Source organism: Rhamphochromis longiceps, linkage group LG2, assembly GCF_057381845.1.
Source record: "Rhamphochromis longiceps isolate RC_006_pf linkage group LG2, R_longiceps_female_GT1.1, whole genome shotgun sequence".
NCBI classification, from domain to species: domain Eukaryota; kingdom Metazoa; phylum Chordata; class Actinopteri; order Cichliformes; family Cichlidae; genus Rhamphochromis; species Rhamphochromis longiceps.
The window spans coordinates 2,344,447-2,598,475 of record NC_140558.1 but is presented as its reverse complement, the minus strand read 5'-3'; the positions used below and the strand labels follow the sequence as shown (position 1 = coordinate 2,598,475).

Sequence of the window (254,029 nt, the reverse complement as noted above, 5' to 3'; positions counted from 1 at the left end):
ATTTTTTTGTCAGTGATAATTCTCAACAAAATTATTAAGGTGTTTATCATTTGTACAGGACTGTGATGGCCTTGAATGAGGAGGGGGAGAGTCATAACAAACAGTCGTATTATCTAAGGGAGAATTGTTATTCCCATCAGCTTTTGCCTTGAGCATCCAGCTGCCGCGGGGGTGGGGGGTGGCACATGAGATGAAGATGGTAGTTGTTTTGGTTAGTGGGAACAAACAAACTGCTTCCAATTTTACAGTAGTCTAATGTCCGTCACTGGTCACCAGGTCTCTCAATTCCCGTTGTTCTTCAAAAAGATGTTATCCATATAGTAGAGCCAAGATCTTATCCGTGTTGCGTTCAATAAACACAGTCTGAGTACCCACATCCCTGCCCATTGTCGATAAGCCAGGTCCGAGCCAACTCCAATCAGCCAGAACTCTGTTATCATGGTTACAAATTGGTAGATGTTGTTCAATGTCCTCCATCGAGAGTGTCGCCAGACACACGAAGCAACCGACCATCGAGTATCCGGCAGTAAACGTCTCCGCAGGACAATCAGGCTCTCCCAAGCCCATGAGGGTGTCAATTCCGTTAAGGGACCAGTTGATCAAATCCATAATTCTTCTTTAGGTTTTTAGAGAACAAGTCTGGGAGACTCTCTTAGGGTTAGAGAATGAGCCAGACTATACAAAAGACATGGGAAGCCAAGCAGGGAAGATAAGGGAGAGGGAGAAAGAGAAAGTGCGACTGCCTCCGTCAAGAGCCAAGAGAAGAAAAGAATCCCAGTTAATCTTGTATTAAATACACGTATATAGTGCATAAAGGTAAATTAGGCACTATACATGGCTTTTATAATTCTGTTTGTTGTAATGAAGTATTCTTAGTGAGTACTTGATTGCAATGTCAGAGTAAAGTCTCACAGCCATAAACACATTTGTACCTCTCCCTCCATGACTAAAGAATGTGTCAGACGTAATGTGCAGAACCAAACACTGATACTTGGGTTTAATCTTTAGCAAATGAAACACAAATGAACTGTTCAAAGGTTGTGAGTTTATTTCTTGGATAAAGCCAGAGGTCCTCTGAGTCTTTGCACCGTCGGTCTGCGCTCAGTAGCCAGTTCATTATTCTGTAAAAAGACTGTCCTTTCGGAGCAGGAGGTGTGGAAATGTCAGGTTTAAAGATCTGAACTACTTTAACACGGTCCAGAAGATCAAGTCTGAGACGCTCTTGGTCAGCACAGGGCTAGAAGAAGTCTGATCCATACTGGTCATGCTTTTAGTTAGGGACAGCTCAGATATATTCATGAAAAAAACACAGAAGGAAGAAAGTAGAATAAAGTTTTAATAACCTGGTTAATATGCAGACACACAATATTTGAGGAAGTTAAACATTCATCTGCTGACAGTGTCATAGATGGAACTAATAGGGGCGAGGCATTTGAATTTACTCTACATAAACTAAATCTAATGTATAATCAGGATTAAAGTGTAATTGAAGTCAAACACAGTCAGTTAGTCTTTTTACAGCTCTGTTAAATAACATCTTGTTACTGTTGATGCGTCACAAAGATCAGTCTTCTTCCATGAAGACTGTTTCCTTGGGTGTTTTCACCCAAGGAAACAGTCTTTTTTGTTTCCAAGGTCAAATGATGTCAGCATCCAAACTGAAACCAGGATGTTTGGAAAGGATGTGGGAGAAATTCCTGCTCGTTTTAACAGCAACTGGAAATGTTTGAGGGCTGAAAAGCAGATTTTGATTGTGAAGCTAATAACTAATGAAAGATAATCATGTTTCATATTTCCTAAAGATCAGCTCATAATGAGCCAATCTGTTTTCAGTCAGAAATCATAAATGAAACACTGACAAACACATGAAACATGTTGATTCTTTTTCTGTTGGCAGGTTCTGGTCTGAAGGTAAAAACAGCGTGCACAGTAACATCAGATCCAGTCTGTGAACCACTGGAGGGATTGGACTGTGTTTCCTGACTGGGCAGAACAGAAGTTTATTGACGCCTCGCTTAAGTTAAAGTTGAGCATGGAGCCTCTGCCGCATTCACTTCAAGTTACAGCGCTCAGTGGTCAGCGTCTCCCAGACATCACTCATATCACTGAACCTGTTTCCCTGACTCTCTCTGGTAACCATTCTGAAACCATACAGTTGTATGTGTTTAAAGCTCCTCTCACGCCGCTAGTCTTGGGTTATCCCTGGCTACATCAACATAACCCTGTGATTGGAAGAAGGCAGTGTTGGGGAGTAACGGAATACATGTACCGCCGTTACGTATTTAGAATACAAAATATGAGTAACTGTATTCCGTTACAGTTACCGTTTAAAAAGGTGGTATTCAGAATACAGTTACTTTGTTGAAATAAATGGATTACACTGCGGTACTTTCCTGTTTCATTTTGTCGCGGGTCAGGACTGTTTGGGTTTGGTTTGACAGCTACGTTCTGTTGTTCCAGGCGGCAGCGTTACGGTTGCCATGGTTACAGGGCGACGCTCTCTCTCTCTGCGACTGTGTGTTTCCTGGGTGAGAGAGCACCTTTTCGTTGTTGTTGTTGTGCTAAGCTAACAGGCAGAATGCTACAAGCATAGCTCTAAAGAATGTAGCATCATGGGCAGTGTAGTCCGTGCTGCAGGGAGAATGGACTGCCATACACGTTATGTGTCTGTGAGCGCGAGGAGGGAGAAAAAGGGGAGTGGAAAGGTACGAGTTGTCATCGAGGAGAAACGGGAGCTGGAAGCATGTAAATATAATAATAACCACTGCAGCCAAGAAGAGAGCCTGACGAGCCCAGTTGTAAGTAAGCTATTAAGACTCGACTGTACACCGTGTTCGTGTTTTCCTCCGAAAACAATAAGTTCCGTTGGAGCAGTCTTTCAACCCCTCTCTCTGTCTCTCGCAAGAAAAATTGACCCAGACAACAAAGTAAAGCTATTTTTCGGCTACGAGCCGACAGGGACCCCACCGTATTAGCCAGAGGTCCCTTTACTACAGTTCGGAGTCGCGGACCTTCAGTAATAGTAATAAATCACACAGCAATAGTACATTCACGTTGTTGTAAAAAGCATGATAATATATTAAGTAATCCAAAGTATTCAGAATACGTTACTCTCATTGAGTAACGTAACGGAATACGTTACAGAATACATTTTGGGGCATGTAATCTGTAACGGAATACATTTTAAAAGTAACCTTCCCAACACTGGAAGAAGGAGAGTATCCTGGGGTGGGGAGAAGAATTTCACATGTCCTGCTTAAAGGCCGCCACTCCTTCCGTGGACCCGCTAAACCACTCCCCGCTCTCCGATTTACAGAAATGTTTCACAGGAACTGATTCCTCCCAAAGGGTGAACTAGTTTGTTTCCATATATTACCTCTGTATGAATGTACTTCTTAAATGAGAGCAAGTGTTTGTCCTTTTTTGTTCCTCAGGTACAGTACGTGATATTAAGGGCAGGCGGTCAACACAAGAAGCAGAAGTCCTTCCAAGAGGGAGCTGCAGTGAGGACACAGCCTGGTCACTGAGGTCAGAGCTCAGAATCTGAAACAGCTCAGATTTATATTCTAGGGGTTGTAAAATAAAATCTAAATATATTCATAAAGAAACCTTTAGATAATATTTTTAAATAATAGTCATAATTATGATTAATAATTAGAAATATCAGACATTTAAGTGGATTTTCTGTCACACGTATCGTGTTAGCCCTGCGATAAACTGGCAGCCTGTCCTGTCTTTGTCCTGTATCAGCTGGAATAGGCTTAATCCTGAATTGGATGCATTGTATTCCAATTATGTAATCTGATCATTTACAAACTCAAGGTATCTAATCAAAATGTAAGTAATAATTATAAAATGGGAAAGCAGAAATAAGTGTGACATGAATGTAAATGTGTGAGCTGACATAGAGGACAGCTACATGTAGTCTGAAAAACCTTTGTTGTCAAGTTTGCAGGTCTATCAGCACGAGACATTCTTACATAGAAGAGACATTAAAGTCTCTGACTCAGTGAAGCATTATTGGTCCCGTCTGTTTGGATAAATATAATAACCTGATGTTTGTCCATTTATTGACACATTTTCTTAAGTGCTTATCCAGTTCAGGACCACAGTGGAGCTGCAGCTGGATATGTTCACTAAATAAACCTTCCAAAAGTCAACAATAAACCTGCATCCATGTACGTTGTTGTCCACAGGAGGAGAAAATCAAACTGGAAGACTGTGGAACATGTTAATAAATGTTTGTGTGTTTATGCCTGTGTCTTTCACAGGAGGCGCTGGAAGGTTTCCCTAATAGTTCCTGGTGAATCAAAGCAGAACCATAAAGGTTGCTGGACTGCATGATGGCCTTACCCCTGAGCCGTCATCCTGTTAAAGGAGGAACCAGTTAGAAGCTGTTTTCAAAGTAGCTGAGCAGATTTCATCTCAAGTAAGCAATTAACTGTTTGTTCATCTGTTCTGCCACTTAAAGAGCATTTAAGGACGTCTTTTGAGTGTCCAGCTGAATTAATTCTACTGGCTCTCATGGTCATTTGTTATTATAGACATATTTTTCATGTTCATCCAGCTATTTAGTAAATTCTATCTATTTAGTAATATCCGTCAGCTATAAAATGTAATATAAATATAAAAATATCTAAATATCTCCTGCCATTTATGTTTTAATGATGTAAGTCTGTTTACATTAGCATTCCTCACATATCAATGAGATGCTGTACAGTACAATCCTACTGACACAGCAGAGGGATAACGACGGCTATTCAACATCGTTACACGACACATTCGAGCTGCATGATGCAGACAAAGTGACTAAATCATCTTTTTTGTGGTTTATTGTCTTCAAACCAGCAGACAAAGCTGATGGCAGAAGATGTCAGAGAAGAACTTCAGGCCGTGGACTGGAAAGGTATTTTTTTCTTGTTATCAAAGACATTTGGAGTGGCAGCTTCTACAACTGGTTGTGCTAAACTAAAGCTTACAGTCTAAGAAATCACAGTGTTGATATTCAGCACAAAGAGAAAAGCTCACTTGTTTGAATTTATTTACAATCATAGTTTTATAAATTCTGACTGTAAACAGCTTTTACAGCTTTGATATTGTTTGACACTCGATATCAGGTGATAGGGTTTAATTTAAAGGTTTCTGTGTCCCAATGAGCCATTTACACTGATCAGTGTCAGTTTAACTGTAACACATTCATTATTTAGATTCAACAGAGAAATAACTGAATGTAAAAAATGGCAGCCCTCAGGCAGGTTTATAGAGATACATGCATGCATTATGAAATTTGTGTATCCCAGATAATTGTTATTCATCTAGTCATGGCAGACCTACCTCTTCCTCCCAAGTTAACTGCAACCCAAAAGAACTAGTGGGGCTATTTACACACTCACAACCAGTGTGGGGTAAAAAGAGCCACTAAAAAGCTGTCAGCCACAGATGTGCTAGAAGAGTTAGAAACTCTACTTATGGAGAAACTTTATAAGTCTAACAGAGGACAGGTACTCCTGCCCAAATAACATGATATAACCCCACATACAGCCCAGCCATAAAGTGAACCAAGTCATTTAGTTAAAGACAGCATGAGACCAAATGCATGTAACCAGCCTGCACCAACCTGGCATTTCTTCCTCCTGAATTAAATGAATGAATGGATGAAAGTTAAATGACTATAAACCTAATGATAGGTTTGTAGCTTGAACCTATTCGCTGGAACGTTGAAGACAATAATTTGTGTGTGTGTGTGTGTGTGTGTGTGTGTGTGTGTGTGTGTGTGTGTGTGTGTGTGTGAGGTCAAGATGTGACCCTGTGAAGACCCTCCCCAAAGCTGGTGCCAGGAGCGGCTCCATCTGAACAAAAGGCTCTTATACTTAAAGAGATATATACGTGTGTTTGCTATGCCATATATCAACAAGAGAAGATACGACCTCTCCTAGGTGTGATCTATGCCAGAACACTCTGTAGAGGAGTGAACGCACTCCCCTCTTCATGCTACACAGAGTTGTTACAGACCTCCTAGGATGAGACATTCTTTCAATCTACAAATGATTATATACTTTATTTAACTCCTCTCTGGAGGGGAGAGGGAGGGGAAACAGGAGGACAAAGGAGGGGGGAACAACTAAGCTGTAGTGCCTCTTCACCTCACTGTACAATACCTTGTGCAATACTTTTTGTAAATAGTCAACAGTGCAATAGACTCAATACTTGAAATGTGCAATTCACTTGTATTTTTATTTTTTATTCCTATTTATTCTATTTATCCCCTTTGTATATTTTATTTATATTTGTCTCTGTATTTATATATGTGTGTGTGTGTGTGTATATATATATATATATATATATATATACATATATATATATATATATATATTATATATATATATATATTATATATATATATAACAGTTCTGTAACTGTAACTTCGGTCGTTGCTGTGCTTTTTGGAAGTCGAATTTCCCAGAGGAACCCACCCGAGGGATTAATAAAGTTCTATCTTATCTTACTTCTAAGCATATATGAGTAAATATTTCTAAGCATAAATGACAATCAACAATACAAAACCTAACACCTAAAGCCACTAGTTCCCACACTGGAGCTCCCTGACACTGTGTGTTAACCGTATTTAGCTTGTATCAACAGTTGTAACAGGCTAAGCCACCTGAGACACTGCATTGAATGATTGTTCCTGTCTTAATGGTTTCAGCTGACTGGTTTCAGCTCAGATGTTCTGCTTTTGATGATTTGGAAAATGGAAGCAAAATCACACGGAGCGTGCTATTGTTTGTTTTTTAATATGATGGACTGAACACAGGACGTGTCTGACTAAGCAAAGATTAATCATTTCTACCTGTCTCTACTGTTTCAACTGACATTTGCTGATCTGTAATTGTCAGGATATATATTTATTCCAGCTCTCATAGGGCAAAGGAATGACTCAGACTTGTCAAATGTTCTTTGATTAGATAAACACTACGAAGTTCATAATTTTCTTACAAATAAAACTATAATGACAACCATGAACAGCTGTGCTTATTTCTGAGACATGAATGTAAACAATTTTGTATTTTTAATGTGTTCATATTTAGACAGTGTGCATTTGTAGGCTGAAACTAAAGGTGAACCTGAGGTGATGGTTAACAGAAAGTATATATAAATATAAAACAATATTGAAGTAATGTTTTTACCCTGTGCAGCGTGTGGACGCTGTGCACGCAATCATCTTATCACTATTCACTGTAGTAAACATGCACCGCTAGCTCACGTGACTGACTCTGTCTCCATGGTTACATCGTATATTATTAGCTATAGCTCTCTGCAGCTGTAACACTTTCACACTTTGCCCGAGTAAATAACGAGGGCGATCGTGGCTCAAGAATTGGGAGTTCGCCTTGTAATCGGAAGGTTGCCGGTTCGAGCCCCGGCTCGGACAGTCTCGGTCGTTGTGTCCTTGGGCAAGACACTTCACCCGTTGCCTACTGGTGGTGGTCAGAGGGCCCGGTGGCGCCAGTGTCCGGCAGCCTCGCCTCTGTCAGTGCGCCCCAGGGTGGCTGTGGCTACAATGTAGCTGCCATCACCAGTGTGTGAATGTGTGGATGACTGGATGTGTAAAGCGCTTTGGGTCCTTAGGGACTAGTAAAGCGCTATACAAATACAGGCCATTTACCATTTGTAAGTACATATTGTTACAGTCCTAATTCCAATATGATTCTTCATAAATCCTGCTTTGAAATACTGAACTTTAAAATTGACCTGAAGAAAGATAATTCACAGTGGCACTCTGTCAGGATCATTCTGGATGTAAGATCACTGTATTAATCTGAATCCTTCTGAAATGTGCTGTGAGTGAATGCTGATGCAACTCACTGTGGGGAAGCTGTTAATAAAATGAATCTGTGACACAGCGGTTTCAGTGTTATTCTGTTATCGTTTGAGGGCTCTTAGGTGATAAACCTGGACCTCCAGACACCTCTGGTCCATACGCCGCGTCCAATGTACGGTGGGGGAGCCAACCCCAGGGCAAAATTAATTTCCACAGGTCCACTAGGCGTCAACCTTAGATCATAAAATATTTTCTTCGCACTAGTGCCCTCCAATTCTCACATTAACCGTCACTGTCACCATGTTCATATTTCACACAATGAAACACAGAGAGCGCGTCTCACACGCAAAAACACGCAGAAACCTCTGAGCTCACCTTTGAACTGCAAGCGCACCACAAGCCAGACTCTATTTCATATGCTGAACTTTGGCCGCGTCTTAGAAATTCTCCCCGTTTCTTGCAACAGAAGCCAGTCATACACAACGTTAAATGTGGAGGGTAACGTGGGCTGCAACTCTAGTCTCAACATAGAATGTTTTTAGTATCTTGCTAGAGCCAGTTCCTATGACACTGGAATTCAGCCTCAACTCATGATGTTAGTATCTCGTGCCGAAAACCAGACACCGACAAATTTAATGTGAAAATGCGTGTAACTCAGCGAACAGATTAATTTGGAAAGCCCAATATGCACATTTGGTATTTATAATACAACAGGCTGTGCTTACCTTTTTATATTTGGACCGGTCCTCTGCTCGCCTGGCCTCACGATCTCACCACAGGCCAAATCTGCCTTCCTCAGCACATCAAAGATCCGGGTCACACAGCACCAAATTGTTAAATCCTCCCAATTCTTTCGATCTTTGGGCTGAAGGAAGGACACTACTCGGTGTATAAATGCTCAATCAACAATCCTTTATTCCATACAATTCAACACTTTATGAACATAAACCATCCGGATGGGGAGACGTGCATGCAGAGGGACACAGCAAACATCAAACTGGTGGAGGGTTACTCAAGCTCTTCTAGCCTCTAGTGGCCCCCACCTAGTCGTAAAAGCCTAAACGTTCTTAGCGAGCCTGACTTATGGCCTTTGCTCCCTATTTTGTCTGCCTTCAACAACGGTGGGGGTGATGTGCTCTCTGTCTCCTCTACTATCAGAAAAAGCAAAGTCCTGACTCTCCAAAAACAGTATTTCTTATAACTCAGCAGTATAATGCATCATAAACAAGATCTATCTTACAATATAAAGCGCCTTAAGGTGACTGTTGTTGTGATTTGGCGCTGTATAAATAAAGATTTTTTTAGTTGCCACTTTATGTGTGTGCTTACCAACTGTGTGTTATTGCTGACCTTGTATTGCTTACAATACAAGGTCACTGTGAGAAAGTGTGCATCCAGATGACCGGTGCTAACATCTACACCACGTTTTCCACAGCAGAGGGTAATCATGTGATTTGATCACGTGATTTACAGCAGGACACACCACTACAGCTACACAACTTACAGCTGCGTTGGAACGGAAGAGAGATCAGCGATGGAATTACGACTCTTTAAACACCACAGACACAAGGAGCCCGGACCCTGATTAAAACTGACTGACAAATTACTTGTGCACATTTTTATGACAGGGAAACAGTTTCTTTAGTGTGCAGCAGATCCTCATTCTTCTCAGTGAAAGCAAAGATGATTGGACATGAACAAAAGGGGGTGAGAGAATACCAAATACCAACATTAAACAAATACGTAGGACAGCTTTCTTACATTTGTGTAATCTCTCTAAAATTAGAAACATCCTGCCTCAGAGTGATACTGAAAAGCTTGTTTGTGCATTTATTACTTAATGCTTCAATTACTTCTCTTGTAATTTATATTACTCAGGCTGTCTTAAAAACTGTTTGATGATCCATTAAAAGAATAAATCACATGTTCTAACTGTTTCCATCTTCCCTGCTCCATTATATGTACATCATGTCCTGTCACCTGTCAATCTGTTGGACACTTCCTGTGAATTAAGACGACTCTACTTAACCTTTTAACTGATTATCATAGAATGTAATCAGATATTTCCTCAGCTAAAATGGTTGTGTTGTTCACTTTAAAGAAATGGAAATGCTAATTCCAATCTATGGAAAAAAACCATCCATCCATTAGTCCATCAACACACCATCTGTTAAATGTCATAATAAACCTTTTGGAGCCTATGTTTAACTGCACGTCAGCTGTTCTGTTAGCCACTGCAGCCAGCTTCAGTTTTTTCACAGTTTTCAGCTTTCAGGTTGGTTTCTGTGTTTTTAAGAGGAGTCTTACAGTTGGGCTGGATTAGCTGACCTTGAATCCTCCCTTAGTTGGCCGAAGCTGCTCGAGGCTTCCCATGATGCTCTGAGTATTTGGTCTTTACTAAACGTTTCACGCTGTCTGTTCGACCATGCTTTCCATGTGTTCCAAAATCACATTTTTGGGGACGAGTTTGTTGCATTCAGTTTGTTGTGATTCCTTAACAAACATTCAGTAGCACAGCAGTAGTTGTAAACAATGCTTTCCATGTTTAATAAGACACTACCTCGCTGGTTTATTCTAGGTGCGTAGCATCAGGCGCAGCTTTAGTTCCCAGCCATCGTATAACCTACTTCAGGGATGTCAAACTCAGCTTACATCGTGGGCCACTTACAGCCCGCTGTGATCTTAAGTAGGCCAAACCAGTGAAACTGCCCTTTCTGTCAGTGTAAAGATGTTTCAAGACACATTTAATTGCAATTAATATGAGAAAAACAAGTGCAGTTTTAACAGTATGTCTCAGTTTTGTATGACTGTAAGTGATTATTCTGTGAATGCAGCAGAACAAATAAATAAATGTGTAAAATTACTGCAAAGATTCTCTTAGCTTAGTGCCCGGACACTTGTAATTAAAAAACAGAGTTCTTCAGTAATTCAACAGTTTCATTTATTTATGCATTTATTTTTTTTAGTCTAAAGTAAAAAGTATCTAATCTAATTCATTACTTGGTGTAATATGAATGGGAGAGGACTCTATCTGTAGGAAAATCTGATAAAACTTTAAAATACAGTTTTAAAGTCCAAAATTCGTGCCCTCCTTCATATATTCCAAAGCCATCAAGTGGGCCATATTAGAGCCTTTGACAGGCCGATTTTGGGCCCCGGGCCTTAAGTTTGCCATCCAGACCTACGTGCTTGAAGTACACCAACACCATCTCAAAGCTGGACGTAGATACAGTGACATCATCAGCTCAAGTCACCATCACTACTTTCAAGCAACCGGATGAACGTGAATACAGCGTTAACGTCGGAGTGCTGCGGTTTAAATGGTATACATCAGGGGTGGGGAACTGTGATGAGACAGCAGACGTCACAAACACAACACAGCTAGCAACTTTTGTGCGTGGGATTACGGGCGACTTTGAAATGAAGGAGGAGCTGCTGTCTTTGTAAGCCGTGCACGGCACTACTAAAGGTGAGGCTTTGTTTGAACAACTGTGACAGAGGAAATAGCTTCTGACCCTCCAGGTAACTGCACACAGATAAACTGAGACATATGAGAAGCATACAGTGGGTCTGTGTGATGGTTCATTGGGTAGAAACAGGCTCTAAACCAGGGCTGTTTTATACAATTACATTTGGCCCCCGAGATCATTTCATATGTCAATTATTAATGTGGCAGCCGAATCCTCAGCCCTGCTGAGAATCTATGGCGTTGGAGTTTATTTTGATGGGCACAAAACAAAACAAATAAGCTGCCAGCAAAACTTGCACCTATGAGCATGGACTCAGATCCACTTCAGCTTATCTGTGCTCAAAGCCGTGTTTGATGTTCGTGGAAGCTCGTATTCCACGAAACCAAGTAGTATTTCCAAACTGAAGATCAAGTTTAATACAACAGAGGATATCAGAGACGGGCCACGAAATGGACATCCCAAGAAGACCAATTTCTTCACCCTGTCAGCACTTCAAGTCAATTTTATTTATATCTCAGTTACATCAACAGTTCTGTACGAGAAGGATTTTTACATTTGATTCTGGATTTAACAGAATATGGGAGAAACCTGCTCTCTCGTTCTAGTCCCTGTCAGTACTCTCACATTTTTGTATCAACTGACTATCAAGGAGTTTTTCAGTCCAATGTTAGATCATTATAATAGTCCAGCCCAGAAGTATTAAATGCAAAAACCAGTTTTTCAGCATCAGTCTGAGACAGGAAGCTTTTCAGTTTTAATTAGAGATATTACACAAATCCAAGAAAGCAGTCCTACATAACTCTTCAACATGCACATTCAAGAAGCTCAAAAATGACTAAAAAGGTTCCTCACAGTGTTACTGGAAGCCAAAGTAATGCCATCCACATTAAGTATGTGGTTGGATACCATGTTTCTAAGGTTTTTAAGGCTAAGTACAATAACCTCAGTGTTATCTGAATTTAGAAGCAGGAAATTCAATGTCATCCACATGTTTATCTTTAAGACATCCCTGCAGCCTAACTAATATGGTGTGTGTCATCTGGCTTTAATAGTTAAAGCTGGGTAGCTGCATAGCAATGAATATGCTGTGCCTTCCAGTGATACTGCCTAAGGAAAGCATGCGTAATGGACAGAATTGGTACTAGCACAGAACTGAAGACCACTCCATTTACATGACCAAATTGGAGTAAATCTGTTTGCACCTACAGCATGCTCAACAGTGTTAAATATTGCACTGAGGTCTAGGAGGACAAGCAGAGATGAGCCCACTGTCAAAGGCCATACGATCATTTGTCACCTTCACTAAAGCCCACTAAACATCCATAATTAGCAAAGACAGCTGGGATCTACTTTCACGATGAGCCTCTTGAGGTTGTGGTGATCAAGTTTATCTTTCTGAAATACATAGAGCGTCACAATATTTTCGTATTTTGAGATGCACTGCTGCAGGATTAGCACACGAGTGCCCAGAGGAAACGCATCCCAAGTACTGAGCTGACCACGAGGTTCAAAACCATCAGTGTGCCCATTGCACAGCGTCAGGTGTCAATGCAGCTGCATAGCAATGAAATGCTGTGCCTTCTAATGATGCTGCTTAAGGACAACCCCAGCACATTATCAGCAGAGTAATTCTATTGGACTTTTTTAAGCCCTTTAAAAGACACATGTAAAGTTGGCAGCTTGGTGTTTGGTGGTGGGAGCATCGTCTTCATCCAAGAGGACCTTCACATTCTCACAGATGTGGAAACCAGAAGCTTTTCCCAGGTTTGAGCAAAATGTAAGCTTTTTATTTGAGACACTGGGCAGTACAGGATATTTTATACAGACAGGAGCATTCTTAGAACTTTAACTGCAGTAAATCATGACGTGATTCATGTAGAAAACAAATGTGTAACATTTTCTCACTCTTGGTCTTAAACACTACAGCTATCCTCCTATGTATTTTTTTTAAATAGTGCACTGACTGTTTTGGTGTGATTTACATCTACCATCTCTTCACCAGAGACCCTACTGAACAATGTGAACAATGACAACGAGTGAGGCATCTTTTACACACCCGAAAGCACATTACAAGCAACATCATTCATTTAAACATGTTCCCTGTTAGCTTCCTGCTGTGCTCATGAGCACCACATGCTGTGTAACACCAGTCCACGTGGCTGCTGTGTCTTTGCTCTGTAGTGGACCAGGGAAGGAATTCTGTACACAGTTCTGAAGAGCCCATGAGATAACGTGGCTGGTTTATGGCTAAACAAGCAGGAAGCGGCTAAGCCTCAGTTCTCCTCTTGATCTCACTGATAAGATCTGCTCTGGATATATCGACCTGTGCACAAACAGCAGAGGGGGGGCAGCAAGATAACGTGACGTGTGTGTGAGCATTTCTTTATGTGTGTAATTACAATGACTTGGTGTGCGTGCATCATACCTCCTCTCTGGTTGCCACTACACGCAGCTTCACCACTCCATCCTTCAGCTCCTGTTCTCCCAGTATAGCCACGAGGGGGATTCCTGCTTCCTCACAGTACTGCAGCTGACTCAGCAGTTTGGGGTTCTTTTTGTACATCACCTCAGCCTGCACACACACACACACACACACACACACACACACACACACACACACTTTACTGTTCCGATGTCATCTCACCAGTACACATACAGTGGTGTGTTTGCCTCCTTCATGATTTTGATTTTTTCCTGTTTGTCACACTTAAATGTTTCAGATCATCAAACGAATTTAAATATTAGACAAAGATGATATAAGTAAACACAAAATGCAGTTTGTAATATTTTTGTCTAGGGCTGCTCAATTAATCGAATTTTAATCACGATTACGATCTGGGCTTTCAACGATCATTAAAAATGACTGAGCCGATTAGTAGCCCCTCCCTCATGCTTTACTCTCGCGCTGCTCCGTGTGGTAAGTCAAGCGCACCGCTCTCCATTTCGAACACGCGTCACAACAATTAAGAGGACCCGAGGGAAGCTCGGAAAGCTAAGCAGAATTATTTGGAGAGGAGAGTGACTGCCGTTGGTTGAAAAGAGGTAAAAAAAACAAAACTTCAGTGGTGTGGAAACATTATGGGTTCATGGAGTCAGACGTGGATCAAGTAGACACAGTGTGTAAACTTTGCTAGGATGTAGTAGCTGCACCACAGAGCAACACTGCAAAGTTCACTAAACATAGATGTTTACATTTTTCATTTATTTCTTATATTGCAAACATTTGCACTGTTATCAGTATTTGCACACTATTTTATATTATTTTTTAAAGTCATTATTCAATACATTGTTAACCCTTTAAAGCCGGTCAGAGCAGCACGCTCCGTTTTGCCTAACCATTTTTAACTCCCTGTAGAACCTGAACCGTGTAAGCTAGCGCAATAATTTGTTTTGCATATGAAACCGGAGGAGTTGTACTTACATCTGATGCCATCAGCTTGTCCTCGGTCACGGTTTCGTTCCACATAAAGCTTTGCAAAAATTGCATAAAAAGCGCTTGCAGCAACAAAAACACAATATTCCAGAAACACGCTTTGCCGATCCGATCAGCTGTTCTTAACACTTCCCACTTTGAAAAAGACGTCAACGTGAACTGTCGCATTTCCTGCCCGAAACCAGAAGTGACGTCATTTTTGCAGAAAATCTAGTTTTTTACTTGTAGGCCTTAAAAGCCTATACTAGTGTTTTTATAAGTCATGTTTGACCTTTCTGAATAGTTGCTGGGATGCTTAGGACTCATATTGCACTGCTGGAAATAGTTTATTTTGATGCACCTGCTGTTTTCTTTGCAAATTTGCATCATAGGATTGTTTTTTGTTTTTCCTGCAGTATATAAAAATTGCTGTATCTCCAAAATAAAACTATGAAGACACTCAAAATAAATTTCCTGTTGTTGTAAACTATTTTTTGCAACTTTTTTTGTATTTAAAGTTTTGAGGGATAAACCTCTTAAATGTCTCCAAGTAGAAATATATGTAAAAAAACAAAAACGATTTTCAATTTTTTTGTAGTTTATTGCACTTGTTTGCAATTAATGTTGTTACTATGGACTTAATGCATACATATTATTAAAATATGGGCTATAACAGTTGTATTGATGTATAGCAACTTGAAATGCTCCCACAAATGGCACTACAGCATGTAAAAAAAATAATATAAGCTCTGGTGGACTTGGTTCTATAGTAGGTCTTAAAGGGTTCAATAAATATCGTCAAATAATCGTGATCTCAATTTCAGTGAAAATAATCGTGATTATCATTTTTGCCATAATCGAGCAGCCCTATTTTTGTCTAACATTAAATTTGTTAGATGATCTGAAACATTCACGTGTGACAAACATACAGTAAATCAGGTAGGGGGCTAACACTTTTTCACACCACCGTAGTCGATCGCTGGTCAATAGACAACACGGACATGTGCTGTAATGCTAATGACTGGGCTGTCTTACCTGTCTGTGAAAGCTGCCCTTAAAATTGTTGATTTATGTGTTGTGTTTATTTATTCATTGTCACTCTTAAAAAGCTTCCACCAGTTGTTAATAATTTCTTGATTGCATAGTTTAAAAAATATTAGTCTGTGGGGATGGAGAGCAGCTGGCCTGCTCATTAAGACAGGCTTGAACATAATGACTCCATCATAATTATGACTGCAGTATCTGGTCTTTAAGTGATGACATATCAACCCTGCTTCAGTCTTTGTTAAGGCTGTGGTGTTTTTAACATGTTTTCATGTTTTGTATCTTTCAGTGGTTCCCAAACTTTTTTTGCTGGGCCCCCTTTGTTTTACAAGAAAAATGTTCGCGCCCCCCCTCCCCACGTGCACACACGCACTAACACATCCTCCAACCACACACGCCCATATTTTGCTCCATTGCAGTTTATTTCACACCTCAAACATTCAGTAAACAATTAAGCAAATACAAGTAATCTGCAATAACTTACAGGTAGTAATAAAATAAACTACTAACACCTACACGGGTATTTTTGAAAGCGCAGCTGTTTCGCCCACACTTAAACGCCGTTTCGAGTCACCGAAAACGGAGATTTTTTAAAACCCTTTTTTGTGTTTACGTGTGGACGAGGAATACAGAGTTCGTCACGCAACGCCAAAGGTATGTGTTTTGTTCCACGTCACGCTGTGACCACGTTATTGTTTACATGAGATGAACTGCAGAATGATAGAGACGAAATACTGTTAATCTGACTGTCTGCAGGTTTTACAGGCTTACACACAGTTACTGTCCCTCCATTTACAAAGGCAGAGGCGTCACTGTGGGATTATTTTACGTGTAGTTGTTTTTTCCTGTGTAATAATATTCAACATCAATACATTTTTCAAAAAATGCCTCTCTGTGCAAAATGGGTTCAAAAACATAAACAGCTGTGGGATCCTGTTTGTTTGAACCGAGGGAACAAATCGTGGCAGGATCAGCCTGATGTTATTTGTATCCCGCTGTAACTTTACTGTATAAAGAGCAAACATCTCCAACATGTCAGGAGCAGTTAGTCATTACAACAAGTGTTTGTGAACTAAAGATCAAGAATGTGGGATCCTGTTTGTCCGTGATTTGAAGAGCCCAGCGCTGCTCCCGACGCAGGGAAAACCAATCCAGGTGAAGCCAAAGGGAAGATTTGCTTCACCATATTTTCTAGTCTTTGGTTTGGAAACTATTCAGCGATGCTTCATCTCCTGCTTTGCGTTTCTGTAGGCGCCCCATCAAACACTTGTCCATGATGCTAGCAGTGTCCAAGTGTTCTTTTTTTCTTTTCATACCGCGCCCCCCCTGCAATGGCTCTGCCCCCCCACACACACACACACTTTGGGAACCTGTGGTTTATGTTACGCTAACATAGCTGTGTAGCTAGCGGTCATGTAGCACATCATTATATAGCAGCTAGCCAAACTTCAGTAACCCTACAAACATCACTGCTGTTTAGTTTCTGTCTTCATTTATGTTGGAAGTGATAGCAGAGCTGTACGTTTTAATTTGTTTCAGAAATCTCTCAGTAAGAACATGCTACGTCATGTCTAGGTGCAAACTAGTGAGCTAACTTCCTGCTAACTTTATTTTATTTTAACTTATTCTGTGTATCATTTCTGGCATGTCAAGTGTACACTACTTGGTGTTCAGCTGGGAGTTGTTCTGAAAGTGCTATATAAATAAATTGTTTGCTTGCTAACTTCTAACTCCGTTAAATGTAATAACTTCTGTGTTCATGGATGCCCGGATGTTAAACTTAATTGTTACACCTGGTAAAGCAGCAACACTGATGATTAAAGATGAATTTAAACAGTGTTTAACTCTCAGTGATGCCACAGTGTTCTTTGACTTTGGGAGCTGAAGCAGAGTTTGGACACAGAAACAGCTGATGAAGTCAGACTTAAAGACCGGATAAAGCAGCCACACTGCTCCCCCTGGTGGATACACAAGGTACCCAAACTCTTAGGGTGGGGTTGTTGACAGTATCTCCCCCCTGATCTGTCCTGACACCCCCTGCCACACACCTACCTTGATGCCAGCATTCCAGAGCTCAGAGATGAGTTGCAGTCTCTCCTCCAGCAGGTTCTTCTGAGCAGATGCCACCATGATCTGAACTTCTGTGGTGCGCACCTTCTCCGGTGAGGCCTGAACAATAAAACCATGTCACTGTTGAACTTGTGCATCATTCACAGAACAGTAAAGCTGCTCCAGCTTAAATTTTATTTCACAGATATCAGGCGAGACATTACCTCAGCCTTCTGCTCCATGATGGAGAAGATCCTTTCGATACCTATGCTGACACCCACACAGGGGACTCTCCTCCCCTTGGGGTCGAACATGCCCACCAGGCCATCGTATCGGCCCCCTCCCGCCACGCTGCCCACGCTCACACTCTCTTCTGCATTGGCGCCGTTTTGAGCTTCATTAGCGGCTGAGACTGCGCTTGCCTGAGTCAGCACGGCTTCATAGATCACTCCAGTGTAATAGTCCAGACCCCGGGCCAGACTAAGGTCAAACACCACCTAGAGAAGGCAGAATTTCAAAGTCCGTATCCAGGCAGGGAAGAATGAAGAACGGAAAAACAAAGAAAAACAACAGAGAGACGAAACAAAAGCCCCTTTTCCATTTACCTGCTCGGATTCACTTGCCGAGGTTCACTCAACTCGGATCGACTGGTTTTCACTTACAATCGAGTACCACCTAAAGTGCGTGATTGTTGCTATAGCAACATGGCCGAGCGTCCCGTGACATAATTAGTATGCTAATGGTACCAGGTACCATGACCTAATGGAAAACCCTGAAAACCAGTAAGGGTGTGCTAGTTTTTCACAGGGTTGCATGACCAGTATAAAACCTTTTTTGTCCACATGGAAACCAGATCATTGCTATAGAGCACTCATACTGGAATCCTATACCAGAGAAATCCAAGATCAGTTTCTCACCTTGTCTGTGACATGGAAGAGCTGTAGGTACTTGAAGAGCAGTTTGATGTCTGAGAGGCCAGCGCAGGCCTGCTTACTCTGAGACATTTTATGGTCCTGAAGGAGGCGCTCAGCCAGGTCCATTCCACCTGCATTACATCCAGCACAGTCAGTCTGTGTATTGCACAAGCGATTCCCTTGGCATGCTCTATTTCATCATTGTGGTGGTACAAGATAAAATGTTTAATGTTGTGTTTCTGAGTCTGTGGGAGTGCAGCATAAGCTTGGACCACATTTTATTTGATGCTGAAGAAAAAGAGCTAAAAAATGCCTCCGCTGAACAGCTGACAGTTCAGGTCACGCTGATTGTTCTACAGACATCAGCTGTGTGGATGTTGGGCACAGTCTCACCCTGCATGCTGACGTACTCCCCAATCTGGTCGGCAGCCTCCTCTGACAGGCCCTTCTCATTCACCATCTCTTTCTTCACGTCCTCCCAGGACATCTAGAGGAGGACACGGGTAAGGATTTCAATTCAACTTTATTTATATAGCACCAAACCACAACAACACGGTGCTTTATAGTGTAACATAAAGACCCAATAATAATGCAGAAAAAAACCAACATGAAGATGACCCTGTGTGAGCACTTGGTGACAGAAGAAGGAAAAACTCCCTTTTAACCAGGCTCAGGTAGTCCATCTCACGGGTAGTCCATCTCTCAGGTAGTCCATCTCTCGGGTAGTCCATCTCTCGGGTAGTCCACCTCTCGGGCAGTCCATCTCTCGGGCAGTCCATCTCTCGGGCAGTCCACCTCTCGGGCAGTCCACCTCTCGGGCAGTCCACCTCTCGGGCAGTCCACCTCTCGGGCAGTCCACCTCTCGGGCAGTCCATCTCTCAGGTAGTCCATCTCACGGGTAGTCCATCTCTCAGGTAGTCCATCTCACGGGTAGTCCATCTCTCGGGTAGTCCATCTCTCGGGTAGTCCATCTCTCGGGTAGTCCACCTCTCGGGCAGTCCATCTCTCGGGCAGTCCACCTCTCGGGCAGTCCACCTCTCGGGCAGTCCACCTCTCGGGCAGTCCATCTCTCGGGTAGTCCATCTCTCGGGTAGTCCATCTCTCGGGTAGTCCATCTCCTGTGACCGGTTGTGTGTTTGACTAATGACTAATGTCAGAGTGGTGCATAAACACACGGTGAGTAAAAAGAGGTGAGAGATGGAGAAACGCTCAGCAGCCTTGTAACGAATGACCGTGAGCAGCAGGGCTGCAATCATTGCAGGCATAGACGGGACTACAGCACAGTCCACGTTTGTTATATTTACCAACATAACATGGCAGCTCTGTGGAGCACTAGTTATACCCATCTGCTGATAAGCCACACCCTCATCATAACCTGCCAAGCACCGAAGCACTGAGCCTTGTATTTAAAGACGGTTCAACACAGAGCTCTTTGGTGACACCTGGTGCCAAAAATATGACGAGCAGCTTGAATCTACAACTTGAAGTGAAGTGCTGCATTATGATTGGCCACTCAGAGCTGAAATGACAGCTTCTGTTTAACATGATAATGTGACAGTTCAGTCTGACATCGGGCTGATGTGGTCCGTTTTACCTTCCTCATGTAACCATGCACCATGGTGTGTTCTCCCTCTGCTTGGGACTTCTTGATGTTTTGTATTAATATATAGTGTTTGTTTTTTTTAATTAAGTACAACACGATGTTACAATAGGTTGGGAGTATGCTTGTGCAGTGAAGTCCCTGCCTCCATGTGATACGTTTAGATATACTGCAGCTGTGTTTTCTTACAAATTATAACTCTCATTATGTCTCACACTAGTTCGCTATCTGTCGCAAAAAAAATCACCAATGATTCAATTCGTTATGTCTGTGAAGGTTCTCAGTCATCCAGGTCATCGTAGTCAAAGGAGCTTGCAAAGAAAAGCGTCTGGACTTCTTTAAGTTGCTTGAAGACGTTTCACCTCTCATCCGAGAAGCTTCTTCAGTTCTAAGGTCAAATGGTGGAGAGTCCCAGATATAAACCTAGTGGGAGTGACCCCCCACAGAGGGACAAAAGGACCCCCTGATGATCCTCTAATCGCCTGAGCCAAGGTGGGAAACTGGGCGTGGGTCCCAATCAGCCAGAGTTTCGGGTGAGTTCATTGTGAAACCTGGCCCCACCTTATCATGCGAATTCCTGAGGTCAGATGGCCCAGGATGTGAGTGGGCGTTAAGGCGTCTGGGAAGGATCTCAAAACTGGATTATAGATGGCAGACAGTTGGTGTCGTAAACCCCGCCTCTGTTCAAAGATGGTCGCTCACAGTGGACATAGATGCTTCTTTCACTCCTCTTTCAAACCATCTGTCCTCTCTGTCCAAAATGTGAACATTGGCATCCTCGAAAGAGTGTCCTTTATCCTTAAGATGCAGATGGACTGCTGAGTCTTGTCCTGTGGAGGTGGCTCTTCTGTGTTGTGCCATGCGCTTGTGAAGTGGCTGTTTGGTCTCTCCAATGTAGAGGTCTGAGCATTCCTCGCTGCACTGTACAGCATACACCACATTGTTAAGTCTGTGTTTTGGCGTTTTGTCTTTCGGGTGAACCAGTTTCTGTCTGAGTGTGTTGCTGGGTCTGAAATACACCGGGATGTCATGCTTGGAGAAAACTCTCCTGAGTGTCTCTGATACACCGGCTACATAGGGGATGACAATGTTGTTGCGTCTGTCCTTCTTATCCTCCCTTCAATTCGTCATTAACCACTGAATCGGGGGTTTGACAAATGAAGCTTCAGATGTCATCAATCACGTGACTCTTTTCAGACGACCCTCGCCTCGGCACAGGGCTTCTGAAGCAGTGTGTTCGTTTTTTGGGCACGCACTGGAGCTTCAGCTTCAGACGGGACATCACTGCTACTTGTACTTAAAATCAGCACCCACAGTTCAAAATAATTGCACAAATGCAAACACACTTCTCTAAACCGTGATAATCAATGACATTTGTGTGAATGGGTGGATGACTGTAAAGCGCTATAGAAATACAGGCCATTTACCATTTGTGGCTAATATCTCTTCATCTTACAGCATCTATTTCATCATACACTGAGGAGCTGCTCAAGTGCATGGAAGACAGGATTATAAATCATTAAAATGCTCTAATCAGTAAATATTTGAGTTCTTGGTAAATAAATGGTAAATGGACCGGTTCTTATATAGCACTATTCTACTGACCGAGCACTCAAAGGGCTTTAAAGTGGCTGAAGAAGAATCTTTCTTGATGTGCAAATGTTTTCCTAAGTGAAGTTAGATGGTTGCAAAGACATCTGTCAAGAACATCCTAAGAATATAATCCACCCACTGTTATCATCTTCAGTGCCCTGTACCAACACAGAGCAGAGCAGCTATCTGAACGCTGCTCCAGAGGTCGATTATCTTGTTAATAATTTCACCTCCTCACTACGTACGACTCTGGATACTGTAGCTCCTGTGAAAACTAAGGTCTCTAATCAGAAGTACCTGACTCCGTGGTATAATTCTCAAACACGTACCCTAAAGCAGATGACTCGTAAGCTGGAGAGGAAATGGCGTGTCACAAATTTAGAGGATCATTATTTAGCCTGGAGAAATAGTTTGTTGCTTTATAAGAAAGCCCTCCACAAAGCCAGAACATCTTACTATTCATCACTGATTGAAGAAAATAAGAACAACCGCAGGTTTCTCTTCAGCTCTGTAGCCAGGCTGACAAACAGTCAGAGCTCTGTTGAGCCAACCATCCCTTTAACGTTAACTAGTAATGACTTCATGAACTTCTTCACAAATAAAATTTTTATCATTAGAGAAAAAATTACCAATAATCATCCCACAGATGTAATATTATCTACAGCTACTCTTAGTACCATTGATGTTAAGTTAGACTCTTTTTCTCCAATTGATCTTTCTGAGTTAACTTCAATAATTACTTCCTCCAAACCATCAACGTGTCTTTTAGACCCCATTCCTACAAAACTGCTCAAAGAAGTCCTGCCATTAATTAATTCTTCGATCTTAAATATGATCAACTATCTCTAATAATCGGCTATGTACCACAGGCCTTCAAGCTGGCTGTAGTTAAACCTTTACTCAAAAAGCATCTCTAGACCCAGCAGTCTTAGCTAATTATAGGCCAATCTCCAACCTTCCTTTATATCAAACATCCTTGAAAGAGCAGTTGTCAAACAGCTAACAGATCATCTGCAGAGGAATGGTTTATTTGAAGAGTTTCAGTCAGGTTTCAGAGCTCATCACAGCACAGAAACAGCTTTAGTGAAGGTTACAAATGATCTTCTTATGGCCTCTGACAGTGGACTCATCTCTGTGCTTGTCCTGCTAGACCTCAGTGCAGCGTTCGATACTGTCGACCATAATATCCTATTAGAGCGATTAGAACATGCTGTAGGTATTACAGGTACTGCACTGCAGTGGTTTGTATCATATCTATCTAATAGACTCCAGTTTGTGCATGTAAATGGAGAGTCCTCTTCACACACTGAGGTTCATCCATCCTGATCCAGTCCAATCCTGTTTTGTAAGTGATTTCCGATCTGGACCTACTCTTCTGAGCCTGTGGTACATCTGAGGCGGATCTGATCCAGAGTCACATCTGATTAATCTCACTTCTTATTTCTTGTTGAGCAGCTGCACATAACATTTTCATGCAAATGGCATCAACATAGCAGCTCTCCAAGGAGACGCTTACAGTGCTGTTAGATTACATCAGAGGTGTCACAAATAAAAATGCCATTCCTTTTTACCTCCACAATACTGGTTTCTGAATATTGACAACTGACAACATTCTCATAAGTACGAGGGTCAGGAGAACTGAGTATAGTGATTAGAAGAGTTGGATCTTCACCGCAGTAAGCCTCAGTACCTTGTCCAGTTTATCCACCGTTGAACAGATGGTTCGGAACTTGTCATCTGGAACGCCACACACCGCAAACATTCCATCAAGGATGCGTCGGTCGTTCACCTGCATGTAGAAGATGTGGTTAGAGAGACTCACTCACCACGGCAGCACTCAGCTCAACTAAGTGACAAACCTTAATACGAAAGTCTCCGAGGTCCAGCTCGTTGAGGATCTCATGTACAATCTTTAGACACTCAGCATCTGGGATCATGGCGTCGTATTGCCCTGCTATGTCAAAATCCTGAAACGCAAACACAAACACACATGTTAACCTTGTCACTTCTAAGTCAGTCATCAGTGGTGACGAGCAGCAGATGTCAGTGTAAACTGAAATAGTCAATAGATAAAATACATAAAAATGTATTGTGCAAAGTGTTGCATCATCTACAAAGACTGTACGACAGCTTTGATGCTCTGGCGTCATATGTCAGCAGGGTGACCTGGAAGGTGAGATTTAATACAGAGATCTGGAAGGAGCCAGTGCTGAGGATGATGCAGGAGGAAGAGATGTTGTGGATTTTGCTGGTTAAGAAGTCCAGGACCAAATTGTAGAGGAGGAAGCTCAGGTTGAGACTTTTTGCACCCGAGTCTGAGCCAGGAACAATCTGCAAAAACGTTTTTTCCTGTAGCCCACAGTGACATTGATGGAATCCTTTATGTGGGCCTCGACGACCCTTCTGAAGCACTCCATGGCGATCAGGGAAAGGAGTGTGGACAGCATTTAACAGTCACATTTTTTTATTGCATCAGAGCAGTGACCGTTTACCAAAGTACACCAACCACCTGCTACTCCTCAACAATAGTTTTCCACATCTGTAGCCTCGGGTAGCTAGCTGTCACTACCCGATCCATACCGGAAACCCGATCGGTACCCCGCATGCACGAAAGGTGTCTACTTCCGGTTGAAGCGTTTTACGATAGTTACGGGTCAGAGTATCTGTTAAGATGTTAAGAATAATAAGTATCTCTTAAAATGTTTCCCATAATGAAACATTTCAATATAATGTAGACGAAAACGAAAAATAAAAAGATAGTTACGGATCAGGACTCTCCGATCCGTACCGCGCATGTGCAGGGGTTTTCGTCTTCTTCTCTTCGTTTAATGGCAGTTTACTCCCCAGTGTACGAGGATACTGCCACCTGCTGACTGAGCGAATAAACCCTATTGTAAACTGAATTAGCATCATTACAAACGTGTGTTAAATTTGATTTAGTGATAGTCGAGTGTGTTTATGCTCGTCTGTGTGGAGAGGATTGTTGGAATAATGATGATGATGTGCGCTATCACTGTCAGTTGTCAGTAAACACTTCATCTGGCTGCTGAATCTTCACGTGACACATTACAAAGTCTGTATTATTAACTCTGTAATTAGGCGCCATTCTTCTTATTTTACGGCGCTGTTGTTCAATCGGGGGACGCTCTCTGTTGAGGAGAAAAGCATGAATTTGTTTGCATACGGATTATCCATTGTTTAAATGTCCCGGTAGTCGAAAAGGAGGCAGAGCTGCTGAGAAATGCTAGGAGCTAACTGGGCGCTAACCGTGTCATTCAAATATACTGAATGTCGCAATGTTGGCAAAGAGAGGAAGTGACGTAAGATTTGCGCATGCGGGGTACGGATCGGGTTTCCGGTACGGATCGGGTAGTGACACTAGCTGTAGCCTCGGGTAGCTAGCTGTAGCTTCGGGTAGCTAGCTGTAGCCTCGGGTAGCTAGTGGACTTTGAATCCTAGCAGTGAAAGGTAGTGCTACTTTTCTGGAGGTTTTGCTGCATATTGGGCAGTTTCTACATTAAGCGCTGTTGCTAATGAGTGTTGAACGCGTGAATGCTTCCTGTTGGTGATGCTGGCAGTGCCTTATTAGTAAAGTGTTGCTACGATACTTTGGAGTAAAAGCATTGCTACCAAACACCCGGACTACCTACAGGACTGTATTGCTACTGCTTGTGAGCTACTATACACTGGCATGTAGGGAACAGAGCGTTCTGCACTAAAATTCATGGACAGTGTCAGTTTAGCACAAACAGCAGGGCTGTCAACGGCTTCTGCTTGAATCAAGATTATATAGGGGACCCCTCGCCCCTCCTCACACAGGCATCACTGAGCCAGCCTATAGGGAGCTGTGATATTTGACCTTCTGATGAGGTCAGAGTAGATATTCCCATAGTGAGACAAAATTAATGCTATGAAAAAGAACTCAGTCCATGCCATCTGCAGTTGACTTACACACTGATAAAACTCTCTGTAACGTCCCCGGGTCATGGCTGGGTTGTCACGACGATAGACCTTAGCAATGTGATAACGCTTGATGTTGGTTATCTTGTTCATGGCCAGGTAGCGGGCAAATGGTACCTGAAAGAGGGCGGGTCAAGAATAACAACACCACAGAGTAACAATGTATTGCTACTTTCATGACAATGTAACCTTTTCACAAGCTGCACTTGGTTAATAAGAAGCCCCGTTCATTTAACTGCGTATTCTGACTCTGTTGAATGCTCAGTCTAAAGTACCACCACTCTTTTAATCCTTTCTAACATTTTTGTGGAAATGCATGAATGAGAACAGTACAGTTGGCTGTGTCTATTTAAAGGATACAGTGAGGTCATATCTGAGGGACAGCAGCTCTCCTCCTTGGTCTTTGAGATCGTAGATGAGCTTGGAATCTTCTCCATATTTCCCCGTCAATGTTTCCTGTGCAAACAGACAAATAGGTCACTTCCGTGCAATGTGTTCCACATTCCTGCAAATCAATTGCGTGCTGTGTGGTCAAATGTTTGTGAATGTTGAAGGCATTTCACCTCCTTGTGATCAGTGTGTCAAAAATAATGTCTCACACAGAATATGTGATATATAATTCTCATAATTAACATTTAACAATATAAACCTATAGGCTACACACCAACACAAATCCTAGCTAACAACAGGTATAAACACAAAGTCAACAGCGCAAAGCTTTAAAGCAATCGAGGAACTTGACTTCCGGTTGCGCCGTAAGATGGCGGCCGAGAGCTCCCAGTCATCTCAGCAAAAATGTTATTATTTATTTTGTACTGCTTTCTATTTCTGTGCGCACAGCGCGATCATATACGCGGTATGACGGACAAACGCTTTTGGAGCAATGTTCGTCAGCCAGTTCGGACTTTACAGCAGGTTTCGACACCGTGGATGCCTGGGATCCTTCGTTTACTTGCGCGACGCCGTGGGAAAACAAAGAGTGGGAAACGCGCCAGAGTTTTGAGCCGATCCCGACAGAGAAACAGCAAGCCAACTCTGCCCAGCATCCTGCTCGCAAATCTCCAGTCTCTGGACAACAAACTTGACGAGCTGCCTGCACGGATTAAACACCCAAAAGACATCAGGAACTGCTGCGTTCTGGCCTTCACGGAGACGTGGCTGGAGCCCAGCGTCCCCGACCGCACCGTCACGCTGAATGGATTCACTGTTTACCGGGGAGACCGAACGAAGGACTCAAGCAAGAAAAGGGGAGGAGGGGTGTGCTTTATGGTTAACTCTATGTGGGATAGAGATGTGTGTATCTTAAAAACTTACTGCTCTCAGAGCCTCGAGCTGCTGAGCATTAAAGTCAGGCCTTTTTACCTCCCGAGGGAGATCAGCTCAGTTCTCCTCTCAGCTGTTTACATTCCCCCACACGCTGATAAAGCTTCGGCTGTGGACGAACTGTATGACATCATTATTGGACCTGAGAATTAAAATCCTGACGCTGCCTTTATTGAGCTGGGAGACCCAGCTTTTGGTAAGGCAGACCATTGTTCCTGCTGCTGCTGCCTGCATACAGACAAAGGCTGAAACAGGTAAAACCAGCGTCCAGGGTCATCTACAAACGGGACAGTGAGGCTGAGGAGGTCCTGCAGGACTGCTTTGAGACAACTGACTGGCAGATATTTGTGGATGCAGCTGATGGCAACATCAATGAACTCACAGGGCAGGGATAGCTCAGTAGGTAGAGTGGTGGCCCCATGATCGGAAGGTCGGGGGTTCGACTCCACTGAACGGCTACCCTGAGGTACCCCTGAGCAAGGTGCCGTCCCTACACACTGCTCCCCGGGCGCTGCACTGGTGGCTGCCCACTGCTTCACTGGGTGAATGGGTTAAATGCAGAGGAACTATTTCCCTATGGGGACTAACACGCACACTTTACACTTTACACAGACTCTGTCATTGGATATATTGGAAAATGCATGGACGATACCATCACTAAACCCACCGTCCGCATATATCCAAATTCCGGGGAATTTGGACGAGAAGTTGTTAAGCTGCAGACGAGCTTAACAACTTCTATGCTCGTTTTGATGCAGACAACAGAGAGCAGATCCTCTACCCTCATGAGGACAGTGAGGCTGTAACTAACTCTCAAAACAGAAGCTGTAAGATGGTCTTTCAAAAGGGTCAATCCTCACAAAGCTCCGGGATCGGACGGCATCCCAGGCCGGCCTCTCAGAGTGTGCGCCGACCAACATCTTCAACCTCTCCCTGAGGCACTCAGTGGTCCCCACGTCCCTCAAAACATCCACCATCATTCCCGTTCCTAAGAAATCTGTGGTCTCCTGTCTGAATGAGTACAGTCCTGTTGCACTGACATCCATCATCATGAAGTGGCTCGAGCGGCTGGTCAAAGGTCATATCTGCTCCTCCCTCCCTGACATACTGGGCCCTCTTCAGTTCTCCTATCGGACAAACAGAACCACAGAGGATGCCATCGCCCTGGCAATGCACACCTCCCTCACTCACCTGGAAAAAGGGAATACATATGCAAGAATGCTCTTCATCGACTACAGCTAGGTAGGGCTGCCACGATTAGTCGACTAGTCACGATTACGTCGACTATCAGAATCGTCGACGACTAATTTGATAGTCGAAGCGTCGTTTGAAGCTTTGTAAGATCCCAAAAGACGCAGGAATAAGTAGCAGGATTTAAGAGTGTAATAACGGACTGAAACAGAAGATGGCAGCACTGCATGTACAAGGATGCCAGCTGCCGTTAAACCCCGAAGAAGAAGAAGAAGTAGCTCTGTCCCAAAATTCATAGCACCGCCCAGCTCAGTTTCCAACAATGGCGGCAGCTAGTTAGTTTTAATATTACTCTTATTATTCTTTCTGGGTCACAAAATACACGTTTAACATATTTTCAGGCGAGAATGTAGCTGTGTTTACCTCAAATATCTGCTCAGTTTATCAGGACACCACATATTTTCAAAAGCGCTCCGACGTTTTCGGAGACGTCTGTTACCCACTAGCTCGATAGCTAGCCGGGGGCAAGGCTAACTAGAGCCGTGAGAACACCGGACTCCCGGCAAATCGTTTTCAAACCCACCGCCGTCTTTCGCTACTCAGGTTAAACATGATATATAAGTCACTTAGATAACTTAAACATGTTATTGTTTGGCTTTTTTCAGTATTTTACTTGTTCCTGAGTAAATCGGTTTGGCTGAGATTAAAGTTATAGTTTTTACACAGCTGAATAAACGTCAAGCAGACAGCTGATTATCAGAAGTGTGAGATGCTCGAGAATTTACTCCGGTGTCCTGTTATAGTTTAGAAAGCAAGGAGTTTATTAAACTTCACCGAAACAATCTGCAAATTTCATTAAACTTTAATAAACTATCATCTTGTCTTTATTTTTAGTTAGCACCTTAAACACTTCAAGCTGTAAGCTAATGATAGTTATATAAGAGCAGATGCTGCTGGTGCAATAAGCTGTAGGTTTTACGCTCAATGGATGCATGCTCTGATTAGTCAACTAATCGCAAAAATAATCGGTGACTAGTCAACTATCAAAATAATCGTTTGTGGCAGCCCTACAGCTCGGCATTTAACACCATCATCCCCTCAAAACTTGCCTCGTAGCTCGTCGACCTTGGGCTGGGAACACCGATCTGCAGATGGATTCTAAACTTCCTCACAAACACGCCCCAGGTGGTGAGAGTTGGTAAGCACACCTCCTCATCACTCATCCTAAACACAGGAACGCCACAGGGTTGTGTGCTTAGCCCCCTCCTTTATTCCCTGTTCACACACAACTGTGTTGCTAAACATGAGTCCAACACCATCATCAAGTTTGCAGATGACACAACGATCATAGGCCTCATCACAGACAACGATGAGACGGCCTATAGAGAGGAGGTGATGGCGCTGTACGAGTGGTGTCTGGAAAATAACCTGACTCTCAACATCAGCAAAACTAGAGAGATGATAGTGGACTACCGGAAACGACCAGTCAGGGAAGACCAGCCCATCCACATCAACGGTGTCAAGGTCAAAAGGGTCAGCAGCTTCAAATTCCTTGGAGTCAACATCACCGAGGATTTCTCCTGGACCCTTCACACAGACACTGCTATCAGGAAAGCTCGCCAGCGACTCGACTTCCTGAGGAGGCTGAGGAAGTTTGACATGAACGCGAATATCACCTCAAATTTCTACAGGTGTGCAGTCGAGAGCTTACTGACGAGCTGCATCACAGTTTGGTACGGAAGCTGCTCTGCCAGCAGCCGGAAATCACTACAGAGGGTGGTGAAGGCAGCAGAGCACATCACTGGCACGAGGCTTCCTGCCATTCAGGACATTTATCTTCAACGGTGCCTCCGCAAAGCACACAGCATCATCAAGGACCACAGCCACCCAGCACATCAGCTCTTCTCCTTGTTACCATCTGGCAGACGTTACAGGAGTCTGTCTGCTCGGACTACAAGACTCAAAAACAGTTTTTACCACCGAGCCATACGACACCTCAACCACAACACTTAAACACACACAACACAGTCCACAGGACGCGCTCAGAAGCTACCCTGCAGCTTCACAAGTACTCTGCACAATCTGCACTGGTCACTCCACTTTATTGGTATTTATATTAGGCAGAAAATGTGCAATACTGTACCAACTGTTCAGTCTGTACTGCTGCTCATTCCTGCCACTGTGCAATATCCCCCCCGTCACATTCCTATTTAAGATTTTTTTTATTTAATCACTAGTGTGTACATATATTTATATATTTATTAGGGGTGCAACAATACTCGTATCGATGTTGAACCGTTCGATACAGTGCTTTCGGTTCGGTACCCATATGTATCAAACAATACAAAATTTTTTATTTATTTTATCAACTTTCCTTCTGACGATGCTGTCTGTGTTGAGCGCTCAGTGGATCTGCGCTCGACAGTGCAGCCTAGGCGGAGCAGTCGAACGCAGATTCACTGAGCGCAGCGCAAGCTAGCAAGACAGAAGTTAAGCTCTCCTTGCAACATGGCAAATTGAACCTCCCCCACCCTCATTCAGATCTGGCCTTTGGAACTATTTTGGTTTTCATGTGACGTATGAAGGTAAGCGCGTCATGGACTAAAGTAAAACAGTATGTTGGATGTGCCACGCAATGCTCAATTACATTGGTGGGAGCTAGTGCGTTAGCGCAGTTAGCTCGTTAACGTGTTGACGCCGTCCAGCCCCATGCACGGGTCTATCCGCAGTAGCTCGTTAACGGAGATTTGCCGTGTTGTGGCGTTAACGTCATTTCAGATTAACGCTGACAGCACTAGTGGGAACACAACGAATATGACTGCACATTTACACCGACATCATCCTAGTGCAAAGACAAGTGGAAGCAGACAAAAACAACAAGCACGCATGCTACAAACTTTACCCGAGTCATTTAGACAGCCGTTAGCACAGGATTCTCCTTATGGGGACCTGATATGTTTAATATGCTGCTGAGAATATAGCCCAGAAGAAGCGTATAGAACAGCTTTTATTTTGAAAGAGCCATTTCTCTGTAATAAACTCTCTTTTCCAAAGATGAGCGATTTCTCCATCAGGTAGATTTATTTTTTATTACTTTGTTGTTTCAGCAACATTAAATTTAAAAACTGTACTTTTGAGTTAAAATATATATTTATAATTTTAATAAATGACAAATTAAAAAAGCATGAACATTTTTTTTTGTATCGAAAAAATATCGAACCGTGACACCAAAGTATCGAACCGAACCGTGAATTTTGTGTATCGTTGCGCCCCAATATATACATATTTAGTCTGTTAACTGTTAATCTTTTTTCTTTTACTATATTTTATTAATATTTTGCTCTTAACCATTTTTTTCTACTGTACCATTCTGCTGAGTGACTGTCTTCTGCTCGTCAAATACATGTCATTGCAATGTTGACCCTGTGCTAACTTGCATATGACAAATAAAACTGAAAACTGATTAGCACACTGTCTGTATCCGGCCTTTAAGCCTGACGTCATTAGCTGTGTCTGGGCCCAAAGTCAAACGAACACTGCGGCATCACTGAGAGTAAAACTCTTAATATCCAGTTTAACAATAGCCTTAAGTTTAACATCCAGGCATCCATGAAAACAGAATTTAATACATTTAACGGAGTTAGAAGTTAGCAGGAAGTTAGCTCGCTACTTACCACCTAAACATGATGTAGCATGTTCTGACTGAGGGATTTCTGACAAAATTCAAACGTACAGCTCTGCTGTCACTTCCAACATAAATGAAAGTAAACAGCAGTGACACTTGTAGGGTTACTGAAGTTGGGCTAGCTGGTATATAACGATGTCCTACGTGGTGGCTAGCGACACAGCTATGTTAGCGTAACATAAACAGTGAAGCTGGAGGATGAACGTTAACTTTTTTCCACTCGATAAAAGTTAACTTGAGGGTTCCCGATGGTTTTAAAAGCTGAGCTTTAAAATGAATAGCGGTAATAAAAACCGAGAGAGGCCGACAGTGATCACTGACTGTTTTTAGGGGCTTTTGAGATTAAATAGAACAAGATACAAAGCATTAAAACATGTTAAAAACACAAAAGCGTCATTAAACACAGGGTAGTTTGGGCCCGGAAGCAGGATTCATCACGTCATCACTTAAAGACCGGATAGGTGCTTGCAAAGAGCTGAAGTTGTGTTAGCGGCACAACTTCGTTATTTAGCAGTTAGCTGTTGTTTCGGTCCTGAATGCAGTTTGCACTTCACCATTGCACTCTGGTTCTTTTGTGCAATAAAAATGAAAGTAGTCAGCTAATTGTAGCATAAGTACGAGTGGAACCGATAAGCGGGATTGAGAGTCTGGCAGACTAACAATTCCAAGGAATTGAACTACTGGGAACCGGTTTGCTAAAAGAACTAATACCCGATGCCCATTCCTATTTTTCAAGCAGCAAACTTGTTAAACTAAGTCAAACTCTACCTTTAGTTCAAAAACAGGTGTGTCGATGGTCTCGGCTCCATGTCGTTTAAAGCAGCGGATGATGGTGTTGAAGACTTTTTCTCTGATGGCCATCTGTTTGGGGTTGTAGTCTCTCGTTCCCTGACAAACACACATTGTCAATCAAATAATTCTATTGTGAGAATATGTATGCACTTGTTGTTTGTTGTCATTTTTTTGTTCAGCATCCTCTTTGTAACAGATTTCACCGTGCGGTAACCAGTAACCACTCAGCCTACCAGAGGTTGTAAATGGTCGCTGTCCTAGGCCTGGGTGACTGAATCCATGTAACTTTTTACATTAAAAAGAAATCTAACTTAGAGCCACTGGGGTTGTAACACACCATTGGAAAGCTTACCATACAGACATTTTCTGGTCCTCTAGAAGAGATGTGATTGATTAAAGGATAAGCAGATATCCACATAAAGCATCATGTACTTTGATGACACAATTTGGGGTAGTCTGATCCTTGCATTTTTGACTACCGACACTAAAGTTTGATTCGTTAAACCCACTCTTATGAAGGGGTTCTTTGATCTGATCTTTGGTAACAAGCTATCTAGAGCTATTATATTTTTTTAATTATAATGCAGCCACTTGGTGCCAATGATCTCACAGACAGGCTTCTCTGTAACCAAAGCTACGCCTGCTTCTACTTACAACAAGCTTTTAATCAAATGGTATGTGCCCGAATATAAAGGTAGCGGGTACTTTGCCATTGAGAGCTCCTTTTATTCCACCAAGTCATGCTGAGATAGTAAGATAAGCTTTACACATGTGACATAAAGTTAAATGGTTGTGTTTGTCTTGTCCTAATACAGACGATACCAGGCCTGTGCCACAGAATATTCTGTAAATATAAACGTGTATTTCCTTAACAACAGTACTTTAATCTTACCTTTGGTGTTTTAAGGACAAATTGGGTTTTGCCATCATCTCCTAACTGAGCCTTTAGTGCCAGCAGTTTAGCTACCTCTTCATCAATCTGCATGAGAACACAGAACAAAATATAAAGTGTTCAGAGGTTTTATACTGTATTTAACAACTGTAGCGTGAAAAATTATGAATACATCTTGTCAAATAAACACATGGACAGCAGCCTACCTGAGCCACAGTGATCCCAGGGAAAGAGTGAAGAGATCGGACACATGTGGGAGCCCGAAAGCCCACCAGAGCGGAGCAGGCACGAACCCAGATCATGCCCAGCATGGTTATTCCACAGTGCAGGAAAATGGTATGGATTTCAAAAAAAAAAAAAAAAAAGTAAAGTAGGACCAAAAAAAGATCAGAGTGCATCAAGAGTGCAGCATAATCCAGTGGTGTTGTACAGAGCCAGCCGCAGCAGCCAGTCAGGAGGGTTGGGTTAACCAGACGGTGAAGTAGATGGTGGAGATGATGAATCGTGTGACAGGCCAAGGTCACCACAGGTCAGGCAGGAAGAACAGGAGAAAAGTGGTAAGCAACCCTATCACTAGGAGAGGGTGGGGCATGATGCATCATCACCACAGTGAGGAGAACAGAACACGAGATGCAGCAAGTCAATCACAGCAGCCCAACAGCCCCCCACCCACCCGGCAAACAAAGTCTTTCACTAATGTGATAAAAACAGATTTAGACAACAAGTGCACAGATGCACCTCTTGAACTGTTTAAAAAAATCTATGATTCCTTTTTTTCCCCTGTATTTGTATAGCGCTTTCCTTCACTTATTGTCCACAGCCACAAAAAGTTGGTTAACATGTCTACTGTTGCTGCTTTAACCTGTTATTGCATTTAGCAAACTCTACCTGTCAGCAAGCATTTGTAACTTAGTCTCAATAAATCTCTATGGTGTCATTTTCATAAAGCGAGTCAGAACTAACATCAAACAATTCAGATAAAAGACAGGAAATGGATGAGACTGCTGTCTGAACGACTCGGCTAAGGCATCTTCTCTGAGAAATAAGAATATGCTCTATGGTCCAGTCTAGAAGATTCCTGAATAACACAAAGGGCACGTTTTTAATTCATGTTGTTCTACGAGGATTTATGACGGGCTAAAACAAACACTGGCCCCTAGAAGATGTCTTGATCGTCTTAGTGTTTGCTAATAGTAAACGCTTCTGCACCGTCCCATACATTTGGCATTTATTGTGGTATCAGCTACATATTCTCAGTGGTCACAGGCTCTGATAATGCCCGTGTTAACGCATGCGTGTTATTGCATCAGCTCTCCTTACACATTTCCATAACGAGAATAAGAACGTTGAAAATCCACGTTTTAAAGCCGTGAAGAAAATAAAAAGCTATATCATTGTTATCTAATTCGTTAATTCATTACATAATAGGTGCCAACATGCATGTTAACATCCGCTGGCTAACTGGGCTGAATGAAGGAGGCCGGACCGATTAGAGCGCAGGACTTTTCCTGTAAGCTAACTCTATGGTGGAATAAAAAAACTGGCTTTTGGGAAGTGTAGTCTCCTTCTCCCTGAAACCTGAATTTAGCGGATATTGTTTTCTAAATATAAGCGCCTTCCATTTTTTCGGAAAGCCAAGTTATTGAGCATAATCTATGTCGAAATGAGAACTGATTAATAATCATATTAGACAGTACTGAGTCAGATGCTAACAGCATGTATTCCAAGACCGAGAGCTAAACTGCGAGTATGAAAACCTTCTACATGTATTATATAGCTAATCTAGCTAGCAAACAACCAATCAGTTAAAATGCCGAAGCATGGCGCAGCATGCTGTAACTCACTTGTCTTAACATCATAATTAATATTAAGAGTAAATCTTAGTACGGACCTGCTCTTTGCTCGCCTTCTCTGATTTTAACTTCCGGACGACTTCCCCTTGACTTTTAATCGCTTCTTGTATCTGAGCCTTGTCTTCCATTGCTTTTTCTAAATGGTTTTATAGCGCTACCTACTTCACCGGCTACCTACAGCACATACGGACTTGTAACTGTCAACGGAGCATAAAACGGAAACGGAAATAAACGCAATTTCCGATTCATCATTCGTGATGTTCCCGTGTGTCTTTTTATGTGTAATTTCTTTAGTTATATTGGTAAATAGACTTCAGTAAACAGGATTTACAAAGGGGTTATACATGAAATTTAAAGTTTCCTGCATTTCAAGTATCTTTATTACTCTGTGTTAGGGACATACATTATAACCGATCCGGTCACTTAAAATATGTTTACTGTAACTGTTGTTATATTTGTTGCCTTTTCTGCTTTCCTTTTGGTCAGATTACTCTTAAAAAATACATTTTAATGTCAAAGAGATTTTTAACAGCATAAAGGATATATAAAAGTCACTGCCAAAAACTAATTGCAGCTTCTACCTTGTGACAGGAATCTTGTTGGTGGCTCAAGATGACTTGATATCATTCATGAGGGATATTTTTGAAATCTTTTTCACATATTATAGACCAACAAGTTATTTATAGCTTAGTTACAATCACTTTTTGGCAAATACCGGTAATCTGTTTTTGGCAGACAGGAATTCATTAGTTGGGGACACCAAGTTTATGACCTTGAAATTGATTCCATTACTTTAGGAGGAAGGGGGAGTGAAATACATTTTCTTTGTATAACCTTAATTGTCCCAATTTCAAATGATTTTAGAATAAGGTTTCTTTTAGCTGGATTAGAATAGATTTTGTTTATCAAAGTCGTTCTGATCACTTTGTTTGTGCACCTGCAGTCAGAAAAGTCCTGCGATGCACAGCTGTCACTCTAAGAGAAATTTAAGAATGCGCTCTCTCTTCTTCGGGTTATGACTGTCTGTCATACTGAGCATTTGCCTGGTGGACCCCGATGGGTCAATTGAGCTGCGCACCCGTTGTACAAGGACTAACAGCAGCCCATTAAACTCTAATTTCAGGGGTTTATTTTAAGTTTATATAACATCTGGTAAGACGATGAGTTTTACTTCTCACTGTCTGTGTTATGTGTATCCATTTATCGTGTATGCTACTTTGCTCTGTGGACTGTAAAATGTTTCAGTGTATTCATGAAATAAACCAGAATTTCAATGTCTGAATCTTTTACTGTTTTTCTGCTTTGTTCACTCCAAGTTTGACAAAACCCACAGCTCACAAACATCGCAGCGCAATCTCAGTGTATTTAGCTGCTTTTTCCCTAAACACAATCAGCTGACTGAGAGAAATGCCTGTAGTCATCCACTTTGGTCACTGTGAATGTTGAAGGAGCTTTGTTCCATAGACTGAGCAGCTCCTTCAGTGGGAGACTGCGGCACCCACGGTGTGGGACGGAGAGATTTCGCAGGTCTTTCCTCCCCACTGCTGTCAGACTCCACAACAAAGACTTTAACTGAACAAACACACACATCCACACATGTGCAATAACACTAAGTGCAATAATCCTTTCTGGCATCGTTGTATTTTTACTCAGTTGTATATAGCATTCGTATTCTATTTTTATCTTATTGTATATTTATTTTATTTTATTCTACTGTATATAGTATTTTATTTTATTCTATTCTGTACAGTTGTGTACTGTATTTATTCTTATTGTATTCTGATTTTTGCGTCATAACTTTTGCACTGTCCACTTCCTGCTGTGACAAAACAAATTTCCCACGTGTGGGACTAATAAAGGTTATCTTATCTTATCTTATCTTAGACACCTTATACTAGTGTTTCCTGCACTTAATCCAACACTGCTATGTTCTATTTAAACCCAGATTCCTTTTATAGTTTGCAGTGAAATTTGTTAAACCGTTGCTTAATGGGACAGAAGTACAAGTCACTCTTTACTAACACATTGTAGATGAGTTTATTGCTGAACAGCACAGCTAACAGCCTCACACACAGTAGATTTCTGAAGCTTTGTGTGTAATGGTTTAGTCTCTCACACCTCACCCTTTTCTCCCAGTATCACAACAGTATGACTCCCAAAGTACGGCTCAGTAAACAAACAAGGACTCTGAAGTCAGAACAGAAAGATACAGCTGGAAGATTAGTGACTGTGTTTTATGATGCGTAGTAAACTACCCCCCTTTTCTTCTTCTCTGTGTTGTTGTTCTTGTGTGCGTGTGTGTGTGTGTGTGTGTGTGTGTGCGTGTGTGTGTGTGTGTGTGTGCGTGTGTGTGTGAGTGTGTGTGTGTGTGTGTGTGTGTGTGTGTGTGTGTGTGTGCCTTAGAAGTCAAATTATACATTAGCCACACTTACAAAAAACATTTTTTTAATTTCATTTATAACTGAGATTACAAGTTGTAAGCAGAAATCTTATGCTCAGCCAAAACCATGTTTCCCCACTTTCACAATGCTAAGGTGTCAAATCCACAACCCCCAACAGATGGTTTGTTACATGCGGGCGAGAAGGGCGAGCTTTACTTACACAGCCTCACACACAGTAGCAGCACCACAGGTCAGCTGACCACAGCCTGTAATATTGACTGGAGCTCACAACAGCAATGACTCATTTTCCTGTTTAGGTGTGGAGGCCCCGTCCGCAACGTAGCAACAGACAATAGATTTACATATGTGCTACATATGTGAGTAAAGTCAGTACATTCTTACTAGAAAATAAAGTTTGTTTTGAACATAATTACCTCATAGGATGGAATTCAAGACAGAAGGTGATTTATAGGAATTTAATATTTCTTTCATTTCTTAATAACTGCACAACAATTGTTGCCTTCTCACTGAGCTTCTTGTTGATGGTCTGGTCCGTGTGCACCTGGTAGAGCATCAATCACTGTGGACACTAGTGAGCGTAGCATGCTTCTTCATGTTGGGTAAACATATTTAAGTCTTATTTTATTCTTTTTTAAGTAAAATTGCAAACATTTTATAGGAGGAAGCTGAACACAAGGATTTAGCCTCCATTAGAAAAACAAAATGCTTCCAGCCTCTGAGGAGGGGGTCAGTTTTTTCTGAGCCCATTCAAGTTGAAGGAGCCAACCGTGCCATCCTACTCTGGATCACTGCAAACACAAAGCTTTAGTGAGTCTCCTTTGACTTTCTCTTCACCCTCCTGCCCTCTGGGAGGCTCCTGTGGCGCCTCCCAGAGGGCAGGAGGGTGAAGAGTCCATGTGATGGGTGACTGGGGTCTCTGATGATTTTCCCAGCCCTTTTCAGACACCGCTTCCTGTAGATGTCTTTTATGGCAGGAAGTGGTGCTCCGGCGATGCGCTGGGCAGTTTTCACGACCCTCTGCAACGCCTTCCGGTCCGAGGCAGAGCAGTTCCCGTACCAGACTGTTATACAGTTGGTCAGGATGCTCTCGATGGTGCAACGATAGAAGTTCACCAGGATGTCTGAGGACAGGTGGTTCTTCCTCAGAGTCCTCAAGAAGAAGAGGCGCTGGTGAGCCTTCTTGACCAGCTTGGAGCAGTTGGTCGTCCAGGTGAGATCCTCGGAGATGTGGACTCCCAGGAACTTGAAGCTGCTCACACGCTCCACAGCCGTCCCCTTAATGTGGATGGGTGGATGTGGGTCAGCATTCCTCCTGTAGTCCACGATGAGCTCCTTGGTCTTCTCGGTGTTAAGCAGCAGGTTGTTTCTGTCGCACCACTCAGCCAGACGATCCACCTCCTCCCTGTAGGCGGCCTCATCGTTGTCACTGATGAGGCCAATCACCGTGGTGTCATCTGCAAACTTAATGATGGTGTTGGAACCATCAGCAGGTCTGCAGTCGTGGGTGAAGAGGGAGTAGAGGAAAGGGCTCATCACACAGCCTTGTGGTACACCGGTGTTCATCATGATTGTAGATGAGCAGCGGTTATCCAGCCGGACATGTTGGGGGCGGTTGGTCAGGAAGTCCAGTAACCATTTGCAGATGAGGGAACTGATGCCCAGGTCTGTCAGTTTCCTGATGAGTTGTGAGGGGAGGATTGTATTGAATGCTGAACTGAAGTCTATAAACAGCATTCTGGCGTAGGTGTTGTTGTTGTCCAGGTGTGAGAGGACAGAGTGCAGTGCGATGGAGACTGCATCCTCTGTGCTCCTGTTCTGGCGGTATGCGAATTGGTGGGGGTCCAGGGTGGGGGGGAGACAGGATTTGAAGTGTGCTAGGACCAGTCGCTCTAAGCACTTAGTGATGATGGGGGTGAGTGCTACTGGGCGGTAGTCATTGAGGCAAGATGGGTTGGAGTTTTTGGGTATCGGGACGATGGACGTGGAGTTGAAGCAGGCCGGTACCACAGCGTGGGCCAAGGACAGATTGAATATGTCTGTGAGCACTCCTGCAAGCTCCCCAGAACACGCTCTGAGAACACGCCCGGGGATGCCATCAGGGCCTGCAGCCTTGTGGACATTGATCCTGCTCAGCACCGCTCCTACATCGGTGGGGGAGAGAGTCAGAGGTTGGTGGTGTAACTAACAGTGAAGTGTTCCAATGTTTTTCTTGTGTTTATATTTGTAAGTTTCCTTTAATTGTGGAACTTTGTTTTGTAATTGGTGGTAGCGGAAGTAACGTGCAGCACGGACTGAGTTTGTGGTGACACTAGAGCAGAGAAGCATGGCGCTCTGTGAGTTCAGCTGCATCGTCCTACTGCTTTAAACTGGACTTAAGTTTTAAAGAACACATAAGTTAAGTTAAGTTAAATTAAACCCAATTGTGGACTCACCGTTGAGAGGAGTAGCGGCTCGCGCGAAGAACGGACTTTCTCCCGTTTGGCTACAGCAGGCAATGAGGTGTGTTCAGGGTGCCTCTGTTAATTTCAGTTTCAATGAAAGTGCCATAAAAGGGCATTTATGTGTCTATACCTTTATTGTTTGGATTTACTGTGATAAGAGTTATTGTAAACATGTTGCTTATTGCAATTGTTTTCTTTGGGTAGTTCTCACGATGATGATGATGATGACGACGCTGAGTGATCTTGTCGCCGAACATTGAATAAATCATCTGTAAACAAGAACTTGTCCGCGTGGTGGCTAACGGGAGCTACAGGTGGTCTGGCGTCACGTCTGCTTTGGTTGTGGTTGTGGGGTTCCCTCGCTCAAAACGAGCATAAAAGTTGTTGAGCTCGTTGAGGAAGGAGACATCAGAGGATGCGGGGGAGGGTTTGGTGGTCCTGTAGTCTGTGATGGTCTGGAGTCCTTGCCACATGCGTCGGGGGTTGGAGTTGGAGAAGTGTTCTTCTACCTTCTTTTTGTAATGGTGTTTGGCTTTTTTGATGCCCTTCTTTAGATTAGCCCTGGCTGTGCTGTAGGCGTGTGCATCTCCTGACCTAAAGGCGGTGTTGCGGGCCTTCAGGAGGAGACGAACATCCCGGTTCATCCAAGGCTTCTGGTTGGGGTACATGGTGATCCGTTTCTGGGTGGTGACACTATTAAGCCCTTATTTATAAATGTTTACACAATAATAGACACCGTGTGCTCTGTGACATTGTAGTCTTCTACTTCTGCTTCCATCGGTTTGCATTTTAAACTCCCAGCCTCTCAGGTTGTTATGAACGACTTATATTTCTAACATTTTGTGATGTAAAAGTGAACCACGCGACTTTTTTATTTTCTGTATGATGGGATGACTTAAGACACGAGTTATTTAAACAATTATAAATGACAGTGTGACGGCCATAGTACTTTATGAGGGTCAAATATGTTAAGGATAATGTTTCTCAATGTAAAACTGCAAAGAACCTTTGGATAGGATACAACATCTTGTAAACAGTTACCTCAGAACATGCTGAACCTGCCGAGATTCAAGCTGAAGAAAATTAAAAGGTTTGTTTTTGTTGCTCTACAGATTAAAGAACAATATGTTTAACACTTCAACAAGACCCGCACCTTCAACACATGTACATTCAAATTTTGGAACAGGCTCAACATTGCTGTTGTTCCTCAAAAGTCTTTGACGCCATCACCGAGGCATACGACAATCTAGTGGGGGAGGATGTGGTGAAAATCCGACAGCTGTGGATGGTCACAGAGTGTTACAAAGGAGGCGGCTGATGTTTCTCTGAAAGACTGATTCTTTCTAAATAATATAAGCTGTTTGTAACAACCTGAGAGACTGGGAGTTTAAAATGCAAACCAATGGAAGCAGAAGTAGAAGACTACAATGTCACAGAGCACACGGTGTCTATTATTGTGTAAACATTTATAAATAAGGGCTTAATAAAGACGCTTCATTTCTCAAGAAATATGCAGGTGGAGTGATCTTTATCAAAAGTGGAAGTTAGTTCTGTGGCTAAACCATTGTACACAACAACTTTAAAAATCTACTGTGTGTGAGGCTGTTAGCTGTGCTGTTCAGCAATAAACTCATCTACAATGTGTTAGTAAAGAGTGACTTGTACTTCTGTCCCATTAAGCAACGGTTTAACAAATTTCACTGCAAACTATAAAAGGAATCTGGGTTTAAATAGAACATAGCAGTGTTGGATTAAGTGCAGGAAACACTAGTATAAGGTGTCTATGGAACAAAGCTCCTTCAACATTCACAGTGACCAAAGTGGATGACTACAGGCATTTCTCTCAGTCAGCTGATTGTGTTTAGGGAAAAAGCAGCTAAATACACTGAGATTGCGCTGCGATGTTTGTGAGCTGTGGGTTTTGTCAAACTTGGAGTGAACAAAGCAGAAAAACAGTAAAAGATTCAGACAAAGCAGCCAAACGTGAGTACAGGGACAGGGTGGAGCAACAGTTTGACAACGCTCGGAGGATGTGGCAGGGACTAAACACAATCGCAGACTTTAGAGGGAAACCCAGCACACCGCAGACCACGGCCTCTCTGTGTGAGGATCTAAACGTATTCTACGCTAGATTCGACACAGCGAACACCATGAGACCGGACAGTGTGCGCACTGTGTCTGAGGAGGATGTGCGGAAGTGCTTCAGGAAGGTGAACGCGCGCAAAGCTACTGGTCTGGACGGGATTCCCGGCCGCGTCCTCAAGTCATGCGCGGCTCAGCTGGCTGGAGTGTTCACGCACATCTTCAACCTTTCCCTCTCTCTGTCTGTAGTCCCAGCCTGCTGGGCAGCATCACCTCATCCCCCATCACACTGAACACTGGTGCTCCACAGGGGTGTGTACTGAGCCCTCTCCTGTACTCACTCTACACCTACGACTGCACGGCCACTAACAACTCCAACATCATTGTGAAGTTTGCGGACGACACTACAGTGGTGGGTTGTCAAGAGATATATTCTAAGACAGTTCTTCAGCTGAGAATCAGAGAGGAGAAAAGCGCTCTGCCACTGACCTGGTCTTTACTTATATACAACAGTAGGTGCAGTCGTTTATTACATTGGAGTGTGTGTGTGTGTGTGTGTGTGTGTGTGTGTGTGTGTGTGTGTGTGTGTGTGTGTGTGTGTGTGTGTGTGCCAGGAGAGGCTTCTCTACCTGGCACGAAGTGAAACTGCTCGTTAAGCTCTTCTCTAGCAGGTACTCGTCCTTCCCGGGTCACAGTGAACTATAAACAACAGTCTGAGTCAATACAAGAGGTCATCATGCAGTATTCTATCATATGCAAACTTACATTATTAAAAGACTATACTGACTACTAGGTACAAGTTTCTATTGACATGGGTCTTATCACCAATGGTGATGAGACGGCTTACAGGGAGGAGGTCAGCGCCCTGACCCACTGGTGTCGAGACAACCATCCCACACTCAACGTCGCAAAGACAAAGGAGTTGATAGTGGACTTCCGGAGGTGCAGAGAAGTACACACCCCCATCACCATCAGCGGCGCTGCTGTGGAGAGAGTGAGCAGCTTCCGCTTCCTTACCTAAATGTCAGTCTTAGTTTTATTGGATCTCAGTGCAGCATTTGATACAGTTGACCACAACATATTACATATTACATATTTCCTGTTTTATTCTGACAGTTCCAAGTGCCGTGTTTAGTTTTTTCTGTTTTACTTTCTCCCAGTCTCAGTATGTTAGATCGGTCCCAGCTGTGTTTCCACTTCCCTCGTTACACCTCTTTGTATTTAAGCCCTTTTCCTCTGCCCGTTGTTGCATCGTCTCATGTTGCTGTATGAGTCTCTGTGTTCCTAGTTTTCCAGTGTTTTTGTTACAGTAAACTAAAGATGCCTTCCTCAGTTAATTCTTTTTAGTTTGAGTTGGGCTAGCTCCCTCATCCTGCCTGCCACAGCATGTATCATGACACCTATATCGTAGTCTTACTACATGGGCAGGTTCATCCATCCTTTCTCTAATGCCTAATCTCTTTTTCACCAACAGAAGGATGTCTTTTCTTGCCATATTATTCTCAACTCCAACAGACTCACAGCTTCCTCCATCTTTGACTCAATATCAGGTGCATTTTTCCCAAGGATCTGGATGATCTGCATTCTGACATTTTCATCAGAGACCAGAGACACCAACTCATATCTCATCATATGATGAGCAGATCATATAAATCTAATCACATAAAACTATAACACTTATGAAGACTAAAGGCAGGTAGGTGTTCTTTAGCTTTAAACACGAGATCATTATAGTAGTAGTCAGTATTACAGCACATGTATGCACACATTACTAAAATGTCACAACTCTGTTGGTTATTGAGTATTTATTTCAGGACAGTGGTGCACAGTTACCACCTTCTAAGATCGTTCCAGTTCAGGATTCCAGTAATGGATTTTTCAAGTTCATGTGGAACTCCTGAACAGCATGTGAGGGTTTTTATGTGCTCATTCTGTTGGAGTCAAATTGTTGAATGTTGTCATTGTGTTTCTTAAATTTGTAAAGTCTTAGTTCAAACTATACGAACAAAGATGTTCCACCTCTCCAGCTACTCTGTGCTGGAGGAGGTTTTATTGTAGATACATCCTATCTGAAAGATCTGTTTCTCGTGTTGTAAGCTTCCTGCTTTTATGATCCTTTTGGTGAGCAGGAGGACACACACACACACACACACACACACACACACACACACACACACACACACACACACACACACACACAGTGCCTTGTCTTAGAACCATTGGGGGGGTTTGCGGTGGGAGGTGCTTGTAAACTATTGTGTATTGTAACTGTCATGTCAATAAACAGCTGCGAGGAAGCTGCTCTTTGAAAGATTTGGGCTAGAGACAGGTGATGAGCATTGCTCCACTGCCTGGTTCTGACCAAGGCTTCCCTCGTTAGCGAGTTAAAGAGCGGTTGAAGATGTTCTGTCTTGGTTTCGTTCTTCATGAGGAATAAGTCTCTAAACTAGCGGGGCCTGTTCAATAAATCCAATCCATCCTCTTCCACTTATCTTTATCAGGGTCAGTGAGGGATTGTGATTTGCTGCTATATAAATATACGGTAGCAATATATAGGACAAAATCAACACAAGATAGAGGAAACAGAGCTGAACATGGAACACACAGGGCAGCACACTGTGAGACTAAAACAAGAAACACATTAAACACACACTAAGACTGTGGCTGACTACAGGGAACAGAGGGAGGAGAGGGAGGGCGACAGACTTCACAGGCGAGCACTGAGGGAAGGACACAGAGACGAGAGCTAATAACAAACAGCCTCAACTAGAAATACAGATCAACTCAACTAGATAACATAACAGTGACGATTAAACAAGACTCAAAAACCCATCAACACAAAACACTGGGTCAACGATCCAGGCACCCTAACAAAGGCTTTTAGGATCTGCTGATAATAACAAATTACAGTCAGTCCAAATGTGAACATTGACATCCAAGAATGTCCTTTATTGGTTAGATACAGAGTTGTACTGTCTGCATTTTAGACCAAGAACACAGATGGACTGAAGGAGGAATCCTCCTTTGTCCAGTCTGCCGGGGCAAACTGTGTGAAGTGTGAAGAGTGGACCCAGGTGAGGTCATACCACAACTCAACTTTAACTGAAGATGAGCTTTTTATTGAGGCAGGAAAAGGTACAAAAATAAAATGGTGAACACAATGCAAAACTAAACAATGTCCTAAACTGGGTAAACTAGAAAGGAAACATGAACCATGAAAAACCCCGCTGAATAGAAAAACAGACAAGCAAAGCTCTAAACATTGCAATGTGGTATGGAAGCATGAATGGCCTGGAAAAACTGCAGACGATCAGACAAGGAAAGCCTGAAAACACACGGACTAAATACACACAGGAAGATAATGAGGGAAGTGGGAACACATGGGGAAACAGCTGACACAGATGCACATACCGACGTTACAGGAGAAACGTAAAACTAAACACATCGAACACAGGAACACAGGACCTCTTCAAAATAAAACAGGAAACATAATGAGACGCAGACACGACAACATGAACTTGACAACACAAGACATGCAGACATGAAACACATAAAGGACAAAGGAGACTTACCACAGGGGCTGAAAGCACAAGGGGAATCTAATAAACAAAAGAACTTAGATAACCTAATGAACAGCCATCTTTAAACAGAGGGGGGCTTATAACACCATGTGCCACCTACACTACAGCTCTGAGATCCCTTCCCAGGTGCCTCAACCCCCACTCACATCTTGCATCTGATGACCTCGATAGCTCATAATGGTTTGACCTGAAACATCTGGTAATAGTGGTTCAGTGACCCATTAAAGGACAGTCTCAAGTAGGGTTTAAATATCTGAGCTGTCAGATGTGTCTATCCCCCCCAGCACACACAGAGGTATATAGTGCCACAGCTTCACAGTTTCGATCGCCTCAGGTCTTTGTCCAGAGCTTGCATGGGTTCAGCGTTCTGGGAGCTGAGGAAGGTGTGGTCCTGGTTCAGGTAGGTAGTGATGAAGTCTGGAAAATGTCTCTTTGCGATCACCTCCTGGAACATGTTTGCTGCTGTGTGTAACCTCTGTCTGAAAAAGAAAGATAAAATCCTGAAAATAGCTTATTCAGACTGCCCTCTGGCAGAAATGTTGCAGCTATCTTGCAACGATAAATGGTAAATGGGTTGGTTTTTATATAGTGCTTTGCTGCTCTGAGCACACAACTTGCATCAAACACCCACTCACAGATTCAGACATTTTCAGTGCACTTGTATAAGTGTTTTCTGTCTATAATTGACACACATCCATATTCTGGTGGATGCATCGGAGAGCAACTTGGTGTTAGCGTCTTGTGCGAGGATATTTGGCATGCAGATGGGGAACGAACCACCAACCTGCTAGGTGACCTGCTCTGCCGCCCTATTTTATCAGAGCGAGAAAAGAAAAAGAAAACATCATCTTACATATGCTATAACATGCACGTTTAGGAAAACCAAAACCTGCAGGTTTTCGATCTCACCCTGGGTCAACACACCTGAATCGCATGATTAGTTCATTACCAGGCCTCTGGAGAACTTCAAGACATGTTGAGGAGGTCATTTAGCCATTTAAATCAGCTGTGTTGGATCAAGGACACATCTAAAACCTGCAGGGACACCGGCCCTCGAGGCCTGGAGTTGCCCACCCCTGGTCTAGTGCATCCTATGCTAAGGGAGGCAATAAGCACTGAAGCTCCTTTCCTTAGTATTTGGAGAATTGGAACTTTAATCATGATCGCCACACAGATACTTTCAGGTCGTGTCTCTCAGTTAAGAACCTTCCTAAGCCAAATGGACTATTGGAACTGTTTCCATGAAAGGGTGTACGTGGTCTACAACAATGCTTAGGAAGGTGGTATGTGTCAAAGTAACTGCAAAAAAGCAAACAAAAACAAAACAAAAACAAAACAAAAACTAAAAGGTGAGTTTGCATCATAAGCAAATTAAGGATGTTCAGAAATTATAGGTGTCATGGATGTGGTGTTTCAGTGAAAACTCTAAAAGGTTATACATGCATCATGAATTTGAAAATTAACCAATGGGCTGCTGTCAGTGCTTATACAGCTGGTGCACAGCTCAACTGACCCATCGAGTTTTGTCGTGCAAAAGCTGTTGCACAATAAAATGTGCAATCAATACACTGAAAAATAGTTGCATGTTTAATCAACTGGGAATTTACCCAAATGTATTTATTTAGACAGAGATCTTGACAGATATATATATATATAGATATATATATATATACAGGAACATCTGTGCCGAGTATAATCTGGAAGTCCCGAGGTCAAAATGGGAGATGCCCCCAAGGGTGGTGGAGAATGACCGAGCTAAGATCCTGTGGGACTTCCAGATACAGACGGACAAAATGGTGGTGGCTAACCAACCGGACATAGTGGTGGTAGACAAACAGAAGAAGACGACCGTAGTGATCGATGTAGCGGTTCCGAATGACAGCAATATCAGGAAGAAGGAACACGAGAAGCTGGAGAAATACCAAGGGCTCAGAGAAGAGCTCGAGAGGATGTGGAGGGTGAAGGTAACGGTGGTCCCCGTGGTAATCGGAGCACTAGGTGCGGTGACTCCCAAGCTAGGCGAGTGGCTCCAGCAGATCCCGGGAACAACATCGGAGATCTCTGTCCAGAAGAGCGCAGTCCTGGGAACAGCTAAGATACTGCGCAGGACCCTCAAGCTCCCAGGCCTCTGGTAGAGGACCCGAGCTTGAAGGATAAACCGCCCGCAGGGGCGTGCTGGGTGTTTATATATATATATATATATATATATATATATATATATATATATATATATATATAATTCCCCGCTCGCGGAACACACGCACACACATATACACTTACACTGATAAGCACTCACTCATCCCCCCTCCCCTTCCAATGCCTTCGATGCTTGTTGCCTCCTGGGAACACGAGGCGGGTCTGGGCCCGCGCTGGAGAGTCGGCGCAGGCAGGATGGCTGCTGTGTTGCCTGGGGTTACTCCTCATCCCCTACCCACCTCTGTTGCTGGTCACATGCTCTATAATGTTGTGCTGTGGACATTTATGTGCTTTCTGTGCAGAGGAGTTTTTTTGTTTCCTGTTCTCATGCTGTCCTCCTGTAGCCCAGCATGAGTAGAGGTCTCTTTTTTTCCTCTTGTACTTTCCCATTGCAACTAATCTAAAATGCCACTGCATGTGGCGAATAAAATTTGAACTTGAACTTGAACATGTTGATGCCGTCCAGCCCCACGCACGGGGCGATCCGCGGTAGCTCGTTAACGGAGATTTGCCGTGTTGTGGCGTTAACGTCATTTCAAATTAACGCTGACAGCACTAGTGGGAACACAACGAATATGACTGCACATTTACTCCGACATCATCCTAGTGCAAAGACAAGTGGAAGCAGACAAAAACAACAAGCATGCATGCTACAAACTTTACCCGAGTCATTTAGACAGCCGTTAGCACAGGATTCTTCTTATGGGGACCTGATATGTTTAATATGCTGCTGAGAATATAGCCCAGAAGAAGAGTATAGTATAGCTTTTATTTTGAAAGAGCCATTTCTCTGTAATACACTCTCTTTTCCAAAGATGAGGGATTCCTCCATCAGATAGATTTATTATTTTATTACTTTGTTGTTTCAGCAACATTAGATTTAAAAACTGTACTTTTGAGTTAAAATATATATTTATAATTTTAATAAATGACAAATTAAAAAGGCATGAACATTTTTTTGTATCGAAAAAATATCAAAAAATATCGTAAAATAAATCCGCTTGGCATCTTTCTTGGCCTTAAGACAACAATTCTGATGGCTAAAGATCCAAACGGGACACAAAAAAGGAAAAAAAAAACAAAAAGAAAAAGTATCGAACCGAACTGTGAATTTTGTGTATCGCTACACCCCTAATATATATATATATATATATATATATATATATATATATATATATATATATATATATATATGTATATATATATATATATGTATATATATATATGTATATATATTGTCAGCTGAATGGTAAGAACAAGATCCGGGCCATCAACACGTACGCCCTGCCCGTGATCAGGTACCCTGCTGGGATAATAGGCTGGCCAAAGGAGGAGATAGAAGCCACTGACATCAAGACCAGGAAGCTCCTTACCATGCATGGAGGGTTTCACCCCAAATCCAGCACCCTGAGGCTGTACGCTAAGCGGAAGGAAGGGGGCCGGGGACTGGTGAGTGTCAGCACCACAGTCCAGGATGAGACAACGAACATCCAAGAATACATTGGGAAGATGGCCCCAACTGACCGAGTGCTCAGTGAATACCTCAGGCAGCAGAAACCCAAGAAAGAGGAGGGAGACGAGGAACCATCATGGAAGGACAGGCCCCTGCACGGTATGTACCACCGGCAGATAGAGGGGGTGGCTGATATCCAGAAATCCTACCAGTGGCTGGACAAAGCTGGACTGAAAGACAGCACAGAGGCACTAATCATGGCAGCACAAGAACAAGCTCTGAGCACAAGATCCATAGAGGCTGGGGTCTATCACACCAGGCAAGACCCCAGGTGCAGGCTGTGTAAAGATGCCCCAGAGACAATCCAGCACATAACAGCAGGGTGCAAGATGCTAGCAGGCAAGGCATACATGGAACGCCATAACCAAGTGGCCGGCATAGTGTACAGGAACATCTGTGCTGAGTATAACCTGGAAGTCCCGAGGTCAAAATGGGAGATGCCCCCAAGGGTGGTGGAGAATGACCGAGCTAAGATCCTGTGGGACTTCCACATACAGACGGACAAAATGGTGATGGCTAACCAACCGGACATAGTGGTGGTAGACAAACAGAAGCAGACGGCCGTAGTGATCGATGTAGCGGTTCAAATGACAGCAATATCAGGAAGAAGGAACACGAGAAGCTGGAGAAATACCAAGGGCTCAGAGAAGAGCTCGAGAGGATGAGGGTGAAGGTAACGGTGGTCCCCGTGGTAATCGGAGCACTCGGTGCGGTGACTCCCAAGCTAGGCGAGTGGCTCCAGCAGATCCCGGGAATAACATCGGAGATCTCTGTCCAGAAGAGCGCAGTCCTGGGAACAGCTAAGATACTGCGCAGGACCCTCAAGCTCCCAGGCCTCTGGTAGAGGACCGAGCTTGAAGGATAAAAAACCGCCCGCAGGGGCGTGCTGGGTGTTTTTTTTTTATATATATATATATATATATATATATATATATAACAAATTTTAGCAAAAGAGGATCAAAAGAACATGGGTGCTCCATGTGCCTTTTTCTTCAAGCATTTTTCTTTTTTACTTTATTTCGGAGTGCACCTCAACAATAACATTTAACTAATTAATCACAGTTTAGCTAAATAAAAGGACCTGGCTTGCATCAGTCACATGATGACCTGATGACTATTAACCAATGCCCACTCTTGATGTCAGAGCACCAGGATGCAAACTTGTGGCCATAGTATATACAGTATTCTGGAGAATACTGTATGTGTTGTGTGTGTTCTATGTGCATGTATTTTTTGTTACAGTCTTACCCTACTATGGCCACCTCTTTCCTTTGCCCTACTAATATTCCAGTTTCACTTTATTTCTCACAGTTTTTCAATCTGTTGCCTTATGGTTCAAAGTGCTGACACCAATCTTTACATTTTATTATTATTTTATAACACTTCCTTAATCAGCTACCATCTCTCCTGTGGACTTTTTAATGTCTACAGTCTCAGATCAACATAACCCTGCCCTGCAGCACTATCAGCCGCAGGAGCAGCAGCAACATTGCACCCCAGCAGGTAAACATGGGCTACGTTTGCTTTGCATTGCCCCCACCTGATGACTCTGTGATGCAGTTCCATATTAGAGTCCTGATGAATGTGGTTTGTTGTTATTCAGCCTGGTTCTATGTGCCCCTTTTAACTTTGAGCACCCCCCTTCAAACATCTCTGCACAGCCCTGACCAACACTCTTGAAACAAACTGCATATTTGTTGATTATGGCTCAACAAAAATTATTGGATGACAGAAAAAAGAAATCATGCGACTAAGACAAACTCGGGTTTCATTAAATCTTTCTGCAGTAAAAGAAGCAATAGAAAGGTATCCCAAAAAAATCTGTCACTTTTCCATTTTTTCCACATTTTCTGTGACATTTAAAAGCATTAGTAGCATAATTTGACAAATCTTCTCCATGCTGAGATTATGGTGAAAACTCTCATTTAATCAAAAAAGTTGGTGCAAATATCCTGGGACACAGGATTCATCAGTCAATTAAAAATTAATTATTATTTACATTAAGAAGGCATTAAACATATATATTGTATTCTTCAATGAAGGATGTCACTGGAACCACTCACCTACCATATCCTCTTCAAAGAGGGTGCATTTGCTTACCTAACAGAGCCACAGTGGGGACTGAGGTCCATGATGAGCTCCTTGATGAGGTCAGTCACCAGCTGCCTGCTCACCACCCTGCCATCGTCCTCCAGCCGGGTCTGATGACGGACCCACTGCCACACCTGACAAAGACACAAAGCAAAACATGGTCTTATGATCTATGATCACGGCTCATGTTAAGTTGGCTCCTCCCATTAAATGGTAAATGGCCTGCATTTGTATAGCGCTTTACTTAGTCCCTAAGGACCCCAAAGCGCTTTACACATCCACACATTCACACCCTGGTGATGGCAGCTACATTGTAGCCACAGCTGCCCTGGAGCGCACTGACAGAGTGTGTGGAGGTGCACGCAGTTTCCCCTCTTCCATGGTGTGAACGAGTGCATGTCTATGTGTATGCTGTGACACAGGTGGAGACGGCGGATTAGCTTCCACTTCTATTGGGTGGAAGTTGGTAGATGTGGATTGCATGATTGGATGGACTGCGGTCTGTTAACCTCCAGCTGACAGCCACTTTGCATCTCTGCACCCAACACAGAGGCAGCAGTTAAATAATGTTTGTAAATACGTATCCACAGTACATACAGAACAGCTGGCAGCAGATTAGTAGCAGTGAGAAGTGTTTTTTGTTGATTTTCTTTTCTTGGTTATTGCTTATGGACCTTGAAGATTTGTTATTCAAATCTTTGTTGTTTTGGCATTGCTCACCTCTGAAGCAAACACACTGCTGTCTGGCATCCTGAATTTTTCTGCATTGCTGTCCTTTACTTGAGAGTGGGGAGTTACATTTCATAGTAGGACTAGGTTACCCCTAGCCCAGGGGACACTAGAGTAGATGGAGTTTAAGTTTGATAGGAAGATAATCTTACACACTTAACAAACTTCATGTGCCTGTATCCTTAAATGTCAAGAATAAAATAGCTGAAGGAGCTCTGTGCACAAAGCTGGATGAAAGGTGTTGTTTGGTAAGCAAGCTCCTGTAGAGGGAATTCAACTGGGTGCTGTTGCTGGTAATCTTGCCCCACTGCCTAAATCTCCGTCCTCAAACAGGTACATCTACAGTGGAGCCACAGCTGTGTGCATAAAGGAGGTGGAGTTAACAGGAGCAGTTTGAGGTCAAAGGCATTCATGTGTAAGAGATGAAGATGGAGCAGCTGTATGCGACGGTCTTTCCACCTCTCAATCAGCCCTTCTAAAAACTGGCCAAAGAACATTTGCTCTTTAAAACAACTAATGAGTGCCAGAATCTTACAGGCTGAAATTTGAGAAAAACTTCCACCCAGACCTGAGTGCCCAGTAATTCAAATACGGTGAAATCAGTGAACGGTGAGTGTGAAGACTGTGGAGTGATTTGTGGTCCAGAATGTGTTTTGCTTTACTCAATATTGAAATGCTTCTTGAAACTTTGTTCTGTACATGTTTTATATGAGATTTCCAGCTTATTTTGTATCCAGTATTACACCAAGACCCTTATGTTCATGAAGTCTTTCAGTTTCCACACAATCTAGATCAATCTGCACTTTGACTTTAATTGAGGATTTACAAATAACATCATTTTGGTTTTACATAGTTTGTTCCTGTCAAACTATACCCAGCAGTTCCATTAGATTACCCCAGAACAAAACTATTTGTGTCATCTGAAAATAAAACCAGTTTTAATATATCAGATACTTTACAAATGTATTTTTATAAATAAGAAATAGTTTGGGGCCCAGTACAGAACCCTGGGGAACACCAGAACAATGTCCAGCACAACAGAGCCAGCAGTGCACGGGCAGCAATGCATTTCTTACTTGGAAATTCCGACACACTTCACATTTAAAGAAGAAAGGGATGAAATCTGACCGTGCAATGCAAACTCTGTTTGCCAGCAACCAAGCTGCTCTCAGCGTCAAAAGACTCCAACCTGAAGAAACATCTGGAAGTACGTTCTTTTTAAAAAAAACTAACATTAGCCTACTGCAGCTAGCTTGTTTTAGTTGTGGTAACTACCTGGGTTACGTGCCACTTCAGTATCTTGGATGTACTACTGCTGTGTGATTTATTACTATTAATGAAGGCAGCATTACAACCTGCTAGCTGCAAATAATCATGTGCAGTTCTGAAAGCAGACAGAAAGAAAACATATTACTGATACAGAAACAGTTTTCTGTATGAGATCGCTGCAAAAAGTGCAGCCTTACCTAATGTCCACCTACTGTTACTCCACCAAGTCTAACAGTCTGCAGTCGATGAACTAACCTCAGCTAACAATGTTAGCTTGGTTGCAGGTAGCCTTCAGTAACAGTAATAAGTCACACAGCAATAGTACATTCATGTAGCTGTAAAAGGCATGACAATATATCAAGTAATCCAAAGTATTCAGAACACGTTACTCACATTAAGTAACTTCATGGAATATGTTACAAACTACTTTTTTACAAGTGACCTTCCCAACACTGACTACATGAAGTAATTAACCCACAAGCAAAACCTATTCAGTGATACTTTAAAAAAAATGCCGCTAAAAGGAGAAAGAAGCATGCCACATGACACTGAATGAAAAACAAAAACAAACAAACAAACAAATTACAGGGTGCATCTTAGTCACTGTGTTAAATATGTATCTATTAGAGCAAATTTAAAAAAGAAATGTGCTTGTTTCCCAAACAACATTGTCAAAAACATTTAAATATATGCTAAATACTAATTACTTGTGGGTGTAGATCAAGCTCTACATGAATCTCAGCAACATATGCTCTGTGGTGCTCGCTTTGAGAACTCACCTGCGATCTAGAAATTTCTGCTGTGGCAGAATCTTCAACCTGGCCTTTGTAGAAGAAGTGGCCTTTACCTTAGAAACACAAAATGGTATCAACATACATGTATATAGCATTTAGTGCATTAAGCATTTTTCCATGGATAATATAAAAGTACAAACCTGATAGCCAAGCATTAATAAAGAGCACACCAACTGCAATGTTATACTTCAAACCATTAAGCGTGACTCCTCCCTACGAAGAATACAGCACACCAAAACGTTTTATATATTATATTATATATATAATTCTAATTAAATATCTTTAGGAAAAGAACACAATGTTTGATTCATCATCTAAAATAAATGAGGCAAAGTGGTTATTCTGTGGACAGAAAACTATATCGTATGCATCTGGTATAGAGGATGTTTTCACTCATGCCTAACATCATCTAGATGTGAAAGCCTCCCTCTTCCTGTTGGATGAAGTCTTCCTACCCACACTAAAATCTGATGTATTTCAATCAATTAAATGTAATGCTAACTGTAATATTACTGTTAAAAGTTTGAGGTGTGTTCTGCAGTTCACTAAGAGCAACCACTAACTGAAGGCATGGATAGCAAGTCTTCAGGAAATACAGTCACGTCATTTCGGAGCTGGTCAAGCTGGTTATCTCCTTCGGTGTGGCCCTTGAAGAGCTGGAAAAGATGAAGAATTGCCACACACTTTCACATTTGCCAATCACTGTAACTTTATATGCATATAAAGCTTTATATGTGTCAGCGCTCACTTTCTGCATGGGCTCAACCAAATTTAGGTCATATACCATGAAACCATCCACACCTGCAGTAATCTCTAATAACTTCAACCTGAAAGGTGGAAAAACACAACTGGATCAGCGGACATCACTGAATATGTATTCAGATTGTATGTATTGTCATATTTTCATATGCTATACCCTGTGGGGAAAACAATAATGAACATTTCTTGAGTTTAATAAAATGCACATATACCAAATACAGACGTTATACACACACACTTATCCACGCACACTGACACACAAACACACACTGTAAAATGTAAATAAAAATAAAATGCTATTTGCTAATCTCAGAAACCCATATTTTAGTCACAGGCTAACTGGCAACATGTCAGTAACATGGCACGTACTGGAGAAGTAAAGAAGTAAAGATGGGGGTAGGTTCACCAATCTATAAAAAAACACCATCTACAAATTCTGGAACAATTTCAGAATCCCAGGAAGTTGATTCTGTTCATCTGGAAGTATTATTTTCTGTGGGAGAAACATCTGTCAGTCATCCAGGGGACTTTTACAATTTCAGTTGATGCATGCAATTATCCAGATAAGGAAATCACAAAGTGGGCTCTGTTCGTTGGATATGAAATGACTGGGATTTTAATCCACTGGGGATTAAAATGGGATCGACTTTCTGAGATTTCCTTACTTGAGTGGTTGAGTTTGCATCAAGGTGATTTCAGAAGGTTGTGAGGACTTGAAGACCTTAACTACAGTACATAATCAAAGGAGAAGTCGAGGTCTTGTCAGGGTCTGGAACAGGTCGGGTGGATTTTTCTGGCTGCTCCTTCCTCCCAGCCTGTGTCTAGCTGTGTATTTGACCAGTATATGTTGACTGGTATTTTTAATGTGTCTTAGTGTTTCCTGTTTGTTTGACAGTGTCACATCCTATGTTCAGTGTGTTCAGTTTTCCTCCTCTCTTGCCATTATGTGTATTTGCCTCAGCTGTGTTCCCCATATGTTTCTTCTTCCTCCTCCCTCATCACCCTCTTGTGTATTTATGTTGTATGTTTATCCCAAAAGGTTGATTCTGTTCATCTGGACGTTTTCAGTGGGAGAAGTGTTTCATCACTCATCCAAGTGACGTCTTCAGTCTCAGCTGACTGCAGGTTTCAATCTTATAAACAGTACTTTTGCACAATGACTGAAACCAGCCCACTGAAGGAACGATGGGTCATTAATATGCAAAGTGGCATGCCCATCGATGAACAACCACTGACCAAAGCCTTGCCAGCTGGAGAATCAGCCGAGCCTGTCCAGCCCCCTGCAGCCTTCATGCCACCACCTGCTGCAGAGGTCAAGGCAGGCGGTCCCTCGCTGCCTGAGCATGAGGGACACCCATCACCGGAGCCTGTTGCAAGTCCTGTGCAGGCCTGACCAGAGAAACCAGAGCTGGATGGGTGAACCCCCTGAGAAGGTTCGTCACCTCTGCCGGGCCCCTGTGAAGTACCGTTGGCCACGTGGTCGACCACCAACCATGACACTGCCACTGACAGCTACTTCTCTGTCTATTTACGCCCTGTGTTTTCCACTTCCCACACCCATGTGCTGTGAGTTTCTCCATGTTTCTGGTTTCCCCTCATGGCTCCCTGTTCCAAGTTTTAGTTTTTAGTTTCCAGTTTCTAGTTTGTTTTTCGTGAGTTTATTTTTTGAGTGTCTTTTGCACAGCACAATAAAGCTGCTTCTTTAAGTTCATCCCTCTGCATCCTGCCTGCCACAGCACCAAGCATGACAGACCCAACCCTGCTGACATCTACTGAAAGAAATCCACAGAGGCTCAGAGTGTCAGAAGTACATACAGGGTTAAAAGTATTCATAGATTTCCATTAATATTTGTTTAAATGTGCTTTAGCAAGTTGTACTTCAACAGAAGCTTTTGGCAGCCATCCACAAGCTTCTGGTGTATTTCTAGCTTCATATATGACTAATAAGCATAGTTCATAAATTTTCAATGAGGCCTAGGTGGGTGCATTGGGAAGGCCATTCCACAAACTTAATGTTAGCCTGCTTTGTCCGTTCCCATCACAGTTCTGATGTGTAGATGAGTAAGTTGTTCTATTGGACCACCCGGTTATTTCCAGGTTTTGACTGTCAGCTGTTGGATTAAGGTGAAATGGAAGAATTCAGAGTGAAAACTGTTTTATTCATTATTCTATCCCCTGTGCACCAGAATCAGAATCAGAATCAGAATCAGAAAGGGTTTTATTGCCAAATGTTGAGCAGGTTTACAACATTAGGAAATTGCTGCGGTGCTTCAGTGCAAACATAGTGTCATAAATAGCACTTAAATAGACATGAAAAAATAAAAGTAGGAATAAGAATTAAAAGTGCTACGTGGAAAGATATGTGCATGAGATATACATGAGATATATACATGAGAATAAGAATTAAGAGTGCTACGTAGAAAGATATATACATGAGTGCAGGTGGTGATCAGTGCCAAACATGGAATGATGCAGTGAACACAGCGTAGGGTCATGTGTTAGTGGTGGGAACAGTCATATGGTTATTGTTCATGTGTCCAACAGCAGAGGGGAAGAAACTGTTCTTATGGCGAGAGGTTCTGGTGCGAATGGACCGGAGCCTCCTGCCTGAGGGGAGCAGGTCAAACAGACTGTGTCCAGGGTGAGAAGGGTCAGCTGAGATCCGAGCTGCACGCCGCAATGTCCTGGAGGTGTACAGGTCCTGCAGAGATGGGAGTCTGCAGCCAATCACCTTCTCAGCAGAGCACACAACACGCTGCAGTCTCTGTTTGTCCCTGATAGTGGCTCCAGCGTACCACACGGTGATGGAGGAGGTGAGGATGGACTCGATGATTGCAGTGTAGAATTGCATCATCGTCCGTGTTGGCAGGTTGAATTTCTTCAGCTGCCTCAGGAAGTACATCCTCTGCTGGGCTTTCTTGATGACGGAGGTGATGGTGGGCTCCCATTTCAGGTCCTGGGTGATGGTGGTACCCAGGAAGCGGAATGAGTCCACAGAGGTGATGGGGGTGTCAGTCAGGATGATGGGGGGGAGTGGGGCTGTGTGCTTCCTGAAGTCCACAATAATCTCCACTGTCTTCTGGGCATTCAGCACCAGGTTGTTGTGGCTGCACCAGGACACCAGACGTTCAACCTCCCTCCTGTAGGCAGACTCATCCCCGTCCGAGATGAGCCCAATGACGGTGGTGTCATCTGCGAACTTGATTAGCTTGACAGACTGGTGGGTGGAGGTGCAGCAGTTGGTGTACAGGGAGAAGAGCAGAGGAGAAAGAACACAGCCCTGAGGGGAGCCGGTGCTGATGGTCCGAGAGTCCGAGACATTCTTCCCCAGCCTCACATGCTGCTTCCTGTCCGTCAGGAAGTCAGTGATCCACCGGCAGATGGGATCAGGCACATTCATCTGGGAAAGCTTGCCTCGGAGATGGTCTGGAAGGATGGTGTTGAAGGCAGAGCTGAAGTCCACAAACAGGATCCTGGCGTAGGTTCCTGGGGAGTCCAGATGCTGCAGGATGAAGTGTAGGGCCATGTTGATGGCGTCATCTACAGACCTGTTGGCTCTATATGCAAACTGCAGGGGGTCCAGGAGGGGGGTCGTGAGGGTCTTGAGATAGGAGAGAACCAGGCGCTCAAATGACTTCATGACCACAGATGTCAGAGCCACGGGTCTGTAGTCATTTAGTCCAGTGATCCTAGGTTTCTTGGGGACAGGGATTATGGTAGAGGACTTGAAGCAGGCAGGCACATGACATGCCTGCAGTGAGGAGTTGAAAATGCCAGAAAACACTGGGGCCAGCTCGTTTGCACAGTGTCTGAGGGTGGCAGGAGACACGTCGTCTGGGCCGGGAGCTTTCCGAGCATTCAGACTCTTAAACTGCTTCCTCACATCTGCTTCATGAATATGAAGAGTTGTGGTGGGAGGAGGTGGTGTGAAATCCTCTTTTGATGGTGGGCTCCCAGTACCACCAGTACCACTGTCAGCAAAACAGTCTCAGAGCATGACTGTACTGCCACTATACTTGGCAGCTGGTGCAGTATTCTTAGGTTTGAAAGCTAAGCCTAACCCTAGTGAAGCTAACCCACTTCTTCTTCTCCTCGTTGTTTCAGTGACACTGGTGTTTCATTTCTAGGTAAGCTTGGTGGTTCCTGGGTTGTTCCTGAACATCCTAACACATTTTCTCTCATATAAGGGTGGCAGTTTGGGTCTTCTTTCAGACCTTGGCAAAGTGGGGACACACCCCAAAATGTATTTTTATGTACAATTGTTTCAATTGATGATCCTGGATTAACGGAGATGTTCGCGCGGCACTGGCGGCACGGAACACCGCCTTTGCCTCCGCGAACACATCGGACTACAAACACGCACATTACCAACTCCGGAAGACGATCAAAGCAGCCAAACGTGAGTACAGGGACAGGGTGGAACAACAGTTTGACAACCCTCGGAGTATGTGGCAGGGACTAAACACGATCACAGACTTTAGAGGGAAAACCAGCACACCGCAGACCACGGCCTCTCTGTGTGAGGATCTAAACGTATTCTACGCTAGATTCGACACAGCGAACACCATGAGACCGGACAGTGTGCGCACCGCGGATGACGTCAGTGCGCACACTGTGTCTGAGGAGGATGTGCGGAAGTGCTTCAGGAAGGTGAACGCACGCAAAGCTACTGGTCCGGACGGGATTCCCGGCCGCGTCCTCAGGTCATGCGCGGCTCAGCTAGCTGGAGTGTTCACGCACATCTTCAACCTTTCCCTCTCTCTGTCTGTAGTCCCAGCCTGCTTCAAAATGGCCACCATCGTCCCTGTACCCAAATCCTCCACCATCTCCTCATTGAACGACTGGCGACCTGTAGCCCTGACCCCCATCGTAAGCAAATGCTTCGAGAAGCTGGTCAGGGACTTCATCTGCTCTGCACTACCCGACTCACTGGACCCTCTACAGTTCGCATACCGCCACAACAGGTCCACTGATGATGCCATAGCCCTGACACTACACACTGCCCTGTCACACCTGGAGAAGAGAGACACGTATGTGAGGATGCTGTTTGTAGATTACAGCTCAGCATTCAATACCATCGTTCCCTCGAAGCTGGACAGGAAACTGCAGGATCTAGGACTGAGCAGCTCCCTCTGCAGCTGGATCCTTAGCTTCCTGTCTGACAGACGCCAAGTGGTCAGACTGGGCAGCATCACCTCATCCCCCATCACACTGAACACTGGTGCTCCACAGGGGTGTGTACTGAGCCCTCTCCTGTACTCACTCTACACCTACGACTGCACAGCCACTAACAACTCCAACATCATCGTGAAGTTTGCGGACGACACTACAGTGGTGGGTCTTATCACCAACGGTGATGAGACGGCTTACAGGGAGGAGGACAGCGCCCTGACCCACTGGTGTCAAGACAACCATCTCACCCTCAACGTCGCAAAGACAAAGGAGTTGATAGTGGACTTCCGGAGGTGCAGAGAAGTACACACCCCCATCACCATCAACGGCGCTGCTGTGGAGAGAGTGAGCAGCTTCCGGTTCCTTGGAGTACACCTGGCTGAGGATCTTACGTGGTCAGTACACACAAACAAAACAGTGAAGAAGGCCCAGCAGCGCCTCTTCTTTCTCAGGAGACTGAAAAGATTCGGCATGAGCCCCCGCATCCTCAGGACCTTCTATCACTGTGCCATTGAGAGCATCCTCACTGGATGCATCACCACCTGGTATGGCAACAGCACCGCCTACAACTGCAAAGCTCTCCAGCGAGTAGTGCGGTGCTCTGAACGGATAATTGGAGGTGAGCTTCCCTCCCTCCAAGACATCTACAGGAAGCGGTGCCTGAGGAAAGCGGGGAGGATCATCAAGGACTCCAGTCACCCCAGCCATAAACTGTTCAGACTGCTTCCATCAGGAAGGAGGTTCTGCAGCATCCGGTCCCGTACCAGCAGACTGAGAGACAGCTTCTTCCACCAGGCCATCAGACTGCTGAACACGTCATAGACACCTCAGCTTCACTACTGGAACTTTAACATTATGCACTCCACACTGTATATAAATGCCACTTGTTTTGCACATATTCAACTCTGTATATTTTATATATTTTATTATTATTATTATTATTATTATTTTATTTTATTTTTTTTACTATTTAATTTGTAAAAATGTGTATACATACACACACACACACACACACACACACACACACACACACACACACACACACACACACACACACACACGTAGGAAAATATTTAGTATACACATCCAGAAATGCATACACTATTATATATTGTACATATATTTATTAGTTTCAGGTTGGCCATTCTTGTATTTTGCTCGTTTGTGTTGTTGTGTTTGCACATCTCTGTTGCTTGTGGGGCTCGCACACAAGAATTTCACTCGCATGTGCTGTGCCAGTGTGCCTGCACATGTGATGTGACAATAAAAGTGATTTGATTTGATTTGATTTGATCCTGGAATCTGCAGTTTTAGAAATGGACTGTACACTTCTGGATTGGCCTTCCCAAAGCCCCAACTTCAACACTACTGAAAATGTGTAGACTACGCTTATCCTTATAAACCAGGAAACCAAATCATTTAAACTCTACCAATTCTGCCAAGGAGAATGGTCAGGTATCTAGCAAAAACAATGCCAGGAGCTTGTTGATGGCTAAAAACAAGCATCTAGTCAAGGAGTAATTTGTCATTGCTAATCAAATATTAGTGGGGTGCATATAGTTTTGATGCTTTATGTATATTTCTGACGCTGTGTGGATCAAACAAATTTAAATATTAGACAAAGATAACACGCAAGAACTATGTGTTTATTTTTAAGGGGATAAGTCCAAACCTACATGTCCCTGTGTGAATAGGTATATAAAGGCTCCGAACCGTAGTAAAGGGACCTCTGGCTAATACGTCGGGTTCGTGTCGGGCTTATAGCCGAAAACTAGCTTTACTTTGTTGTCTGGGTCAAGTTTTAGAAAGAGGCGTTGAAAGGCTGCTCCAACAGAACTTATTGTTTCAGAGGAAAACAGGAACACAGCGTACAGTCGAGTCTTAACAGCTTACTTACAACTGGGCTCGTCAGGCTCTCTTCTTGGCTGCAGTGGTTATTATTATATTTACTTGCTTCCAGCTCCCGTTTCTGCTCGGTGACAGCTCGTACTTTTCCTTTTTCTCCCTCCTTCGCTCACAGACACATGACGGGTATGGCAGTCCATTCTCCCTGCAGCACGGACTACACTGCCCATCAGGCTGCATGCTTTAGGGCGATGCCTGTAACACTCTGCCTTCATATTAAATCATTTTTGTGAATAATTCTTTAACGTATTTCTTCACGTCATTATGCTGCTGCAAGCAGTGGTGACATGGGCGGCGAGATTGAGTCACAGACATTAGAGCCTCTTAATGCCTGTTTTGTTTGGGTTTCCACCAGCGTGGAACCGAAAACAGAGAGGGCATAGCCGAACATATGAAACAGGAAAAGACCGCCGTGTAATCCCTTTATTTCAACGAAGTAACTGTATTCTGAATACCACCTTTTTAAACGGTAACTGTAACAGAATACAGTTACTCATAGTTTGTATTTTAACTACGTAACGGTGGTACATGTATTCTGCTACTCCCCAACACCGGCTATGAGTCTTTCATAGTGCATTGGAGGAATTCTGACCCACTCGTCTTCATAAAATTGTTGTATTTCAGCCACATTTGAGGGTTTTCAAACATGAACCACCTGTTTAAGGTCATATAACCTAAGCATATCAATTGGATTCAGGTCAGGACTTTGACTAGGCCACACCAAAGTCTTTATTTTGTTTTCCTTGAGCCATTCAGAGGTGGACCATTCTCTTGCTGCAGGACCAACTGCACTTTAAGTTGAAATCACAAACAGATGGCCGGGCTTTCTCCTTCAGGATGTTTTAGTAGACAGCAGAATTCATGGCTCCATTTACCACAGCAAGCCACAGCCCCAGACCATCATACTACCACCACCACCATATTTTACTGTTGCTATGGTGTTCCTTTTCCGAAATGCTCTGTTACAGTTACGCCAGATGTCACGGGACACGCATCTACCAAAAAGTTAACTTTTGTCTCGTCAGTCCACAGAGTATGTTCCCAGACGTCCCAGAAGTCTTGGGGATCATCAGAATGTTTCCTGAACTGAGACGAGCCTTTATGTTCCTTTTGCTCAGCTGTGGTCTTCGTTTTAGAAATCTGCCATGCAGGCCAGTTTTGCTATTTCTTATGGTGGAGTCATGAACAGTGACCTTAGCTGGGGCAAGTCTTCTGTACAACACAGGGGGGAATTATTTTTTTTACACAGGGCCATGTAGGATTGATTTTTTCCCCTAAATAATAAACACGTTTATTTAGAAACTGAAAAACACTTTTTCACATACAGTCTATGTACAAGCCTGCATGTTCAGGCTGTGAGCATGCAAGTATCTAATGGGAGATATTTCTACCTTGTGACAGAAGCCAACACTCTCCTGTAGGTGTCACTGAGTGGGTCTTCAGGCAGCAGCAGGGCAGCCATGCCTCCAGTGGCCAGTGCTCCTCGCCGATGACATGTCTTAACCAACAGATCCATGTAGCTGCGCAGAAAATGCTTCTCCATGTTCACGTATTTATGGCGGTCAGGCAACAGGAAGGCTGGTCGATGACCTGGAGAACTTCTTCAATTCAGTTTGACTTTTTGATCATGTTCTTTGTTGTACACTTTATGTACTGTGAAAAGTTGCTGGACTGTTAAGAGTTACTAAAGTTTCCACTAGGCTGCGGTTTAACTCTTAAGTCCCAGGAATATTGACTAAAAGGAAATCTAAAATATTATTTTGTAGTCAGATTTAGATTGGAAACATAATATCAAGATTATTATATTATCTGAAGTACTATGGCTTTAATATCAATATGGAAATCAGCTGAATTTCAGTAGAAGATCTGTGGTTTCACAAGAATTGGTGCAGAAATGAAGGAAAAAACCTAAAATGACAGGGGTGTGGTCTCTAGCTCTGCTGCAGTGGAGGGGTGGTGCAGGGGACCTGAGACGAGAGAGCTGCAAAGCTGACTGTCTGGAAAAGGCCTCGTGCCAAACCACAAAGAAACATTTCTGTGTGTCCAGACTTTTCACAGTCCGACCCTCAGGCCACGCCGCCCGCGCAGCCGATTTAGTTGCTGGCCCAGATGCTGGCAGAGATAGTGGCCATGCAACGCGAGCAGGCAGCTGCCCAGAAGGATCAGCTGCACAAGCTGCGGAAAAAGGCTGACGGGCAGATGCAGGTGCTGGAGCGGATGGTCAGGGTGACCCCGTTGCTGCCCCCCCTTGCTCTGGAGGTGACTGTGCACTGGATGGGGAAAGGTGATGACCCACAGGTTTTCCTGAAGGCATTCTGGGCCACAGGGGAGGTGCGCCAGTGGCCTGCAGCAGAGTGGTGCACCGCGGCTGCTGCCGCTGTTGTCAGGGGAGGACCAGACGGCACCGCCTGCCACCAGCCTCACGAGGTAACTTCTGGGACATCTGTCCGGCTGTGCTGGATCGCCTGGAAGATCATTGCTGGTGGTTCTGGGCCAGCCAGATGAAGGGGGATGACCGGCCATTCACGTGGGCCTGGAAATTGCATGATGTGATGAGGTGGCTGCAGCCTGAGCCATCAGAGGGTGAGGCCCATGTGTTGGCAAAGGTCAAGCAGTTCGTGGAGAGGCTGCCCGGTTCCACTGCCATTGGTCAGCGAGCCTGGAGGCTGCGCTCACCCTGGCTGTCCACCTGGCAGCCATGGCAGAAGGAGCAGAGTGGGGCGTTCTTTCCCACTCCCACATCCACCCCCGAATGTCAGTTGGTTAGCCAGCCGGCCATTGCAAAAACGCCTTTGCACTCACTGCGATTAAGGGCGATCCCATTTAAACGCTTAGGTATGGACTTAATCGGGCCATCACCAGAGTGCAAGTGGCTATCACTTTGTATTAGCTCTGGTGTATTATTAACGCGATATCCAGAAGCATTGCCACTGCACACCATTTCTGCAAAGAGTGTGCTGCAGGCACTGTTTCAGTTCATCTCCTGGCCGGCATCCTGAAAGAGATACTGACTGACCAGCACCCATCATTCATGTCTCACACACTAAAAGAGGTGTATAAATTAGGGGGCATTAAATCTGTTCAGACCAGCGGCTACCATCCTCAGAGTGACGGGCTGGTGGAGCAGCTCAATAAGACTTAAAAGTCCATAAGTTCATTCACAAGGATGAATGAAATTGAGAGTGCTGGCTAGCCCCTCTGTTGTTTGCAGTGCTGGAGCTGCCCCAGGCATTTGGGCTACCACTTGTGAGGCGTGCAGGTGCGCCCACAGGCGCAGGACATGGCTGCCATTGGATCCTGCCCCATCCCAAGACCAAAAAGGAGGTTAGGCGGTTCCCTCAGCCCTTTGACTGACGGGTCTAGGTTTGGCCGGATGCGGCCCCGGCCTCAGTGAGGCGGTGTGGTCTCTGGCTCTGCTGCCATGGAGGGGTGGTGCTGGGGGCTCAAGGGGCAGCGCAGGAAAGGCTGATGAGGCAGGTGTTGTGCTAACGAGGTCTCCTTCCTTTTAGTAACGCCAGGGACCTGAGACTAGAGACCTCAGAGTGTGGAGTCAGATGCAAAGCTGACTGCCTGTAAAAGACCTCGGTGCCAAACCACAAAGAAACATTTCTGTGTGTTAAATAAAAGAAACAGAAAACAGTCACCTGAACGCTGCGTGGGGTCCAGATTTTTCACAGACTACAATCTAGAATTTTCAACTCACCAAACTTATTGACAAAGGAGGCTGAGTAATCCCAGATGCCACAGTTGAGTCCTGCTGAATGCTCTTGCAGCTCATAGAGAATCTCCTCCATCTCAAAGGCTGCTAACACATTTTCAATCAGCACTGTGGCCTTGATGCTGCCCAGAGGAAGACCCAGCTAGACACATGTGAGACATGGATTCAGTCAGATACGTATAGAAGCAGTCAACAATGCATCCAGTCCCTTTAGGCTCTAACTGTTGTGGTACTGTCCTGGCTAGCATGTCCCTGTAACACTGGGACAAGAACAGAAGGATCACGCTTTGGACAGTTTACACCAGGCTACTGGAGAGGAGAGTGCATTGGTTAGTCAAAGAGTATGTTGCACTAACAGCCTGCGTTTTGAGATCTGATGTGTTTTCAGATTCAACATAATTCTATATACCTATATATAACTGTTATATATACTTGGTACACAGTTCCTGGGGTTCAGTAGATCCCAGGAATGACATGTGTCTGTCCAGAGAAGTCCCAGAAACACCGAAGATGCTGCACATGGCCTTCAGTTCACCTCGGCCTCTTGTAGAGGGCCTGAGGTTAAAGGATAAAGGAGCTTTTAGCTTTTCAGCTCCATCTTTTTTCTCTTTTGTTTGTTAGTCTTTATCAACCACTTCTTCCACATTAAACTCTCTTCTACAAGGTGCATGAGAGCACAGGGAAGGTAGGTGGCAGGCCGGTGTTAGGCTGCTGTCAGTGCTTGTAGGGCCAGTGCACAGCGGCTACAAGCCAGAAACACAAGGCATAGTACAAAAACAAGTTTATACATAAAGACCAAAAACAGTGCAAACCTTCTGCTGTGTCCAAACAAATATTTTGTTCCAGAGTCTGGCCTCCATGTAGCCCTCCACCTACAGAACAAAGGATAACAGTGCAAACCCAGATAAATGAAATCATCAGCATGTTTGAACATATGTAGGTTTGCACGTGTGTTACTTTGGACAGGTAGAAAAAGGGTCCACTCTTGTGTTCGAACAGTGCCTTTCCACAGTGAAACATGAGGAGCCCAAAGTCAAAGAGCGGGCCAGGAGCTTCTTTCCCCTCCACCTGACCACAGAAAAGCACACGTGTTGTTTTCCTCACCAGTCCTTTCATGTATATGATCCTTAGTACCACTTCTGTTATTTCAGTGAATTTGTGCCCCTTATGTCTATGTATTCAGACCACATTCGATTGCTTCCAACAAAACAACCACTGTAACAAACTGATGAAAATTCAATACTACCATCATGTTGTGCTCCACCATATTCCACGCACGGGGACGCAGCATCAGCACGGGAGCCTGAGATACATGTGGAACATCTGCAGACGAAGGACGCCAGAGGAATAGCTTATGAGAAAACATGGTAAAAATAAAAACAGCTTTTTTAAAGGATTTTTCTACGGATTTACAAGTTAAAACCTCAATGTAAAAAAGTCAAAGGGTTACTCTCAGGAGCTCAGGGAATTCCAGCACAGTGAGAGGATGAAGGACACATTTCCTTGCTGCTAAATATTCCACATTCAAGTCTTATATCAAAGTAGGAGTGGACGAGAACAACAGAAACAAAGTGGTAGCCCGGGTCATGTGGCCCATAGTGTGCAGAAGTCACCAACTTTCTGCAAAGACAGCAGCTACAGACCTCTAAAATTCACGTTCAGATTTGCTCCTTCTCACAAATGTGTTTTTGGAAGAACGGTAACATATTCCCATAAATATACTCCTAAACCTTCTAGAAGTTCTTCCCAAAAGAGGTGAAGCTGCACAGTGTAGAAAGATATCATATTAAACCCTATGGATTAAGCCTGGCTGTCACTCAAGCTCATATGTATGTGAAGGCAGACGAGTAAAGACAATATAATGTTCTTTCTTTTTACTAAGATTGTACGGACTGTGTCTCTCAGAGTAAACTGAAGATAAAGGTGAAGTAGAGCTCTTACTGGGAAACAGGTTATGCACTGCTTTAAAAACATTGTAAATGCCTTTGATCTGGTTGTAATACGTCGGGCAGTTTCCATCATCAAAGTCAACCTGCAGAAACCAAAAAGAGCTCTGTAAGAAAAAAGTCAGCAATGACTCAGAAGAAACAACATTAATATATAAATTTAGGTAACGATGTCAGACATGATTATAAAAAATCAATATTAAGAATTCGGTTTTTTAACAAACCCAGACTGTGCAGCTGGGAGGTGAACAGTGTTCAAACTGGTTGGCAGACATTCGATTAAACGGTCTAAGAGGAAACTAATCTAGCGAGGGTGTTGGTTCTGGTTCAGCTAACTCCTCCCCATTTTATTCACCTGTTTGAAACAACCAAATAAATAAATTTCACCAATGTAAAACACCTAATGTGTGACCAAAGAAGACCAAGGACTGTTGAGCAACTATGATCCTACAGATGGTAAATTCTGTTGTTTTAAACACTTCATGTTCTGTTGTCAGTAAAACAGGTTTATGAAATTAGCAAATCATTACATGCTGTTTGTATTTACAAGTCTGACCTTTTTTGGAATTGTGAGTTTGATAATGCTGAAACCAACACAAAACACACTGACATGAGCAAACCCAGTGTTAGCAGTGAACATTACACCTTTAGCTCTGCATTATTGCACCTGTGTAGCACCTGTATGCCTTGTGCTGGTGACAGAAGAGCTTTAATGAAGTGCTCAGTATCGCAGGGTGCCAAGTCTCCAATATCTACATGTCTCTTTTGGAGCCTTGAGGGGACGGGAAGGACCTTCCAGTCTGGGTCTCTCCTGATGTGTCTGGTACTTTCCAGGAAGCTTGGCAGATCACCTGTGAGATCCAGCTGGGCCTTTTTAGACACTCTCAGCTGTAGAATCTGAAGAGAGAATCACCCTGACTCAAACAAGTCCTTCGTTTATTCACAAAGAGGTTTTTTGGCTGTCCTACCTCGTCCACCTCCTCATCAAATGTGGAAATCAGCTCATGCAGGAAGTGGAGGGAGTCAGTGGTAAAAAGAGTTGCACATTCTTTTTCCAGGCCTAAAGGAGAAGGACACAGCTCCATACTGGACACTGGACAAAAAGGTTTGTATTCAGCACCATTCGAAACGTCCCTGGGATTCCCCCCCCCCCATAAAGAAAGGTGGTGTTGCCAGTTAAAATGCAGACCAGTAAACAGTCTGTTGTCTAGTCATTTAAGCAGCAAGAAAGGTTATTACTGTACAGATATATTTGTATCACTCAAAGGTAAAGATAACATGGCAGCCTGTGAAAACAATCTGTGACAGGAGCAAAGAATCCGTTTTGGCTTCGGTGTTATCCTTTTCTCAGGACGCCGCTCAGTGTGTGCGCTTGTTTGTGGGGCTGAGAGTAACCACTCCTTGTAACCCGCTGCATAAAGTCTTTGTGTACAGAACCAGATTAAATATTACTGAACATTTTTCAGTTTCCCAGCAACAGCTAGTTCAAGCACAGTGTGCTGATGCTACTAAGTACTTTTTGACAGAGTGCAGCTTAGTGAAGTCAGAAGTGCAGCGTCTGCATATTTTCTGTAGAGGGACGCACTGCTTCATAAGTGGGCTCCACAAGGTGGCACAGAAATGAAAGGTGACTGCAAGCAAGGTTTACGATGGCTTCTGTTGGCAGAGCACGAGGTTTAACCCTAATTACTTGGTGTTTGGTCAAAGGCATGAGGACCTTTAGCAGTGCTGCAGAATCAGGGGTCTCAGATGAACTACCTGTGAATTTCATAGATTATGTTAATGGTTTCTGGCACAAACTATGTGGCAGGCACTCAAAACAGAACCTGGAAAGGTTTCAGGTCAGGATGAAATATTTCAATGAAGCAGCAGTTTAATGATGGTGACCAGGTCCTGGCTTTGTTTTGCCAGTTGTAGGAACACTGTATGAGTCTCTGGGCCAAATACTGTGAAACAGCAAACGTCAGAACAGAATGATCTCATATTTCTCCAGACCGCAGGAAGAAACGTTTGTCACGTTAATTTGTTGAGACCATATCATGTTTGTGCTTTATCTCTTGGTTCATCAGGCTCTGTAGACTCTCCTTCCTCAGCAACAGCTCCACCTTTGACTGCTTGGACAGCAGCACAGTCACAGTCACACATTTGTGTGGGGCAGGAGCACCAGGTGGATCTTTGCTGCACGGTCAGTTGAAGAATTCAAAAAACGTTTGATGAAAAGTAATGAAAGTAGCAGCCAGGTCCTTATCAAATCCAGTTGATGAATGAATTATCGTTAAGTGTGACAACCTCTATAACATCAAAAAGAGTTACATCTGAGACTCGTTTAACATGCTATCAAAGTCCACGGCAGTACGACCAGAAAAAGACCAAACAGGGTTTGTCAACATTTCAGCTTGTAGCTCTGCAGCTGTTCATCATGTTCATTATTCACTTGGATTTTATTTAAAGATGAGAAGAGAAGAGAAGAGAAGAGATGAGATGAGATGAGATGAGATGAGATGAGATGAGATGAGATGAGATGAGATGAGATGAGATGAGATGAGATGAGATGAGATGAGATAAGATGAGACCATCACCAGCAGACAGTTGTAAACTAAACACAAACCTTTGTTTTGGCTGAATGCAAAGTTCCCGAAACTCTGAGTCTGTGAAAAGAGAACAACAAACGAAATTTTTTGACTGACAGAAAAGATACAAACAAAATAACTTTACAACACGAGAAGAAAGGGAGGACTGAGGCTGTAAATGTACACATGAGGGAAACCAGAATAATGAGATGCTGCTGGAATTAATCCAAGAAGACAAATGAGACAGAAGCTACCAAAATAAATCAGGAAGTAACAAAAAGAGCAACGGAAACAGAGAATTAACAACACACAGAAGACAGTAGGACAGGAAGACTGAGCCTCTGGGACTTAACTCAAACAATTAGCAATAATTAGTTATATAAGGAGACAGAATTAAAACCAAGCATAAAAGCGTGAGGGGAAAAGCTAAAATAAAACACTCAAAATGACCAGAAGAAAGAACTAATTAAGCAGAAACATACAATAATAAACACAAATACAAGAGTAAAGGTTAATGGTAGAAGAGGGTAAAGGACCCAGCACCATAACAAGTTTCTCAGTTATTTGATTTTGGCTTCATTTTTGTTGATGAAATAATAACACAATATTTTACACACTATGCAGTTCTGAGAAAAATAATCATTTCATTTCAAAAACAGACACGTTGGATTACTGTGCAGCCTACAGCACAGTAATCCCAGCTGGAAATGCTGCACCAAGATACAGCTGCTGCACATCTCATGAAGCTGTTCAAACTCCATAATAACATCTCTCCATCGCTGCAGCCGTTTTGCTCGTAAAGCTACATTCAGTACGGTGCATGTCTGTTTAGCTGCAGAATAAAGGAGTACTCACAGACGTGCAGTGACGGTGCTCTGCTCACTCCACAGACGTGGACTTTGCTTTGACGACTAGTTAAACAGCAACACAGTTGTTTGTATTCAGAGTTGAAAGTCCTTAACTACAAGTGGAAATTCAGCATGCAGCCAGTCAAACATACAGTAAACACTATTCAGTCACATGCTCAAATGAACAATGTTATTTATGTGTAATGAGCAAAACTGTGGTTTTTCTGGACAGACTGGACAGTTACTCTTGAGTTTGGCATGTAGTGGGTCAAGTATAAAGAACAACACTCATGTTATCTGGATGTTATCTGTTTTTGCTGGACAGTACTGAGGCACTCTGTAAGTTGGGGGAAATGCCTTCCTTCTTGTAGTAAGTGCGCAGGGAAAACATACAATACAAATCAAAAAACACACCAACCCATTTGAATCAAATAGCAGCCTGGAAGGGAGGTGAACCATAAAAGGTGCTACAAAGAAAAGCAGATGCACCATCAATGTCAAAAACACACATTTCAAAGGTGAAAATACGGTTTTACAAAAGGAGCACATCATGAACAACACTCACCTTTTCCATAACGTAGGGTTAGAGGGGTGTCCTCATTCTCATTCTGTTGTAATGCATTCGCCCTTTTCTTCATTCTCAGGTTTGCCCCATTTCCTCTCGTCACCTTGCACACATTAAATAAGGACTTTGTACAGGGTGGGTCATTCATATGGATACAGCGTAACAACATGGGAATGGTTGGTGGTATTAAAATCCTGTTTGTGGCACATTAGTATATGTGAGGGGCAAACTCCTCAAGATGGGCGGTGACCATGGTGGCCATTTAGAAGTCGGCCATCTTGGATACAACTTTAGTTTTTTCAATAGGGAGAGGGTCATGTGACACATCAGACTTATTGGTAATGTCACAAGAACAACAATGGTGTGCTTGGTTTCAACGTAACTTTATTCTTTCATGAGTTATTAATAAACAAATAAATGTTTCAGTTCTATGAAGCTTTGAGTATTTTGGATCAGTAGCTGCTGTGTTTGTTGCATCATATTGCTGTAACTGTTTATATGCTTTATATATTCTGAGCTAAGTTGATCTATAGTGTTACATCATATTCTATAAGGATGTTATGTGTTTGTAGACTTTCTGCCCAGTTTGACCCATTTAGCAGACGTCAGCCTGTTTAAGGCTCTGATATCTATTCTGTGTGACTTACAGCAGTTATGACATGGTCTGATTTTCTCACCCAATAAAGGAATATTTCATATATCAGTCTACTCTTCATTCTATCAGACACAGTTATCACAGCTCCTACATTTGCTTTTTACACATGTATGTAAGCATTGAGCCACATTTAGTAATGCCAACATATTAAACGAACAATATTTGTCTCTTATATGTAATGCATCTATAGATACACTGTCACAGATACTTGTCTTTGAGTGAAGATTTAAGGTGGTAGGAAAATAACTGCAACATAAATCTTTACTGAAGCTCAGTGTTTGACACAATGTTCAAACTCACTGCTGTAATAACTAATAATGATTAATATAATAACTATAATATTGGCCATATTATATTTACACTGACTTTAGTCTCATAAACAACATCAGCTATTTGTTATTTACTAACTGATCTTAAATGAGTGTTCAGTACAGAAATGAAGCCCAACAATCATGTTTTACAGTCCTGTGGTCTCAGCCTCAGATACTCATCAAATCACAGCTCATGTAGAAACAAATGTACAAAATATGTTCTCCTTCATTTCTGTCAAACAAAGCTGTATGAAAAGTTTCCAGCTGTTAGTATCGTGGTTGCTAGGCAACCTGAGCAGCGCGTGGAGGCTAGACCGTCCCATTTCACAAACCTACAAGCCTCGCACTTCCGGCCTTAGCGGTCTTTGAGTACGCGGCCCTTGAGGACCGCTGAGGCTGCAGACCCTGAATTGGGATCCAGCCTGTGTGTCACAGAAATAAGAGGCTGCAGGGGAAGCTGCTTCTTGGGTCTGACACCGAGGGCAGAAGGCTGCTCTGAGGTCCTTGCCTTGCTAGCATGTGAAAAACCGGTCGAGCTGTTCGTCTTGCTTCGTTAACGGGAATAAGTCTAAACCAGCGGGGCCTGTGAAGCGCAGACCCAACAGAGCTGACTCGAAATTTCGAGTTATGGAGAATTTTTTATTTTTTGTGTGGTGGAAATGGGCATCCATAGCCATGACCTCTGATTGGGGTTTGAGGTTTTGTTGAGGCAGCCAACACAAACAGTCATGGCACTAGGCTGCATGTGATGTCACTTACCTGAGCACACAAACATCATTAACGCCATCACGAGTACTGTTTAGTTTTGCAAACATTGTTTTATTAATCCATCAGTTTGTAATATATAAATTACTTTTAAAAATCTGAGAAGCAGCTGCACCAACAAGAAGAAGATGGCATGAAAACACAGGAGTTATAAAAGCCTAGACTGTGTTTACAGAAGCCATTTACCCAGGAGGTCCACGTCTCCCACAATCCTTTCAAGCCTCCCGAAACGTATTCGTGTTTTTTCTGTTTAACATGTACTCAACAACAGTACGATTTTTGTTAAAAAAAGGTCTCTGTGTCTCCTGTGGCACTCGGTCCATCCAGCTCAGTGCAATGTCAGGGAGTTTGTTTGTTGTTGGGAGGGGCTACGGCGTGTGGCAACATGCTCGCTTCTCCTCCTCATCACGTCTCACATTTCATTCGCAATGTCATCGAGCTCTCCTGCCGACAGGTCGCCATTAGAGCTGATTACGGTGCTGTTGTCCTGGTAACCAGGCGGCATGAAGGCCAGGCTGTAGGGGTAGATCTTATGGCAGGCAGCTCGATAGGCCTCAGCTGCCTTCTGCTGACCCTCACCTAGCTGGCCGTCACGCAAAGCCTCCAGGACCTCGGCACAGATCTGCAGCACAACACACACAAAGTCAACTACAGTGGACACAAAGCTGCTGTGTGACGTCACTGTGGACAGCACCACAAACCTGAATGCTTCGTCCAGCCAGCGACTCGTCCAGCGCTGTAGCTATCTCACACGCCATCTTATCAGAAGAAGGCTCCAGGTAAACCATCATCTTAGCGGCTGAGAGACGACACACAATGATTTCAAACAACACTGAACATCACGTACGAACTGACAGAATCTGCACAATTCGAACGAGCATGAAAAGCAATATGACCGTCTTTGTTATCCGACACAGCCAGCGCTCTGTGGCGAGCTCCTTTCTAGTTCGTTGTAGATGAAACGGTTCAGAAACAGTTATTTTTAAAAGGATATTCTAACACCACCTCAGGAGGGGTTTCGCTCTGTTCTCTGTCAAGACGAGCGCTTCGATAATGAGGTCTGAGGCTCTGCAGAGGCCAATCTGGAAATTTACCTCCTGAAAGATTTGACAAAATATGAGTTTTAGGGGTTTATTAACATTATAGCATTTCCTATTGTATAGTTCAAATATAAGAATTATATTAAAGGGAACACCGACCCGCCGGGTTGTAGAGCACCTGATTTCAAAATGTCTGTAAACAGCGTCTGTTGCAAACTAGCATCACACGTTTGTTGTTTTACATTCATTTCTATGGGACCAAAGTGATTTCCTGAGCAAATATGAGTACTCATATTTTTCCCTTTTTACTCTCAAACACCCTAAAATTCACAATATGATCGATAAACATTTAACATGAACATATAACATGACCTTTGAAATATAAAGGATCAGTAGAAGCCCGTTGATGGTAAGGGGAGGGATCTCAAACGTTTTACAAATGCATACATGTTCAAGTGCAAACTAGTAACTAAGCTTAAACATGTGTGCAGTCATTGGTGTGCAACGTTTGAGGGCTAAGCTGCTGCTAAAATGTTCACTTACTGGAGACAACATCAAAGTGTTATTCCACGTTTCCTGGATTATATTTATATTAAAACATGTAGAGCTGTATAAAGTGCTCAGCTGGAGGAGACAAAGCTGTGTAAGAACAAGTCCATTTGAACATTTAAGGTTTGGATAAAGGCGAACGTAAAACCGCTTCACGTGCAGTCAAACTGCTTTGTGTTTGTATAAAGGACGGGGAGCACACAGTGCCAGGTTTGTTTGGTTTTGTTTGCTCGTTTGTTTCAGCTCTTTGACCATGTTGGTGCAAAAACATCATCTTAAACCTGCCAAACTTGTCTTCCACATTTAAACAAACGGGAACAAATGGCCAGTAGCAAAGTGCCAGAAACACCATTTAAATTGACTTTTGGCACTTTGCTACTGTTGTGTTTAGACAAACAGTTACTCTTCCCTTATACATACACCAGTGTTAAGAGGCTTAAAGTTACAGCGTACCAAACTTCCACCAATAGTTAGAAAACAGAACTCGGTTGGCTGCAATATGCTGACCCCCCCTATCACGTGAATGATCCTAGCCTGGTGGGTAGGACAGGACAAACATGTTGTAGCCAAGACATCGAAGACACGACATTTGGACGGTACCCACGATGACCATGGTTGGTGTAACAGGGCGGCCCTTAGCGGCTGGAATCACAGTGAGATGGACCAGGGCAAGTGCAGTGGAACAAGTATTAATTTGCATACAGCTCTCCTTACAAACACTTCATCTACTGACAACTGGCAGCCTTAAGTACTTCCAGCTGTCACAGACTAAACCATTATTCCACTCACAGGTAAATTCTCAAATCCCAACCTTCCACCACATTACACAATATATCAATTAAAATAAATAAATATATATATTTCACACTTTCATATTAACAGATATTTGACTTTAATCTTATACCAAAGCCCTTATTATAAAAACCCAAACATCCAAGCACAAAGACTGCCCACACTCCCTTAACCCACGGTCTCTCCCAGAACCTTTAAATGGTGTCTGGACCTTGGAGACAACACAGGAAAGAAAGGTGAGTCCTCACATCTTACAGTCACTTCTTTGCATCACCTTTAATTCTACATTTTTCACACACGTTTGCATTACTTCTTACTGGTAAAGCTTATTTTCTCTCAGTCACCGTCCTTTTCACAGACACCACCACGTTCCTTGATGAGGAGCAGCTGTGCAGGATCTGAAACAAGGCTACCAACTGCTTTTAAAATTCCCAATAAATATTCAATAAATAATTAAACTTCTTATGTGCAAATCCATGGTTAAAGTGATAAAGTGCCCTTAATTAAGTGAAAGGTGTGCTTGAAAGTGCTATAAAATTATAATATAACTAACAGTAAGGGAGTCCTCGTCCTTACAGCCAGCGGGCGTCTGCTACGGTTGGGACCGGATCCAGCTCCACCCCAGAGCTGTCAATGCTGGGTGAGAAACATCCACCTTGAATTACTCTGGAGGAGGCTGTCGGACTCTGAACGGGGTTCAGGTTGGTCTCAGCTGGAGTACAGGGAACTACACCTGACTTTCACATTTTCAATGGAATAAAGCCATTTAATCACCATTTAATCATCAAATGTGTTACTGAATTATTGTTTCTGACCAAACCTGAGGAAGCAAAAATTAACAAAAGGAAAAACGACACTGATGAGAACGCGACCAACAGGCAGAACGGGCGACCGGCAAAATAATCGCTCACAAAAGCAACGCCGGCCAGTTATTGTAATGGAAGCGTCAGTAACACTGAACTGTGTTTCAGTGCACCTGGATGAACCTTCCTTCAGCGTGTAACACCACGAGGAAGTTTTTCACTCATTTAATGCTGTTTATATAAATCTAAATCTCCACTGAAATGAGTTTGTTTCTAGACCGTCTCAATTTCCCCATGATAAACTCGGACGCTGCTAAAAAACCTGACGCCATGGCGAAATCACTGTCGCCATGAGAAGCATGCAAAGTAATAAGTCTCCTGGTCCTGTTTCCACTTTAAAAGTGTCAGGATAAACTGTTCCCAGTACTGCTCACAGTGTATAAGGAATCCTTGCATCATGGCACCCTCAGAGTCCATTGCTCTAAATCTATCCCAGTGTCATCACTGCGACAAAGCCATCGGGCAACTTGACACGTGCTCTTCTCTTGCTCACTCCTCGCTCGCTTTTGGCAGAATTATTTCGATACCACGACAAAGATCCTTTCAGTGACCTTCCCCCGTGTTGCCATATTTAGGCTCCCAGTCGACTATAACTGGTTTACCTCTAACCAATGAAACATTTTGGCGTTTATTTCCTTACTGGCAAGACATCGTCTTCTCCTTCAGCAGAAGTCAACTAAGCTCCCTCCAGCACTCAGTGACACCACGTCTAAAATTGGAGAAAATTAGATATTCAGTGAAAGGTAACGCTGATAAATGTGATCATATTTGACGTCCCTATCATCCTTCTGTTCTCTTCAGTCTTTCTGATCGATGGATCCGATCTCTATCGATTCCACTCTCTCTGAGACCATGAAACGGTTCTCTATTCTAGTCTTTCTGCCTAGTTTTATATGATCATTTCCCTCGTGTTCGCCCTGTTGTGTCACGTTTCTGTCAGTGATGTTTGTCTCCCTGTTTTATTTAGGTAATCCCCGTCCCATTTGTTAAGTATTCAGGTTTATTTCAGTAGTATTCAGTTTCGTGGTCTCTTATCAGTTTCAGCTGTGTTCCCGAGGTGTTTCCTCTCTTTCAATCCCAAACCTTCTGTTATAGTTGCAGTCTTTGTCTTTTGTTTATCCCTGTTTTTCCTCCTTGTTGCTGTCCTATGCTTTGTACACGTTTCCATCTCTAGTTAGCTTGTATTCCCCAGTGTGGATTGTTTAGTTCCACAAACATTAACTGTGCATTTTCCTGCAGACGTGCACAGAAGCACTGAGTTTGGGGCTAAACTCCGCTGAGTATTAGCCTGTTAATTAAAACATTCATGAGCATTTAAGGTTACACAAAGGATAAAGTGACAAAACGGCAGTTTTCTGACAATCCTGGATAAAACCAACAGAGATTTTGATTATTTTTATGCAAACGTTTTCCATTTGCAAGGTGAAGCAGGTAAACTTGGGGATGCATTCTTTGAGCTGTTAGTGCTCCCCACAATATCTGATGATTCAGCTTAATTTACATGCTCACACTGAGCTGAAAGAAATACAAACCATAATATCTTCCCACTTAGATAATAAAGCCAGTAACCAGATGCCTTCAACACTGGATTCTATGAAATGTTTAGCTGCTGTCCTACTTTGTTACTGCCAAAAGAAAAACTGGTTAATAGACTGAAATTATCCATCAGACCACACTGGCTTTATGCCAGGCAGGCACACGTATTTAATTTGTGTCACCTTGTCAACATTTTGTATGCAGGACAAACAGTGGAATCAGTCATTCAATGAAATAGAACCGTTCGACATGACGCACCCTTTAAGTTTGGTTTTGGACCCACATTTATAGAATAGATTGGTACACATCACGACTGTATACAACACGTATCTGTGGATCGTATATTCTGAAGCAATTTTAATGTAAAAGTCTACATCTGCTAACAGAGAGAAGCCAAACTGTTGTTCATTGTTCTTGTAACAGTGTAACGATCTACTCTAACAAAGGTTGTCCCCTTTTCTTCCTTTATGTGCTACAGAACTACATTACATGCAGTTGAGATAATCTCGTGATGATATTCTCTGACATGTCTCTAAGTCCCCTCTCTCTTAACACCAAATCAGTTTCTGGTTTTTCTATACATGGAGGTAAGCAGATGTATGCCGGTCTCCTCTTGGGTGGATGTTACTTATTTACAGCCCGTCCCTTTCATAACAGCGATGGACGGGAATCACGACAGACAATCCAGAAGAACCTTCCACAGCTGGTTTGGCAAAATAAGAGAGCAAGCAAAGCGGGGCATCCATCCTGGTACGAGGATGTCAAATTAAAATAATTAACTAAAATTATTGTTCTACCACATTTTTGCCACCTATTTGGCCAATTCTTGTTGAGAGTGGAAAATTACAAAGAAGTCAGAATTTCAAAGACTTATCTGCCAGAATCAGAGGAAGTTGGCGTTTTTCCCTTGGGATTGTCCATCCTCACATGGTGGGAAAACGGTCCACACTGCACACCTGCCCAGCGTGGCTGCGTATGAACAACTATCCCATAAGAATAAAACAACATTGCTTGCTGATCTCCATCACCCTACTCAAGTTAAATCATATTTTAGTAACAGGTTTGTTATTATTAAATACACTGAGAATCTGATGGATAGACAAAACAATACATTAAGGCTGCCAATATGTACTTTATGATGCTCTAATTTGTGGAAATCATTCTTTGAAACTAATTGGAAAACTGATCTAAACTCACAGTCTGCAAAAAGAAAGGCATGTGTAACATTTGGGATCTTTAGATAGAAAATACATTTGTGTCGTTCACACAATTAGAGAATATTTACAAAATCCCTGCATCTGGTACTTAAAAATTTGAGATTATATATTTTAAAAAAGCAAATGTGCCCAACTCGACACCACGGATGAATAAATTCAATACTGACGCTGATAAGTCTCCTTATTCCTGTCACAGTCACGTGCAGTGGATGCCACATTACTCCACAGAAAGGTTTCATAACCCCAACATCTCACCCGTCTGTCAGAGATGCAAATCTGTCACTGGCAACTTGATTCACTCTTTCTGGTCATGTACAAAACTCAGCATGTTTCAGGGTTTTTCTGAAGCACATGGGGAGACCTGGTGTGACAGGCTCAACATCAGTAAACAGGTCTGAACAGAGAAGTCAGAGAAGCTCATTTCTGACTGATGACAGCAATACAGAGGCAAGTTGTTGAAAATATCCTGAACTCTTAGTAAGGGCTACTATTAGTCGCTGTTTGTTAGGGGCAGGGATAGCTCAGTAGGTAAAGTGGTCGCCCCATGATCGGAAGGTCAGCGGTTCGAATCCACTTAACGGCTACCCTGAGGTACCCCTGAGCAAGGTACCGTCCCTACACACTGCTCCCCGGGCGCCTGCTTAGTGGGCTGCCCACTGCTTCACTGAGTGAATGGGTCAAATGCAGAGAAAAACAAGTAATTTCCCCATGGGGATCAATAAAGTATCCATTATTATTATTATTATTATTACCATTAGCCTCTGTTAGCTACTATTAGCCTCTGTTAGTTACTATTAGCCTCTGTTAGCTACTATTAGCCTCTGTTAGCCGGTATTAGTGAAAAGTCTTTGAAGTGAAATTAACTTTGTTGGACTCTGATGCTTGGTGAGTAAACTCCAATATGGTGTGAGAATGTAATTAAACTGTTTATCAGGGGGAAAGTTTAATTTTTAGATACCAAAAAAAAGGGTAACATTAGCTGGCATGATTTTATAGGGTTTATAAGCTAAGAGCAATATCAGCTTATAACCAGCTATTCTTGTTTAGCAACCTGCTGTCAGCTGCCCAGAGAGTCACATATTTAATCTGCTAACAATAAGTGAGTAGAATAACATCAGGACTACATTTGCAATACATGATCCTTCATATCTTGAGTCTAAAGGTGCAGGCCTGAATTTAAATTAGCACGAGAACACTTTGAAACCCTTCGTCTTTGGTGTGCTGCATGTGTTTGGAAATTGCAATTACATATGTAATTACGCACCGTGTATATTTATGATCCTATATCCCTTTTCCAATAAACTCAAAAAATTAGCAACTTTAACTAAAATATGCTGAAAATGCTCAAGACTGAAGTGAAAATGAGTAAAACAGCAGCTTCAGAAAACATGGAGGACTAATGCTCCATCTTTATAAAGATTACAGCCTGGTTTCAAAGAGTGAACAAAAGATTTCAGCACAGTACTTATTTTCCTCTTATGCTGTGTGTAAAAAATGTTTTTTAAAAAAGACTCTTTGTTCATAATAACAGACCTGTGGCCTGACCCAAAGCGGTCACTTCTAAAGATTCTCTTTCAGACACGTTTTCTAATATGTCTGAGCCCACAGTGTCTGACCCCACGGTGTTTGACCCCACGGTGTTTGAGCCCACAGTGTTTGAGCCCACGGTGTCTGACCCCACAGTGTCTGACCCCACGGTGTCTGACCCCACGGTGTCTGACCCCACGGTGTCTGACCCCACAGTGTCTGACCCCACGGTGTTTGACCCCACGGTGTTTGACCCCACGGTGTCTGACCCCACGGTGTTTGACCCCACGGTGTTTGACCCCACAGTGTTTGAGCCCACGGTGTCTGACCCCACAGTGTCTGACCCCACGGTGTCTGACCCCACAGTGTCTGACCCCACGGTGTTTGACCCCACAGTGTCTGACCCCACAGTGTCTGAGCCCACGGTGTCTGAGCCCACAGTGTCTGAGCCCACAGTGTCTGAGCCCACAGTGTCTGAGCCCACGGTGTCTGACTCCACGGTGTTTGACCCCACAGTGTTTGAGCCCACGGTGTTTGACCCCACAGTGTTTGAGCCCACGGTGTCTGAGCCCACAGTGTTTGACCCCACAGTGTCTGACCCCACGGTGTCTGACCCCACGGTGTCTGACCCCACAGTGTCTGACCCCACAGTGTCTGACCCCACGGTGTTTGACCCCACGGTGTTTGACCCCACAGTGTCTGACCCCACGGTGTTTGACCCCACAGTGTCTGAGCCCACAGTGTCTGAGCCCACAGTGGGTCATAACATTCACCACCAGGTTTGCGTACCAGCCAGTCTGTGTGGGATGGAGTTGGAGTGTTGGCTCAGGTAGCTCTTGTTGAAGCTCTGAGGGCTGCTCTCTCCAAACAGCCTGGAGATCTCGTGCTTCAGCACCGTTCTCACTGCCTCTGCCAGATCCGTGCTCCCACTCACTGTAAGTATATAAGACAGCCCAGTGAAGCTTTGAACGGTGATACCCCGAGACAATCACAGCAGTTCACGTAGCTCACAGAAGGTCACACTTACCTCCTTTGAAAAAGCGGACAAGACACTGATGCAGCCATGGATTATTAGGTTCTATGTGAACAGCCCTCTTTATGGACTGCAGCATCAGCAGGTACTTCTCTGGAGAAAGACAGAGGGACAACGTTTTTGTCATTTTTCCAGAATGTAAGAAAGTCGAACTCTGAATTCCTCCATCTACCTTCATTTCTAGATGTTCAGGCTGCTAGTTATTATTACATCTCTTAAGCTTTCTCGTTTTCCATGAGTCAATCTCTTCCATCCTAGTGCTCTTCTGTGCCTTTCAGATTCTCATTCAGGTGACTATCATCTCCACCTCACTCTGGAACCAGGCCATGAAGGAGAGGGTCTAGTGGCAGAGCCTTAGCCCACAGAGTCATGTTAAGGTGCAGCACAAATTAGCAACATGGGCCCGCCTTCTTGGGGCTCACCACCTGAGTGAATTGGGTTGTGGTCAACAGTTGAGGCCCTTGCAGTCTGACCCCTGGCTACTGAAATAAGCTCGAGACTTGACACGTCACCTTCCTAATGGGCAGCCTGAGCTTGAAGGAGCATGAAGGTGAGAGATACCATCAGGTAGATGTTTCTCTGCACCTCTAGGTTGGGGAATGTGTCCGACTGTGCTTTGATTTGTGCCGTTGCTGGAGGAGATTCTGGAAGGAACTGGTGAAAAACACCAGGAAGTTCGATCAGGTAGCAGGACAGGATGTTTGACAGGCATGGTGTACCCACAAATATAGTGAGGGCACAAGTGCACTGCAGTACCAGCGTGGCATTTCAGAGGCCATGGACCATGAGAACTTCAGGTTCATCCTCCAGAAGAACTTCAACAGCAGTCAGAGAAAGGGTGGGGACATGGGAGTCAGAGCGGCATGCAGACTCATCTGCATGCCCTCACCCACACTTTCCCTCTTCATCTACAGAGTTAGACCCTGCAGCATCAAAGCAAACGCTGCTCCACACTAAACCTGCACGTCATGTTACTGTGACAATAAGCCAAAGATACTTCTGGAACACCTAGTATGGACTTGGACACTGGAATAGCAATACAACAGTACAAACTGAGATGAGTCTTTGTGCTGAAGCCCGTCTCACCTTTCCTGAAGTAGATCTCAAAAGCCAGCAGATGAGTCTCAACCTTTTTCCGCACCAGGTTCTTAAGTGGGATCAAGAACTTGACTGCTTCATCCAAAGGATTCTCCGGCTGGAAGGAGGAGTTGTTTCATTAGTAACATGTATGACTGAGGGCAGCTGCACCAGCTGCAAACATCTGCCCACCTTGGCCAGTTTGTCTGGTATTAGCTCCTCTTTAGGCCCTCCAATCTCTTCGTCATCATCCTCCTTCTTCTTCTTCTGGTTCTTGAGCTGCTTTTCCTTCTCTGCGTTCTTCTTCTCCTCTTCTAACTGGGCCTTCTTCTGTGCTCTTCGCTGTTTATTGCGCAGTTTCTTCAGCTCCTTGTCTGTCAGATTTTCTATAGAGAAGAAAGAGAAAACCAGTGTTATGACATAATGCAGTGCCTTATACTCCAGCTTTGCATGTCTGCTACGTCTGAAGACAGAACAGACCTCAACTTGACTGTACACTGAAAGACTGGTTTTAAAATTTGATTTAGTAAACAACTCGGGCTTAACCCCTGTACAGCAGCGGTCCCCAACCCCCGGGCCTCGGACCGGTCTGTGAGTCGTTTGGTACCGGGCCGCGAGAGTTGAGGTTCAGGTGTGAAATGTCTGGTTTTCAGGGTTTTTATCGGTTTTCAGCGTTATTTTGTTATCGTTTTTATCGTTTACTAGGTTTTCCTGGGTCTTTTCACGTGTGTTATGAATAAATCTTCTTTTTTCGGTACCGGTACCAGTTTTATTTTGTTGTATTTATCCGCGACACCTTAAAGGCCGGTCCGTGAAAATATTGTCGGGCATAAACCGGTCCGTGGCGCAAAAAAGGTTGGAGACCGCTGCTGTACAGGACACCAGGCCAAAGCTTTTGGCTATGTGTGCAGGCCTGTACTGCAGAACACAGCCTAAGCTTGTGGATCGAGTCTTTGAACATATCAGATTCTGAAACTCAGAACTGTCAATGGCTTTTTTGTTTGTTTTAGTTCAGTTTTGTTTGTTTTTTACATTTTGTGCAATGTCCCAAATTTGAAAATGCTGTTTTCATGTACAGAGATAGTTTTACACAAGTTCTGCAGGAAAATGCATCCATTTTTGTTTTCTGAGTGGTATGAAAGTTACACATCTTTGCAAGCAAAGACTAAAAAAGCCAAGACCCCCCACGAGTGTTCTGAAAGTTAAAATCATCTTTAACTCTTTAACAATCTGTATTTCAGAAGCTAAATATCAAGCCATCTATCCAAGGTTGGTGCTTCAATCCCTGCAAGCCTAATATCCTTACAAACAAACTAAGCCTAAATTTGCATTGCGACACATCCATCTGAGTATGAATGTGTATGAATGGTAGACAGGAAGAACTTGCCTGTGTGATATGGTGAATGAGGTAAGCTGTGTAAAGTTGAGTGCTCAGATAGGGTAGAAAGATAAGAACCAGTTCATAACATCGTTAAAAGAGCTACTTGTAAATCAAAGTCGTGCGGCGCGTGCACATAGAGTCTGACCCGTGTCTGCCTGGCTCTCCTTGCTGTCATCAGTCAGAGGTTTGTCGTGCAGGGTCAGGTAGATCTGTATTGCAGTGCGAGCAGCTTTGTAATAAAATGGGTGCTGCCGTAGGACATCCTCCAGCTTCAGCAGGTCCACGTAGGAGCGCAGCGTCATCTTCCTCATGCAGTAGGTGTGGAAGTCAAACTGGTCATCAGTGATCTCCACAAAATGCTGATGAGGAGAAGAAGGGGGCAGCTTTGATCAGCAGGTGATCAGAAAACTTCTGATCGTTATGATAACGTTAGGTCGTCTCAGTTACTTGGATTAAGACTTTGTGGAAATTAGCTGAACTTGAAAGGTAAGACTGTGCTGCAATCTATGATGTTTTTGGAAATCTTTTATTTGTCTTCAAGCCAGAGATTGTCACCTGAACTAGAGAGGTAGCAGGATATTGTAGAAAAGGTTTGAACGTTTGTCGTTAGCAGTTGGGTGGAACGTGTGAATATGAACAATGAACTCACTCTCTCAATTTCATGGCACTTCTTCAGGGCCTCTCCGTACTTGTTCAGCGCCTTGTAGGCCAACGCACATTCTGTCTGGAACCACATGCACTGCATCTCGTTCAGGTTATCCACTGCCGACGTGCCTTCCTGAAATACACAAACTTCCAAACTTACTTTGTGCCACCAGAAGACAAACTGAGGAAAATGATATGTGCTGGTGCTAAGCTGAAGCTGAGTAGCTGAAGAAAAGGTTTACGTAGACAACGAGGTTGGTGTTTTGTCTTCATGCAAACAGACGGATCACATCTTTGATCTTTTCAGCTTTGAGCTGAACTTGACAGCATTTCAGTCACAGCTGCACTGACCCTGTACAGCAGGTTTGTTGTGTCAGAGTGATGTCTGTGAAGGGCATCGTAGTCTAAGGAGCTTGGAAAGAAAAGCGTCTGGACTTCTTTAAGTTGTCCCTCTTTGGGGGGACACTCCCACGGGGTTTAAATCTGGGACTCTCCACCATGTGACTCATAGAACTGAAGAAGCTTCTCGGATGAGAGGTGAAACGTCTTCAAGCAACTTACAGAAGTCCAGATGCTTTTCTTTCCAAGCTCCTTAATCACAGAGTGATGCAAAAGGCAACACACACACACACACACACACACACACACACACACACACACACACACACACACACACACACACACACACACACACACACACACACACACACACACGGGTTTTTGGCTCAGAGAAGAGCTCGAGAGGATGTGGAGGGTGAAGGTAACGGTGGTCCCCGTGGTAATCGGAGCACTAGGTGCGGTGACTCCCAAGCTAGGCGAGTGGCTCCAGCAGATCCCGGGAACAACATCGGAGATCTCTGTCCAGAAGAGCGCAGTCCTGGGAACAGCTAAGATACTGCGCAGGACCCTCAAGCTCCCAGGCCTCTGGTAGAGGACCCGAGCTTGAAGGATAATGATGCAGAGGCGAGTACATATATATACATATATGTATACACACACACACACACACACACACACACACACACACACACACACACACACACACACACACACAGATATATAATCTCTTAACTTCAATTATAGGCTTTGCTGTTGAGTGCTATGTACAAACTGGAAGGCCAAACAACACCAGCTCAGGTCCACACTCCCCGTCCCAATGACTCCTCCCTCTCAATCACTGACACAATGCTGGAGTTTTATTACTTTGGCAACATTTCAAACATGCCATCTGCTTACTCGTGTGAACTTGGAGCACATCTCCTCTGCTTCCTTGATGAGGCCAGCCTTCAGCATGTACTTGGCACACTTGGAATTAATGAAGCGGTCTGCAGTGTCCAGGGCCTGAGCCTCGTCCATCCACCGAGCTGCTTCTTTTATGTTGCCTGCATGCTAGAGGGCAGAGGAGCTGGGTTAGCAGACATGGAAAGATCACACAGTGAACAAAAACACCTGTGTGTGCAGAGCTTTCCACCACACCTTGTAGATCTTGGCTTTGATGAGGAAGAGCTCAATGAGCGTAGGTGTGCTGTCGATGGCTGCATTAATGAACTCCAGCGCCAGGCGTGGCTGGCCGACGAAGTCAAAGTGCTGTGCCAGGAAGTACTGTACCCACAACAGGGTGGTGGGGGGTTCCTCCTTCCCATCATCTGTGCACACATTTAGTACAGCTGTCACTGAGCTTTGGTTCAAGTCACAAACTTTCAAATAAATAAATGGAGACTGGAGATGATGGAAACCATTATAACCAATTAGCACTCACCATTTTCACTAAACATTCGACAGCTTTTTAAACAGGTTTCATAGCCAACTACTGATTCTTCAATAACTGTGACCTGCACGTAGAGAAAACAACTTTATTATCCCTTTATTTTAAAGAACATTTTCAAAACAGACTTACGTTTTAAGCACCACAAACGTACTTTCTCTTTGTCGCTGTAAAGGGACTTGAGGGTGGTGAAGACGGGAGGACAGCCTTTGCTGAAGTTGATCCTCAGGTAGCTGTCCAGAGACTGACGAAACCTCTCCCCTGGCCAGCACAAACACACAGCAAACACACAGCGAGGTTTACGCTGTCACTAAAATGTGAGTTACACTCATAAGCTGACTAATCAGTTTGTTTCTGCTAATTCTGAGCGCACCAAATACAGAGACAACAAATCCCAGGTCATGAGTGTCGCCTATTCTGAGCCGCAGCTGATTCCTTCCTGTTTGCTGTGATGAATTCTAACTGTTGATGGCAACTTTTTACAAACCCTAAACTTCAGGGGCAGCGCATACTTGATAAAAACATGCTGGGTCCATCGTGTTACGCACTGACACAGATACAGCCATAAGCTAATTTTTTCTCTTTATTTAAAAAATAAAAACACCACCTCACAGAAGCAGTAAACACAAGTGTGAGAATAACAACATTGTGATTTGGTATTTAATAAAATAAAAGACATAACAGACAGAAAAGGTGTATTTGCCAAAAATCCAGGTTTACCAGTGAGGAAGTTGAGAGGCAGCCTTCGGGGAACGAGGCCTTTAGGAAACTTTATGCAGGACGCTTCATAAATCTTCTGCCGCGCCTCTAAACTGCCTGAAGAGAAAGGAGGAAATGGTCAACTAAAGCTGCAGGGGTCAGTTAATATCACAAATTCACACAGACAATCCAAACTTCTGCTCACTCAGGATATCTGCTGAGTTCAGTTTGTTTGGTGGTCAAATGGTGCATTATCTCGCAGCCACAGAGGACAACAAACTGTAACTACAAAGGGATGAACGTGGCTGTTAAGAGCTAAGAGTGTGCTATGACCACATTCCCCACATTATTACAGCACAAAGAGCAGGCGCCATGGCTCCATGCTGCTGTTCGAGCATCAGCAGGTACACAAGGACTGGGACGAGCTCAGACATCAGTTTGGAGCATAGAGCAGCAGACATGGGCTCACAGCTTGTGGATATTTGTGCTACATTCAGGCGTCCAGTGCAGATTGTGACAGAGGCTTCAGTTTATTGAATCGTATCAAAACAGCCTCCAGAAATGAAGTGGATCAGCGTGTACAACCACTGAAGACTCGAGACAGACAGATGGAAAATTGAAAGTGAAATTGAAGTTCTTCATCAGTTTTGTGCTTATTCTAACGTCATTTATTAAGAATGTTCATCTATAACGGTTAATAACCCTTAAATGACCACGAGTAATAGAAATGTTAATAAAAATTGTCATTTTCACAGTATCACCTGTCATTGTGCAAAATGTCAAAGTTTTAATGTGAACAAAATGTTAGTGCTCAAACCCACAGGAGCCCCACCCTGACCCCAGGAGGAGGACCTTCACACCCACTGTGAAAGAAGCAGACGGGCTTTTAACTGGGACAAAGTGTGCAAGTAGTGGAGAAGAGAGAAGGACACACAGCAAAGAATAAGGTGAAATTCAAGTCTTCAGTTGCTAAAGCGTATAGTTAGGCTGGATCAGGTGACCCTGAATCCTCCCTGAGGCTACGTTCACTCTGCAGGTCTTGATGCTCAATTCAGATTTTTTGATCAAATCCGATTTTTTTTGTCTGCTCGTTCACACTACAAATAAAATGCGACAGCAAACGCGCTCTAGTGTGAACGCTCAAAGCGGCCGCATGCACAAAAGAAGACGTCACACACGACGCGCTCTGTTTAGACCCAGAACAACAGTGTTGTTTGACTGATGGCCCTTAATGTAAAGACTTCGGACTTTATGTTTCCCAATTTTGCTTTAAGTTATAAAGTTATTTTGTTATTTGCATAATAATGATCCTTGTTGCTGTTTTAGAGGAGCAGTGCTTCAAAGGATAGCTGCAGATTTCTGTCAGAATCTGCAGATTATACAGTACAAAGAAAATGTTCACGTTTCTCCAACGTTGTCTTCCCAACAGTTTCACTGACATCTACACGGGATGGCCAGGAAGCGTTCGCCATGTGTTCTCAGGCGCTTCTGCGTTGCTGATAATCGGCGTCTGTCTTGTGTCAGTGAGCAGCAGTCGCTTTCTAAAACATCAGATATGTATCGCATTCAGTACCACATATGAAAGTGACCCAGGTTGGATTTGAAAATATCGGATTTGTGGTTTTCACACTGTCACACCATGATCGGATAGATGGGTCGCAGAGGGTTAAAAAAAAAAAAAAGGATTTGATGCGCTTTCCCCTGCAGTGTGAACGTAGCCTTAGTTATGCTCCAATAGACGTAGGCTGCTGGGGATTCCCATGATGCACTGGGTGCTTCTTCTTCACTCACTATGTGTTAACAGACCTCTCTGCATTGAATCATATCTGTTATTAACCTCTGTCTCTCTTCCACAGCATGTCTTTTATCCTGTCTTCCTTCTCTCACCCCAACCAATCACAGCAGATGGCCCCGCCCCTCCTGAGCCTGGTTCTGCTGGAGGTTTCTTCCTGTTAAAAGGGAGTTTTTCCTTCCCACTGTCGCCAAAGTGCTGCTCATAGGGGGTCATATGATTGTTGGGTTTTTCTCTGTATGTATGATTGTAGGGTCTACTGTACAGTATAAAGCACCTTGAGGCGACTGTTGTTGTGATTTGGTGCTGTGTAAATAAAATTGAATTGAACTGAATCAGATTTGTGCTCATCTAGTGTCATTTATTTACAATTTTCATTTATGGATATTGATCAGTAAATACTGTCACTAGTGTATGAGCAGTAGAAATGCATATAATCATGTCATTATATACTGTATTTGCAGACAAAGAGTTGCAGGACTCTCCCAGACCACAGTAGGACCCTCTTACCCCGTGCACAGCAGATACAAACTTTGCAACTGACCAAAGCTACTTTTCCAGTTTGTGACAGAAATGAACATGCAGTTATCAGATGTCCTCAGTTCTCAAAAAAGAAACAACCAGGGGTGCCGGCGTAGCTCAGTGGATGAGCAGGCAACCATATGTCGTATGGCCGGAGAGCAGTACGCCCGGGTTTGAGTCCGACCCTCTGCACGTCCTCCCCTCTCTTGCTCCCTGCTTTCCGTCTATCTACACCGTCTCTATCCAATAAAGGCGAAAAGGCAAAAAAAATTTACCTTAAAAAAAGAAAAACAACCAGAAAATGTTTAAACAGACTCCTGAAACTCTACTTTCCACACGCAAAATGCCCAACATATGAGCAGTTCTACAAAAGTGGACAAAAACATGTTGGTAGGGCTGTGCGATATGACCAGAATCTCATCTCCCGATATAAGACATCTATCGTCCGATAACAATATAAATCACACAAATGTAACATTTTCTGTAAACTCTGTGAATCTCCACTTGTGTGAAGTGTTTCCAGCTGCGCGTCATGTAGCTGGAGTCGAGTGTTTTAACCGATGCATGAAACGATACATTTTTAGACAAAAGTTGTAACGGCGCCGTTTTCTTTGTGAGTATTTATTACACGGCGTGCTGCGGGGAGAAGCCTGTTCTAACGTTGGAGTCTAAGGTTTATTTTTTTAGCACCTGGCGGCTCTTTTTTACTTCTCATCTGTAAATAATCTGCTCTTTCACGTGATTCAGTTTATTTTGAAAAGTCTCAACAGGATCTTGAGCTTTATTGTGAAAGGTTTATGTGGCACATAAACAAGCGGACACGCGATGGTTTTACCGTCGTTGTTGCATCGACGATGCATAAAAACAGGCGCTTCTGTAGTGTGGTTATATTAAATATAAGAGAAAGAGAGACGTTTAATAAATGAATACAGCCACTACAGTGACATCAGAACCATGAACAAATATTGCTGTAAACAGTTTATTTTGCGACACCACGAAACAAACGATAGCGTAAAATGAAACGACAGACGTTTTTATATCGTCATCAGATATACATCGTTATATCGAACAGCCCTACATGTGAGCTCTAACAAGAAACGATATGAAGGTCATGGCAAAAAAAAGAAAATGGATAGAGCACCAAACTCAACAACAAGGCCCACTTACTAAGGCCTGGAACAGCTGTGTGTGTGAATCCACAGACGCCACTGAGTAAAATGAAATGTCATGTTCCTGACTCCATGGTGAGAGCAGTGGAACCATGCCGGGAAGGGTGGCACCAAAGTTCATCCCCGACCTTTTCAGAAAAATGGACCAAAGTGTTAATGAAACCGAGGCATCCAGATTCTACACTGTGTGTGAGAGGTGCTTCAAACGGGTGCAGGGTGAGCACTTCTTTGGACTCTGGAGGAGCTGCCTGTTGTAATTAGGTGCATATATCAGACAGCAACAAAGGTTTTGCACCAACAGAGTCCATGACCGAGCAGACATCTCCAGCCTGCGGTGCTGCTAGCTGCGTTTACTGGCACCGCAGCTTCAAACATCTCTGGGAAAACACTGCACTCTATTCTGAAGTTGCTAAGATCTCTAAAACCACCATATCAGGGACTGGGAAATGCACTGCATGAAATGAGAGCTGCACTTTCAAATGCAGAGATTCTGATGAAATATCTGTGGTTTCAAGGAGCTTTTTGTTTACAGCCACTGCAGATTTCAGCAGACCAAAGGAAACAGGAAACGTTCTGCTGGCATGTCTGTTCTTGAGCAGGAGACTTTCACCAGCTGCCACTTTATTATTCCTCCTTATTTCTGTTCGCTGTCCGAGTCTGACTGTCAGACACAGACCCCTCCCCCTGATCTGTGTGCATGTGTGTGAGACTTTTACAATCAACTATTATTATCTTCTCATTAGGACTGTGTGATATGGCACAGCTCTACCAGGAAGCACAGCATCATAACTGCAGGGCAAGTACAACAGAGTATTTGTAGTACTAATAACCACAAACACAGGAAATACTGGTGCTGGCCAGTGGTACCCGTCATCTTTCTAGTAGATACACCTGGAGCATCAATTTCAAAATTCTAGATCACGTTCACAGGATTTTTGAAAACTTGACCTTTGAACTTGGGGTCAAAGTCACTGAGATTGGACCTCAGACTGGAGATCAGAACTTTTAGTAGATGCATTTCTAGAAAAAGTTATGCAACACTCTCTAAAATTAAAGCTGTGCAGAGCTCTGTGTGTCCCTGAGGCACATATCTGTTCCCAGGATCCTTTCTAAAGCTCAGCAGGAGTAAATGGTAAACTGATTCTTATATAGTGCTTTTCTACTCTGCCGGAGGACTCAAAGACCAGCACGTGCATAGACATTCATTATATGTGCTGTTGTTTCCTTGCACACAGAATAAATGCAGCTCGCTACTCTCTGCGTCTCACTTCATAAGGGAATTTTTCTAACAGGCATAAATTTGAGACTCAACGTTGCTTTGTTCTCCACGTGATTGCAATCACAAACTTGTGTCCACGCTGCCTGTGCAGCAGCCAGGCAGGGAGACGACAACGCCTTCATTATAATAAGTAACAACAGAAGAAGTGTGATGGATGAGAAAGTCCTCACCTGGCTTTAAGGCCTTTTCCAGGCCTTGGTAGTAGGCCCAGTTTTCTGGGTTCCTTTCCTGGAGTCTTCTGTAGACCTCTGAAGCCTCCTGATGTTTCTCCAGCTTTAGCAGCAGCTCTCCTGCAAACACAAACACTCGCTGACTCAGAGGTCTCACACTTTTAACACCAACGACACCCACAGCCATTCTTGTCTCTTTCCCCTTTTGTTTGCTGAAGGCCGGGTTTCTTTTGTTGATGAAACCTTGACCCTTCTGCTTTGTCGCCCTCCAAGTTGCCAAAAAAGGTACTGTTTACACCTGGAAATGTTCCAGTCTGGGTTTAAAACACACCACAGCACCAAATCTGCTCTTTTAAGAGTTTTTAATGACATCTTTTTAGCGATGGATTCTGGGAACAGTGTTTTTAAGGAAAGGGAAGGAGAGCTACAGGCAGAAGATGGAGAACCAGCTTCAGCAAAACAACGTTGGTGAAGTCTGGAGAGGCCTCAGAACCATCTCGGGCCACAAACAGCAGAACTCTCTGCCTGGGAGGGATGTGAGATGGGCAAATGAACTGAATCATTTCTTCAACAGATTTGACTCAGCCATGAGGCAGTCTACAACATCGGCTGCAGACTCACCCACCCCCACTGCTGCTGTTCCACCTCAGACACTTCACACCTCCTCTATTCACCCTGCTCACTCCCCCCCACCCCCAACAACAGCATCCAATACACACTCAACACAAGGCTCCAGCCTGTCTCTCTCAACCACCCAGGTTAGGAGGGAACTGAGGAGGATTAATGGCAAGAAGGCAGCGGGTCCAGATGGCATCAGCTCGAGGGTCGTCAGGTCCTGCGCAGACCAACTGTGTGGGGTGATGGAGCACCTCTTCAACCTGAGCCTGAGGTTGGGAAGAGTCCCACAGCTCTGGAAAACCTCCTGTGTTGTACCAGTGCCAAAGACTTCACACCCCAAGGACCTCAACAGCTACAGGCCGGTGGCTCTGACATCCCACCTGATGAAGACCCTGGAGCGGTTGGTCCTGGCTCAGCTTCGGCGCCTAATAAGCTCATCACTGGACCCACTTCAGTTTGCCTACCAGCCTGGCATTGGAGCGGATGATGCCGTCATTCACCTCCTACATCGTTCCCTCGCTCACCTGGAGACCGCTGGAAGCACTGTGAGAATCATGTTCTTTGATTTCTCCGGTGCCTTCAACACCATTCTTCCCTCGGTTCTAAAGGACAAGCTGGTGAACTCTGGAGTGGACCATCACCTCACTACCTGGATCCTGGACTACCTCACCGACCGACCACAGTATGTGAGGACTCAGGGCTGTGTGTCGGACAGGGTCGTCTGCAGTACGGGGGCCCCACAGGGAACGGTTCTGGCTCCGTTCCTCTTCACCATCTACACTGCAGACTTCTCCCACAATTCCACCCAGTGCTTCCTGCAGAAGTTCTCTGATGACTCTGCAATAGTCGGCCTCATCACTGATGGGGACGACAAGGAGTACAGAGGACTGACTCAAGACTTTGTGGACTGGTGCCAGCTGAACTACCTCCAGATCAACGCCAGTAAAACCAAGGAACTGGTGGTAGACTTCCGCAGGCACAAGCATTCTCCACTGCAACCACTGAACATCCAAGGTATGGACATTGAGGCTGTGGACAGCTACAGGTACCTTGGTGTTCATCTGAACAATAGACTGGACTGGACTCATAACTCAGACGCCCTCTACAGGAAAGGGCAGAGCAGGCTGTACCTGCTGCGGAGACTCAGGTCGTTTGGAGTGGAGGGCCCACTCCTGAAGACCTTCTATGACTCTGTTGTGGCTTCTGCTATCTTTTATGGCGTGGTCTGCTGGGGCGGCAGCATCTCTGCTGGGGACAGGAAGAGACTGAACAGGGTGATCCGAAGGGCCAGCTCTGTTCTAGGATGCCCTCTGGACCCAGTGGAGGTGGTGAGTGACAGGAGAACGGCGGCTAAGCTGTCATCCCTGATGGACAACATCTCCCACCCCATGCAGCAGACTGTGACAGCACTGAGCAGCTCCTTCAGTGGGAGACTGCGGCACCCACGGTGTGGGACGGAGAGATTTCGCAGGTCTTTCCTCCCCACTGCTGTCAGACTCCATAATAAAGACTTTAACTGATCAAGCACACACATCCACACATGTGCAATAATACTAAGTGCAATAATCCTTTCTGTCATCGTTGTATTTTTACTCAGTTGTATATAGTATTTGTATTTGTATTCTATTTTTATCTTATTGTATATTTATTTTATTCTATTCTACTGTATATAGTATTTTATTTTATTCTATTCTGTACAGCTGTGTACTGTATTTATTCTTATTGTATTCTAATTTTTGCCTCATAACTTTTGCACTGTCCACTTCCTGCTGTGACAAAACAAATTTCCCACGTGTGGGACTAATAAAGGTTATCTTATCTTATCTTTTACCTGTGCTTTAAGATCTAACAGCTGCTTCTGACACAGCCTCATCTCCACACTGGAGCAGTGGGGGCAGCTGTCAAAAATTAAGCCGGTCCTGTTTAGATGCCACCTGGAGACTCCGATCCATGCATTCATCACGTCTCTCCTGGATTATTGTGATTCTCTTTAGACTGGACTCGGCCAGGCCTCCCTGTCACGTCTGCAGCGGGTACAAAATGCTGCTGCAAGATTTTAAACCGGTACAAGCAAACGAGAGCACATTACCCCAGGTTCAGTGTCCCTTCATTGGCTTCCCATTAAGTCTTAATGGTCTTTCCCTTCTTATTTGTCTGAGCTGCTTCCCTCCCACATGCCGTCAGTGCTCCTCAGTTAACCAGGTGCTCTTCACTGTCACAAAGACATTTAATAAAACCAGACGGAGCCTCTGCAGTTTCGTCTGCCACTGCAGGTCAGGCAGGCTCCATCTCTTGCTGCTTCTCAAACCCATTTAAAAACACACCTTTTCTTAAACCTCTTACCCTGTACTGCTTTATTCTTTTATTTTTGTGTACAGCTGTTATATTGTTTTAAAGCGCTTCAGAAATAAAGTGAAACTGAAAAGGAATGAGCGTAGCAGGGAAGGGCTGGGACTAATCCCAGGCACCATGGAGCGAGGTGACATCACATGGAGCGAGGTGACATCACATGGAGCGAGGTGACATCACATGGAGCGAGGCTAACACAGAGACATTTACAGTCACATTCACAGCTAACCCCACTAACTGCACGTCTTTAGACTGTGAGGAGCCCACCTCCTGCTGTGAGCCAACAGTGCTGCCCACTAACTACACACAGTACACTGTGTGCTTTATTCTTGTGTGCCAAATCTATTTTGTTGGTGCTAAAGTCCAGTGAAGCTGATAATTCATTTTCTTATGAACAGCAGCTGAAAAACATTTGCAGAAGCTGCAGACTTGACTTGGTTTACCACCTGCAAACACTCAGTGAGCAGCACGACACTGCACTACCCACCTCGGGTCTCCTCCACAGCCAGCTTGTCACAGATCTGTTTCTCGTAGCTGTTGAGGTGATCGAAGGCCTCCTTGTGCAGCCCGGCTTCCCTTAGGACCTGGTTCTGATACAGCAGCAGTTCACTGTACTCGTAATCCACTTTGTCAGGCGATGTCTGAAAAACAACGCACATAAAAAGGAACAAAAAATGATACATTGCCACATGGACTTGAAATGCCCATATTAGGCCGGATGTTTCACTTTGAACTTCACGTATATTATTTTTATTATTAGTAGTAATTTTCCTAGAAGGTTGGATGGACTGGACACCCCAGAGTGCACACTAATGCATCGATCAGACCTTCTGCTGCTTCTCACTACAGACAGCCAAACAGACGAGCCTAACTTCCTGGTCAGAAAAATGAAGCCCGTGCAGATGTCCCTTAAACCTGCCACCAAGTGGCAGCAAGTGTAGCTGCAGAAAGACGTGCAGACTTCCAGAAGTCGATGAGAACAAGGCTTTTTCTGCAACAGCTCGAATACTTTAAATGATCACTGCTTAGTTAAGGTCATGAAGGCCTTCTTATCCAGAGCTACTCACCTGTTGCGTTTTGCGGAATTCCTCAACAATCTTTGCAGCCATGTCAAAGTCCTCTAACAGGTGATAAGCCACTGCATAGCCGATCCAGGAAGCTCGTTGGGCTGGGCGGAGCTGTAACAGCTGGTACCGAGTCTCCTGGAGAGGGAAAGAGGCGCCATGCGCACGGAAGCAGCAATGTTAGTCCACAACTGTCCGTGTTTACAATCCGACTTTCCGTGTTTTGACGCTAAAAAGGAAACTGACGCACGAGATCAGTTTGCCCAGTGTCAGCCTTCTACGGCCATCTTTTGATTCAGACGGTCTCATTTGTCATTCCTCACCCTGTATCCTTCCAAGTCTCTCATCTGGATCTGCAACAAGGAGAGGTCTCGGAGAATCTGCAGATTGTCCTTATCCCACTTCAGAGCGTTACGGTAACACTTGATGGCCTCGTCATACTTTTTATCTGAGCGCTGCAGCAGGCCATACACATGCCAGCCTGGCACGGTCAGAGCGTCAGAGAAAATCACGCATAAACACAGTTACCCACACGTTACACGAGTTCATATGAGAACTCAGGCAGACATTTTTCACAGGTTTCTCAGAGTGGATTCAGCAGCTGCTGTTAAGCTGAACAAAGGCAGGAGCACTGAAAGGATACAGACGTGGCTCTTGAGGTCGTTGCGCAGGCCTCGTCTCACCAGCTCGTACGCCTCCTCCTTCTTGCCCAGACAGTTGAGAGTTAAACCCTTCATGGCCAGCGTCTCTGGAGCAGGAAGGAGTGACGCATTCAGAGAAAGCTGACACGATGTGACGCATTTCACCACTCTTAAATGTTACTTTCTTCACAGAGATATGTGCAGAGAGTAATTTAGCAGCTTTTATGTTAAACATTGCTCATTATATCTTTACTGAGTTTCGTCAAACTGTAAAACCTCAGCAGCTTGCATTAAAAAGCCTGCACTCCTCTGGGCTCCAGGCTTTCCAGATGATGCAGGAACCTCTGTGCTGTGATAATAACTGATCAACTTTGGCTCACAGTCTGAATCGCAGCTCATCATGGAGGCGTTAACAGTGACGAAGCTTCCTTACTGCTTTGGACTTCATTAAAGTCTGTCTGCTCCTGAAGCCAGAGCTGGGAATGATCTTACCCTAACAGTAAGACAACATATTAGTGGAGGAGAGCAGAACTCGTCAGCCTCCTGGTAGGTGCACCTATGGCATTAATCACCTTGTTCTCAAGTTATTAGAGTTCTTCACAGGACTTTCAGACACCTTGACCTCTGACCTTGACCAAACTGTCCAGGATTATTAGTAAATACACCGATGGTATCAATTTGAAACTCGGTGAGGGGAAGTTTGCTTCATCACAGAGATATCAGCAGAACAGATACTTATGACACGCAACCATCTTATTCCCAGTTTTTGCTCACTTACGGTTCTGTTGTTGTCGTCGGCAACATAACTAATATTGAACTGAACAGTTTTCAATATCAAGATTCTGAACATGTGACTCCACTTGGGATTTTTCAAAGTACCACAGGCAGCAATTATTCCAAGCATGACATTCTTTTGGAAATGAAGACATTTACATAGAGTGCAAAAGGGTTGAGCCACCACTAATTTCTTTATTCATACATTCAACTATCAGGGGTTCAGCTATCAATTATTTTATTAAGCAAGTACTCCATCAATAATTCCATTAATTAATCGAGTAATCAGATAAAAAAAATTCTCTCTTATTAACGAGCAATAATAAATATTCAAAAGAGCAAAAAAAACGCAGGTCTTTCAGAGTGATCTGCTCTGGGTCCATTATAGAAACTGCATCCAGCTGCAAACATCTGTCAAAAAAGACCTTTCCAAATGTATTTATGTGCATTTTAAAATTTTACATTTCGAAGAAATAATTTTCTTAATTGCAAAATTAAATACATTTTAAAAGGTCCGAGAAAAAATCTGAAGCAGAATCAAAGGTCAAAGTCAAATAAAAGAATCTTAATGTAAGCAATGTAATGTTTGTAAGCCTTAGCATGTGTGGCAGCAGCAATAAAGAAAAGCAAGCAGTCTGAACTTTGGCCTGTGCTTTGATGCAAAGTGTCTGTGCTGCTGAAAACGTTATGATGGTGCAGATATTAAGAATGAATTTTAATACTAATTCAGTGTCCAAGATAACAGATCCAAAGTTTTACTGGCAACATTTTTAGTTTTGGATTTAAACTTTAGAATACTGAATGTAGGAGTTTAGAAAGAGCGGCAGTTGTTTACAGCTGTTTAATCCCAGTGTTCCTGGATGAATTCACACTGGGATTCTGGTGCTTATTCCACTGTATGGGAGTGCAACCAAATGTACACAATGATCACTGTGTCACATTGTGTTAATATCATTAAATATCACGTCACCCCTAAAACGACTGGAGGCTGACAGTGAGCACGGTGCATCAGGTTCTTACCTCCATGCTCAGAAAACTTGGGGTTACTCAGGATCTGTTTGCAGAACTTCAGACCATTCCTGTACTGCTTGTGTTCATAACACCTCTGTGAAAAAGGACAAAGCACATTATATCAGGTGCCTGACACTGCAGCGAGTCATCTTAAAGTCCACGAACAGTACATTACTGTAGGTCTGCAAAAGAAAACACTGTTCCAGTGACTCTGTCCTTCCTCCAGCCAGCAGGAAAAGCACCACATGCTCCTAAAGCAGCATCAACAAGTCTGCGAGGATCCCCACGGCCCAGTGACGTAAATGTCATCACCGTACAGTCAGCGCAAGGGTCTGTTATTGTGACCACGCAGACCTGCCTGCAGAACATTTACAGCAGTTTTTAAGACTTTATGCTTTCTCCATATATTTCAATTCAAACCGTCATTAAAGCTTATTATTGATAATGCGTCTGATGCAGTGTAACGCCACAGCGAGGAGCTGTCAAACGGCAGCAGAGGGCATCAACATGCATGCGTGTTTTCGAGTCTCTTAACTATAACAGAAGCGGCTGACGTGTTTCGATGTGCCGGTTTTCACGTTGCTGTATTTAATAAACCGCTGCGCCTTCTTATCTATGCGACACTGTAAATGATCAGTAGAGCAGTGAGAGGAAGCTCCTCGTACCTCCATCTGGGCTGACCAGCTCCTGCAGCCGCTGGACTTAACTAGTCCAACAAGGTGCAACTGTTTTGGAAACAGACCCCAGACAAACGTGCTCATAGACGTCCGAGCCGAATACGTCCCCATGGCCAGGCACCAGAACTACAACACGTGACTGGTTTCGCGGTGTTCCAGCTACTGCTTAATAAAACTGCCGACTTAATCGCAGTGTGTCTGGCGTAGCGAACACATCCCTAATTCACTGGCACGTCTCTTGTAGATCTCGCAACTGAAGGCTACTTGGCAAACTACCATTAGCCAGCAAGCTAACGTGATCTCGGGTATTTTAACCTACCAGAATTCTTTTGAAGAGCGCGTTCTCTTTCGGCGGCAGGGTGATTGTGGGCATTGTAGTAGCTTCTTATGTCTCTTTCGGTTTAAACATGAATAATAATGTCCTGGCTGAGGTAGAGAGACCAGGCTGTTTCGATCTTTTGAGACACCTCTCTTTCTCACGTGTTGACGCCAAGGCCCCCTTCCGAGCAAAATGGCCGACGCGCTTCTCCTCCGGGTCAGCCTGTTCTGTGAGCCTGCTCACAGGTCGGAGGTGGTGGGCGAACACACGTTTGACTGGCACCTCACCGTGCATCAGATGACACCGCAATTAAACCACGTTATACGCAGTGATATTTCTTTCACTGTAGTGGTAAAGAGTAATTTCTGGATATTTAAATATAATAACTGACAAATTCATTCGTTAATTTTATTGTATAACGTAAAATTGGATTATGTCTGTATAAAGATACCAGTTTAACCATAATCAAATGTTTGTTTCCAGTAAAGGGGCAGGATGCTCCGGAGTGGTCGTTTGATTTATCGGTGATCTTGGTATCAGGTCTGACAGGAAGTTTAATCAACCGCGGTGCGAACGTGCGAGTCGAGAGGAAGGTGCTCTCTTCAGCGAAAATGACTTTCAACCGGTTGCTGTCCAGGGCTGTTTTCGTCAGCAGAGGTAAAATCACGAAAAGCTGTTAATTATCGTCGTTAAAATTTTTAAGGCTACGTGATTTGGCTCGTTATTTAAAACAGTGACTGTTTGTTTTGCAGGCTGACCTTAGCTTAGCTTAGCTTAGCTTAGTTTAGCATTCTGGTAGCATGAATTGGTTTTGGCTTTATAACTAAGGGGTAAAATAAAACATCAAAGCTAAAGACTGGTAAAGTATTAGCAACTGCTTTCAACCCAGGTTTTCAGTGCATGTTTTGTTTTGTGTAAAGATTAAAAAACATCTAACAGGTCATCTACTAATCACGGTTGGTGGTTCGATCCTTGACTTGCCAAATGTCCCTAAGCAAGATAATAAGCCCAAGTTGTTCTCCAATGTATCCGTTAGTGTGGATGTGTGTAAATGTTAGAGTTAATAAAAGGTGCTTGTATGAACAGGGAAGTAGAAAGGCGCTATATAAGAACCATTCCATTTACCGTTACTTGGACTGTATGAGTACTGGCTGCCCATACAAAGACCGTGTTTTTCATGTTGTTGTGGTTTCTCATTGTTCCAGCTGGCTGCAGGTCTGCTTTCACAAGCTCCAAGCCTGATATGACCAACCCCAACTGGTTCAGAGTGGGTCTTGCTTTTGGAACATCTGCTTTCCTATGGGGCTTGGTGAGTGCATCATTTCATATGTACACCAAGGTGCTGTTTTAGAAGTAGCTCCACTGTGAGTTGATGCAGAACTGAGACTTTGGTCCTGAAAAAGCTGATTATGTAGTTCAATCAGGTCTGAGTGCATTCGCTGTGACTTGAGTTGTATTCAGAGTGCAGCATTTGTTTGCATAGGCTCTGTGGAGTTTAATGTTATGTGAATGCAACCTATACCAATGTCACGTAACTTAGTTTGTTGGAGAAAACGTGCTAGCCAGCAGATTGGTTTCAGAGTGTGTTACCTTAGTATTTGTTTCAGAGTTTAAGTTGGCTCACTTGATTAAAAAAAACTCAGAGTAGGGCAGGGAAATATGGCCAAAAATAGTTATCATGGTATATATTTTGAAATTTGCCATAACGATATAATTGACGATATAAGTGACGCCAGACAAAGTACTTTAAAACTCCACAACTTTATTGGTGCAAAAAAAAAACATCAATGTATTTTCACTTAAACAAGCAGCTGTTTTTTATCTGCATTAAAGTTATATAAACATTTAACAGTGCAAATGCAAATTCCTCGCTGACAGTTTAACCAAAAGGTATTTCCAGTGGAAACTGGCCGACATATCCTCAGCATAACCATGTAGAATATCCACAACACTTAAAAAGAGGTTTTAATAGCGACTTATTTTCCAAAAAACACGGTAATAACGATGATCCGCTAGCACGCTCTACCAGACATTGTGCTTTGGTGTGTATCTGACGGACGAAAGCTAAACCAGTTCCACACCACTGAACCATTTTTACAAACCAATTCTGATTCGTTTCATTCAACGATCCACTTTCGCCTTTCTCATTCTCTGTCACTGCCATGCTTTTTCCACCGTGTGCGTATGAAAATAAAGGCACCGTGCATGCGCGTTTTACCCATATTCTATCGCGATATTTCATTTTCTTATCGTTGCCCAACATTGTACCGGTATTACCGTGAAAGGTATAAAATGGCCCAGCCCTAACTCAGAGTTTCCTTCATGTCAGGGTAAACCTGCATTCTAGACTGCCTCAGACTATATGTTGTCAGAGTTTCCCTTTTATTTGTTTCTGGTTGAATTCTGTTTAATGCATCAAACTGGAAGTTTACACTCTTGACTTGCCTTTAAATGCATGTATTCATGTCAGGCAGAATGATTACAGAGTGATTTTCTTGAGCCTGAATCCTGGCTGGGCTGTTACCTCACAGTATGAAGGTTCCCAGTTTGAACCAGAGCTGTGACCCTCTGTGTCGAGTGTGCGTGTTCTCCCTGTGCCTACAGATACTCTCTCTCTGGGCACTCCGGCTTCTTTTGACAATCAAAGTCATGCAAACTATTATATAAGCTATAGAACAGCGGTCCCCAACCCCCGGGCCTCGGACCGGTACCGGTCCGTGGTGCAAAAAAGGTTGGGGACCGCTGCTACAGGCTAAAAGCGTGACAAAGATGGTGCTTAGTGTTGTCTCTATGCTTGTCTTAATTTTACACAGTAGAGGGCAGCAATGAGCAGCAAGATTTTTTTAAATGTTTTTATTGTTTTTACTGTAACATGTGTTTTGTTCTGAAGCTCGGTCCATAGTGTGTCTGGCACCTGAATTTAAGTGGTTTTAAGGATTTTTAAAAAAAATAGTTCCTTCAATGTTAGTCTTACAATCAGACATTTGACAGCCATTTCTTGTAGATCTGCGGAACAATACAGGAGTTAAGATTACGATGTGATGTATTTAAAATAGGGAATTGACAAACGCACATGTAAGTGACTTGTGGCTTCTCGGCCTTCCATTTGCAGCTCTTCAAACAGCACAGCACAGACACTCATGAGTACAAAGTGAGGAATGGCCTGGAATAACCTACAAAACTCACAGGTGAGCGCCTCTAAATACTGAAATTTAAGTGGACACTACAAGTATTAAAGCTAATTTACACAAGAGCGCCCTTCACAAACAACTGATAGATTTAACACTGCCTGTAAAGATGCATTTAAGAAGTAGGTTTCTAAAGTTTTTGGAACATATTTAGTGCCATCAGGTGCAGCTGACTCAAACAAGCTCTCCTCCTCACTGCCCTCGTTCATAAAGTGCTCTATAAACCGTAGCCTAGCTAGCCAACAATGTAAACTGACTTACTGCTTAAGAGACAGAAGAGTGACAGTGGACAGTATGGTAAACCCTTGTTGTTTTTTCTTTATTGCTTGGGGCAATTCAAAAGACTCTTAAACTGCTTTTAATGTTCCGGTCTCGTTGCTTTCCACTGCATTGCTGGTCCTGTCTGTTACCAGCACTGGCACGAGATGGCTGTAAACATGTTCTTAAATCCAACTTCACAAACAGGGCTCCGTGGTGTAAATTAGGCTTTATACATGTAATGTTTCAGTTTAAATATGAATCACTGATCAGTTATACATCTTACTATTATTATTGGTGCTGTGTAGTGGTGCAACGGATCACGGTTGATCCGTAATCCAAACCGATCCCACTCCACGGTTCGGCACGCACGTGATCCAAAGATTCGAAAAAAAGTATGTGTATGGTGGCGTGGTCAGTCTGTCAAGCGATAGCTATGGTCAGCGCTGGCGGTCCAAGTGGAGGAGCAGAGGAGTTTGTGGCATTTAAGCAGCCCTTTGCTGCCCAGTCCGACCGGGCTAAAGCTGTTACAGAAGCTACTGCGGTGTTTAGCTGCAGACGGGAGGCCGTATTCTGTTGTGCCAAACAAGGTGTTTAAACTGTGATGGACGTGCTTGAGCCACGCTATGATATCCTGTCGCGCGTCCACTTTAGTGGCAAGATCGTTCCAAGCATGTATGAGCAGGAAAAGTTTAAAGTTATGGCTGAGCTGTCCCAGGCATCTTCTGTTGCCCAACTACAAACGGGTGGAGCTCCAGGTCAACGGAAAGCTACGTGACCATCACAGCGATGCAATGAGCGGTGTGTATTATTGTAGGGTCTGCCTTACATTATAAAGCGCCTTGAGGCGACTGCTGTTGTGATTTGGAGCTTTATGAATAAAATTGAACTGAGTGGTAGATACAAAGACTGTACTGCACTATATTGAACCATAATGTTTTTAATAGTTGTGTGGAATGAGTGTTGAGTTGAATGTTTTTAACAGGCAAAAAAAAACTTCAATAAGTAAATAATTAAATGTTCAATTTTTGTCTTTTTTTGCCGAACCGAACCGTGAGGCTTTTGATCCGTTGCACCACTAGTGTTGTGCAGTGTGATGATATATCTAATTGTCTCTTTTCCTGTCCAGGAGGTTGTTGGTGTTGGTCTGCTTCTTTCTGGTTTGTCTCGTCCCCATTTCTCAACGTGGATTACGTGTAAATAAAAACATTTATCATGTGAACGTACTTGACTCACAGTCATTTTGTACATATTGAGTTTGTTTAGATGCTACTCCCAGCAGCACTCTCATACAGTGTTGTTTTGGTTTTGAACGTCTGCCTGAGCTGCATTCGTTCTTAGAAAAACACTGAACACAATGAAGCTTAGAAAGTAAAAGGTGTAAAGTTTGAAGGAATTTAGCCAACATAACGGTGATAAGACTACATTTTATTCACTTCTTGAATTCAAACCTAAAAACAAACATGGGATTGTTTCAGTGTAAAGTTTGAAGGGAAACAAAAATGTCCCTGCAGCAGTTTAGTAGGTTGTCTGAGCTCATGACCTAAAGCAGGGGCGTCCAACGCCAGCCCTCGAGAGCTACTGCCCCCAGCTTTTAGATGCATCCCTACTCCAACACAGCTGAATCAAATGTTTGGATTACCTCTTCAGCATGCCGTCAAGTTTGGCAAAGGCCTGGTAACAAGCCAATCATGTGGTTCAGGTGTGTCGGAACAAGGATGCATCTAAAAGCTGGGGGACGGTAGCTCCCGAGGGCTGGAGTTGGTTTATCGGTGAGTAGAGTACAATAGTTTAAACTGATCTCTGATTTATTTTATTTTTTTGAACTGGTGAAAGTAGTTCCATTGTGTAAAATAACATACTTCACTAGTTGGAAGCGATCTGTACTAAGCCATGCTAGCAACCATGGTTCTTTTTTTTTCTTTCCATAGTTATGTTGTTATGTATTTGTTTTTTATTACCGTGTGGTGGGGGCGTGGTCTGCGGTGCCACTGCTGGGGAGCTGAGCTTTCTCCCCTTCCACCAGCAGCTCACCCACCTCAGCCTGGGCCGGAGGTCAGCGAGTGGGAGGGACCTGCCAAGCCGTCACTGGAGGTCGGGTCCTGCCAAGCCTGAGGAGAACTGATGGATCGATAGGCAGTGATGTCATACCTGTTGATGGCTGCAAAGGTGGCCCAACCAGTTATTAGGTTTAGGGGACAATCACTCTTTCACACAGGGCCACGTCGGTTTACATCTTTTTCCCCTTAATAATAAATACCTTCATTTAGAAAGTGCATTTTGTGCTTACTCGTGTTATCTTTGTCTAACATTTAAGTTTGTTTGATCTGAAAATTATGACGACCTGGGGTAGAAAGACACTGAAGTCTAACCCAACACTAATGTGTACCAGTTACCATAACTTATGTTTCACTGAGGGTTAATTGTGCTCAATACTGGCATGTTGAATATAAATAACAAACATGTTTAAGTTAACCAGTATAATGAATCAGAAAGTAGAATAATAGTGATTCTAATAACATGATGAGGCTGTAGAAAGACAGAGGAGGTGTGGGTGGAGATCAGACAGCAACGTGACTGAATGACCAAAGTGTGAAGATGTGACATCAGTGAAAGACGGGTTTCTGGGTTCTTCCCACTTGTATAGATATCTATTGTTCAGTTGATTGAATTATGTTTTTTAATTAGTTTGAGTATTACTATTTGGTTTGATTTTGCTTTGCAGCGCTCCTGCTAAATTGCTTTGAAAACATTTCTTGCAATTAAAGTCTAAATTGTGGACACTAACTTTTTACCCTTTTGTGAAACAGTAAAAGTCTGAGTGTTATTCTTTATTAGTGCAAAGAGCTCTTACAGGCTACCCTGGCCATTATACATTAATCTTTCCTCGCAGGAAAGATCAACAGGGAACAGGTGGGACTGATAAGGTTTGACCTACAAGGCTACTCAGGTTTCTCCTTATCCAGGACAGACACCTGGACAGTTTCACGGTAGTTGGGACTGGGCGAGTCCCCTCATCCACATCGACTCCAGCTGAACTCTGAATGGGAAAGAGCCAAAACAGATTCCTTGTATTGGAGTTGTAGGCCCTGCAAATCGACATCCAGGGTGTTACTTCCACTACAGACACCTCAGAAAGAAAAATGCATTTTTTTCTACCGTGTTTGCAAAGATGTTTCATTATACTGAGCAAACAGCTGCTCAGTGGTAGCAGAAGAAAACAACTTTATTACAAATATTTTAATCAGCATCATTTTCATGGTTACCTGAAGATAACTTGAACATCTATTTGCATGAACTGAAGATAGCAGCCTTTACCGCGAGATCTTTAATCTGGTCAAAACAAAACAACATACTCAAATTGATAAATCTGCATATGCAATATGTGGAAAGCAGAGAGTAAAATATTTAAGCAAATCTAACCAGTTGACGTAAAAAAAAAAAAAAAGAGTTAACCTGGAACATTTTTGATGAACTGAGAGTTTTTCTGGTGATTTGTGAAATATGTGTGTCAATTAAATATTACAGTGATATTAAAATGTGGTCTGTAAATGTTTTGTTTGTGATCTCTTCCTGTCCAAAGGGAGTTTTTCCTTCCCACTGTCGCCAAAGTGCTGCTCACAGGGGGTCATATGATTGTTGGGTTTTTCTCTGTATGTATTATTGTAGGGTCTACTGTACAATATACAGCATCTTGAGGTGACTGTTGTTGTGATTTGGTGCTGTGTAAATAAAATTGAATTGAAAAATTGAATTTTGGCTGACTACAAATATTTGTGTTACATTATACCAGACGACGATACAATTATTCACTCGAATTGGGAGAGGCTAGTAAGTTTTACTTCACTACATGCACTCTGTGCAATGCTAGTTTTAATTGTATAAATACCCCCAAAATGTAACTGTTTCCTTAAAAAGGTTCATATGCTGACTAATCTTCTGACTGTTCTTGGCCACAAAACACTTGAAACCATCAATAACGATCACAACATGAATAAATGTAGGTTCGAGCAGAAACAATTATTTCAGTTTCCACAGCAGAAGTTTTCTGCATAAATCAAGGACAATTTATTAACTGAGAAAAGTTTACACATACTGCTAATTATGTGGGCAAAATATACATGTGCATAGTCAATATTTAAAAAAACAAAGTGAAAGATTATTTGCAGCCTTTTACAAAGACTGTCTTTTCCAAAATATCATTTAAGACTGGATCATATTTGAAAGGATCTGTTGTTTACCATGAAACAGAGACAAATATTTCTCCTCTAAATTCCTGAATTATTAGTTGAGCTTATTGCTCATTGAAGAGACACAAATCAACCTTTTGCCACGGGACTAACATTCTTGCAAAAATATGTCTGACAACTGGCATTTCTTCACAACAAAACAGGAAAGAAAAGACTGAATATGAAACTCTTATATCCCACTTGTGGCGATTCTCCAACAGATCACTTTAAGCCAGATATTACAGCAAGAAAGGGTTTAGTCTCTGCTCACAAGACGGAAATATCACAGGAAAAAACTGTCCAGGACAGTTTGGGTAAGAAAACCTGTGATATGGAAAGGCAGTGTCCTATTCACAAAAAGCCACATCCCCTCAACCACTGCGGGGCGTCACAATAAATCTATTAAGGAGTGTTCCTTAAGCACAGTAGTATTTGTTTTTAAGTTCTGTGTGAGCGGCCATTGTGTTTCCATCTCCTCCTGTGTTTTCCCATGCAGTTCCACCCCTGGGCAGGACCTTGGACACTCTTACTGACCTATTTCTCATTAAGTGACAATCAGCATGGCTGCATTTAAGACCGGCGCGGTCATCTCTTCTTCACTGGTCCAACAGCTATCCGTGCTGGATCTCATCTCAGGTTGGAAAAAACTCTGAACCCATCCACAGCGCCACCATCTTCACAAAACTGGACCTGTGTAACCCCCACCATTCCACATCAGAGGGGGGCGGTGAATGGAAAACAGGCTTTAATATACCATTGGGTCATCCCATTCATAAATGCACCAGCAGTTTTTCAGGCACTAGTGAATGACATTCTCAGAGACTTCCTAAACCTTTTCGTGTTTGTCCAAGGATCTCCAAGAGCCTCAAATCCATGTTCACACTGTGCTTGAGTGGCTACTGGAAAATCATCTGTATGTAAAAACAGAGAAGTGCGGGTTCCATTCACCATCCGTCACTTTTCTATATTCTGGCAGGGGGACAGGTGAAGACAGACCCTGCCAAAATCCGAGCAGTCGCTGAACGTCCCACTCCTTTCACGCGCAGCCACCTTCAACATTGAATTCTGACTTGTAAATAATGGAATTTGAAATAAAGAGGTAGGAACAGAAAAAGTGTAAACTTCATCCTACTCAGAATCAGAATTGAATCAGTTGTAAAAGTCAGTGACGATATCCATCCCTAGTTTACAGATCCACTGGTACGTATCCATATATAACAGCAGGGCTGCTGAACATCAAATGACCAGCAGGTGTCAGCACTTGAGCTGTTAAACGGCGCTTCGTGTGCGCTGCCTTTGGTGAAGCAAAGCTCCCGGGGCCTTATCACACCATCACTACCTGGTTGTATACTCATTCTACTCTTTTCTCTCATTCTTCTTTTGCACACCACTTAATTTTAAATGCGGCTGCACTGACAAACTACTCTATAAGACACTCTTAAAAACAAATTGTTATTGCTATACAAATCATCACAAATTATCCACAAACGACATAGAGCAAGATCAGGAAGCACAAGTAAATATTTCCCTCCATACCACAAACATGAACTATGAAAAATGTCTGAATATAAGAACCCTTTCTGTTGACTTTCAAGTGTCTTTTATTTATGTAAAACGGAAATCGACCAAAAGTGCTTTAAAGACAGACACATTTACGTTCCAGATTCCAAAAAACTTGGTTTTGGTGTGTTTTATTGTGTTGACTAATTATTTTGGGAAGTAATAAACACATCTATTTAGTTGGTATTAAAATATATTCAGAATTTGCTAATTAATGTTTTTTTTTTTATCTTAAATGATGACACACTGCTCTGCCCTGTATAAGCTCCCTTTATAAGTTTAAGGTATCGGCAATACTGGTCCTCCATCACGATTTAAAAAAAAAATCTCACACGCTGCTTTTTAGTGCTTTTTGTTTGTTTGCGTTTTTTTTTTCAAGGAAGAACGTCGTCTTGACGTCACGGCGTACCGTGCCCTGACCTGGCTCGGTTGTGGCGAAGAGGCGGCGCGCCGGAAAGCTACAGGATAGCACGAAGGAAACACAACTTTGGGGTTTGTGTTCAAGAAAAACATTTATAGGCGTCTGCGAAGCGATTTCCGAGTAACGAAGACCCGCTGCAAACATCTTTTTATGCAAGCGAAGTAAGCGTTTTGGCCTTGGTTAACTTAGCAAACATTGGGCCCAGCTAGCGCTAGCCGTGGAACTGACTTTTCATCAGCAAAAGCAAAACAAGGTAAGGACAGAAAACTCGAGGCATTAACATGTCAACAGATTCTGCTACCGACCAGTGCACACTGCACATGTCATATTTGTTATAGAATTTACCTAGCGCGGGTATAAAATGTATAATAAAAACGATGTTCATGTTGGCTAGCTATCTGCTAAATGGACTGGTTCTTATATAGCGCTAACTGCTCAACAACTCCCCTTAATGCTAGCTTCTGCTAAACAGTCGTGATAACGCAATAAGAAAACGTTTTTACACACAAATAATGCCGCGTGGACAAAGTTACGAGCAACATTAAGTAAGATGGATGAGTCTTTATTGGAAACAGCAGAAGCATTAGCTAACAGGTTAGCTGTAGAGGTTGAAGCTTTAAGACTCGGTGACAAATAGCGGCGCCAACCTACTCAGGAAGTAAACATCAGCCTGCGTGCTGTGAACGGTCATTGTCTGATCTCCTCACACCAGCCGGTCGTGTCAGACCTGACGGACACAGCTACTACTCTGGACTGCTACTGTTGTGAAGTGCTCATATTGGAAGTTAGCCCACAGCACCGACTCGTTTATCCTGTCCTCGGAGCTGTGTGTGTTCTGGATCTTGGCTGTGTAAACAGTGCACAGGCAGAAAAAAACTCCAAATGTTAAAAGTTGCGTTTAAAAGTAAAATAAAGTTGAAACTCGAATTTCTGCTAAACATTTAAGCTTCTCATACAAACTGAGCAACTTGAAGGTTTTGACTTTATAGAGCTGTAGTGCTCAGGCTAAGTTAGGTTGCTACTGTCTGCTGCTCACAACCATAAACATTACTAATTTATCAGTTTGAATGGTAAATAAATATCAGGCAGATGAATCCATCCACAATTAATAAGTCAGTTATAAGCTGTATAATTCAAGCACGGTCTGAGACTAAGTCAGCAGCTCATCTGCATATGTTATTACAGCTCTTACTTCTGGAGCCTTACTGCAGATTTCTCGCTGTGTAAAACAAACCGCGGTGGCTGGAACAGCTGCAAAGTTCGCTTTTCTTTTCTTCATGTCGGAGTTTGTTGATCGGAAGCTTTGATGAAGGACTCCCGCTCGCTTTTCCCAGTAAAAGTTTTAATGGTGATCACAGGAACAGCGCTGCTGTTTTCTGTCACTCTACCCGAGCTCAGCGTGTCGGTAACGGCTCCGCCTCTTTGCTCTCCGCGGCGTGTAAACAGACTCCACGTTAAACTATGCCAGCGTCATCATCACTGCTGCTGTTCTGTTATCAGTGTTTCTGTTGTGAAACGTTTTATTCACACGCTGCTCATGAATGCTTTTGTACTGCAGGTCTGCTTTTAGTCGCAGATGTGGGTGAAACGCTGGCGTTCATGTTGACATTGAAGCGCTACAGAGCTGTGCCTTAAACGAAGCATCGAAGCAAAGAATTTGTCCAGAAATCATTTTTATGATCGAATAATCCCAGATACTCTGAACTGTTGCAGCCCTGAAAATCACCAAAATTCAGTTTAATGAAAGAGATTTCATCCTTTATAACCACAATGTTAAAAGGAGAGCTGTGGTCAGCGTGGGCTTCTTATGATCCCAACCCTGTACAGATGCAAACACTTAGGATGGGGGAAAAACATCAGTACAGTATCTTATCGTGATATCTTGTATGCTGATATTGTATTGACACCAAATATGATATATTATTAAGTGAACTCGGGGAATACTCTGAACGAGAGGGCTCATCTCATCTGATAGGAGGCAACCTTTTTTTAAACAGTCACAGCTTGACTTGGACTGACTGCAGTCACTCAGAGAGATTGTTGAAAGCTTGCAAATAACGTCTGTGTGAGTTATAAATACAGACAGATTGCCAACATGTTGTCATCAGTCTCAATGAGTCTTTAATAATAAGGACAAGTCGTGGGGACACGGCTCATCTGGCTGCCAGCTGTTAGTATTCTGGGTATAATCCTATAAAACAAGAAGGTTGCCAACAACAAATGTAATAGTTAAATGTGAGTTTCTGTGTATGTGGGCACCAACCCATGATTTTCACTGATTCCCCCTGTTATTGCTGTACTACCAGGAAAAGATTGTGTGTAGTGGCCAAACTAAAATCCTATAATTGCAGAAGAACTCCATCCTTTATGGCAGGTTTCAGTGACAGTGGTCATTATGCTTAACAATGTCATTTTGCAGCAAAAAAACAAATAGCCTTATCTTATTCAGTAAAATAGATATTGATAAAGTTTAACTTTGCATTTCAAAAAGTTGATAAGTCGCAATATGTAATTGCAATGTTACAAATTAAAAAAAATCTCAATTGTATCATGAAGTATTGCAATAATTTGTTTTTGTTTTTGCAGGAATGAGTGATGACCTCTGTGGTGGTGTCAGATGGTGGTGGGAACATAGTGGAGTATGTGACTGTGGTGGAGGACCCCCAACAGGTAAATGCTTGTATCAACATTGTGGCCATATTTGTTATTTTTGAATGTGTGTTTTATAATGTAATTATGTTTGTGTTTGACCTCCACACTCTGCTGACAGTCGACGAGTTAGAGCACTGTGATTTGATGCAGTAGGAGTGTTCAGGCCATTATCTCCTTTGTTATGAGCTTTATCAGTCAGTGTGTTTTAGCCGGCAAATTCAAAGTATGAAGTTGGCCTCTACAACTGTATTTCGACTTACCTCCGGCGATTTCTGGTCCTCCTGTGTCAGATGGCTCAGATGGGGTGCCACGCTATCAGAACAGCCAACCTTGCTCCGGCGCTGTACATCCTTCTGGCCAGATGATCTGATTGGCTGCTGGCTTGGCTTTGCATTGTGATTCTGTTTGCCAAACCTCTGACTTCCTTATTTAGTTTTCCCTTTGTGGATTAATTCGGAAAACCCAAAGTGGAGTATTTTACATTCAATTAACTAAACTAGGATGGATTACCAAAACAGAGTGACTAAACTGAGTTAACTGGAATGGGACTGAGCTGGCCAGAACTTTTGTTCCTATTTGGGGTTGTTAATATATTGTTTCCCTTATGAACCGGTTTTTGTTTTTCTATCCCACGGTCTGTTAGAAAAACTCAGATCATGTGACTCAGCAACACATGACACCTTTTTCGTTTCATGCATAATTTGTTTGAGCTTAGTGATTAACTTGATTTCCAGAAATGGTTCAAATCACTACAACAGTGCAGTGAATTCAGCACTGATCTGCAAGTAAAATAGAACCTCAGCTGTGTTTGAGCGTCTTCAGCTAATAACTACACATTTCCAAAATGACACCACTTAACAGCATGGTTGGTAATGCTAACAGCCAAGTAGCATAACATTGTGTTAACAGCTGGGAGGGAACTATGCTGCATTCAAGAAGAGTAAAGAAATATCGAGGAGAAAAAAGCGAGACTGGATATGCATCAGAAGTAACATTTAGCCAAAAGGAGAGCTCAGTCTGCTGTTCGAAAGGTTCAGGTTTCGTGTCTCTTGAGGCTGTTATGTCCTTCATGAAATCCAAATAAAGCTTGTTTGAAAGCTGTAGAAACATTAAAACACTCCATGAAATGGAAATTACATAAAACTGAAAATCAGAACAGCCAGCCTGCTAAAGATGGACTCCAAACACTGTTTGAAAAATATGCTTTGCTAACAGGAGACGATTTATTGTTTTGGTTATGTGGATTTATTCTGTTTATGTTCTCTTCATTTTTATGGTGCTAAGAAAATCTATTCTATATTATGGCTGCAACGATTCATCGAGTATTTTGAATATTAAAAAAACCTCAAATTCTTCGCTTCGATGCTTCTTTAACGCACAGCTCTGTAGCGCGCCGCTGTCTCCATGGAAACGTGAGCCACATTTGCAACTAAAACAGACGTGCAATGCAAACGTATGTAGGAGCAGCGTATGAATCAAAACCCTCCAGGTTTAAACAAAAACAGCAGTGATGATGAGGTTGGTACAGTTTAATGTGGAGCCAGAGTCTGTGCACATGTCACGAAGAGAGAAGTGAACTGATACAGTCTGTGTCTCAGGCGTCATGCATTCAGTCTTCAGTTGCAATAAAGTCTCTAAAAGCAGTAAAAACAGTCTTTTTTCATCTGTCAAACTGTGTCTACTGTGAGCAGCAGCCTGCTGAGGAGGAGGAGGAGGAAGAAGTGGTTCAGCAGGAAGTGGATGCAGTGATCATGGAGGAAGAGGTGGAAGAGGAGGAGGGGGTGGTGCTGCAGGAGGAAGGCTGTCCTGCAGTAATTGTAGAGGAGGTGCCCAGCGCTCAGGTGGAGGAGTGCTACTCTGCTCAGGTGTTGGTCTACGATGATGAGACGTACCTGATGCAGGATGTGGCTGAGGAGCAGGAGGTGGTCACAGAGGTGACGGAGACTGGTGAGTCCTCTGAGTGATGGCTTCTCTAGAAAAATGTCGTGTTTTCCTGTGTGTGAAATCTGTACATGATTGAAGTAGGAGGTTAAAAGAAGCTTAATCCATTATTTCTAAATTCTTTTTAGACTTCATTTATTTACTTATGTATTTATTATTTATTTGATATTAAATAGAACTGAAGCTCAGCTAACTGAAACCTGCACGTTTTCTGGCCTTGGTAAGAGATCAGAGGCCTGTACTGTGAAGCAGGATTTAGTCTTATCCAGGTGGCAAACTGGGTTTTCTGTACCACGGAAGTGGTTCACTTCTTCCAAAAGTAAATCACTATCTTGCTCTGGAGGAAATCAGGTTTGTTTGTGTTTTACTTTTTGTCTTTTTGTTGGCTGCAAAAAAACAAATCTATGAGCTTTAACGTGGTTCAGGTAACCCTGAATTCCCCTCAGTTATCCTTCCTTTGATACACTGTGATGCACTGAGTGTTTCTCTACTCAGTACATCTGTCTTCCTCCCCGTCCAGTCATGGCAGGTGGTTGCCCCACAGTGAATCTGGCTCTGCTGGAGCTTTCTTCCTGTTTAATGGGACATTTTCCCTCCCACCATCACAAAGTGCTTGTTTTATTTGTTTTATTTTTGAAATGTTTTCCCCCAAATACTTTAGATTATCTGGTTACTTTATACCTTTCAGTATAAAGTGCCATGATTTATGTTGTAATTTGATCCTGTATAAACAAACCTGGTAGTACAAACCCATTTGCTTACCAGAAAGTTGAGCTTGTGTTGTTGTAGACTGCCCTCTGCTGGCAGGAATGATGCCCAAGTCTTTTAGTCAGATTGCAGGAAATGGGAAAGAAGGAACAGACAGCTTGCACACCCCCAAAGCAAGGAAGTAACACTTCATATTAGTTGAGGTTATGTTGTTTGTTTGGGTTTTATTTCCCCTTTTGTGGTTTTTTTCTTGTCCAAGATGAAATTTCTGTAGTTATTTAAAATGATAGGGCTGCTCCCAGCCTGTTTCTAGCAGAGGTGTATGTACTGACAGTCGGTTTCTCTCTGCAGTGGAGATGTCAGGTCACGACATGGTGTGTTTTGACAAAACGTTTGAAGCTGCTGAAGCGCTTCTGCACATGGAGTCTCCCGGAGGAATGCACAGTGAACGCAGCACAGGTAAACAGGCTGATGAATGACAGAATCTGTGTCACACAAAGCACTACATGTGTGACTTATGCAACTTACCTGCAGTGTCCATGAGGGTGGTGCCATATCGGATTGTGTGCAACAATACAGGGATAAATGTTTAATCAACATAAAAGTTTCATATCATGATATCAGTGATATAGCGATGCTTTGGTAAATGGACTGGTTGTTATATAGCGTTTTTCTACTCAAAGAGCTTTACACAACTTCCCATACAAGCACTTGTTCTAAGTACTTTCTGTTTAACTTTTCCACACACACATTCATAGTACGATGGATGCATCGAAGAGCAACTTGGGGTTAGCATCTTGCCCAAGGATATTTGGCATGCAGAGGGGGGGATCAAACCAATAACCTTCTGATGAGCATATATAAAAACACCCAGCACGCCCCTGCGGGCGGTTTATCCTTCAAGCTCGGTCCTCTACCAGAGGCCTGGGAGCTTGAGGGTCCTGCGCAGTATCTTAGCTGTTCCCAGGACTGCGCTCTTCTGGACAGAGATCTCCGATGTTATTCCCGGGATCTGCTGGAGCCACTCGCCTAGCTTGGGAGTCACCGCACCGAGTGCTCCGATTACCACGGGGACCACCGTTACCTTCACCCTCCACATCCTCTCGAGCTCTTCTCTGAGCCCTTGGTATTTCTCCAGCTTCTCGTGTTCCTTCTTCCTGATATTGCTGTCATTTGAACCGCTACATCGATCACTACGGCCGTCTTCTTCTGTTTGTCTACCACCACTATGTCCGGTTGGTTAGCCACCACCATTTTGTCCGTCTGTATCTGGAAGTCCCACAGGATCTTAGCTCGGTCATTCTCCACCACCCTTGGGGGCATCTCCCATTTTGACCTCGGGACTTCCAGGTTATACTCGGCACAGATGTTCCTGTACACTATGCCAGCCACTTGGTTATGGCGTTCCATGTATGCCTTGCCTGCTAGCATCTTGCACCCTGCTGTTATGTGCTGGATTGTCTATGGGGCATCTTTACACAGCCTGCTCCTGGGGTCTTGCCTGGTGTGATAGACCCCAGCCTCTATGGATCTTGTGCTCAGAGCTTGTTCTTGTGCTGCCATGATTAGTGCCTCTGTGCTGTCTTTCAGTCCAGCTTTGTCCAGCCACTGGTAGGATTTCTGGATATCAGCCACCCCCTCTATCTGCCGGTGGTACATACCGTGCAGGGGCCTGTCCTTCCATGATGGTTCCTCGTCTCCCTCCTCTTTCGTGGGTTTCTGCTGCCTGAGGTATTCACTGAGCACTCGGTCAGTTGGGGCCATCTTCCCAATGTATTCTTGGATGTTCCTTGTCTCATCCTGGACTGTGGTGCTGACACTCACCAGTCCCCGGCCCCCTTCCTTCCGCTTAGCGTACAGCCTCAGGGTGCTGGACTTGGGGTGAAACCCTCCATGCATGGTAAGGAGCTTTCTTGTCTTTATGTCAGTGGCTTCTATCTCCTCCTTTGGCCAGCCTATTATCCCAGCAGGGTACCTGATCATGGGCAGGGCGTACGTGTTGATGGCCCGGATCTTGTTCTTACCATTCAGCTGACTCCTCAGGACTTGCCTGACCCTCTGCAGGTACTTGGTGGTTGCAGCTTTTCTAGCGGCCTCTTCATGGTTCCCATTTGCCTGCGGGATCCCCAGGTACTTGTAACTGTCCTCTATGTCTGCAATGTTGCCTTCTGGTAGTTCAATCCCCTCAGTTCTGACTACCTTCCCTCTCTTTGTTATCATCCGACTACACTTCTCCAGTCCGAACGACATTCCAATGTCATTGCTGTATAGCCTGGTAGTGTGGATCAGTGAATCGATGTCTCGTTCACTCTTGGCATACAGCTTGATGTCATCCATGTACAGGAGGTGGCTGACAACTGCTCCGTTCCGTAGTCGGTATCCGTAGCCAGTCTTGTTAATGATCTCACTGAGGGGCCTATGCAGAACAGCAGTGGGGACAGAGCATCTGCTTGGTAGATCCCGCACTTGATGGTGACTTGTGCTATGGGCTTGGAGTTGGCCTCTAGTGTTGTACGCCACATCCCCATTGAGTTCCTGATGAAGGCTCTTAGGGTCCCATTGATCTTGTACAATTCTAGGCATTCCAGTATCCAGCTGTGGGGCATTATAATAATAATAATAATAATAATGGATTGGATTTATATAGCGCTTTTCAAGGCACCCAAAGCGCTTTACAATACCACTATTCATTCACTCTCACATTCATACACTGGTGGAGGCAGCTACAGTTGTAGCCACAGCTGCCCTGGGGCAGTCTGACAGAAGCGAGGCTGCCATATCGCGCCATCGGCCCCTCTGGCCAACACCAGTAGGCAAGTAGGGTAAAGTGTCTTGCCCAAGGACACAACGACCAGGACAGAGAGCCCAGGGATCGAACCGGCGACCTTCCGGTTACAGATGCGATTCCCAACCCCCTGAGCCACGGTCGCCCCATTGAGTCATAGGCCTTTTTGTAATCAATCCAGGCAGTACACAGGTTGGTCAGTCTGGTCTTGCAGTCTCGGCTGACTGTTCTGTCTACCAGTAGCTGGTGTTTTGCGCATCTGGTATTCTTGCCAATTCCTTTCTGTGTCCCGCTCATGTATTGACCCATGTGCCTGTTCATCTTAGCCGATATGATGCCTGACAGGAGCTTCCATGTAGTACTGAGGCAGGTTATTGGTCGGTAGTTGAAGGGGACCGCTCCCTTCTTGGGGTCCTTGGGGATCAGGACCGTCCGACCTTCGGTTAGCCATTCGGGTGTCTCTCGTTAACTAGCAGCTGGTTCATTTGTGCTGCCAGACGCTCGTGGAGTGCAGTCAGCTTCTTCAGCCAGTAGGCGTGAACCATGTCGGGCCCTGGTGCTGTCCAACTCTTCATACTGGAGACCCTTTCTTGGATATCTGCCACTGTGATGGTTACTGGACCCTGTTCAGGGAGGTCGCTGTGGTCTGCCCTCAGATCCTCTAGCCACTGAGCATTGCCGTTATGGGTTGCATCCTTCACCCATATGCTCTTCCAGTATTGCTCCGTCTCCAGCCTTGGTGGTGCTGTTCTCTTATTGTTCCCTTGCCACTGAGAGTACACCTTTGCTGGTTCTGTGGAGAACAGCTGGTTTATTCTCCTGCCTTCTATCTCTCTGGTGTACCTCCTCAAGTTTCCAAGGCCTCAGGTATGGACAGCTTGCTGTATTTCTTATGCACCTTCTTTGCCGCACCTTTCTGCAACTCCATTAGTTGGCTAACCTCCCTCCGTGCTACTTTGATCTTGCCCTCTAGCCTCCTTCTCCATGGAGGGTACTGCCCCTTGTGGCTGTTCAACTTGTAGCCAAGCATCTCACTGATCACTGCTGCCGTATTGTAGATCAGCTTGTTAGTGTCGGTAATCGTGGTTGTAGGTATCGTCCGTAGTGCTGCATTAACATCATCTAGCAGACCTTCTGAGGGTACTTCACGTAATCTTGGTAACCGGCTACGGGGGATCCAGGTTTCAAGCTTGGCCATGATCCTATCTTTCAGGTCAGTTCCTCTCGCACTCAACGATCCTTCTCCTATCGCACTTGGGGCTATGTACCCAATCTCGGGTGGGGGTGATGATATCTCCCCCCTGACCTGGTGTCCTGACTCCTCCTTGCCGTAGCATTTGTGTTGTACCTCGTCAATCTCTAGCTGTGAGAGCAGTCCCTTCTTTCGAATGTTGGAACACTGAGCTACTAGTTGTTTCGCCGTCATTGTGGATGTTGGATATCGAAGATATTGAAGAATCTTATGAGAATGTGAGGCCAAATTTATTGTTGTACACAGTCTGAAAGTCTTCATGTCTGTCTCACTTCATGATGCAGCAGAAGGAGAATAGTGTTGTTTTGTGTTCCCTCAGCAGATGATGTGATGATGGAAACGGTGGTGGAGGTGTCTACAGAGTGTGGACCCATGGAGGAAGAGAGCTTCCCCATCCCTCCTGGCTGTGAACCTGTAGCCAAGAAGAAGAGAGGAGGTCAGTGTCAGCACAGCTCACCTGTTGTCACCTTTTATTTTGTTTGCTGATGTTCAGTTTTTCATTCTAAAGCTGTACAACTGTAAAGCAACAGTAGGCAGCTCTCTAGTTAAAGCATGAAGCTGTGTTAGTACAAACGAGGTAGTTCAGTAAAGACAACTTCCTCTGAAAGCTGCCGTATGCCAAGATTTGTTCCAACTTATGAGTGGAGTAAGGTAACATAAAGTATGAAAAGTCAATCAGCTCAACAGACAATGTGGCAGAAGAATAAGCTCGATCTATGTGTGGGTTTGTACAGGTGGACGTAAGGCTAAGACACACCAGCCTTCTTCCAACGGCTCCTTCGATCTGGGCATCAAGAAGAGGCCAAGAGAGGGAAAAGGTCTGTAGCTGCTCTCTGCCTGTAGACAGCTCCTGTCTCTGTTAGCTGCTAGCCTAGAATGACTGGATATAACCCAGATACAGTATTTTCCCACTTTATGATTTTTGCATATTTGTCTTACTTAAAGGGAGCTGCAGCTACCGATTAAATGTTAGTGGAAGGCAAAAGAAAAAATAGTTGTGACAGTATTTTATCTCCTGGGTAAGCTGTCTGTGTTTATTTGTGCTAGTGAACGAGTATGTGTTGTTGTAACCTTATACATGCACATTTAATAACATTCTGATGGTGTAAATGTTCATCAAGGTAGTAATAGCTAATGGGTTAGCTGCCAACTTCAGCACGCTGCCAAATGTAACCGGCTAAAGCCTAACCTGTTACCAGACAGGCACTTTGCACTTTTGAACATCTGTAAAACCTGTAACTCTGGTACCATTTGCTCAATTGACAGAATTTCAGGGCTTCCTAAAAGCAGCGACTCTGGTCTTTTTAGTGATATTAGGATAATTACGGTATTCCCAGGCACGTCACAGCAGACAAAGGTTGATTGAGTGGAGACAGTGAGTGTAATAGGGCTCTGCAGAAAACAGATATTTCTCTCACCCCAACCAATCACAGCAGATGGCCCCGCCCCTCCCTGAGCCTGGTTCTGTCGGAGGTTTCTTCCTGTTAAAAGGGAGTTTTTCCTTCCTACTGTCGCCAAAGTGCTGCTCATAGGGGGTCATATGATTGTTGGTTTTTCTCTGTATGTATTATTGTAGGGTCGACCGTACAATACAAAGCGCCTTGAGGCGACTGTTGTTGTGATTTGGCGCTGTGTAAATATAATTGAATTGAAAAAAATGTAATATTCTAGAAGAGGTTGGAGTTCCCTTTGTTTGTTTGTTTGGTTTTTTTTTTGGGGGGGGGGGGGGTTCTGTTGCTGACCTAAACCCAACAGGAGCTCTCACCAGTTAAACATGGTATAAAGCTATGCTAACAGTCCATCTGCATATTTTAACTCCTTTAGCTTTACTGTAGATTTTTGCTGTGTAAAGCCAAGGTGTATGCAAGCACCTACATGCTTCACTTTTCTTCATGTCAGAGTTTGTTGATCGGGTGTTTTGATGAAGGACCATCTTTTTCCAGTAAAGTGCTCTGGTCCAAACCAGTTGATGAGTGTGTAAGTTTTTCCCTGTGGTTTGGAGAAAAATGTGACTCCAAGCAAATCAAAATGTGACTAAAAACCATGTGACAATGTTCAGTCTGCTCATTGGCCGGATGTGCAAGAGCAAAAAGTAAATATAGGAAAAAATACGTTATGTGACACATCTGTAGTACAGATACAACCACTGAAAACTGCCACTTCAGCCATCAGCTGACATCAGCCGATTAGAGCCCCCCCATTTAACCTTTGGTAGTTTCCACTATAAACACGCCCCTTTCACTCAGTTGCAGAGTGTGACCAAGAGATGGTGCTTTAAAAAAAACAACAACCTTGGATTCTTTTCACAGCCCACTGTGTTGATTTGAGGCTATATAAATCAAACTGAATTATATTACACATTATTTTGATAACTTTCATGAAAACCTCTTCACCCATTAAAGGATAACAACTTAAGTTTTGAAAATATAAAATAAATAAAACTTTACACTCAGTTTGACCATTCAGACATTTACACTGACCAGCGTTCGACCAGTGTTCGACCAGTGTTAACGTGATAGATGTCCGTGGGTGTGTAGCTGTTATCAGCTGGTTGGCCTGGGTCTTTGGAAATGTGAGAAAACTACTGAAGCATCCTCATGGTGTCTTCACAAAAATGGGACATTAGAAGACTACCAAAAACAGCAGTCTACACTATGTGAAGACCATAAATTTAAGGTTACATATTTGATATTCAGTTATTTTTGTTTCTGTTGAAACATTCAGTTTGTTTCAAGGAGGCGAGCACATGCTCTCACAGTTACCTCAGATGTCTGAGTTTTCATGAACGCAGCGCTGCCTGGAAACTGTTTCTCTTACTGAGCTGACATAAATTAATGTTCTGGCTTATCAGATCATTCGTCAAGTAGAAATTACTTCTATATTGTTAAGTTACACTCTGTTATCAATTCAACGTGATGTCACAAAGTCTGCAGATGTAGTAACAACAGTTTTAGTAACTCTGGGCCGGATTTTAACAGTAATGCGAAACTTTTTGTGAAACAATTTTGTGATAAATTTTTCTTAAAGGACAAAACGCATCAACGGCATTCGGTAAGCTGAGGCAGTCATTGCAGCAGGGTGCAAGATGCTAGCAGGGAACGCATACATGGACCGGCGTTCTGTAGTCCGTACTTCACATCCAACACTTCATTGTTCTTGGTGATGTAAGCTTGGATGCAGCTGTTTGGCCATAGTAACCCATTCCATGAAGCTCGCTATTCACTGTTCTCGAGCCAGTCTAAAGGTCATATGAAATTTGAGCTCTGTAGCGATCGACTATCCAGGAAGTTGGCACCTCAGCATCTGCTGACAGCACTTCTTTGATTTTACGTGGCCTGCCACTTTATGGCTGAGTTGGTGAAACACAGGCACTACGACTAAGCACACATATCCCATCCACTGTAGCAACTACAAACCCTTCACCGAGGCAGCTTGTTATTTTCATGTACATCACCAGGTTTGTAGTCAAAACAAAAATGCATTTTGGGTCAATTTGAAATGTAAAAGTAAGGTTGCAGGTCAGATGTGACGTTTGGGTGAAAAATGTAATTTCCCATGTACCAGGATCTTTCCCTAAGCGCTGCAAAGGAAGGAGAATTTTAAGACCTTTTCACCTTATTCTACCTTGAAGAGGTCAAAGGTGCATGCATGACCACACTCCACATTCCCTACACATTTCATCAGCATTCATTCAAAATCTTTAAGCTGTTGTATTTAAAGAAAGAATGAGAAACATACCAGCTTTACCCAAACCAGCCTGGGTGGCTCGAGCTAGCTCTACCAGCATAATAATGTGGTCAAATACCACAGAAGTACAAAATATATCACTTGTAGGGTAATGTGGATAGCAAAAAGGATATCAACACTTTACCGTACAAGTGTCTTTCTTATTGGTGAATATCAGAGGCAGATCTTTATGATGTTCTGTTTGGGCCTCCTAGACGAGTCGTTGATGTGCTCTTTGAGTAATTTCAGTCACTGCATCGATCTATCAGCCTGGTCTATCAGGTTGGAAAAGCTTACAGTCAGGTGCCGTAGTGCCATTTATCAAGGCGGGTAAATCGATTTTACACCGGGTCATGTTGGCTGTTTTTAACAAATGAAACAAAAAATGTTGAATGAGGTCGGCTGAATGAATTTCCTTTGGTTGCTTTTGAATAATATAAAAATAAAATAAAAACACGGGACTGAGACAGGCGTCACCAATAATAATAATAATAATAATAATAATAATCTGCACTAGTCTTTGAACTTGACTGCTTTTCTGCATTTTCAGGACCTCAGTGTTGAAAGTCCGTGTATCATGTGCTCTCCACAGGTAACACCACCTACCTCTGGGAGTTTCTGCTGGAGCTTCTGCAGGATAAGAACACGTGTCCCAGATACATCAAGTGGATGCAGAGAGAGAAGGGCATCTTCAAACTTGTTGATTCAAAGGCTGTTTCTAAACTGTGGGGTAAACACAAGAACAAGCCTGACATGAACTACGAGACTATGGGCCGGGCCCTAAGGTGAGCTGTTTTGCTCCATGAGCACATCACAGTCTGCAATCGGGATTTACCAGGACACGATGATTAAAGACACATCAGACGCAAACAGACAGAAAGACCAAATAATGACTCACAATTATTTTATGAACTCAGAGGGAAAGTAGTTTATGTTTTTACTCTCTGACATGAGTTTTGACCGCCTATCCTGATGTTCTGGAGAGTTCATACTCCATGTGTTGTTTCTGTATAGGTATTACTACCAGCGTGGCATCCTTGCCAAAGTTGAGGGTCAGCGGCTGGCCTACCAATTTAAAGACATGCCCAAAAACATTCGAGTGATCGATGATCACGAGGAGGCAGAGGAAGTGGAGGACAGCGAGACCGTGGTGTCCAGTCAGAATCTGGCTCGCCAGCAGGGCCAGGCCACCCTGGGCGCTACGTCTCTCACCACCTCCCAGCCTCAGCAGACCTACGTCACTGTCATCCCCAGCAACACCACCACCAGGTCAGACAGACATGTGCTCATTTAGTCTTCCTGTGCCCTGTAGGATGTGATTGTCCGACTCTAAACAAATACATACATTAAGGCTAATTTTCACTACTGCTCTACAAAACTGTCAAAGACTGTTTTAGGGGAAACCTTGTGCTGTTTGATCAGATCATGAACCTCTGGTCTTATACAGGAGAAATGATCTGTTTGGATGTGGTGCACTGAGGATCACATGCTTCAAGTTTATATGATCAGCATTGAGCACATTTAGTGTGGATCCTGACATGTTGTGTATGTGTGGTGATTTTATTTATTTATGTATTCAGTGTTTACTCTTTTGCTTGTCTATCCCTGCAGGCCCATCCGAGCTATGCCAGTGGTCATGACCAACTCGCTAGGTCAAATGGCGTTAAACTCTCCACCCATCCTCACAACTACCACAGGAGTCCCAGTGACTGTAGCGAGCACCTCTGCTAGCACTGCCCCTAAACTTGTGATCCAGGCACTGCCCACCATGCTTCCTGCTGGGACAAAAGCAGGAGAGAAGATCACCATCATCACAATCCCAGCCAACCAGCTGGCAACGCTCATGCAGGCCAACCCATCAGGCCAGGTCACGCAACTCATCCAGGCCAAACCTGTCACTGCACAGCTAGCGCAGGCCGCCATCAAACCGCAGCTCATCCTGGCCAAACCAGCCACAATGGCTCAGGCGCTGCCACAGATGTCTGTCCAGTCTCACTTAGCCCCCACCAAAAGCCCCATTCAGCCCCCAAAGCGTGACGCAGTACAATCAGACGTGGCAGCAGAGGCCCTGCCCACCTCCAGCTCGCCGGCAGTGTCAGTGGAAAAACTATCATCCTGAGAGCCAGGGTCCCCGAGGGGGTTTGGTGTGGAGAGGGATGTACAGAAAGTGACTGTGGACACTACTGAGGAAGTGCAGGGAACATCCCACACCACCTCCTCCTGACACATAACTGAGCTTCTCCCTTATTGGCTTAGACCGTCCGACCGACGCTGGTCTCTAAGGAGACACTTTGACTATCTGGCTGCTGAAGCCGCGCAGAGGACGAAAGGGACTGTTAGACATACACATCGATGGTTCGCAGCTCAGAAACGTGGGCGGCCTTAGATCGTAAATGACAAGTTGTTTTTGTAATCAAAGCTAACATAAGAGGCTAGCAGGACTTTATTGTAAACGGAAGCTTAAAAAGGATTTTTGATACTCGACGAGTATGTATCAGTACACATGTAGTTTGAATTCCTCTGTAGCCCCTTTCACATTTGGGTTACAGACTTTAAGACTGTAAAACTTAAATGGCAGAGTAAGTGGGGCATTGCTTTAGACACATTCACAATGACTGAAACTGGCGCTTGTTTCAGGCTTTCATGGGTCGTCTGCAGAGCTCTCCTGAACTCAACAGGACTGTCACTATTTCCCACTGTTATCCTCTTTTTTTTACTGTCCCTAGAGTGGGGGTCAAGGATATCTGCATCCAGAAAAAAGAACTGATTGTGTGCTCCGCAGAAGTATATTATGATTTTTTTCTTGTACTCTCAGTGTATTGAAGTAGATTTTACTGAAATATGTATAAAACAAATGTTAATTCAGAATGTCTGGAGTGGGTTCATTTAACCATCTGAACAGTAGCTTAGTGGTTTATTAAAAAGCTCTGATGGACACCAGGTCCACAGAAAAATGCTCCTGCTCACCCTACAGATTCAGTTCAGTGTCTGTGCACAAAGTATAACATGACTCCTATTAGTTTACCTAGGAAATAGCCCAATAGCAGCTCTACTTTTAGGAGGGCCTAAAAGTAGAGCTGCTACTCCTCCACGTTGAAATGAGCCAGTTAAAGTGGTTCGGGCACCTGACAAGGATCCTCCTAGGCGAGACCCCGGTGCAGACCCAGGACATGCTGGAGACATTAGATCTCTTGGCTGGCCTGAGAACGCCTTGGTGTTCCCCAGATAAGCTAGAGGAGGTGACTGGGGAGAGGGAGGGAGGCCTGGGCCTCTCTGCTTAGGCTGCTGCCCCTGTGACCTGGCTCTGGATAAGCAGCAGAAAATGGATAGAATGGAGCGTAAAGATTAGAGTGTTTATTAGTCTTGGCAGTCAAATTCACTTTTTATTATGGCAAACAAAGTCCACAAACATGGCAAAAAGCAGGCAAATATCTCACTCAAGATGCTGTTTGAGGATGCACAATGTATTCCCTCCCCCTATGGTCCATACCTCCATGCTGCGTCCTACACCAGCCTATGGGGCTCCAGCTACTAAAGTGTGACAGTAGTAATGCACTTCCTGCAGACAAAGGATGATTAGGATCTCCTCTAGAATCAGGCACTTCCTTTCAGGCCACTTGAAAGCATCCAGTGGCCAGTAGATGAAGCCATCCTTCAGCTCACCAAGAGCTGAAAGAAGTAGATCTTTCTTTAGTGCACCTTATTTCAGTGCCACACTCCTGCAGCTAAAGGAAAACGAATAGATTTTTAAAAAACAATAAATTTGTAACACTTGGTGATGAAGAGTCACAAAGTCAGTGGTTATTATGCTTCATTCACTAAGCTGACAGTCGAAGGCATTGCACTAAAAAAAGAAAAAGAAAGAAATTGTTAATTATAATTATATAATTAATTATAACCTGATGACTGTTGAGAAAAATATATTGTTAAACTAAGTTTTATCTTTTATTATCAGTGCAGTTTTGAATCCTCTGACTGTTTTTACATTATTTTGTTTTCAACAATTAACATTAATGAATTTTAGCTGAAATATTCCTCAAGTGGCATGTGACATATGGAGGGCCAGGAGTGCCAAAATTGATTAATCAAATGCACCATTAAATAATTAATTAATTCTCTCATTAATTAATTATTGACATGTTTAGTAAGTTATTTAATGATATATTAATTAATGAACACAGGCGCAGGGCCAGGAGGGCCAGGAGTGCCAAAATAATTAAAATATATTTTATTTGTCAGACCCGCCCATCAAAGTCAGGGGGCGGGGTTAAAGCTGATTGAGTCAAATCCATTGCTTTGCCTGGTGACCATTGTTTCAGTGGGTGTTTCTCAGCACCAACAACAGAAATTTGGAAACTAACAAAGCTCGCCTATACTTAAAATATCCTGTTTGTGTCTCACTAACTACACTTTTCATATGTTTTTAGCATGTAGTGGTTTAATCTTCAGATATCTGGTCAGTTTGTCAAGAGAGAGCCTGTTTGCAAAAGTGCTCTGATGGTTTCGGAGATGTCTGCCAAGCACAGTATCACTGTGACAGACCTGCTCGCCTCACAAGCAGTCAGGCGAGCACGGCTCCTGATACACTGCTGTCATAACCCTCGCTGACTGTCACCTCTGAGGCTGAACACTGACTTTATTTGAGGTTATATCTATCAGGTCTTTCTCCCCTGATGTTCGTATGAGTCATACTTGTTTCAGTCGCCAATTCTGAAGTAAAACTAACATTGAAAACATGTTTAAGGAGAAGTGAGAGCAAATAAATTCGATTAACATCTGATCTGATTTTTTGTTTTATTCATCAGCATGACCTGTGTATACAGTATAAACTATTAAAAGAGATGACGTTGGTGTTTCCGTCATGTAATGACTGAGTGCAGTCCAGCTGCTGTCCCAGAGTCCTGCACACCACGGAGCGACGTCAGCATATCCAGGATGTCTTTCTGTTTTCTGGCTTCACTGACCCTAACACTGGGACCAGGATAAAAGGTCACGCAAAGCTGGTTATCAGCTTTCTAACTCAACCCAGGGTTTGCCAGCGTGGGCACAGGAAAGTGTTGGCAGCATCAAACTAATCCAATGGTCAGCCATGAGTCTCATTCACAGCTCTTCCACAGAAAATGATCCTTAATACTGCCAACTTTTCCAGAGATGTGAAAACTGCAATATACAGAACATACAAATATACCAGCTGAACGCAACAATGTTTCAAAAAGAGATGATTGCTTCAGTTTGTTGCAGATCAAAGTCGAATGAATGTGATTGGTTGAACAGGTGTTCTTGCTTCGGTGTTATCCATCAGTGTAAGAGACTCAGCTGCAGATTAGAATCAAGCAGAATAACATTCATACATTTAATAAATCACCTTCCTTCCTACTGTCGCCAAAGCGCTTACTCATAGGGGGTCAAATGATTGTTGCAGTTTTCCTTGTACTATTTTAGGGTCTTTACCTTAAAATATAAGCTTCCAGTTCACCTCAGTGCTTCTTACCTTCAAAGTGCTTCATAACCTCCATATGTATCTGATCTTCTCCACACGTGCTCACTGCTCTTCTTCAGCTTCCCTTCTGTCTGTTCCACCTGCTCCACTTCCACATCTCCAGACTACAAACTCTCTAGTAGAGATGGGCAGTAACGCGTTACTTGTAACGCGTTCCTGTAATCTGATTACTTTTTTCAAGTAACGAGTAAAGTAAGGGATTACTATTGCAAAATCGGTAATTAGATTACCGTTACTTTCCCGTAGGAACGCTGCGTTACTGCGTTACTAAAACCGTGATTTTTTTTGCGAGAATGTCTCATGACAGTGACGTAAGCAAGTGCGACGTTGGTGACAGCAGCTGTGTGCAGATCAACAATGGATCATATATCGAGTGCAGAGAGAGTATGAGCGTGCAGCGTTTAAAGCGTGGAAGTACTGACCTTACTTTGAGTTTGATTCCATAAAAAGTGACAAAAACATTAGTGTCCGCTGTGCGTGGGAAGAAAACTTCTTTTTACAGCGAAAAAACCCCTAAACTTCCAACAAGCACCGAGTAGCTACGACGTAATGGGAACCTCACAGAGAAACTCGCGCGGATTCTTCAACTGACCGCAGCACACCTGCACCAGGGTAAACCTCCGCCTACCCTGCTCCTGCTTTACAGGTGAAAATAGAGCAAAAGGACCGCTGAGTCTTTGACTTTATTTATTTTCTGCTGTGTTTTACTTGCATCTGTTTGAAAGAGTGAGTGAAAACACAAAAAATATTTTATTTTATGTGCTGGAATGTGTAGAAAATAGGTTTAAATGTTAAACTAATTTATTCAAGTCAGAAAATGTTGCATATAATTAAATGTTTTGCTTGATGCATAAAGTTAAAAGATTAAAACTGATAAAACAAGTTAAAAAAAGAGACTTTTCCATTTGATTACATTTTGTATGATGGATTATGTAGAAAAAGTAGAATTGGGCTGAAAGATCTATCGCTCTAGCACCTCTTCAGGTTGTAAATCGTGTTTTTAAAAAGTAACTAAGTAACTAAGTAACTAAGTAATTAATTACTTTTGAAAATAAGTAATCAGTAAAGTAACGGGATTACTTTTTGGGGGGAGTAATCAGTAATTAGTTACTGATTACTTTTTTCAAGTAACTTGACCAACACTGCTCTCTACTTGCAGCTTAAAACCATCTATTCAGAACTGACTTCATCATGACTCCGTCTTAGTCTATTTTTACCTTGTTTAGCTTTTATGCTTACAGACTTGTTTTATCTTTGTCTACCTTATGTTTTTATTTTGGTGTGTTAATGCAGAGGTTCCCAAAGTGTGCCCTCCCCCCGGGGCGCAGAACCATTGCAGGGGGGGCGCGGTATGAAAAGAAAAAAAGAACACTTGGACACTGCTAGCATAATGGACAGGTTTTTGACGGGGCGCCCACACAAACGCAAAGCAGGAGATGAAGCATCGCTGAATATGTTTCCAAGACAAAGACTAGAAAATATGGTGAAGCAAATCTTCCCTTTGGCTTCACCTGCACAGGTGCTGAGGTAGGTCTCCCTGCAGGGTTGGTGTTTCCTTCGTCGGGAGCAGCGCTGGGCTGTTTAGATCACGGACAAACAGGATCCCACATTCTTGATCTTTAGTTCACAAACACTTGTTGTAATGACTGACTACTCCTGACATGTTGGAGATGTTTGCTCTTTATACAGTAAAGTTACAGCAGGATACAAATAACATCAGGCTGATCCTGCCACGATTTGTTCCCTCGGTTCAAACAAACAGGATCCCACAGCTGTTTATGTTTTTAAACCCATTTTGCACAGAGAGGCATTTGTTTTAAAAATGTATTGATAGCAATGTTGAATATTATTACACGGGAAAAAACAACTACACGTAAAATAATCACAGCGTGACGCCCCTGCCTTTGTAAATGGAGGGACAGTAACATGAAGATTTTTCTTGTAAAACAAAGGGGGGCCTAGCAAAAAAGTTTGGGAAGCACTGTACTAATGTAAGGTGACCTCGAGGGTCTTTAAAGGCGCCTATAAATACAAAGTTTAATCATTGTTACTATTATTATAAATTGCTGTTGTAATTTGGCTCTGTATAAATCAAATTAAATCAATATCCATTATTTCTCAAGTTTTCTATACTGGAGCTCAGGACACTGTGTTACACATTAATACTAACTGCACAACTACGACAATGACAAGCACACTTTTTCAGATTTATTCATATAGATCACTTTTCACAAAAGGTGTGTTACACAGGCTGTCACAGCTTTAAGACAGCTAAGAACGTGAAAACAAGGACCAATAATCAAACACCATAAAGACTGAAAAGCATTTTAAAATCACCCAACAATAAGAAAACAGTCAATCAAAATCAGTGAAAGGTGAGTGTGACGGACCTGTGAAAGGCACTGACACCAAACACAGACGTTTTTGTCACACCAAAGAGGAAATGTGTGACGTGCCACGATGCTCTCACTTACAGCACAAAAAACTGTTGCTCTCAACCAGATTTGCTGCCTGCAACTTTGTCCACTTTCCAAAGACTGAAGGGCTTATTGGCACCAAACCAAAACAGTAACTGTAAAAATAGTCTGTTAAATATCTGGAGGCAGACAGGTAGATTAGGATGCAGTTTATGTGTTGTTGATATTTTATTCTGAATACTATAACGATCTCAAGCTGATTTATTCCCGTCCTCTCACAGATACTTTCTTTCACAAATGTTTCTAGAAAATAAAATAATTTCTAGCTATTATCAAACGCCGTAAACAAACCTGTTAAATCATTTCGGACTATGTTGTCAGTATGATTGCTAGTAGACCAACAGAGTAGATCCAGAAGGGATGAGATACACCATTAGAACTATTCAGCAAGCACTCGACCCGAGACCAGGACCCATTATTGGGCAGAGGATCCACTCCCAACGTCCAGCACATCAGATTATAGATGTCCACCGATCGGATTGGAGCTGCCCGAACATTCATCTTGAAGTCTAAAAGAAATGAAGCAAACAAACGTCTTTTAACCTAAGCAGAATAACAGCATCTGTACACCACAGCTAATGATGTTTTTCTCAGACAGCGTGACAATTCAGGTCAATTTGATTCAATTTCAGGATAATCAATATGTTTTTGGTATATCTTCAATAAATCTGACAGCACAGCTCTTTTACAAAATATTTTCACTGAATAAACCTGAAGTTTCTACATAAGCTGACCTTTAGATGGTGAACGAAGAACACGAAGCATCATTCACCATGAGATCATGACTCATTACTGAAAATACTGCTGCAGAGCCACGTGCACTGTAAACATGCCTCCATCCATTGATGCATACATTCATGCACATGCACAGATCAGTCTGGTGTCTTTTACTCTGTATGCAAAATGTCTTTGTTACCGGGTCCTGTTGCCAAGAAGAAGCCTCTCATGTCAATGAACTCATTGTCGTACCCATGCCAGCCATTTTGCCATGCGGACGCTTCCCCAGAGTCATTTTTCCAATAGGGGAGACTTGCCTTGTTCTGGAAAGGACGCAGATATAAACACAAACAAATGTAGGTGTCATAGATATATATTCATAATACAGTGTATGTGATACAGAAAAACTCTACATTACTGTATATGTGTGACATTAAAATCATTAAGGCAACATCATGTTCATTTTTAAGTCAGCACATGATGAGATTCAGAAGTATTCAAGACCGTGAGGAGAAACTTCGAGCTGCAGGTTTGACAGGATGCAGCAAGAAAGCCAGACGTCAGAATAAGACTCAGAGGCTCGTCTGGGCCACGAAACACCGACACTGGACTACTGAAGACTGGAAGAAGGTTTTATGGATGATGGATCAACATTTGAAATCTTCATGCAGGATCTTTGTACGCCGTGGAGTAGGTGAAAGTTCCACAGTGTGTGGCATCAACGGGCTGGGGCTGTTTGCTGATCCAGGGTCAGTGACTGGTACAGAGACGCTCCCTGAACCAGAACAGCTACCACAGCATTCATGCAGCACCATGCAGGACCCTCTGGTATGCACCGAGTTGGTCAGGGCTTCATCCTACAGCAGGATAAAGACCCCACACAGTCCAAGCTGTGGCAGAACCACCTCAGGAACAAAGAACAAGATGAGCTTGGAAACATGGAGGTCCGGCACAGTCTCCAGACCTAAACCCATCGAGCTGGTTTGAACTGGACAGAAGAGCGAAAGCAAAGCAGCTACAAGGTCCACATTCATGGGAACATCTGCTCCAGATGTGGGAGAAGATTTGATTTGTGTTGTAGAAAGAATTTTTTTTGATGGAAGAAGACGTCTGATTGGAGCAGAGATGAAACATGAGCCGGACACCAGACTGTGGACACCAGGAGCCAAGTCTAAACTGCAGCTCCTCCCCGATTTTTTAACCAATCACATTCATTCTTGTTTGTACCATAATATACAAACTTTGTTCACTTGGGAGTTTCACCCTCTCTTTGTCTGGACAACGGGAGAGAGAGAAACACAAGGGAAGTCAACACAACTAACAACAGGTGCCAACAGTCAGGGAAGACAGTGTGGAAAACTCACCCAGAAAGAAATACTGTACAGTCACAGACTTTACATGAAACCTTTGGCAGGCATGAATAAACAAGACAGAGATGAAATAAACATAAACCAAAACACAAGGACACAAAAACTATAAATGATTAGAAGAGACAAAGTAACCAAATGTTTCTAAAGACGCGTAAAACAATTCAAGACAGAATGAAGAATACAACCCTGGGACCATGCTGCTGTGTAGTATATATGATATATATAATGCAAAATAACAGCAAGTTAAGATCAAGGAAGATTGTCCATTACCGGAGCGATAAACCATCCTGGCTCAGCCACTAGTGTAAGGGGGGAAACAAACTTTCCTTTCTTGTAATGGAATCGTTCAGGGATCTCTTCTCTGGCATAGACACCCATGTTAGGGACCTCAGACAATCTGGCAGATACCTGGAATAATAAACAAAATGAGAAGCAGTGTTTGACCCCGTGTTTGCTGTTTTTTGCACTTTTCAATCTTGTTTACTTTTCATTGTTGTGATCTCGCTCATCGATTTATGTTCCTGGTCTCTATGGGTTCAGTTCAGTCTCTTGTGCTTATGAATTTTCTGTCAGTATTAAGTCTCTTTTTGTGTAAGTCAGACGACTTTAGGTCGTTTGACTTCCTCTTGTCCCTGAGTCCTTTCGTCCCCGTAGTCTCCCCAGCCCGTGCATCTCTCACTCCCTCTGTATCATGTCTGTCGTGTGTTTGTTATTCTCTTCCAGTGTCAAGTGTGAGTGTCTTGTCTCTGGGTATCTGTCTCTGTTCTCGCTGTGTTTCCTGTCTTAGACCGTCCTCGTCTCATGTGCTTTGTGTCCACTTTTGCTTCCCCTGTTTTGTTACATCTGTTCCAGCTGTGTTCCTCTGCTGTTTCCACTCTCCTCATCACCTGTCTGTGTATTTTCCGGTCCTTTTCCCTTTGTACCTTTCCCCAGTGTTTCCCAGCTCCTTGTCCCTCCTTGTATTTTGCTTCATTCAGTTCCTGTGATCTGAAAGCTTAAATTTCCTTCGTATTTGTATCTGGACATTGAGCCACATGAATGGCTTGCCTTTGGTTAAGATCTGGTCTCCACAGCTGCCGGTTCAACTCATTGATCATATGCTGTACGGTCGGAGAGCAGTAGGCCCAGGTTTGAATCTGACCTGCGGCCCCTGGTACATGGACGGGGGAGCGAGAGAGGGGAAACACGCAGCACTGTCTTATTCCAATAAAGGCTGAAAGGCAAAAAAATAAATGTGGTCTCCGTGCATCTGCATTTGGATCCTCTTTGTTTAACACGATCTGCATCCCACACATCTTGACAAAAGTAACATGACAGTGATAATAATTCATCTCAAATACTCTTAAGGTTCTCCCTCTCTCACACACACACACACACACATACACACACACACACACACACACATACACACACACACACACATACACACATACACACACACACACACACACACACACACACACACACACACACACACACACACAGGGGAAGAGAGGGAGAAAGAGCAAGCCATGAAGGCCAAGACATTGTCTTAGATCTCAGAGACAGGGCTGCACTGAGACAGAGATATGGGAGGGAACAGAAAAGTTTCTGCAGTATTGAGTGTCTTTGAGATGATGGAGCACACTGGTCTCCATTATCCATAAATGAAAAGGGTTTGAAACCACCAGGACTCTTCCTAGAGCTGGCTACGTGACCAGAAGGTCGCTCTGATAGACCTCCAGCATTGCTCTTTGGAGAGAGAGGAGCCTTTCAGAAGGACAGCCAGAAGCCGCTCATTGGTGGCTTCACATGACAGCCTGCCTGGAGTTTGTCAAAAGACTCCCAGACCTTGTAAAAGAAAGTTCCCTGTATGATGAAACAAAGATTGAACTCTTTGGCCTGAATGCCAAGCATCATGTCTACCATCCCTACAGTGAAGAATAGTGGTGGCACAGTTTTTCACAGAAGGAACTGGGAGAGTAGTCAGGGTAAAGAGCAGGCTGTCCTTGCTGATAACCTGCACCACGGTGCTCTGGACCTCAGATTGGAGTAAAGGTTTATTTTCCAACAGGACAAGCCAACATAACAAAGGCTTTGGCTTCTCTGTGAGTGTCATTGCCAGAGCCCATTCTCTCAACACTGGACGTTGGATAAACATGCAGATCATCTACATTGAGTCCATCGGTCCCTGACCAATGCAGGACATCTATACGACGTCCAACCTTGGATGTCAACATTTCAACTTTAAGCTTGGTAAATTTTTTGGAAGTCATGTTGAGGAAAATTTACATGAGTAATATTCTTTTATTTACATTGTTGTATCAATATGTTACCTATGAATATGGATTATTTATCAACAATTTATTATGTGTTAGCCTATTGATTTATTCAGTACTTATGTGTTTCTGACCATGTTAAAATGGTCATATTTTAAAATCTGTTAAAATCTGTTGAAATATTAAAACTTTTGAATTCCATATTAAAATGTAAAATAATAATGGTTGAACCCCAAAAAGTTGATTCTGTTTATATGGGCGTAGCGTTCTCAGTGGGAGAAACGCAGAGCAACTGTGGATGAAGGTTTCGGCCTGTCTCAGTGATGCAAAGACTCCTGCATCCAGCATCAGCATGGAGGAGAGGAAGGCACTCACATCACTTAGTGATGTAAACAACATTATCATCCTTCCAGCACACAAGGCTAGGTGCACAGTTTTGCTAAATCAAAAAGACTATCATGAGAAAATGTTGTCACTGCTCAGTGATGAAAATACTTATGAGACCCAGGAAGTGAGAGATGTCATGATGGAGGCAGATGAAACCACGGTCTCGTACGACGTTACATCTCTCTCCACTTGCATCCCAGTCGAGGAAGCGCTGGAGGTAGTTCGAAAGAGGTTACAGGATGACCCCAACCTCAGCAGCAGGACCGCTCTCAGCATCGACCAAGTGTGTTTGAACTGTGTCTTCACATACAAGGGTCAGTCCTACAGGCAGAAACATGGGTGTGCCGTGGGCTCCCCAGTTTCACCCTTTTTGTACATGGAAGAAGTGGAAAAGAGGGCTTTGCTATCCTACCCTGGAACACCACCAAGCCATTGGTTCAGGTATGTGGATGACACCTGGGTGAAAATCAAATCTCAGGACGTTCCACAATTCACGGATCACATTAACTCGGTGGACCGACACATCAAATTCACCAGGGAGGATATGAACAGTGGCAGGTTAGCCTTCTGTGACTGTGAGATTTCCATCAGTAATGGGGGACACCTAAAAGCTGACGTGTACCGTAAACCTACACATACGGATCAGTATCTAAGGTTTGACTCTCATCATCCACTGGAGCACAAACTGGGCGTCATCAGGACAATACAACACAGAGCGAACACCATCCCCACTGACACAGCGGACAGGGAGGCAGAAGAACATCAGGAAGGCCCTGAGTAAATGTGGTTATCCCAGCTGGACTTTTGTCAGAGCTGGGAAGGCTCCTAAAGAAAGCTCCAGCCGATCCAGGAGAGAATGACAACCGCTGCCCACCTGCAGTGATCCCGTACGTGTCAGGAGTATCGGAGCAGCTGAGATGCATTTTTTCTAAACACCGGGTCTCTGTGGCTTTTAAACCCCAAAACACGCTGCGCCAAAAACTGGTCCCCCCCAAGGATCGGGTCCCCGACACAAACCGAGTAACATAGTGTACGCTGTTAAGTGCAGGATTTATACATCGGGGAAACCAAACAACCTCTGGCTACAACACAGCAGAGCCACCTTGTACCTCGACCACGGTGAAGTGGGCGGTCCTTTGTGAGCTGCAAATCAGGTAAGCAACAGCCTTTCTACCTTCTCAGGTTTCTACAGTAGAATCACCGTGGCGATCGCTTTGAAGTCTCTTTGTGCGGGGTTTCATCTTTGTTTTGTGCTGTCGGCTTTGTGTTCATAGCAAAATACTAAAGATCATACGTGTGTCCTCATCAGGATTTGGATGTGTGTTGGTGTGTGCAACTGTAGCCTCAGCTTTACAACATGCAATTAATTAGCACAAAGGTAAAGTGGAGCTAGTGAGAACCCAGTGACAACCAATGAGAGAACTGATAAGTAATATCGATAACAGAATCAGAATCCCTACATTCTTATTAATTACCATCTCTAGCCTTTACTACAGTTACCTCCACTTGTTATTTGTGAACTGAATTGAAAGAATGGGCTGAAATCAGGTAAAATGTATTTGTATATGTCATGGTCCTGGGCCATGTTGGCCCAGTATTCTTAGTTTTTGTGTGTTTTGTATTTTGTTCCCTATTTATGCCTTGGTTCCCAGGTTGTTTAGTTAAGATGTTTGGTTACCCCCTGTGTGCCCCTCTGTGTATCTGTGAGCCCTTGTTTCCCCTCCTTGTGTTTTATTCCATGTTTTCCGTTATGTCCGTGCTCTCTCCTCCTGTCTGAACCTCTGTACTTCCTGTTTTACTTTGACAGTGTCTCGTCAGTATGCGTCATGTTGTGTTCACCCCTGCCCTGTCTCGTTACGATTATCTGTGTCAGCTGTGTTCCCCGTGTGCTCCCACTTCCCTCGTTTACCCTCTGTGCATGTATGTCCACGTCTCCCTCAGTTCAGTGTCGCGTTCTCCCTCATGACTGTGTGCCCCGCCGTGTGTTTCCTCGTGAGTCAGTTCCTTAGTGCTTCCCAGTTCAGTTTCATATTATTTTGTATCGCCGTTATCCTCTGTCAGCAATAAAGCTGTATTTTGAGTTCAGTCCTGTTGTCCCGTGAGTTTGTGTTTGGGTCCTCTCCTGCCTGCACACAGCCTGATCATGACAGTATAGCGCTTTACTAGTTCCTAAGGACCCCAAAGCGCATCCAGTCATCCACACATTCACACACTGGTGATGGCAGCTACATTGTAGCCACAGCCACCCTGGGGCGCACTGACAGAGGCGAGGCTGCCGGACACTGGCGCCACCGGGCCCTCTGACCACCACCAGTAGGCAACGGGTATCTTGCCCAAGGACACAACGACTGAGACTGTCGGAGCCGGGGCTCGAACCGGCAACCTTCCGAATTTCTCTGCCATGAGAAAGTTGGGTTGCTTTGCAGTATGATTTGCATCATTATTCATTTGCACCATAAAGTGCTGTCCAATCCATTTTGCAGTAAAGCCCTGTGCACTTGGGAATTTATCCTACTACTTATATCAGCAGTCACAACATTAATAATACCAAGGACCTGACTCTCTTGGTAAACCTATATGTGCATCCCATAACTCTGCCTTTATCGTGTTTACAGATAATGTGGTGAGCTTTGTTCCTTTCCTTCTTCAACCATTTTCATCCCATAATTATGGTAAAAGTTCATCTTGGTTTTAGCTGCCAAAGCTTTATGTGGCTTTCCTGGTCTCGAGTAGAAACAGTGGTTTGCACCTTGTTACAGTTCCACAGAGTTCTGTGAGTTTTGTGTGGATGCTTGCAAAGAGCTGACGTGTTAGCATATAATGTAGTTGCTTCAGCCCATGTCACAGTTTGCACTTTATCTTGTTTTGTCGTGCAATAAAAATACAAAATCCTTTTCATATCTCTAGTCCTCAAAAGTTATAGACAGGTGTGAGTGCTCAGGAAAAAACGATATTTGATGTAATGACATCATTGTAACTGTATTGTCATTATTGAATTCAGTACGCTGAAACTGCATTGTTGAAAAATATTATGATCTAATACTTTGTAATGTGTTATTCTGTATGTAATACAACCATTGGCTCATTCATTTGACTAAGGTGTAGTTTCCTGACAGTCACAAGTTTCATGACATAAAATGGTTGTGATTACAGTGACAATAGCACAAGAGTGCGAGCGCTCACAGAAATGACCTATAGTGCACAGAGAGAGCCAATGACTCTGGTTTCACCTCCTGGAACTTGTTTTCTTCAGGCCAAAGACTGACCACTGGGCCTCTGTCCATCATCTTGACGATGTCTGCCATGTTGATATACTTATCCAGCTCTATGACCTTCTCCATCCAGTGGATTTTTGTCATACCGTGGTCTGAAAACAACATTATATTCAGCTGGTTCACCATGTTCATCTCCTGCAGGAACATCACAAAAACAAGAATGAAAACGTTGAAAGAATGAAAGAACATGAAAACAAACCACATGACAGGAAAAATTGCAGAATCTGCAACTGTAGTGACAGTTATTGTGTTATTACTTTGATTTTGCTGTTGAGTTTCTGCATTGCAAGATCCAGTTGTTGCACAGCTGTTTTGACCTGACGAGAGTCTGGACCAAAGTGATGGCCCTCCACATCAATGTTCTCATAATATATTGCTGCCATGTCTGCTTGGTTTGATCTAAGACACACACACACACACACACACACACACACACACACACACACACACACACACACACACACACACACACACACACACACAAACAGATTAAATGGTTAGTCTTCTACCTTCTCTAAGTGTTATTTTCTTAAGTGCACCAAAAACTGTCACGCTCATCTTTGCGTCTTGTTGCACTGTCTGTTCTTCTGCTCTCTCTGTGCTGTGCTTCTTACCCAGACTTATCTTTGAATCAGCTCACTGTGCATCACCTAGGACTCTCACCTCTAGTCTCCTCATTCTGGATAAATGTGCCTTCCTACTTTCCACAGCTGACACTGCATTCTAGTTACCTCAGACATCGAATGCTGGAGCTCTGAGTGACATTACACCCATGTTCCAGTAGTAAAGTTAATAAAAGCAATGAAACACAGGCTCAAACTAATAAAATAAGGTGCTTACATTGTATGACATCTTACTGTGATGTGAGGTAGACATTTTCTGTAACTGTCCTTATGTCAGTGAAGCTGCAACAGTTATTGGAGGAACTGTTCAGCTGTTAAGTGTTGCAGCGGACAGCTGTGGTCATCGTGGCTGATGCAGACCTCATTCAGAAAGGGCTGAGCTCAGTTGATGGAGGAACACAGTGTTGATTCAAACTGCATTTAAATTGCAACAACAATAATGAATTCTGTCAGCAAACGACCGCTCCCTGTGCAAAACAGACCGTGAATCGATCGGATCTTCTATAGCTCTTTTCTATTGTACTAAGCACTCAAAGTGCTTTTCACAACTTGCCTCATTCGGCCTTTCGTACAGACAGTTTTTCTATCCAGCTAACATTTACACACATTGATATTCATGTTACCTTAAGACTGTTAGTGCATTTGTTATTGATGTTGTGAGATTTTTCTCTGAGGGGTTGTACACGTATTCCTCACAGAAAGATGGACGGACACCCAGAATCTCCACCTCACAGCCTGAAACACATGAAATGACTCCATCATTTACAGGCACCTCTGTAAACAGTTAACATGCTATGATAGCCCATTACCTGTATGTCATAGACAATAATTGCTTATTATGTTGACCAGCAGCCATCAGAGTGTATGTGTGTTGTTATTCTAACAAAAGAAATTACAGCAGTTTCCCTTGGTTGTCATTGTCCCTCTCTGAACCTGGGTTTAGTGTTTTTGGGGTCAGGAGTCTTTGTATTGTAATCTTTGTGTTTGGTTGGTTATCGTTCTGTTATTGCTGGAGTTCAGCTTCATTGTTCCCTTGTGTTTACTCGTCTTCTTTATTTTCTGATGGTTTGTATAAGTTGGTAACAGTTTCTATTGCAACCTGCAACTAAGGTGCAAGTACCCTGTAATTACATGTAATGTCAGCTAACAAGTCGGGTTTTTACTGGAAACAATGAAATAATTACACTGAAAGAATTTATTTATTTCCACATCTTCAGTACGCTTTTCAGGGCATGGGCCATATTATGGAGTGACTTACTGAGTTGTGACAACTGCTGTGGCTTCATGCTGAGAGAGAGCACTTCAGATGTGATGCTAGCTTTAATAGTGTTGATGGAGAAGTATAAAGAAAGCCAGAAGGAGCTGCACTGTGGATCTAGAGAACGGCTGGTGCAGTGCATGTATGAGGACAGCGAGACAGTGGTAAAGAAACCAACTCTAAGCCCGTTCTTATTCGCAGTGGTGATGGACAGATGAGGTCAGGCAGGTGTCTCAGGGGGGTTGCTGAGGACATTGGGATCTGTAGTGATCTAGATGGAAGAGAGCCTAGAGAGGTGGAGGTATGCCCTCGAGAGAAGAGTCAGAATACATGTGTGTGAGGTAGCAGCTGATTTCAATCTGTGTGTCAGAGGATTTGGACATTACTTTTATTGTCACTGCACAAAAGGATGAGAGGAAGATGTTAAAGTGGAGACTGCTGCAGGACAGAACAACAGCATCATACTGTTAAACACAACTGCAGCTCTTCACAAGCACAGACAGCACGGTAGCGCTAAGCCAGCCAAGAACCCGGAGTGATGTTAAAGCTGTCCCCAGACCAGCACTGTGATAAAGTCAGCCGCCATTTGCAGTGAAGCCAGGCGGTGCCGAACACAAAATTTCACAGCTTTAAAATGAATTTGTTTCATATGTTTTTCTTATGCGTGTAAGAAAAATAATTAATAAATCACTGCGAACAAATTTCACCCGTTCTTTTGGAGGTATATAACGAAGCTCTAACTAAAGGATGCTTACCTTCAACCATGTATGATAGCACTATCTCTCTAATCCACAAGCCTGGTAAGGATCCTTTGGAACCTGGTTCGTACAAACCAATAAGTCTATTGAACGTAGATAATAAAATATTGTCAAAACTTCTGGCTATGCGATTAGAGATGGTTCTCCCAACAGTTGTGTCGGAGGACCAAACGGGATTTGTAAAAAATAGACAGTTATCTTTTAATATTAGAAGGCTATTCAACATTATATATACACATAATACTTCTGATCACTCTGAAATACTACTCTCATTAGATGCAGAGAAGGCCTTTGACAGGGTTGGGTGGGATTTCCTCTTCTCGACCCTGTCAAAGTTTGGCATAGGCCCTAATGATATCTCCTTTGTTAAGCTGCTTTACACAAAACCTAAGGCCTCGGTTAATACAAATAATATAACTTCTAGTCCTTTCCTCCTCCACCGCTCTACAAGACCAGGGTGCCCTTTGTCCCCATTGCTATTTGCACTTGTCATAGAACCTCTCGCCATTCAATTACGCTCTGCAAAGGATTATAAACGAATAAGGAGATTTGGTGTAGAACATAAGGTGTCTCTCTATGCAGATGATTTGTTGCTATATATCACTGACCCTACTAAATCATTGCCAAAAATTATGACAGTTTTAACTGAATTTGGGAAAATTTCTGGATACAAAATCAACCTAACAAAAAGCATATTGTTTCCTGTTAGTTCTTTAGAAAAATTAGATAGTGCTACATTGATCTCGTTTCCTTATACCATCTCAAATATCTTCAAATATCTTGGAATAAATGTAACCCGTGAATTCTCTGGCCTTTTTAAATATAATTTTATTAATTTATACCATCAAACTGAACAGAACTTGGAAAGACTGTCCAAACTGCCCATCTCGCTTGCTGGCCGAGTAAATATCATTAGGATGAGCACTTTACCCAAATTTTTATTTTTGTTTCAATGTATCCCAATATTGATCACAAAAACCTTTTTTAAGAAAATAGACCAGTTAATCTCTCAGTTTATCTGGAACAAGAAGACACCCAGAATAAAAAAGATATTTCTCCACAGAGCCAAGATTACAGGAGGAATGGGGTTGCCTTGCTTTCAGCTCTGTTATTGGGCCTGTAACATACGTTGTATGTCATTCTGGGGCGGGGAACATAGACCTGATTGGGAACGGATGGAAAGTATGACTTTTTTCTCCAATACTCTTAAATCTTTGGTTCATTCAAACTCAGATCTGGGTGAGCATAAATGTAAAAATCCAGTAGTGTCTGACTCACTAAAAGTTTGGTCTCAGATTAGAAAACATTTTCATTGGCGTCAATGTTCAATCTTTACACCATTAATCCATAACCAAGCATACACGTTGTTCTCAGGATCCACATTCCAGTTATGGACTTCCAAAGGGATACACACAATCAAGGATCTGTTTATAATCTTTTTCCTTCGTTTCAACAACTTCAGCAAAAATTTTCCATAGAAAACAGAGATTTTTTCAAGTATTTACAAATACGTCATTTTATTAAAGAAACGTTTCCATCCTTTCCCAATGAACCACAAAAACTGGTTTCAGATGATCTGTTCTTAATGAACCGGCTAAAGAAAGGAGCTATTTCTAGGATCTACAACCAACTTTTGAAAATAGACAGTACAACTACACTGGACCACTTGAGAAATGCTTGGAGTGAAGAACTGGCTACTAACATCACTGAAGATCAATGGACTAAGGCACAAGAACTGGTTCACTCCACTTCTGTCTGCTGCAGGCACGGACTGCTACAATTTAAGGTCCTGCACAGACTCCATCTGTCTAAACTGAAGGTTTCAAGGATGTTTCCAGGGGCTGACTCAAGATGTGATCGATGTGGCCAGAATTCTGCCTCACTGTCACATATGTTTTGGACATGCCCCAACATCGCCACCTACTGGTCTAAAATATTTAAAATTCTGTCTGACATTTTTAAAAAACAGCTCCCCCCAGACCCAGTAATGGCACTATTTGGTGTAGCTACAGTCAAAGACTTAAATAATAAACAAATTCATGCTCTGAGTTTTATAACATTGCTTGCAAGACGACTTATATTTCTAAATTGGAAGAATAAAGCCCCCCCAACTCATTCTGCTTTGTTAAGAGACACAATGCATCATTTACATTTGGAGAAAATTAAATTCTCATTAAGAGATAATGTTAAACAGTTCTACCTAATCTGGCAGCTCTTTATAGATTACTTTAATAAGTAAAACTGGGAGGTGTGGCCTCCTCCCATATCTGCCCCAAGATTATATACATGGATGTGCGCAGGTGTTGTTGTTGTTGTTTTTGTTTTGTTTTTTTGGTTTTTTTTGTATGTATTCTTCAGGGGCGGGGGGGGGGGGGGGGGGGGGGTCGTTTGTTTTGGGTTTTTTTGGTTTTTTTTCCTCTCTCCCTCCTTTGAATATACTTATTTAGGATAATAAATGTGACCTTTAAGACCTTTTGCACTGCAAATCACAAAAACTATTCCCAGCTAACATTTCTTCATTCATCCATTTTCAATTTAATAAACAGTTTGTGTGCAAGAATATTTTTTTTGTTTCTTCTTCATCTTTTGAAAAAAGATTTTTTGTCTTAGCTTACAACTTCATATTTCACATGAATCCTATAAATATCTTTGATGTTGTGCAAAATTCTCGCGTTGTTTACTGATATTTTGTGTAAGAGACACCAGACTTTTACCTACTGTAATTTTTAAGTACTCTTCAGGCTTTATGGAGGCTTTAAAATTGTTTGGACATTAGCTGCTTTTAAAATAAACTTTCATTCTTGAAGATGAATCTTTTATTTTATGGAGTAATTAATCCTGATTTGATCCACCATGTGGCAGCAGCTTCATTGTCCAACACGACAATGATCCCAAACACACAGTAAAAACAAACCTTGATAGAAGAACACCTCAGAGTAACTTGGAACCTCCCAGAAAACACGCTCAAAGCTGCTCACAGGTTTTCAGCTAACGACCCTGCATCAGTTTGGAAGGTCACCAGCCACAGAAGACCATCGACCCACGCTGTGGAGAGGTATCAACTGGCCGACAATCCCAGTTTCACACCCCTCAGCCCCCCACGCCATGTAACATTTCCCCCTGCCCTCCCCCACACCTATCAGGACATGTGAAAAAAGTTCCCTCCTGCGTCAAACAAGCCACAGTTTTCCCAAAAAACCCTTTAAGGACTGCAGACCTGTCGTCTGACATCTCCAGTTGAGAGATGTTGACGTCACATCCTCCCCTGCAGTTTGTTTACTGGTCAAACAGGTCACTGGATGATAGTTTGAACATGTCAGCAGATCACAAACTTGACCTGACAGACAGGAAGTGGCAGGCGAGTACGGGATGACATCCCACATCTGGAAAATCAGCAGTGGCACGCTCACAGGGGCAAAAAGCATAAAAAGGCATATTCTGTCATATTCTTGTGTCACTCCGTTATGTGGAAATGACTTCAGGAAGTTTGTAGACGTATTAAAATCAGTTTTATCAAGATGGTAAATGGACTGATTCTGACAACTTGGGCATTCACCCATTCACTGTTTCTAAGCACGTGCTAGCTAACATTCACACTCTGATGGATGCAGCATGGGATTCATATCTTGCCCAAGGACACTTGGCATGATCGAACCACCAACCATCCAGTCAGTAGGTGACCTGTTCTCCACCTGAGCTACAGCCACAACCCTCAAAGCTTCATTTAAAACAAAAAAACAGCAATTTAAAAATCAGACAAATATTCTGACAGACTGGTTGATGAGACTCAATGATATCATGATGATGATGATGATGATGATATCATAGTGACTAACAATCACAAGATCTAATACACAAAATGTATAAAACAGATGTCAGTTGTTAGTAATATCTACTATACTATAAAACCTCTAAACTTATTACAGAAGAAAGCGATACGAATGATTCATAACGTTAATTATAGAGAACATACAAATAAATTATTTATAAAATCGAAATTATTAAAATTAGGAGATTTAGCGAAATTACGGACACTATTAATTATGTTTAAGGCTAAAAATAATATTTTGCCCTTTAAGTTACAAAGAGTATTTTTATTGTGTTCAGGGGGAGAAGACAGCAGAAGGAAATTTTATTTTAAGCATCAGTTAGCTAGGACTACACAGAGATTAATGAGTGCAACGGTTAGGAGTATACGACTGTGGAAGTCTCTTCATTATAATTTAAAGAATCATATAAGTTTACATTGTTTTAAAAAGTGTCACATGCTTAAAACGATAACTGAATATGAAGAATGTGAATGAAATTGGAGTTCATTGAAATTATATTTTTATAATTATAATTTTTTGTTTTATTTATTTAATTGTATTTTCTCCTTGTTACTATGTGGAGTGGTACATTCTGATTGTAAATCTGTTGTTTGGTTTGTGTTAGGACCGGAGAGAAATGTTAATATTAGTTTGTTCCCTGATTTTTGGTGCCCACTTGTAATATAAGTTGGATTGTAGATAGGGGGCGGGGTTTAATGAGAATATTTTTCTTCTTCCTGCTCCTTTTCACACATGGTTGTAGTGCTTTTTGATAGAAAGTGTGGTTGGTTTGTTTGATCTGTTGTACCAAGTGTGAAATAAATAAATAAATGAAATGAAATGACAAAACTGATCTGTGGGGCTGGGAGAAATGTTTGCATGGTTGCTCAGTGTGATAAACCAGATTAAATGCTAATGACGTGTTAATCGTCTCCTACTTTTGCACCTATAACTAATTAACTAATTAAATATTAGGTTGGACACTCTGTTGCAGGACATGTTGCATTTGGAGCGTTCCTTTCACAGCCAACATTTCTGGAGAAAGCATTAAAATGAATCACACAATGGAGATATACTAAGATTAGCAGCAGGAAAAACTCCCTTTTAACAGGAAGAAACCTCCAGCAGAACCTGGCTCAGGGAGGGGCGGGGCCATCTGCTGTGATTGGTTGGGGTGAGAGAAGGATAAAGACATGCTGTGGAAGAGAGACAGAGGTTAATAATAACTAATGATTAGACACAGAGTGGTGTATAAACACACAGTGAGTGAAGGACAAACATAGAAAAAGGAAAATAACCTCGACCTATTGCAGCGCAACTCAGGGAGGATTCAGGGTCACCTGATCCAGCCCTAATGATACGCTTTATCAAGTTTTCATCCTAATTTCAAAAGTAGATATTGTGTCTTCGCTAATGCTGAAAGTAAGCAGGCATGACCGTAATAGTTGGTCGTTTGTTTGGAAAGCTAGCGCATAGATGGGAACAATTACCAATAGTTGTACATCACCGAAAATTGCAAAAGTACACTTTGAGTATGAGTGACCCTAACATCTCAAGGTCTGAACCAGACCGACCAAGTCAAGATCAAGTTCAACCTGAATCACAAGGCACACTCAAACACTGCTTTAGTGGTAAGTAAGTAAAACTTGGTTTCTATAGCACCTTTCAGGATAAACCTCACAATGTACTTCACAACAATATAACAGGGAAGGAAAATGGTGAGAGTGTGCGGAGTCCACAGATCTGAAACTCATAGAATAAGGCAGGTTAGCCTTCTTAGACTGTGAGATTTCCATCAGTAATGGGGGACATCTAAAAGCTGACGTGTACCGTAAACCTACACATACGGATCAGCATTTAAGGTTTGACTCTCATCATCCACTGGAGCACAAACTGGGCGTCATCAGGACGCTACAACACAGAGCGAACACCATCCCCACAGACACAACAGCCAGGGAGGCAGAAGAACATCAAGAAGGCCCTGAGTAAATGTGGTTATCCCAGCTGGACTTTTGTCAAAGCTGGGAAGGCTCCTAAAGAAAGCTCCAGCCGATCCAGGAGAGAAGGACAACCGCTGCCCACCTGCAGTGATCCCGTACGTGTCAGGAGTATCGGAGCAGCTGAGATGCATTTTTTCTAAACACCGGGTCTCTGTGGTCAGACCCAGAACAGAAGAGATGTCACATGTCATCTGCATCACTACAGAAAACGGAAAAAATCAAAATTATAAAAGAAAATTGTAAAATAATCAATGCCGGTGTTTCTGACACTTTTAAATTTGCCCCGGGTCAAATTAACCCAGGAGCATAATTGGTGTTCCTGGAAACCAACATAACAGGAGGGTTAAACCCCAAAACACGCTGCGCCAAAAACTGGTCCACCCCAAGGATCGGGTCCCCGACACAAACCGAGTAACATAGTGTACGCTGTTAAGTGCAGGATTTATACATCGGGGAAACCAAACAAGCTCTGGCGGAGAGGATGGACCAACACAGCAGAGCCACCTCGTCAGGCCTGGACTCTGCAGCCTGTTTACACCTACAGGCCAGTGGACACTCTTTCAATGATGAGGATGTAACATCCTGGACAGGGAGGAACGCTGGTTTGAGGGCGGAGTCAAGGAGGCCATTTACGTGAAAAGGGAAAGACCATCTCTGAATGGAGGAGGGGCCTAAGGGTACATCTGTCACCATCTTACATGCTGTGATTGCAGCCATTCCCCAACTCTGTGAATGGGACTCGTGGCCATTGATCAGTGGTTGTTGATCAGTGGTCATGAGAATTTGCATAATTAAGATTTAGGAACTGACCTCCCAGCCCATTGTTCCTTCAGTGGTTTCAGTCATTATGCAAATGTCCTGTTTATAAGATTGAAACCTGCAGTCAGCTGAGACTGAAGACGTCACCGGGATGATTGAGCATGCATCAAGACAGAATAAGGTGTTTGGTCCCCTATTTGTGGCACCTATACCAGCTGTCACAGAGAGAGAGGCATGCTACACCCTGGAAATGTTACCAGTCTGACATATACAGCCTTTTTTCACTAGTGCCTACTTGTGTCAGGTGGGCACGGCTCAACTCGTTTTTAGGGTTTTCCATCAGGTGGTGGTACCCAGTGTTGGTCAAGTTACTTGAACTTCCCCAAAAAAGTAATCCCGTTACTTTACTGATTACTTATTTTCAAAAGTAATTAATTACTTAGTTACTTTTTAAAAACACGATTTACAACCTGAACAGGTGATAAAGCGATAGATCTTTTTAAAACTTGTTTTATTAGTTTTAATCTTTTAACTTTATGCATCAAGCAAAAATTAAATTATATGCAACATTCTCTGACTGGAAGAAATTAGTTTAACATTTAAACCTATTTTCTGCACATTCCAGCACATAAGATAAAATATTTTTTGTGTTTACACTCAGTCTTTAAAATAGATGCAAGTAAAACACAGCAGAAAATAAATAAAGTCAAAGACTCAGCGGTCCTGTTGCTCTATTTTCACCTGTAAAGCAGGAGTGGGGCAGGCGGAGGTTTACCCTGGTGCAGGTGTGCCGCGGTCAGTGGAAGAATCCGCGAGTTTCTCTGTGAGTTTCCCATTACGTCATAGCTACTCGGTGCTTGTTTGGAAGTTTAGGGGTTTTTTCACTGTAAAAAGAAGTTTTCTTCCCACGCACAGCGGACACTAATGTTTTTGTCACTTTTTATGGAATCAAACTCAAAGTGAGGTCAGTACTTCCACGCTTTAAACGCTGCACGCTCATACTCTCTCTGCACTCCATATATGATCCATTGTTGATCTGCACACAGCTGTTGTCACTAACGGCGCACTCGCTTACGTCACTGTCGTGAGACATTCTTGCAAAAAATCACGGTTTTAGTAACGCAGTAACGCAGCGGTCCTACGGGAAAGTAACAGTAATTTAATTACCGTTTTTGCAATAGTAATCCCTTACTTTACTCGTTACTTGAAAAAAGTAATCAGATTACAGGAACGCGTTACTGCCCATCTCTGATGGTACCTGGTAACAGGAATCTTTTCAGTACCTACTCAGTCAAGGCTCAAATCGATCTGAGGTAATCAGAAAATGTGACATCACCAGACTGCATGTCGCCAATCAGGTACTCAGTTGCGTCACCTGATAAGTCATGAAAGCGTCTCCTTCATGAAAATCAAAACTGCCACTTTTGGAACAGCGGAAATGAGAAACCCGAGTCTGACGGATACACCACGAACGTCAAGTCTAGTGGAGCCAAGTAGCTACTCGTGGAAAAGAGACCGTCAACCATTCATGCTTACATTTATAGCTACAGTTGAGAATCACAAATGAAACTAATCCTGTACATGACTTTGGACTGTGGGAGAAAGCCACAGCGCCAGAGAGAATCCACACAGAACACCACAGCACTAAGAGTCACACTGCTGTGCCACAGGAGTGAACTAAAGCAAACTGAAGGTTGCAACAATTCCTAAAGATCCAGAAACACAGGCACAGCCACCTCGAGGTGAGGGATCACAGGCCTTTAAGAAATCACTGAGGTTTGGAGGAGGTGATAACAAATAGCTAACAGTGGCTGCAGCCATTTACTGAGCAGACGAACTGGACCTGAGCTGTTAACTCACTCTGATACCAGACTGGTTGAATTACTCAGATTCCTGAAGGCTGACGGCCGCCGTCCTTTCTTTACATGACCTGAGGATTGTTAGGTTATTATATAAGTCTACGCCATCATAACGGCTGTTTTCAGCAGCATAAACAATAGTGAAGGTAAATCCTTTATACCTTAGGTTGTGTACATATCTTGTTTTATTTGACTTTGACTGTACCTAAAATTAAAATTCGACGTCAATGACGGCACGTCAGCACGATCCAAGGGTTCCTTTGTTTTCTTTTAACCACGGATGCAGTTAAACCTTCAAACATTGCAGTGTCTAAAATGGAAACCAACGAAAGATGTTTTTTTTCTCATTTGAATATTTATTATCACTCGATAATCAGACGAAAGCATTTCTTATCCGATTACTTGACGGAATAATTGATGCTGAATCGACAGTTGCTTCCCTATTTTGGTCACCAAAACTGTGAGCGCTGATAAATGCTACTTTTAGCTAATGTGCAGTTTGCAAATAACAGCTTGCCATTGCATTTCCACTTACCACCTTAATAAACAGACAACTTCAGATAGAATTTCACATTGATCGTGTGCACGTACCTGGCCAGTAGTACATGAAAACCTTCCTTCCCAGCTTCTGCAAGGTGACCCACAGTGGTTCTGACCCGTCCCACCAAATTGGCAACCGGCTGTCAGGATTGGTCCCAATTAGGAATTCTTTCTTGGAGACTTCATCCCACATGTAGTTTCCAGTCATCTGATGAATATCACAATGACGGCCTAATAATAAGAACAATAATAATAAAAAGTAACATTACACTGTATGCAAGACAAAAGTTGCCCCACAGCTCAGAGCACATCGCTTTGTAAATCATTATTAAACCCATAAAAACCTTTGTTTATGATAGTTCTGCTGCCTGGAGCAAAGCCTGTAATCCCAGAGAACCCCACAGAGGAACCTACGGGGTTCTCTAGTTCCTGTGTTACACTGATCATCCTGTGCTCAGGCAATAATCTGGATTAGCTCACAGAGCCACAGGAAACATTACCGGCTGCAATACTGAAATATTTTCTCCCAAAAAAACTTTAAATAAAAACATCAGGTAAAAAAATATCTAATGAAATCAAACATGTTCAAATTACATCAGCCCTACAAACACTGACAGCAGCTCATTGGTTCATTTTCATTATTCACACTGGATTGTCCAATCAAATCTCTTAATGCCACTAGGCCCTCCTCTACCTTTACTGTGCTTCCCTCGAACTACCTGCTGCTCCAGATCACACGTAACTGCATGTCCAGCCGTAGCACGCTGACGACCTTCTTCCTCTTACAGACGCTCCTTCATAGCCACTCGTGTTTAGCTCCACTCAGATTCTTTTATCACCACACAAACTTCACCTTTTTAAATAAACAGCTTAACCTGTAATCATGACAGAACAATCTGGCCACCCTCTGGACCCAGACCTGACCTACTTCTATGACCCGTTAAGAGGTGAACACAAGTCTTCGGACCCCTGGTTCAGCAAGTAATAATAATAATATTAATGACTTAGATGTGTATAATGTATTTATCTTTCAACAAACCCAAAGATGCTTCACAACAGTATAAATAAACAAAAACAAGACTAAAGGTTCAAGGTTTCGTTGAAGACTTGAGTTTTGAGAAGTTTCAGTGACGGGCTCGTGTGAGGGTGAGGGGCCGCCACACAGGGGTGGAGGTGGGCGTGTGGGACAGAAAGCAGACCCATAGCTGAGGATGCAGCAACCCAGACTGTGTGTATGGGTGCAGCAGAGGTACTGAGGGGCCAGGGCATTGAGGGATTTGGAAGTAATGCAGGACTTGAGCAGGAGATTTCTGAGGGTGGCGTTGATGTTTCCAGAGCTTAGTGCCTCATAGAAGCCTGGAGGAGCTCTGGACATACTGGAGCTGCTCCATTATAGTTATCAAGCCAGGTGGTGACAAGGGCACGGATGAAGGTTTCTGCTGCAGTTAGTGAGTGATGGCTCAAGTCAAGAGATGTTTCTTCATCATCATCTTCATCATCCTCATCATCAGTGGGGCTTTGGGGGCCACGACGAGAGCTCTGTTAGTCGACATCCATATTTGGTTTCGTGCGGACAGTTGGCAAGTCGTCGCTTGGTGATCGATGGTCAACTGCAGGCCATTCACGCGAGATCTGCTTCCAGCTCCCAAAACTCCAGCTGCTGTTAGCTGGTGCACGTTCTCGTGTTGCAACTCTAGCAACCACGTTGATCTCCCTTTCTCAGCTTGACTCAGGGCACTGCTTCTCAATTGTTTTCTGTTACGCCCCCTCAGGAAGAAGAAAACATTTCACGACCCCCACTCTCCCCCCCACTATAATTAGTATCACTGTCTATAAAATTGTTATTATAAGCACATCTTGAGGGTTTGTTTGCTGCACTTCATACCTCCTGCTCTGTGCAGTGTGGGACTGGACTAGAAAGAGAGAGCAGATTTCTCCTGTTCTGGCTTCCTGTTAAATCCAGAATTCAAAATCCTGCTCTTCACATACAAGGTCTTAAATAATCAGGCCCCATCTTATCTTAATGACCTTGTAGTACCATATCACCCTATTAGAGCACTTGGCTCTCGCTCTGCAGGCCTACTTGTTGTTCCTAGAGTATTTAAAAGTAGAATGGGAGGCATACGTCATTTTGTGCGGCCGCTCTAAGTGTACTGATATGACTTTACATCTTCTATGAGAGTTTGTGTTTTATTGTGTCCAGATGTGTAATTAAAAAAACATGTACAGCTCATTCATGAAGAAGAAAGCTTTGTAACTATCCCCACTAGTGAAGAGTGTGACATTTCCACACCCCTGAGGTCTGCAGAGCTGTTGTAATGGAGGTCCCTTTATATGCACTTAAACTTCTGTCAAAAGGGTCACATGACTCGGATACGCACAGAGTGGTTTCCTTTATCATGTGGTTGAACTTTGCACAGCTGTAGGCTTTGTTTCTGTTGAAGGTACGTTGCAATGCACAGCGGTCAAAGGTCAGCCGGTTTGAACATGTGCAAGTACTCCTGGTTACGCTGTGCTCGGCTCAGCACAACAGGAACCTTTATTGCGTGGCAATAGAAACGTCCTTTTATTACAGCCCCTTTCACACAGGGCACAGCTGGGGTTTCCCATGATGCACTGAGGGTTTCTCCTTCACACCTTTAGCACTGTGGCTAAAGTGCTCAGCTGTCTGATTGTTGGGTTTCTTTGTATCAGGTTATTGTAGCGTTTTAATCTTACAATATTGTGCGCTACATAAATTGGATTGAACTTTTTATTTGACTGTAACATGTAACATATGAAATATGTATCGTAGACTTAAAAGGTGGGTATTCGCCGGTGCGTGCCATAAGAGTGTGTGAGCTGTGTGTGAGGTTGGCCCATTAAAACCAGCGTTGGCCTCAGTTTCGCTATGTGCTTCTAATTTTATCGTATGTTTGTGCTGACAATGACTTTCTTTAAAAGTCTTTTAAGAGTAATATATTACTTATTACTTTTATTGATAGTAATGCAGTATGTTACTCAATTATTCGCAGAGAAAGTTACCTGTTTCACCCCTCGTTACATTACTTTCTCACTACTCTATAAAATGACCTGAAATGCATCGTCACAAGTTAACAATATATACCTTACAGTCCCACACACCAACACAACTCCCTACCCTCATGAAGTATTTACATATGCACAAAATCAACGAAACCCAAAGCAAACATCAAGTGTAAAGAAACTTCAGAACAGTTACCACCAAGAAACAGAGGCTGCAAGCCTTTTGTTAGGTTGAGGTCTGGCTGCTGGTCTGGGGTTCACATACACTAGACTGTACTATCACTCCAAGTTCTTGGCTTATTTTCTGTTAGTGTGTTTATGTGGATGCTTTCTGAACTTCTGTTATCCATATGAAATGAGTCTGTGTCAGTCCTGGGCACAGTTTGCATTTTATCGTCACACTCTTATCGTATGACATGGGCTGCCCACACTCATGTCCAGACCAAAAAGGCTAGGCAGCGCCTGTACCACCTACGACAACTGAGGAAGTTCAGGGTCTCTCCAGCGATCCTCAGGACTTTCTATACAGGCGCTGTGGAGAGCATCCTCACACAGAACATCACATCCTGGTTTGGAAACAGCTGTGTGAAGGATAAAAAAGCTCTTCAGAGAGTGATCCGTACAGCAGAACGCTGCTGCAGGACTGCTCTCCCTCCCTACAGGACATTTACGTCAGGACTTGCTGGACTAGAGCAACTCTGATTTTGAAAGACCCGTCCCATCCCAGCAACGAACTGCTGCAGCTTCTGAAATCAGGCAGAAGGTTCTGCACCATCCGAACAAGAACAGAGAGGCTCAAGAGGAGTTTCTATCCTCAGGCCATTGTGTGTTGAATCAGCCCCCCCCCCCCCCCCCCGCCAAGAGTTCTGGCAAACAAAAACTGCTCTGGATTTTAGCACATTACAGTTCTACTGACTTTTCTGTTGTATAAATGACAGAAAATTACAATAACACTGCACACAGTCTCCAAAATTGTCTTGTAATTTTGTATCACATTTTTCTTCTGTTATACTCTCGTAATTATTGTAACAAATTCAAATAATTTATTGGCAAACAAAAGTAGATTTTTTTTGAGTAAAAATTATTTATGGGCAAACAAATATTTATGCTTTAACAATTTATATTTGCGTGTTACTTTAAGGTACGCAAAACGCATAGAGACATATCTCCAAAGTATTTTTTTCTATTTTGTATAAAAAAATCAAAAGACTGCTGGCAGATTTACACATTTACAGTATCAGTATTGGTCATAAACCTTGTTCTGTGTGTATCCCTGAATATTTGCTGTTCTCTTATACAGCACAACCCAAACTCATCAGTATTGTGATGTTTAAATCTCCTCTGTGTAGATAGAAGCCTTTTCATGTGCCATGTTCAGATAGTTAACTTCAATTATTACATATTATACAATTAAACTAACTGCAGACAGACTTTCTTTTTAAATTATTTAGACAGTATAAAGCTAATGTTTAACTAGGCAGTCAGAGATTACAGAGAAGTCTCTTATTATCAGTTAAGCATTAGCAGCGTAAAAAGAAGCATCCAAACAGCTTTGGAGAAAGTGAGAGCTTCCCCGTCTGTGAGCAGGCAGTCCCAGCTGAAACTCTGAACACAAACTGATCCCGTCAGGAAGATGACTTAGGATGCAAGGCTTGAAACTATCCCAGCCGCCATTACACTGCTGGACAACACAGGAATGTGCAAATCGCACACGGACTCTAATGACTAATGTGTCGTGTAGACGGCTGGATTTTAATCACCTACTTTTTCTATTTATGTGTTTTTTGTTGTCCTCTCACGGCCTCAAAGTTAATGCGCTTTTATGTATAATTAAAAGGCCTCTCAGGGCGCCTCTAGTGTAACTTTTATGTTCTTGGGTTTTACATGTTTTACATGTTTTACATGTCCGGGTAATTAGATCTGGTTGTTTAGGGCCTAAAACATTTCCCCAGCTGATTAAATCAAACGTATTTGTTTGATCAGCTGGGAGTTACACCTAATGTCTTCTTACAATATCAGTTATTGTGTTAGAAGCTACAGAGACGCATAAAGAGACGGATTACCTGTCATCAAGGAATAATAATTAGGGTATGACAAGCTTGGGAAGTCCGGCGTTAAGTGGTCAACCTTCACACCATTTTCCACAAGCTCACGAAATCCGGGTAAATGGTGCAGGTCATCCATGTAGTCGTAGCGGAATCCATCGATCAAGAACACGAGTAACGGGTGCGCCTCGACACCCAGCTGTCCTGCGTCAAACAGCAGCAGCAGCAGCAGGACGGTCCGAGGGCAGAACGCAGGAGTCTTTCTGCTGGACATGACATTAACGCATGATCTGCTTCTCTGTCTAAAACTTTATGGCAGAGGGAGTTTGCCCCTGTGCCGCAGCAGCAGCTACCAAAGGTTTCTCAGTGCGCACTCGATGCGAACCTGTTGGCTGTGCCGATCACTGATCATCGACTTCCGATAACAGCATTCGTGCAGAGAAAGATTCATAGACGGGGCAAATGTGTATTTTATATTAACATGAAAATAAATACTCCACCATCATGATTTCACCAACATAGCACCTAGTTGATAGGAACTACTTCTCCTTCCGCCTGTCACTATCCAGAGGTAACTATGAGCCTCGTCAGTCAGCCTATGAGGGGCTGCACGAGAACATTAAACATGCGCGGTGGTCGCCCGTCAGTATCCGCCTAAAGATCATCCACAGCCATGCATGTTGTTCTCGAGCACATTCAAGAAGCATTTCATTGATGGACTTCAGGCTCAAAATCATATCGCTCACATTTGAAACCCTTAACTTTACTCCGCGGCTCATAAGACTTTATAGGACTTATTGTTGAATTTAACTTTGTCTTGGTTTTTGCGTGATGAAAAGATGACGTATTCTGCTCCTCCCAGAGAGGTTTATTCAGTTCTCTCCTCCTTCATTCACTTCCGTGGAGAGGCATTGGTTCTTAAGTTACTGCCAGCCACAGCCTAAATGGCTCACATGTTACTATCATTTATATGTTGAGGCATCTGACAATCAATATTATTTCGAAACATCATTAGCCTCCCCCCTACTCCCCTACTCCCCCCCAACCTCTTTGTGTCTGTGTGTACGTGCACACCCCTAAAAGTGCACCCTGAGGCTGGAGACCAAAAATTCACACAAAGGTGAGGACACTTGTCTAGATAACACCAGGTAGTACGGTAACTTGTGTTGTAAGAACAGGTGCACCCCCACAACGCTCACCAAAATCATCAGTAAAACCAAGAAGCTCCAGACTGGTCACAGCTGATAGCAAAGAGTAAGAAGAAACCTGCACTGCACAGATGTTTAAAGCCCCCACAGAGATCTAGTATAAGTCAACCAGAAGAGCCCACCACACCGCAGAAGCTGAGGGACACCGAACAGACCTGAAACCCAAGCAGAGCACTGGCCAACGCAACCCAGGTGCCATGCCCACTCCCAAAGGTGCAAGACAGCCATCCCCAAAGGAGCCTACCTGAGTCCCAGTCTCCGGGAACAGAGCGGCACCCATCCCAACCCAGAGAGCGGGGCGAAGAGACAGAGTACCAGGCCGGCAGGGAGGACCCGGGCCTGCACCACACAGGACAGCACAATGTATACAGATTAAGGAAAAGAGAAGGTGGCTCCAGGACCCATCAGCTCTGTGGCCCACTGCTGTCGAGCAGTGCATCAGCCTAGACCGACAGAAGCATAGCTAGTGGAGGATAGTCCAGCCAAAAAGTAACAAATGCATGAACTCGTTTTTCAGCATCACTCTGAGACAGGATGCAATACTGCAATTCTTTGTTGAACCCTTTGAATTAAAGCTTCGGTTACATATTGGTGTTTGCTGGTGGAGGCAAAACGACAACATATTCATGGAAACCAAAGATATGATGCAGACTAATGACACGTATTTGTTTCATCCACACTGAATATCAAAAGAAATGCTTTTAAAATGTATCAAGCAGTAAAATCACTCGAGTGGCAGATCACACACATGCAGCCGTTTCATCTGCAGGAGCCCTTCTTATGCTGCAGGTCTGGCAGCATCGCTTTAAAGAAGGCTGCAGTAATGAATGAAAAGACAGCGATGTAACCAAACATTGTTATTTTATTATCATAAAAAGTAACACAATCCCCATTAGGCATTACATACACTACAACAACAGTAACACCAGTACGACACATCAAAGGGACTTTTGGATATTATAGACATTTTTAAAAATCCCTCCTTTTTATTATTTAAATTGTTTCGACTAGTTATAACAGATGAACATAATTTACAGGTATGACATATTGTCACCATTAGAAACATTGTTATTGTTGAGAATCTCCAGTCTTAAAAACAACCGCTAATGTTGAGGGAAGACATTTCATGGACTGTCACTGTAGAAACAGGGATTGTGCTGGAGAAGGGTTGATGTAAGGCCACTGGGCCAGGCGACAATGTGGAGGCTCGGGGTAGGGAGCAGTGCAAACATTAGAGATGAGAGACACGTGTTCCAGCAGGCACACAAAGCCCCATTTCACTGGTGGAACAAAGAAGGACCCCGCTGCTGTGGAACAAGAGCTAAAAACCTTCAAACGTGGTAAAAGAGATGCAGAGATTCATTTCTACTATTGAGGCTTCAACCTAGCTGTGACAGTAAGCCTAAGGTTTCTGTATCTGCAGGGACAGGACTCACTCTCAGTGGTGAAGGTGGAGCAGTGATATCGGGACTTATTCTCATCTTTCTATAGTCTTACAACGTGGGTACAAATGGCACAAACAACCTATGTGTAAAAGTATAATTGGGACTAAAATCCTAGTGTAAAGGTAGTAAGAAAAACTACCTACTCTAGGGAAAGAGCAGAGACGAGAACCTTATTACAGAGATAAAGGATGTTTCGCAGATTTGTTGAATAAAGGTGACTAAAACTGGTAAAAGTGGTAGAAACCTTCAGGCATGATTGACTAAGGGCTACAATTCTAGAATACTTAACATTGAACACTCTGTTCCAGAGAACAGAACATCCCTGAGGGATACAACCCAAGAACTGCAGGGGACCCGATGTAGAACAACACAGGGGAAAATGCAAAGACCAACAAATGACGTCAGTTACACAACAAGTGAAATGTGGATGTGAAATTGTTTTTTAATGAGAACTTTTCTGAAAGTCAGCACTGGATGGAGTAAAGGAAAAGAACAGTGACGTCGACACTTTGATATGTAGTGTGATAGTATATTTATGGTGCCCTCTAAAAGTCAACTGGAATCCAACACGAGCAGCTTTTACTCCACACTGTTCATGTGTCAGTTGAATATGCCGTATATACACAGACGGTAGGGTGAAATATCACTGTACCGTTAACCTACTCTTGGAGAGCACTGAATACATGTGTTTGTAAGACATTCGCAGGCTAGAGGCTAATGACAGTGATGTTTCAGACTGTCTTTCGCTTCTATGGAGGTAGTTGGTATAAGTAGAGAGAAACTTACCGGATGGCAACAGTGAAACAGAAAAAGGGATGAGAGGAAATCACTGCTAAAACACTACAGAGGTTGTGGAACCCAATTTCAAGCATGATTTATAACAATTTTCAAATGTAGCTTTTAGTTCACACATCACTGTGACGTAGTCAGGTGCTCCACCTGCCAGTCAGTCTGGACTCTGTGCTGCTGGCCAGTAAACGGGAGAATGGTCAGTGCCAGAGATATGCAAGCACAGCAGCCGTATGATACTATAATCTCACCATATTGTCTTCATTTTTAATTATAGTCTCGCTGACCACAAAACATCTTAGCACCAGGAGTGAAGAGCTCAAGGTTTTGATTCAAGCCGTTTGAAGACAAACTGAAGTATTTATAAACTTGATAAAAATATAAATCGGCGAAAAAGCTGTGCAAAAATACTAAAACTGTCAAATCCCTGTCTTTTTCTCTGTGTGTGTATACCAGACTGGATGCTTTGTTTGTTAGAGCTTGCATTCTGTGTTGGACTCTAAGTCACTACAAGTGCAACTGCAATGTTGTACATGGCACATTAACATGTAGCACAGACTTTGCTGTTCTCACACAAGGATTTATAACGTGAACTCTCATGCACTTCCTGTCTCTGGAACGTGGGCGGTTATTTTAGTAAACAAGTAAACGTTGACCCCTCATGTCCACTGATTAAAGCCGTTTCACATCGAGGAGTCTAAATTTTGTTGTTTGATTCACTTGTTCAGAGTTTTTTCCTTTATTGTGTTGTCTTGTCGAGGTAGTATTTCCAACAACGCGCTGCTTATAGTCTCCAGATTGTTGGTGGTGGTTACTGTGACTAGAATGACGATATCTGTATTATAGGAGGAAAGACGAGCAGTGAAATAAGCCGTAATAACGCCTGTAGAGCCTCAACAGCGTCTAAAACTCATCTAATAAATACGTCCAGAACCTGAATGAAATGAATCTCAACAAGAAAAGCGACTCAGGATACCAAGAAATATTTCATGTTACCTACACACATAATATACTACACAAATGTAGTTGTCGGTGTAGAGTATTGTAATGTATAGATTTATAATGTAAATCTGATCACTGATTTTGGGGGTTTTTCCTCTATGAGACTGGACAAGGGACTCTATGTCCACTGGACTAATAAGACAGTTTTTGGATGGACTGTAGCCAATGGACATGAAGGGTAACAAAAAGAACAAAAGGTAAAAGTCTGTAATCATCAATCTCATCTCTGGACCTGCAGCCGTCCATGTTTAACTGCTGCCTGCACAGAAACCGCCAACAGTGTCGGGGAGTTCAGATGGGCACCATAGACATAAGAAATGCTTCCATACATTCTACAGAAATGTTCTCGTATAAAACAAAACAACTGTCCTTTATAACCACTTCACATGTGTTGTTATGTTTTGGAGTGATGATAAAGGTTTTTATTGCCATTTTCTGTGGCACTGCACCTTAAAGGGTGTTGCCATTGGCAAATGTTATTTGAGGGCAAACAGAGACAAGTAATGAGTAAGAATTGGTTAGTGAAACTCTGGGAACCCCTTATAGGTCAGGAGGACTGATGCGTCTCAGGGTGTAATACCAGTTGACACCACAGGAGGGGGTTAAGTAATCTTAAGCAGCTGAATGGGCGTGAAAATAACATAACCTGAGATTACAGATTATCCAAGCATTCAGTCACTCGCTCAGTCACTCACTCACTCGAACCCACACGTATGAAAAACACAAAAGCTGTAGTGTGTAAACTAGAGGCTAGAGAATGACAGTGTGCAATATCCTGGTGTGTGTAGTTCTGTGTGAACGAGCTGCTTCCTGGGGATCTAACTTCCTGTCTGTCCATCCATATGTGTGTTAGCAGGTATAATCACAAAGGACCTGTCACAGCTGCACTGCCAGTCAGTCTGTCAGCTTTCACTGTAACAGTCCATGCAGACTGATTTTCTGACCAGTCCACTGGCTCTGTGTTCTGCCCAGCCCTTAGTTCTGACCCTAGACGCTGGTGATTGACGCAAGGCAGGCACTGGGCTTCTGGAGTTTTTCTGGTTGGGTGCCAGCAGGTTCCGGAATGGCACGGAAGGAGAAAGGAGGACCGTTTCCAGTGGTGATGTTGAGGTGGCCTGGGCTCAAGGCCAGATTCTGCCGTCGGTTACTCTCCACTATTGAAGAGGTGTTAGATGCTAAGCTCTCTCTCGTTCTGCAGAGTGACAGAGACACAATTAGAAATAACACAACCATAAGAGAAGGTTCTTCAAGCTGACATTGGTGTGTGTGTGTGTACATATATATACATACACATGTGTTTGTGTATATAAACTACTAGTTAAAAGTCTGAGAACAGTTATACAGTTATTTATTGCAGTCGTTCAAGTCCAGTGAACAGCTTGAAATGGTACAAAGGTAAGTGTTGAACTGCCAGCGGTTTAAAACAAAGGTAAGGTCACCAAAACTGTAAAATAATGTACATTTCACAATTATACAAAAAGGCCTTTTTCAGGGACAACACGGGTAAACATTTTAAATCTGTTCTGCAGCAACGGAGGCTGATCAGCCTTGAAAGCTGCTGCTGTTACTTCCTACATGCACCGAGTTGGTCAGGGCTTCATCCTACAGCAGGATAAAGACCCCACACAGTCCAAGCTGTGGCAGAACCACCTCAGGAACAAAGAACAAGATGAGCTTGGAAACATGGAGGTCCAGTACAGTCTCCAGACCTAAACCCATCGAGCTGGTTTGAACTGGACAGAAGAGCGAAAGCAAAGCAGCTACAAGGTCCACATTCATGGGAACATCTGCTCCAGATGTGGGAGAAGATTTGATTTGTGTTGTAGAAAGAAGCCACGGCTGTGTTCAGCTGTTATATCACAGGGGGCGACTTTGATGAGTCAGAATATATTTGGTCTATAAACTGATTTTGATAGTTTTTTCACTCTAACTTCTTATTTGTCCTATGCTTTCATTTCAAAATGCAATGAGACATTAAACTGTATGATTTTCAATAAAAACTGGAAAAACTTTTGATTGGTATATATAGTAGCTGTTATTGTCATTATTATTATCTGCTAAACTGATATAACACTATAGCTACCTCAAATCTCACCTTCTATTGCACATCGCTTTTTGTCTAATTTTATTATTGTTATTATTACTATTATATTTATTATTGTGACCAATTTCATTCTTCATTTCAGAATCACTCAGAATCAGAATCCTGTGGTGACAGCCGACACAGTACAGACAGTAACTGACTAAACTAAATGAAATAACACATCACAGAGTTACATTTACAAAGGTATTGGCCTCTTTCCTATTTTTTGTATGTTTTTCACATTTAAATATTTCTTAAATGTTTCTTAAACTTAAATTTAAACATTAGACAAAGATAACAAGTTAACACAAAATGCAGTTTCTAAATAAAGGTTTTTATCATTAAGGGGAAAAATTGAGTCCTACATGGCCCCGTGTGAAAAATACAAAGAGCTCAAATATAAATATCGCACAAACACAAAGTATCAGAATGAAAGACTTGTTGTGCAACCTGAATGATCTGAAGGATGACTTGTAGAGGCTCCCACAGGCTGGCTGGGATGGGCAAAGGAGACTCACTAAAGCTTTGTGTTTGCAGTGATCCAGAGTAGGATGGCACGGTTGGCTCCTTCAACTTGAATGGGCTCAGAAAAAACTGACCCCCTCCTCAGAGGCTGGAAGCATTTTGTTTTTCTAATGGAGGCTAAATCCTTGTGTTCAGCTTCCTCCTATAAAATGTTTGCAATTTTACTTAAAAAAGAATAAAATAAGACTTAAATATGTTTACCCAACATGAAGAAGCATGCTACGCTCACTAGTGTCCACAGTGATTGATGCTCTACCAGGTGCACACGGACCAGACCATCAACAAGAAGCTCAGTGAGAAGGCAACAATTGTTGTGCAGTTATTAAGAAATGAAAGAAATATTAAATTCCTATAAATCACCTTCTGTCTTGAATTCCATCCTATGAGGTAATTATGTTCAAAACAAACTTTATTTTCTAGTAAGAATGTACTGACTTTACTCACATATGTAGCACATATGTAAATCTATTGTCTGTTGCTACGTTGCGGACGGGGCCTCCACACCTAAACAGGAAAATGAGTCATTGCTGTTGTGAGCTCCAGTCAATATTACAGGCTGTGGTCAGCTGACCTGTGGTGCTGCTCCGACGTGCTCTTTGTGGATTTACACAACTAGATGTAAGCAGATGTTTCACGGGCTGTCTTAATGGGCGATCGTGGCTCAAGAGTTGGGAGTTTGCCTTGTAATCGGAAGGTTGCCGGTTCGAGCCCCGGCTTGGACGGTCTCGGTCGTTGTGTCCTTGGGCAAGACACTTCACCCACTGCCTACTGGTGGTGGTCAGAGGGCCCGGTGGCGCCAGTGTCCGGCAGCCTCGCCTCTGTCAGTGCGCCCCAGGGTGGCTGTGGCTACAATGTAGCTGCCATCACCAGTGTGTGAATGGGTGGATGACTGGATATGTAAAGCGCTTTGGGGTCCTTAGGGACTAGTAAAGCGCTATATAAATACAGGCCATTTACCATTTATTTAATACCAGATGGTAAATGAAACTAAGCGTTATCAGCCTTGCACGTGTCCTGTCTACAGGAAGCGGTGTCTGAAAAGGGCTGGGAAAATCATCAAAGACCCCAGTCACCCATCACATGGACTCTTCACCCTCCTGCCCTCTGGGAGGCGCTACAGGAGCCTCCGGACTAAGACCACCAGGTACCGGAACAGCTTCTTCCCCACAGCTGTCAGACTCCTGAACTCTGCCTCCTGACATCTGACCCACGTTAACACATGGACTGAACACACACACACACCCACAATGGACAACTGTACCCTCAAACACACAATAATAACATGGACTGAACCACCACTCACAACCACTAGCACTTTATATAGCCTCTGTAGAAACTATCCACACCCTCACTTATCTTAACTGCACTACTGTATAGCTCTGTGTCAATAATCATTCTGTACATTCGATAATCTTTAATCCTACAACTGTTTACAACTTGCATAGTTCCCATTTCTGTATAGCTGTATATCTCAGATTCTGTAAAGTTATTTATTTCATATTCTGTATAGTTTTTCATATTTATATCCTGTTCATATCCTGTACATAGCTTGTACTCACTACAGCCTGTACATACTTATAGTTATAGAATATTCACAACATACTTCATACCGTGTACATTATAACATACCATAATAGACCCATTTCTGTAATATACTCACATATCTATATTATTGCTAATATATATTGTAATATATCTATATCACTAAAGCACTTCTGGATGGATGCAAACTGCATTTCGTTGCCCTGTACCTGTGCATGTGCAATGACAATAAAGTTGAATTCTATTCTATTCTATTCTTATCTTTCTCCATCTCTGAGTTGGCTCTCGTTCTTTTGTCTCATTGGGGAAGCTAGCAGCTGTACTTTTTACTAGCAACAAGCTGCACACAGTTTGTATGCTTGCTGATATTTGTTGATCTGATAAAAACGTTGCATTTAAATTACCCGCAACTTAAAAATCAGAACTCCATCTTTGAGCGCTCCTCGTCTGTCGGGCTAGCTAGATGCTGAAGTATCGTGACCACAGCTTCTGGACATCCGCACTAATTCCAGTGTTGACAAGACCAAAAGATAAACCACTGGCCCACTTTTAACTTGTAATAAATGATGCATAAATGACATCGTTTTGTCTCTCTCGTCTCTGTGTGTGCAATAGCCCCATGGTGGCAGATACATCATTTGGATCGACTCTCATGTGCTACTGTTTAGACTCTAATGGTTCTAATGTTTGAAGCAGTGCACTGACAGGAAGCACAACTCCCCTCTTAAATCAAAATGTAAGGAGTCCATGTACAAAGCTGTCAGAGAAATAAATACTCAGCTAAAGTACAGATACCAGAAAACTGTACTTAAGTACAATTAAGAAGTACTTCAGTACTTCACACCTCTCAATGACTTTTTAAGCAGTTCATACAGTATCACAGTCAATCGTGTTGACTAATGTATGGAGATCTGCCACTATCAGAGCAGTGATAATGTAACTGTAGGATCAAACCCTCGGTCCTATGAAATGCAGTTATCACATCAACCTTTTTTACTTAATAAAGTCTGAGTGGCCAAAGCTGTCATTGTGAGTATCATCAGCATGCAGTATCAAAAAGCTGCTGTCAGGGTTTAGCAAAGAGCTGAGGTGCCAGCTTTGTGGCTGTAAGCTCTCAGTTAAATTAGCATGATGATGCATTTACAAAAGCTGAAGAGGGTGAAAGAAATCTTTGGTGACCTAACAGTGCGCTGGTTCATGTACAAATATGTAGTCAGTTTACTCCAAGGGCAGCTTGTGAGTGTCAAACATTAGAGTGCGAAGGAGTAACTGTGCTAACAAAAGGAATACAGTGTAAGCAGAGGTTTTACACTCTGTACTGTTGCAGTTAAGGAAAATGAAAACAAGTCACTTCACTATAAAACTGGACTCGCCTGTTAGAAGTGTTTGGTAACTATGTGAGGTCTTTGGCACTGAAACTCAGGAGCACCGTTACAAACTGTTCCACCTTAAACATCAGAAATCTGTGTGTAACAGCTGACCTGTCTGTGTGTGTGTGTCTTTGTGTGCGTCTGTGTTGATAAAAGAACATGTTAATGATGTATCTCTGTACAGCTCTTAAACTTTTCATTAAAGTTGAGCACGACTTGGTTTCAATGAAACAATAAAAATGTCCCAAACTTACACAAATCACATTTTTATGATTGATTTAAATATTCTCCGAAGGGAAACTCCTAAAAGTAAATAAAGTGCCTTGAGGCCAGCCAACACAATAACTGCATCCACACCTTTCAGTTCCAAACAACTACTGGCCCTCTTTATGAAAGCCTGACAGAAGCTTTTTAACGTAAAAAGCGTGTTTTGCTGTGGTGCAGAGCGTTAGTAAATCTGGCCCTTGGACGTAGCTATTTTTTGCAGTTGACCTCATTACATATTTATTTGTAGGAACTTCTCTTTCAGTGCCATGGGGGGACCATAACAGAAGATGCATGCAGGCAATCAAGATAGTTTTTAAAGTGAGCCAGTGGATTAGTAGTGGATGTTTAACACAGTGAGAAATGAGTCCATAATGCACACGAGCAGCCCCACAGCTCAGCACCACACGTGCAGTCTCTGAGATCTGTGATATACATCATTCAGCCTGGTGTCAAAATGTCTTATACACTGTTATAGTCAGACATTCATTTCATACTGACTTTATTAGATACCTCAGCAGGTCAAACACACAGTAGGTCTGTACCTTTGATTTGTCAGACTTTCACTGGATGACCTCCATAACACAAACCAAAAGGAATATCCATCCCCAGCAGGTATCCACTACACTATGGTGTCCCACTCCAGATGATCTAATAACAATGCAATTGATAAATGCAGTATAAGAGCAGCTTTTACATATGTGTCTCAAGGTCAATTCACATCAGTTAGAGGGAATTAAAGGGTAGGGCTGTGCGATATGACCAAAATCTCATATCCCGATATAAGACATCTATCGTCCGATAACAATATAAATCACACAAATGTAACATTTTCTGTAAACTCTGTGAATCTCCACTTGTGTGAAGTGTTTCCAGCTGCGTGTCATGTGGAGTCGAGTGTTTTAACCGATGCATGAAACGATACATTTTTAGACACAAGTTGTAACGGCGCCGTTTTCTTTGTGAGTATTTATTACACGGCGTGCTGCGGGGAGAAGCCTGTTCTAACGTTGGAGTCTAAGCTTTATTTTTTAGCACCTGGCGGCTCTTTTTGCTTCTCATCTGTAAATAATCTGCTCTTTCACGTGATTCAGTTTATTTTGAAAAGTCTCAACAGGATCTTGAGCTTTATTGTGAAAGGTTTATGTGGAACATAAACAAGCGAACACGCGATGCTGTTACCATCGTTGTTGCTAACGACAACGCATAAAAACAGGCGCTTCTGTAGTGTGGTTATATTAAATATAAGAGAAAGAGAGACGTTTAATAAATGAATACAGCCTCTACAGTGACATCAGAACCATGAACAAATATTGCTGTAAACAGTTTATTTTGCGACACCACGAAACAAACGATAGCGTAAAATGAAACGACAGACGTTTTTATATCGTCATCAGATATACATCGTTATATCGAACAGCCCTACTAAAGGGGAATAATCACGTTTAGAATACAAGAATAAGATTTTCTGTTAGGAACTGTTTGGGAACGTGCCCGGATCATGTGTGTGAGCTCTGCATCTGACAGCTTAGGTGGAGCACAGGGCTCATGAAGAAGGTTGCTGCAAACTATCCATACATTTTCCTCCACTTATGGAAGTCAGGAACGTGGTAATTTGAGATTAAATATCACTGATATCATTTATCTACACTTGATAAATGTAAAATGTCTCAATTAGATACTAAATTATAAAGTATATAGATTGACGAACAAAGGCTTAATCTGGGGTTTTATTATTCTGAAGTGCATCCACCCCCCATGTACAGTGTTGGTGTTTATGGCTGTAGTGTGTACAGTATAAATATTCTCACCGTGGGGAATTGAATCCACTGTCAACAGTGACCGAGCTGGAGTCCATACTGTCCAGCCGAGCAGAATGAGCTGACTGCTGGTTCTGACTGGGCTCCGGAAGGTTCTCTTTGACACCTGGGAAGGCAAGCGTTCTTTCAAACCTCCTCTGCAGATCCCTCTCTTTCTCTCTTTCCAGCAGCCATTGCATGGTTCCTGCTCCACCTCCTCCCATGACAGCAATGCTTCCTCCAGGCTTCTCATCCTCTCCTTGACTTTTCGCGCCTCCGTCTTCAAGTTCATCATCATCTGAAACATTGTAGTAGTCAAAGTTTGCATCTGCAGCACTGGATGTGGGTTCAGTCCCTTGTGATGGAGCAGATGATGTTGCCAACAGAGGCTTAGGAGCATCGAAGGCTTCTTGGGAATCAAGAGCATCGCAGGATGATGACAGATTTGAGGAGGCAAGGGCTGTGGGTTTTCTCAGAGAGCTGTAACCTGGCAAAGGCAGGCTAGGTGGAGGTTTGAAGAGCGTATCTTTACTAAAGATCTCCTTTCGTTTCTCCTGATTAGAAGAGGTGCTGTGGGCAGGTCGTCCATTAGAAAGAGGGAGGTCAGGGATAGAGAGGGGTATTGGTGGCAAGCTGCTGCCCTTAGGTCCCACCTTTGTTAAGTCCTCCCTATTTTCTGGTGGATGGGATGTCTGTCTATCAGTCTGCCTGTCAATACTACCTGGTTTTAATCCATCATGGCTGTTTTTGCCCAGAGTTCCCAGAGGAGCTGTTGATGTGAGAATAGCCTCAGAAGATCCAGGGCATTGGAAGTAATCATCGGGAGAGGCAGAGTTAGGCAGTGGTTTTGGTGAATATGCTGGGAGACTATCCCTGCTCTTACTCTTCTCCAAGTTCCTGCTCCCATCCAATCTCAGGGAATCCCCAGGCACCTTAGTGGAAGTGGGTGTGGCACGAGAGTAGTGAGAAGAGCTCTGATTAGCTCGCAGGGTGCCATCATCAGTATAGTAACGGCTCCGGTCATCATAATAATCGGGTGGTCCAATCAGTCCAGCTCCAAGCGGACCTTTAGAGTTGTCCATTGATCGGGAACGTTCCTTGGCCTTGTTGCTGCGTTCATTTCTGGATTTCCTCTCCTGGGTGTGGGAGTGCGAGCGGTGGACCTTAGAATGGTGGGCTGATTTGCCGTGACTTGGCTCAGGGAAAGGCATTTCTGTGCGTCGCTTGGCAAGCTCTCCGGACACATCCCACTCTGGAGTAACGGGCAGGTGTGAGGAGTCAAGAATGTTAGGGTTGCTGTGTGCCAGGTGGAGTCGGGCCCTTTGCCGCTCCATGGCCACTGCCTGTTCCCTTGGTGACCGAGCCAGTGAGCATGAGTAACCTCTATAGTCCCTTTCGGCCAACTCTAAATGGGAACTGTCACTTGGCTCACAGCGAGTAGTCCTTGTCTTACTATGCGAGCGGCTAAGTTTGGTCTGGGACTGCTTTCTGTGTCTACCCCCACTTCTTCTACTTCTGGAGCTGTGATTGGCCGACGATGCTTTGCTCCTCTGAGCACGCTCTTCTTCAAGACGCTTCATGACTGCTGTGTGTCGAGCAAGATTCTCCACTGTGAGGTCAGGATTGATTCTACGGATGATCTCCATCTCTACGTGGCGTGGCAGCTGGCTGGGTACGTCCTCATCCCGTAGCGGCCATTCCTCGGGGGGGAACTGTGCAGAGAAGGTTGCAAGCTGCTTGGCCTTATCTTTCTTAAAACTCAAGCGAAACAACTTCAAACCAAACTTTCGACTTCCTGTAGCACTAGCTCCAGCTTGTTTCTCTATGTCTGCAGTTCCTGCTACCCCTCCTCCTGCTGCGCCCCCACCTCGGTGCTTGTTTAGTGTATCCGTCTTGAATGGGAACCCGAGTGAACTGCGGCTCTTTTCAGTGTTCGCTCCTGCTTGCTGAGGGGGTGTTTGTGGGGAGTGAGGTACCGAGTACGCCTCCCGGTGGTCTTTGGGGGATCGCCGCTGCAGGGTGGTGTGGTGGCTAGGGGGGTCGTCTCCACGATAACTGTTGTTGTAAAAAGAATCCCCACCTCCCCCGCTGTGATTCTGGTTGGACTTTGGGTGTGTTCGCTCTCGCACACCCCCGGAGGTGGAAGGGGTTATGGTGCCAGAGAGAGGGGAGGTGCACTGTGTCTGCTGATGCTGCTGCTGCTGGTTCTGATGTTGGTGTCGGTCAGCAGAACGCTCTTCCAAGTGATACCACTTGGAGCTAGTTCGGATTAGGCTTGGAGTAATGAAATAGGTTTGAGGAGTTACGATAAAATATCCATCAGGTGTCGGGTAGATCTTCCGCTCACGGACCAGCATGTTCAGAGTATGGCGCAAAACCTCCTCCGTTGGTGTAGGTACACCTGACCAAAGACAGAGACATGAAGCAGTAAGTCCACTGGCTCTTTACAAAGACCTCATTTAAACCCGCCCCCTAACATAATTAACTAAAAAACAAACATACAATCCAGGATTTTTATTAATCATACTATGTTTAAAAGCAAAAATTCCCTTGCCACAGAAATGTTATTGTTTGGCCCACACGTGTACACTAAAAGCTCTAAAGATTAGTTCCAGAGTGAAGATTTGAAATAACTTCAACGTCAGTGAGGACAGAAAAGGTTTCATTTTGCAATATCAATATCAAAGGTATGTACCTTTACCCCCTTTTTCAACATCAGCCAGTATTTCTGACTAAAGTAATATTTCTACCTGCTAACCCAGAACAGGTTAGTGGTATAACAGATAACCTGTACCCTGGAGAGGAAATGGCATCTCACTAATTTAGATCTTCATTTAGCCCAGAAAAATGTTTATTGTAAATTGTAAAGCTAGGACATCTTACTATTCATTACTGATTAAAGAAAATAATAACAGCCGTAGGTTTCTTTTCAGTGAGGGAGCCAGTCTGACAAAGAGGAAGAATTCTGTTGTGCCAGGCACTCCTTTAACCTTAAACAGCAATGACTTCATGAATTTCTTTACAAATTTTAACCATTTGAGGAAAAAATTATACATCTCACAGACGTATCATTATATACAGCGGCATCCAGTACTATTGATCTTTACAGAGACTCTATAGTTAATTTCAGTAATCACTTCCTAAAAAAACCCATCAACATGAAGTCTCAGAAAACTGCTCAAAGAAGACCTACTATTAATAAATGCTTCAATCTTAAATATGATCAAAATGGCACCACATGCCTTTAAGGTGGGAATTCATATCCATATCGCGATATAATCTGAAGCATGTGCAGTAACGATATATATTGCAATATATTCTTTTCTTCTGTATAACGTATTTCGCTACCTTATCGTGGTGGAGGGGTTTGTGTGTCCCAGGGATCCCAGGGGCTATGTTGTCTGGGGACTTTTGCCCCCTGGTAGGGTCTCCCATGGCAAATTGGCCCTGGGTGAGGGACCAGACAAAGAGCGATTCATAAGACCCTTATGAAAAGGACACCGAGGGAACAGTTTACCCTGCCCGGGATAGGGTTACCGGGGCCCCGCCCTGGAGCCAGGCCCGGGGAGGGTGCCCGAGGGCGAGCGTCTGGTGGCCGGGCCTTAGTCCATGGGGTCCGGCCGGGCACAGCCCGAAGAGGAGACATGGGCCCATCCTCCCGCAGGCCCACCACCCGCAGGAGGCGCCATAGGGGTCGGGTGCATTGTGTGCCGGGTGGCGGCCAGGCTTAGGCTGCTGCCCCCGCGACCCGGCCCCGGACAAAGCGGATGAAGATGGATGGATGGATGGATTCTTTTCTTCTGTATAACGTATTTCCCACACTATAAGGCACACTTAAAATCCTTTAATTTTCTCAAAAATCGAGATTGTGCCTTATGTATGAATTCTGGTTGTGCTTACTGACCTCGAACTGATTTTGGCTGCAGAAATCTGTTAAAAAATGTTTTAGTACAACTTTGGTTGATAGATTGTCAGAGCATTACGGCTGCCGTAGTGAGGAGCTTCACGGAGTATCTGGGTCCAAAACTCCGTCAACTTCAGGTCCCAAAGTCAAACAAACGCTGAGAGTTAAAAACGGTGTAAATTCTTTCATCTTTAATAAAATCATCAGCGTTGCTGCTTTACCAGGTGAAACTATGAAGTTTAACGTCCAGGCATCCATGAAAACAGAATTTATTAAATTTAACGGAGTTAGAAGTTAGCAGGAAGTTAGCTCGCTAGTTTCCACCTAAAGATGACATACCATGTTCTGACAGAGATTTCTGAGAAAATTCAAACGTACAGCTCTGCTATCACTTCCAACATAAATGAAGACAGAAAACTAAACAGCATGACGTTTGTAGGGTTACTGAAGTTGGGCTAGCTGGTATATAATGTTGTGCTACGTGATTGCTAGCGACACAGCTATGTTAGCATAACATTAGCACAGTGAAGCTGGAGGATGAACGCCAACTTTTTTCCACTCGATAAAAGTTAACGTGAGGGATTCTGGTGGTCAGGGACAAATGCAGTCGCATAGCAGGATGCTGTACACGGGCCAAACTTCAGTCAGGAGAACAACTGAGATTATTCATCCACAATACGAGGTTAGTCATTCATATACTGCAACAACATGGGAACAGAGCAGCTGTGAGAGAATTCAACATTAATGAATCAATGTTACGGAAGTGGAGGAAGCGCAGTTTTTGGCTTTCCCCATATTTCAAAAGTGCTTCATCTTTGCTATGACTGTCGCCCGCCATAATTTGTAGATGATAATGGTTGTAGCCGCTGCGATCAGTGTTGCCAACTCCTCAGTAAGGAAAATCGCTATTGGTTGTCGTAAAAGTCGCTAGAAGTCGCTAAATGACATCATCGCCTAATTTGCATAATTGGTCATGCTAATCTAATTGTAACCTGTGTTGTTAGAGAGAGAAATAACATCGTGGAAGAGACATAAAGTGAGTAAAAAATGTCCTAAATGCAGTTAGAGTTTATTTAGAACTACAAATTAAATTTATTTTAGCAATTATTGTTTTTTTTAATGTCACAATTCCAACCCTGCTCCTTTACCCGGGCTTGGACCGGCAAAAGTGACCCGAAATAGGCGCTCTGGTGGAGTTACTTTGTGTGTGTGTTTATAAGTAGTTTTAAACCTTGTGTTCCATAAAACAGCATAAGAGTAAAAGAAGAACAGACTGCGTTACAGCACCCGCTGCTTGTTGAGAGTAAAAGCGATACGTGCTTTCACGTCTTTTTTAGAGACTTTTTTTAGAAAAAAAGTTGCTAAGGGGTCTGAAAACTCGCTAAATATAGCGACAAAGTCGCTAAGTTGGCAACACTGGCTGCGATGCTTTCGACCAAAACAGGGGCAGCTTGATGACATCATCAACATGCGCTATCGCGATATAGTCAAAATCTCTATCGTTGGCCAAATTTATATAGTTTCTATCGTATATCATTTATATCGCCCACCCCTAGTGGGAATAATTAAACAGCTTGATCCAGCTGTCTGAACTAATTATACGCCAATCTATAAAGTTCCTTTTAACCCAAATGTTCTTGAAAGAGTAGTTGTAAAACAGCTAACTGATCTTCTGTAGAGGAAATGTTTAGTTTAAGGGTTTAAGTTGGGTTTCAGAACTTATCACAGTACAGAATCAGCAGCAAAGATTACAAATCATCTTATGGCCTCTGACAGTGGAAGCAAAGTCACTGCCTTTCTCTAAAACCACCGATGGTTTTAGAGAAAGGCAGTGAAGTAGGTGTCCCTGTCAGCCCTTAGGAATCGAATGCAGTCTTCTACAGATCTACACTCAAGGTTTGCAGGATGATATGCTAACGGCTCTCTACCCTGACAAAACCGCACACAGCCAATCTGGTGTCACATGGCTGCTATGAGTAAACACCATGAGTATTACTTTACCCATTGTAAATAACCAACATCATCATCAGTTTAAGTTTATGGACTGGTAAACAGCACAGGAAAATCTGTTTATTCTTTTTGGGTTACAAAAATGTACCCTGGAGTGAAAAGTGATTCTATTTCAATCCTCATGGGATTTTCTCTGCAGTTTTTTTTATTGATTTTTCTTCTTTGTTCTACTTTGTTGCTTACTGTTACTTTTTCTTACCGTAACTAACCCCTCAATCTCCATGTTTCTCTTTTCTTTTTTAGCATCTCCTTCACTCACTCCTCTACCAGTCTGGAGTTATTACTGTCAGTTACATCATAGCAGCTTTTCACTGCATCCAGACTGATGCAATACAAGATAGACTGCATGCACAGAAACAGTGAGTGTTTGTTCAGCCACCTCAATCGTGCTAAGACGATGACCAGGTAGCGAGAGTAATAAGACACAGTGAATCGCTTGAAAAATTTCTTTGTTGAATTAGGAGGGGTTTAGTATGTTATGGTTCAAAGAATAATGTTTCATAATGCATGGTACACAATATGATGAACATTGCTGAAGCAGTGTGGGATCGTCTTGACAGAGAGAACAAAAGGCAGCCAACATTCAAAGAAGAACTTCAATAAGCCCAGAAAACTATTCTTGGAGACTACTTAAAGAAATTACAAGAAAGCTCACCTAACAGAGTTCAGGTGAGGTTGAAGAATAAAGGTGGTCATACCAAATATAAATTTTCAAGCTAATTAGAATTGTTTCACTGCCTTATACACTACCGGTCAAAAGTTTTAGAAAACCCCAATTTTTCCAGTTTTTATTGAAAATTATGCAATTTAGTTCAAGTTCAGTTCAAGTTCAAATTTTATTCGCCACATGCAGTGGCAGGTTACCCAGCAGTGGAATGAACCCGCCCCCCGACCTTACACACACAACACAGACATCACATGGGGATACAAGTCAGAGAACGGTTGCATTACAGAAAAAAACAGTGAAATGTACACTACAATGGGAAAATACAAGAGGAAAAAAAAGAGACCTCTACTCATGCTGGGCTACAGGAGGACAGCATGAGAACAGGAAACAAAAAACTCCTCTGCACAGAAAGCACATAAATGTCCACAGCACAACATTATGAAGCACGTGACCAGCAACAGAGGTGGGTAGGGGATGAGGCAACACAGCAGCCATCCTGCCACTGCACCGACTCTCCAGCGCGGGCCCAGACCCGCCTTGTGTTCCCAGGATGCAACAAGCATCGAAGGCATTGGAAGGGGAGGGGGGATGAGTGAGTGCTTATCAGTGTAAGTGTATATGTGTGTGCGTGTCCATAGTTCAGACAGTGTCCTTTGCCCTGCCAGGCTAAGCAAACAGACTGTGCTGGACCTCCATGTTTCCAAGCTCACCATCTTGTTCTTTGTTCCTGAGGTGGTTCTGGCACAGCTTGGACTGTTTGGGGTCTTTATCCTGCTGTAGGATGAAGCCCTGACCAACTAGGTCCATACCAGAGGATCCTGCATGGTGCTGCAGAATGCTGTGGTAGCTGTTCTGGTTCAGGGAGCCTTTGATGGTGAAGGAAACTGGACTCACTGACACCTTGACTTTCTTTGCAGGTTCTCTGTAGGACAGACCTACATTTATAAGTGTTATGATGGTCTGTCTCTCCTCCACTGTTAATTGTCTGTTTCTTGCCATTTCTGTAGCAACACTCTACTTTCTGCAGTACGATACTGTTCAACTGATGCTCACGAAGGTATGGTACCACAGTGTGTTCAACACTGCTTTATGCAGACAGAGGGGGCTGGAAGTAATCTAGAAAAGTTGGAACACCTGTAGGAATTAGTAGCACCATCTTTCAAGGCTTAATCAACCTCCATTGCTGCAGAGCAGATTTTAAATTGTTAAGGGGTGTCTGTCATGATCCTGGGTCCTTTTGACCCAGCGTTTTGTGTTTTCTCTTCGCGATTTTGGTTCTGTTCTCTAATTGGTGTTTACCCTGTTCCCCCCCGTGTGTTCCTGTTTTATTGTGAAGGTCTGCGTCTTATGTGAGTGTTTTCAGTTTGCCTCCCTGGTCTCGTCATGTTAATCACTCCCAGCTGTGTCTCCCACCTGTGTGTAATCTCCCTGTGTTCTCTGAGTGTATTTAAGTTGTATTTTCTGTCTTGGTAATCGCTGGTTCGTCTGTGTTGTTTCCCCTCGGTCTCCCCGTATGTATTTCTCCGGACCTCCCTGCATCCTCATTCTGGTTTGTCTTATTAGTTTACCCAGTTTAGGTTTCCGGTTTCATGTTTTGTCGCCACCGCTGTTTGTACTCACACCCCTGTAAATAAACACTCATCTGCACCAGAGCTGCCGCATTTTGGGTCCTATTTCATATTCCACACGGCTTGCCCCGGCAAACCGTGACAGTGTCGAACTCCAGGCCTCAAGGGCCGGTGTCCTGCAGGTTTTATATCCCACCCTTGGGTAACCTTACCTTTGTTTTAAAACTCTCACAGTTCCCTTTGTATTATTTCAAGCTGTTCATTGGACTTGAACGACTTGAACTGCAATAAATAACTGGAAAAACTGGGCTGTTCTCAAACTTTTGAAAAGTAGCGTATATTGTATTTCCATTAATGTGTGCACATTCAGTCATTTGAGAGTGTCGCAGAATAGAGCTGCTACTCTTGAACATCAAAAGCAGTGAGTTGAGGTGGTTCTGACATCTGACAAGATCCTCCTGGGCGGTTCCAGGCATGTCCTACAGGGAGGAGGCCCTGTGGACCTCTCTGCTGCCCCAGTCACCCAGCCCGGATAAGTGGGAAGAAATACCTGGGTGATGTGTTTCAAAGAATCTTTCAATGAATGAGAATGAGATCTATTCAACTCATTTTAATTCTGTTTAATTTATATAAAGCAAAATCATTAAATAACAGTCACCTCAAGGTGCTTTATATTATAAGGCAAAAACCCAACCATAACCATAATCCAGATGTATAACTGACTGATTATAATCACTGTGGCACATGAGCATTTATTCAGCTTCATTCAATCATTCTGGCTGGTTTGGAGGTGATCAAATGCTCACTACACTCAATGACAACTTCCTGTTGTGTCCACAATTTCGACACTCTGATCTCAGACTGAGGCCGATGTCTAATTGTTCCTGATAAATTAAAGTGATCAGTGCGTTGTAGGAAGACGCAACCAAAAGGCATAAAAAGGTTTTTTATGCCTTTTGGTTGCGTCTTCCTAATTTATCAGGAACAATCAGACATCGGCCTCAGTCTGAACTCGGACTCTTCTTCAGACTGGGCCGACAGCACCCAAGCTGAGATTGTGAGACGCCCGTTATTGTCAGGAACAGCAATCACCTCCATCAGCAAACAGCAGAGAGCACCCTGAGGGCGTCCATATCGTTGCTGTGGACTTTAAATGAGGCATGTTTGAAATGTGTAGAAAATGTGACAGTAACAGTTGTTCCTAACTGAAAACCTTGGATGATGAGTGGAGTGCAGGCTCAGATCAGAACTTGAAACTCGGCCTTCAGGCTGAGGGACAGGTCTCTATACAGCAATGCAAGAGCCAAGAGGAGGGGCACCAAACAGGCCAAGGTGGGAGGCAGGAGGAGGATATAGGGCCTCCTCTACAACAATAACCCCCTCCAGGTGTAGAGAGGGATCCAAGCATTCATCAACTCCAAAGGCCGGAGCCCCCTGACCGCCAAAAGCAGCCTCAAATTCACAGTGGAGCTCAACACCTTCTTTGCTCGATTTGAGACCACCCCTCCCCAGCACCCTCTACCCCCGAATTCCCCACCACCAACCCTCTCCCTCAGGAACATGAGGTCAGGAGGAGACTGAGAGCGATGAACCCGAAGCATCCCAGGGATGGTGGTTAAAGCTTGCGTGGACTAACTGGCAGGGATCCTTACCAGGCTGTTTGATCTCTCCCTGACTCATGCCATGGTCCCCACCTGTCTGAAGGCCTCCACCATCATTCCCATCCCCCAAAACACTGGCATAGACATTGTCAATGACTACATACATTCATAGTCTTCACGCCTATAGTCATTTGAGTGGATAGTGTCTCAGCACATCACCTGCTCCTGGATCAAAAACTTCTTGACAAACCGGCCCCCACATCTACCTCGCACTGTCACTCAGCATCGGATCCCCACAGGGCTCTCAGCCCCCTAGTTTGGTCTCCTACTGCCAGGGTTTTTGGTACACAGGGGCCACAACTGAGAACAGGAAGGCTGCGCAGAGGATAATTAACACTGCCCAAAAAAATCATTGGCTGCCATCGCTAGATCCTCCTGTCTCAGGAAAACCAGGGCCATCACAGGTGACCCACTGCACCCCACCCACCACCTGTTTGAGCCGCTGCCCTCTGGTCAATCAAGTCCCACACCTGAGACTCGCTAACATCTATTCTGTTTTAGCTATTAGCAAACTTACAGATGGAATAGCAAACTTCCTTTAATGTTTAAATCTGAAAGAGGACTGCAGCTATGACAAACCTGGCAACCTCAGCAACCTTTTATTCTAATAGTTAGCAACTTTTCCAGTAGGGGTGGGCGGTATAAACGGTATATGGTAGAAACGATTAAATTTGGCCAACGATAGAGATTCTGACTATACCGCTCTACTGCAATAGAGCATGTTGATGATGTCATCAAGCTGCCCCTGTTTTGGTCAAAAGCATGGCAGCGGCTACAACCATTATCATCTACAAATTATGGCGGGCGACAGTAATAGCAAAGAGATGAAGCACTTTTGAAATATGGGGAAAGCCAAAAACTGCGCTTCCTCCACTTCTGTAACATTGATTCATTAATGTTGAATTCTCTCACAGCTGCTCTGTTCCCATGTTGTTGCAGTATATTAATGACTAACCTCGTATTGTGGATGAATAATCTCAGTTGTTCTCCTGACTGAAGTTTGGCCCGTGTACAGCATCCTGCTATGCGATTACATTTGTCCCTGACCACCAGAATCCCTCACGTTAACTTTTATCGAGTGGAAAAAGGTTAGTGTTAATCCTCCAGCTTCACTGTGTTTATGTTATGCTAACATAGCTGTGTCGCTAGCAATCACATAGCACATCATTTTATACCAGCTAGCCCAACTTCAGTAACCCTGCAAACGCCACTGCTGTTTAGTTTTCTGTCTTCATTTATGTTGGAAGTGGCAGCAGAGCTGTACATTTGAATTTTCTCAGAAATCTCTCAGTCAGAACATGCTACATCATGTTTAGGTGGAAGCTAGCGAGCTAACTTCCTGCTAACTTCTAACTCCGTTAAATTTAATAAATTCTGTCTTCATGGATGCCTGGATGTTAAACTTAATAGTTACACCTGGTAAAGCAGCAACGCTGATCATTTTATTAAAGATGAAAGAATTTAGACAGTTTTTAACTCTCAGTGATGCTGCAGTGTACGTTTGACTTTGGGACCTGACGTAAACGGAGTTTAGGACCCAGATTACTCAGTGAGGCTCTTGACTACAGTAGCCGTGACGCTCCGACAATCCATCAAGCGGTGCGACTTCGTAGCAACCAAAGTCGCACTAAAACATTTTTTGACAGATTTTTGAGCGCCGTGTAGCACATAAAATCGGTTTAAGAAAATTAAAGGATTGTAAGTGTGCCTTATAGTGGGGAAAATACGTTATACAGAAGAAAAGAATATATTGTGATATATATCGTTACTGCATGTGCTTCAAATTATACCGCTATATGGATTTTAGGCCATATCGCCCAGCCCTATTTTCCAGCCTCTATAGTGTTTAAACACATATTTTTAATAGTTATCAGTCTGGTTTTCAAATTTTTTCTAGAACTGCCGACCAAAGCAAAAAAAATGTCACGACACATTAACAATCTGTGTCCCATCTGCAAGGATCCTGTGTCCATCTGTGTGGCCTGGTCCAAAATGCTGGAAACCACTGCTTTAAACCAATCAAGAATAGCCAAGGAGACATCTTGTTGATACATTTGATTAACATCAATGATGAAAACTGGCTTGAGATGATGAGAAAAGTTATCCCATATCTGGAAATACTTTTGTTACAACAGTTGAAATGAGTAATAATAACAATGATAATAATTATATCACAAGAAAAAACTATTTGAACCAGAAAGCTCACGTGGTCACAAAATGTGACCCTGGTACCACTGCCACTTGGATGACCCATTTTAGTGGGTGCCCTAAAACCAATAAAGCAACAGAATTTATGAGACATTGATCGGCCACATTACCTCTATTGGGCTGTGCTATAAAGGGTTTATTCTGCTGTTAAACTTTTTCCTTACCCGCCCAATTTTCACAATCCAGATTATCTTGTATCTATCCTGAAATCATTCCATACTGTGATGGATGCAACATTGCTGAAGCCTTACTGATATGTACTGGTCTTGTCCCAGTCTCGGTCAGTTCTGGACAGAGGTTTTTCACTCCCTGTTTAAGATTCTCAATGTGAGCCTACCACCTAATCTCCTAATGGCTCTCTTTGGAGTGGATGAAGTGTCTCTGCTGGCCTTTAAGACAGGCGCTATTGTTCTGTTCCTTGTTTGCCAGGAGGGCAGTTCTAATGGAAGCTGCCCCTCCCACTCAGAAAACAGTGGTCATATGACCTCACGTCTTGTTTAAAACTGCAAAAAATAAGACATGCACTTCAACACTCTACCAGGAAATTTCAAAACATACCAGGTCCTTTCTTTAAAGCATTTCAAGATGTATCTGAATTTTTCAGCAGCATTTTGCCTGTTTGCAGCTCCCTCATGTCAGGTGTGGAGAAACAGTGTGCAGATTTAGTGTGCAGTCACAACACATTAAATGTTGCCAATTCAAACTGGTTATTAGGACTGTGAAAATGTGGGAATAACAAAGTCTGATGTCTTCATGCATGCTCAATCATCCGGATAAGGAAAGCCCAAAAAGTTGATTCTGTGCATCTGGACGTTTTCAATGGGAGAAATGTTTCGTCACTCATCCAAGTGACATTTCTTTAGTCTCTCTGGTGAGTGAAAAAGCTACGTCCAGATGAACAGCATCAACTTTCTGGAATAAAGCCTGATGGATTTATTGACTTGTTTATGCTCTGCCCAGCTCTGCTGGTGTTGTATTTCTGGTATTCCAAATGTGTGTTGTCAACAGGAAAAGTACTTTCTAGCAGACAAGATTCGCAGTACACACTCGTAACATGGTTGAGATGTTTTTTTCCTTTTCTTCTGTAGTTTTTACATTTTCATTTATCGAGTCTTATAAATGCTGATGCTGAGATTTCCCCAAATGTCTAATATCAACCAATTATACTGGCCAGCTGATAAATTGCTGGGGCTCTAATAAAAACATGTCACTATAGGAATATATATTGACTATATTATCTAATTTGATCTAAAATGTTTCAAACAAATTGCCTATAATAATAATGTTAAAGAGACTAGAAATAACGAATAAATAATAAAGCAACAGCAATTTTCTCACTGTAATTGTTGCATGTGCAACACAGCAGAAGGATGAGGATGTGTAGACCTCATGTGTTGGGTCTGTGTTACCACAGGCCCCGCTAGTTTAGAGACTTATTCCTCATGAAGAACACAAGACAAAACAGAACATCTTCAACCGCTCTTTAACTCGCTAACGAGGGAAGCCTTGGTCAGAACCAGGCGGTAGAGCTTAATGCTCATCACCTGTCTCTAGCCCAAAGCTAGAGACAGGTGATGAGCAGCTTCTAGCTTCTAGCTTCTGCTTCTCTAGCAGCTTCCTCGCAGCTATTTATTGACATAACAGTTACAATACACATCACGGCACAAGCACCTCCCACCGCAAACCCCGCCCCAATGGTTCTAAGACAAGGCACTATGTGTGTGTGTCCTCCTGCTCACCAAAAGGGTCATAAAAGCAGGAAGCTTACAACACAAGAAACAGATCTTTCAGATAGGATGTATCTACAATCAGTGTTGGGGAGTAACGGAATACATGTACCGCCGTTACGTATTTAAAATACAAAATATGAGTAACTGTATTCCGTTACAGTTACCGTTTAAAAAGGTGGTATTTAGAATACAGTTACTTTGTTGAAATAAATGGATTACACTGCGGTACTTTCCTGTTTCATTTTGTCGCGGGTCAGGACTGTTTGGGTTTTGTTTGACAGCTACGTTCTGTTGTTCCAGGCGGCAGCTTGCAGTTGCCATGGTTACAGGGTGACGCTCTCGCTCTGCGTGTTTCCTGGGTGAGAGAGCGCCTTTTCGTTGTTGTTGTTGTTGTGCTAAGCTAACAGGCAGAATGCTACAAGCATAGCTCTAAAGAATGTAGCATCATGGGCAGTGTAGTCCGTGCTGCAGGGAGAATGGACTGCCATACACGTTATGTGTCTGTGAGCGAGGGAGGGAGAGAAAGGGGAGTGGAAAGGTACGAGTTGTCGTCCAGCAAAAACGGGAGCTGGAAGCATGTAAATATAATAATAACCACTTCAGCCAAGAAGAGTGCCTGACGAGCCCAGCTGTAAGTAAGCTATTAAGACTCGACTGTACACCGTGTTCCTGTTTTCCTCCGAAAACAATAAGTTCCGTTGGAGCAGCCTTTCAACGCCTCTCTCTGTCTCTCGCAAGAAAAGTTGACCCACACAACAAAGTAAAGCTAGTTTTCGGCTACGAGCCGACAGGGACCCCGCCGTATTAGTCAGAGGTCCCTTTACTACAGTTCGGAGTCGCGGACCTTCAGTAATAGTAATAAATCACACAGCAATAGTACATTCACGTTGTTGTAAAAAGCACGATAATATATTAAGTAATCCAAAGTATTCAGAATACGTTACTCTCATTGAGTAACGTAACGGAATACGTTACAGAATACATTTTAGGGCATGTAATCTGTATTCTGTAATGGAATACATTTTATAAGTAACCTTCCCAACACTGTCTACAATAAAACCTCCCCAGCACAGAGTGGCTGGAGAGGTGGTCAGAGACAAAGGAACATCTTTGATCGTATAGTTTGAACTAAGACTTTACAAATTTAAGAAACACAATGACAACATTCAACAATTTGACTTAACATTATGTACAGAGTCACAGGGACTATGCTGGCTGATGCGATCATTAAACCAGACATGGGAATGTGTGCAAATTTCCCACAAATTCTCAAGTTAATAAGTCAATAAATCTCTTGCATGGTAACTTTTCTGAATTACAAATGCTTACCATATTAAAAGCCAAAGGTAACATAAAGAAATACATAAGTAATGCTCCAAATAACTAAAATTCCATAACATGCCTTATGAAAAAAACTGAGGAGACAGTTACAAGACAAATAAACACTTTATGCCTCATTTTTAAAGACATAATGTAGATAAATCCGACATTTTCGACTGCTTAAGAAGCTGATTAAAGTAAGTGACTCTTGTTGCCACAACCCTGCTCATAAACAACACTTTCTGAGCTATACCAGGAGTGTAGAGACACAGCTGTGTCATACTTTACTACCACATCGAATCTCACTGTCCACCTCACTGAGACAATAGACAAATTTGGAGCGTATGATACAGTCAAGTCATTCTGTATGTGTGCACAAAGTGGTGACAGAAAAACACTGGAAAAAAGTGGAAGTGAGTATAACTGGGTTTCAGGTTACTGTTTTACACCTTAACTGGTTAGATTTTCTTACATGTTCCATTCAGGAAAAAAATGCAAATGGAAAATGCATATATTATCTTTTTATTTTGGATCTTTACATTATTTTATTTTGCCCACAGGAGCAAAATTATTTCACAAAAACTACCTGGGTCAAAATTATTAGCCCCCCTGATACTAACAGTATCAGTCATTTGTAGTAGTGTTCAACGAGTCTCACACACACATCTCCTGAGCAATCCCAGGTCACTTCTGTTTGGTGAATCTCTTGATCTTCAGTTCAACCAACAGATTTTCGTTGGGTTTCAACTCAGAGCTTTGTGTAGACCAGCAGATAACGTTTACTTTGGTTTTCTGAAGGTAGTTCTTCACCATGAGCAAAGTGTGTTTTGGGTCATTGTCATGTCGGAGGTCAAAGTGATATAAAACTTGGGCAGTCTTTTTCTTTCCAGCTCGGGTCCTCTACCAGAGGCCTGAGAGCTCCAGGGTCCGGTATCTTAGCTGTTCCCAGGACTGCGCTCTTCTGGAAAGAGATCTCGGATTTTGTTCTTGGGATCTGCTGGAGGAGCCTCAAGCTCCCAGGTCTCTGGTAGAGGACCTGAGCTTGAAGGATAAGGACTGCCCCACAGGGGCAAGGGGAGATATATCACTGACACATTTACATTTTTAAAAGGTTAACTGATAACAGAGAAGGTGATAAGAAAGACAGTAACTTGAACCTGTAACTGTGATTGAGTAGACAAGAGTTTACACACAGTGCTGACTGAGGCTGGTGTTACCTGGAAAACATGTCTGCAGGTGTTCAGTTAAGGCCTCCTGAGTGACAGGCTTATGGGCAGAGTTCATAGCAGAGATAGCCAATAACAAAACCTCTCCCAAAGGGATGAACTGTGATTGGCTGATGGGGGACATACTGATCGGTGACACATCACCTGTGAAAAGACAGAAAACGGTTAAGTGACAAGTTTCCTAAACTGCACAATACAAAACAAAACACATCTTAGAAATATATCAAATAAAAAGTCATGTGTCTGCCAGCTCTTCAGGCTTTCTGAAGTCCTGTGAAAATGTGTCTTTAGGCACTACATTACCATCCTGTCACCAAAACAGATCATTTATTCCAATGTTTTAGTTGAATCTGTGAAGTATCACCAAAGATAACACATTTTGAGAAGTATTTTTACACCATCAGGTGAATCCCAAGGAGCTATTAGCCAAAAACTTGAGGTGTCCTTAAAATGTGTGAGGTGTCTCTTTTAAACATTTGAGGAAGCTGGACAACCGGAGGCCAAAACAAAAAAGATTAAGCAGCAAGCATAAAATCTACCTACAGCAGAAGAGTACCTCAAAGTCATGTCATTAAGAAATAAGAAAAATCCAGCAAAAACCTGAAACAGAAACAGAGAGATTTATCTGCCCCTTCAGTTGATCCATTTGCTGTTGACCAAAACTTTGTCAGAAATGGTTTCAGCGGATCAGCAGCTACCAAGAAGCCATTCTTAAAGAAGGGAAACAAGGAGAAAGGCTGAGGGGTTCCAAAATATCCGATTGTTAAGTGATGACTATGAATCCTGCTTCCAAGTCCAAACTACTCTGTTTATTAAGGCTGTTGTGTTTTTAACATGTTTTAATGCTTTGTATCTTCTTCCATTTAAACTAAACAAGCCACTAAAAAAAGTCAGTGATCACTGTCGGCCTCTTTTTCTTTTATTACCACTGTTCATAGGCGGTATGTTTGTAGGTATGTTTTAAAGCTCAGTTTTTAAAACATTACAATGTAACTATGACATTTGCAGAATACTGAAAGGTAAGTAGGACCAGAGTCTAATCTTATTAATGGTCTTTCCATGGATTTGTCAGATAATTAGGACAACGTTTAACAGAACAGAATACATAAACTGTAGATACTAGGGGTGCAACGATACTCGTATCGATATTGAACCGTTCGATACAGTGCTTTCGGTTCGGTACGCATATGTATCGAACAATACAAAAATTTTTTAATTTATTTTATCAACTTTCCTTCTGACGATGCTGTCTGTGTTGAGCGCTCAGTGGATCTGCACTCGACAGTGCAGCCTAGGCGGAGTAGTCGAACGCAGATTCACTGAGCGCAGGGCAAGCTAGCCAGACAGAAGCTAAGCTCTCCTTGCAACATGGCAAATTGAACCTCCCCCACCCTCATTCAGATCTGGCCTTTGGAACTATTTTGGTTTTCATGTGACGTATGACCCTGAAGGTAAGCGAGTCATGGACTAAAGTAAAACAGTATGTCAGATGTGCCACGCAATGCTCAATTACATGGGTGGGAGCTAGTGCGTTAGCGCAGTTAGCTCGTTAACGTGTTGACGCCGTCCAGCCCCACGCACGGGGCGATCCGCGGTAGCTCGTTAACGGAGATTTGCCGTGTTGTGGCGTTAACGTCATTTCAGATTAAGGCTGACAGCACTAGTGGGAACACAACGAATATGACTGCACATTTAAGCCGACATCATCCTCGCGCAAAGACAAGTGGAGGCAGACAAAAACAACAAGCACACATGCTACAAACTTTACCCGAGTGATTTAGACAGCCGTTAGCACATGATTCTCCTTATGGGGACCTGATATGTTTAATATGCTGCTGAGAATATAGCCCAGAAGAAGCGTATAGTAGAGCTTTTATTTTAAAATCTTTTCCAAAGATGAGGGATTTCTCCATCAGATAGATTTATTTTTTTTATTAATTTGTTGTTTCACCAACATTAAATTTAAAGACTGTACTTTTGAGTTAAAATATATATGGTAAATGGAAGGTTGCCGGTTCGAGCCCCGGTTTGGACAGTCTCGGTCGTTGTGTCCTTGGGCAAGACACTTCACCTGTTGCCTACTGGTGGTGGTCAGAGGTCCCGGGGGCGCCAGTGTCCGGCAGCCTCGCCTCTGTCAGTGCGCCCCAGGGTGGCTGTGGCTACAATGTAGCTGCCATCACCAGTGTGTGAATGGGTGGATGACTGGATGTGTAAAGTGCTTTGGGGTCCTTAGGGACTAGTAAAGCCATATACAAATACAGGCCATTTACCAAAATATATATTTATAATTTTAATAAATGACAAATTAATTTTTTAATACATTTTAATACATTTTTTTTGTATCAAAAAAATATCGAACCATGACACCAAAGTATCAAACCAAACCGAACAGAACCGTGAATTTTGCGTATCATTGCACCCCTAGTACTTAGATCTAACTACTCAAGGAACGTCTGGATGTGTGTTCCTGCTGAGAGTTTGAGCACTAGTAGTCTTTGTCCACAGCAGAATTCTCACAAAAAATTAAAAGGGATTTTTTTTTAAAAAGATACCATAATCAACATTAGAATAACATACAGGGTATCCTTGTCCAAGGATATTTTGACATGTAGACGGCAGCAGCTAGGAATCGATTACCTGGCTCTGCCTCCTGAGCAGTTAACATTTAGCAGTTAGCTATTCAAGTTGTCTTACATAGTTCAAAAAATAATACACTAGGATAATTATTCAGTCAGGTAGTGCAAATAAACAAATGAAAATAACTTTTAGGTTATTAAATCACTACAGAGGTACTGTAGTGATCTTCAAATCTACAATTTGAGTGACAACAAAATGCTTAATTCACAGGGTTTATCGATCAGGTCCAGGTCAGGACTCAGTGCAGAGAAGTCCATTTTTTTCCACACCAAACTCATATCCATGTCTATATGGCCCTTGCCATATAGACATTTCATGTTGGAACAGGAAAGGGATTTCCCCAAACTGTTTCCACAAAGTTGGGAGCATGAAATTATCCAAAATGTCTTGGTATGCCAAAGCATTAAGAGTTCTTTCACTAACTAAGAACTATAGAGACTGAGCTCAAGCTTTAAAAACAACTCCACATCATAACTGCCCTCCACCAAACGTAACATTTGACACAATGCAGTCAGACAAGTACTGGTAACTCCACACTTGTCCTGTGGTGACATGCTTTACACCACTGCATCCAATGCTTTGCACTGTGCATGGCGATGGAGCTGCTTGGCCATAGAAACCTATTCCATGGAGTCCTACGCACTGTTTGAAGGTGTGTAGCAATTTGACTCTGCAGAAAGTTGGCGACCTCTGCACACTATGCCCCACAACATCCACCGACTCCTCTCTGGGATTTTACGTGGCATACCACTTGGTGACCTGAGTTGGTGTCAGTTCCAACTGCTTTCACTTTGTTATAATACTACTAACTCTTGACTCTGGAATATTCAGTAATGAGGAAATGTCAAGATTGGAGATGTTTTTAATAATTAAATCTTGTTGAAACAGGAACTTTACTGACCTGACGCACATACACTCTTTCTTGTAGATATGAACACAAAGCAAAGAGAAAAAACAGCACAAAGAGACTTAACTGCCACATTGGTCTGCTTTAGAAACATGAACAGGTAGAAAGGGAGACTGCATCCATTTGTTACCTGTTTAGGGTCTAGCTGCTGGGCTGGGGTCAGTGCTCACCCTGCTTTAACATCACTCTGGTTTCTTGGCTAGCTTTGTGTCAGCATGCTGTGTGCACAGACGCTTGCAAACAGCTGAAGTTGTCTGTTTCTGTCCTGGATACCGTTCCCACTTTTCCTTTACACTGTTGTCCTTATGTGCAAAAAAATTTAAGTACTGTCCATATCTCTACAAGAACCACTTCTTCCCAGCCCTAACCACCAACCTTTCAATTAGAAGAAGCCTTGATCTACCTCCTGAACAGAGTCCACATGTTTTAAGAAGGTGCACCTCAATCATTTATTTTCAATCTTCTGCTTTTGGCAAATATTCTACCTTAAAAATGTGTCTTTTGTCTCTGGAGCAGCTAACATGATGGTAAATGTGTTTCTCTACTGCTGGCTGGTTAAAACACAAGATAGCACTGTGGAGCAGAGGTGTGGACTCGAGTCACATGACTTGGACTCGAGTCATTAATTTTATGACTTTAGACTTGACTTGAAAAAATGTTCTAAGACTTGTGACTTGACTTGGACTTTTACACCAATGACTTGGGACTTGAATTGGACTTGAACCGGTTTACTTGAAAAGACTTGATATTTTACCCCAAATATAAAATTTAACATGCATATTATATAGAGATTGAAAATGTGACGTCATTCACGGGTAGAACCGCAAAGGATTCTGGGAACTCGTGGCAAGCGGTACTAGCGCACGCAGGCTTTCAATTAAAATCAGTCACACAGTGATAAAAAGAAACACAAAAATGTCAAGAAGCCGTTGTATTATTAACTGCAATAGCCGGTCGCATGACAGCCACGGGAAGCCGACGAGTAAAGAGATCGGTTGTTATCGGATTACGTCGTTGAAGAGAAATTGTTCAGCCATGTTTCCGAAGTAACAAAGACGCGACTGGATTGCAGCCATTCAAAGACCAAATATAACGTCCCAGAACACTCCAGCTCACAGGTTAGTCTGCTCCAAGCATTTACACGAAGGTCAGTGTTTTTTAGTAGTTAATACGTCATTTTCATTACATAATTGGTGATATAGGTTACAAGCAAGTCTGGCGCTGAACAGAAATTGTCGCGCTATGCTCCTTTGTTTATTGTGCATAAATAGTGAATTGTCCTGACACAATATTGCGTTTCGCTTCTGTTATTATGGTACATTGACAAAAACATATACTTTTATTCACAGGATAAAACAGGGTTTTTGTATCACTAATTGCCCAGTACGATTACAGCATACAGTATTATTGTCACTGCTACATTTCTGTGATGCTACCAGAAATTATTTCCACTACTAATTAATTACCGTTGAGCTCAAAGGTCCTATTAATAAACGGTTAAGGAATGTGTATTTATGACGACAATTTGTGAGACTGGTAAACTTATGATATGTACGATGGTCTTTCGTTCTACACGGTGCATTTCAAGGTCCTGCACCCATCCGTCGGTAAACTGTACCTGGACTTGTTGCAGTGACCTGAAGTTACTAAACTTCATGAGTGTGTGCACTCACTCCAAGAACCGTATGATTATAAATATGCATATAAATATGCTAAGATGAGATAGCTGACTTCATCTAACTAGCAAATGTTGTCCAGGCTACGTTGGTGATACAGTTTTTTTTAATGTGTATGATATTTTTGTCATGCGATTTTAAAGCCGGTCCTACAACCGCATCCAAGAATAACATGCAGCTTATCTCAGAACTGTCGGTGAAAATTATTCTTGGAGCTAGGTTTAATTGAGCTGCATTTTAAAGAGGTGCAATTTCACAATTTGTGTATATTTTCTAAGTTCACTATTTTGTCATGTGTTGAGAAAAACACAGATTTAAAAACTACATGGTCTAATATTTACATTTAGCATAACTGCAACATTATTTTTTCGTTTTTTTTTTTTAAAGACTCGAAAGGACTTGAAATTCAAAGTTTCAGACTTGTGACTTGACTCTGACTTTTACACCAGTGACTTGAGACTCGACTCTGACTTGCCTGACATTACTTGAGACTTGACTTGAGACTTGAGGATAAAGACTTGAGACTTACTTGAGACTTGCAAAACAATGACTTGGTCCCACCTCTGCTGTGGAGTGTCGCTTTAACAAATAAAATAAAAATAACAATCCAATTAGATCACTACTATGCAGTTCTAGTAATTCTACTAGTTCTTTTTATGAGTACTTCTTCAGGTAGTAGTGTTTATGTGCTTGTGGTAGTTTAACAATTTACACAACTCCTATCAGCACTCCTATCACTAATACTGTTTTCTCCCATGACTACTATTGTATTTTCCAGAAGAATGAAAATGACTAGCATAGCCGATAACTAGTTTTAGCCAGATCACAATCTATTAAAAGAAATACATCATTAATTTTGAGTAAAAGCATCAGCCTTCCCTAACTGTGCATCTGTAGTTTTTGGTCCAGTCTGGGCAATAAAAATCACTGGTAAAGATTAGCCATTTTGAAGTAGCTGCTGTTAGCTTACAGCGCTTCTCTCTTCTTGCTACTACAACTTTCTAATAGCAGACAGGTAGGGAGACAGAGCTAATCAGTAAAATCAGAGGACAAATCATATACAGGAGACATCTTCAGAGAAAAACCAGGATGCTAAAAAAGAGATCAACGAGCAGCTGCATGAAGCAGTGTAGCTGGTAAGAAAAGAGACAGTAGTACAGAGCAAATTACTGAACACTGATTGTTTACTGCCACCACAGTCAGAGACACGTACAATCAGCCAGCCTCCTTTGTCCACAGTACTAAACCACACCCCCTCCACTTCTAATGCTCTTTATAAACCTCCATTATCCTTCTTGCAGCATGTATGCCTTATTCCTTATCCCTGTAATCTTGTCCCATCTAATTATTCTATAACATTAAACCATGCTATAATGATAAGGTAGCAAGTTGTGAAGAGGCCAGTGATAAAAATAGGGGGAGAAAAAACCAAACAGATAAAGTAAAGGGAGATTCATACCTTAGCTGATATTATCCACTTCCTTCTGAAAATTTAAATCCAGTTGGAAAGCTGCGGCCTATGGCTTCTAACGTTAACGCAAATCTCTCCCCTTGCTGCCTCACACAGCAGTTCATCCTGCTTTTACCTCCAAACACACACACACTGCTCCTCCCCCTCTCCTCTCTTATTACACAGGCATCATGCTCCTCTATTCTACTCACACAGGCACAGCCCCGCCCCCACTCTTCACACACAGTGTTCAGTCAAAGGCTACCCACAATCCTCTGCACCACACAAAGACAAGGGGGTGTGACCAATCACACACTGCCTCACTCTGCACCAGTGTTATTTAGCCCTTCCGTCACTGCATGCATGCTGACATTCCAGTTGTGGGCGGGCTACTGAGAAGGTTGCCATGACAACGTATCCCAAGTTGCTCTTTGTTGCTAATACTTTGCAGTAGACATTTGTTGCTATAGAAGTGCAGACATAGAAGTCTGCTCTGCTCTATGTGTGTGTGTGTGTGTGTGTGTGTGTGTGTGTGTGTGTGTGTGTGTGTGTGTGTGTGTGTCCTACATCAATCCTTAGTGTCCTAACTGGGTCACACCAGAACCCAGCTGCAGTGCTGCAGCACTGACACACACGCACACATACAATTACAATTATTCACTCAGAGTCAACTCTGAATAAACTACAGAATAACTGCTTGCACATACACCGAAGATTTCAAAGTAAATATGTTAAACATTCTCTAAGAATGATCGTCACATCTGGTAAATTCAAAGTAGCCTACACTACAAGTATGAGACTAATATGATGATACCAATTCTCTACCATGATTTTGGCTTCCCACAATTAAATGAACATATTAAGAAACACTGAAAATGCATGCTCCTCAACAGAATACAACGCAGATGAATATTAGGCGCTCCATCACTGCCTGCACGGGGGATGCATGTCAATCCCAGTTCCTGCATGTTGCAATGTGAAGTTTGCTGGACTTGTCTGGACCAGTAACACCGCATTAAGACATACGAGAAAACTGAAATATCTAGCACAGCAGAAAAGCTTGGAAAATCAGCCATTGTTTGGAAATACTTTGGATTCAGCAGAAGTGATGCGAGTAGAAATGATATGCAGAGTGTTGTGGAGCCATGTGTGCACCGCCTGAAACTTACTCCACCACCAACATATAATGCCAAGAAAATCAATGCAGTTGCTAACATAAAAGCAAGCATACAACACTTCTGTGCATCCATCCAGCTGGCGCAATGAAATCACCAACCAATCGCATTCCATTGACCATTCCGATGTGTGTAAATGTTGATTACATATTTTGTGGGTGGAGCCTAATTGGTGACAGAAAGTTACAGCTGTTGCTACCAGTGTCATCACTTAACGCTGATGACACCGGCTAGGTTTAAAACTAGGTTTGTTTCGTCCAGATACTTACCGGTGCCCTCTGATAAACTAAGTTTTAGTAATGGGAAGATGTTTCCTGACCTGTACTCACTGTCGGTTCAGTGGATCAAAGGTCCAACTGGCCTAGGTTACAGGGGCCCGACATATTTGTGTGCCTTGTTAAAAAGAAACGGAAAAGAAAAAGGAAAAATTTGCGGCTTGCAAATCTTTAGATGCCTACAAACTTTGTCCTATGCAGTCACTGTCCTCGGGATTCCCATAAACTTGTTCCGCATTCACCTAGGGACCATTTTTGGCCCGAGGACAACACAAGGGACATCGAATACTGACATGTGTCAGCTGAGTTTTGTGTGCTGCAGCTGCTGAGCCAGAGGCATGGACATAAAACAGAGCTGTACAAGACGTAGGCCTAATCAAGTTTAGGTGGAGTTTATTTTCGTTATGCTGGGTACTAGCTAGCATGACAGAGTTTCTATACAGCTGGGTGGGTGCTATGATGTTACTGATGTTGAACTTTATTTTATTCATAAGGTTAGTTAGTTAGTGAATGTGTGTGTGAATGGGTGAATGACTGAATGTAGTGTAAAGCGCTTTGGGGTCCTATGGACTAGAAAAGCGCTATACAAATGCAGGCCATTTACCATCTACCATTTAGTAGAATTGCCAACCGTCCTGTAAAAACGGAATCGTCTCGTATTCAGAGAAAATATTACGCGTTTTGTATTGAGGTGAGAAGGAACACAGTTTGAAACTGATCAATGATCAGCTGATCGGCTTTTCTCTCTTGTTTATTTATCGCCCACTTTGTGCCAGAAAGAGAAAAAAAAACAGTGGAGGTCGCGTTAAACAACAGCAGCACGTTTAAGCTTGATCAGCTGTTGTTAGAATTTATTTAATATTAATTTCTAGTATCAGCTGATGTTTGCTGGAGCCACAGCTGTAAAGCTGCTGGTCATGATATGGTTTGGATATGTGGTGAGAGGGAAACATGAAGATGAAACCAGGAGATGTCCTTACTGAATCATCAGAGCTGAACAGGTGATGGAGAAACAGGTTTACCTTTCAGGTGACATGGATGAGTTGAAGTTATGAGCTGTTTCTGAGAGACAAATAACACCAGGATCCTTTTCTAAGTAGCTGACAGCTGGTAACTGTGCAGGGGCGGGTCTATCAAAGTGTTGCCAGGGGCCCAGGTAGGGCATTAACAGGGAGAGGGGGGCACAAAGAAATACTTTTCTTTCTTATTCTCATTCAAAATGTCTCGCTTTTAAAAAATAATTATCTGAATCTTACAACAAACGATTGATAGATTGATGCATATATACCATCAGAACAGTGTACATCACTGTCACAACAGCGTTTATTTGCATTCAAAGGCTTTATGATTTTTCCTATAATGGCGGCCGGTCTCTAGTCAAAACGCCCGGGCCGATTTTTTGTCCCAGTCCAGCCCTGTATGCAGCTCATCTGCAGCCTGATGTTACCTGCATCTTCCTATTCAGAAGGCAGAATTTCCGAGTTCTGAGTGCAATCAAAGCACCACGACTGCAGTTTTTGTGTTGGATGTAAAAGGTGCACATGACGCTGTGACGTAGGCTAGAATCATGGCAGCAGTCAATGACGGTCCAGGCGTGGGATTTCTCTCGTGGAAATGTGCACATTATCTTTTCCTTTCTGTTGGTAGGTGGCACAGTGCACTTGTGGCAAGTAAGCAAGCTAGAAGACTGGTAGTCTGGCTGGGTATCCAGTAGAGCTGGGCGATAGAACGATAACGATATGTATCGCGATATAACTTTTACTCGATAGAGAAATTAAGCTATCGCGATAGACCTCGCCGCTCTTGTCCTCTTAAAAAAAAAAAAAAAGGTCAGCCAATCCAAACTAAGTAGCGCAGAGCCGAACCAATCACAGCCGCAGCGTCACGTCGCGTGACTTGTTACGTACAGCACAAGTGCCAAGCCGCACGTGTGTTTGTTTGGGAAGCAGCCAGCGGGTAATGGAGGAAATGAGTGTGCCGACTAGAAAAATCAACCGAGTGTGACCGAAGAGAAAACAGATGATGGTTCCAATGCCGGAGAGATTGTCGAACGGAAGAGCCAAAGAAGTTCCGTAGTGTGAAGGTATTTCGGCTATTTCAAGTCTGACAAAAAACAGAGTAGCGTGCACTGTAAATTGTGCCGAAAGCAAGTCTGGAAATACAATAAACTGGTGCATGCGTCACACTGTGCGCCGCGTTATTGTTTCGGTGAAATGAATTTCTACAATACTGTTAATTCTACTCTCTGCAGTGTTTAAATGCTTACATATACACACAGTTACTGTCCCTCCACACATACGACTCGGTTCTGCTTCTATGCCCCAGCTTTGTTTACTTTTTCCCACCGAGGCTTCTAGACTTCTGATTGGCCAACATTTCTGCACGGTTAGGAATCTAGCGCCACCTGCTGCTTTGGCATGTTCATAGCAGCGTTTTCTTTCATTTCTCCCTTTATGTGTGGACGGGATTATTTTTTAAAACGAAAACGGAAAATCTCCGTTTTCAAAAATACCCGTGTACGTGTGGACGTAGCCTCAGTCTCTGACTGGAAGCGCTGATTCGTCATTCGGCTTTTGTCAGACTAAAGTAACTGTTACAACTGTTTGAAAAGCTCAGCTATACAACAAGGAGAGATTGAGAATTTCCTTTTAGTTCTCAGTTTATTTGATATTGACAAAAGTTAGTCAGTTTTGTCTGTTCTTCTGTAAAACAAACTAAGATTTATTTTTAGAATTAATATTTTGTTTCTAAGTGGAATTGACAGTTTAGTCTGTTTCGTTTGTTCTGTTTTGAAACTTAAACGCTTTAGCGGCTGCCTTTTGTGTAGTTTGCAATATTTGCCTTTATTTATCTGAAAAAGTCTCATGTTCCTTAAGTACATCTACCCTGTTGAACTTATTATGGGAAATAAATATTTAAATAAAAACAAGCTGCTGATTATTTCACATTTTACTTGTGAGCAACGGCACATTTAAATCTTACAAATATAGTTATTTGGCTTATATCGTGATAGATATCGTTATCGCCTGAAATGAAAAAAAAACATATCGTGATATGAAAAAATCTCATATCGCCCAGCTCTAGTATCCAGTTACAGAAGCAACACATTAACAAGAGAAGTCTGAGTAAAACCAAAGTTACTTTCCCTAGTAACTAGTTACTTTGAAAGTAACGAGTAACTTGAAGTAACTGAGTTACTTTTAATAGAAGTATAAAGCACCCCTCCAATAGCCAAACCCATCTGTTCTCCGATTGGATTGTTAAATTTGTGATTGACATGACATTGGCCAATCAGATGAAAGGAAGAAAAAGACGGTCAAAATTCGTACTTGAAACTTGAGTGCAGAGTTTCACACGTATTTTTTGGCTAAGTACACACACAAATTCTTTTTACACATACAAAACTGATTTACAAGTACAAAATATTTATGACCACAATTTGAGCCCATAAACATACCGTTTGACTTATGAATTTGACAAACGAATAAATAATATACACTGTGTGTGTGTTTCTGTGCAAGTATACCATCAACACTGACACATATACAAGAAAACAGCCTTTGAATAGCCACTGTAGTGACCACTACGCGTGAAAGCGTTAGACAAGAATGTTGCTTTTTCTGTCAAAATGTTGTCATTTGACAAAATGGTTATCAAATGCAAACACTGATTTGTGAATGTTTGACATTTTTATTGTGTATCCTAGCAAACATAGTATTAAAGTTAGTCAAAGAAAAAAATCAACCTCATTAACTTTTATCCAAAAAAATCTGTAGAATCAATTATACAGCAGCACTGGTTATATTTTCTTTGAACACATTTTGGCATTTTTCAAGCCAGTTTCTTTAAATGCTGGCGATGACAGTGTCTGCTTCATTAAACCTAAAGACAATGCTCTTACTACTGATCCCCAAAGCATAGTTTTAGGAGCTTTGTGGACTTTATGAACCATCTTTATCTGAAATAAAGAGATGACAACCTGTATGAGAGGAAACTTCTGCTGAAAAACACCAAATCAAAATCTTAAAGTGATCATGAATGTTTTATTTCATAATACAAGATGTTTGCAACAGTTTACTAATCAAATAATCAAGATTACTGGACCCTAATTAACCCCTAAAAAAAACTCTGGTAACAGTGTGCAGGTTGTTATGTCTCATAATCACAAAAGGAGGGATTTCAGAGCTCAGACGTGTAAAACTTACTGCTGTACTAGTAAGTTTTACACTGTCTGAAGAGTTAGGGTGTTGTTGACAGGATGGTGCAGGATCCCAGGACAGCAGCAAGCGAGGACTTCAGCTTGCTTTCTTATTCTGTTCAACCTATAATCAAAATAAGTAGGGACAAGGACATATTATTAGGGATTAACTTTTTATTTCCACACTGGCTCTGTGTTGTATACATGAACAATGATGGAACAAAGACTGGATTTTCTGCAGCCTCCCCTGCTGCAGATACTCAGTCATCACATTGCAGCTCCAGGATCTGTTAGGCTTAGCTAAGTTCGTATTCAGTGCCATTACTTTGTGCCATCATCAAATGCTTGCGTTAAAACCGACTCATAGCATCTAAACATTTACATGCCATGTCTGCTAACATGCGGCTGTTGCTAAATTTATTTTATAGTGTTTACTGTGATAAAACAGCCACTGACAACACTATCTGGGCATTTGCTGTCAGTACAAGTTCAGAACTACATGACTGAGTTTGCTTTTCCCTATAATAAACCGCAGAAACCTGAAAACTTACCTGATATAAAGTAAGCACTGCAAAGACAAGAATTTCTCTGTCCAGTCAGTCCGTTTGATGGATTGCAACCATAAAAGCCTGCGGATGGCTCCAAAAGCCATCTCTGAAAATGGTCAACGCCACTTTTCCTCTGATTTCTGTTCTAACAGCCGTCTGTACAACAGGACAGTTCTTCCTTATTCTGACTATCGCTCCAGTTATACCTATTATGCCTATTTCCAGTGTCTCTCTGCACACACGTACAGAATGACGTAACCAAGAAAGCAGTCTGTCATATTATCACTCGTGTTTTAAGGCATTCAGTTTATAGGTTATCACCTTTTTAATACATAACAGTTTAAATACCTGTATTTGTTCCAGAATAATTATATTAATACAAACACAAACACACACATCATAATCATAATCATAATGGCCCCGCCCCTCCCTGAGCCTGGTTCTGCTGGAGGTTTCTTCCTGTTAAAAGGGAGTTTTTCCTTCCCACTGTCGCCAAAGTGCTGCTCATAGGGGGTCATATGATTGTTGGGTTTTTCTCTGTATCTATGAAGCGCCTTGAGGCGACTTTTGTTGTGATTTGGCGATATATAAATAAAATTGAATTTAATTTAATTGAATTACGTTTTTCACACATTTGTGGAATTCATACCACATTTAATTTAAATATGTATCATTGTTATTGTATTTAAAACAGTTTTAATTTTAAATTTAGTTGTAATTTTAAATCAGTATTTAAATACAACTACTACTCAGTTTGAAATAAATGCAAACTATTATCTAGTAATCTCAGACATATAACAACTCTACATACAGTGACATTAAAACTATTGGACCACCTTCACAACACAAGTATTAAAAGATAACTGTATTTCATGAGCCAAAATGCTCAAACTTACATCTCTAGTGTACAAAAGTTCTCTTGTCCCTGAACAAAACAGCTGGTTATTTTTGTAGAGCTGTTTTGTAGAAGGTGTTTCAACTGCTCTTTTGGAGTCATGACATACACTATATTGCCAAGTATTCACTTATCTGCCTTTATGCCCATGTTGGCTCACCCTCTGCAGCTATAACAGCTTCAACTCTTCTGATAAGGTTTTAAACCAAGTTTAGGACTGTGTTTGAGTTTTTGACCATTCTTCCAGAAGTGCATTTGTGTCAGTCACTGACGTGGGATCAGAAGGCCTTGCTCACAGTCTCCACTCTAATTCATCCCAAAGCTGTTCTATCGAGTTAACGTCAATCCAGGACTCTGGTATGGAAGAACTTGATTGGTTTGGACAGTCCTGACCTGCACAAACTCAATCATCATGTCTTTATGGACCTCGCTTTATGCACTGGTGCGCAGTCATGCCGGAAAAGGAAGCAGAGAACAGTCAAAGGAGCTTGCAAAGAACTACGATGACCTGGATGACTGAGAACCTTCACAGACATGAAGCAGAGAACACATCTCCACGGCTCTAGAGTCCACTGGCGAGTAGGCAGAGGTTGACTGGTAGTTTGAGACAGAACTGGCTTTGTCCAGCTGTTTTGGGGGACATTCATCTCTTCCAGGTGCCAGTCAGTTCTTGGGCACCTGAGGCCCTGTCCTCAATGTGTACTGGGATTGCCAGCCTCTGGTGGAGTCACCTTACGCTTTGGGGCTCTTGCCCATTGGCTGTGGGGGCTCTTCCCGGGGCCTCCTTGGTTATTTGTGTTGCCTTGGGTCTTAAGTGCTTTTGTGAGGCTCCGCTTAAACTATGCATATATAAAAATAAAAAAATGTAAATAAAATTGACTAACAAGAGGAGCCTATAGAGAGTTTATGGAGTTCCTCTTGGCAAAGGAAAACAAAGTGCTCTTCCTAGATGAGAAGCAAGTTCTAAAGATGCCAGTGGCAGATGCAATGATCCCATTATGTAACGTCTGAAACATCACACAAGCCAGTCTGAGTGCTCAGAGTAGAAATCTGCTATATGAATACCTGCCTATTAACCAGCTGCCAACATTTTAACTTTTACCATGTGACTGTTCTAAAGAGCTTGAAGTAGGTATGTTGCAAACCAACAGAGAAGGATAAAATACAGTAAGGTTTTGTGTATGTGTGTATAGAGTGTGTGTGTATAGAAGAGAAAGAACCAAAAATAGCCCTTGCCAGTGAAGGCTTAGGACTGCAGGGGCTGGCTCCCTAAACTAGGCCAGGGCCTTGGGTAACCTGATGGTTCCAAATTTAAGTTTGTAAAGAGAGGTTGCCAGATGTGAGAATTAAAATATGTGTCACAGATGAGATAGTAAGTAAAAATACCTTTTATATGCACAGAAACACAGGTGTGTGTGTCTGTTGTGAGGATAGCTAAGCAAAGACGAGATGGATCTAAAGTTGCATGGAAGCTGCATGAGAGGAGCTCCCATTACATCCGATTGTGTGTGTCTATATCTCTGTGTATCTGTCAGGCTTCCAACAGAATGACAAAGCAAGTGTTCAAGTGTTAAAAAGGCACAACTCTAGCATGTATAACAGCAGCCTTTACATAAATTGTGAGGCTGAAACGAGGGAAGGAAGCAGAGAAAAACATCAGAGGCAAACATAAGTCCAAAAGTCCTGAATTACTCTTAATTTCTTTATACTTTGCAAGGGGAATGGGGCATAGATTCACTTTACTGAAACATCTGTAAATATATAGAAATACAGTTTAAGTATATAGGGCAAAAATCTATTCTGTTTTATTGATACAGCTCTAATTCACAGCAATAGTCGCCTTCTGTTCCATTCTCTGCCAGGATTATCCCACACTGCTTCAGTAATGTTGAGGTCCAGGTTCTGTCTGACAGGGTTTGTTTTTTGGTCCACTCTACATGGTGATGATGGACCAAAATCTCATGGCACACAGCAAAATCTCCAGTGTTAAATTAACACTGGAAAGTGTCTATATGGGTCCACACCTCTGAGTGTTAAATTAACACTTTTGGTAAATGGACTGGTTCTTATATAGCGCTTTTCCACTCTTCTGAGCACTCAAAGCGCTTCACACAACTTGTGCATTCACCCATTGGTTGGTGGTTCGGGAATCGAACCACCAACCTTCCGATCAGTAGATGACCTGCTCTACCACCTGAGCTACAGCCACCCTTTTGACAGTGTTATATGTTTAAAAGTAACCTAGTCAGTTTTGAAGATTAACAAAGGCTAACACTGAGCAGTGCTGATTTTCTAACACTGGAATATTTCTAACATTTTGAGTTATTTTCTAGTGTTAGAAAATCAGCACTGCTCAGTGTTAGCCTTTGTTAATCTTCAAAACTGACTAGGTTACTTTTAAACATATAACACTGTCAAAAGTGTTAATTTAACACTCAACAGTGTTGTATTTAACACTCAGAGGTGTGGACCCATATAGACACTCTCCAGTGTTAATTTAACACTGGAGATTTTGCTGTGCACTTTTCTGCAATCACTATTCTATTAATTTTGACATGATCCCTAATACCACTGACTGAAATGCCTCCACTGATTTTTACAGGGAGTGCAGAATTATTAGTCAAGTTGTATTTTTGAGGAATAATTTTATTATTGAACAACAACCATGTTCTCAATGAACCCAAAGAACTCATTAATATCAAAGCTGAATGTTTTTGGAAGTAGTTTTTAGTTTGTTTTTAGTTTTAGCTATTTTAGGGGGATATCTGTGTGTGCAGGTGACTATTACTGTGCATAATTATTAGGCAACTTAACAAAAAACAAATATATACCCATTTCAATTATTTATTTTTACCAGTGAAACCAATATAACATCTCCACATTCACAAATATACATTTCTGACATTCAAAAACAAAACAAAAACAAATCAGCGACCAATATAGCCACCTTTCTTTGCAAGGACACTCAAAAGCCTGCCATCCATGGATTCTGTCAGTGTTTTGATCTGTTCACCATCAACATTGCGTGCAGCAGCAACCACAGCCTCCCAGACACTGTTCAGAGAGGTGTACTGTTTTCCCTCCTTGTAAATCTCACATTTGATGATGGACCACAGGTTCTCAATGGGGTTCAGATCAGGTGAACAAGGAGGCCATGTCATTAGTTTTCTTCTTTTATACCCTTTCTTGCCAGCCACGCTGTGGAGTACTTGGACGCGTGTGATGGAGCATTGTCCTGCATGAAAATCATGTTTTTCTTGAAGGATGCAGACTTCTTCCTGTACCACTGCTTGAAGAAGGTGTCTTCCAGAAACTGGCAGTAGGACTGGGAGTTGAGCTTGACTCCATCCTCAACCCGAAAAGGCCCCACAAGCTCATCTTTGATGATACCAGCCCAAACCAGTATTCCACCTCCACCTTGCTGGCGTCTGAGTCGGACTGGAGCTCTCTGCCCTTTACCAATCCAGCCACGGGCCCATCCATCTGGCCCATCAAGACTCACTCTCATTTCATCAGTCCATAAAACCTTAGAAAAACCAGTCTTGAGATATTTCTTGGCCCAGTCTTGACGTTTCAGCTTGTGTGTCTTGTTCAGTGGTGGTCGTCTTTCAGCCTTTCTTACCTTGGCCATGTCTCTGAGTATTGCACACCTTGTGCTTTTGGGCACTCCAGTGATGTTGCAGCTCTGAAATATGGCCAAACTGGTGGCAAGTGGCATCTTGGCAGCTGCACGCTTGACTTTTCTCAGTTCATGGGCAGTTATTTTCCTCCTTGGTTTTTCCACACGCTTCTTGCGACCCTGTTGACTATTTTGAATGAAACGCTTGATTGTTCGATGATCACGCTTCAGAAGCTTTGCAATTTTGAGACTGCTGCATCCCTCTGCAAGATATCTCACTATTTTTGACTTTTCTGAGCCTGTCAAGTCCTTCTTTTGACCCATTTTGCCAAAGGAAAGGATGTTGCCTAATAATTATGCACACCTGATATAGGGTGTTGATGTCATTAGACCACACCCCTTCTCATTACAGAGATGCACATCACCTAATATGCTTAATTGGTAGTAGGCTTTCGAGCCTATACAGCTTGGAGTAAGACAACATGCATGAAGAGGATGATGTGGACAAAATACTCATTTCTCCCTCCCATTCTACTTTTAAATACTCTAGGAACAACAAGTAGGCCTGCAGTGTGAGAGCGAAGTGCTCTAATGATGTCTTGAAGATAGGATGGCACCTGATTTTTCTAGACATTGTATGTTAGAAGAAGGATTAATTCAATTCTGGATTTAACAGGGAACCAATGAAGAGAAGCCAATACGGGAGAAATGTGCTCTTTATTTTTAGTCCCTGCAAGTATTCTTGCTGCAGCATTTTGGATCATGGAGGTGGCAGTACCATGCTGTGGGGATGTTTCTTTTTTTTTTTTTTTTTAGCAGGAACTAGGTGACTATTTAGGGTCAGGGGAAAGATGAATGCACCAATGTAAACATCCTTGATCTGCTCTAGAGCTCTCTGGATCTCAGACTAACAGAACAGAATGACTCTAAGCACTCTAAGCGAGGACAAGAAAGAAGTGGCTTTGGGACCACTCTGTAAATGTCCTTGACTGTCCCAGCTAGAGCCCAGACTTGAACCTGATTGAACTTCTCTGTAGAGATCTGAAAATGTCAGTGCACTAACACTGCCCCTCTAACGTGATGGAGCTTGAGAGGTTCTGCAAAGAATAATGGGAGAAACTGCCCCAAAATAGGTGTGCCAAGCTTGTACAGACTTGAGACCATTATTGCTGCCAAAGGTGTTTCAACTGAGTTTTTAAGAAAGGCTTTGTATATATACATGCACAAAATGACATATATATGTATATATATATATATATATATATATATATATATATATATATATATATATATATATATATATATATATCCATCAATCCATCTTTTTCCGCTTATCTGGGGCCGGGTCGTGGAGGCAGCAGTCCAAGCAGAGAAGCCCAGACCTCCCTCTCCCCAGCCACCTCTTCCAGCTTGTCCGGGGAAACACCAGGGTTTTCCCAAGCCAGCAGAGATATAATAATTCCCAGTGTGTCCTGGGTCTACCCCGGGGTCTCCTCCCAGTGGGACATGCCCAGAACACCTCACCCAGGAGGCATCCTTGTCAGATGCCCGAACCACCTATTATTCAAATCACATCACAACACACACTGACCCCTGAGTCCCCGTGTTTTTAACTCGGCGGACGTGATTAAGGATGCCGACCACCGCAGACCGCGCCCCACCACATACCCCCATCGCCCGATTGAGGCCGGGGAACCACCCAGCTGAACCTACACCCCACCGCGAGTGGGAGGGGGAATCAGCCCGGACCGTCAGCACCCCTGGGGCCCGGCCAAGCGACTGGGAGTTGCGAATCCAGGTGGCCGCCTGCGAATCCAGCAGCGTTGGCCAAGCTGGTTCGGAGGTCGGCCGCGTGGCAGGTGGACTCGGCGCGGCCGGCACAGTCGTGAGTCCCAGGTCATAGGCGGCTTGGCAGATCTCAAGCATGGTGCACACCTCGATGGCCAGCTCCAATCGAGCAGGTTCCCCTGGCACTTGGACGTCTGTCTCCTTGTGCGGCTTCTTCATCACTGTCACCGCCGCCGCCGCTCCCGGCTCGAGCAGCCCTTCGCGCGGCTCCTCTTCCTCCGGCCGACGCAGCCCCCCACGCGCCTCGTCCACTGCTCCTAGCAGGAGCAGCTCTTAACCCGGCTGTTCCCCCTCCTTCAGCAGGCGCAGATCCCCGCGCGCCTCGTCTGCCACCTCCGGCTGCTGAGGTGCCTCATGCGGCTCCTCCACTGCTTCACTGCCCTCAGGACATACCTGTGGGGGTGGCGCCCAGGCCCAGAGCAGCACCGCCAGCTCCCCAATCCTTTCCAGGTGCTGCTCGGTCCGGTCCCGCAGCTCTTCCTGCTGGCGACGCACCTCCGCCACCTGCTCCCGCTGGGCGGCTGCCATTTTGGCCACCCTCTGAGCCAGCTCCTCCCTTCTCCCGTCACTCATGAACAAGACCCCGAGATACTTAAACTCCTCCACTTGGGACATGATTCTGTCCATAAAAATTCCGAACAGAATCGGTGACAAAGGGCAGCCCTGGCAGAGTCCATCACCCACCAGGAACGAGTCCGACTTATTGTCGGCTATGTGGACTGAGCTCTTGCAACAGGTGTATAAGGATTGAATGGCAGGGCTCTAGAGTGCGACCAATTTGGTCGCAAATGCGACCAAATTTTTCAGTGGTGCGACTAAAAAAATATATTTGGTTGCACCTGTGCAACCAACTGTTCCGGTAGCAAAAGAAAAAAAAAAAAATCTGCAGCCTTCCCTGTGGTCAACAACAGACACACATTATGCCCCTATCGTGGACTAAACCAATCAGAGATAGTCAGGGGCGGGACCTCTCTGATTGGCCGTGGTCCAGTTGAAAGTGCAGGTGGAAGTGGGAGGTGAGTAGCTTGAATAAAGCGATATCAATTCATTAAATCCTGACTTTTAAATATAACTGTGTTTTGCCAGAAACGCCAGATTCTCAGATTAAAGCTCACAAAACCATTTCAACAACAACCAAACAGCAGATGAGAGCAGGTACACGGACTCCACACAAAGACGTAAACACAGACCCGACGCATCAGAATCAGCTTTGTCTTTCTCGGCTTTCTCACCCGACGGCCCGCAGACGGACACGCTGTCGGAGCTTAGCGATCCTGATGCGTCCGGTCCGCGCTGTGTTTCCGTCTTTTTGCGCTGATTCTGAGCTGCAGGTTTTGTCTCTCCAACCAAAATCCACCGAGCCAGCAGCAAAAGAAGCAGCAAACTGCGCTTCACATTTGATCAATGTCGTCATGAATTTTGCTGTTTTGCTTCCACGACTATTAAAATCACACTTCATGCACAGCTAGCTTTCTCCATCTCTCTCTGTACTTCAAGAACAGTTTCCCGTCTCCAATCTCTGTTTTCTGTATTATTCATTGGCTTATTACCCACCAGTCTACCGTTGTTTACAGGCTGTGGCTGCTGTCTTTTTCTTTTTTTCACTTAAATGACCTCGGACAAGAAAGCCTATTTTTTTCTGTTGTTCAATACTGAAGAAATTTAAACTTTATATGCAGAACATTGTAGAATATTTTTAAGGTTATCTGCTATAAAAAGCCAGACCAGGAAAATCTCCTTCATGTTTTTCTGTGTTTTATTCTCAGTTACTTTCACACAAAGGCATCTGCTGTGATGTTCACAATTCTGATGAAGTCAGTACTGATAAATGATCAGAATTATAATATTTCTGACTGTCTGAGGCTAAGTTGAATCGAATCGGGACTTTGAAAACCGGAATCGAGTGGATTATAGAAATAAGTGATGATACCCAGCCCTAGTGAGCAGCCTAGGCACGACAGAAGTGGATGTAGCTGTAATAGGAAAAGAACTATTGCTAACTTTTCTGTTAAGTTAAGGCCTGATCCTTCTGAAATTCATAGCCAGTGCTCTGACACGGTGTCATCAATCTTTGAATGCTGAAAAAGCACAGTGTATCCAGAAAAACACATTATATTAATTATTATAAAATCTGTGTGCGCCTAACTTTTGTACCGGTACGCCTAACTTTTTAAAGTTAGGCGTACCGGTACGCCCATGGCAAAAAGTTAGTCTAGAGCCCTGAATGGTCAGTAGCAATGGGCCAAACATCCCATACTCCCGATGCACCTCCCATAGGACACCCCGAGGGACACGGTTGAATGCCTTCTCCAAGTCCACAAAACACATGTAGACTGCTTGGGCAAACTCCCATGCACCCTCGAATATCCTTAAGAGGATAAAGAGCTGGTCTAGTGTTTCACTACCAGGACAAAACTACATTGTTCCTCCTGTATCTGAGGTTTGATATGTATGTATATGTATATTAGGGGTGCAACGATACACAAAATTCACGGTTCGGTTCGATACTTTGGTGTCACGGTTCGATATTTTTTCGATACAAAAAAAATGTTCATGCCTTTTTAATTTGTCATTTATTAAAATTATAAATATATGTTTTAACTCAAAAGTACAGTTTTTAAATTTAACCCTAACCCTTGTGCGCGTTTTTTATTTTGACAGCGAATGCGCACCTGCGGACCACTTATGTGCAGCCCTGGTTATTTAGCTCATCATATTGCAGCCACAGAAATTCTTTTGTCCATGAAACCATAAAGCTGCACTTTCTTTTTGCCTTATAGTCTCATTTGTCATAACTTCTCCGTTTTGTGGTAAGCTTTTTGGCTGTCACTTCTTCACCCTGACCTGTCTTATTTGGCTCAGCAGAACTAAAATATATATACTGCTGCTTTTACACACACACTCACATAAGCTCAGCGATTCTCTGCGCGATCAACCTCTCACATGTTTAAGCTTGCTGCGGGAGATTTCACTTGTCATGTTTGCATAGTAAGCTAACAATTAATAAGACGATGTCAGAGGAATTGGTGCACAAATTATCATCACTCACAGATCAGTGCTGTCATTGCAAAGTGAAAGCAAAAAAACAAGCGCAAATTCAAACGCGACTTCAATATGTCACATATTGACAGTGGCTCACCGATGCCAATGACATAATTACCCAGCTACATTTCTGAAAGAATGCAAAAGCATTGACATATATTTTTCCTACAATAGCCCGACGGGCAGGGAAGAGATAGATTTTGGTAGCCCGACTGGAAAGATCGCTAGCTCCAGGACGTCGGGCTAGCGATTTTGCAAGCCCTGTATCTGATTGAGGAATCACTCATCTTTGGAAAAGAGAGTTTATTACAGAGAAATGTCTCTTTCCAAAATAAAAGCTATACTATCCGCTTCTTCTGGGCTATATTCTCAGCAGCATAAGGAGAATCACGTGCTAACAGCTGTCTAAATGACTCGGCTAAAGTTAGTAGCATGCTTGTTGTTTTTGTCTTTGCACTAGGATGATGTCGGAGTAAATGTGCAGTCATATTCGTTGTGTTCCCACTAGTGCTTTCAGGTTAAGACCTTAACGCCACAACACGGCAAATCTCCGTTAACGAGCTACCGCCGATCGCCCCGTGCATGGGGCTAGACGGCCAACACGTTAACGAGCTAACTGCGCTAACACACTAGTTCACACCAATGTAATTAAGCATTGCATGGCACATCCAACATACTGTTTTACTTTAGTCCATGACTCGCTTACCTTCAGGGTCATACGTCACATGAAAACCAAAATAATTCCAAACGCCAGATCTGAATGAGGGTGGGGGAGGTCCATCTTGCAAGGAGAGCTTAACTTCTGTCTCGCTAGCTTGCCCTGCGCTCTTCCTTCTGACTATGCTGTCTGTGTTGAGCGCTCAGTGGATCTGCGCTCGACAGTGCAGCCTAGGCGGAGTAGTCGAACGCAGATTCACTGAGCGCTCAACACAGACAGCATCGTCAGAAGGAAAGTTGATAAAATAAATTACAAATGTTGTATTGTTCGATACATATGCGTACCGAACCGAAAGCACTGTATCGAACGGTTCAATATCGATACGAATATCGTTGCACCCCTAATGTATATATATACATATACACACATATACATACGTATATATATATATATATATATATATATATATATATATATATATATATATATATATATATATATATATATACACATACACACACATATACGTATGTACACTCAACAAAAATATAAACGCAACACCTTTGTTACTGCTCCCATTCCCCATGGGATGGACGTAGAGACCTAAAATTCATTCCAGATACACAATATAACCATCCCTCCCAAACAGTGGTCACAAATCAGTCCAAATGTGTGGTAGTGGGCACATCTGCTATATTGAGATAATCCATCCCACCTCACAGGTGTGCCACATCAGGATGCTGATCTGACATCATGAGTAGTGCACAGGTGTACCTCAGACTGCCCACAACAAAAGGCCACCCTGGAATGTGCAGTTTTTTGCGCTATTGGGGGTCTGGGGACCCAGAACCGGTCAGTATCTGGTGTGACCACCATTTGCCTCATGCAGTGCAACACATCGTCGCATGGAGTCTGTCAATTGTGGCCTGTGGAATGTTGGTCCACTCCACTTCAATGGCTGTGCGAGGTTGTTGGATATTCGTGGGAACTGGTACACGCTGTCGTATACGCCGGTCAAGCACATCCCGAACATGCTCAATGGGTGACATGTCCGGTGAGTATGCTGGCCATGCAAGAACTGGGACATTCTCAGCTGCCATCTGCCCTGAACAATGTGAACCATGATTCATCCGTGAAGCGCATACCTCTCCAACGTGCCAGACGCCATCGAATGTGAGCATTTGCCCACACAAGTCTGTTACGGCGACGAGCTGGAGTCAGGTCAAGACCCCGATGAGGACGACGGGCATGCAGTTGAGCGTCCCTGAGACGGTTTCTGACAGTTTGTGCAGAAATTGTTTGGTTGTGCAAACCAATTGTTCCAGCAGCTGTCTGGGTGGCTGGTCTCAGACGATCTTGGAGGTGAACCTGCTGGATGTGGAGGTCCTGGGCTGGTGTGGTTACACGAGCTCTGTGGTTGTGAGGCCGGTTGGATGTGCTGCCATATTCTCTGAAACGCCTGTGGAGACGGCTTATGGTTGAGAAATGAACATTCAATGCACGGGCGACAGATCTGGTTGACATTCCTGCTGTCAGCATGCCAATTGCACGCTCCCTCATTGCTTGTGGCATCTGTGGCATTTTGCTGTGAGACAAAACTGCACATTCCAGGGTGGCCTTTTGTTGTGGGCAGTCTGAGGTACACCTGTGCACTACTCATGATGTCAGATCAGCATCCTGATGTGGCACACCTGTGAGGTGGGATGGATTATCTCAATATAGCAGATGTGCCCACTACCACACATTTGGACTGATTTGTGACCACTGTTTGGGAGGGATGGTTATATTGTGTATCTGGAATGAATTTTAGGTCTCTACGTCCATCCCATGGGGAATGGGAGCAGTAACAAAGGTGTTGCGTTTATATTTTTGTTGAGTGTATATGTATATATATACACACATATACGTATGTATATGTATATATATACACACATATACGTATGTATATGTATATATATACACACATATACGTATGTATATGTATATATATATACACATATATATACACATAAAAACACCCAGCACGCCCCTGCGGGCGGTTTATCCTTCAAGCTCAGGTCCTCTACCAGAGGCCTGGGAGCTTGAGGGTCCTGCGCAGTATCTTAGCTGTTCCCAGGACTGCGCTCTTCTGGACAGAGATCTCCGATGTTGTTCCCGGGATCTGCTGGAGCCACTCGCCTAGCTTGGGAGTCACCGCACCTAGTGCTCCGATTACCACGGGGAGCACCGCATTTCATCTCCGAGGAAGGGATCCCAGAGAGAAGTAAAGCAAGTGTATAAGTTCATCTCTGAATGTTTGTAAAGCATTCCGACGTTAAGTTTAACAACCGATATGTGGAGCGACTGCCTCTTCTCTCTCTCTCTCCTGCTGCTACTTCAATCACGAAACTGATCAATGATCAGCTGATCGGCTTTTCTGTCGTGAGTCCGTCTCTCTTCTCTGTTTTTGGTCCACTTCGCGCCAGAAAGAGGAAACCAGCGGCTGAACAACAGCAGCACGTTTAAGCTTGATCAGCTGTTGTTAGAATGTATTTAATATTACTTTCTACACCAGGATCTTTTTCTACGCAGCTGACGCTGGTAACTGTGCAGGGGCGGATCTAGCAAAGTTTAGCCAGGGGGGCCGATAGGGCATGAACAGGGAAAAGGGGGCACAAAGACATACTTTTCTTTCTTATTCTCAATTAAAATGTCGAGCTTTTAATAAATAATTATCTGAATCTTACACCCAAAGTTTTAATCTGATGTAAAATGTATAGAAGTCCATTACTGTATATAGTAACTGTTAAGTCTAATATACTCTAGTAAGCTATAGTACTTTTTTCTTTGGGAAGGTACCATCTGTGCAGTCTGCAGTTCTGTTGAAGAAAGATGTTGAATCTGTTTAATTATTCTTGAAAAATAATTTAACTCTGTGGATTTTTTTTTTCACACTGCATCAAATTAAAGTTGATTACGTCGATTAAGCATCATGAGGTGGAGGGTGATACGTATGACCTCTCAGCTAGGTTCTAGCCAATCATTTTACGTTTCCGAGGATAGTAGGCGGGCCCAGGTACGTACGTTCTTTTAGAGCAGAGCAACAGATTAAAAATGCCCAAGGCGAAGCGGTCAAAGTCTGGCTGTACTTCACAGCAAAAGATGCAAACTCAGCAGCAACAAGTGCTTTAAGCTGATACTGTGACACTGTCAAAGGAGGTAACACCTCAAATCCGATGAAACACCTGGCGACGCATAGCGTTTTTTTAAAAGCAGAGAAATGCGCCGTATTTGATAGCTTGCTGCGAGACCTCACACCTCACACATCTACTGCGGGTGTGGTGCCTGTTATCGGACCCGGAGTTAGCAACATCCCCCAAAAACCCGAAGAGGAGAGTCCTGGCCCCTAGCCCTGCCAGTGTAGCAGAAATGATGAGGATGATGATGCAGCAGCAGCCGTTCTTCTCTGCGTGAGTAGCTTAATGTTGTTCGTGTGTAATTTACATTGAGTAGGCTAACCACGTTATTACATTAATGCATGTAAGGTGAACTAGCAAACATCATCATAGCTACATGCGGCTGGCTTCTTGTTTGATGGCAGATACTCCCTTCACCCTGGCTAAAAAGGCTAAAATGACCAAAGAAGAAGTGGAAAACAGTTAAACATGAGAGGTCAAAGGAGCTTGCAAAGAAAAGCGTCTGGACTTCTTTAAGTTACTTGAAGACGTTTCACCTCTCATCCGAGAAGCTGCTTCAGTTCTAAGGTCAAATGGTGGAGAGTCCCAGATATAAACCTAGTGGGAGTGACCCCCCACAGAGGGACAAAAGGACCCCTGATGATCCTCTAATCGTCTGAGCCAAGGTGTGAAACTGGGTGTGGGTCCCAATCAGCCAGAGTTTCGGGTGAGCTCATTGTGAAACCTGGCCCCACCTTATCATGCGAATTCCTGAGGTCAGATGGCCCAGGATGTGAGTGGGCGTTAAGGCGTCTCGGAAGGGATCTCAAAACTGGATTATAGATGGCAGAGAGTTGGTGTCGTAAACCCCGCCTCTGTTCAAAGATGGTCGCTCACAGTGGACTTAGATGCTTCTTTCACTCCTCTTTCAAACCATCTGTCCTCTCTGTCCAAAATGTGAACATTGGCATCCTCGAAAGAGTGTCCTTTATCCTTAAGATGCATTTTGGACAGAGAGGACAGATTCATTGAATGTAACATTTGATATTTTTTAGAAAATCTGCAGATTTTGTGACAAGTTCAGTAAAATCTGAAAGTTGATTTTTGTATGTTTCATAATTGATAATCTGTGCAGACATGGTGCAGTGCATGATTTGTTCAACATTGTTAGCGGCAAGTGAAAACGTTGCAGATTATTTGAAAATGTAAATACTTTAGAGATATATAGAAAGAAAGTGTGTATATGTATCTGTTTCCTACCTTCTTAAAGCATTGTTTGTAATTATTGTGAGAAATCATTAACAGGATCAGTGTCTTTACAGAGATGAATACCTTCAATTATTAATAATAACATATAATTAAAAGTAAACTGAGCAAATTTGTTATTTCAGAAGTGTAAAGTATCAAACTGGTAGCCCTTCGCATTAATCAGTACCCAAGAAGTAGCTCTCAGTTTCACAAAGGTTGGTGACCCCTGATTTACTTACCCCTGAGTCCAGTTTACTGTAGAAGACTTCTCAGGATGAAACAGACACCCAGGGTTGGAAGCACATGCCCTGTCTGCTTTCAGTATTGCTATTCCAACCCTATTCCCAAAGAGATACAGCCCAGTTTCTCTTTGACTGCAGCTGTTGATTAAAACTGTCAATCATTATGTACTGTCTAAGTTTTACAGCATCAAGTCACTAATGAAAAACAAACTTGTGAGAAACATGTACCCTTGATCCAACACCAGCATTAAAACAAGTTCTCCAGTTGTTGTTTCAGTCTGAGCTGCAGGTCCTCTAACATGAGTATGAAGACTTATTCTAAATGCTCTAAACAACAGAATAATTCAACTCTGTCTTATTTCATCTGGGCCAAATTGTGTATCCCCGAAGATGCGCGATTATTAAAATATACAAAATAAGACAATAACAAAGTGTATTAGGCGAATATAAAGTGATATTTACATTTTTCTGCTAGGAGATTTAACACATCATAAGCTACTTGTCAGTTATGACGGCCCTTAAAATAAACACTGGTGCTCAAACTAAAGACATTTCCAAGTGACACAACAGGCAGTGCACATGAAAATGGCTCTCAGCGTCAAGGTGCTGTATTAAGCTTCAACAATTGTATGGGATATCATTACCATAAGTACACAAGACTAGGTGTAGAGGCCTTACCGAGGTATTTAATGGTGAATCCCCGAGGCGGATTAAGAGACCTCCGCATCCATCCCTCCCTCAGTACCTCCAGGTGGTCTTCCTTGCCTTGAATTAATAGCACATGCTCGTCAATCCATCCCAGGAAGAAAGTCTCGGACACGGCCTCTGTAATCCGCTGGTTCCATACATGATGCTGGGTATTTTCTGCTTTAAAATCGGCAAAAATCTCATAGCCGGTGTGGTGTCTCGGGAACTCGTCGCTTTCAGACACCCTGCCCCCTAACGCCTCCCCAGCCCCGACCCTGGATAGCACTATAGCCAAAGAATGGGGAGCTATCTGCAGGAAAGACTCCATTGTCGCATCGGCCTTCTAGCTCTCGGTCGAATACACTACAATCGTTTTATTCATCTCTAACAACGTCGGGCTGAACGGAAAACAAACAGTCCATGTTGGCTGGCAGTGCAGCTACGTTTTGCGGCAGCCGCATAGATTATAGTTGTATTTCATGAAGCTAGTCTGCTAGCTGCAGTTAGCTCTTTAACCTTACATGTACCCAATTTCTACATTTTAAGGTCCGTCTTCCTGTTCGGGCGGAATGTAGAGCCCCGAAACCGAACACGAAAATTAGTGTTGATTCATCTCGAGTGCTGTCTAGCAGGAGAGGACATGATTCATTCTCGATTTAAACCTCGTTGTTGCGCCTGAGATCTAGAAATATTGCTACCTAGCTGGATGCTAACATTTTAATCAATTCACCCCGGCAACAGATGCGGCGGCGCCCCTCTTCTTAGCAACAGACAGCAACGCAGTTTCGTGGGTCAGTTGGCTTTGATTTGCCAACCTTTACGATTAAGGGCCAGGCGTAATTTTCAGTTGTCAGATGATCGTGTCGAGTCTTGCGATACGCTTTAAACAATACGTAAGAATACAGCTGGATGCAGGACTGTCTCATCCAGGTACAGTGGTGACAGACGTCGCTACGGAGCTACGCTTTAATAAGTGTGAAAACATTCTTCCGGGTACATTTTCAACTTAAGACTCTTCGTGCCACATATATATGTGGGCTAACTATTCTAAATAATTACTATTACCTTGTTAACAAATTATTATACTTGAATAATACATATAAAAATGACTCGCATATAATTATACTATAGTAAATCTTTGTTCATGACTAGTTCACTTGAAATGAGCAGTTTTGAAACACACATTTTGTAGTAGTTCAACAGATCATTTTTATGAATTTTCTGAACGATTTGGGAGTGATTGTAGCCTCCCCGAAGTAACGAATCACAAATAACTGTGTGTGTTTTTTGTGTGTCTTGGCTGTGCATGGGTTATGTGCAATATGTGTGGAATATGATGAATTCTGAAGTGCTTAACAAGCTAATAACACACACGCACACAGACACACTAACTGCCATAAAACTTGCATAAAATGTTCTTGTCCTCAATTCTTCCAAGTTTGTACACACTCATTTTAGTACATGATTTGATAGCTTACACATCCCATCACTCAGTGCTGCTGCTCCAACACCTCAGGGCTGGATGTGCTGCAGCTGTCCCACAACAGACTGACCATTTAATTCAGGTGTTTTGGAGTGGGGAAACACCCCTACCTAAAACATCTAAAGCAAGCTGTCCCAAGAACCAGAACTTTGAACTGCTGCATTGCCATTATTGCCTGAAGAAAACTGGCCCAACTACACGGTGTTGCCCTGAGACAACGAACCAAAATCTGTCTATAAACAACTAAAAATACTTCTTCAATGTTCTTAAACATGCACAGATTTTAAATATATGCTTATTTCAATTTAAACGTACATAAAATTGATATTAGTCTCAGCATTAGCTAGCACTCTGTCGTGCAGATTTGACATCTGAGAGGATTGCTCCACCCCCGAGTCAAAGGTCAAACTCTGTGCTTCTCATCATTTTACTGAAAACTGAAGTGTGTTGTGTCACAAAACAAGTAAATATGTCTTTTTTAAATTATGGGAGAGTGTAATCACAACAAGATTGGTTTAATTCCTGAAGGCAACACTGTGCCATGGAGGGTTATTAGTAATGGGTGTAAATGGGTGAATGTGGTATGCTCTATATAAGAACCAGTCTATTTACAGATTCTTCAACCTGCATTTGTGGGATTGTAAGTCAACCAGTGTGGTTGTGTTGGTCACTCTGGCAGAACCAGTGCACTCAAGCTGATGGGATTCCAGAAGCTCAGAAAAAGAGTCAGCAGCAGAATCAGCTGCTTGACACTGGCAGAGAAGATCTGGCAGGTTTTCAACCCACATACTCAACCCTACTCTTTACTTTTGGTCCTAAGTTTATTATTCAAGTCAAGGGTAATCATTTATTTACATGGGCTGTTCGGTTGAGTCATTCAGCTATAGATAGATAGATAGATAGATAGATAGATAGATAGATAGATAGATAGATAGATAGATAGATAGATAGATAGATAGATAGATAGATAGATAGATAGATAGATAGATAGATAGATAGATAAACCTGTTAATTTAAAGTTAAAGTTAATTCTGCACGTCACATTTTTCCTCCCTCACATAAGAAACTTCCCTGTATAACACAGAAAAGGAGAAAAAATAAGTTGCAAATAGGAAAACAAAAAATGTTCATTTCAAAACAAAGTGCTTGAATTATCTGGGAGGCAAAACTTAACATCTTCTGCAACACAGGAACACTGAGTTGCTGAGGGGACAGTGTGTGATTGTTTGGTACCACCACATGGCCAGAGGGAGGAGCAGTTTGCAATCTCAGGTCAGGGAGAAAGGGAGGTTGGAGGTTGTGGCTGATAAATCTGAGGGGCTGATGAGAGTGCGAGGCTGTGACCCTGAGTGTTTCAGCATCTCTCAGGTGTGGATGTTGAAAATTTAAAGGGCAAAGGAGCTGATAATGCAGGTCGATGATGGCGCTGAGGCTGTGCAGGTACGAGACAAGCACCTGGTTTGTTCCCACCTTTGGGGACAGGTGCACTGTAAGACCGGAGAGGATTGTAATGAACAATTTGAGACCTGACCTGCTACAAAGACCAAGAAGCTTATCGTGGACTACAGGAACTCCAGGGTGGAGGGCACACCCAGCAGTTTGATGGGACAGAGGTGGAGAGAGTCAGTGGTTTCAGGTTCCTGTGGATCAACCTCAGTGAGGAATAATTTGTTATTTGCAGGTCACTCTGGAATGGTGGCTGCACGAGTTTATTTCTCTTCACTTTTCACGTCTCTTCTCTTCTTTGTCTGTACTTGTTATGTCTGCTTTGCATTCAGTGTTGGAATTTATCACATAAACATACAGCACACACACAAACACACAAACACACACAGCAAGCTTCATGCCAACAACAGCCTCGGCCCTCCTGATGGTCAGTCTGTTTGCGTCCTTTGCTTTGACGCCTGCACCCCAGCACGCCACAGCAAAGACGATGGTGCTGCCAACAACAGGCCGATAGAACATATGGAGCAGCTGCTGCAGACACTGAAGGATCTGAGCCTTCGTAGAAAGTAAAGCCGGCTCAGAGCCTTTGTGGAGGCAGCGTCCGTGTCGGCAGACCACTCCAGCTTGTCATCCAGTTGAACTCCCAGATACTTGTAGGATGTGACTATTTCCACATCAGTCCCACTAATGCAGACAGGAGAAGGTGGGGATCTGTTTCTGCAGGTGGTTCACCTCACACCACCTCATAAAGAGATCAGTCCGTCCTCTGTACTCCTCTTCCCGTGTCCACACTTCCAATAATGGCCGTGTCATCAGAGGATTCCTGGAGGAGTTTCTGTGATGTGCTTGAAGTCGTCCGTATGGATGGTGAAGAGGAGAGGGGACAGCACAGTTCCCTGGGTGCTCCTATGTTGCTGTTCAGACTCTCTGACACACAGCTCTGCAGTCTCACAAACTGTGGTCTGCCTGTCAGGTACAGTGGGGAAAAAAGTATTTAGTCAGCCACCGATTGTGCAACTTCCCCCACTTAAAATGATGACAGAGGTCAGTAATTTGCACCAGAGGTACACTTCAACTGTGAGAGACAGAATGTGAAAAAAAAATCCATGAATTCACATGGTAGGATTTGTAAAGAATTTATTCGTAAATCAGGGTGGAAAATAAGTATTTGGTCACCTCAAACAAGGAAAATCTCTGGCTCTCACAGACCTGTAACGTCCTCTGTAAGAAGCTTTTCTGTCCCCCACTCGTTACCTGTATGAATGGCACCCGTTTGAACTCATCATCTGTATAAAAGACACCTGTCCACAGCCTCAAACAGTCAGACTCCAAACTCCGCCATGGCCAAGACCAAAGAGCTTTCGAAGGACACCAGGAAAAGTATTGTAGACCTGCACCAGACTGGGAAGAGTGAATCTACAATAGGCAAGCAGCTTGGTGTGAAAAAATCAACTGTGGGAGCAATCATCAGAAAATGGAAGACATACAAGACCACTGATAATCTCCCTCGATCTGGGGCTCCACGCAAGATCTCATCCCGTGGGGTCAAAATGATCATGAGAACGGTGAGCAAAGATCCCAGAACCACACGGGGGGACCTGGTGAATGACCTGCAGAGAGCTGGGACCAAAGTAACAAAGGTCACCATCAGTAACACACTACAACGGCAGGGAATCAAATCCCGCAGTGCCAGACGTGTTCCGCTGCTGAAGCCAGTGCATGTCCAGGCCCGTCTGAAGTTTGCCAGAGAGCACATGGATGATACAGCAGAGGATTGGGAGAATGTCATGTGGTCAGATGAAACCAAAGTAGAACTTTTTGGTATAAACTCAACTCGTCGTGTTTGGAGGAAGAAGAATACTGAGTTGCATCCCAAGAACACCATACCTACTGTGAAGCATGGGGATGGAAACATCATGCTATGGGGCTGTTTTTCTGCCAAGGGGACAGGACGACTGATCCGTGTTAAGGACAGAATGAATGGGGCCATGTATCGTGAGATTTTGAGCCAAAACCTCCTTCCATCAGTGAGAACTTTGAAGATGAAATGAGGCTGGGTCTTCCAACATGACAATGATCCAAAACACACCGCCCGGGCAACAAAGGAGTGGCTCCGTAAGAAGCATTTGAAAGTCCTGGAGTGGCCTAGCCAGTCTCCAGACCTCAACCCCATAGAAAATCTGTGGCGGGAGTTGAAAGTCCGTGTTGCTCGGCGACAGCCCCAAAACATCACTGCTCTCGAGAAGATCTGCATGGAGGACCAAAATACCAGCTACTGTGTGTGCAAACCTGGTAAAGACCTATAGTAAACGTTTGACCTCTGTTATTGCCAACAAAGGTTATGTTACAAAGTATTGAGTTGTATTTTTGTTATTGACCAAATACTTATTTTCCACCCTGATTTACGAATAAATTCTTTACAAATCCTACCATGTGGATTCATGGATTTTTTTTTCACATTCTGTCTCTCACAGTTGAAGTGTACCTCTGGTGCAAATTACTGACCTCTGTCATCATTTTAAGTGGGGGAACTTGCACAATCGGTGGCTGACTAAATACTTTTTTTCCCCACTGTAGATCCACTGGACCAGTGGAGCCTCCACCTGCATGGACTCCGACTTCTCCCTCAGCAGCACGGGCCGGATCGAGTTAAAGGCGCTAAAGAAGTCCAAGAACATTATCTGAACTGTGGTGTTGGGTCGAGGAACACGCTCTCTGCAGCACATGTATCACTGCATCGTCCACCCCCAGGTGGGGCTGGTATGGAAACTGCAGAGGGTCCTGTGACTAACTCTCCAGGGTGAGTAAGTTGCTAGTTGTTACACTACAAACGTAAGAGACAGTCTATTTTTTCCTGTTATTATTTAAATCAGTGTGGTGGTTGCATTTGGTTACCCATAGGTGTGTGTGGGACCATGCAGACAGCAACATATGTTCGTATCATCACACACACAACAGCTGTGTGCATTCTTAATGCCTTGTTGTAGGAGGTAAGTGTTTGCCCAGACTGTGTTCAGTAAGTTCAAATCATCACATTACTGTACACTGGTACAGCACATGTGGGTGAAGTTCTGGTGTGCAAGCTTCCCAAGCAACAGTGGTGTTGTCACGGTGAGCTGTGTGGCAGGCAGAGGTTGGACCCAAACGCAGGACTCAGAGATGGGAGATGGGAGCACTAGAAACAAAACCAACATTCAAACTCGGAAGGATGATCTAAACTGGGAGTTCATGACGCGGCATGACATAACATGACGGCCGAGAAACACACAACTTTTTATGTTTTCACTGTGAAGAATATAGTGACGTATTTGTAACTTAATGGGTGACTGAGACTGAAGAGCAAAAATAAAAACGCAAAAATAAAACTCAGATGTTGTACTTCTAGGTGAGATGAGAATATGTTAATTTAACGTTTGGTCACATTGTTGCAAACTATTTCTTTGCAAACTAAGGTGAGTAAATTTGAGTAGATACGTGTCACAGATAACTTGAGGATACAATAAAGTAAGTATTGGTAATATTACGGATAACGGGGGTAGAATAAGCTGAAGTGTTACTGTAACACACCCAAAGAAAGACTCTAGGTCTGACCAACCGTCTCAGTCGTGGGCAAAAAGATGACAGTCAATAAAATTCTAAAAGATAATTTATTGACAAAAAATATATCAAGAGATAAAAGATAAAACAGTTCAGTGTCCCATTTATGAATCGTATAAAAACACACAGTCCCAAGGCCAGAGCCAGCTATGCCACACGGCCAGTTGCACTCCACGTGTTGCCTGTAACAGGGTTAGAAGTTGTCCTTGGAGACCCACCACCCTGCAAGCATATAGTCAGTGGTCACTCCAGCCTCTGCAACTCTGCTGCCTTTAGGCTGTGGCATATAATAGGCCCTGGCCTGCACAGAGAGACAAAACGACACAGCAGTGTTTGTAGTGTGGGCTATAAGTGGACCAGTGTATCAGTGCAATCAAGTACACCTGCCTCTAATTAGTCCAACCCCATTCCAGCCATTGGCTCACCAAAAATGTGACACACACACAAAACCACTCCCAACCCAGTGCAACTTCACACAATAATATGGAGCTGAATTAACACAGGCACATTAGTCTACCATGTTACATTACAAGTATCTTCATCAACTCCACAATAAATGTTTATGAGGAAGTTACACAAACACATTAAAGAGGGTGGATAGGAGCTTTTCATGGTTTACACATCATTATAAGGCTTGTCCACAGGTGGCTTTTCACATATCTTATGTATAACAATTGTTATTTGAATCGTTAGAACACAATTCAACTGTCAGGGCTCTGTGTGCGGGCAGGCAGAGATGAGGATCCAAATGCAGGACTCGGAAAACGGAATGTAACTCAAAAACCTCAGCTTTATTGCTGGCAGGAAAACAAACATGAAGTGAGGATGGAACACTGAGACCAAGGACACACAGGCATAATCTGTGGGTACGACGCGACACTGGGCATGGGAAAACACAGGGCTTAAATACACAGGGTAGTAATGAGGAAATGGGCCACAGAAGGGAGACACAGCTGGGAGAGATCAGGGCTAACGAGACATGGGGAACAAAGCTGCACACACTAACATAAGACAAAGACTTTCACAATAAAACAGGAAACATGAATCACAACTCAGAGACATGGACTCAACACAGAGACAGAAAATGAAACATGGAACTGAACTATACATGAAACCACCATTCCTTAAACATGGATAATAGAAACATGAAACTAATAATAATAATAATAAACATCACAACAAGAGAATGAGAAACAATCCAAAACACCAAGATAACTGAAACACAAAGTACCAGAGAAACAAAGAATAATCCATGATGCAAAAGTGAACCAAAACATAATAAACTCAAAATACTGGGTCCAACGGACCCAGAACCGTGACATCAACAAAAAGTGTTTGAAATAGTCTCTAAACTGAGGTGACATTTACTTTCAGTCAGCTTATCCGACTGCTAGCAAAGGGTGCATAGAAGGCAGTAGGATACTTTTAACACAGATTTGAGTTGTAAAGATTTAATCTTTTATTTGTTTAAAAAATACATTTCAAAATCAACAAGTGGCAAGATGCAGGTCACATAAATGTAACATTTTTTGCTTCTCCTAGTGTGCTGTAATACTCAAGATTTGTTTTGCTGTTTTCATTCTCCAGAGTTCGGTGGAAACGAGGAGCGAGAGAGAGCCGCCTGGTGGTGTATCTGAAAGAAGAGGATCTCTGAAGAGAACAGTTAGTAGGTAAATCTCACTTTGTTTTGTGATTATATATTTTTAAATGGCACTGTCATGATGTGCTGTGTATAAGACCCAAATGCAGAACTCTCAGAGACAAGACTGAAACTGAAGAAACTAAGAACCACGAACTGGGAAAACCACACAGCAAAATGAGGGTACAACGCACCACGGAAAACACAGGGCTTTTTGTTTTGATTGGTAATTTATTTCAACATGTGAACAATATACAAGTACATTTAGAAAAGAAATAAGAGAGAGAAAAAATACTATACAAATTACATACAAAAAAACATTCTGATTAATTTACATGTTGAAAGGGAGTGGGAAGAAGTATACACTTATTTAATCCCACCCCTGTCCCATAAATTATCAGTGAATATTTAGTCAGCTTCCTTACTGATATAATTTGTAATAAAAATAGTGAACAGATTTCTGATATACTATATACTATAATATCACATCATGAACTTTTTGTTTGTTTGTTTTTAAATAGAGACATTCACTTAATTTAAATATTTTCCTTTTCTTTATAGATCGAGAAGATCATGTTTTTATAACTCTTTTTGAACAGTTTTATGTTTGGACATTGCTTTAATTCCATATTCAGTTTGTTCCATAGTTTCACTCCTTGAACAGAAACACAAAAGCCTTTTCTTGTAGTACATACCTTCATTGTTTTGAAGTTACAAAAACCCCTTAAATTATAACTTCCTTCTTTAAAAAAAAACATACTCTGAATATTACCTGGCAGTTCTTTATTTTTTGCTTTGAATAGAATTTGTGCTGTTTGGAATTTCACTATATCGTCAATTTTCAATATTTCAGACTGCAAAAATAGTGAGTTTGTATGTTCCCTATAACCTGCACTGTGGATGATTCGAATTGCTTTTTTTTGAAGAGTAAAAAGTGAATGTAATGTGGTTTTATAGTTATTGCCCCAGACCTCTGCACAATAGCTTAAGTATGGTGAAACCAGTGAACAGTAGAGAATATGAAGTGATGTTCTGTCGAATACCTGTTTTGCCTTGTTTAGTACTGCAATGCTTCGTGATACTTTGGAATGAATATATCTTACGTGAGCTCTCAGTTAAGTTTTTCATCTATTATTACCCCCAGAAATTTATTTTCACTGACTCTTTCAATATCAACACCATTTATTTGAATCTTTGCATTAGTATTTAAACTACTATTTCCAAATAACATAAGTTTAGATTTATTCAAATTTAATGATAATTTGTTTTTATCAAGCCAGAACTTCACTTTACTTATTTCATTAGTCATATCCTCCAATAAATTCTGCAGATCATCACCAGAGCAAAAAATGTTTGTATCGTCAGCAAAGAGAACCATTTTTAATACTTTGGACACTTTACAGATGTCGTTAATGTACAAGTTGAAGAATTTTGGACCCAAAACTGACCCTTGGGGTACACCACAAGCAATGTCCATACATAAGGAGCAACCACCATTTATTTTCACAAACTGCTTTCTGTCACTTAAATAACTCCGGACCCAATCTAAAACTACCCCTCTGACACCATAACGTTCCAGTTTTCTTATTAATATATCATGATCTATAGTGTCAAATGCCTTTGTCAAGTCTATGAATAACCCAGCCACATATTGCTTTTTGTCTATGGAATTTGTGATGTATTCTATTGAATCTAATAGTGCCGATGATGTTGATCTGCTTGATCTGAATCTGTACTGACTCTCAGTGAGTAGTTTATGTTTATCTATAAAATTTTCCAGTCTGTTTTTAAACAGTTTTTCAAGAACTTTTGAGAATTGAGGTAGTAAAGAGACATAAATACACACTGGAACAAACAGGGAATGGGAGACAGGAGGGAAACACAGCTGGGAGAAATCAGAGCTAATGAGACAAGGGGAAGCAAAACCAGACACACTGCACAGGGACTATCAAAATAAAACAGGAAGCACGCGACAGACACAGAAACACAGACTTGACACCGAACAAAAGGGACACAGGAGCAAAACCCAAGAACTAGAAATGACAGAACAAAGAACTAGAGAGCTAAAAAAAAATACCGGGAGAGAAACCTAAACACTAATAGTGACAACAATGATGAAGTCTACGATCAAAAAACAGAACGAAACCCAAAACACTGGGTCACCGACTCAGGACTGTGACAGGTACGTAAAATACTGACGTCTCCTTTTGTCCTGCGTGGCAGGATGGTGAAGAAGTTCCCAGAAGCTGTGGTAAACATCGCAGTCACCAGTTCAGTCAGTCCGAAGCTGGAGGACAGCATCTCAGAACAGTGTGAAGACGGAGTGAATGGGTGTGTTTTAGCTTCTAAACACACCTTACACAGGTAATAAACATGCTTGTGTTGTTATTGTTTGTTTATACTGAAGTACTGTTTCTGACCACTGATTTATAATTAAAGGGCTGCTGTAATATTTGATTTGGGAATTACTTGGAAAATGTTTTGTAATAAACTGTTTAATCAGTTGGAAAAGTGAAATGTCTGTGTGTGATTTTACAGAAGTTACTTTAGTAACTTAAAACTATTTGGATATTTGTGAGTGGGATATATGTAAAAAAGTAAGTTAGAGCAACTCAGCTAATGTAATGTGTCAACTTAATATTACCAGAAAAGCTAAATCAATAGGAGGTTGTTCAGCTTAATTATGCTTTCGGTGGTCAAAGTAAAACACGTTGGTTTGTTAAACCAGCCGAGTTTGCCAAACCTAAAAATTACTTGCTGGATTTATTGAACAACACTGAGCTGAGTGGAAACTTTGGGCACATTTTTTTAAGTTGAGCCAACAAAACGTTTTATAGAGTGGAGAAGATGATGTTGTAAACTTGTGCAACATGCAGTGGTTGGATGTTATCACCAAACAGTGTTGGTCAAGTTACTTGAAAAAAGTAATCAGTAACTAATTACTGAAGTAACGCGTTACTGCCCATCCCTGTCACCAAATATTACATCCTGTGACATGTACAGACCCCAGTGTGTGCATTCACTGCTGTAGTCTGACTGCAGCTAGAAGACCTCTGAAGTCTCTCTCACGCACCAGCAGAACATGTAGCAGTCTGCCACTGAAGGAAGTACTCGGGGCTTTAAGAGTGACCGCCATGGAGGGGGGAGTATTATCTAACAGGTACGACAGTTCAGCCAACATTCTCTTATTGCTCACCACCACCACTGGGTCAAGAGGGCGTCCCACAACAGGCCTTCAGCTTGTTCCCAGTATGCTGCTGCCCCAGCAGACCACACCATGAAACACGAGTTATGATGCACTTCTTTCTGTGTGCTGTGGTGAGTGGACATCCAAGCCTTCTTGATTCCATAATCTAACACGGCAAAAATGATCAGAATAAAAGGCAGAACATACAAAACCAATCTGCAGGTTTGCAGTCCGGGCAGCGGTCCCCTGGTGTCTCTGCTGGGAATTTCCACTGTGGACATCTCATCTCACAGAAGGAAAAGGGAAGAACCCTATATAGAAAATAGTACATTTAGTGAGTTTTTAAAACTTTTTTTCTTTAAATTAAAACCTCTTGAGACCCAAAGCTGCCAGTAGCGGGGGCAGAGGGGGTGAACTGTAGCTGAACACTATTGGCATGTGTGGTGTCCACAACAACCTCAGGATCGCCACTAAATGCTCATAGAAACCATTTCATCCAAATTCAGCAAAAACAAGTGAGCTAAACTTACAGCCCAGATTCTATTCAGCTGCAAGACTTCAGACTGCAGTTCAGTTTTTTTACACGGCGCCAAATCACAACAGCAGTCGCCTCAGGGTGCTTTATATTGTAAGGTAGACCTGCAATAATACATGCATTATCTTCAGGCATGCTATAGGAGTGTTTGATATTTGGTATGTCAGAAACACTCGTGTAAAATATTGCTTAGCTGTGACTAAAGAAGAGACCTTGCTCATTTGGCAGGACATACACTTTTCCACCGTTTGTTGTATTGTCTACACACAAGTTGTGATTATATCACAGAAATGTGTGATGATGAAATTACTGTTTCTCATGAACAAATCATTGACTACACCACATTTTGCGTACCTATAATAAATAGTATTATGAGAAAAGTCCAAGTACAGCTTTGTGGGACAGGTTTGAGCCACTTACTGTTATTACTGTTTAAATTAAACCTGTTTGTGATCAGTGCTGTTGTCAGGGTGTTTTTGTGTTAAAGGATTAGACCAGAGACATGCTGCAGAAGGTAACTTTATTGAGAACACAAACACAGGAAATCAATAGGCCCTATCTAACACCCATGAGTGCAACATAGCCATCTAGGAAGCGCATGGCCCCTTTTTCGCCACCTTCACAGTATTCTTCTCTTCTCTGTAGGAGAGAAAAACAAACATAGATTCAGTGTGTGCGTGTGCGTGTGCGCGTGCGCGTGTGTGTGTTACATGCCTGTTCTTCTTGCAGAGAAGACACTCGGTGTCATAGGTTTTTCCATCGCTCCCACATACTGGAGCATACTCCTTGGTGCAGATTCCTCCTTCGTACTTCCCACAGTTGGGCTGGATACAAAAGCAGGCAGTGACAGGATTACTGATTCTTAATTTAATCCCTTCAGCAAGTCTTGGGTTTAACCTCCAGTGCCTGGTAGACCTCTGAACAGACCCACACGGGGGTCACCATTAACAGGTGCTCATTTCTTAACTTCTTAACTGAATCAGGAAAATCTGAATCATCTTTATTTGTTTGTGTACACAAACAAGGAATTGCTCTCTGCATGCAAAGAACAAATGTTTTCAAGTAGCAGTATCTATAGTACACACACACAAACACAGGTGTGTGTGTGTATATATATATTTCAATGCGTTAGTATGGTCAGCTCGTTAACGCGTTAGTTAGCGCAGTGCAGCCCCACGCACGGGGCTCGCTAACGAAGAATTGCCGTGTTAATTCAGTTATGGCGTTGATGTTATTTTAACGCTGACAGCACTAATATATATATATATATATGTATATATTCACACACACATATATTGGCAAGAATACCAGAGGCACAAAACACCAGCTACTGGCAGACCGAGCAGTCAGCTGAGACTGCAACACTAGGCTGACCAACCTGTGCAAGAAGGCCTATGACTCAGTGCCCCACAGCTGGATCCTGGAATGCCGAGAACTGTACAAGATCAACAGGACCCTGAGAGCCTTCATCAGGTGCTCAATGGGGATGTGGCGTACAACACTAGCCCATAGCACAAGTCACCATCAAGTACCTCCTGCACAATCCAGTTTCTCTGTCCTGTCTTTGTTTATCGTACAGTTAGTATTGTATAGTATTGTATAGTTAGTAAATAGTACCTTTTAATCCCTTAATTTTACCGAATTTACCAATTTAGCATGTTATTTATTTGTAATTCCTAGTTTTATATCTCTTGGAGATCATTAACAAGACTGGCTACGCAGTTGTCAGCAGCCACCTCCTGTTCATGGATGACATCAAGCTGTATGCTAAGAGTGAGAGGGAAGGTAGTCAGAACTGAGGGGATCGAACTACCAGAAGGCAACATTGCAGACATAGAGGACAGCTACAGGTACCTGGGGATAGGGATGGGTATCGAAACACGGTTCTTGTTGAGAACCTGTTCCCACTGTTTCAGTTCCTTGGAATCGTTTGCCATTTTTACAAACGATTCCCTTATGGATTCCAGTCGCCCCGAATGACGTCACCACGTTGCGGAGCGTCATTTACCTGACAGGAAACATGGCGCCTAAGCTCAACGCTCAAAAGTTTGGTTAGACTTTATGAGAACAGATGACATCAGGGCAACTTGCAATACTTGCAAAGTAGAGATTTCATTTAAGGGAGGAAACACTACGAATATGCAAAAGCATTTGCTCACAAAACACGCGATGACCTTAAATGAATGTCGTGTTTTTAATTCGCTCCGGACTCGTGAATCTCAACCCAGCAGCAGCGGTAACGTTTGCACGTCCTCTCCCGTTAATGCGGCAGGTAAATAATCAACTAACAGTGCATATTATGTTAGTGCGATCTGCCTTATTACAAACCTGCCATTACTGTGCATTTAGTGACCATGATGAGACAGACAGACAGAGTCTGGCTCAGATGCTGGCAGCTCTCACTGCAGTCTACCGGTAGCGTCTCCTTTCAGGCCAGGACAGACGAATGTCACCGGCCTAGAGGGAAGCGAGCCGGCGTCAGGAACAGGCTGAGAGCTCGTGCACACCGCACACCTCTGCCTAGCATCCTGCTCGCCAACGTCCAGTCACTGGAGAACAAGCTTGACGACCTCAGGGCCAGGATAAAGTTCCAGAGAGACATTCGGGACTGCAATCTCCTCTGCTTCACCGAGACATGGCTGAACCCAGCGGTGCCGGACCACGCCATCCAGCCGGCCGGGTTCTTCTCGGTTCACCGCATGGACAGGACACGGGACTCGGGGAAGTCAAGGGGAGGCGGCGTGTGTTTAATGGTGAACAACAACTGGTGCAACAGTGCGAACGTTGTTCCTCTCACACGCTCCTGCACACCAAATCTGGAACTACTGTCCATCATGTGTCGTCCTTTTTATCTACCTCGGGAATTTACATCGGTCATTGTAAGTGCCGTTTATATTCCACCACAAGCGGACACGGTCACCGCCTTATGCGAGCTGCATGAGGCACTCACACAGCACCAGACACAACACCGGGACGCTGCGCTTATTGTGACGGGGGACTTTAATAGCTCCAACCTCAAACGTGCAGCGCCGAACTTTTATCAACACATCACCTACCCCACCAGGGGTGAAAGGACACTGGACCACTGCTACACTACGGTCAAGGACGGCTACAAGGCACAATCTCACCCTCCGTTTGGCAAATCTGATCACGCCGCCATCTTCCTCATGCCAAAATACAAACAAAGGCTGAAACAGGAAGTTCCGGTTCAGAGGAAGGTCGCGCGCTGGACGGATCAATCGGTGGCCGCGTTACAGGACGCACTCGATGACGCAGACTGGGGCATGTTCAGAAACAGCTCCGACGATGACGTCAACGTGTTTACGGAAGCGGTTGTGGGATTCATCGGGAAACTAGCGGATGATACCGTGGAGACAAAGACTATCACAACGTTTCCCAACCAGAAGCCGTGGGTGGATAAAACCATCCGCGACGCTCTGAGATCCCGCACCGCTGCCTACAACACGGGACTCACGACGGGGGACATGGACCCGTACAAAGCCGCGTCATATAACGTGCGGAGGGCGGTGAAAGAGGCGAAGCAGTGCTACGGGAGGAAACTAGAGTCACAACTCCAACAGAGTGACTCTAGGAGCCTGTGGCGGGGACTAAGGACAATAACGGACTATAAAGCACCAACAACCGGTATGACGAACGCGGCCGTGACTCTGGCAGACGAGCTGAACACTTTCTATGCTCGCTTCGAGGCTGCAGCTAAGGTCTCCAACAATGCTAGTGCTAGCGGCGCTAACGGCTGCAGACAGGAAGATACTGCCAGCACCGGAAACGTGCTCGTCATCTCCGAGCATGAAGTAAGGAGAGCCTTCAAAAGAGTGAACACCAGGAAAGCAGCAGGACCAGACGGCATCCCAGGTCGTATCCTAAGAGACTGTGCATACCAGCTAGCTCCTGTGTTCACTGAGATATTCAACATCTCTTTATCTCAGTCGGTGATCCCCACATGCTTCAAAGAGTCCATCATTGTTCCTGTCCCGAAGAAACCCCACCCTGCTTCTCTCAATGACTATCGCCCTGTAGCCCTCACCTCAGTAGTGATGAAGTGCTTTGAACGCCTGGTCAGAGACTTCATCATTTCTTCACTACCAGACACACTGGACCCACTACAGTTCGCTTACCGTCCAAATCGTTCCACAGACGATGCCATCTCTCATCTCCTCCACACATCACTCACTCACTTGGACACTAGAAGGGGGAATTATGTTAAAATGCTCTTCATAGACTACAGCTCTGCATTTAACACCATAATTCCCTCCACACTCACCACCAAGCTGGAGCATCTGGGACTCAGCTCATCTATGTGTCAGTGGATCTCCAACTTCCTAACTGGCAGACCACAGGCAGTAAGGATGGGCGGACATGTCTCAGCCTCCACCACTCTCAGCACTGGAGCCCCCCAGGGGTGTGTTCTGAGCCCCCTGCTGTACTCTTTGTACACATATGACTGTGTGGCCACTACCAGCTCCACCACCATCATCAAGTTTGCTGACGACACCGTCGTGGTGGGCCTGATCTCTGATAACAACGAGACGGCCTACCTGAAGGAGATTAGGAATCTGGAGAACTGGTGCCAGAGGAACAACCTCCTTCTAAACGTCAGTAAGACAAAGGAGCTGATAGTGGACTTCAGCACTAAGCAGGAGAGGAACTACCAGACCCCCGTCATCAACGAGTGCCCAGTGGAGAGAGTGGACAGCTTCAAATACCTCGGAGTTCACATCACGCAGGACCTGTCATGGTCCTGTCACATCAACACCGTGGTGAAAAAGGCCCGACAGCGTCTCTACCACCTCAGACGCTTGAGAGACTTCCAACTGCCCTCCAAGGTGCTCAGGAACTTTTACTCGTGCACCATAGAGAGCATCCTGGCGGGAAACATCTTAACCTGGTTCGGGAACAGCACCATGCAGGACAGACGAGCTCTACAGAGGGTTGTGCGGTCAGCTGAGCGCACCATCCGCTCCGAGCTCCCTGACCTGCACTCAATCTACAGCAGGCGGTGCTGGACCAAGGCCAGGAAGATGGTGAAGGACCTCAGCCATCCCAACAACAGACTGTTCTCTCTGTTGAGGTCAGGAAAGCGATTCCGCTCCCTGAAGACCAACACAGAGAGACTGAGGAGGAGCTTCTTCCCGCAGGCGATACGGTCTCTCAATCACACCACCACACAGTACTGACCCACACATATGGTTCTTACACACACACTGGACTTTCTGGACTTTGTTTTCACTTCATCACTTAAATCACTTTAAGCATATTTGCACTGCACAAGACATAATGTGGATCGCACAACACTGGTCACTACATTCTTCATTTCCGGTTAATACTTGTACAGTTGCTGTTATTGTGTATATATTTATTTATATTTAGATTTCTTCATACATTCTTATATAGTTCTATATTGTGTATTTTGTTGTACAGTTATTTTATTTTCAACTTTAATTTATATATTTTATCTTATTCTTTCCCAGTTAAATTTACTCTTCATTCTAATTTGTGTTGTACAGTTATTTCATTTTTAACCTTAATTTATATTTTATTCCTTCCTAGTTAAATTTACCCTTTTTAATTTTTCATATTTATTTCCTATCTTATTCATAGCCTTTCCTTTTTTTTCTTTAGGTCACGAGCAGTTGTCCAAGCATTTCACTGCATATCGTACTGTGTATGACTGTGTACGTGACAAATAAAATTTGAATTTGAATTTGAATTTGAAGGACATGTCCTGGTCAAAAATGACTCCAAGGTTCCTCACAGTGTTACTGGAGGCCAAGGTAATGCCATCCAGAGGAAGAATCTGGTTAGATACCATATTTCTAAGCTTTTCAGGGCCGAGTACAATAACCTCAGTACAGTTTGTGGTGACCTTTTTGGGTGGTAATATCAGCATGAAGTTCAAAACACAGTTTATGACCAAAAAGAACACCTAAATACTTGCAAATCTCCACAATAACCTCATTCTTTCCTAAATTTCAAAACAGAAAATTAGAGGTCACCTAGAAAGTACAGATATTTGTGTAAAAATAAGAAAAATAAATATTGCCTGTGTCCAGCTCCCAGCAGCGACACTGACCACAGCCGAATGCAACACGCTGAAGAAAAAGTGTTTCTTACAAAACAAAACTGATAAAGGGGTGAATAAAAACCTTGAACTTTGACAAGGATGATCTCAACACTTTTAATAATAATACTGAACCATAACTTTCCCCAATACTGTTTTTCCTTTAAGCTGTTAAAGGTTTCTCAAGAAGAACAGTTCCATGAGGCTCTGAGAAACCAAATACATGTTTAAACTTGATGGTTTGATCTCTGTTAACGGGAAGATCTTGAAAGGGGCGACTCCCGTAAGTAGAAAGGCATCGTAAATAAAGGTAATTAGTTAAAAGAACGTCGTATTCATTTGAAGTGACCATGCCCACTAAGAAGATCCTGGAAAACATTTAAGACGGGAGAAATAAAAATACTGAATAAGACCAACTCGTACCTCTGTGAGATCAACAAGAGCTTCTGATCTTGGTCCTCCAGATGTCCTCAACTTGTGGTTGTTTGGAAACACAGATGCTGTCTCATCCTGGTGGGAAAGGACTGCACAAACATACACACATGTATTATTTGTGTATTTGTATATATGCTTGTGATCGACCCTGTTTTAACCATCACAATTTCATATCCGGTAAGTATGAGGGTAACCAGCAGTTTGTCCATCAGTTTATAATCCCGGTAAGCATAATAAGAGGATGTCATCTGAACGTCCTGTTACGTTGCTCCACTCCAGGTCTTTGATGTGTGAATATGAAAAACATGTTTTGGTCTCTGACAACATCAAAGAAACTCTTCCAGTTTAAATATATTCCTGATCATAAAGGACATCAGGTCTTATCTTGTAAACTAAGGTTTGATAATAATCTGCAGTTCACTTGTTAATGTCGTTTCAAGAGAGAAAACTGGAACTAAAAAAATAATCTGTTTATTTCTTCTGACTATCCTTGAATCCTAAAAGCACACAGTGAATGATAATTTAGGCATTTTTGTATTGTTTAATTAATTAATTAATGTACTGAAATGGACTGAATGTCTTTGTTATAATTATTTGTTTTTACAAATTGTAAACGTTCTTTTAAATTAGTCTTGCTAACATATTTTACATGCACCTAAAACCTCAGTTAAAAGGAGGAAAAAGTTATTTAAAGAAGAGCCTGAGACAGAAAATGTTCTGAAGATCATCAGTTTGTGCTGTGAATGAACTCACCACAGACAGAAAACAGCAGAACAGCCCAGAACAGCACGGTCAGCTTCATAGCTTCCAGTTTGTAGACGTGTTTCTCTGGCAGCAGGTGTGTGTTTCACATGTTATCCTTATACACACACACTGTGGTCCTGACTGAAGCCGTCCTTTGATTGGCTTCGTTGTAAAGGAAAGGAGACACTCCCACAAGAATACGTCACTGGATAGAAAGAAAACAGCATCCAAAAACTAATATCCAGTTGAAAATGAAGAAGTACAGGGATGTCCACGCCAACAGTTACCCTGTGTTTGGCTTCCTGGAAGGAGGTATTCTTCCAGGTTGGGAAACTTTCAGATTTTGTGGTTTTGCATTTGTGCAAAATAACCCCAACATTTCAGAAAAACAGAATAAAGCTGCTAAAATGGCCCAAACACCTGAACACACACGCACACACAGACACACACACACACAGGGAAATGAATAACGTTACGTCGAAACCAAGCACACCATTATTTTTCTTGTGGCGTTACCAATAAGTGTGATGTGTCACATGGCCCTCTTCCTATTGAAGAAACAAAAGTTGTATCCAAGATGGCCGACTTCTAAATGGCCACCATGGTCACCACCAATCTTGAGGAGTTTGCCCCTCACATATACTAATGTGCCACAAACAGAACTTTAATATCACCAACCATTCCCATGTTGTTACGCTGTATCCATGGCCCACCCTGTTGTACTACTTTTTACTTGCTCCCTACATGTTTACAGTTTGAGCCTAAACAGCAGCACATGGCCTGCAGTCCTTTTCTTTTATTAATCACCAGAGGATGTTGCATAAAAGAGGCGACCTGTGCCAAAGTCAGGGGTTAAAGGGGACGGTGGTAAATGGACTGATTCTTAAACAGCACTTTTCTACTCTCCCAGAATACTCGCTGTATACAACATGCCTCATTCACACAAGTGCAAACTAATCTACATTCACACACTGATAAACACATCGGAGGGCAACTTGGGGTTGGTATCGTGCCCAAGGATAGGGCTTTGGAGTTGACGTCACGCCGCAATGCATTATGGGAGCGCAGCGCCATTTTCGGGGTCTACGAATCAACACAAACACACTGTGTTGGAACGACGACTACAAGAAAGATGCTTAAAAGCAGCTCAAAAGAGAACGTACTGTATAGAGACCGATTTCGTTCAGAGGCGAAGCAGCGGTACTTGCAGAAAATAGCGTGCATTGGAAATGTGGACCCGTATGAAATACGGCCGTGGAGTAGAAACCCTGGAGACCAACCGCTACTGACGTAGCCTGACATATTCTCGTACCTTGTCTGTGGAATCAGCGCGTACAAGTCGTCATTCAAACAAAGGTAAGTCAGCTCGAGTACAGCGAGTGAAATGCGTTTGATTTCCCTGCAAACATTCAGATTAGTGCAGCATAAATTCATTCATGAGGGGAAATTACAGTGAGAACATGTGGAGGCTGTTAGAGGGATAACATAGTGAGTTCAGTGCATTGATGAGACACTGTCCTGAAGGATTTAGTTATTCTTTATGGTTAAAGAAATTGCACTAATTTATTCATATTTATTATAAATAATCCTAATTAAACATCTTGCTTCCATGTTTGTATCCTGTGTCACTAAAAATACAATTTATTTTAGTTTTATACATCGATTAATGACCTGCAGAATCTCCTTATCATATTAAGGGATTCATAATTGTCACTTTATGCTTTCTCCATCTCTACAGTGATGACATCCTTGCATTACATACTTTAGGTTCATTTTCTGCAGGCAGATTTAGACTATAACATGCAGCGTTCTATAGATGGACACATAAAGAAATGAAAAATGACATGTATGTGCTAACTTTCTAAACACTTTGTTACATTTATGATAAAGTAGATTAAACACATTTGTGTCGGCCTTGGCTCATAGTTCTTGTCTTTAAATGAACTTTGTCTGTGTGTGTTTCAGGTCCTGCACTCTCAAAGACTGAATGAACCAGCATTGCAGCCATGGGTCACTGTGAGCATCACAGGGAAGGTTGAAGCCGCCCGCTGCACCTGTAAGGCCGGAGTCGCAGAGACCTGCAGCCATGTCCCTGCTCTTCTGTTTAAAGTAGAAGCAACAGTGTTGATCGTGGCACAAGGACTGTTACAGATGAACCTGCATACTGGGTTTTGCTGGGTAATGTGACCAAGATACAGCCAGAGGTTGGCCATAAGATAGACTTCTCCTCTTCAGCTGCCCAAAAAAAGGCTCTTGATCAAAACATAAACAGACCATCTGTAGTGACGGGGAAAAGGAGCCGTCCTCAAAACAGAAAAATCCCACCTGCTACTGTGGAGGAGTTGTCACTGCTATTGGATACTTTGCTGGAACACAGTAAAGCTGTGGGTTGTGGGAATGACCCATAATGTTTTATCTAGGGGTCTAGATTTATGCCTGTAGTGCACTGCCGTGTAAATAATTTGCATTTACTGAATATGTACTGACTGAGTCCCACTGTTCAAAAGTTGAATAAAGAAACAAACTAATTTTTGCCTTTTTTTTTTTTTATTGAAACCACCTTATAGAACATCACATCAGTTGCAATGATGATGTCATTTACAGTTTACAAATGACAAAATGTTTACACAAAATCATGAGTGTTTACATGACATCACCCACTACTAACATTACTTTATTTACTGTATCTTTTGAAAAAAATACAGCAATTTTAACAGCACAATACTTAAGAATATGTAACAGGAGCAGGTTTCATTCTTCCCTGGTTTTATTATCACACTGTTCACCAAACGCAGCAAACCTTCACCATCTTATCCAGGAGGGTCACCTCTTCACCCTCACATGGAAGAAGTAATCTGATTGGCATGGTGGTATGTTTGCAGCAGGTCCCTTGTGTAGCGCTGGAACTCAGTCACGATGTTTCATCCATTTCATCGGCTGATTTGCTGCAATAATGCCAAATAATTAGCAACTCTATAAATAGAAGGTAGTTCTGCAAAATCACTCAGTAGGATGTTTGTTCTAATTTGCTATGAGCTCAGAGCGCATCGAAAATAAAACTAATAGGCTATAAAGATATGAACATATTTAGAACTTACCGGAATGAAAATGTCTGGAGCACCAACAGATATTTGGAGATGGAAGAGAACTGGAGCTGGTCTCACAGCTGCTCTCCAGGCTGGACGCCTTCGTTTGGTAACATCGATACACGAGCTGCTCATGTTGCTTCCAGGTTGGGAAAGAATGAAAAGATAAACCATTTTCAAGCTTATTCTCTTGCCGGTCGTGTGATCGAACATTGCAGCCGACCACACAGCAAATACGAACCATGGCTGTTGTGTGTGCCTTCGCTCCCTTTTCACTTGCGCTAGACCCCCAAAATGGCGGATCGGGCCAAAATCCTTTCCACGCCCACCCCCCGTGACATCACGCTCCAAAGCCCTATATCCGGTTGTTCAGTCTGACGTCACTAGCCGTGTCTGGACCTAAACTCTGCTGCAGGTCCATATATCAAACATCACTGTGGCATTACTGAGAGTTGAAAAACTGTCTAAAGTCTTTCATCTTTAATAAAATGATCAGCGTTCTGCTCTACCAGGTGTAACAATTGAGTTTAACATCCAGGCATCCATGAAAACCGAATTTATGACATTTAACGGAGTTAGAAGTTAGCAGGGAGTTAGCTCGCTAGCTTCTATCTAAATACAATATAGCATGTCCTGACTGCAGGGTTTTGGAAACAAATTAAAACGTACAGCTCTGTTATCACTTCCAACATAAATGAAGACAGAAAACTAAACAGCAGTGACGTTTGTAGGGTTACTGAAGTTGGGCTAGCTGGCGGGAGCCTGGGATTGTTTAGCTAAACGGCCCTAAACTGTTTCCCATTCATTCTCTATGGTAGCGCTAAAGCACTACGGGTGTGATATATTTTTGGCCACTACGGTCTTCCGGCGCTGTTGCGAGTTTGAGATGCGGCGGCACTTTGAAAAAATCTCCTCTTTTACGTTTCGGGAGAGAAAACAAGTAACTCACCTCTCGCAACACATCACAACGCTCCTCATTCATTGATCAAAGGTAAGAAACGTCGTTTGAAATAAGAATAAACAAACAGAATACATTTACAGCTGTATATTACAGGTAATAGGCGTGTTGCGATTGCATTTACGAAGCATCCATCGCTCAGTTAAATAAATTGCGTGTTTCATTGACGTGTTTTACTGTTAAATAAACTTTGTAGGTTTCTGACTGCTGTGACACTGACATTACTATAATGTGGTACAATTAAATAACCGATAAGTGTCTTGTTATGAGATGACATGCTAAATGACTGAACCTGCTTAAAAAATGTATTGCTTTCATCTTGTAATGGGCAGTAATCTTATCAATGCGAAAATCTATTTTGATATCTCTCTAACATGAGCAATGCCCACTCGTGTATGAATAAACACGATAGCTTAAATAGATATGTTGATAATCTACCAGCAATTCTTATGTGCCATGACTGCTAAGCAGTTATCACAAATTTTGCAGATAATCATTCAACCATGAAAGGTTTTTATTTACAGACAGAACAGTTTGTTATACCTGGAGGAAAAAACAATTTTATCGCAAATGTTGTCAATGTTCTTTCAAATTGTGTCTCGTTATTGTTCTCCTGCATCCTGCTGTCTAAACCCAGCAGCAAGATTATAACCTGGAATGTCTTTGTTTCTGTTTGGAATCAATTTTGTTTAATATAATTGTTTATTTTTTCACTGCATGTCAAGATGCACAAAGGTTTGTTGCGCCATATCCAGGGAAAATCTCTGTGGCGTTCCGCAAGAGGCCACTTGGATACCTCGTCAAAAGAAGCTCGACGGATTAAAAATGACCCCAAGCTTCAGGACAAGTCTGCACCTGTGAGGGAAGACGATGCTCTGACTGTCATCTATCAGAGAGGAGGCGATGCCTCCAACATGAAGGAAGTGCAGGGAGAGTACATCCTGCAGTTTGGAAAATATAAAGGGAAATCTTTCCGGTGGCTTCTGGAGAATGATGTCGGGTACACCATGTACCTGATCAAAGATCTCCAGAAGGAAGAGGCTGCAGGGACCTCTGTGGAAGAAGGGCATGGCAAGGAGAGCTTGCATTCATTTGTACAGTATGCCCTCAGCTTTACAGAGATAAAAGCTCTTCTGGACTATGAGGCCAGCAGAGTGAGTGTTGCTGCAGAAGCCTCTGAGGATGATCAGCTGGTTGGCTTTGGCTCACGAGCCAAGAGCACCTGGAAGGAGATTCAGGAGTCTCCTTTCTACGAGGCAGAGAGACAAAGATGGGTGGAAGAAAAGAGGAAATAGGGGAGAAACTGTTGATATTGTACATAATATAGTTTTGTTCTAGTTTTGTAATGTTTATTTTGTTTATATAAATAAAAACTGATTGTAAATATAAAAATGTGAATAAATTGTGTTCTTTAAAAATAGCAGCACAGCTCTCTTCTTTATAACCTCTTAGAGTTCACCTGTATGTTTATATACCTGTGTGTGCTCACCATCAGGTAATCAGTTTTAAGAAGCTGTGAGTGCTGCCCTGAAAGCTTACATATTATTTCTAAATCACTTCATGTAATGATAACAAGCCATCCTTTCTCTAGTGGGGTCTCACAGCTTTTATCTTTATAATCTTTCTGGTTGATTTATATCATTAGAAACATGACTGCTGTCTTGTATCTGTGTGACTGTACAGCCTATTTCAGACATGACAACCAGACAGTGTCTGAAGTTATCTTTAATGCATGCAACACAGCTGGAGATAGTCCAGACACTTTCTCACTGATATTTTTGGTTTAGGTATTGTTGCTTTCTGGCTTGAAGCTTATCTACAAAAGCAGTTCAATAAGGAGAGATCATGTGGAAAAACCGAACATGATTTATTGAGATACAGAAATCAATGTAACTGTTAGGAAGTTAGACTCCAATGACCCATCATAGCAGAAGAAATCTCAGCAGTGACAGGATTTTGCATAAGCCACACCCCAGTCAAAATGCTGGTAGTGATGAAGATGGAGGCTGGGACAGGGTTCTGAGTGACCACGGTGAGGAGGAGAAAGGAGAGAGGGCGGGCTGCATGGCTGTGGATCTGAAACGCAGAATGGTAGAAGCAGAAGAGCAACAGATTTAAAGCATGCAGAGTGGAGGCTGGCAAGAGCATGACTGGAATAAAGTAATGATGTCAGTACTGAGTTTGTGCTGGAAAATGAATAGATATAAACTAACAGCCACCAGGAAGCAGACAGATGACTTATTACAGACATGCCTTGTTTAAATTATGTATAAGCATCATTTTCTATGTCATCAGAATGTATCTGTATTATAGTTTTAGCTTTAGTCTTTTTATTAAAAGTTGGATGTCTGCATAATTGTAGACTATATGTCTGGTATGTATCATCTCAAGACTGTCATGATACAGTCTGAGTTATGACAGTATAGGTACGTAATGCAGAAAAATTGCTCCACAGGCCATAACACTATATAATATAAATAAAATGATAATGAAATAAAAATTAAAAGCAAAGTGAAAAATAAATGTTATCCACAATAAGTAGATTGAAAATGGTGTTTAACTTTTGATAATGTAACACAACCTTTGTCCCAACCAGGACTCGAACCCGCGCTCAGACAGTTCAGTGTAAAAAAACCCATTTTTTTCCAATGCCCGAAAAGCTGCGATTTGATTGGCTGTTTCTCCGTTACACCTATACGTTAGGAGAACAACTGAGATAATCCATCCAAAATACGAGGTTAGTCATTCATATACTGCTGCATGGGCTGGGCTGTAGTTACATCCTAAGGTTTTAAAAACTGAGCTTAAATAAATGATTAGCGGTAATAAAAGCCGAGGGAGGTCAACAGTGATCACTGACAGTCAGTGATCCCTGTTGACCTCCCTTTCTTTTGAGATCAAATAGAAGAAAATACATAACATTAAACATGTTAACAACACAAAAGCCATATTAAACGCAGACTACTTTAGACCCGGAAGTAGGATTCGTGGCGTCATCGCTGAACAACCAGATTTGACATGCAGACTGGGGAAGCTAAGGCTCGAACCACCAATCAGTAGCTGATCTGCTCCACCACCTGAGCCACAGCCACCCAGATGGTGGAGTTGTTGTTTGTTATTTGTTTTGTTTTTGCCACAACACCAGAACAACTGCGGGTGTCCTTAATAAGTTACAGTTGCAGTACTTCTAACTAGCTCAACAAACATCAGCACGCACACACTGTTTGTGTGCAGTGTGTTGCACAGTGTACCTGCTGGCTAAAGGTCCAGCTGCTGCATTTCACAGGGAGAAACAAGAAAGAGCTAGCTTCACTCAGAGTTGGAGAAAGATAAGAAAGACTGGAGAGGAAGAGGAGAGGTTAGATTTAAAGTGTGGTCTGCTCAGTGGGATTTTATAAACTGGAAATTTCAAGCTTACATGTAAATCCTCGTGTTTTTAAATCAGGGTTTGTGCACAAGACATTGTTTTTTTAATATCGTGGAATGTGCTACAAATCAAACTGAGGTAGACTAGCTGCTATTCAGAGGCTCCATTACAACCATGCTTAGGATCCCCCCCCTGCTGGATCCACTTTGACCCCTGACTCTGCACATTTTACTGTTAAGAGGCAAAGTCACCCTCTACAATGTAGGCAGCAGTGTGTGTACATATCTCCCTTCTGTTTCTTCAGATTCAGGCTGAGTGTAGTTATAACTACATATAATATAAAAGTATTTTACAGTTTTGTACTGTTCTTCTAGAATATCATTAAATTCACATAAATAGACTGATTTCACATTTCAAACGTAAATTAACGTAAAATCACTGTAAATGTAATAAAACATAATCTTCTTGTTTTTTAAATGTATCTGTCTGTACATATGCATATTTAGATTGAAATACATTCACAAATGTATCATGATCTCACAAATATCATAATAATAATAATAATAATGGATACTTTATTGATCCCCATGGGGAAATTACTTGTTTTTCTCTGCATTTGACCCATTCACTCAGTGAAGCAGTGGGCAGCCCACTAAGCAGGCGCCCGGGGAGCAGTGTGTAGGGACGGTACCTTGCTCAGGGGTACTTCAGGGTAGCCGTTAAGTGGAGTCGAACCGCCGACCTTCCGATCATGGGGCGACCACTTTACCTACTGAGCTATCCCTGCCCCATCTGCCCCATATCTGTCCGTTATTTGAAAGATTGAACTGTTAAATTCAAATGTAATGCTATGGAAAAGTATATAACATGATTCTTAGAAACTTTCTTTTACATCAAATAATAATTATTATTATTGTTACTTTGGGCGATCGTGGCTCAAGAGTTGGCAGTTTGTCTTGTAATCAGAAGGTTGCCGGTTCGAGCCCCGGCTCGGACACTCTCGGTCGTTGTGTCCTTGGGCGAGACACTTCACCTGCCACCTACTGGTGATGGTCAGAGGGGAATTATAAAGTGGAATTGAGGGTCTCAAAGAGCGCTATATGATTGCAGTCCATTATTATTTAAACCAACTGTTAACTGTATATTTCTGTACATTTAAGTATTATGATTCATATTGCTGCATTCACTGACCTTGTTTATAGGTAATTTCATTGTTTAATCACATTAAATTGTTCCTAATTTAATGTTTAAAAGCACTTGAAAAAGGCAAAATCCCATGTAAAATTAGGGCAACAAACCGTATTTTCATTACTGGAAATAACCGTATTTTTATGAGTAAGTTATTTTCTGTTATTTTACGGTATTGTTTTGGCGCCCCAGCTGCCAGAATATTACTGTTTTTTTAAGATGTTTTTTCTAACAGTGTACAATATCTACTGATATTATTTGTATGATAGCACAAGGTTCACAAACCTCATATAGAAACCTCCTTTTTACTGGTTTCAGAGCCTGTACTTTTTACTTTTACTTGAGTAAAGAAGTTGAATCAGTGAGTAGTTTTTAACAGTAGTATTTATACTAACACGTAAGTACAGGACGCCTGTGCTTTTGCCATCTCGTTGGTCTCTGGATTTCAGCTGGATTGGGCTGAAAGGCCGTTAAACCTGCCAGCTTTATTCCCCATTTCATAATATGTTTTATTCATATATCTGACATGTCCTTCTGCCTTATAAGTTAGTAACCCATGTAACTGTCGTTAGTTTTTCAATTGTAACATTTTCTCTATTGTATAATTCCTTCATCTTAATGCATGATCCCACACAGAAGTCTAGCCAGTCTTCATTTGGGCACATTTCAAATTGTTATTTTCATGACTCCTATTGTTTCAGTGAAGATGACAAAATGTGTTTCATCATCGTGAAAAAACGTCCTCATGATTGGTACACATGCTAAACAGGACAGCAACTCCCTACATGATGCACTGCGTACTCAAACCCTTTCTCTGACTCAAGAAACCCTAAATCATTTCTCTTGATTGGGTTATTGATTGTGCTACATTATAACTATGATGTTATGATATGTTCCCCTTTTTGTTTAAACAAGTGTTTCCCATAAATGTGCTTCACTTGTAGATGGGTGTGAGATATGTCCACGACATATGTCAGGAAAAACAAAGAAATGGCATTAATAACACAGAGCAGGACCTCCAGTCAACCACGGTCGTTTAACTGTGTTTACCTCTGTGCTGGTCAGAGGGGTGAGACCTTCCCCCTCTGTGGGAAAAAAGGCTCAGTACGATGTCAAAGAGGCCCAGATGAGTGTAATCTGCTCATATCGAACCACCAGGACATTAAGAAATATCTCTTCTATTACTGTGACATGTAACTGTCCACATCGTCTTCATGTTTATGGATTTATGGCATTCATTGTTCCTCGTGTAGGTTCAACTCCCCTCCTCTTGTTTTCTTTCTTACAGTTGAGTCAACAGACCTCTGCCCTTTACCCTTAACGTCCAGCCTTCCTTCAGCTGTCCTTAACATGCTCCGTTTCTCCACAGCATATCTCGACTCTCCAGCAGCAGCGTGGCCTCCGTTAGTGCAGCGAAAGTCTCCTCTCCGGTGTGCAGATATATTTTCACTTTTGCTGGATGCAGACATTTGGCCTGGACATCCTTTCTTTTGATTTCGTGAACATTTGCTGTCTTCATTCGTGGATCGGGACAGTTGTCTTTTTTAAAGAATGTCCATTTATGTAAAAAAAGACTTTTTGGCTCCATGCTTGTTATTTTTTGCTGTGCTGAGGAATCTCACTATTATCGACCTGGGAGGTGCTGGTGAATCTCGAGGACTAGTTTGGATGTCTGGATGTCCAATTGGGAGGTAGTTTCAGTGTCTGCTGAGCAGCTCTTTCACAACTCTGACTGTATCCTTCCTTTCACTTGCCTCTGGGACCTGGAAGATTGGAATGTTATTGGCCTGTTTTGGAGATCTTTGCGGAGAGGATCCATACCCGGTGAATTCTGTACCGCAGCACCCAGCGCTGCAACATGACTGTGTCTTGGACCATTCTAGCTCTTTCATGTCCTGGGGGGCAGGCCTGTGGCTCCCCCCACACACTATTAGATACTTAAACACAGAAACCTTATGAGCACAGCACGCTCACACACACAGGTGCCCACACACCATCTTGGTCGGCTGCTGCCTCTAAACATGTCATGTAATATTAATACTGTGTGCTGCTCAGTAACACTTATCATATGTATGTTACTCTTAGTTATACATATGCTGGTTGTTGCTATGGTTTCCCTGCTGTGTGGTTTTTTTCAGCAGGTATTCAAGCAGATTGTCTTGTTTTTTCTCTCCCTGCCAAACTTGTCTTACTTTCTTCTTTTGCTTTTCTGTCCCCCAGTTTTGTCTGTTGTGATTTTAATATCTCAAAATAAAAAAATCCTAATAAAATATGACATTATAGCAAAAGGCGTAATGGTCTACTTGAGGAACAAAGATCTGTTTTTTGGTCTTCTGACTGCCCACTAAAAAAATCTACCCTTGTCATATTCGTTCTCTGAATGACCATGTAGAATTTCTGGCAAATATTTGTAACATATTTTGGAATAATATTTCATGTTTTCCAGTCACATGACGTAGTCTGTTCGAAAACATCACCTGCTGGTGCATTCAAGTGCTCTGTGGTGGAACCTCACCAAATTATCAACCAAACAAAAGTTAACCCCCCAAAAAGAACTTTTCACGGTTAATTAATTGGCCTTTTGTGCTTTACGTTTTATTACTGGCTATGGAAGTCGTGTACATCATTGTTCTTTGTATGCTGCTGCTAAATGTCCATCTTTGCATATTCACAGACTCTCCCATTGGTTGATTTTTATCTATAAATCTCTCCTTGGGCTGGTTCCATCTTATTTATGTGTTTATATGTGTAAAAACCACAACCAATACAACCTTCGTTCGAACAAAATCATACAATTGATTGTCCCAAAAATCAGAACAGAATTGGGGAAAAAGGCCTTTAAATACGCTGCCCCTGCTTCCTGGAATAATCTGCAGAAGGAACTGAAATGATCAGAATTGGTTACCTTGGGAGAGTTTAAGTCTGTCTTAAAGGAACGAGAGAACAGCTCTTTTACTCAGTGTGATTGTTTTTAATGTACTCTTAATTTGATCTGTTATTGTATATTTTACACATGTTTGTATGGGATATTGTATTTGTTTTAAATGTTATATACCTATGTGGTATGTGACTTTTGTTGCTATGATGCCAGGTCTCCCTTGTAAATGAGATTTTTAATCTCAATGAGATTTTTACCTGGATAAATAAAGGATTAATAAAAATTAATTGGCCTTTAACATACGTCGACACGCGATAGGACAAAAAAACTAATTAAAAAAGAAACAAAATATACAAAATTTTAAGGCCATTCAAACTAGGAATGTTGCGTTATAAAGCATTTATACTGCGGGCATACATAAAGCATATTTCCTTTCTTAGCACTAAGTTTTGTGGCATATTTTTTATATTTACTTTTATTTCCGATAGCAACTGAAGGGGCCATGAGGTACCTTAGCTAATCGCCTCCAACGGCAACCAGCTGAGAGAAAGGGTAGAGAAGACAAGATGGCGGAGTGAGTGGGTTGTACTTTGTACAGACGGTTTCGACCCTTAAAGTTTGCTGAAAACGTCTTTAAAAGATCGAAGAAGCAACGGCACCCGCGAGAGTATAAAGATTTACTTTCGCTCTTCACTGCAGAGGAAACCTGGACAGTTTCTCCGTTGCGTTCGTTACGACGACGTTAGCTTGATGCTAACGTTAGCTAACGTTAGATTTGACGGACATTAGTTGCTACTTCGAGGTAGCTGGTTGGGTGTTAAAGGCCTTAGGCTTGTTCTAATTTAGTTCTGGATGTTTGTACGTCGATACTAACACGCCATTGAGCGTTTACCTGACCAGTTTGTGTTTTAACTAAGATTATTGTAGCCAGACGAAAGCCAGAAAACTATATATGAGATCTATCGAAGCCTGGTTCATTGGTTTTCGAAAATATTTTGTAGTAACAGCTAGCCCACATTGCCCCCTGTAACACCAAGTGGATATACGGGACGCCGTATGTTCTGCTGACAATCGGGCTAAATTGCCACAGAATTTCCTAAAGCAAATCAGGTGGAATTTGATATCTGGTGGATATGGCGAGCAGCAGTGGCTCTAAAGCAGAGTTCATAGTCGGTGGAAAATACAAACTCGTCAGAAAAATCGGATCAGGATCTTTCGGCGACATATATCTGGCCATCAACATCACAAATGGAGAGGTAATATGGTGCATCTTTCTACATCTTGGATTGTTTAGCTGTCTTCTGGAAGTTGCTAAATAATTTTACCGAATATGACGGTAGCTTTGTCCTATGTGTGCGATAACTTTATAGGTTGGAAAGTGCACAGCTTCTATTTATCTGCTAGGGTTACACAATACTTTTAGCTGCATTCAGTTTATGAATCCCTGGATGTTAGTAGTAAAAAGAATGGTAAATATTGAAGTGTATTTGTTGTCGTGTTTCTATTTTTCAGGAAGTAGCTGTTAAATTGGAATCACAAAAGGCCAGACATCCGCAGTTGTTATACGAAAGCAAACTATACAAAATCCTACAAGGCGGTGTCGGGATTCCACACATCAGGTAAGGAGACATGGTTGGGCGGCACGGCGTCTGTGTCGATACTAACATGGAAACATTTATTTCGGTCAATAAATGTCGTCCCGTCTGCTCTGGGAAAAAGACGGCTAACAGTGATTGTGAACCCTGCTGGCATTAGGCCTGCTAATCAGCCCAACAGCTACGAGAACACACTGTGTATTATGTATTTCCAGCCACCGCTTTCAAACGCTTCCCTCTCGGTTCCGTTTGACACTTTTGGCTGCGTGGTGACAGCCGTGTACAGACCCTAGGTGCGTACTTGTATCCTGAATTACAGCTGTTACGGAGCGGAAAGGGGACTGTGTGATTGGAAATGGCCGCTCTTTTGTTGTGCTAGCTTCCAACATGTCCTCCGTTCCCTTGTCAGAAAATGGCGGCGGCGAACAGAAGCGAAAACAGCAGACCATGCCCAGCAGTGTGTGTTTGCAGCGCGTAAACGAAGCCTCTACAGGGCCCGTCAGCGGGGACACGTAATATTAGTTGCTGTAACTGCTAATAATAACCATTTAGGGTGAGCGGTAATCTTAAGTACACTAGCTGCGTCCCACTTCCACACTGTATATTTGAACTATGCAGTGTGTACACTTCAGTCCGAGCACCAGGGTCGCGGTATTTCACCTCTTTGTTCACATCGTCTGTGCCAGAAAGACTGCTTATGATGACGTTTTTGTTTCATTAGTCGTGAGTTGGACCGGTTGTTTTGATGAAAGCATTACATTTTCTTTAGTGTATGTTTATTTAGAACAGATGTGACACCACAATAATTTAGATTCCTGACAGGTCTTACATGCCTTGATTACCAGCATTAGTAAGGAATTGGGTAGCTGCTGTTAATGATGTGACCCGTGTTAAATGTAGGGCAGGCTGCAGCTGTCAAAGGTCAACTGGATTTTTCTTTAGCGTGCTGGAAGGCAGAAACTGGAGGCGGATTTCCTCATTTCTGGTTCATTTTTTGGTTTCTGGTGTAACACCCGTCCACTCATGTCCACAGACGAACATATTTGAAGGACCATTTTTAGCCATTGGTAACTACAGAGCAAACAAACTTTAATGCAGTGTGAACACGCGTCACTACTGACCATGATAGAGGAGGGACGAGCCATTTAATTAGCTTGGGTCACTTTGTCATCGTGGCACGCAGTGTGAAAGTTGGATAATGTGTGTTTTTTGTTTGTGGTAGTCATTGAACTAGAGTTTTAATTAAAAGCTGGAATCCTAATTTTATTTGTATTTTTTTTAATATTCATGTGTAATTGGTCAGGGCAAAATGTAGGTGACAGAAATAAACAAGACTTCTATTAGAAGATCCAAAAGGCATCAAGACAGGATGAGCTGGGAAATGAGCAGCGCTGACCTGGACCTGCCCCTCATCCTTATTGCTTTTGAGTCCACTCTGCCGTGCAGATCTAGTTCAGTCACTACTCTCTGGGTAAACCCACAGAGACCGGTTGAGCTGAGCTTCAGACTCTAACTGTACCTTTGAATGTTGTTTGATATAATTGATCACTGAATACACAGGAACACATTTCAATAAGAAGTATTCCAAAAACAGACTGCATTTTAAAATGCCTGCACACAGTCTGCATCATCACTCCTGCTGAAGAACAGATTATTGGTGTCCCTCAGCTGGACAGTCACTCCCTGAAGATGAGTGCTGATCACCTGCTTTGTTCAGCTGCTCTTGATACTGTTGCTCCTTTTAAAACAGAGTGTGTTAAACCTAAAAAAGGTGCCTGGCTAAACAACGTGACTCAACGTGCTGTTAGAAACGAAGAAGAGAAAACCTTCAGCTCTCCTTTGATATGTTAAGCCCTGTTTGGTTAGCAGGATGGTGTTAGAGGAAGGATTTTAGGACAGAAGTATTTATCAGACATCATCTGTAATTCCTGTCACAGACCTCGTGTCTTATTAACACCATTAGTTCTGCTATCAACCACCAAACACTTTCCAGGGTCTCCAGCCACCTGTGAAAACTCTTGTTTTTTGTCAATAAGGTCACTGCTATCAGGTCTCATATCACTCCTCCAGCTTCTGTTCCCCCAAATTTATCAGCTGTTGGATGCCTTTGAGCCTGTTTCTGTGTCGCCTCGACATTATCCCCACTCGTTATTTTAAAGACGTCTTTGAAACTATTGGACCTAGTGTGTTGTCCATTATTAACACCTGTCTTCTAATGGGAACTGTACCAACTGATTTCAAGCACGCCATGGTGCAGCAGCCATTTCTCAAAGAAATATATTTAGGTAACGTTTAGACATTGTTTCTTCACTCAGATATTCATTGTGACAAAGCGTGATAGTCAATAGTTTAATTAAAAAAAGAAAGAAAGATTAACCTGTCTTTGGCATTTCGACTTCATGCATCAAACTATCCAAAGCAGCCACGTGATAATGTTCATATTTGACCTTCAGAACAAGCTGCTGATCATGTACCGTTTGTTAATGCTCCTGGCACTTGTTTTAGCATTTAAGTGTTCTATTAAAAAAATAAAAGAATTCATTTTTCTTTTTGTATCTTAGACTTGTAGCTGGATTTTCTAAGGTCAGCGCTCGCAAGCAGGTTTCATACCCGAGGGGAAAATCCCTCCAAACTAAAACAGCCACTTTTCTTTCATTGGTTACAAAATGTACCACATGAGCCAATCAAAAATGATGTGGCAGCACGTGGCATATGGTTGCTTAGAAAGAGAGGAAAGTTTTGGGAGTGATGGCGAGTTTGAAATGTGAGAGATTTGACATTGAATGTGTTTGGAGTGTGTAGCTGGTGTGTAGCGTAGCCATTTGTTTTGTGTGTTAAAACAATGAGACGACTAAAAAGCCACCAAAGCCTTCTGTCACTGTACATGTAGAACACAGTTGTGGGTGCTCTGCACCAACTGTGTATGGAATAAAAACATAAATGTTAGGGCAGCAACAATACACCCGTCTGTCTTGTGGTGGACAAGAACTATCAGGAATAATTAGTGGCGTCTTGTCTCCCCGATTGTTCTGTAGTAGAACAAAAAAGGAATTTGCTGCAGTTTTATATGAATGGTTGGACAGAACTTTGTTGCCCACCTTATATTTGTATTTCAAATAATGAAAAGCTTTCTTTCAACATGTTGGTGGTTTTCACATTAAATTGAGCTGTTTTGGGGGTTTTCTTTCAACTTTTCCCTACTTGGACTAGATTGTCAAACGTAGAATCCAAGTATGCTCGCCCCCGACCGGTTGCAGCAGATGGCCCCGCCCCTCCCTGAGGCTGGTTCTGCTGGAGGTTTCTTCCTGTTAAAAGGGAGTTGTTCCTTCCCGCTGTCACCAAAGGGCTTGCTCATAGGTGTGATATTTACCTGTTTTCTTTGTGTCATTGTAGGGTCTGTAAAGCGCCTTGAGACAACTGTTGTGATTTAGGGCTAAATAAATGAGATTAACTTTTATGATCCTTCACATCAATTAAAATTTGTATCTATAGCACTCTCCTCAGCCTTTGGCAGTACTACGTAGATGAATGGTCTCTAGCAACATACATGAACTGTGATTAGGCTGAACGGCCATGTCCATCTCAGTAATGTATGTGTTCATTTAATAAACTACATCTAAATTGAGCCTGCATCTGTTTGTTGAAAGACATAATTACACACTAATCAGTGGATATTTAGGAGTACTGCATTTGTTTTTTCCCAGTTAAACTGGACTTTCAGTGAAACGACTGACTTTGGTGTTTAACAGTGTGCTAAACGGCAGCTTTTCTGACGTGTTTACATTCTGGTAGTCATCTATTCATGTCATATACCGTGTCGTCGGGGTCTAAGGAGAACATAGTCTGGTCAGATGAGACTAAAATTAAACTCTTTGGATGCCTCAGTACACACAGTGTTTAGAGGCCAAAGACACTGCATATTAGCCCAAAAAGAGGGAAGTCTGCAGCTGGGAACATAATAGCGTGGGGCTATTTTTCATACGGCACTGTCATGCTTCATTGATGGAAGGATTAATGTACTGAGACGTTCTTGATAAAAATCTGCTGCCACCTACTGAGGATTGCCAGTAGCTGTGTCCAACTCTGTGATCCCACATAGTTCCTCATTATTACACATCATTTATGGACATCTATGGTTTGAATTTGCATATGTGGATTAGAGGGGTTGTTACCAACATCTGGTGAGAATTTCCTGTCAACAGTTGCTTTGTAATGCTGTGGAATGTTTTCTAGGGTGATGTAGCCTGAAAATCCTATAAAAGCCTTAATAGCCACTAGTATGGGTTATAAAATGGTTGTAAACCATAAATCCCAGTTTAGGCTTGTTTCAATTTGGCTTTTTTGTAGTTTAAGTCTAAAGTAAGTTTCCACTTTAACTGTATTGCAAACAAGCTGTGTTCAGTGAGTCTTGGTGCTCATAGTTCTGGTTTCATGTTGAAACACTCTTGCCTACAGCCTGCGCAACCTGCTGATCTTGCTGCCTCTCCTACATTCCTGCTACGGTCTGACTTGACTTTTATTCAGGCCCCACCTATACCAGTTTGTGCAACTTCCTCACTGTGGCTCGGGCTTTTTTTGTGTGTAAAGAAGTGACTCAAGCCTTGTGTTGGGGTCATGATTATGGCCTGTGAATGTTACAGACTTCAAAATCATGGTAAAGCTGTCAGTTGTGTGCATATTGTGACTATAGTTGATTCCCACCAGGCTTATGGATTGAAAATATATCGTGCCATAAGATAATTATGGCAGTTACAGGTAGGGTTGTTCCTGGGAATTCATTTCTTAGTCTCTTTTTTTTCTTTTGGTCTCGTTTAGTTGACTCATCAGCTCGTCTAAAACTAAGAGACTGATATTCATTGAATTAAGTCCCTGTTTAATGGGCAGTGTCAAAAAGGCATTTGTAACCGTTAATTACATTCCTTAACAAGGAATCATGACGCTTGACCCTCATTGCCATACACCTTTCATCCCCACCCGGTTTATTTAAAGTATCGTCATCATCGTTTATTTATATAGCACTTTATAAACACACCTGGTAGACCAAAGTGCTGATCGATACAAATATAAAATAATACAAAAGCAAAAACCAAACATAGCAATAAAATTGTCAGTTACCCACAGAGTGGTAACTGTAGTATAAATTGTCAGTCGACCCTGTTACACCTTCAGTATTACTTCAGTCAAATGCAGTGCCACAAACTGTTCTCTTCATTTTGAAATGTTGCCTCTAGACCTTGTTGACATAAGAGTATAGCCTGTTCTGAGTGAAAACAAAATGAAACTATGAAGTTAACGTTAGTGAGACTGCAGTTTTGTTTTAAATCATTTGAGTTTTTTCAGTGGCAGCACACAATCACACCCGTTTCCCTCTGGGCTCAAAATTTCCCCCAAATCTTTGATAGTTTAAAAAATATAAAGTGGATTAATCACTCAGTTATGTTACTTTTAATTAAAAGTTTATTCAAACACAAAGATTTCATTATTCCATTTCAAATCGAAGGTCAATAAACACCCTACTTCCATTAGCACCTATTTGGATTCGCCAAGTCATGGGACATCATAGCACGGGCCTCAGTGAAGGCAGACTTTAATGACAACTGAGCCCTTCCTCAGTTTCCACCATTTACAGGCCAACGGCATACAAAGTAAAATGTCACAGGTATCATTTTTCGCCCTCGGAGACCTTCTGTAATGTTATGGACAACTCAACAAGTTTTTTTTTTTGTTTTTTTTTAATGTGCACCAGCATGGTTGCCACTAGGGCTGCACGATTTTGCATAAAATGAGAATCACGATTTTTTTTTTTTTGCTTAGAATTGAGATCACGATTCTCTCACAATTTTCTTTTCCAGTATAAATATTTATTGCGCTTATTAACTGCACATCAACTTCGCAACAGTTGAGACATAAAAACAACAAATGTCTCATTTTGTCGTTGCCAAATGTTGTACTGCTTGAGATTCCGTCTCCACCGTTGCTCGACGCTGCGTGTACAGAGCAGGTAGTGCAACAATAGAAAAATAGTTGCGGGACGGCACTGTGTAGCGTTTGTCGAGGGTGTTGATCATTTTCCTAAATCCCTTGTTTTGCACAGTGTTGATGGGAGCCATATCTTTGGTCAGGTGATAAGTGATAGCCTCCGTGATTTCTTTGTGCCTGCGGGAGTTCGACGTGTATAGGGAAGCGCTGTATATGGTTCCCGTTATTGATGTTTGGGTGGTTGACCGGGACGGATTTTCTCCTGTCACTTTCTTGTCATCCCTGACGTGCTCTCCGTTGTTTTTCCCTGCTAATTTTAGCAGCCAGCTTCTGTATCACGTGGTAGGAAGAGTGAGCGCTTGTTTTCATGCAGATTACGTCCCGGATCAAAATGCGGTACAATCGTCTTTTTTTTTTTTTTCTTTTTTTTTTTTTTTTAAATCGTTGTCATTTGGAAATGAGATCGCACATAAGTATGAATTGAGATTAGGGCTGCCACAAACGATTATTTTGATAGTCGACTAGTCACAAATTATTTTTGCGATTAGTCGACTAATCAGATCATCATCCATTGGACGTAAAACTACAGCTTATTGCACCAGCAGCATCCGGTCTTATATAACTATCATTAGCTTACAGCTTGAAGTGTTTGTGCTAACTAAAAATAAAGACAAGATGGTAGTTTATTAAATTTAATGAAATTTGCAGATTGTTTCGGTGAAGTTTAATAAACTCCTTGCTATCTAAAATATAACAGGACACCGGAGTATATTCTCCAGCGTCTCACACTTCTGATAATCAGCTGTCTGCTTGACAGTTTTAGCTGTGCAAAAAACTATAACTTTAATCTCAGCCAAACCGATTTACTCAGGAACAAATAAAATACTAAAGAAAGCCAAACAATAACATTTTTAAGTTATCTAAGTGACTCATATATATTTAACCTGACTAGCGAAAGACGGCGGTGGGTTTGAAAACGATTTGCCGGGAGTCCGGTGTTCTCACGGCGCTAGTTAGCCTTGCCCCCGGCTAGCTATCGAGCTAGTGGGTAACAGACGTCTCCGAAAACGTCGGAGCGCTTTTGAAAATATGCGGTGTCTTGATAAACTGAGCCGATATTTGAGGTTTACACAGCTACATTCTCGCCTGAAAATATGTTAAACGTTTATTTTGTGACCCAGAAAGAATAATAAGAGTAACATTAAAACTAACTAGCTGCCGCCATTGTTGGAAACTGAGCTGGGCCGCGCTATGAATTCTGGGACACAGCTTCTTCTTCTTCTTCGGGGTTTAACGGCAGCTGGCATCCTTGTACATGCAGTGCTGCCATCTTCTGTTTCAGTCTGTTATTACACTCTTAAATCCTACTACTCATTCCTGCGTCCTTTGGGATCTTACAAAGCTTCAAACGACGCGTCGACTATTAAATTAGTCGTCGACGATTTTAATAGTCGACATAATCGTGACTAGTCGACTAATCGTGGCAGCCCTAATTGAGATCGTGATTTTCTAACGATTAATCGTGCAGCTCTAGTTGCCACCATGTGTAGCTGGACCTGGTGTTACATACTGCCCATATTTTTGTGAATGTGTGTGTGAATGAGTGGATGACTGGATATGTAAAGCGCTATATAAATACAGGCCATTTACCATTTTACTGCCCATATTTTTGCCACAGATTTACTGGTTTACTAGCTGTAGCTTCTTTACTGAATAGGTGCACATCAGTAAGAATCAACATACCCACATATGTCTGTACTAAGGCTGCCACAAACGATTATTTTAATAGTCGACTAGGCACCGATTGTTTTTGCGATTAGTCGACTAATCAGATCATCATCCATTGGACATAAAACGTACAGCTGCATCTGCTCTTATATAACTATCATTAGCTTGCAGCTTTAAGTGTTTAAGGTCTGTGCTAACTAAAAATAAAGACAAGATGATAGTTTATTAAATTTTAATGAAATTTGCAGATTGTTTCCGTGAAGTTTAATAAACTCGGCCGTCTGTTCTTTATGTAAAATATAACAGGACACTGGAGTAAACTCTCGAGCATCTCACACTTCTGATAATCAGCTGTCTGTTTGACGTTTATTCAGCTGTGTGAAAACTAACTTTAATCTCAGCCAAACAGATTTACTGAGGAACCAATAAAACACTGGAAAAGCCAAACAATAACATTTTTAAGTTATCTAAGTGTTTGGACAGTCATCACGGCGTCGCTGTAACCTAATTGGCCTACAAATGCGGCCTCCGAAGGATGCAGCCGCTAAATTTGGACACAGCTATGAAACCTGACACAGCTTCTTCTTCTTCGGGGTTTAACGGCAGCTGGCATCCCTGGACATGCAGTGCTGCCATCTTCTGTTTCAGTCTGTTATTACACTCTTAAATACTACTACTACTTATTCCTGCGTCTTTTGTATCTTACAAAGCTTCAAACGACGCGTCGACTATTAAATTTGTCGTCGATGATTTTGATAGTCGACGTAATCGTGGCAGCACTAGTTTGTACGTCCATTCAATTCATCTTTCTACGCTTGTTGGCATACACATTTGATCCCTCTTTGTTTGTCGTGTTGGGCCTCACCTCTTCAATAAGGTAGCTGTAGCTTAGGAGGTGGAGCAGGTCATTTACTAATTGAAAGGTGGTGCTTCGATCCCTGACTGTTCCAGTTTGGATGCCAAAGTACCCTTGGGCAAGATACTGTAACCCTAAGTTCCTCTCCAATGCAACTATTGGGGTGTGGATGTTAGAAAGCACTTAGGTGTAGAAAAGCTTGTCTGAATGGGTGACTAAGGCATGTCATATAATACTTTGAGTGCTTGTTGTTCTTGTTATTACATTTTATACAGTTGTTATCGGTGCCTTTAAAGACGTGGTTTAAAAGTGCAGTTTGGTCTGGAGATCTGGTGTAAGTGCGTTCCAAAGTCTTGGGACAGAACAACTAAAGGCTCTGAGTCCCATGGTAGTCAGGTGAGCAGACAGGGGAAGATGAGCAGAGTGTACTCTGAGTACGTATGGAGAACATTTGATAAAGACAGGCGAGCAGGGTTATAAAGGACTTTGAAAGTGATGAACAAGATCTTGAAATTGATACTTAGGTGAACTGGAAGCCATGGGAGCTGTTTAAGAACAGGTGTTATGTTTCAGCAATTCTAGCTGCGATTTCATTCTTTTGCCTTTTAATAAAATTAACAGTTACAGTGTTAACTAAACGATGAGGCGACTTGTCACTGGGACCTGAGCACCTGTGGACGTGGGAAGTATAATCCCTGTATAAGTAATCTCGGTTCAAGCTGTAATCAGTAAAATTGAGCTTTTAGAGAGGTATGAAAGCACATCAATGCAAAGCAAAGGGGTGTTTGTTACAGATATTTATTTACTAACAAAATATTCTATGAAAAAACAAAATCAAAAGACTGACTTTCAGTGATTAGTTTTGAAA

At 42.7% G+C, this 254,029-nt stretch overlaps 10 protein-coding genes across 22 annotated transcripts in view; 4 read left to right on the top strand and 6 right to left on the bottom strand.

The window, feature by feature from the left end:
- Window positions 1-13,047: 13,047 nt before the first annotated feature.
- Window positions 13,048-35,811, bottom strand: hars (histidyl-tRNA synthetase). 2 transcript variants are annotated; one of them, XM_085414595.1, is made up of 14 exons: window positions 35,639-35,779; window positions 33,954-34,320; window positions 33,748-33,834; window positions 32,832-32,951; window positions 26,225-26,320; window positions 25,856-25,981; window positions 23,764-23,871; window positions 23,595-23,693; window positions 19,105-19,198; window positions 18,715-18,842; window positions 18,022-18,294; window positions 17,801-17,917; window positions 13,718-13,864; window positions 13,048-13,615 (listed from the first exon to the last, which is right to left on the bottom strand). In XM_085414595.1, the coding sequence occupies exons 2-14, from the start codon at window positions 34,143-34,145 to the stop codon at window positions 13,559-13,561; spliced, it is 1,644 nt and encodes a 547-aa protein (XP_085270721.1). In that variant the 5' UTR covers window positions 34,146-34,320; window positions 35,639-35,779; the 3' UTR covers window positions 13,048-13,558. The 2 variants fall into 2 exon arrangements, with proteins under 2 accessions (XP_085270721.1, XP_085270730.1); XM_085414604.1 differs by lacking the exon at window positions 33,954-34,320 and having other exon boundaries at window positions 35,639-35,811.
- Window positions 35,812-45,452: 9,641 nt separating this feature from the next.
- Window positions 45,453-72,345, bottom strand: ugl (ureidoglycolate lyase). Its single transcript, XM_085414581.1, has 17 exons — window positions 72,182-72,345; window positions 71,624-72,083; window positions 70,807-70,846; window positions 69,167-69,291; window positions 68,877-69,095; window positions 68,194-68,284; window positions 67,499-67,575; window positions 67,210-67,320; window positions 67,065-67,124; window positions 66,238-66,394; window positions 63,926-64,124; window positions 55,447-55,525; window positions 55,262-55,354; window positions 54,839-54,911; window positions 54,684-54,751; window positions 51,916-52,040; window positions 45,453-46,585 (listed from the first exon to the last, which is right to left on the bottom strand). The coding sequence occupies exons 4-17, from the start codon at window positions 69,281-69,283 to the stop codon at window positions 46,420-46,422; spliced, it is 1,635 nt and encodes a 544-aa protein (XP_085270707.1). The 5' UTR covers window positions 69,284-69,291; window positions 70,807-70,846; window positions 71,624-72,083; window positions 72,182-72,345; the 3' UTR covers window positions 45,453-46,419.
- Window positions 72,346-73,945: 1,600 nt separating this feature from the next.
- On the bottom strand, window positions 73,946-100,613 carry LOC146676739 (N-alpha-acetyltransferase 15, NatA auxiliary subunit-like). 3 transcript variants are annotated; one of them, XM_085414508.1, is made up of 20 exons: window positions 100,422-100,613; window positions 99,435-99,519; window positions 97,643-97,747; window positions 97,323-97,480; window positions 97,003-97,137; window positions 96,423-96,576; window positions 92,969-93,088; window positions 88,058-88,153; window positions 87,492-87,598; window positions 87,332-87,404; window positions 87,049-87,218; window positions 86,809-86,961; window positions 85,577-85,705; window positions 85,073-85,286; window positions 83,739-83,932; window positions 83,556-83,664; window positions 82,464-82,562; window positions 82,226-82,369; window positions 74,614-74,711; window positions 73,946-74,534 (listed from the first exon to the last, which is right to left on the bottom strand). In XM_085414508.1, the coding sequence occupies exons 1-20, from the start codon at window positions 100,473-100,475 to the stop codon at window positions 74,325-74,327; spliced, it is 2,607 nt and encodes an 868-aa protein (XP_085270634.1). In that variant the 5' UTR covers window positions 100,476-100,613; the 3' UTR covers window positions 73,946-74,324. The 3 variants fall into 3 exon arrangements, with proteins under 3 accessions (XP_085270634.1, XP_085270625.1, XP_085270643.1); XM_085414499.1 differs by lacking the exon at window positions 100,422-100,613 and adding an exon at window positions 99,601-99,746; XM_085414517.1 differs by lacking the exons at window positions 73,946-74,534; window positions 74,614-74,711; window positions 100,422-100,613 and adding exons at window positions 74,733-75,009; window positions 99,601-99,749.
- An 18-nt stretch (window positions 100,614-100,631) lies between these two features.
- Window positions 100,632-107,621, top strand: ndufc1 (NADH:ubiquinone oxidoreductase subunit C1). 3 transcript variants are annotated; one of them, XM_085414570.1, is made up of 5 exons: window positions 100,632-100,772; window positions 100,905-101,078; window positions 101,627-101,730; window positions 103,534-103,609; window positions 104,997-105,089. In XM_085414570.1, the coding sequence occupies exons 2-4, from the start codon at window positions 101,033-101,035 to the stop codon at window positions 103,591-103,593; spliced, it is 210 nt and encodes a 69-aa protein (XP_085270696.1). In that variant the 5' UTR covers window positions 100,632-100,772; window positions 100,905-101,032; the 3' UTR covers window positions 103,594-103,609; window positions 104,997-105,089. The 3 variants fall into 3 exon arrangements, with proteins under 3 accessions (XP_085270696.1, XP_085270678.1, XP_085270688.1); XM_085414552.1 differs by lacking the exons at window positions 100,632-100,772; window positions 104,997-105,089 and adding an exon at window positions 106,761-107,621 and having other exon boundaries at window positions 100,908-101,078; XM_085414562.1 differs by lacking the exons at window positions 100,632-100,772; window positions 104,997-105,089 and adding an exon at window positions 105,897-106,754 and having other exon boundaries at window positions 100,908-101,078.
- A 2,427-nt stretch (window positions 107,622-110,048) lies between these two features.
- elf2a (E74-like factor 2a (ets domain transcription factor)) lies at window positions 110,049-126,009 on the top strand. 2 transcript variants are annotated; one of them, XM_085414539.1, is made up of 9 exons: window positions 110,049-110,330; window positions 112,664-112,747; window positions 114,421-114,676; window positions 115,730-115,837; window positions 119,738-119,851; window positions 120,150-120,233; window positions 123,734-123,926; window positions 124,156-124,410; window positions 124,753-126,009. In XM_085414539.1, the coding sequence occupies exons 2-9, from the start codon at window positions 112,673-112,675 to the stop codon at window positions 125,258-125,260; spliced, it is 1,593 nt and encodes a 530-aa protein (XP_085270665.1). In that variant the 5' UTR covers window positions 110,049-110,330; window positions 112,664-112,672; the 3' UTR covers window positions 125,261-126,009. The 2 variants fall into 2 exon arrangements, with proteins under 2 accessions (XP_085270665.1, XP_085270656.1); XM_085414530.1 differs by having other exon boundaries at window positions 110,050-110,330; window positions 119,735-119,851.
- A 4,820-nt stretch (window positions 126,010-130,829) lies between these two features.
- On the bottom strand, window positions 130,830-156,372 carry enpp6 (ectonucleotide pyrophosphatase/phosphodiesterase 6). Its single transcript, XM_085414453.1, has 8 exons — window positions 155,819-156,372; window positions 150,783-150,962; window positions 140,372-140,483; window positions 139,383-139,524; window positions 139,081-139,260; window positions 133,476-133,613; window positions 132,035-132,158; window positions 130,830-131,627 (listed from the first exon to the last, which is right to left on the bottom strand). Exons 1-8 carry the CDS (start codon window positions 156,072-156,074, stop codon window positions 131,428-131,430), a joined length of 1,332 nt encoding a protein of 443 aa, XP_085270579.1. The 5' UTR covers window positions 156,075-156,372; the 3' UTR covers window positions 130,830-131,427.
- A 1,480-nt stretch (window positions 156,373-157,852) lies between these two features.
- stox2b (storkhead box 2b) lies at window positions 157,853-213,327 on the bottom strand. Of its 4 annotated transcripts, none has more exons than XM_085414431.1 (5): window positions 190,801-190,972; window positions 189,871-189,920; window positions 184,113-184,265; window positions 167,840-170,228; window positions 157,853-161,436 (listed from the first exon to the last, which is right to left on the bottom strand). In XM_085414431.1, exons 3-5 carry the CDS (start codon window positions 184,243-184,245, stop codon window positions 161,232-161,234), a joined length of 2,727 nt encoding a protein of 908 aa, XP_085270557.1. In that variant the 5' UTR covers window positions 184,246-184,265; window positions 189,871-189,920; window positions 190,801-190,972; the 3' UTR covers window positions 157,853-161,231. The 4 variants fall into 4 exon arrangements, with proteins under 4 accessions (XP_085270557.1, XP_085270541.1, XP_085270566.1 ...); XM_085414424.1 differs by lacking the exons at window positions 189,871-189,920; window positions 190,801-190,972 and adding exons at window positions 166,574-166,679; window positions 212,373-213,327 and having other exon boundaries at window positions 161,299-161,436; XM_085414415.1 differs by lacking the exons at window positions 189,871-189,920; window positions 190,801-190,972 and adding an exon at window positions 212,373-213,325.
- An 11,450-nt stretch (window positions 213,328-224,777) lies between these two features.
- Window positions 224,778-231,677, bottom strand: LOC146676734 (ovomucoid-like). The gene is made up of 4 exons (XM_085380389.1): window positions 231,536-231,677; window positions 230,771-230,871; window positions 224,983-225,092; window positions 224,778-224,907 (listed from the first exon to the last, which is right to left on the bottom strand). Exons 1-4 carry the CDS (start codon window positions 231,582-231,584, stop codon window positions 224,856-224,858), a joined length of 312 nt encoding a protein of 103 aa, XP_085236515.1. The 5' UTR covers window positions 231,585-231,677; the 3' UTR covers window positions 224,778-224,855.
- Window positions 231,678-234,986: 3,309 nt separating this feature from the next.
- LOC146676733 (uncharacterized) lies at window positions 234,987-237,292 on the top strand. Of its 2 annotated transcripts, none has more exons than XM_085380379.1 (2): window positions 234,987-235,027; window positions 236,296-237,292. In XM_085380379.1, exon 2 carries the CDS (start codon window positions 236,296-236,298, stop codon window positions 236,863-236,865), a length of 570 nt encoding a protein of 189 aa, XP_085236505.1. In that variant the 5' UTR covers window positions 234,987-235,027; the 3' UTR covers window positions 236,866-237,292. The 2 variants fall into 2 exon arrangements, with proteins under 2 accessions (XP_085236505.1, XP_085236497.1); XM_085380371.1 differs by lacking the exon at window positions 234,987-235,027 and adding an exon at window positions 235,035-235,603.
- A 6,245-nt stretch (window positions 237,293-243,537) lies between these two features.
- csnk1a1 (casein kinase 1, alpha 1) overlaps window positions 243,538-254,029 on the top strand; it is a 29,905-nt gene continuing 19,413 nt past the window's right edge. For 2 of the 3 annotated variants that reach the window (XM_085414391.1, XM_085414381.1), the window contains exons 1-2: window positions 243,538-244,259; window positions 244,516-244,622. In XM_085414391.1, coding sequence (XP_085270517.1) covers window positions 244,137-244,259; window positions 244,516-244,622 — 230 coding nt within the window. In that variant the 5' untranslated portion in view covers window positions 243,538-244,136. The remainder of the gene's footprint in view (window positions 244,260-244,515; window positions 244,623-254,029) is intronic. The other variant, XM_085414401.1, reaches the window with a different exon arrangement.

Coding starts and splice junctions, on each gene's coding strand:
- LOC146676734 (XM_085380389.1), bottom strand. CDS start 231,584: ATGAAGCTGACCGTGCTGTTCTGGGCTGTTCTGCTGTTTTCTGTCTGT. Junction 225,093..230,770: donor CTCTTGTTGATCTCACAGAG/GTACGAGTTGGT, acceptor TTTTGTATCCAG/CCCAACTGTGGGAAGTACGA. Junction 224,908..224,982: donor CTTCTCTGCAAGAAGAACAG/GCATGTAACACA, acceptor TCTCTCCTACAG/AGAAGAGAAGAATACTGTGA.
- LOC146676739 (XM_085414499.1), bottom strand. CDS start 99,672: ATGTGGTGCTTTTCCTGCTGGCTGGAGGAAGGACAGAGTCACTGGAAC. Junction 88,154..92,968: donor GGAAAAGGCCTTAAAGCCAG/GTGAGGACTTTC, acceptor CTTTCTCTTCAG/GCAGTTTAGAGGCGCGGCAG. Junction 87,219..87,331: donor TCGAATGTTTAGTGAAAATG/GTGAGTGCTAAT, acceptor ATGTGTGCACAG/ATGATGGGAAGGAGGAACCC.
- enpp6 (XM_085414453.1), bottom strand. CDS start 156,074: ATGTCCAGCAGAAAGACTCCTGCGTTCTGCCCTCGGACCGTCCTGCTG. Junction 140,484..150,782: donor TTTCATGTACTACTGGCCAG/GTACGTGCACAC, acceptor CATGTGTTTCAG/GCTGTGAGGTGGAGATTCTG. Junction 131,628..132,034: donor CTTCTTGGCAACAGGACCCG/GTAACAAAGACA, acceptor CATTTCTTTTAG/ACTTCAAGATGAATGTTCGG.
- stox2b (XM_085414415.1), bottom strand. CDS start 212,709: ATGGAGTCTTTCCTGCAGATAGCTCCCCATTCTTTGGCTATAGTGCTA. Junction 170,229..184,112: donor CCTGCAGACATGTTTTCCAG/GTAACACCAGCC, acceptor GTCTTTGGTCAG/GTGTACCTACACCAACGGAG. Junction 161,437..167,839: donor AGTGGATTCAATTCCCCACG/GTGAGAATATTT, acceptor GTCACTCTGCAG/AACGAGAGAGAGCTTAGCAT.
- LOC146676733 (XM_085380379.1), top strand. CDS start 236,296: ATGCACAAAGGTTTGTTGCGCCATATCCAGGGAAAATCTCTGTGGCGT.
- elf2a (XM_085414530.1), top strand. CDS start 112,673: ATGACCTCTGTGGTGGTGTCAGATGGTGGTGGGAACATAGTGGAGTAT. Junction 120,234..123,733: donor GAGGCCAAGAGAGGGAAAAG/GTCTGTAGCTGC, acceptor TGCTCTCCACAG/GTAACACCACCTACCTCTGG. Junction 123,927..124,155: donor ACTATGGGCCGGGCCCTAAG/GTGAGCTGTTTT, acceptor GTTTCTGTATAG/GTATTACTACCAGCGTGGCA.
- ugl (XM_085414581.1), bottom strand. CDS start 69,283: ATGGAGCTGTGTCCTTCTCCTTTAGGCCTGGAAAAAGAATGTGCAACT. Junction 52,041..54,683: donor CAGAAATTTCTAGATCGCAG/GTGAGTTCTCAA, acceptor TGTCTTTGTCAG/GTGTGGCAGTGGGTCCGTCA. Junction 46,586..51,915: donor CCCCACTGTGGCTCTGTTAG/GTAAGCAAATGC, acceptor TTTCTTTTTCAG/ACAGAGGTTACACACAGCAG.
- ndufc1 (XM_085414552.1), top strand. CDS start 101,033: ATGACTTTCAACCGGTTGCTGTCCAGGGCTGTTTTCGTCAGCAGAG. Junction 101,079..101,626: donor GGCTGTTTTCGTCAGCAGAG/GTAAAATCACGA, acceptor TCATTGTTCCAG/CTGGCTGCAGGTCTGCTTTC. Junction 101,731..103,533: donor CTGCTTTCCTATGGGGCTTG/GTGAGTGCATCA, acceptor TTCCATTTGCAG/CTCTTCAAACAGCACAGCAC.
- hars (XM_085414595.1), bottom strand. CDS start 34,145: ATGCACTCTGATCTTTTTTTGGTCCTACTTTACTTTTTTTTTTTTTTT. Junction 18,843..19,104: donor GGAGTACGTCAGCATGCAGG/GTGAGACTGTGC, acceptor GATGTAATGCAG/GTGGAATGGACCTGGCTGAG. Junction 13,616..13,717: donor TAGTGGCAACCAGAGAGGAG/GTATGATGCACG, acceptor GTTTGTGCACAG/GTCGATATATCCAGAGCAGA.